General features: G+C 31.6%; 11 protein-coding genes, 2 long non-coding RNA genes and 4 other non-coding genes across 38 annotated transcripts; 8 read left to right on the top strand and 9 right to left on the bottom strand.

Annotated features, from left to right (window-relative positions):
* The first annotated feature begins 9,229 nt into the window (after positions 1 to 9,229).
* On the top strand, positions 9,230 to 14,509 carry LOC107072793 (uncharacterized). The gene is made up of 3 exons (XM_015333009.2): positions 9,230 to 9,492; positions 12,336 to 12,644; positions 12,965 to 14,509. Exons 2-3 carry the CDS (start codon positions 12,551 to 12,553, stop codon positions 13,597 to 13,599), a joined length of 729 nt encoding a protein of 242 aa, XP_015188495.1. The 5' UTR covers positions 9,230 to 9,492; positions 12,336 to 12,550; the 3' UTR covers positions 13,600 to 14,509.
* Positions 14,510 to 14,822: 313 nt separating this feature from the next.
* LOC149031661 (alkaline phosphatase) lies at positions 14,823 to 19,206 on the bottom strand. Its single transcript, XM_089175431.1, has 8 exons — positions 18,878 to 19,206; positions 17,556 to 17,758; positions 17,230 to 17,422; positions 16,952 to 17,115; positions 16,535 to 16,882; positions 16,273 to 16,471; positions 15,953 to 16,180; positions 14,823 to 15,868 (listed from the first exon to the last, which is right to left on the bottom strand). Exons 1-8 carry the CDS (start codon positions 18,942 to 18,944, stop codon positions 15,687 to 15,689), a joined length of 1,584 nt encoding a protein of 527 aa, XP_089031557.1. The 5' UTR covers positions 18,945 to 19,206; the 3' UTR covers positions 14,823 to 15,686.
* A 269-nt stretch (positions 19,207 to 19,475) lies between these two features.
* LOC107074672 (uncharacterized) lies at positions 19,476 to 64,303 on the bottom strand. Its single transcript, XM_015336330.2, is given in 10 exon segments — positions 19,476 to 25,958; positions 26,205 to 26,329; positions 26,430 to 26,578; positions 26,727 to 26,895; positions 28,231 to 28,269; positions 28,271 to 28,346; positions 28,456 to 28,523; positions 32,383 to 32,445; positions 59,326 to 59,584; positions 63,522 to 64,303. Coding segments are annotated over 9 exon segments (1,407 nt in total). The 5' UTR covers positions 59,575 to 59,584; positions 63,522 to 64,303; the 3' UTR covers positions 19,476 to 25,489.
* Positions 28,647 to 29,916, bottom strand: LOC107074674 (uncharacterized). Its single transcript, XM_015336333.2, has 3 exons — positions 29,799 to 29,916; positions 28,943 to 29,708; positions 28,647 to 28,819 (listed from the first exon to the last, which is right to left on the bottom strand). Exons 1-3 carry the CDS (start codon positions 29,850 to 29,852, stop codon positions 28,791 to 28,793), a joined length of 849 nt encoding a protein of 282 aa, XP_015191819.2. The 5' UTR covers positions 29,853 to 29,916; the 3' UTR covers positions 28,647 to 28,790.
* LOC107074673 (endothelial lipase) lies at positions 35,347 to 43,540 on the top strand. Its single transcript, XM_015336331.2, has 6 exons — positions 35,347 to 36,166; positions 38,504 to 38,603; positions 39,329 to 39,477; positions 40,089 to 40,324; positions 40,562 to 40,805; positions 40,923 to 43,540. The coding sequence occupies exons 1-6, from the start codon at positions 36,112 to 36,114 to the stop codon at positions 41,153 to 41,155; spliced, it is 1,017 nt and encodes a 338-aa protein (XP_015191817.1). The 5' UTR covers positions 35,347 to 36,111; the 3' UTR covers positions 41,156 to 43,540.
* Positions 64,304 to 76,468: 12,165 nt separating the features above from the next.
* On the top strand, positions 76,469 to 123,149 carry LOC107074612 (uncharacterized). Of its 5 annotated transcripts, XM_015336197.2 has the most exons (5): positions 80,518 to 82,282; positions 99,522 to 99,723; positions 118,799 to 119,001; positions 121,215 to 122,091; positions 122,167 to 123,149. In XM_015336197.2, the coding sequence occupies exons 3-5, from the start codon at positions 118,840 to 118,842 to the stop codon at positions 123,018 to 123,020; spliced, it is 1,893 nt and encodes a 630-aa protein (XP_015191683.1). In that variant the 5' UTR covers positions 80,518 to 82,282; positions 99,522 to 99,723; positions 118,799 to 118,839; the 3' UTR covers positions 123,021 to 123,149. The 5 variants fall into 5 exon arrangements, with proteins under 5 accessions (XP_089031297.1, XP_015191683.1, XP_089031295.1 ...); XM_089175171.1 differs by lacking the exon at positions 99,522 to 99,723 and adding an exon at positions 76,469 to 76,621 and having other exon boundaries at positions 82,096 to 82,282; positions 121,215 to 123,149; XM_089175172.1 differs by lacking the exon at positions 99,522 to 99,723 and having other exon boundaries at positions 80,521 to 82,282.
* A 9,023-nt stretch (positions 123,150 to 132,172) lies between these two features.
* On the top strand, positions 132,173 to 167,591 carry LOC107074613 (NAD kinase). Of its 14 annotated transcripts, none has more exons than XM_015336204.2 (9): positions 132,173 to 132,518; positions 135,455 to 135,499; positions 154,343 to 154,426; positions 160,817 to 160,946; positions 162,108 to 162,233; positions 162,519 to 162,690; positions 163,405 to 163,757; positions 164,222 to 164,304; positions 165,377 to 167,591. In XM_015336204.2, the coding sequence occupies exons 1-9, from the start codon at positions 132,406 to 132,408 to the stop codon at positions 165,567 to 165,569; spliced, it is 1,299 nt and encodes a 432-aa protein (XP_015191690.1). In that variant the 5' UTR covers positions 132,173 to 132,405; the 3' UTR covers positions 165,570 to 167,591. The 14 variants fall into 14 exon arrangements, with proteins under 14 accessions (XP_015191690.1, XP_015191693.1, XP_015191694.1 ...); XM_015336202.2 differs by lacking the exons at positions 132,173 to 132,518; positions 135,455 to 135,499 and adding exons at positions 144,491 to 144,644; positions 146,978 to 147,215; XM_015336203.2 differs by lacking the exons at positions 132,173 to 132,518; positions 135,455 to 135,499; positions 164,222 to 164,304 and adding exons at positions 144,491 to 144,644; positions 146,723 to 147,215; positions 164,368 to 164,450.
* Positions 134,594 to 134,665, top strand: TRNAG-UCC (transfer RNA glycine (anticodon UCC)). The gene has a single exon. It is a non-coding gene; the product is annotated as a tRNA-Gly (tRNA).
* On the bottom strand, positions 137,605 to 137,675 carry TRNAG-CCC (transfer RNA glycine (anticodon CCC)). The gene has a single exon. It is a non-coding gene; the product is annotated as a tRNA-Gly (tRNA).
* TRNAG-UCC (transfer RNA glycine (anticodon UCC)) lies at positions 138,226 to 138,297 on the bottom strand. Its single transcript has one exon. It is a non-coding gene; the product is annotated as a tRNA-Gly (tRNA).
* LOC149031657 (uncharacterized) lies at positions 140,867 to 143,162 on the bottom strand. Its single transcript, XM_089175432.1, has 4 exons — positions 142,605 to 143,162; positions 141,338 to 142,496; positions 141,220 to 141,236; positions 140,867 to 141,076 (listed from the first exon to the last, which is right to left on the bottom strand). Exons 2-4 carry the CDS (start codon positions 142,485 to 142,487, stop codon positions 140,867 to 140,869), a joined length of 1,377 nt encoding a protein of 458 aa, XP_089031558.1. The 5' UTR covers positions 142,488 to 142,496; positions 142,605 to 143,162.
* Positions 147,391 to 147,462, top strand: TRNAE-UUC (transfer RNA glutamic acid (anticodon UUC)). Its single transcript has one exon. It is a non-coding gene; the product is annotated as a tRNA-Glu (tRNA).
* LOC107074611 (uncharacterized) lies at positions 166,476 to 180,735 on the bottom strand. 3 transcript variants are annotated; one of them, XM_015336190.2, is made up of 6 exons: positions 177,732 to 180,735; positions 177,445 to 177,471; positions 170,605 to 170,726; positions 170,257 to 170,505; positions 169,883 to 170,119; positions 166,476 to 169,365 (listed from the first exon to the last, which is right to left on the bottom strand). In XM_015336190.2, the coding sequence occupies exons 1-6, from the start codon at positions 179,237 to 179,239 to the stop codon at positions 169,271 to 169,273; spliced, it is 2,238 nt and encodes a 745-aa protein (XP_015191676.2). In that variant the 5' UTR covers positions 179,240 to 180,735; the 3' UTR covers positions 166,476 to 169,270. The 3 variants fall into 3 exon arrangements, with proteins under 3 accessions (XP_015191676.2, XP_015191678.2, XP_015191677.2); XM_015336192.2 differs by having other exon boundaries at positions 169,887 to 170,119; XM_015336191.2 differs by lacking the exon at positions 177,445 to 177,471.
* On the bottom strand, positions 172,141 to 177,438 carry LOC149031655 (uncharacterized). Its single transcript, XR_016177572.1, has 2 exons — positions 176,146 to 177,438; positions 172,141 to 172,704 (listed from the first exon to the last, which is right to left on the bottom strand). It is a non-coding gene; the product is annotated as an uncharacterized LOC149031655 (long non-coding RNA).
* LOC149031654 (uncharacterized) lies at positions 180,252 to 188,291 on the top strand. Of its 2 annotated transcripts, XR_016177570.1 has the most exons (5): positions 180,252 to 180,392; positions 180,746 to 180,965; positions 181,461 to 181,544; positions 181,703 to 181,830; positions 187,186 to 188,291. It is a non-coding gene; the product is annotated as an uncharacterized LOC149031654 (long non-coding RNA). The 2 variants fall into 2 exon arrangements; XR_016177571.1 differs by lacking the exons at positions 180,746 to 180,965; positions 181,461 to 181,544 and having other exon boundaries at positions 180,269 to 180,392.
* Positions 188,292 to 197,826: 9,535 nt separating this feature from the next.
* On the top strand, positions 197,827 to 204,577 carry CNT2 (Concentrative nucleoside transporter 2). Of its 2 annotated transcripts, XM_015336321.2 has the most exons (12): positions 197,898 to 199,271; positions 200,604 to 200,672; positions 201,252 to 201,426; positions 201,570 to 201,741; positions 202,149 to 202,314; positions 202,391 to 202,585; positions 202,675 to 202,836; positions 202,933 to 203,026; positions 203,116 to 203,275; positions 203,363 to 203,531; positions 203,608 to 203,947; positions 204,128 to 204,577. In XM_015336321.2, the coding sequence occupies exons 1-12, from the start codon at positions 199,239 to 199,241 to the stop codon at positions 204,196 to 204,198; spliced, it is 1,806 nt and encodes a 601-aa protein (XP_015191807.2). In that variant the 5' UTR covers positions 197,898 to 199,238; the 3' UTR covers positions 204,199 to 204,577. The 2 variants fall into 2 exon arrangements, with proteins under 2 accessions (XP_089031306.1, XP_015191807.2); XM_089175180.1 differs by having other exon boundaries at positions 197,827 to 199,271; positions 203,608 to 204,577.
* LOC107074666 (ceramide-1-phosphate transfer protein) lies at positions 204,095 to 206,079 on the bottom strand. Its single transcript, XM_015336322.2, has 4 exons — positions 205,781 to 206,079; positions 205,476 to 205,684; positions 205,205 to 205,380; positions 204,095 to 205,136 (listed from the first exon to the last, which is right to left on the bottom strand). Exons 1-4 carry the CDS (start codon positions 205,906 to 205,908, stop codon positions 205,014 to 205,016), a joined length of 636 nt encoding a protein of 211 aa, XP_015191808.1. The 5' UTR covers positions 205,909 to 206,079; the 3' UTR covers positions 204,095 to 205,013.
* Between the last annotated feature and the right edge of the window lie 13,723 nt (positions 206,080 to 219,802).

Below are 219,802 nucleotides of genomic sequence, written 5' to 3'. Positions count from 1 at the left end.
TATATACAACATACTTACACATAATCAACGGGGATTGGTTTAAAGTCCAGCCATTTAAACGAGTGCCATAAACCACAAACGTAAAATCTACAAGGTGAAAGAGAGATATACGTTTTTACATTTACGTTAAGAGAACAAATAAAAAAAAAGGAAAGAGAAAAGGAGATAAGGGAAATAATAGTATTGAAGCGTGAGTCGAGAGATTGGGGTTTCTTTTTTTAAGGGTGGGAAGGATTATTATTATTAATATTATTAATATTATTATTCGAGAAAATGGAAGAAATGTGTAGAGAAACTATCAAAAAACAACAAAAAATAGTAAACTCAAAACTGTAACATATTTATTTAGTCTCAAGTAGTAATAGTAATAGTGATACATGGACGTGGACAAGTGTCCGTTTAAAGGGCAGATTATAAAAAATAAAAAAATAAAGAGCGAGAGAGAGAGAATGTGAGTGTGTGTATGTGTGTTCGTGCGTGTGTTGCGTATGTTTGCGAATATGTACATCTGAGGTACGTTTGCGTGTTTGAAAGAGAGAAAGTAATAGAATGAAAAAGACGAAGAAAAAATGGACCAACCTCGAGGAGTCATTACGTGAGACTGTTCGAAATGGACTTCAGATTCGTGCAACGATTTAAATAAGCTGAGGTTGCCTTACGATTATAAATCGGGCCTCGTGCTATTTCAAGTATGTGTATTCCTAGTGGACGTCGGATCGTTGGCTGATTAATTAAGAGACAAAAAGGAACGAACGATGTGTATATCATTAGAACGTACTAATTGAAAAAAATAAAAGGAAAACAGTTAAACTATAGGAAAGACTATTATCGTATGATGATTTAGTATTAAAATACCTGCTGTATGGATTTAAGAGAGAAGAAACTATTATATAATTTTATCTATTATTATTATTATTATTATTATTATTATTATTATTATTCTTATTATTATTATTATTATTATTATCCAATATTATTATTATTATTATTATTATTATTAATACTATATTATATTATATTAGGTTAATTATTATTATTATATATTATATTATTATTATTATTATTATTATTATTATTATTATTATTACTATTATTATTATTATTATTATTATTATTATTATTATTATTATTATTATTATTATTAACGATAATCGCGCGAACCACATCTTATGTAGCTGTGATTTTGCTTTCGGAAAGTAAAAATTAAAAATATTTATAGCAACAAATATATATTGACTCCTATTTTGTAGCGCCAATGATTTCTGTATTTACTTATTCGTTGTCGACATGCAGCAACGTTATACATGTAAATTTAAATTTGCAAGAAAAGTGAAGAATCGATAAGGAGGACCTAATGGGCAAAACAATAATCGTGAAAAATTATAGTTCTATTTTTATTATAATTTTTAGAATGGATTTGCTGTCATTTGACTCGATCCAATTTAATGAAAGTAAATGAAACTAATGAGAACAAAATTGAATTAACCTGTTTGTCTATCTCACTCGTACTTTTTCCTTTTTTTTCTTTGGGAGAAATGATAAAATTACTTTTAAATTCTTAATGAAAAATTTAAAGGAATGTTAACTCATATTTATAGTTAATTCGCTAAAATTTTGCTTGAAAATTATTATATCTATTAAATATGATTTTTCAGTTATTAAGTATATTTAGAAATACATTCACGCATGTTTACTCGTATTGAATGTGATCAAAATACGCGATAAGATTTTCGATGTCATGAATTCTAATGAAATTTTGTAACTAAACTTGAACTTTGTATTTTTTTCAGATCTTTCAGTTTTAAATGATAAATAAAAAATTGTAAGAGTGCATTCGATAGACTTCAGAAAACGCGATAATTAGTACGAGCGAATTTTATGTCGTTTTTTTTATTGGTAAGTACGAATGCACTTGACCTTAATGCGTTAAGTGCCTGACTTTGACAACTGATAATAATTACGTGCATTATATTAAATTTATATAGTACATATAATTAGTATTAATAGAAATATTTATAGTTTAAAACTCAGAAAAACAAAACAAAAACAAAATCAAACAACGTGTCTTGAATCAATTAGGAAATCATCGTTTAAAAATGGAGAAACGTTTGTAAATATCATGAAAAGGAAAATTTAGTAGAATTTTTTTATTATCAATCATACATATTTCGATGTACTCGAGAAATAATTAATATAATCCCGACAAATTTATCAATTAAAAATATTAATCAAAACGTAATGTAACCAATTTTGTATATGTAAGTAATTTTGTTTATTTTGTGTTTCGAAAAGCACGACTTTAATATTCGAATTGATATAATTCAATGAAGAAGAGGAGAAGGAGACGATTGAAGGATGTACGGAAATTTTCTAATGATTCTACTTTTCCATCTTCTTTTTCTCTTCTTTCCTTCTTCTTCTTCTTCTACAATTGATAAATTTTTCAAGATGAAATTTGCACTGTGAACTGTTATCTTATAACACTTTTATCTAGCTTCGCGACTATATTAAATTTATATTAGTTATATTATATTCAAATAATTTTCATCATAAAACGCGATTATTCGTATCATAAACGTTATTCAAAAAAGAAAATATTATCGAATAAAGATCGCGAAATGTGATTAGTAAAACTTATTATGCATTTATTTGAATTACACGAGTAAATATAAATGAGTAAAAATAATCATTTAGAATTTAATACAGATATTTTCAAACGTTTCTAAATTTAAAAAAGAAATATTATATTTATTATATACCTATATATATATATATATATATATAAATCTCATGCGCGTGATCATCTCGTGATTTTTACTGCGATTTGTTAAAACGAAGAATAATCCATTAAAGTTCGGCTACCAAATAAATTTTTGAAAAAAAAGGGAATAAAAAAAAACAACACATAAAACTAAGCACGTGATCGTTTCGTGATCTTCGTTCCGATTAGTCTACTCAAGGGGTTCATCACGCGGTACACAAATGACCTCGCAGAAAGAGGCTTGAACGTACACACCCTCGTTTTCGTGCAGAAATACTCTATCTTTTACGCATTTAGACACGCTGGAGGAAAAATTTTCCATTCGCTGTTACATCTCTTCTACTGAGCTTCTTCGAACCAGCACGTGACTCAAACGTGAACACCATGTCCCACAAACAACGTATCTCTTCCTCTATTCTCAAAGTTTCCGTCTTGATGACTAAGCTCGGCGGGACGTTCCTTTCTTCGTGTTTTTATTTTGAGAAATGTATAACATACTTTTCTCTCTTTCTCTCTCTCTCTTTCCTTTCGTATTCTCGCTTATCAATTAGAATAATATTTAAATGAAATAAATTTCGTACTTCGCGATCGTAATTTTACTTTCTTTTTATTTCTTTTTCAAAGTTATTACTATTTCAATATTAAATGTCACCGAAATTTTTTATTTTTTTTTAGGAAGATAATATTTAATTTTTTTTTTTAATGACATTTTTATAATATTTTATGTAACGACATGAAAAAAAGAGATAGAGAATGAGATAAAACACATTCTATAATTAAAAGAAATTATGGAAAATTTTAATATTATTTGGTATGTATGTACGTCTAAGAGTGAATTAAAATCAATTAAATATCTGTATAAAGTAAAAATATTACAAGTTAAAATTATTTAAAAATTACATACCTTTTAATATTTTTCCAATATCAAACAATTTCCGTTTGATATTTTATTAGATGAAAATAAGAAATTCGAAGTCGTTATTGAACAGAAACGTTAAAAACAATAAACAATTCTAAACATTAATAAAATAGATTAGAGTGTTTTATATACCTTAATAACGTTTTAATTCGATCAATTGAAGGAAAATTATATTGCAGTTTAATGGGTATATTGTTTCTGATATTTAGTGGTAACACTACTCTAGAGCCTAAAAAGAAGCATTCTTTTGGGAATTTTTTTTGCGAAAATTATTTTGCAAAAAATGCGATTTTAGATACAAAATGGCGTCGGTATTTGTGGCTAAACAAAACCCTTTTTTTAGCTAAAATGGGCGGACTCATACTTAGACAAGTATGAGACTAGGAACAAAAAACTAAAGAAATTTTTAATTTGTGTACTTTTATCTAAAGAAGTATGTAGGGTTATATCCCTAAGTTTAATTCTGTGAAAATTGCGCTACTTTGAATAAAAAAACCGATTTTTCGACAAAAAAAATCCGAGCGCTGTGCTGAAGCGCTCATCGCATGAATTGAGGCGCTTCAGTAAAATCAAGATTTCAACATGTTTAAAATTTTTTTTTGCTTCGAAACCAAGTGTATATTGTTTTTAGACATCTAAAGTACATTTTAAGTTAAAAAAAAATCGCTTTTTTGAAAATTCTAGAGTAGTGTTACCCCTTAAAGTATACTGTTTCTGATATTAACCTATTAAGTTGTACGCTCGAGTTAACTCGAGCGACGTTGTATTACATATAAAAAAATTGATTTTTTTTTGCCGATTTTTTTCAGAAAAATTGTGCGATAAGGGGTTAATAAACTTTTTATTAATAGTAAAAATATTGGATGATTAATATATATGTTTCAATTTATATATTAAAAAAATATTCAATCATTATTGTTCATCATTTATATGAATAATTTTGATATTCTTTGATGATTTTCATAGGTAATTAAGAGTACGATGTATTAGAAATTTGATAAATAATTTAATATTTAATTCACTCTCTCGAGATATTTTTGTCAATGAATCTGTTTGTTTACTTCAAAGTTAATTAAATTCTAGGCCATCGTTATACTAATCATTACTTTTGCAATTAATTGAGTTAATTTTCAGCTAAAAGAAAACTCTTGACTGTTATCATTCATAAGGTAAAAATAACTTATATACTTACCGATATATTTTCTTTATTTTTTTACGGATAAGATATTCGTTATATAATATTATTATGAGAGAATAAATGATTAACATAATATTTATTTTGCAAATAGAAAATTTATAAATGTTGGTAATGAAGTTTTTTCAGTTTTTGAATAATTATTTTGATTGAAAAGACAACGTAAAAAATTGTAATCATCTTGTCGGTTGCTATAGATTTCTATTCGTTTATTTTTCTTTTTTCTTTTTATTTCAAACTCCACGTGATTTTCCCTCAACTTCAAATTGATAAGATCGATAAGAATAAATTGTCTATATTCTTTGGTTCTCATATCTGCTATCTTAAAAATATTAAATCAATAAGGAAGATAATAAAATTGAAACGTAATAAAAAGAAGAAAGAAATTTTATAAAATTGTATAAAGATGTTTACATGTTTTCCGTTAAAAAAAGAAAATCAATGAAAATAGATAGGCCAAATTATTTGCACGAACATTTATTCCCATAATTAATATTATTTTCAGATATTTTATAAGGAACGCTATTATCAAAATAAAGAAATTATTACAATTTATTGTTGTAAAAAATAATTTAATTCTAATCATAGTCATAAAAAATGTTAATAATAATGCAAACGGGCTCTTGTCCTATACTTTTTAACCAATACTTCTATGAGTAGTTATAATATCTGAAATTTGAAGTATTTTTCAAAATAGAAAAAAATACGATTATAAACACTGTCATATTTACAGTAACTGGTGAGATTCCATTAACTTAAGATTTAAAGCAAAATTAAATATCGGTAAATGCGACTAGCGGAATATTAATATTTGTGCAAAAAAAGAACAGAAAAAGAAATTTCTTTCTGTACAACCTAATATTGATGTATGTATCACTGAATCTTCTCGAACGAAAATTTTACTCCGATTTATCTAAATGATCAACAAATTGGTGAAAAAAAATACCAACACTGAATAAATAAATAGTGACCAAATGACGTGGGTCCGATAACACGTTATGCAATGATACATTGATCTCTGATGTAACAAATACGTATATAAATAAAAATCTAAAAGCAAGTAAGAAAATGAGAGGTGGTAGAAGAAATAAAGGATTGAAAAGAAAGGGGGGAGTATTGGAGGGATAAGGGGGAAATGGAGAAGAAACAAGTAGAGGAAAAAAGATACAGCCACGAGACCGCACGTGACGATGTTGCATCTTCTCTTTGTCTTCTTCTCGTGAATGTTCCGATTTACTTCTCTCCTTTTCTCTCATTTTAAGATCAATTTCATGCGGAGGAAGCGTGACCACGAAAACGAGAAATCAAAAGGCCTTTGCACCGACCTCACTCCTTTTCGTCTGTTTTTTTCTTCTTCCTCTTCTTTTTCTTCTTCTTCTCTTATCTCCTACTCGTGCCAGTTCCATTTATTTATTTTTTTTTGTATTTTTATTTGCAAATGTTTTATGTTACATCTTAATACTTGTCACATTCGTTTCGATATATATCTTTTGTTTTCATTCTCATTTTCCCCCCCCTCCTCATATTAAATATCAAATTTTGCGGTGCCTCCTCCATTTATTTGAATCGAAGCAAATAAAAATTACGTGATAGATCAGATTTTTTTAACGAAATTTCTTTGTATAATTGAGACATATATTGTGTTGAGTAAATATTTGCATATTTGCAAATTTATAAAATTGGTTGGTTAATTTATAAAATAACTTGGCGTTTTTGTTTGTACATTCAACTTGTACGAAAACTATAACAGAAAAATTACATTTTTCAATTTGTACTTGAATTGCAAAAATCACGTTTTTTCTAAATTATTGTCGAAATATGTTTCAACGTAGTAAATTTAAAGATGTAAAAGAAATAAGAACGGATGTATGAGAATTCATTGTTCACGTTTATTTCATTGTCCTTTTTATAAATTTTGAAATAAATCTTATGGAATCTCTCAGATCAATAGAAAAAATCTATCTCGAGATTAGATAACTTGAGATTGGAAAATCATAGTACGATAAAACATATTTCATGTCTTCGGATTCATAAAGATGCAGTATAGGTAAGTGTTGAAACAAAATCAATGAATATTTCTTTTGTATTTGAAATCAAATTCCTATTTTATATTTAAACTATACGCTTTTAGAAATTCGTCTTCCAGAAATTTAGAAAACTCATTTATAAAAAAAGAGGTCGATATATGAAAAAGATACATTTAAACATAATTGCGTATTGACTTTTGTAACAAGTCTAAATCTTTTCCATTTTATTTTTCTATTTTCCCACGATGCATACCATATTCGTAGTAATTTGCATACACCTACACTCACTCGTGCATATATATTTGAACTTTCGCGTAGGAGAAATAGAAAACATATAATTCGCCTAACTCAATAAGATTTAAAATAAAATTGTATGTTTTAACTTTTGTTTATTTTACCAAATCTTATACACATACTCACACAAATACATATACTTCGAATTTTATGTGTTAATAATACGAATTATGTAAATATTAGGGCAACTGTTAGAGATTAATCCAGGTACTTGGGTTCTATTTGGGAAACTTTAAAAGATACTCAAAATATTGCTAATTACAATTCTGATAGAATTACAGCAATATTAATGCAAATATATTGCATGCATAATCATAAATTAGGAGTTCATTATTATATTAATTTTTAATGGCTGCAAATATTTATAATTTAAAACATTGTTATTTATTATCTATAAATACTGAATTATTGGTACCAGTCAACCAGGTACTTATGCATGACACCATTATTGAAAACAAAACAGAATTTCTATAATTATCGCAAATACAATGAGACTTTGAACTTTGTATTATTAATTCTTATCAATATACAGTCATGAATTTCGCAGTTTTCTTTGTAAGATATTTAATGTTTCGTGACATTAATTTAGGCTATTTGATAATCCTAAGTCGTTCTCTCTTTGATGTTTTTTTAGTTTATAAAAATATTTCATTACAAATTGAATAACTCGTACTTTTCGTTAAATCATAAAAAAAAAGAAATATAAAATAGCAAAAATAATATTTTGGTTCAAAGGTTACAACTGATCGAAAAATATGTTTTACGTTTGCAATGTATCTGCAGTTAGAATGCACCTGCATGACGTCATTCACATCATACAAAACACGCTTACTAATCCAGACTGTTATAACAGTTTTAATAACTTAATTAAAAAGAATATTATATCAAATTAGTAAATAAAAAATGATTTATTATTTGTTTTATACTTTAAAAATATAATTGTTTAATCGCATGGACGTCGTTCACAATTTCTTTGATTAAACAATACTGTAATTATAATCTCTATTTAAAAAAATATTAATTTTAAACTTCTGCGCACTTGTTCGTACATCTGTTCTTTTATTATCAATTAATCCGATTGATCAAATATTTTGAACAAATATTTGAACACCTTTAATCTTTTCCACCATCTTTCGCAAAACTATATACTAATATAATATAATAACCTAAATTCTAATAATCTAAATTATAATAGATAACAATATATAATAATAATCTAAATTCGATGATCTATTTTGAAATCGGTCAAGATACAAGGTAAAAAAATAAATATTGGAAATAAAATAGATTCAAAAATTAGAGCAATTTACCAGTTTAATTAAAGAAGCATTTTCGATCGATTAAATGTTTCTAATAAATATCTGAGCGATTAATCGATTGAATATCTTGAATTCTGATGAATCATTGATATGATCTAAAGTCGATGATCTCAAAATCTATTTTAAGAATATTCAAGATAAAAAACTGAAAGAAAAGAATAAACTATTAAACAATATATATGTGCCCATAATTATGAAAGTGGTCTAAGTCAAAATGAAAAAAATGAGTATTAGTTATTACGCACCACATTATTTTAAACTACATAAATTCAATGTAATTTTCACGATATTATCAAAAATGAATCGTTAGATAATGTTTGTTTTTTCAATACTACATAGAATTCATATAGTGTTCAAGTAGAAATCTTTAAATATCTCGAAACAAGAGATACATGACTTAGACCACTTTCATAATTATGGGCACATATGATATTTATCGAGACTGCAACGTGTGCATACGTGACCAAATACTCGTAGTTGTTGCCTCTTTGATGGCCCTTGGATTTAAATTGAGTTTAAATCCTTGAACAAAATCATAAATGAAGTTCAGTAAATTCGTACGAGTTTTGTCGATGTTCGAGATACAATTTCGACCAATCCGCGTTCGTTTTATATCATTACTCCTTCTCGATCAGTAAAAAGTTCGTATTTCTGACACGTAATGGCGCTAGTGGCGTTTCTCCTTGCTTTAACCATTCCACTCTTCATCAGTCTCCATAGTTCGTAGCTCCGTTTAGTTCGAAACAGTCGTTGTTTGCATTTAGTCGTGGTTACAACCGGTAGTGCCTTCTCCATTCGAGTTTACCGGTCGATCGAAGAAACAACAAGCTTTTTCAAAAAAAGCAAAGGAAGAAAGACGACTAAAATTATTATTCTCATTTTTTTTTATAAAATATGGCAATAGTATTTCGACCATTTTCAATAATATTCAATTTTTATGAGGAATACATCTAAATCAGGAAGAAAACTTCGTTCAGGTATTTATTATAAATGTTTATATAAAACTATAAAAAATAAGAGAATAAATTAAGAGAGATAAAATATTCTATAAGAAATTACATCAGTAGAAATGATGTAATACAAAAATATAGTCGTTAGAGAAAAAGGGAAGCTAGCTTCTCATCGCTTCTGTTTCTCGGAAGAAAAGGAACGGGAGATGTCTATATAGAAGTTTCCAGCGTTTAGTTAACGAGTGTAGTATATACACACATGTACTATAGTCATTGCCTACTTGCATTCCCTGCTTCATGATTTTTTATTATATCAATTGACCACCCTAACTAGAAGTTTCGACATCGTAGAGTCTAATTTGTCTTGCGTTAAACAATGTTCGTTCGAACGGGGTCGATCGAAACGTTATTCACCGTGTCTGCAGTGCCGTATCATCGAGATTCGAGTACCTTGTATTTTCCATTTTATTTTGTTTTCTTTTTCTTGAGAAAACAAACAACAAAGTTTGAAATACTAGAACGCTTGTTTCTAAATTTAAAAATTTAAATATTAATGACAAATATTTTATGTGCTTTTGTTATTATTTACAATATAATATAAACATTCATTTAATTGCCTTTTTTTTTTTCACTGAGAATAACACCCACAACTCGCCAAATATCTTACGAGACAAATTGCAGGGTAATATTTGGGAGTTAAATAAACAAAAAATAATTTCGTTGAATATGAACGAAACACGTTCAACGTTTCGTCCTTTTATTAAGACTTCTTCAGCAACTCGATCAGTTGATGTTCCCCGAGTCTTCTATGTATTACTAAGCATACATTATATAATTGTAACACATATACTAGACCTAGTACCAATAAATCATGATTAATTAAAAAATTCGTTTGTAACGTCAAACATGTTTGATTTAATTTTATGATCAAAACAAATATGTTCTGATTTTTTTACCTGTTCAACTTCTCTATAATACGAAGTTCTTTTTTTTTATAAAAATAAAAATTTCAGTACCATAATAACCATCATATTTTGGTTATCTCTTACGCGAGACATTAATAATTATTTTCTTTCAAACAAATAACGAAGTTGAAAGTATAAGAACGTTTGTAGAACGTTTGTAGAACGTTTGTAGAATTCTGAATTTGAATTTCTCACCCGCGTTACCTTGATTACGAAAGTCACGATAAATAAAAAATTTTTAGAAAACAACTTTGTTTACAAAACATCCACATGATGGATGTGATTCCATATAAATATAAATTGTGTAGTGCTGGTATGCTGTTATAGAGTCGGTCAATTCCGAAGGGGGATTTCGCATGTAGGTAACATACTACGTATAATATACACACATACATATATACCGCACACCATTTGTGAGATAGTTAAAAAATGTATAACTATTGCGACGTAGGTAGAAGTCTTAGTAATTGCTGAGAAAGAGTCAGTCAGTCAGTATATATAATCAGATTCGTTCTTGATAAACTGGTTTTTCGCCAATGTGATCTTTACATTTTCACAAGTATAATTCCGTTACTTTTTCTTTTTGCGTATTTTATATGTTAATCGTTCAAAAAAAAAAAAAAGCTTAGAATTTATATCTTCGTTTTTTTTCTTTTTCTTATTTAATTTTATTGTCTTCTCTCTCTCTCTCTCTCTCTCTTTCTGATGAAATTTATATTTTAAATTTATTTTATTTTATACTTTTTTTTCCAGTTATTTTTTGTTTTGTTTTTTTTTCATTATATATTTCAAATGTATGAAACACTACAAATGTTTAAGTTCAACAAGGATAACGAATTAGAGCCGCTATACATGTAAACAAAAAAAAAATCGAATTTTTTTTTTCATAAATAGTTTTACCATCTTAAAAATATGCCTGTAAATTTTTAGAATAAAATTCGCATTATTTATCGATTAAAAATTCATTTAAGTATTCCGCCTCAACTCGGCACTAGACGCGAACGCTAAACTTTGAATGCGTTTTTCTCGAAACGACTTTTTTCAAACTATGGTGACAGATAACTCAAAAAGTTCTTAACCGATTCTTATGAAATTTAGCACACATTTTCTTTATAGTATTAGCTTCTAGTTGAACTTCCAAAATGCCACAAAAATTATCAAAAATTGCTATTTTTGACCTGAAAACCGTTTAAAAAGGGTAAAAAATCAGACTTTTTGGTCTGAGTCGTACCGATTTACCATTTTTTTGACTTTTTAGTTTTTCCTTAGTTCAACTAGAAGATACATGTTTTATGAACACGCTCCGACAATTTTTTTAAATTTCTGATTGCTGTAACTAAAACTAAAAATCACCAAGCTTGATGCGTTTCGTCGCGAGGGCCTCAGGAGATTGGTTACTACAGCAGCCATTTTGAAAAAAAAATCAGATTCTTATATTTTAATATGTAATGAATAAACATGCTGAGTTACAAAACGATTCATTTATTCCTTCCATTTTAAATAAGCCTCTGAAAACCGGTAATAATTTAGGAGTTTACATGTATCGCCGACCTTAAAAGCAAATTATATATTATATATTATATGTATATATATATATATATATTTTATTTTATATATATATTTGCGAATAAAAAGCGATTTATCACTTGAGGTTAACGGATTCAACGGATAGGCTATCGAAACTTCTTGACGGTTCTTTTATTTTATTTTATCTTATTTTATATCGGTAAAGATCGTTCGCAATCCGCGAGGTTAAGAGCTAATCTTTCCAAGATTTATTTCTAAGTTTTTAATCACATGATTGTTATATCTTTGATCTTTGCTCTTGACATTTACCCTTATTTCCAACCTGTTGTTTTAATAATTACATATGTTAAAACCAATATTATTTTTAATTTTGTTTAGAAGAAGAAAAAATCGTGGATATATCATCGTAATTTAATGTAAAAAGGACTTTGGAGAAAAATTGAAAGAGATCTAGCTAACATTAAGTTCAGATCAGATCAGATTCAAAGAAGCAAGAAGAAGTGGTGGTGGTGGTGAAGGGAATAGCAGAGAAGAAGAAAAAGAAAATAAAAATATAGATTTCCTTGATCTTTATCCATATACGTGAAACAAGAATGGAAAACGTTTCGCGAATTTCTAAGGAAGAAACAACCATCATAAAAAGAAAACCAGCAACCCTCGTACGACGAGTTTCCAACATGCTTAAAGGTAAAAACAAAACAAAAAGTGAAATACAAAGTAAAAAGAATAAGAAAAGAAAAATAAAGGTTTAACCTTCGATTCGTTCATAAAAATCCAATTATTTTGCAAAAACGTATTAATATTTTATCATCGAACTGAGTTATCGCAAAAATTGACGTATCTCTGCTAACATGATGTAACCGCGAGTATTTTCATAAACTCATTTATCTTTTTCGCGTACCCACCTCTCCTCCGATCTCGGTTCGTTCATTTTTCCTTTTAATCTTTCTTTCTTTCTTACTTTCTTTATTAATTTTATTTATCTTTTTCTGGTTTGTTTGTTACAGATGGAAATTATAGCGGACCACCGTTACTCTTTCGAAACGCATCGATGCGAAAACTCCGCCATTGCTGCCAGAATATGAATCTTTTTCCATATCTTCTTTATTCATACGATAACTCAAAGTCCCATCCGGTTGCAAAAAGGGTGAACATATGTATCGGCGAATTGGTACGAAGCCTCGTTAAACGATCCTTATATTTTTACAAATTTATACAATATATAACTTTGCACAACGACAATAACAACAATAAGGATAGCAACGTTATTGCTAAAAAGATTTCAATCGAATTGAAGAAAGATAAAACTAAGGAACTTGGCCTAGTCGAAGATGAACGAAAATCAATAACCAAATTCCAATGTTTCCAACGTCAGAGACGAAGTCAAATTTCGATCTTTTTTACAATTGCTGTTTATCTAGTACCATTAATATTAGCCTTGCAAATGGTTTTACTTTATTCTTTATTGATGATCGAAAAGTACACGCCCGGTTTTGTTTTCCTCGTGAGCGCCCTTATGGTTTTGGCCGGCGTAGCATCTAGAATTTTCTTCCACGAGAGTAAAACCATAAAATATTCAAGAAGCAATGCTGCATTAGATAATAAAAACAATAGGATTATCAAAGAAAAGAAAATTAAGTGATATATTTATGGATTATGAAATGATTTATTTAAGCAAATAGATATTACTATGCTATACGGCCAAAATCTTCGTCAGACAGTGAAACGATTGAAGAATATCAACGACTAGACTCTCGAAGGTCTTGGCCATTTTTGACTCGAAACGAAGCTTCGATGGTTCGAATATAATACGGAGAAAGAAAGAGAAAACACGCATAAAGAGTAGATAGATAGGTTATTAACAACACGTTGAGAGCTACGCGAATTCTTACGGAAATCGGCATCATGTCACGTGCGCTACTTTGTATTATAAAAACAGTTGAACGTCAGTCACTGGCGATTGACACAGTTTATATGGAGAGTATTATTATTATTAAGCATCTCTGTGCTTGACGAAAAACTTTGATTTCAAGTCGCGTCAGGCGCCGGTGCCTGACGCTCGACTTTTCGTTTAACCGCATTAGTCACCGGTGATTGACAGTATAAAATATAACATAAAACTAAAAAAATTTTTATTTTTTTATGCAATTACTAAAAATTTATTTAAAATTTGCTTAATTTTTATTTATTACAGAATTATATCATTTATTTTTTTATGGATCTTATTGAAACTCGATAAAAATTGTTGTTCTAAAATAAAAAAAAATAATTCTTATATATTTACTTATTTGCATCGAGTAAATATCAATCTGTTAGTAGTGCGTTTCGTATTGCTATAATATCAGTACTTTTAAGCAGCGCGCGTGCACTGACGAAAATTTCCGTAAGAATTCGCGTGGCGCTCAACATGTTAAATATAGATAAATGAATATCCCGAATAAGTGGTTCCTTTCAACGAGAGAATTGACGGTGAATTTCTTATAATTGTATTTTAAATTTATCTTTCTAACTTTCACCGTCACGTACTATCGCATTTCGTTAATTTTTTTTTCTTTTTTTTAAATTTCTTTTTTACGCATAATATATGTATAATGTATATACTATAGATATATTATATGCATATATATATATATATATATATATATATATATATATATATATATATATATATATTATATTCGAAAAAAGAAAAAAAAGGGAAAGAATTACTAGTAATTCTTTCCCTTTTTTTCTTTTTTTCGAATTTTTGCACTCTAAACTGATTGTTAAAATCAGTGACTGAGCCGTGCAATTGGTCTTAATAATTCAAAAAGTTAATAATCATGCTTTTCTTAAAATATCGTTTATGTAAGTCTCGCCTTAGTCTTTCTTTTCTTCCTTCTTTGTATTTTAGATCAAACGGACTTGCTACGCATGCAAGCCGTTATGCATCGTTAGAAAAATAGCTTAGCGTTATATATTTATTAAATATATTATATATATATATTATATAAATGTATAAAAATTTAAATCTTGCAACTGTGACTTTGTTAGATTAAGTTTCGCCAGAGTAGTTTTCCTTGACAAATTTCAATCGACTGTCGAGTCAAATATTGTCGAATTAAATTTTAATTAGTCTCACACTTATATACATACGTACATACCCACTTATTATTTACTATACCTTAGCGTTTAAATAAATTTATAGATATTATTATATTAATTAAGAGAACTATATCTAATCCTCTATGCTGCATAAGACTGAAAACAATTGTTTTAACGTATAATATTTTTGTAAATATTTGCGCGATTTAAGGGAAATGAGTTGATAATATACTGGAAATGTTAAATGAAAAAAAATAAAATATAAGAAAGATAGAATTTATATATTGTATAAGGGATTTTTGATAGAATTCATTAAATAGAATTTATGCGAAAGCTTAAAAAATTCATAGAGAAGAGAAAGAGGGCTTTGAAGATTCACTAGCCGAAAAAAAGGTTTGTTAATGGAACTGTAATGGAATAGATACGATTGTATTTGCTAAGACCTTTTAATACTTAAATTGAATACAATGAGATTAGATACTAATAATATTGATAAATATATATATGTATGTATGTGTATATACACATATGTACAATCGTATACAATAAAATTCTTTTTAAATATACAGTTTTCAATGATTCAACAATTTTTAATGCTAAATTTTAAGTAAGAATTTATAGATAATACTGTTGAGGGTTTACCTTTTATCCTTTATACAAAGTTAAAATAGTTGTAATACCTAACAGGATCGATATTACGAGTACAGTGTAATGGAGATTAATTTGTTTGCTACCGTTTGCAGAAACTTTTAGATCAATTGCATATTTTATTACGTGAGCAACGTAATTTTGTTCATGAACGCTATGGAAGAGGTGTGCCGATGGACCTGAAACAATATAATTGTTTTTAACACTTGTATTAAGTAGATTTAACGAATATGAGAGAGAATCGAATTATTTGAGTTCAATACCAATGGCATAAACTGCCACGTCTCCTCCTCCATGATAAGCTTCGTCGGACACGATAGTAGCTTGTTGACTATAATTGAACGCTGTGGTATCATTAGAAGACGGATCGATTCTCGTTAAACGTTCAGTAGTACTGTTTATTATCGTATAAGCTGCATTATTTGGACCTCCGGTGCTGTATGTTAAAGTCGTGTAAGGTATTCCGTCGTGTCTAGATTTTTGAGCAATACCTGAGACAACAAAAAAAATAATTTTTTTATATTTATTAAATCAAATCATAACAAATGAAATTGTTAATAAGAAAGAAATTTTCATGTCCAACCTAGAATCGATGTACCACGATCGCTGTAACCATTGAAGTTCATAGAATGACTATGATCACTGGTTACAATAACTAAAGTGTCTTTTGTGTCGATCATGTTAATAGTAGCGTTAATTGCGTCCGAAAATCTTACAGTTTCTAGCAAAGCTTGGGCAGCATGGCCACGATGATGAGCAAAATCAATCAATCCTCCTTCGACCTAAAAATATGATTACTGAAAATTGCTGTTTATTTTAGAAAAATTCATATTTTTCAAACCTACCACCAAAACATAACCATCTTTTGATTTATTGAGAATCTTCAATGCAGTCACGGTCATTTCTTCTAAACTTGGTTGTCCTTCTGGACCTTTTTCTCTTTCCCAATCCATTTTAATATGACCATTGGCAAATATACCAAGCAAATATTCAACCTTTTCGGTATCAACCCTTGACAATTGTTCATTATTTTCGACCACTTTGAAGTTAATCTTTCTTTCTTGTTTATCTTTTGCCCAATCTTTTATTAAATCACGACCATCTGTACTATAACAAGCCCAATTGTCAATCGGATCGTATTTACCAGACTTAACGTTAGATCTCAAGGTTTGCCTACCGCCGCCCATTATCACCTATACGAACGAGCAAATTTGTATTCATTACTTAGCATTGACTCGAGAAAAACAGGATGTTTAGTTTACCTTAATGTCTCTACCAGGCTTGTTCTCAACGAGTTGTCTTGCAATATCCTTACAAGCGGTCATATTTTTAGGCATCTTTGCCTCACATTCCCACCTTCGATTTGGGCAATGTGCATACAGTGGTGCTGGTGTTGCATGAGTTACTCTTGTCGTTGTTACAAATCCTTTAGGAATTAAACAGATAATTTAAAAAAAAAAAGATAACAATTTTAAGTACGAGTAAACAAAATGCTGATAAACATCATATTGGTTTTTGTTCAGTTCTCCGAAGCACCAACCTGTAGCTTTGCCCAAAGCTTGTGCCAATGAAATAATGGATTCAACGTGATAACTTGTATTTAAGCTAGCCTCGCAATTTCCCAATTTGACATTAACATCGACACCTATAACTTCGTAATTGGTTTTAACTCCGCCAAATAATGCGGTAGCTGTGGACGCCGAATCTGGTACTTGTTTATTTGTATTGTACGTCTACGTTTTTATTTTTATTTTTTCAACAAAATGATAAAAACAAAAAGAACCAATCTTATCATTTCACTTATAATATATATATATATTGTTTTAAATCAATCGAAATCTAAACGATCGAAGATATTTACGCTACCTTGAGCAAACCAATGTGTGGAAACTTTTCCCACGCAAGATTACTCGTTTCACCAGCACGATAAATTCTACTGGCTGTTATGGTATCGATACTCATGCCATCTCCGACAAAAATTATCACGTTTTTTGCTTTACCTGTATTCCATCGATATAAAAGAGATGTTTCTAATTCTTCTTGTGCTATTCTATTCCAATATTGACTGTCTGCAAACCGAAAACAAGATAACGAAAAATAAATATATAAAGAGTACGGTGATACTCGTATCAAAATCGGATAGGGGTGATTGTTATAGGGGAAAAAATATAATAAAAATTTGTTGGTACAAAATTTCATTATGCCTAGCTATGTTTCAGAGAAAATTAATTTACAAATGAATATGATTTGATTCATCATTATTCCACTCGGCTATTTTCGTACGAGCTAATTTTGATAAACATTGTCAGTGATAAGACAAGATATTGTCTTTTATTTTCTACCACAGCTTTACATTATTACTTCACGAGTATTGCTAAAGATTTTTTTTCCGAATTGTCTTTGTTCCAAAGCAAGAAAGGAATTATTATTATTTCAGCGATAATTTTTGCAATAAGTTTATTATTGATGTTTATTAATCCTAACTCGCATAAAAATAGTTAGTAAATAAATTAAGTCCTACTGGTTGTATTATGATTACCGTTTCACCTCGTATAGAATTGATCTCTTAGGCACGGCCGAATGTTTCGCAAGGCTATTCTCTGTATGGCAAGGTTTAATGAGAATTATATGTAAACGATAAAACTACGATGTGTGATGAACAATGACTGTTCTCTACGGGAATACATTTTAATGAAATTTTTCATGATTAAATTATAATTTTTCTCTAAGAAATGATACACACATATACTTTAACTTAGACAATTTACTTTAATAATTAATAATAAAATTAGGTATAATATATTTTAAAAGATGTTATCCGCAAAAGCCACTATAGTGGCGCGTCATACTGGAAGATGGCATCCGCTAAAGCCACTATAGTGGCGCGTAGTTTCTAAAAGGTTAAAAAAAATGTTATTTTTTTTGTTTTTTTTTTATTTCATTGTTAGTCTATCGTCGGTGGTCATCAATGACTAGAAAGGACGAGCTATATTGCAAAAGGATAGTTAAGACTATAACCGCAGGATGGCTGGACATATAATCTGCCTTATCGTGCGAATTTTTCTTATTTAGTTACTGCTATGTAATTCTAATACGTTGGAACACGAATAGAAAGCAAAAAGAATTTTACAAAATACATTTCAGATTATAAAACTAGTTGAGAGATTGTGTGTTAGTTTGAAAGATACCTTCTATAGTCGTGGCGGTTATAATACTGGAAAGTAGAAGTACAATGAACTGTAGATACACTAGCATTTTAAATTATCTTCTTATCTTGTATCCTTTTATTATCCTAAATATTCAGAAAGGTCTTTCTCAAACGAATGAACTAACTCAACTGCCACGAGTATCTTTTATGTGTAGCCAATCAATGAAATTAATAAGTAATATAGTTGTAGTTCTTAATGAATCTTATTTTATTTTTTTAACTATAACAATATAAAAATATGTTTGGTTAAAATTATATATTTATACGACTAGAGAATAATCCTTGGTTGGAGGGCTGCTACAGATTCTTCAACCCTATATCTTTTTCGTACGTTGGCAGCTCTTCCTAGTGCGGCACCGATGCGCCATCTAGTGGTCCTTTTTGACCTTACCAATCCGCTACATATGTACGATCAATGCACATTCTATCGAAACGAAATTTTACTAAAATATAAAAAAAATTATAAATTACGTCGATAATGAAGATATCAATTATATCGATTATCGATATAACAGTTCGAATTCTAAAAAATATAAAAATATAAATAATAAATGAAAAAAAATATTTTTAACACAAGCTTGCATCGTATAACGTTTTATTTGATTTCTCTCTTCGATACTCCATCATTCTTACAAACAAGATAGTAACACGTCGCTTTAAGCACGATGGGATAGTCAATATTTCATAATTTCTATCATCTAGCTTATTTCTTTTTTATTTTCTTCTTATCCTCGTTCTTCTGTACCGTCCGTTGTTAAACAAAACTACTAAAAATAAACTCGATGAAATTCAACTGGCCAAACCCTTTCGACCTTTTTTTTATCGAGCACGGGCCCTTAAAGACCAAAACTTACGGTTGCTTATCTTACTTTTTGAAAAAGAACGAGTCTTGCCTCTAAGATATTTCTATAAAGCGCGTAGTAGAAAAACCAAAAATGCTACTCGTTTTCTAGCCCTTTTTTTTAGCGCTTATACTACTACGATATAAATATTCTTCCTTTCTCTCTCTCTTTTTTCCCTCTCTCTCTCTTTCTTTCTTTTTATCTTTCTGGTTTATATTTTATTTATATTGGTATCATCCATTATCAGAATTATCATTATCATCGTCGTTATGTGTGACTAATCTTTATTTTTATTAATAACTTTATTAATTATTATTCTTATTATTATTATTATATTATAATTATTTTTATTATTATTATTATATTATTATTATATTATTATTATTATTTTGTCGCGTTTCGAACGTAGCGACGTTTCATTTTAATATTATTATTTTTTTCAAATTAACCCCACCAATCGAGGAGCGTTTTGGAGCTTGCTCTTCCTGTGAGATTTAAATATTATACACGTACAATAAATAAGTAATATCTTTTTCATCTTCTAACTAATTTTAAAGGCTAAGAACTTGGAATTTGTTAGAAGTTTTTCATTTTTTTTTCTTTTCGTGTATTTTTTATTTTAGTTTTAAATTACTTTTTGATTTGCTTACGATTTGCTCATTTTAATTTTGGTTTTCTTTATTTATCTTTTCCTGTCTATAAGTTTCCTTGGTTATTTTTTGGACTTTTTATTTTTTTTTTATTTCTTTTTCCGTAAAAAAAAACGAGAATTTAAATTTTTTAAGGAAACTCTCGCGTTTCTAAAAGTATTTTGAATTATTGGTAGAAAATAGCATGTAAATATTTTATTACTGCCACTGTTTCTTTTTCTCTTTCTTTCTTTCTTTCTCTCTCTTTCTCTCTCTATCTATCTCTTTCTCTCTTTTTCCCTATTTTCTATAATAGAAGTCAACTACCCATTACTTCGAACTCATACATACGTACATTTACATATTATATATATACTTGTACATATACAACACATATGTACATACCTATTTATATGTACTCTATAAAAAAATAAACTCGTCGGAGCTTCGTGAGTCGATTCACTTTGAAGTTCGAATTTTAACCATTTTGAAATTCGCTAAATCAACATTTATATAAGCTTTTTTTATTATACTTTTAAAATTGAAGACGATTTGCATAAAAAGTTTCACATTTTTGTTCTTTCTTTCTGACGAGTAAAAGAGAATAATATAATAAATATTTAATATTTAAATATTATACCTACAATATTGAGATCGACCAACGAAGCTTCCTATAATTTTGTTCAAAAATCGTTACGCGTATATATATTACGTGTATGTTACGTTTTATTTGTTATTTAATTAATTAATTCATCTTTTTCTTTTTATTCTTAAAGAAAATTAAACAAAAAAATAAAATTCGCTATATACGCATTCTCTTCTTTCGTTCTACAATTCGTGCGCGATCCTAGTAATATTTATATAAACTATTATTCTTTGAATCTATCTTATTTATATGTATACGATTTTACAACGAACTCCGATTTATCTTTGAAGATGTCAACTAAAAAAATGTGATATTACACGCGAGATCTATTACGTATGAAGTGATCATCTCACACATTTCTTTCTTTCTTTTCTTTTCTGTTCTTTTTTTATCTTTATTCTTTTCTTTTTTCATCTAGATCGGGGCTTCTCAAGGTGAACAAATTGTTAAATGAGCATTAGTCGAATATTCATGTTAAAACAGTTTGGCAACGGTATACGTATAGTAATATCTGCGAGTTTATGATAACGATAAAGAAATGATAATGTTTGGGTCGCGAAAATGTTTGCTCGGATAAAAGAAGATAGTTGAGTGGAAAAGTTTGAGAAGCCCTATTCTAGATCGTATGTGTTACAGACATGAATACAAAATAATATCACCAACAGTCCTTTTCTCTCTCTCTCTCTCTCTCTCTCTTACTTTTTCTCTCTTCTTCTCTATCTCAATCTTTTCTCATTAATCGTTAGCATAATTACATTATTTCTTCTCCTGTTTAATTTTCCTTTCATCAATTTTCTACATAAGCATATTAAATTTTCTCTTTCTCCTTTTCTTTCTCTCTCTCTCTCTCTTTCCTTTTTTTAGCAACGATCAGTTAAATTTCTTATTGTTAATGCTTGTCATACTAATTCCGAATACGATTACTATTTTCTTAATAGTACGTAAATATACATCCATACACATTCGTATTAGATTAAATTGACTTTACGATAGCAGAGAATGTTCCTGTTCTTAATCATTTTTCTTTCTACTCTTCTCCGTCTTTTTTTTCTTTTACATACATCGTTTCATTCATATCATATTCTTCTTCTCGTTGGATCAAGAAAGTCTCGTTTCCTGTCTCCTTGTTAGGGAACGTTCTTTTTCTTTTTCTTTTTTTTCGGATTAATTTTGTGCGTTTTGGCAATGCCTTCGTTCTTCATTATGAAAAAAAAAATTCATTTTCTTTTTTTCTATTCTTTTTTTTTCTTTTTGTTTTATTAAGAATAACTTCGTTCGATCGATCGTAAAACAATTTGATGAGAATGATGCTATTCAATCAAGCTCGTTTACATCACACTTTGAAAACCCATTGATTGATAATTAATTAATTATCATTACGGTGATAATAATTGACGGTCTACGTTATAGTTAATCGATGACGTAAAAACGCTAATTAAAAAATACGTATACGTACCTACACACACACACACACACACACAAACACACACATACACACACACAGGCGCACTCGCAAACACATAATACATAAGTACATATGCATGTAGGTTTTCGTTTATTTATATTTATTATGTTTTTTTTTATTATTATTATTTTTTTAATTACTACTGATATGTGCCTCTCACATTTCTTTCCACATACTCCAATATTTTCTTTCTTTCTTTTATTCTCTTTCTTTCTCATCCATTTCCTTTTTTTTTTAAATATTTTTCTTTTTATTTGTCAACAACAGCGTTTACTAGATCTCTTCGTTTAAAAAGACTATCTCTATCACTAGTAATCAATGAGCACACGATAATAATTCGTAAATGTTGAAAATGAAAAATTAGTCGTTCAACGACCTCGATATTTTATTTTATATTGTTTTTTTTTAAATTTTTTTTTCTATGGTACTCCGTATACCATTTTATAAGTTTATAACAATAATATCGTTTAGAACGACAACTTTAATTACATTATTATTACGATACGATCGAAGAATATAATCATTATGATTTTCTTTTTACGCAATCTTGAGACTTTCTTATGCACGAGAACGAAGTTTTTCATCGTCTTTTTTTTATCTATTCTTTTTCATCATCATCATCATCATCATCTTCTTCTTCTTCTTCTTCTTCTTCTTCTTCTTCTTCTTCTTCTCCCCCTTCTATTGTTTTATCAACAAAGACAAATTATTATCGGCAGTGCGTAAATTAGATCGGGGCTTATATAAATTATTCTTTCTTTTTGGTTTTTGTTTATGGAGGACAAGAGGAACGATGATATGAAATATAATAAATCGACAAATAAATCCATTAAAGAAATTTATCAAAATTCGTAAATATACGAAAAACATTCGCAGGATGTCAAATTTTTTCAATTCATTCGCAATGTAATTTAAAAAAATGTTATGTTTCTTTGTAATCGATTAAAATTGAACACACTGCGATTAACGATATGATGGAAACCAAAATTTATTCAACAATTACTGAATCGTTCATTGGTAGAACGTCAAATGATATTGAAAATTTTAAATATGATTGGGTATCATAATGTTAAGCGCTAACTAACGAAATTATTTTCCGAACGACCCAAACATAAATCAGCAAATCGAAACACTTTTTCCATTCCTCTACCATCGCTTATTTATTTAATTTCTTCGTTTGTTTGTTTGCTTTTTTCATTTGTTTTTTTTTTTTGATATTGCGATTTTATTTGAGTATCATTGTCCTGTGCAAATATCTCGTAAAAAAATTGCTTTTGATTTTCGCTTGCGGAGAATTTAATTATACTTGCTCAGGACGTATGTGTGTAAATGAGAGATTAGGTAAGGGTGTGAGGGGAAGGAGGAAATTGGTAAAAGGGAGGAGTCTGATTAACCAATTAGCTTTGATATTACCATTTTTCCTATGACGAGTATACTCATCAATCACAGCTAACTGGTTAATATAATTCAATATATTATAATTATAATAATTCTAATTCGTTAGTATAGTCGCTAATAATAATAATAATAATAATAATAATAATAATAATAATAATAATAATAATAATAATAATAATAATAATAATAATAATAATAATAATAAAACAATAATTACTATTATCATTGTTAGAATAACAATAATAATAATGATGTCATAATATATATAATAATAATAGAACATTGTAGATTCATTTTAACGAGATCACAAATCGTATACCGTTTAATGATTGATGAGTTTAATAATCTTTAAGATTGTATTTTATTTTTTCTTTACCTTTCTCTAAATAATATTTCTTTTATTTTAATTATATTGAAAAAGAGAGAAAGAAAGAAGGAAAAATAAAAACAAATAAAAATACAAGAAAGATCAAATCGATTTTGGAGAAAGAGATTTTTTGAACTACCAAATCATGAAGATCTATTTTTTTTTGTTCTTATGTGTATACTATGTTTATATATACTATATATATTATAAGGTATACCCTTTTTTCATATCATTTTTTATAATAATTATAATTGATAATAATAATAATATCTCTTAGGCTATCCGTCGCACAAGTCATTTTATCTGTTTTTCATTTTCTCGGTTTTTTCTTCGAACGTATTTACATTTAACGGAGAGACGTTAAAACAATGACAAAAGAAAAAAGTGAACAAATTAATAACTTATAAGATGAAATGTTAATAATCAATACGATGATCTAGAGGATCGATCAAAATTTAATTTTGATTGATATATCGTGGAGATTGTAATTAATCACGAAACGAATTCGAAAAGGGAAAAAAGAACAAAAAAATGTAATGACGATGATGTCCTATGTATATATATGTATATATGTTTATGTATACGGCGTACTAAGTGTTCAAACTTTTTATAATGATATTAATTAGTCCGCAATTAACTCGATATGACAGATTACTAAGTTTTTTGGCCGCTGCTAGATTCTTGTTATTTTTTATTTTTCTTAGTTTTTTTTCTTTCTTTCTTTTTTCTTTCTTATAAGTTTTACTAATTGTTGTCTCTTACATTTTTAACTTCTCCAGTGTGTAACCAGCATGCATGCATCAACTTTTCGACAGCACACAACTATTTCGACACATTTAACATCATCCCATATTCATCTGTTCGAGCTGAGTCACAGAATCCTCGACGTATCCTTTTTTTACATTCCTTTCCTTTTTTCTCTTTCATTTTACATCATATTCATTTACATTTTTCTTCAATTTCGATAATAATAATAATAATAATAATAATAATAATAATAATAATAATAATAATAATAATAATAATTTTGTTGTTAACGATTAACATCCGATTTTTTATTAAATATTTCTATCTTTTATTATCAATCTCATTTTTATAAATGTCAATATATAAAAAAATCAGGATCAATCTGTGACTCATCAGGTACAATGCTCCAATTCCTTGAATAGTCCTTTTCACACTTGACTCAATTTCACGAGTCCAACTATCTTAATCATCGATTATCTAATTCTAAAGATCTCGATTCTACTTGTCGTCCCTCAAAAGGGCTTCCTCGGCTTCCTTCCGTCTCGCTTTTGCTTCCTTTTTCGCACGTTTCTTTTCTTCCTTGGCTAATTTTTTGGCTTCCTTTTGCCTATTCTTCTCAGCTTTTTCTTCCTCCTTTTGCCTTGCTTTTTCCGCTTTTTCCCTTTCCTTTTCTCGTTCCTTTTCTTTCTTCAATTTTTGTATCTCCTGTACAACCGAAATTTTCGGTTGTACGGGTGGCCTTTTCGACGTCGAACGTCCGTTCGTAACGTTTGTTGTACCGTTCGTAACGTTCGTTGTAACGTTTGTACCGTTCGTCGATGACGACGACGATGACGACGACGATGACGAGGACGACGACGACGAAGATGACGACGTGGTCGTTGTTGTCACCGTTGTCTGAACGTTGTTCGACGTCATTCTTGTACTCGGTGTTGTTTCCAATTGCGTCACAATCTTCTGAGCACATCTACAATGTTGTTGTTGTTGTTTAATTCGTTGTCATATTAGTTTGTCTTTTTTGTTTTTTATTATTATCAATTTATATTGCATATATTTTTATTAAAATTTTAACGAATTATTTTTATCTATCGTAAAATAATAAAATAAAATTACGTTTTCGTATCGAATACTTTTGTTTAGAAATTATTTTTTGTTCTCCTTCTTATTTTATATATTGTATTAATTTATAACATTTATTTTATATAAGATTTACCGTATTCTAGTTGAGGCCTTTCCAGCACGATAATCTCTTTGAAATTCTTTTATAGGCGGTAATCTACGATTTTCTCTCATAATGTCTTCTTCATCAGCGACTTGCTGAATTGGATCCTGGTATTCCTGTTAAACGAGTAAAATCAATTATTACAAATGATATTAATAATAAATAATAAAATACAATAAAATTGTAATAAATTTAAACGTTCGCCGAACAACTAACTTGAATACGTAATTTCATCGATTGAGTTTGAGAACGTCTGAGTGTCGCACCGCTTGGTTGTCTAACTCTCGTTGGTTTACCTAAGGTGGAACCGGTACTTCCGGTACTACTAGCAGACGACGACGTAGCCGAAGACACGGAAGACACTCCTATAATGGAAAAAGTAAAAATAAAATCGAAATTAGAAATATATATATATTTTTTTTATATGAAATTTTTGAAGATTAAGGTAAATGATATTACATTATATTCATGTTTACAAGGATTAACAATTTAAGTGAGAATATTTAAACGAACCGGAAATGGATGACGAACCACTGGCCATAGAATAAAGAGAAGCAGAAGCTGGTACACTTCCTGTACCCCATCTTCCTCCTGGTCCAGAAACTCCAACGCTTACACCGATTCCCATGTTATACTCCGATGCACTTTGAGGTAAGACCCATGATTTTCCAGACATCGAGTACTATAATAATACGTAATTATAAAGTTTGATTAATGATAAAAAAAACTTGGATGGATCAAAGAATAATATATATATTTTTTAACATAAATCTAGATTTTCTTAGAAATGTTTTAGATTTATTCCAGAATACTAGAATTTGATCATAAAATTAAACACACGGGGATTACGGATTTGTTTCGTTAAGTTTTAAGACAAACTTCATTTTTTTTTATTTCTTTTAAACGCATGGCTGAATTTAACGCATCCTTTAATAATTATTATACAGATTTACGAGAACACAAGTACTCTTCTCGTAGCTCGACGATGCTCGGAATTTCATTTAAGAGGGAAAATATGTTTTCCGATGGGTGGGATGTACGCCCACGCAAACAAACTGTGCGTGACCTGGAACCATCCAAAATCTCTTGGATGTGCTCTCCCACTCTCTCTCTCTCTCTTTTTCTCTCTCTTTTTTTTCTCGTTAATATAAATCCGAAAAAATAATAATCTGATTACTGTGATCAATTTTAATGAAAAAAAACTTGCGAATCGAATCAGCTATACGAACGATGATATACTTTGAAATGTTAAAAAAAACTTTTTCTTTGAATGAAATCATTTGTAAAAATTTTACCGAACAATTTAATCATAGTAAAAAAAAATAAAGGTTTCTTTTAATGAAATCTTTTTCTAAATTTATTTATATTTAGAAATAAATATTTCTTTTGGCCTACTTTACGTATTTTAATGTACAGTAAAGAGATGTTTTAACGCGACAAATTGAAAGCAACTTTCGATGAAATGAAACGATTTTTTGTTTCTTTTTTCTTTTTCTTTACATAAACGTGCATCTCGGTCCTACATACACGGCCCTTTGGAAATTGGTCAAGAGGTGACGAAAAGCTCACTGAATCGGTTCCAATTACACGTGATTTTACGCTCCCTCGAACGGTTTGACGAGCTTGAATATTGCGTTTCATACACGTATACTATAGTATCTATCCCTCCTTTGTACGTTACATAGGTTTGAAATTCATAGTTGCTGAAGTAAATTTAATGAAAGATAATACAAAAGAGGAAATCGATCGAACGTGGACATTAGAATTATAATTGTTCTCTTTTGTTTTATAATAATGAATTATATTTCGCGAGAGAAATTATAATCATAAATTAATGTTAACTTTTCAATTATTCATTTAAAAGAATGACAAGGTTAAACGTAACTTTATAAATAATTATGTACTTTACAATAATTTTTTTAAATTCCGTTTGACGTCATCGTTCTGTACGAATGGGGAAGTAACTTTTTTCTTTTTGTAAAATAAATAAATAAATGAATAAATAAATTGAACTTACATCTCGTGGAATAAGAGTTTGCTTCAATCGAAGAATTTTTTGCTCTGCATATGACACATCTCAACGGTAAGAGACGTTGCGACACAGCCATCTGGATCGTTTTGACGAAGCAACGTCTGCAAGGGAAGATGATTTTTTTTTCTTCTTACGTAAACGATTTTATAAATAACCAATTTTTTTATTCAATTTTTTTTATTACTTTTCTTTGCAATCGCATAAATTTACCTGCAAACTACACGGTGTCCGCACGGTGCCGTTTGCATCGTAGCTCTCGCGTTCACGCATATTACGCACTGCAATTGAAAAATAAATTGGTATTATATTCTTTTTTATTTATTTCTATCTTTATCAAGTTATTTAGAATAGGAGAGAGAAACGAGGAATAGAAAAGAAACGAGAAAATAATAATGGACGAGTTTTGATTGCAGTAAAATATTCTTTATTCGTGTGACCTCTATTTCCTCTTTTTATGATTAACAAAATAACTTTATGAATATTTTCTACAGTACTAAAAACTATTTTATATTTAATATTATAAATTTGATGTCGATGAATCCCTTTCATTCCATTACTGCAGACGTACCCGTTCCTAAAAGGTAAAATACAAAAAAATATTATAATAGAGCAGTATTTGACATGCATATATGAGTTCGAAAAGTTGAATTTAAAATTATTTTCAATCAAAAATCCATGGTATCGCATGAAACCTTACCCGTTAATGTTGTTTGTGTAGTACTTCTTTTCCTAGAACTGTGTCCAGTACGATAAATTCGAGCTTCTCTTACATGTCGTTTTCTATTTTTGTTTGGTTGATCCCCACTTTGTCCACCACCTCCCATACCACCTTCCATACCAGCTTCCATCCCTGCTTCCATACCACCTTCCATACTACCTCCCATACCACCTCCCAAACCACCTCCCATACTAGCTCCTATACCAGCATGCATACCACCTCCCATACCTCCATGTGCACCAATACCCCTTTGTGCATTTCTACGATTAACCGATCTCTTAATTGATCCAAGTTCATCTCCAAATCGATAAATTTGAGCTTCTCTTACATTTCGTTTACTGTTTCTGTTTGGTGGACCTCGACCTTGTCCACCACCTCCCATACCACTTCCCATACCACCTCCCATACCACCTCCCATACCACCTCCCATACCACCTCCCATGCCACCCCCCATGCCACCACTCATACTACCCTGCATATCACCTCCCATACCTCCCTGTTCACCCATATCACCCCCTTGTGCATCTCTACGATTAACCGATCTCTTCATTGTTCCAACTTGACTGCTATTGGTGTTAGTATTGTCATTTTCAGGCGGGTTTCCAGATGGTGGACCAGGCGGTCTACCTCCTGGAGGAGGAGGAGGATGACCAAAACAATGTCTATGTTTTCTTCCTCTTGGAGGACCCGAAAATTCATTCACCGAATCATCGTCGAAATCACTGTCATCGTTGTCTTGGCTCGTCTAAAGGGAATAAAAAATTAAAAGAAATCAATTTCAATTGTTTTTCGATTTAATTTATATTAATATACTATTTAAAAGCAATATACTTACCGCCAATTGAAGTATCACGAAAAGTATAGGAATTATTAACGCGAGTTTCTTCATGTTTCTTTCAGAGTACACCAGAAGAGACTGTCCAATCGGTTTAACTTGTTGGCTTTATAAATACCTTTGACAACGTTAACGTGTTAATTGTTATTGTATAATTTTTGTCTCTTCTTTCTTTTTTTTTATTATTATTATTAACTCTTCGTAGCATATTTTCTATATAATAGAATTGACGGTGGAACAGAAAGAAAACATCAAGTGAATATAATGGAACGGACATGGAATCATAACACATACGACCAACACGCAGCTTTAATCGTTGAATAATTTTACTACTATATAATTATTCATATGCTCGATTGCACAGCTTTTGTTGTCTTCTTAGAAATGTTTATGCGTTCTCTCACTCTCTCTTCCTTTTTTTCATTTGATAATTCTTTGTCACTCTTTCCCTCTCTTTCTCTCTCTCTCCCTTTCTCTCTCTCTCTCTTCCTTTTTTTCATTTGATAATTCTTTGTCACTCTTTCCCTCTCTTCCTCTCTCTCTCTCTCTTTATGTTTTGTTCGCAATCATTCATCACCGTCAAAATTGGTTGCACGAAAAGTTCGCGCTTGTTACTTCTCTTAACGATCAACGTTTTAATATCTCTGTGTGTGTGGATGTGTATTTATTTATATTTTCGAATAAAATTATGAAGCAAAGTTATGTAACATTACACGTAGAAGATTGATTTCCTTTATGTTAGTAGATAAATTTGAACGATAGTTACGCGAATTCCAAGATCATTTCCGTTTTTTTTTTGTTTGTTTTTTTTTGTTACGTCGTCATTATTACATACACAATGCATATATATATATATATATATATATATACACACACACATATATATATATATATATATATAACTTTCAATGCGAATATAATTTCTCTTTAAAATTTGTTTTTTTAAATACTTCTTTATCTTTTTCTATTTTTTAAATTGGATTAAAAACCGGAACGTTAATTATTTGGTAAAAGTTTCTTTGATATTATATTTGAATTAATTTTATTATAAAAAAAAGAAGAAAAATTCTAAAGAGTATATAGTGGAACATGGATATAAAAAAACACAAAAGTGTGTGTAGAATTTGGAAATATAAATGAAAATAGAACACAGGTTTGATAAAAGTTAGTGGAAATGCAATAGATTATCACTAACTATTGACGAAGGATACAACGTCGATCGGTTTTAACTCGATCTATCATTTGATCGACGTTTGATTATTCGTAATTGACGTAAGCAAATTAGGCTTCGCTTTAATCGGAATATTAATAGGTAAGGGAAGGTTCGAAGGGACCATCTGACGTGTCAGAAATCGAAGGGTCCACGTGTTGTCTTCTTCTCTGTTTCACCATCAGTCAGTCTTGTTCATCGGCAGGTTAATCGAGTTTTGCAAACCACTGAACTATCAATTCAATCGGAAACATCTTTTCCGGGCTGGCGCACGTCTTTCAAAAAAATATTCAATCAGTTTTTCTGTGTGTGGTTCCATTCGTTTATTTTTATTATCACAAACATTCTATTTATATATATGTATATATGATAGGAATAAAAATGGTACAACTTTTCGATGATAAGATAAATAATATTCTAAAAAAAAAACAAAAAAGAAGATCCTTAAAATAAAATTAAAATATGAGAGATTTTTTCGGCATTAAAAATATTTTCTCCGTATAAATTCAAATTTTCTTTTTTGATGCTAAAATAAATTCCACGTTGTAATATAATACAAAAATATCGTCTTAACTGTTTTTGATCATTATTTTTCTTTTTTTTTTCTTCTCTTTAAATATCGATGGAAAAAGACAGAAATATCAGAAAATAAAAAAAAATTTCTCTTTCTTTATCGAAATAAAAGAGGAAGAAAAAAAAGAAGAAAAAAGAAAAAAAAAATAGAAAGAAAATCCGGAGAAATCTAATTTTCTCGGCAATCGTCGATTCCCTTTCTTGGTAAAATTACGAATTAGGCTTGATTACGTCTTGTCTTCCGTCGTGCTAGGGATGACCTAATAAAGTTATCTTAAGGAAGCTTCGAAAGAGAAGGTTTCAATAGAAAATGGCTATGGGAGGGCAATGAAAGAAGCCCTTCGTCAAATCTTTCGTTGTGGACAACCTCCTTAGTTGTGTTAATTGGATTTACATTTTATCTTTCTTTTCCTCTTTATTTCTCTCTCTCTTTTTTTCTCGATCGTACAATACCACAATCTCTCCGATCACATCCAGCAAATTCCTTCCACTCTAGTTATCCAAACTATCCCTCTTTTCTTTGTTTTTTTTTCTGTTTTTCTTTTTTTTATTTCAAAAAGATTGTATAATTGGCCAGATTTATATATTACGATTGTAAATGATAAAATATTAAACCCGTTTTTATATATAGACATATATATATATATATATAATTCATATCTATAGATAACAAAATTTAATTTGATTTTTTCTTTTTTATAGTATTTTATTGTAAGCGAAAAAAGAATAAAAGAAAGAACTTTTGACGCGTTATTTAATTTTTTAATCAAGTAAGATTCTCTTAAACAAAGTAACACTTACTTCGTCCTCCTGCGAAGAGGCCAATTCAGGTTCGTTTTCTTCCAACTTCGTTAACAATTTATCCTGTAACAAAAAGAAAAAAGGACAATAGTCACGATTCAAATGGAATAAATAATTTTTTTGTTTTTTCTTTTTGTTTCTCTTTCTTTTTAGATGATACATGGTTGGTGAAGGGGTTAGAAAAGTAAAAAGAAGTCAAGTAAAAATTTAAAGCAAATTTGTCGTGTGTGTACAAGATAATACATCATCTCTTTCTCTCTCTCTCTTTCTCTCCCTCTCTCTCTCTCTCTGTCTATCTATCTATTTATCTATCTAGGTCAGGGTGGTCTCCAGATATTAGGGGATGATGCGCAAAATATCCCCACTACTAGGTAACGCGTCGTACAACCGAGGTGACTTTTCATGTTGACGCTCGACTCTCCTCCTTTCTTTTAACTGGACCGGTCAGAATATTCGTCCTCAACGAATTTTCTTTACTTTTGTTCTCTATTTCGGAATTTTACATCATCTCTTTTATTCCCATCAAAATTGTTCTTTCCCCCTTTTTCCCAGGATTCGAAGGAAAGCTTTCGCTTAAGCACCGTAAGCTTCCGGGACTTATTCGACTCGACTCTCGAGGACAAAATCTATTTTTGTTTATATTTCTTTCTATATTTCATTCTTTACCATTTCTTTTTATCTAAGTGTGTTTTCTTTTTTTTCTATATTTTTCTTAGAAAAGATAATATAAGATTATTTTTCACGAAAAATCTTGACCGAACGATGATACGTCGCTTTTTTCCGGAAAAAATATAAGGGAGTAATAAAAAGAAAATAAAGATGAAAGAGAGAGAGAGAGAGAGAGAGAGAGAGAGAGCTTTGATGTAATAGAATTTCAAGTTATGAGGTATGCTTTAGAACCTTCTCGAATCGTCTAAGTAGCCGAGAAAAATCTTTGAATTCGATTGAGTGAAAAATCTTGCAATGCTTTTCGCGAAAGAAAAAAATAAAATAAAATAAAGAAGAGGAATTGAAGATCTTGTCGGAAAAAGATACTTTGATTTTAACTTTTTTTTCTTCCACTTAACCTCCCTTTATATATACATATATATATATATATATATATACAATATTTCTTCGTAAAAGTTATTTGTTATCATAGTTTGACGATCGAAGAGGAAAAATCAGTGGAGGTGGATTGAATTTTTATTGAATTTTATCTGAGTTCTCGTCGTAAACAGAAAATGATTGCAGTTTTTTTTTTAAAGTATGAATCATTTCACTCTCACAACTCTTTATTTTTCTCTCTTTCTATCTATCTATCTATCTATTATATCTATCTTTCCTTCTCAGTTATAATTTCTCTTAGTTTTTCTCTTTGTCACGGTAATCGAGCAGTAGTTCGTCGTTGCCTTAGACACTTAGGTTAGTTACTTGCAAAAAGGAAGAGGTGAATTATATCGATCGATTCCTAGTAGTACGACTCGCATAAAAATAGCGCGTGCAACTATTATGAAACGAGACTATGATGTTAGACGTTGGTAGACCGAATCGAAAGCTGTCTATTTGGAAGCATCGTTTTAATTCGTAACATTTATTATTTTCACATTTCTTTTTATATTTATTTTCTCGTAAAAAAAAGAAAAATATACAAAAACAAAAAGAAAAGAAGGAAAAAAATTTATTTTATTATAAAAATTTATTTTAGAATTTCTTATTAATCGTTTGTACTCCTGTCCTCGATTAAAACAACAACAACGATAAAAAAATATAAGAAGCCAAAAAACCAGAAAAGAAAAGAAATTTCGATATTCGATATGTAAATAGTATTATGTATGTAAAATAAAATTAAAAAAAAAAAAAGAGAATTATTATTACGAAATAGAAGAAATAGAATAGATTGATTGATCGTTTGAAACTCGACGGTAAATAATTGGCCGAAGAAAGCAATCCCTCAAATAAGAAGGAATCGTGGAAGAATGGTAGGCCGATTACGGGACTAAAGTGGATTCGAATCGTTCGATATTGTTAAGCTAATTATTCTGTTGGGCGTTTTACGAAGGTACGAAGCGATTGAACGTTTCGATCGTTTGTTCATTCGTTCGTTCATTCGTCCTTCCGTTCGTTTCTTCGTGGGTAGTACGCCTTCATCGTTGACACACTAGAGTTTAATTATAGGAATCGTTATTTCCAATCAAACCATTGCAAAAAGAGAGAGAGAGAGAGAGAGAGAGAGAGAGAGAAAACTTGAAAGGCTTTTTACGTCCATAACAATTATTTCCACTAATATAGACGAATTTTATATTTGGAGAGAAAGAAAGGAAAGATAGGGGGGGAGGGGCTCTAGAAGTCTAGAAGGAAAAAAAAATCGTTTTCAATTGATTGCTTTTAAAAAAGATCGATATTATATGTTATTATTATTACTTTCTTTCATATTTTAATTATTTGATTTATTTATTATACGCTTAATCGATCGTCATATTTATTTAATTAAATATCGTAAATAATTATTATTGGATTCTTTTTAAATTATTGTAAGATGCCGAAAAATTATAAACTTGTGTTATATTAAAAATAGATTATTCCCTTTTAATTTTTATTCCTATTTAATTTTATTTTCTGTGTATATATGTCCCCATAATTATAAAAGTGGTCTAAGTCATATATCTCTTGTTTCGAGATATTTAAAGATTTATACTTAAACACTATATGAATTCTGTACAATATTAAAATAACAAACATTATCTAACGATTCATTTTTGATAATATCGTGAAAATAACATTGAATTTATTTAGTTTATAATAATGTAGTGCGTAATAACTGATAAACTCATTTTTTATTAATTTTGACTTAGATCACTTTCATAATTATGGGCACATATATGTTTATCTTTCATCGATTATTTATAATAAAAGGTTTTATAAATTTTAAATAGGAATCGGTTATTTAAAAATACTACAAAAGAAAAGAAAAAAAAGAAATAATAGTCAATAGCATTCAAGCAAACGTCGATCGAGCAGTTAATGGGATTTCCATATGGAAATTGTCTGATTTCCACTCGATGTCGATGATGGATGGATGATACATACATACGTAGTAGGAATATATCGGACTAGCTTGCAGGATGGTCAAATTTTCGTTGGTATCGTAGTATTCATTTCGTTATAAGCAACGGTTTAGTCGTCAAGAGGAAAGAAGAGGGGTAGAGGTAGGAATTCGTAAATCGATTTTCTCGTCTCGTCTAGTTTCGAGGACCAGCTGATAACTGAATGATGCTCGTTCATGAGAGAGAAAGAAAGAGAGAGATAGAGAGAAACTGAAGCATTCCATTATAAAACTCATCGTCAGGAGGAAAAAAAATACAAAAAATTCATTTCAACTGTTACAGGTGTAAACGAAAAACATTTCGAGTTTCGAACAAGAGATAACGAACGATTTCAAGATATTTTGTTCGTGGTTTATCATTAATTAATTGTTTTTATTTTCTCTTTTTTTTTAATTTAAAACAAACACACTACCATAATTGTTGGTGATAGCAACGTAGGAAAACACGTTACGTTCAATGTAGACCATTGAAAAGCAGCACCTTTCTCTCTTAAATCTAGCGTATGATTCGTGTTCTCAAACTGAATGATTCAGTTTACGTCGGAGATCTTCCAAGGCAAGATCGTATCGTGTTATAAAATCTCTTTTTGTAATCTTCAAATTTCATTGTTTATTTTTCTTCTTTTTTTAGTTTATTAACAAAAATGTTTCCGAATGTACTCGTTTCTCTTCTATGTCGTGTGATATCTATCAATAGAGGTAATTCATTATAATCTATGGGGTTTTACAAGTATATTATATTCACGGTTTATATGAATCGTTCTTGTGTGTGCGTGTGTGTGTGCAATTGACTTCACTCATGAATGACCACATGTTTTGTTATATTATATCAATTCTTTGCACGATGCAGAATAAATACAATCACTAATTTCATTAGGATATAAATAAAATATGTAATTATTCATTATTTTTCTAACTGTTAAATAATTATAATAAATATATTACACACGTGGATAAATGAGCGTAATAGTTAGTTAGTAGTCTCTCTCGTTAATTAATACCTCGAGTTATTCTCGTATACTGTTTTTTTCGTAGATCATTAAAATAATTTAACTAAACGAGTATCATATATATTACGTATGGCGAATAAAATAAAAATTAAACTGTGAACGTAACATCATGAGAAATATTATGAAAAGAGATCACTGTGCCGACGATGAACGCGTAAATAGATTATAGTCTCGAATATAAAATAATGTAACTTTCAATCAGATATTCTATAAAGCAAGAGTGTATGTCAGGAAAGTTAATAGAAAAAAAAAAAAAATACTATAGACTCTTTTTCTCGGAACATGATTTATTTTTTTTTTTCTAAGTAGATCAACTTCTCTAATCTCAATTTAGTGTTTATTTTTTTCTAAGAAATTTTACTAACCTATTCTATAAGAAAAAGTAAGAAAAAAATCATATGGAAAAAAAATCATTCGGCTTTCGAATGCTTTGTTGAAAAATACGAAAGGAACAAAAAATTATTTACTTTTTAATTTCATACCACGTAGGAATCTGTCGTTAATTTAAAATTATTATTTTAATGCAGGACTTGCATTTACGAAGAATAGAATTGCATTAATAATTTCTTCTTTATTTTTTCATAATTGCAACAAATACATCACGAATCATTTGCATTCATTTCTCATTTGTATTAACTTTTGTATAAACTTTTTATTTCGTTGTTTTATTCGAAGGTAAAAATCCATTGGCGTGATATCTGGGGATCTTACAGAGCCAAAGAATTGTTCCTCTTTGACCTATTCATCAAAAAGGGTAAAGGTCATTTAACCATAACCGTACTGGTACCGCATAATCTTTTGAACAAGCATTCAATAATAAGATAACAAGATTCATAAATGTTGACGAAACAATAACGAAATATCTTTTATCAATTTGGGTTGCAATTCACTTAATAGGAAGTCTAAAACAGACTGTAATTTGTGTTCTTATGCAATGTCAACGAGACACCTGTCCGTAATCATACTTATGTTATAACTTTTTAATTAAGCATTAAAGATCCCATATTGTTCTTATTTTTACTTATATTATATATTAATAATATTTCGTGAAAAAAACTCAGATAATAAATATATATATATTGAATGTTATTTAATCTCCAAATTTCACTTTCTCTTTTCTTTTATTATTAACGGTAATCACAATTAGGTTAAATTTTACAAGAAATCGTAGAAATCATAAAATGTCTCGTAATATTTCATAGCTTTGACCATTTCTACATTTCGTTAATAACCGGAAAAAGTTAGGCGATCGTAACAATTTCTAAGAAGTTTGTCCTAATCATTGATTTTATAATAATATTTAACCATTAGTTAAAAAAAAGGTTCCATTTTTCACGCTTTTTTTTATTTTTGATATTTCGGTGGATAACCGTATATACTGTAATTTTGTGATATACTTATATTTAGAATAATTGTTCAAATACCGTCATAATTATCATTTAGTTCATGCTATAGTGTTATTAGGTCGACTTTCATCCGATCTTTCACATTTGTAGCTCGCATTTGTAGCTCACTTGGTTTAAATCGACATGCAACGTCATGCTTCGAATAACTTGAGGAATTTAATATAAGTGGAAAGTAAATTCACGAGTAAGATTAATTGATTGACTCTTATCGATGACGACGGCTAACATAAGACTAAGACAATGACGATGACGAAGACGATTACGATGATAGAAAAACATGTGACAATTAGATTGACTATGATGATTATTATGTATTTCTCATCGAAGGATTCTTGCTTGTGATATCGCAAAATGAGAAAGAAAAAAGAGAAAAGATAAGCTAACAGGGGGGGGGGGAGTTAGAGATAGGGGGGAAGGGGTGTTTGCGATCGGTACTGGCGTGGGTGCACGCGACATCACGTGACCACTGTCAGGTTCAATGACGAAGACCACGTGGAATAACCACGGCCGAGTGGCGCCGTTCTAATGACGTTCCCTTACTCTTATCTTGTTTTCTTTTGATTATTATTATTTTTCTTCTCTTTTTTTGTTTGTTTTATTTTTTTATTTATTCTCCACAGATACCGGTATTCTGTACACGATGCTCTTTCCAACTGGCACCTGTCCTCTGTGCTGTCCGATCGATCTCGATCGAGATGTCGAGTATCTACTATTCACTAGGTAACTTTGTTTTACGTTTACGTATATATATGTATATACGTAATAATAATATAATATATATATAGCTTTTTTCTATTTTATTAGATCATTTTATTATCTATATAATATTATATATATTATATTATATGATATTTATACGGTCCTTTTTTTCATTTTATTCGATAATTTTATTTTGTAGTTTCATAGATGTAATAAATGTATTAGTTATATACATATATATACATATAACACATAACTCGACGTTATGTTATCGTGTCACGTTAAAGGACGGCAATACGTTCGATACTAGTCAACCTGCACACCACACACGTTTATTTACTGTGTCGAGTAAAGTCGAGTGAGTTTTGCGTCTATCTCATAATTCCCATTGCGAATTTAAATTCATCGTCTCCTATGTCTCCTGAGTCCTTTCATTTACGTTCAAAGATCGTACTCTCGATGAAATTTCTATCTTGGGAACGACGTTTTCATTCGCATAGGAGTAAACCTTTCAAATTTAACATTACATTTCTATCTCAGTATATTTCTGCATGTTTAAGCGTAATGTTGGTAATAAATTAGAAATTTGGAACGTCAGTTCGATTTTACCCTTTGAATTACGTAAAGGGATATATTGCTTTGCTCGCGGTTTCCTACCACTCCCGATAATTAAAATACTTTTTGGAAATTAGCTTTAAACGAAATTCAAACGATCACTATCTTCTTTCTCTTTATATATTTCAAAGACATAATCCTCGAGTGGGCAATGTGTTGAGTGTATTGAATCCACAATCCTTACAAAGGAGTAACTTTGATAAAAGGAATCCTACAATCGTTTACATTCACGGATACAGCGAGAGTGCATCAGGCGAAAGTGCCAATGCCGTTAGAGATGGTATGACTTTTTAAAATTTTATTTAGAAATTAATTAGTAATTAAATATTTCATATCTAATTATAGATAAATTATAATATAATTTATCTAATTATTAAAGTCAATGTTATTTTGTATCTTCGTGTGTTACAAAATAAATATTTTTTTTTTTATAATTTAATTTACGAATTAGAAAATACCTCAAAGTTTGGAAATATAGTTGTAGGTGCATAGGAGAATGTGTATGATATAGTATATGTGCAATAGTTGAGGTACGAGAAACAAGAAGGTCTAGCGAGGACAGCCAAGTGGCTGTCATTTGAATACTTCATTTCTTTGAAAGTCATAAAGGATTTGGCCCAGTTAGTCGTAGCAAAAGAGTCGATGGTGAAACTTGGCTTGGTCCATTAGTAACTGGTAGAAGAGTAGTTAGAAGAGTGAGAACGGTACTGTTGTTTAAGCTGCTTTTCGTGGAATCTCTCGTCTAGAAAAAGGGGGAGAATGACGAATGGTAGCCCGAAAAAGTTTGGCACGATTTTGGTTAACCGTAACATACGATCGGACAAGACAACTAAGTCATCCTGACGTTTGTAAATTTGTTTGTTGTATTTCATGTTATTTTTCTTTCTTAAGTTTATCTGAAACGTGCCGATTACAACGTCATTTTGGTCAATTGGGTCAGACTGTCGACGTTACCGTGGTATCACACGGCCGTGGAAAATACGAGATTAGTCGGTGCCCATGTGGCACGTATGATCAGTTGGTTGGACGCACAGAAAGCTGTTTCGCTATCAAATATTCATGTTATTGGATTCAGTTTGGGTGCCGAGATAGCTGGATTCATGGGCAAAGCTTTGGCCCCACGTTTGGTAGGTAAACATACTTGAAATAAATAATCTATCAAACTGGGAATAGTTTAGATGCTATTGTTAATCTCATGGGTTTTAAAGGAAAATTACTATAGAAAATCGATAGATCGATCGATCAATCGATCTCTTTACGAAAAAGTCTGAGATTCGATTTATATGCAAATAAGCTTTGACACTTTGGTAATTCATAGTCTCTGATAAAACATGTGTTTCTTTTTTTCTGTTGCTCGCTCATAGGTTGGTAGGATAACTGGACTGGACGCGGCTTATCCGTTGTATATGAACACTGGAAGAGAAGGTCACTTGACGGCTAGCGATGCAGCTTTTGTCGATGTTATTCATACCGACGGTGGAATCTTTGGTTTCCCAAATCCTCTAGGTCATGCAGATTTTTATCCGAACGGTGGTAAACCACCACAACCTGGATGCAGTCTTGAAAGTATATTTCGTCGCGGTATAATGCTGCTTATCAGGGAAAAAAGTAAATAATATTAATTAAATTGAACTTTAAACAAAATTCAACGTTTTTACCCTCCTCCAATTGAACATAATACATATACTCGCGAATTTATTATTTTCTCTTGATATATTTTTTTAGTTACCTGCGGCCATTACCGAGCGTGGATGTTGTATGTCGAATCTGTTAAAAATCCCTTAGGATTTCCGGCCAGTCGTTGCCCAAGATGGAGACCGGAAATCCAAGTTAACTGCAGATGGACTCCGGATGCTTTAATGGGATTTGCTATAGATACCAAAACTAGAGGAAAGTATTACCTAAGGACTAACGGACGATCGCCCTTTGCTCGAAATGCTACGGGATATAATTTTTAATATGATATTTATTTATTTTACGAGAGACGATTTTTTTTTTTTAGTTCAAGTTTTTCGTCGTCATCGTCGTCGTCATTATTTGATCTCAACATATTTTATGTACAAGTCTAACATTAAGTTATATTTTTTCTAGAACTTAGATTTAATGTTCGATGTTCGCAACCCTGACGCAACCCTAACGTGAAGGTAGATAGATTTTACGTGCTAGATAAATATCGTCGTACTTTAGAAGATTTCGATGAACATAATATTCTCGAATAATAGTTAAGCAATTCGAGTAAAGCGTATGAAAATTATTGAACTCAGCCATGCTCGAGAAAGTGTAAGAACGAACAAGAAAAGAGCTTTGTTCTGGCACCATACTCGATATGAATAAATTAAGTGAATCTCTCTTTCTATTTCTCTCTCTCTCTCTTTATGCGAATGAGTTAAAAGGTAAAGATGAGAGAGAGAGAAAACGTAGGTAGATGGGTGCTTTCAAAGCTCGAGAAATTTACCAAAGAAACGTGCTTTATAGTTTGGGGCTAGAAATAATTATTATCCTAGCAACAATGGCAAGTATACATTCAGGGTACTAAGTCTTTCGTGAAAACGATTTATGTTATGCACATACATGCTAACATACACACGTATATATAAATACATAAATATATGTATACATGTATATACATACATGTACAAGTTGAGAAAAAGCTGTGAGAGGTTGAAATTTACCGAGTCGGAAAGCACGTGGAAAAAAATTCAAGGTAGTAAGTAGTACTTTTAAAGTAGTATTAGTAATAGCAGTTGTTACTATAGTAGTGGTAATAATGGTTATAGTAGAAGTAGAAAAAAAGTAATCGAGCGTGAGAGAACGCCGTAAAGATGTCGCGTGAGAACAATCTTTTGATTCAGATGTTGATAAAGCTGTTGTGATATTTATTTACTCTTAAAATGCAAATAAATAAGACTTAGAGATATACGTAGAAATAATTGTATTTAAGTAGAATCACAAGGAGAAACCAATGAAGAGAAATACTCTATTTATTTATTTATTTGTTCCTTAGATTTAGAAAAAAAAATATCAAATTATATAATCTCTCAAATTCGTTAGAAATTAAATACGTAAATAGATTGAATGTTATAAGTATTCGATGATTTATAAATGTATGAAAAAAAAGAGAGATAGATGAGAATAAAAAGGGATCGACAGAAAGAAGAGAAAGAGAAAGGGAATTAGTGTGTCATCGAAGGAAATAACGTGCAATTTTCGTCCTATTTCCGTCCGATGCGGGCTCTCCTCCATTCTCGAAATATGGAAATCCCAAGGACGAGCTCTTTATTATTCCGTCTCTTAGGTTGATCGATATAGTGGAATCCAAGGAATTATTGGTAAGTAAAAAATGAGCCTGGGTTATAGAGAGAGAAAACACACCCACACATTCACATACAGAGATCTCGAACACATAGAAAGAGAAAGAGACAAGAATTGTAAGAGGAAGCGTTGAAAATTTCTAAAGCATAAATTCGGAATCACGGTTAGGAGGACAATCGTAATGGAAATGGAAGAAGAAAAAGCATAGCTGGATTGTTTCCAGGCTATTTTATTATACGTTCCTATGTTTTTTTTGCTTTTATTTTGCGACGAGTCTCGCAAGATATCAGAAAAATTTTCTTAACCTCGAAATTTCATCTTCATATTCTTCTTCTTTTTATTTTTATTTTTTTCTTCTTCTTTAGCAACGATGAAATGTTTACACAGTTTAAAATAATCTTTTCTTTTTTCATAGAAATATGGAAAAGTACGTGAATTTTTTGAAATATTATCTTTTTTATTTGATGGTATGTGTGTATGTGTATATATGTGTAATCTATCCATGTACATTTTTTTCTTTTACATTTCTTTTGTTCTATTCGAATATTACACCAAATATTTTCTAATCCATAAGGCTATTCAAGATAGATGGAAAATATATCTTTAAAACAATGGATACCCCTCTCTCTGTTCTTCTCCCTCTTTTTCTCTTTTTTTTTTATATCTTCTATATCTAACATTCCCTTTTTTCCATATATCACAGAGTTTCTCTTTTTACTCTCCAAAAAAAAAAGAAAAGAAAGCAAACTGAACGATGCAGAGAAATACTGACTGAGCGAGTGAGGTACGACGCCACCGGTGTTTTCCATTTCTCTGAGAGAGAAAAATCCTTGCATTGTTCTTTTCTTTTTCCTCTTCGGAAAGAAAAATGTATCAAAAAGACGAACGTTTACACTCTTTCTACGTGGTTTTCTTCGTGATTTTTCTCTACTTTTCTGTATGTATACATATATATGTGTATGTGTGTGTGTGTTTCTTATCTATATTGTATTTCTCTTGTATTTCTAAAGAAAATGTTAGTATTGTGTATTAGACGAAAAAAAAAAGAAAAATTCTTGAATAAACCTGATAGAAAATTCATTATATTTTTCTATACACGTCGAACCTTCGAAAAATTTATCAAACATTGTGATACAATAAATTTAATAATTTATTATTTAATTTATAGAGATAAAAATGATAAAAAGAATTTTCATGAAAATTGTCGTAGGAGAAGATAAGAAATCTTTCGTTTTAATGATTTTTTATTTTTTATTTTTTCTAAAGAAAAAAAAGAAAGATCATTTTTATTATCTACGCAAAATCCTTAGGCACACAACAAGCTTTCCTTTTTTCTTTTTTTTTTGTATTCTTTCATTTTTCTTGATATTCTTTATCTCTTTTATTTCCCTTTTTTCTTTCTCTTCTTTTCTGATCTACTTAAAAAGGGTCACCGTATATGATGAACAAAACGAAGAAGGTTTTGCTTAATCAGCTCTCCTCTTCCACCCTAACCACCATCCTCTTCAATTCTTCTACACCTCGGCATCCTCGAAGGAGGAACTTTTCAATAAGTTTCCTTTTCTTGTTGTAGTTTTTAAAGATTCAAGAGAAAAATGAATATAACGAGAGAACAAACAAAAAAGTATAAAAAAAGATCGAAAAATAATACGATAAAAAGAAAATTTCTATACTTTTTCGTATCTCGACGAACACCCAAAATCATAATCTATAAAGTTTGCGTTAATAATATCCAGAGAAGAAAAGAAAAAGAAAAAGAAAAAAAAGAAGGGAAGGTAGAAAAAAAATTGAATAAAAAAAGTCGACGAAGTTAAGTAAAACGAGAAGAAGTAGTCTAAAAATTAACGGAATCGCTGCAACGTTACCTGGGTTATACCCTACCGGGAAAAACGTAATTTTAGGATCAATATCATGCTTTATGCAACGGGCAAACATTCATAGCTATCATCCTGACAACAGTTACGAATATACCGGAAGTAAAAAACAAAAATTCGGTTTTGGAAATTAACAGGTTTCATTTAGTCAGAAATTAAGATTGAATTTTATTTGATTTATCAGATTAGATTAACCAAAGTTTATATTTCTTTTTTCATTTTATTTTTCATCGTAAATGGCTCGATATATATATTCGAATAGTTAGCTTCGTGAAATGCATCCTTCGAGAACGCGTATATAAATCTAAATAGACAAGTATACATATACTTATGTAAGACGTTGGAAAAGTTCGTAGTTGTCGGTCAGTCAACCTGATACGACGTTTAAAAAATTCAACACCGACACGTCGATAACGATCGACGACCTATGCCCAGGGTTATAGATGACCCTAGTCTTGAAAGACAACCCTCGTTCAGCAAAAAAAAACCTTATATCAGTCTTCGCTTTGCCACTATCCTCATCTTTCTTCTTTTTTTCTTCTCTTTTTCATTAATAAGAAAACAAAAAGAAAACAACTTCAATCCTTTTATTTCTTTCATCGTACTTATTCAATTTTATTTTTAAATATTAAATAAAGATTTTTTACGAAAGTATCTCTTTTCGTTTTAACCGATGAAAAAATTATATTGTCCTGCTTATTTTCGTTTTCCTGTCACGTTTCTTTTCGTGCTTGTGTGTTATGTTTCTTCAATGTTAACGATTCCCCATGGGGATCTCTAGGAACACTGTTACCACCGATATTTTCCCCCTTACGTCTACGAGGCTACTCGCAGTATGCACTCGGTGCAATGACTTTCGAACACGCGAGTAAAATTATTACCACGGGATAACGTTAATAGACCTTTCGCGATATAAATTGAACTTACATGACCTCTTCCTTACGTTTAAATTGTTTCTTTTTATTTTTATTTTTTTTAGCTAATAAATGTTTATTAATTTTTTCCCGGTATCGTACATACGTTTACTTAATTATTCCGTTTAGTTTTATTTGAAATTCAATGAAAATAATACAAACAATACTCGCGAATACTTTGAACGACTTTTTGGTTATTTCGTTATTTAAGATTAAATTTTTCTTAGGTATCGTTTAAAAAGAAAAAGAAAATGGTATAATATTGGATAAAATGTAGAAAAAGTGTAATTCTGTCGTATTTCTTCTCAAATTAATTAGAAAAAACATGCAGAAAAGATCGTTTTCGAATTTTCATAACAAAATGGATTGCGAAGAAAATAATGACTTTTTCAAGCAATTATAGTTTTTTAATTGATATCTGTATTATTATAATGTATTATACATAAAAAATGTCCAAGTAAAAATAGTCCATCTGAATTATTATGACATCTAATTATCTTTCATAAAGACAACACCGAGACAGGTTAATTTTATTTTTCAATGCAGTACAATTTATTTGCATATCATTTGAAAGGGTCTTTTAATTTTCCTTACAATGATGCAATTTATTTTTAATATGAATAAATAATTTCAAAGAAAGTATTACATTTAGAAGTTTCAAATAAGATAAAATATAAATTCAATCGTGAAAAGAACTTGGAAATTCGTTAAATATTGAAAATGTGTACACGCTGATTTTTATGCAAATTTAATTTAGAAATTATTCATTTATAAATATAAAAATGATAACAACAATTTGTGTGTCCCTGGAAAACAAAATAAAACTGTCAGAAGAACGTTGATGATTTTTATTTTCTTGCATAGAATACGCCAAACAACGTTTGATTGGAAAATCCTCAGACACCTTATATGGTATATCCGGTATAATAAATGTAGTTAGGGATACGTATATCAAATGAGTACCCTTGCAACCGTACGATAAAATAACACGCAGGGCTGAACTCCTATACTCTATCGAATGGTACCTTCAACGATAACGATTAGCAACACCACCACCCCACATCACCCCTCATACTACAACAAACTACCACTTCCATCATCGTAAAACTTTTGCATGTGAACATGAGAATGTGTGGTTTGAGTTTTAACCCGAACCAATAAGGCGCGGCTATCTTTTAAGGAAAGTCTATCGTTTCTAGGAAACACGATAATATTAGAAATCAAAGCTACTTGTATAATTCTCCATGAAAATAATTCTCTCATCGTAATATATTCGATATACTTCGTATTTGCATGCCAATGATTTTCTAAATAAAAAAGTAAATATATATTATTTATTCAAATGAAAAGCAAACGAATCTTCTGATAAAAACGGAAAATAATTCAGGATTCATTTTGATAATTACTTGGAAACTATAAACACGCGGCATTTTTATTGATACACAAATCTTTTTAATCGCATAAAATTAATGAACGTTTACGATTTACTTTGACCTTGCCTCTCAGCAATACTATATTTTTAGATGTTTTTCCATAATGATATTATATATATACAGTGTAGGTGTATAATAGCTATTCTAATATATGTAGAGTGCATTAGAGTATTAAAATAATTATTATTTAATCCAAAGAAATGTCTATTGTTGTCTAAAAGCTTAGAGTATATGATCTATGTACCTTCCTCTACGAAATTCACCTTCAGATTAGCACGTTGTCCTCTATCAAAATTCTTTTATTAAATGTTATTTATATGACTTTTCGAACGATGAGCATGTGTGAAACGGTAATGCTATTCCTAATAAAAAGAATGTTCTTATTTTGAAAGTCATATAAATAATATTTAATAAAAGAATTTTGATAAAAGACAACGTGCCAGTCTGAAGGTGAATTTCGAGGAAGACGGTACTCCGATCATATATTTGATGTTTTCAAGTAACAATACACATTCCTTTCGATTAATTAACAATTATTTTAATATTCTAATGCACACTTGTTATATTAGAATAGTTATTATACACAAGTTATATACGGGGTGTTAAAAAAACTGTTCACAATATTTCTAATGTTACTAATACATTTTCGATGTTTACAGAAGTTTTTCACGTGTTCACTTTCCATTTCTTCACACACTTGACATCTTCTTTTTACAAAGTCGCGAACTTCTTTGAAAATTGTACATTTCTTTCGCTGACATTTTCAGGATACTTTGTAACTGTGTAATATCTACAATCGTCGATCCACAACCGACTATTTCTTAATAAAATCTACTATCGGTACTTGAATAAGAACATTTAAAACGCGTTTTAAAAACACTAAAGTTTATATCGCATGCAATGGAAACAAGTAAGTCAATTATAATACTAGCAAACAAAATTGCTTATAACTCAAAAATGGTTGACTTTCCCACATGTGTTTTCTAAAACTTTTTTGCTCACAATCAATACAGTGTATTTTATATACTATATTATTATTGAATGTTATTTTTCGAACACCTTGTATATCGATTGAAATGAAAAATGAAAAAAAAACATATAGAAAAAAAGCTATTAGAAATGTTTCATTATACAATAGTTTTCTCATTGAACGTTAATTTGCAACGAACGAACGGACCCAAAAGAATCCCCGATGTCTGCCCAACCACTCTCGAATCGCAGAACTCTTATCAAGAATTCGATCCGAGTGCATCGAACTCGGAAACCACAGAAATAGAAAACGAACTACGAAATGTCCATTCCCTCTACACAACTGTATAACCTCTTATCGATCGTTCTTTGTTCTCCCTTTTGCGCGGAAGTTACGATTGCGATTTTGTTCTCGAAGTCAACGCTTTTCTCTCTCAAAAGCTTTTTCTTTAAATCTTTCGGAAAAAGTTAGTAACATCGGATATCCATAATATAATTTTCTTTGTTAGTATGTTAAATAATTATTTATTCGAGAAAATAAATGTTAGATAAATGATTATTAACTAATAAAATATATAAGTAAAATTCTACTAGGGTAATATTGAACTCGGTAATACCGAACGGGAAAAGACCACTAGGTAGACCGAGACGTAGATGGGAGGATAATATTAGAAGGGACCTAAAAGAAATAGGATACGAAGACCGCGAATGGAAGGATCGCGCTCAGGGACGGAACAATGGCGGGATTTGGTATTTGCGGCAATGAACTTTCGAGTTTCTAACGCCAATTAATAATAATAATATAAGTAAAATATTTTAATAAATCAATAGCAAAGAAAAACAAGAATGCTAAAAATTTAATTCAAAAAGACACCTTAGATCTTTGAAGAAGTTCCATCTAAATTGTAATAAATTGAAAAAAAATATAAATATAAAAAGAAGTTGCGATAATCATCGAATTGAATTTTGCAACTTAATATAAATAGTATATAAGTGTAAAAAGAATAAGAAGAAAAAAAATCGTTTAATATTTGTAAATACTGTCTAAATTTTCGTCAAAAATGAAATGATAAAATAAAAAACAAAGAATATAAAATAACGAATACGTTCATTGATCAAATACTGCGTATGACACGTACTCGTATACGTGGTGTATATATATACATATATCAAATATACATTTTAAAAGGCCATGGAACTCGGCAATGACGTTTCTTTCAAAGCTGACGCGTTAGGATTTCTGACGTCACATCATTATTTTCAGAGAATACCATTCTCTAACATATGCTGCAACCTCACACAACCCTTTACGTACAACATCCTGAATTCTTATACGTACGTGTAAATATATCTGTGCGTTTATGTATGATATGCATATGTGTGTGTGTGTGTGTGTGTATGAGTGGGTGGTTGAATCTATGTGAGGGGTAACGCCTGAGGCATTAACGCCTCATTAATGTTTCTCGCAAATGACGCGATTCTCTGTCACGTGCCACCACTCGTCATTTTTCACTAGCCTTGTTTTTTTATTCTTATTATCATTTTTATCTTCTCAACGAATCCGACGTAGAACGCACTTTTTTTTCTCTCTTTTTCTCTTTTGTTGTTGTTGTTGATTTTTTTTCTTTTAACTTTCTTTCAGAAACCATGATTTTTTCTTCTTTGAACGTTCCAGCATTATTAACACGTCGACTGTTGAAGTAATCTAGCATAACAGATCGATATATTTATCTAATATCTTTCATAACTTTTTTTTTTAGACATGAGATACTAGAAAATTTATTTCTTATCTTTTTTATTTTTTTTTTTCAATAAATCTTATTAGATATATTTTGTTAAGAATTTTGTTAAATATAATCTGTTCTATTGGAAAAATAATCGTGTCACTTTACTACAATATTTAACGTACATTAATTATTCGTCTTTATCTAATATCTTATCTTACTAGGTAATCAAAAGTATTAGTTTTGTAAAGGATATGAAAAAAAATATCTTAAAAACGTTTCAAATTGAGTAATTATTCATCGGATTTGATTTCTATCTAAAAACCAAGGCTTCACAAAACTTTTCCACTCAACGATACTTTTTAAACCGAGTAAATATTTTCATAAAATTTTCCATTTACTTTTGTTAAGAAATTTCTCTATTACCTCTTATACGAGGCCGTAAATTATACTTCGAGAAACCCTGATCTAGGTAAAATATATAGAACTATGAACCTCTCACAAATCTCTGTTTGCCACTTCGATTAAAATAATAGTCGTAGAATTGTAATAAACTCCCTGGTGCAAGCAAGCTTTTAAAGTCCAAATCAAAGTCAAACAATTTTAAAAACAATACTTTAAAGTAGACATCGAAGTTTCTGGAATTATGCCGAGTTTCGAGGAGATTTTTCCAAAGAAACAAGGTAAAGAGAGGAGTAATAGAGAAGAATCGAAGATGTAAAAACATTGAAAAATGGTAGTAGAATATAACAGAGAGAAGTAATATGTCTGTAAGTGTGTCTATATGTATGTGTATGAGAGAGAGAGAGAGAGAGAGAGAGAGAGAGAAAGAGAAAGAAAGAAAGAGAAAGAAAGAAAGAATGAACATGCAATTTCGAATTTACTCGAAATTACTGTTCCTAGAGATCTCCTATCCTACAGGAATATAATTGTCCTTTTTGTTTCATTCCCTTTTTATTTCTTTTTTCTTTTTTTTTTGTTTCCTTTTATTCCTTTCATTTTGTACCACGGATCGGAGGAGTTCTCATCGAGAAGACAATGGTGACACGAATCCATTGAAATAAATCTACCATCGAGGGATGCTGAAGTTGAAACGATGTTTTTCCCTTAACGTAAATGTATGCAAATGCGTTTATACGTGCCTTATTAGGGAAACCCCACACATTATTTTTTCCTTTTTATATAGCAACACTTGCTCAGAGTATCACGATAAGGGGGAAAAAGGAAATTTCAATAAACGACTCTTCTTCAAGACGACGTTATGTGTCGCGTGATAGTATCAAGAAAGTATAGTAACTGGTTGTCCCGTTTTCAAGATGTTCTGTTACTTTGCGAACTAGTCACAACAAAATAAAAATGTATTACTCATTTTTCTCGTGACATTATTTTTCTATCGATTAGATATATTTATTTACGAATAAATAAATGTTTTATATTTTTTTAGATACAATAAAACAATAAATTATTGAGTAGAAAATGTCGATTAAAATTTAAGACGAATTAGAAACCTACCGATATTTCATATACGGGTGATTCTCAGATAACTGTGATTTTTTATGTCTAGTACTTTATTTATCATTCAACATATTTTTTTTTTATCAAAAAATTATAAAATTCCTAAATTTGATAGTATTCTACCGTCGACAATGACTATTGAAGCATAAGTAGTCATGGATCATAAATAACTTACAGAAATACACCGAAAATGTCAGTATCGTGGTATGTCCGATTCTCGTTTCTCAAACTTAATGTATAAATTTCTATAAAGATTTGCTTAATAATTTAAAGTTTAACTTTTATAACTAAAATCTAATATATATTCCATCAAATTATGCTGCAATTATACCAAAATATTGATTGGCAGAAAAGAATAATTGTCATTGATTTATGTCCTAAAATTTTATTGAATTTTTAAATTTAAAATATTTGCCACCTAAACGCCATCTTCCATTCAGTTTCGTTCGCTCTCTTTGGCGGTATTTTAAAGAAGGACTATTTGTGTATAGTTTACAGCTGTATGTTTATTTATTGCCCTGATATTTTGACAGAAATAATTTGTTTTGTTTTGAAAAAGGTAAGTCATAAAATTACATGTCAGTACCATGATATTGAAATTTACACATATTAATACAATATTTAGATTAACTATTCAGAATATATATTTAATTTTACGTCATTTTAATTATGTACAAAAAATAAGGTTAGATTAATTATAAATTCAAATGTCAGTACCGTGGATGTCAGTACCATGGTAAAAATAACAAATAATTTTCAAATTCATATTTCCTTAATGTTTTAATTTATTATTATCTTCAGTTGTTCTAGTTTTATGAAAAATGGCTCTAATACTCCGAATAAGACTTAAAAATATACCTGGGCTCCAAAACTTGTGTAATAATAAACCATTTACAATAAGTAAAAAACGTGTATTGATACAGAAGAAAAAAATTACTAAAGTTCAGCAAGATGAAAAATTAAAAAAAAAAAAGAGAAGCAGAAAGGTTACGGCGGCAGAAAATTAAAGAAGATCCAAAAACTTATAACAATTATTGTCAAAAAGAACGAGAGAGATACGTACAGTGGAAATTTGATAATAAATTAAAATCAATTGACCAGTTGACAAAACGTGAAAAACGATGTCGGCGAAAATTACAAAATATGTGACAAAAATCATAACGGCTCAAGAAAAAAGAACTCCAAATCAATGCTCCGGACGAAAACAACAACGAGATGAATGACAACAACAATGACATTAATAAAAATATCTCTAAACGAGCTTCGGTGGGTAAGAAACGAATTAAAAGAAAAATACACCATATCAATACACTTGGAGTAGGGAAAACCCTGGCCTAATACTATTCAACTCATTAAGTTGTCTCAATTGTCAACCTGGCATAATATGTGAACATTTCTCGATGGGACAAATAAACTACAGTGATAATCGCTTGCCATTACCTTCTGCAAAGGCACAGAAAGTGTTGAAAAGACCTCAGAAAGACCCCGTAGTCAGGATTGAAATCAAAAAACCAAAAGTTATTCCAAACTTTTCGACGAAGTTTAAGAAATAAGGAATAATTCACTAAGTATTTTGATAAAAAATTATATTATAGATTAATATTTAATTATATAAAAATTGTTTTTTTACATTTATAATTGTTGAAAATTTCATTTATTAACTCATTTTAAACCTAGTTACATTCAAAGATTACTATAAAAATTATTATTCTAATTCTATCATTAATAAATTTTAAACATTGTTAAAATCAAGAAAGAAACTACCAAAAAAGTCTTTGTATCAATATCATAGTATTATAATTTATCATTCGTTTTATTATTTTAAGATTTTAAAAAGATTTAGACTTTGAATATTTCATTTATTTGTCAGTACCGTGGCATTGAAATTTTCAATTTTTATCCTAGTTTTTTGTCTATTAAAGTTGTAGTAGAACTGCATTACAGGCTTAATTCTGAGCATAATTGGGGAACAATGGTACCCAAGACATAAGTTATAAAGCATTTTTAATTTTTAAACATTTTGAGTTGTAAAAATCACAGTTATCTGAGAATCACCCATATACCTATTCGTATCGCGAATGATCAAATGATTGATTAAAAAAGAAACCATATATCTTAATATAAAATGAGATTTTAGCCAATTGAATAATAAACAATATATTTTCTTTTATTTAAAAACAAATAATCTACATTTTATACGATTTTTTCAAATTACAAGGACCCCGATCACTTGACTTCCTTGATAAGTTTAACGTTAATTACATTTTTTTTTAATTTTTTTTTATTTTTCTTTGCCACGATTACTTTGCCACAATAATTTGTTTCCTTTCTGTATCATAAAAAAAAATATAGAAAAAAAATTTCGATCCAAATAAAAATGTCGGAAATCCAATAATTCATCTCGTTGATTTATATTCGAAATGTACTTCCTTTTTCATTTCAACGTCGAAAATGGTTTTCTTTTTTTGCTATCGTATGACAGAAAAGAAAAACCGTAAGATTTATATGATCACGTAGGAAATATTTCAAAGGTTTTTCCAACCCCTCTCTTCCTTCCAACCAATACGTCTGACGTATTCAAAATGTTCGATATACGTAGCGATCCGAATTATCGAACATGCTTGGAAACTGTGTTAACTCTGTGGAATTCGCTTCGGTTAAGTGCAAGCTCTTCCATCGTCCGAGCTTTAGGTTACTAACGTGGAAGATCAAGGATTATCAAACGTCACACGAGATGACATAACTTCGATCTCTTCGTTGTTAATAAAAGCTAATCATTCTCACGTTGATTAACTCTGCAATTCCAATTCGCATAGGCCACCATTGTGATCTTTCTCTCTATAAACTCTTCTGCAAAATTTTATTTACTTGTCTTTTGACATAGATACAAATCGATAAAATAAATTTATCCTTGCGAACAGTAAATTTTCATAGCGTAACTATCACACATAAGCAAATTATATTATTATATTATTAATGTTAATAATTTAATTTTAGATTTTTATATTCGTTCAATAATATAAACATTCAGTTTATAGCTGAATATCGTGGATCGTTTAAAATTTCTGTTGATTTTTAAATATGTAAAATCATCTTTTATATAACAGATTGAAAAATACGAAATTACTTTTAGAACATATTAATAATTAAAATACAAGAGTATCACGTTACATGTATAATATTCTTTTATAAAAGACAGGAAGAAGAAGAAGAAGAAGAAAAAAAACGTTAGGTTATGGAAGGTTAAAACATACATAGTAGACCAGTTAAGGGATGACGTAAATATACGTTCCTATTGCTCAAAGGTTTAAAAAGGAGTAAACGTCAGCGAATATTCCGGAAAAAAGGTAGAATATACTTGAAAGACAATTTGACTTTTAAAATATCTCCGTAGTGTCTCGCATGAGACGCGTTTTCAAGTTTATTGATAAACGACGAATCAGCAGTATGTGTCTCCTATATGCAACGCATGCAATCTAGTGCAGTGTTCTATGCAGTTTCTCGATAATGGTGTATAACAAGGCTTCTGAATTACCTGTCCTTGTCAAATAACACTTCTTCTAAATAATATCTACAAAAAAATTTACAATTACCTGCATAAAATAGAACGGCGAAAAAAATGTTTAATATAACGAGAGAAAATATAAATTATTATTAATTGTCACAAGTTTATCGTCAATTTTGTCAAAATAAAAGAAAAAGAATATATATAATATATTTATAAGTTATTTTTCATTTATATTTAAGTTATTTTTCAAATTTCACGTTATTTTCGATGACGTAGATTCATCTTTCGGACAAATATTGGAACAGAAAACAGGATAAGCGATTTTGATGAAAGATGAATTTAAATATCACAGACACTAAATAATTGTTACGTATAATAATTTATTAAGGATAATAGCACCTTACTAACGGTGAATGCTGTCGTCTTTGATTATCAGTTCTACGAAGCATAACGAAGCATCTATCTTCCCCACTTAATAGAATGACGTAGTTCTTTTAAGACGAAAGCTCATGCGTTTAACGATCGAAATGGATTATCAGCAAAACCTCCGATATCGTATATCGGTACGACCTTCTTCAAACCTATTATTTCTACGAAACGTCCAACTCGTTTAACTTTCTTCATACTGCATTTGACGAAGGACCAATATCATTATCCAAGTTTAATTAGTAAACGATTCAAGTGAAAGTACGTGTTGGTGCTTTTAATTCTTATCGAATTCAGTTCGAAGAAATCTTTTATAGGTAGAAATTTGTTTAAATAATGAATTGTTCGAATAAATCACCGTTCTCTCTCTTTCTCTTTCTCTCTCTCTCTCTCTCTCTCTCTCTCTCTCTCTCTCTCTCTGGTAGAAAAAAAAGAAGTGAAGAAAAAAGCTATTAAACACTATCTTCTGTGCTTTCACGAGAACTGAAAAATATCTATCCGTTTAACACGTAGAAAGTCGTAAGATAAATAAATTGGCGATTGTTGTCTTTCCTTTTTATTTTTATTCTTTTTTTTTTTTTTTTAATAAAAATAGTAGATCGAAATACAATAAATGTACAACAGTAGACCTTGGTTAACCAACGTGATCGGATAACAAACTATAAGAATAAATCTAAGTTAGACGAATAATCGAGATCAGTATGCTGGTGTTTCTTGTATGCAAAATCAAATTGTCTTTCTCGTTTCTCACGGAACTCACGCAATCGGAAGTAAGAAAGGGAATAGGGTTGAGAGTTGCATCGATCGCAAAGCATTTCTGCTGGGTTCACGCGCATTATAGTGGCTTGTGCGATAGCTCTTAATGGTATTATATCAAGCTCTAATACAAAACGGCTTTTGGGGTCGTTGGCCAGACGAGTTGGGTCTATATTATTTAATCGTGAGACGTTTTAGTCACGTTTCGTCACGTAATTGACATTTGTACGAGTAAAAATATAAACTTTTAAACGTTTAAAAATAATCTTAACGATGTTAATATTTAATTTATTTGCAAAAAAAAAAATTGCAACGATCAGCGAGGATAAAGTGAAAAAAGGAAATTTATTTTAACTACTCGTATATTTCAATCCTTTGCACTCGAAATTTCTTTTTCATTCATACTACCAGCAACTCAAAACAATTTCAATAGAAAAATTATATTCAAATATTATAAATAAATGATATATGCGTATTAAAAAAAAAGTCATAGTTTATATGTTGTCAACTAAATTGAATTTTTCTTTTTTTTCATTTTTTGTATTTATTGTCTTCATTGTCTCCCCGGAGTACAAAAGGTTAATATTGCATTTGTTATAATTGAATAAGAAAATTCTGGACATTATAATTAGCTCATCTCAATTTTGACATTTTATCGTAAATTAAAAAATAAAAACAAATTGTTCTATACAAAGAAATATTTATAAAAAAAAAGAGATTTTATCCTCTTCAAGAAGAAGTCATCCTCTTTCCCAATCTTAAAAGATGTACAAAGATTAACTGGATCTGTGAGAGTTACGGTAGCATTATAAAGAAGCGTGATATTAATCGGTGTATATTAATCGAAGGGAAAGGGTAATTCGATGAAGATATATCAGCAGCACGTTTTATCCTTCTTGTCTCACGTGTCTGCTCGAAGATTTGGCAGACGATAGGCTGTAAGTATAAAAAGAGAGAAGGAGAGAGAATGAAAGTGTCGGATATCTCCAAGCGATTATCTCTAAGTAGTCTCGAAAGGTAATTCGATTTTTTCATCTTTTTTCTTTTATTTTTATTTTATTCTATTTCCTCCCCTCTTTCCTCTTTTTTATTCCTTCGAAAGACGAAACCCCCTCGAAGTCAGAGGGGTAAACGAATGGCGACGGCTCTTGGTAAGTTGCACGTGCCACCCTGATCGGAATCTTAACGTGACGCTAGCGTGAGCCTTATCTTCTTCAACAAAACTGGTCGCCTCGAGCACCCAACGAGCCTCTCTGAACTTGTTTGGAATAAGAAAAAGAAAAAGAGAGAGAGAAAGAGAGAAGCTTTATTTCACATGGACTTTTACACATTCATACTAAGGTTGAGGCTAACCATCTCGTTACAATATTTCAATCTTCAAGGCCCTTTTCTATAACGTTAATCACACGCAACGGTACCTGTATCGCGGAAATTCAAGTACATAATTGTCCTACGTATATTACGTGTGATACACTGAAATATACCAAACTCATATAGAGATAACAATGTAACTACATTTGTTTAAGTTATAATATTCGTTCGATGTAATAAATTAATATTATTATTATAAATAAAAAGAAATTATTAATAAATTTGTGGGTGTACATGTTCACTGAAAATCAAATTGTTGTCCAAGGTACTTTCGTCGATACGATGAGTTTTATCGAAACAGTTGTTTAAAGTATAGAAAAGAAGAAGAGTATTTGAAGTAACCACGATTGAAAACTAAGTTTATTGGAATTGGAATAAAATAAGAGAAAATGATGTGCAATTGGAGAGAGAGATAGAAAGGGAGTGCAGAAACGATGCAAGTTTCTTAGTGATTTACAATGTTCTCTATACTCTTTCTATCTTTTTCAAGGAACTGTATCGTTTCGTAAGAGAGATAACGGAATCGTCGAGTTCACGGAAGCTGATAATAAATCGAGAAAAAGAGAGTTTAAATGTACCAATACCCTCTTCCTGGTACGAGGATGAGTCCTACATTCGTTACTTGCTCCACGAAAACTGCAGTTGAAGAATTTGAAAAATGTGTGTTAAGGGATAGGGTGGAGAATGACTTACTTGGCAAAAGTATTTTCTACTTATACTTCTACCTTTTTTTTTGCCAAAATCCTTCATCACAAGGTTGACCCAATACTTGTCGCAATGTTATCCCCTTCTTCAAATGTGACCTTGGAAAAAAAACAGTCCTTTCGATTTTTTAAATGACTCGGCTTATCTTTTTTAAATGATCTTTCTCTCTCTTTCTTATCCTCAGACCAAATTGAAAGAATTTATGATTCCTATTTGACTCTATGTTCCCAATTAGACATGAGAATATTTTTCTCGAGTTGATATTTTGAAAAAATAAAAAAAGAAAAAACAAATATTTTTCTCTCTAATTCTCTTTTTTTAAGGAGATGTTTAAAAAAAAATTATTAATTAACAACACATCAACGGAAATGGTAAAAATAAGATGATCGATAATCACTGAAACCCCTTAAAACGTTTTCCCAATAGTGAATATTCGAAAGTAACATTCGTTCATCTTCCTTCCTCCTTCCTCTTTCTCTTTCTTTCTCTATCTATACTCGAACTCTCATGGGATAGTTAAAATCGATTTAAACCTTTCAACGAGTGGTGAAAATTCAATTTTTATTAAAACCCTCGTTCGCTTACAAACACGATCCCAATCTAGCCCTGGAAGCTGGGATGTTAATAGAACTCGTATGAAAAAAAAGAAATAAAAAAACGAAAAATGATATTAAAGATTCTCTTTCATCCTTCGTTTAATATCAGAAGATTTTCTAATTCTTGCGAGCAGGGATCTTTTAAATACTCTTCAACTTTTGATTTCCATCAACATCTTTTTCTCTCTCTTTCTCTCTATCTCTTTCTCTCGCTTGAAAAATTACCTAAAATGTTTATATATATATATTACGTCGAGTGGTATACCTTTGACATTTGACGCTACCAACGAGATGTTTAACAACTTCCGAGCTACGTAAATAATTCGAGACACTTTGATAAAGGAACAAGAGGCTAGAAATTTTTCAAGAAACTCATTAACAGCTTGCTAGTCGCAATGCGTCGTCGTCTTCGTCTTCTTCTTCTTCTTCTTAATGTCAGGATGAAAAGCTTAAATATTTCTCATCCTCTCTCTCTCTCTCTCTCTTTGTCTTTTTGGTTTTTTTTTATTCTTAGTGAATGAATTTAATAAAACAAAAATTAAAGAAACAACTTAACTTTACAATTAGCTTTTTAATAGATGATACAGAAATTTTAGGTTGAACGATAATAACGTTATTCTTGAGTAATTGAACCACCCTCACAACGTTCTCCAGCTTCTTCTGGCTTCTCTTTCTCTCCTTCGCTCTCATTCTTATTATCTATCTTCTCACCCCAATATATCCAGACACCTCCTATTATCTTCCTTAGTCACATCTCCGTTAAACGTCTTATCATGGTTCATCGTCAACGTGAATTACACCGCAAATTCTAATATCTCGAGACTTCCTCTCTTTCCTCCCCCCCCCCCCCCACTAACACATGCACAAACCTAAAAGGATTCTCTTGGATGATAGAACACTAAGAAGCGAAACTGATTGGAGTTAATGAACACGGACAATGATCGTCAGGGTTGAAAATTAAATATTAAAACATATTTTGTTGTTGTTTTTTTTTTTGTACAGTTTCGATTCTTTTTATAACTCACGATTTTATGATGAAGATGTTGAAGTTCTCTCTCGGTGACTCTTCTACGTGAAAGCTCGCGTTGTTCTCGTCTGTATTGACTGTACTTGTAAAAAAGATACATTCCAGGAAGCGCAAGGACAACCAATGGCTTCATCAATCCAGCTCGACTGCTCGGTCCACGTACACGAGGTTCAGGTGGTTCGTCCAATTCACCTAATTGTCCGGCACCTTCGGCCACGTCCGGTACTGCTGCACCGGCTGCTGGCATCTTGTCTTTCCTAAAAAAAAAAAAAAAAAAAAAATATAAAAATAGAAACAAATTCAACACAAAAAACACGATGAGTTGTATTCATCAAATCGTTTGATCATCAAACGATAAAACATGAAATACAATGATTCGTATCGTCAAAACAACGAATGAGAACAAAACGGAAAAAAGGGAAAAAATAATGAAAATATTCTTTGTCCGGGAATAATCGAAATACGGTAAAAATTTTCTTTGATGTATCGACGAGATCTAACGAGCCGACGAAAATGAAAATCGTTGCTCGCATAAGGTTTTTTTCCCCGTTTTCTGCTAGGGTTCACAAAACGATCAGATGGTTTTAGGTCGGCTAGAGACGGCTATTGGTTATTGGTTTCCCATCAAACCGTTTTTTACAGTTTCTTTCAGTGCATGAGTGAAAGAGAAAAAAAATAAAAAGAGAGAGGGAGAGCGTTGTCATACGCCAGGCGGCCTTCCAAACGTATTCGGAGCACGACATTTTTCCCACCTGACGTTTTCAACCCTCTCTCTTACTCTCTTTCTCTCTCTCTCTCTCTTCTCTTTTCTTCTGTACCCCTGTCAGCATCATTTATCGATATTTATAATCCTCGTTAACGTCCTTCCGAATGGCACTCGGCCGTAGCTTTCGATCGAAAACGTCGTCTACACTACTCTACCACCGACTTTCCGGATTGTATCTTTTCCAAGCTATTGCAATAATGTTTCGATTGAATATGTCAACTTACGTGACGTAATAAATTCTTGATAATCTATCGTAATTTTAATATCCGTTAAGAAAAATTTTAAAATTGAATAAATATCAATCTATGTAAATAATAATTAAAATCCATTAGATACGATTAATCGTACGTTAAACGTTTTAATAATATTACTTTTGATATGGTACATGTACTTTCACTTTTTTCTCCGATAAAAGAAAGTTAAAAATCTCGTGAAAAGAAAGAGAGAGAGAGTTAGGATCGTCGAACTATTCGAAGAATCAACGACAAAAGGAGAAGATACGTTGTATCGTTCAGACATCGAACAGATAGGAGTGGACTCGAAGTGACGTACCCTTTCCCTCTCGTCCCTCTGATCTTCCGTGACTTCAATGAAATTTCGTAATCTACTTGGAGGTCGTTCACCGACTATATTTAATTCAAGCGTCTACTCGCCGTTCTATTCTTAACCGTCCGCTCTAGAAATAAGCGCGGACACCGCTTCGCATCACGACCCACGTTTCCCTCCCCCTTTTACTCCGCCCCTCGGCAAACCTACCCTCTTTACTCACAAACACAAACACACACATACATACATACACATACACATCTTCTCTCTTTCTCTTATATTTTCCTTCTTATATATTCCTCTTATTCGAACCCCGGTGGATGCAGCAAAAACATTGTCGCATTTGGTGTCACACAACTAATATGTATGACCATATACGAGAGCTACTTTTATACATTGTCAACGAAAAGTATCCTTCGTGATTCATAATTCAACAAGGAGAATTCTACCTTGCTTGTGCATCCTACGACTTTATTTTCTATTATTTTATTTTCCTCTCTTTATTTTTGCCAAGTAACCAAATTTACATTTTTTCGTTCTTTTTTAGTAAACTTTCATAACAATTTTGTTCTCGACATGATTTTATTTGTAATATAATTGAATGGAAAAAAAGAAAAATTCAACTTTATAATTAGATAAACGTTAAAAGCAAGCATAGTTGAAATTAATTAAAAGTAGATAGAATAGAAAAGTTAATCTCGTTGTAAATTCATTTTTGAAAACAATTTATCCAGAAGGAACGATGGTAACGAAATGGACAATGGACGATCATTGTTTAACGGTGGCAACGTTTCGGTACATCGATGGAGCAGCAATTTAAAAAGGAAGGGCAAACATGAAACACGATATAGGCTTGGCAGGGACGATAATAAACGATAGAGATACGCGAGATGCGTAAACGAACGTATACACATATACTCACATGTATACACATATTATATATATATATATATATATATAATATATATATATAAGCTTTCTCAAGGGCTCGACATGTTATCACCTAAAGGAAAGGTAGGTAATATATTATCGGAAATGAATCGATATATCGACTCGTTGTGCACTTCGCATTTTGCCATCTCGGAGATACCTACACCACCTGAGGGATTTCAAGATGTATTCCCAAGGACAAGGTCGATCGAGCAAACACCTTTTAAAACGATTTCTATCTAAATTTTATTCTAAATTAGACAAAAACAAAAGAAAACGGAAAAAGAAGGAAATCATTTTTGTCAACACTACATTACAAATAAATCGAGATCGAATCGAAACGATCGATTAAATCTTTCCGTTATAATTTCACGAGTATTTGATTAATGAAAAAGAAACTAAATAAGATTTATTATGAAATTACGGATGAGAATCAACAAGATTGATTGATTAATGTAAGGTATGTATAGCGATCATGAGAGAGGGAGTGGGGTGGTGGGGGATTGAAATAATACATATATCTGTTATCGTTAAGGTCTAGAACGATCCGGTGGCACCGGACGTATGCGTTTCGCCTTGACACAGCGTAATGGCGGTCGCAGGAACAAGGACGCTCAACGCGTCAGGATAACATCGTCCCGCCGATGCACTAGGCTACGGCCAAGTACACGTCCTGACTTTCTATTTTTATGCCTTTTCCACTTGCAAGTTAAGTTCGATCGGTGTGTCTCTCTCTTTCTCTCTCTTTTTCTCTTTTTATCTATCTCTCTCTCTCTTTCTCTTTCATGATTACAATCAATCTTTTCTTATACTTTTACTTTATTACTCGTTAATAAAATCGGATAAATGGATTCTCTTAATCGTCATCATTTTAATCTATCCAATTAAAAATTTTCTTCCTTTTTTTTTTTGTTTGTTTATTTAAACGACCAAGATCGATAAAATTGGCGCGAAAAAGTGAACAAAAAAAGAATTGAAGTCAAACGGGTTCAACGAAGATCTTCGTTTTTTCTGTTTTTTTTTCTTTTTTCATAAAACAATAATCCGTCATTGACGTTTCTACGAATCGAACGAAAAGTCAAATCCGAGTAAAGTCGATGGACCCGACGATATTTACGTTCGAGTCGATGCACTTCGATATATGTTTGGAATATATATTAGGACGAACTAATGAAGAATTTAGTGTAAAAAAAATAAAAAAAGAATTGCACGAGAGAGAAGTACGAATTAGAAACAAACAAGCAAAAAAATGTAAAAGAGTTAACTTGTAAAGTTTTAACGTATTTTAAGTTAAGGTAGTATAATGATTAGAAGTACGAATGATCGATAAGGATGATAAAGTAACATATAGAACACTGTGCAAGTTTGTATTTACCGAACGACCAAGTGCAAGGTATTAATCATACATATATATATATCATAATAATAACTACACATTTGTATGCGTAGGTGTATGGTATGATATATAATACAATACTTCATCAACAATAGATACGAATAAATATTTAACAAAGATCTATTAAATCTTTTTCCCGCCAAGTAAAATACCAGAGAACACACATGTACGTTTTACATGCATACAAATGTTTTCCTACGAATGCAATCCGTGTTATATGAGAGGAAACATGAGTCTCCCGAGATGAGAATCATCGCTTGTGCGCGCCCATAGGTGCGTACTCGCGCCCTCATCACAAACCATGTTCTCTCTTTTCGATTATACATATACGTTTAATTAAAATACAAGATTAATGTATCAAAGTTATTGTAATTAAATAGAGAAAGAAGAGGATGTACTGCATTTCGCATTCAATCTGTCACTGTCTCTCTTTTTCTAGCACGTGTATACATGGATTAGTGTATACTTCTCGAAAAGATTGAAATGAAGAAAATAGTAAGAAAGAGAAAGAGAGAGAAAGAGAAAGATAATAGAAAAGGATAAAAGTCTCACTTACGTTTCCTTAGTATCTTCGTGGTTTCTCTTGTCGTCGAAGATTCGGGAAGAAGCTGTGTGACGTTCAATAAAACTCGTCGGTGGAATCACCAATGTAAAAGCTCAAACGAAGATAGATAAAGAAACAACAACGAGGGTGAATTAGAAATAAAATGAGACAGCGAGAGAACGAACGAACGAATGAACGAACGAGAAAAGGATAAGGGTTAACAAAGGTTGATAAAAAGAGGAGCAATAAAGAAAGAAAGAAAGAAAAAGAGAGAAATAGAGAGAGAGAGAGAAAGAGAGAGAGAGAAACGCGAGAGGTCGATCCCTCCTCGTGGTCTCTCAAGCGAGAAGGAAGAAGAACATCGCCGGTCGGGCCGCAACTGACCTGGCGGGAGACCGGCGGCGGCTGCACTGCGCGCCTGCAACCAGGCAACCCGTGCACAGCCGTGCTACTTCGTCTCGGTTCGTATTAGTTCGGTCAATTTCGAGAAAGCTCGTACAACCTCGGCCGTTGACGCGTTCTATTCGCTCGATTCCGGCGCTTATTCCGAGGCCGTTCGAACTCGGCCGAGTTGAAACGAATTTAACCGAAGGGGAAGTTGGGGGAAGATAGCGATTGTGAGCGAGCGAGCGCCTGCGTGACGCAATGCGTGATACACCACAGACATGGTCGAGCGATCGAAGCTGTAGTGCCGGCGTGCTGGCCGGGCAGCCACTGAGAGATGCACACGATGGGTGACGCTGATTCTCTTCCTGATCCTACCGACTCTCTACTACTGCCACCGCCGCCACACAACTCTGCTTTTTACCTCTGCTACTGCTGCTGCTGCTACTGCTGCTGCTGCTGCTGCTGCTCGAGAAGGATCGATAAAAGGAGGAGGGACTCCAAGTGCGACATGTAGAAAGAGAAAGAGAGAGCGAGAGTGGTATCTGGGAGATGAAGAAACGAGAAACGCGTTTATCCTCTTCGTCCTTTTTCTTCATTCTTCACGATATATCCTACCTTACCAGAATTAGCATCAGCGGCAGCACCAGCAGCAGCAACAGCGGCCGTACCACTATCATCATCTCAACGACCACCATTTTCATATCACTTTTTGTCTTTTTTCTTTTTTTCTCATTCAATCTCCTCTCTCTTTCTCTCTCTCTTCTCCAATTCCGTTTTTCATCCCTACGCCTTTCTATACTCAACTTTCCTTGCATCGACGTATGAACCGATATCGAGGTTATTGAACCCTTCCCTAAGAAGAATACCAGATAAATGTTCCATTTCCCTTTTTCCTTCTTTCTTTCTCTTTTTTTGATCTTTATTTTTCTCTTACCCTATCCGATCATTGTCAATTGTTCATCGTTGCTATGACGAAAAATGAAACTTCGTCATGTATCAGAAACTAGTTTGCGTATGTAAGAAAGTGTTGCGTTGTGTTAGGTACTAAACTAACAAAGGGAAGAGACGCTGAAAGGGAAAATATTGAAGAGGTAATTCGAGCTAAAGGGCAATTGGATAACGTGGACACAAACAATTCTTGTATAATAGCACTTCAATACGTTCTTCTTACCAAGTGGAACGCTTTCGTAAAGAAGCATGAATAAGTGGCGACGCCTTTAACGTGTTAAGAGAGTTTCCTATATCTTTTTTGTATCCTTTTTATACAAACTCATTTTGATAGTTGACTAATTATATTTATATAAAAGTTAGGTCAAATTATTTGAAAGCATTTATGAACTTTGTAGAAATTTAGAAAAACAATATGATAATATCGATCTCTCATAATTCGAAAAGATCTTTAAGAATCGTATCATTACATAAAGGTGCGACAATTGAATTCTTTTTCTTTTTTCTTTAACAATCATTCCTCTCTTTCTCTCTTTTTCTCTCTCTCTGTCTCTCTCTCTCTCTCTCTCTCTCTCTCTCCCATTTTTTTCTCGTCAAAATAACGAGGCACCCGACAAAGCTGCAGTGGTTCTTATGCCACGAGGAGGACCGTAGCGAAGAAGTGTCGTTACGTAATAATACCTCGGAAAATTCAGCAGTGTTACGTTGGTAACGCTCGTAGTCCGTTCTGATAGGGCGCCAGAAACAAGCAATTTAGTCCTCTATCTTTTTTCTCTTTCTCTCTCTTTTTTTCTTTTTTTTCTTTTCTCTTTTCTTCGAGTACGAGGACCCCTCGAAAGTACACTACTCCTAGTTCCTCTTTCCTCTTCTTTCACCTTCTTATTTTTATCGTCTTTCCTCTTATCTATCTTTTCCAATTCTCATGGGAATCGCATGAAAAGAAAATCGAAAGGCTTTTGAAAGGAAGCATTTTTAGCATGGAATATATCGACCGGTTTATCGTCCGGTTGAACATTCTAATCTCGTAACTAATTTCTTGTCGTCTAAAAATAGGAGAATATTTTTTTCAAATCTCATATATGCATATGTTTATTTTACATTTTACATTCAATACCAAATATTATGATTTAATTAAATCAAAGAATTTTTTTTTTTTTAACAAAACTATTCTTTTGTTTTTTAACGATGAGAAGGAGTTTAAAAGAGGAATTTTCTTGCTTTGTTTTCTTTTTGTTTTCAAATAAACAATCGCGTAGGAGGAAAAACACGTATATATACATATATATGGTGAGAAAGATCGATTACAATGCTACAGGAGAAAAAGAATGGACGTTTTATTCAAGCTGCGAAAAGGAGAAATGATCTTTGAATCGTAGCCAGAAAATACAATCGGCTCACAGCTGCTCATTTTTTTGTTTTTTTTTTCTACCCCGGAGTTAGTTTCGACCCGCTTCCATTGCTCGATTCCAGTGACGTCATTGTGTAAAACGTCAGATCAATGGTCTCCAGGGGTTGCTGGCATCGCTCTTTACCCTTACGCGTACCGAGGAAGTCAAGAAAAGGAGCCACGGATCCCACCAAACGACCCACGCTAACATATGGATCTTTAAAGGGCGGTTCGATGCTGACCTACTCCCTTAAATTACCTTCGAGACACGTTCGAAATCTCTACGGCAAAATGCCATACTCGTTTTAAATAAAAATAATTGCTGCTCTTCTTCGATCCATTTTTTCCTTTTTTCTCTTTTTACACTCTATTTTATTTCGGTTAATTGAAATCATTTTTTTCTTTTTGAATTAACAATTAACGGATGTTTTATTCAAAATTCGTGAAAGCATACGTACTTGTTAAAAATTGATAATGGTACTAAATATTAAATTCGACACGAGCGATTATTTAAAATGAAAAAAAGAACAAAATTACTTTTCAAATGATTTAATAAACCGCTCATTTTTAATCATTTCTGCAAATATCTGTACTAGTTTATAACATAATAATAACGATACTAAATCTATTTGTTTTTCCATTATACATACGTAAGTACATCGATACTTATTAAACAATATTCGTTAATCGTTTTATCGAAACTTTGATTAATATCGATATTTAAATATCTAATCATTCTATCGTTAATATTAAAATTATATTTAAATAATAGTAAATAGCGTTAAAGATAAATTAATATAAATTTTATAACGTGTTTCGTTTGAAAATAAAATGAGATTTTGTATGGATTTTTTATTTTACAGTTAATTTTCAAACATCGTAGCTAATAAAAAAGAAAATAAGGGATAATGTGGGGGAGTAAAGCAAACACAACTCAAATGTCATCAGAAGAGGTCTATTTAAACGTTCTAGTGGTAACACATCGTTCAATCTACTCATTTCAATCCCACGGGTACGTTGTGTGGATACATTTATCGTGATTCGACGAAAGTAACCGCAGGTTATTATCGAATAATCACAAAAACTAGAAGATCTTATCGATAGAACAAGTCTAACGTACTCAAGTCAAATTCAATTCATATATACTCGATACTTGAGATCGAAAAGGAACGAATTTCTATTCGTTATAAAAAGTAGAATTCACTGCTGCTATTCTCCAACTGACTATGAGTTTCTCGTTAGTGATTGAGTATACGCGATAATGCGGCTAAAAATTGTTCATTAAGTTCATTCAAAGTTAAATCAAATGTTAATAATTGGTATTGTTAATAGTTGATTTATAAAGGTTTGGAATTTTTTTTATAAATGTACTTTCACCATTTGTTTTTTTTTTCAATTCGTATGAGTCTCGAAAAATGGGAAAAAAATAGAATAGATGAGCTATTAAACAAAAAAAAAACAAAAAGAACAACTTTTTTACTCTTCATACGATTATCTTTTTAATGAATGTTAACGATAAACGATAATAATTTAAAATATTGATTTATTTATTTATATTCGTAAGAATATTGAGAAGCGCGATAAGGTAATGTAATATGAACTAAACCAAAAAGGCAGAAAAATAAAATGTAACAAAATGAAGAAATAGGGGAAGAAAGAGGGTAGAAAGAAGGAAGAAAATAGAGGACGATGACACGTTTCTCGAAAGGATTCGAAGGATGATCCATCCGTGGTGTGTTTCGTTCGTGGGCTGAGCGTCACTGCATGACGTCACAGAAAGTTCAATGACGTCACGAGCCGTTCGATACGCCAGCATGGGAGCTTGGAGTGGGGATGCACGGTTTACCGAGGAAACGAGAGAGAGAGAGAAAGAAAGAGAGAGAGAGAGAGATAAAGATAAAGAAGGAAAAGAAGGAGGAGAAGAAAAAGATAGGGAAGTACAAGAGATGATACTGTGCGCACGATGGAAAAAAATGGATGATGCTTCGAGGGGTGGATTACTAAAAAAAAAAAAAAGAGAAAAAAGGTTAGAGTAGGAAGAATTCGGGGGAAAAAGAAGTGGAAACCTTTGGTTAAGTAGTGGAACCAAAAAAAAGTGGGGAGAAGAAGTAGAAGAGGTACGGAACGAGCAACTTTTCACGCCACTGTGGGTGAATGTTACTATCACAGATGCAGATCGGAGATCAAAAGAACGAGGCCGACGAAAATCTACCACGCATTGTCGAACACTCTTTGCGAATACATATACGTATACACGACGTCGTTTACATGTATGGTGTACATTCATATACATATATACATGTATACACATATATATGAATACTCATGTGTAAAAATACATGACGCTTCGTCAAGCTGGCACACCGATGACAAAACTTCAAAATGGAACTCGGCTAGCTTTTTAATCGAGCCTCTCAATCGGAGAATTTTTAATAACCCAGATGTGACACGCTATCGGGAGAGGTTCGTTTCACTCCCCCTCCTTCCTCCCCTTTCTTCTTTTTCTTCCTCTCTCTCTCTCTCTCTCTCTCTCTCTTTCTTTTTCTCTTATTTCGTTTCACAGTCGATGAAAATCTTTTCACGAAGATAATAAAAAAAAAATATTCCTCCCTGTTAACCGACATTCGAAAAGAAATTGGAGTTAGTTCGACCAACGAGATAACTATTCCCATTGGTTCAAAACATGATTGTATCATTCGGTATTCTTTTGAATTCAACTACGACTCGATACGTATGTATATACGTATATCTATCTATTTGTTGGCGAGTCCGACGATCAGTTACGAATAAACGAGTTAAAGGAGTAGATCGAGATGGAAGAATTGGAGGGAAACGACCCCTTAATTAGATTCAATCTCCGATGCGAATGTTATTCGCGATAATACGCTGACTCTCGTCGAATGTATCGTAAACTACATGGTATCAATCTGCCGATCGATCTACACGACGATAAAATTTGTTAAACATTTTTATTTTTTATAACCTATTATCTTTATTTTTTTCTTGTCTTCAATGTTCAATCTTGCTCTCCTTGGTATATATAATAAGATATTTCTCAGATGAAAGAGAAGTCGAAAATAATTGAAAAAAAATATCTTACTCATTCGAGATCGTACATACACGATTTATAATTAAACGCCTCCTTCCACCCCCTCATTCTTTTGCTTTTCATAATGAATGAACAACCGGTTTTGTTTGCCTTCTTCAAAATCTTCCAATTGGAACTTATTCTTTTTCAAAAACCTTTGAAATTGAGCTCGTCTTACTTTCAAATTAAATATTCACCTACGATAAATCTGAACTAATACTTTCTTTAGAAATGAATTGCTTTAAAAATGTGTATTTTTATATTCGATAGTCGATAATTAAATGTTTGCTTGTATTTATTTCTACACGAAAGAGAGAGAGAAAGAGAGAGAGAGAGAAAGAGAGAGAGAGAGAGAAAGAGATCTAATTCAAATGATCGACTCTGATCCGAAAAGTAAATCAAATGTCGATTTATATGTACTCTGCATTGGTTGCATCATATCAATGGCTTATATACGTTCATATGTATTACCAGTAACGATAAAACGACTATAGATTATGTGTATTTATATGTGTGAATGTGTGTATATTGTGTGTGTATGTTGAGCGTATCAAATATCTGCATCGTGTCTTCGAATAACATAGATGCCAGATAACGTCGATAGGTCGACCAATATGTACGAATGTATATATACATAAGTTTATATATGTACGTATGTATAATATATCCGGCACGATCATGTAACGAATCAACATGATCAAATAAATCGATAAAAATTTGTATAATAAATCGTTGAACATTTATAAAGGCGTCAGTATGAATTGTCACGTGTTGGGAAAAGAAACGCAATGTTGTGTTTGGTGGTTCAAGAGAGGCCAAGTAGAGTGGATACCGAGGATAAAAGGAGGCCGTTAAGTGAGTGTATTTAAAAAAGGTCTTGCTTTGGAAACGAGTATCTTCACCAATAACGACCAAGGTATAACAATAATAATCTACGTTTGTTTTTGTTTTTTTCTTATCTTATTTTTCTTGATTTTTTTTGGCACGTGACTTGAAGTAAAAATAAGAGAGGTTCCATGAAAAAAACGTTGAACACGATTGGATAGATTTGAAACAACTAGTAGAGTACTGGTGGTCGAGTTCGGATTCTCCGGGATGCAAGAGAGGGCAGCCGCATTGCGCTACCCCCACTATCATCACCTAGCACCGGTCATAAAACGCACGCTTCCGATCCTTCTTCTTTCACCTAGTGTAGGCAACGGATAACACTTGGTATCTTTACAACGTTCTACAACTTACGAACGACGACGACAACGACGTAGTTGTGCTCTTCCTAATAATTAAAAAGTCTCTCTCTCCTTTTCGCTAGAGATATGGATTAGCATAATGAAAATGCATGAACAAAAAAGAAAAAAAAAGAGAAAAAAATAAAAAAAGAAAAAATACGAAATAGGACGAGCTTGTTGTCGTATAGTGATCGAATTAAGTATTGTTAAAAATATTCAAATATTTATTTGGGTTTTTTTTCTTTATTTTTTTTTCTTTTTCTTTTATTTTGTCTTTTTACATCGTTTTAAAAACAGCCATAGATATTATTATTCTTTTTTTCATATTAATTCGTTATTGTTCGGCACAAATGGAACGTCTTGTCCTTCTTCTCTCCTATTAACGTTCAATTACCAGACCGATGAGAAATTTCCCGCTGTTTGAGCATCGATTTCCTTTTACAACGTAACAATGTTCGCCATTGCTTCGACGTCCAGCATATTCAAGCTGGCCGTCATGTCCTATCTAACAATGTGAGAAGGAATTGTTCCCTCTCTCTCTCCCTCTCTCTCTCTCTCTCTCTCTCTCTCTCTCTCTACTATTTACTATTACTACAACTACGACATTAATCAACCCAAGCATTATTCTACTAACGGGCGAAAACTTCGAGTTAATGTAATTTACGCGTTTATTTTATCCACAACGAGTCGAGAGGGAAAGAGAGAGAGAGAAAGTAGATTTAAATTGAAAATGATTGTACGGCATAGTTACAGCCAATACATGCTCTTTCTCCTCCATCAATTCTTTCATGTTTGTCCAATAACGTCCGTTAATAATTATTAAATAAAAGAATCTAATTATGGCCATTCCGTTTAGAACATATCGTGATATATATTCGTTTGAAAATTTAATTGAAAATGTTTACGTATTTTTATTACGATAATACGATAAAGGACGCGTGTATATTAATTTTCATTGATTATCGAATTAATTTATTGTTAAAGTAAAAAGGAAAGAAAAGAAAAGAATGATTAAAAATTGGAAGCAATTTAAATTAATGCGCTTATATCGAACACGTAATAAAAAAAAATATTTCCTTTGAAAATCCTTTGGTGTCAGCACTCACGAATTCTAAAATAAAATGACTCACTGGATAATGTGTTCGGTCGATATGTCGAGAGACAAGTAATGTTTTAGACCGAACAAAAATTGTCGATAAGATAGAAAACTTCGATACTTTAATTAATAAACTCGCGATTACTGAAATTTTTCAATTAACTAACTAGCGAAAGTTAACTTTAACGTATATATTAATTAATAAATACGAACGAATTGCCCATAATTCAAATAGCACGATTAATCAGAAACATCAAGTATGTAATTAATTGATTATACTATTTAGAAAATTATTATAATACAAATGCTATAGACAATAACGTCGAAGAATCAATTGTCAGTATTATGATTCATCAACAATTTTTTGTCAACGTAAACAACGACACGATTTGTCTTCCTTCGTATATTGAGTATTAAAATAGCAGATAAAGAGAGAAAGAAAGGGACAGAGGAAGAATGAAACATCCGCGTGGGTTCTTCATCATTCGCGAAAGAGAAACTACGCTATCAACTTGTTTCTATTAAATCATTTTCGCTTAATTGAGTAAACGAGGATTTGTCGCGTGATAATTAACGAAACACATATGTATGTTACTTTTTACGAACGTCAAAATTCTCTTGAACGCACCGATGCGAACCCCAAATTATTGTATTCCCATTTTTCGTTGATTAATTTTTTGGCTTGTTTTCGTATAGGAAAAAAAAAAACAAAGAAGAATAAAAAAAAGATATGCTATTTACGCTTTCAGAGCAGAAAATATTTTTATTTACTAGACATAAATATTTTTTTGCCGACGTTTAAAAAGAACGACCATCATTTTTTGCTTGAGAGGCAAACTAATTTTTTTACGAGGTCCAATGTAAATGCGACAAAATGAAAAATGATTGTTTATATATTTTTATCAACAAATTTATTTTATCGTCACTGAAAACCAGAAATTCTTCGATTTATGGTATATTTCATTTAGATATTAAAAAAAAAATAACCAACTCTCTTTGTGTACACGAATCATAGGAAATCATTATTTATACAATATCATACAATACAGACATGAAACATATTTTTAACAAATAAGATATAGGTCAGATTAGAAAAAAAACATAGTGAAGAGTTTGCTTTCCATTCGATTATTCACGGTTATGTCACGAAAACGTTGAGAAAGGTGCTCGTCCTGAACTCGCGTGATTCCTGGCTATAGAATAGCAGTGAAAGCATCAACAGTAACTAAGAAGTATAAGTATAATCGTCATATCGAACGGACATACATTTATTTCATTGTGAGAGCATCGTTTAAGAGTAACGTATGTGCACACATGTACATATATGCATAGTATTGTAAAATGATGCTTGTGGCTTACCAGGAAGGAAACGTTCAAATTCTCTTTTTTCTCTCTCTCTATCTCTCTCTCTCTCTTTCATACTCTCTTTCTATCCATCTATCTATCTATCTGCGTCTATATTTCTCCTTTCTCTCGCATTCCTAAAATGCACGAGACGCCAGTCGTGTTGCGACTAACGCCGACGCCAACGTTGAGTCACAATTTCCGAAAGTACTTTTGCAGAAATTGTCTTCTGGTTCTTCATTTATCAATACTTTTTCTCCGACATCCTTTTAGGATAGCCTCGATATTCTTATCCCGCAGGATGTAACAAATGATAAGATGCTCATGGACGTTTTCAACAAAGCTGACGCATCTGTTCACGTTCTCTCGACACTATGAAAACTTTACTTTCGTTTTTTTTTAACTAACAATAAGCAAATGTTTTTAAAAAGCTTTTAGTAACATTTTTAATTGATCACCAAACATCGATCAATTCCAATTTTATTTATTTTTATTTTATTAATTGATGTTGAAATAAAATAATCCACACACACATTCGTTTTAGTTTTTGAATTTGAAGAAACAAAATTGCAATTTTTAATTCTATAATCGATTTTAAAATTTATAAATTCTATTTCTATGGGGAAATCTTTTTTGGGGTAGTAACAGCGACTTAACGCACGTACAGACGGCACGTAAGCAACCGTCTAAATTTGGATTTTCCTTTGGATGAGACTCGAGTTTAGGAGAGAGTACGTTTATGAATTTCACTTTTCATGTTAGAATTGAAAAGATTTTTCACGTGATACTTAAACATTAGATGCAATACATGTACATTATTTAAAATATTCTATGAGTGTATTTTATATATATATACATACAGTCAACCCTCCTATAACGCGGTACTCTCAGAACGCGGTTTCCATATAACGCGGAGCTGAAAATGCGACAGCCCTCTTATATATATATATTATATTACAATACTGTAAGTAATATTCTTCATTTGTTCTAATATAATAATAATAAAGTAATTATTAACCCTAGATTTGCATCATGTCAAACACGAAAGAAACAAGGAAAGGGTTAAAAAGAAAGTTTATATCTCTTGAAGATAAAATCGAAATTCTAAATCGGGTAAAATTCTGTTTTAATTCTAACAGTTTTTTAGTTTAGTTTTGGTATCATTTCTTTATATAAACTCTTCAATTCAATAAAAATAATTTATAATTTATCTTGTCCTTATTGGTCTCCATATAACGCGGTACGAATGATGTGATTTGTACTAATTCTGCGTTTCTTATAGCGCGGTTTCCATACAACGCGGTAGACGGTTTCCATAGAACGCGCTACGAATTAGCCTGGTTTGTACGGTTAAATCCGAGTTTCTTATAGCGCGGTTTCCATATGACGCGGTACGCACTCACCGCGTTATAGGAGGTTGACTGTATATATATATGAAACGTATTATCAATGAACTACATTTGTATATGTGTAGTTTATTTTTAGTTTATAATTTGGATATATATATAGGATAAAAACTCCGTAAAATAGTTTTGCCTAATTGTCAAAATATCGCAACGGCTGTTTTCTTGATCATCGCTCGAACGTTACTGTTGAAAATAGTACTGATCGCGATAGATGTAAATTAATCAAAATTAGGCACAATCATGATCTAGAAGCAGTTATCAATAACCATCTATTGTAAATTATTATTTCGTACCTGAAGACGTACTACTTCCGTTAGTACGATTAATTCGCATTATTCTGTTCCAGTGTTTGAGCGTGACACATCATAATTATATCTCACAATTATATAATAATTATTATATATATTAACAACTTCCTTTCTTTCGTTCACCGGTAACTATAATACAAATTCCAATAGTTATTAACAAGTCGTTTTGTATGTATTCTGTCTCCTTTCATGGCTCACTTAATATTACAGTTATGTATGTATATCCGTTTGCATGTTAAATATCACATTTGTCGTTGTAAATAGAAAGAAAAGCAGATTTTAAAAAAGAATCGAATTTCAATTTTTTACTTTAATTACTTGTTTCACGCGAATTCATAAAATAATAATAATAATGATAATGATAATAATAATAATAATAATAATAATAATAATAATAATAATAATAATAATAATAATAATAATAATAATAATAATAATAATAATAATAATAATAATAATAATAATAATAATAATAATAATAATAATAATAATAATAATAATAATGTTATTTTCAGATACAACTAATTTAAGTGTACAATAAAATTTTTTTTATATGCTTTCCCAAAAACGCTTAATTTTTTCGCATAAAATCCAGCATTTTCACGAATTAACTTAATTATACGATTTAACGCTACATATAAGTATAAAAATAACATCCAAACGAAGAAAATATTTCGATATAAACTATTTCGAAATTAATCAGCACATTATAATCGTGGCATAAAGTTAGCCTGCCGTAACGAGCCCCGTATGTTTCCTCAAAGGTGAAAGTAAAAGTTGTCTGGCGCTTTGCCGTGCTGCTTGTGCCGCAAAATTGTTCGTTCAAATTGGCCCTTATCGTTGGCCGCACATTCTACGAAAAGAACTTCCGGAATTTGGAAGATATTTTTTCTTCACCTACTTTCTAGCATTCCAAAACCTTAACCGGTGTTCTCTATTTTAGTAAGTCTAATGATAGATTAATATTTTTCCTATTTTTTTTTGTAGATTTTTTTAAATTAAGATATTATGGTATAATTACGAACAAAATAATTGATACAATTAGTATTGGTAATTTCTTTGTCTTTTTTTTCGTTGGATTTTGAAAAAAAGTGATAGGTGTTGTTAAAAACTTTTTTGTTTCTAATAATCGATTTGATATTTTTCGTTATTTCGAAGCACACATTCTTGTAATGAAAAATAAATCGATTCGAACATTTATTTCGCGCTCGTACTCGCCTTCTCTTCTTCTTTTTCCTCCTCCTTCTCTTTTAACCGGCAGATAATTCTAATTAAATTGTCCGTGACTAACGTTGAGTGAGTGTAACTCGTGACTCAGAAAGCATCCCAATGAGAGACGTTGAACAAACTGGCGCATCGAAGATTATAAAACATTGCCTTTTAAATTCGCGCGAGTGTTTTTTTATCGGATTGCTTGGACCAAAGAAAGAAATTTTTAACGAAGGGAGAAAGAGCATCTTGCTTGTTTGCTCATTCGCTCGAAGATCAAGTTCGATCGTAAATTTCCACCTCCTCTTTTATCATTCTTTTGAATTTTTTTCTTCTTTTTTGTTTTCTTTTCCTTGTTTCAAACGAAATTACCAGACCCACGGTCGACGATAATTTAACGAAGAATCGTAGGTACCAACCGACTCTTGTTACAAACTCGCGTTCTACATTTTGCAACGAGACTAACCAGCCAATGCGAGAGAGAGGCGAATTTTATTTCGGTCGAGGTACTCGTCGTCTTTTTGCATTCGAGAATCAGCCTGGCGTCTCGTTCCTCCCAGTCGAGATATTTTCAGGAGCTCCAACGGCCAGAACTCTGCCACATTGCATACCTCGAAAAAGTTATTTCATCCACGTTATGCCGCCACCGTTGCTGCTGTTGCTGCTGCTGTTACTGCTGCTGTTGCTGTCTGCCTTGTGTGTCAAAGATAAAAGTAAAGCGTTTTTTTAAAGCTTCGTAATTTTACCTTTCCGTCTCTCTATTACATACGAATATATTTTTTTTTATCGAAATGCACGCCTATATAAATATATTTCTTTTTTTGTCAATCCAAAAAACACGTTCACATTTTTTGTTGGTTTTATTATCGTTTGTCAAACAAAAAAAAGGTCGAACGATATTTCATTTATTCTCGGCAAAAGATAACGGCAAAAATAATCTCACACAATGGGTACGTGCGTGAAAATGAATAGATATTTCGCGATATAAATTTTGTTCCCTTCGTAACATCGAGATATCGATTCTCGCATTAAGCTTCTATCGAGTTTAAACTCTCGGCATTTCTGTGTCGTCGTTGAACGCCTTCGGAATATTGATATTAAACGACTATCATTACTGACATTGGAGAGGTCTATAGAGCATTGTTCGATGTCAATACATACGTACGTATCCATACAAACATATATATAAACATACACAAGTTTTCTCGACATGGATCAATGCATCGTTCGCTTATAATATCTCGTTTGGAAGCACTCGACCGAATGCCACTCTACCTTCGAACGCAATCGATCGTAAATAAAGTCGACTGACTCTTCTCGTTTCCTTTGCTAAGATTTATTGAGATTCGATATGTTTTAATTCGGTTTTTATTTTATTTGTTTTTTTTCCGAATCAAAGATCAATAACCGGATCAACCATTCTTCTTCTTTGCCAATTTTCACTGACCCAAATTTATCGAACGATATCGAACAAATTAATTGCATCGAAGATAACATTGCTAATTTAAAATTTAAGTTTCGATTATTCAACCTATATTTTTCGATTGATCTCAAAGGTAAACGATGCCGAAAATAAAAGGTCGAGCAGAAAAAGATTTCATTCGATGGAGGGAACTCGACGTCGACACACATACATACACATACATACATGATCACATTTTATAGGTGATCGTATTTTTTCACCTGCCCATAAACGATAAAACTCCCAGAAATAAAATAGTCTCTTCTCTTTGTCATCTTATTCTTCGCATTCTTCTTCCTTTTTCCCTTTATTATTCAATGTTACAATGGGGCCTGCTAATATGTCGTCGCCGCAGCACGTCCTATTCCATAACGGTGAAAAAATGAATGCAACGTTAAGAACCGTGACAATTTCAAAAGCTTATGGTGGTCCAGAACGTGATGTGACATAAACAGAAGCGCCCTGTGATATATTTATAGAATGTATCAGAGACTTTATCGTTGATAGTTTTACTGTCACGTTTTTACTCAGAATTTTTCTTTCTCTATTTTTATCGAAACATGCGATTCGTTTTATTTAAATTTTAGTAATTTTCTTTTCATTTTGTTTAGAATACACAAATAAATACAAGCACATAAATGAAATGAGATCAAATGACGATGATTATCGTCATTATTATTTTTATTATTATTACTACATCGTTATCATAATAATAATAATAATAATAATAATAATAATAATAATAATAATAATAATAAATATTATTATTACAACAACAAGGAAATATTTTCCTACGAATTTTTTTACGATTTATTTTATATGCACTTTAAAGAGTCAATGATACGAATCACGTGGCGAGTTATATACCATATATACTATAGTAATCGTAGATAGAGAGTGAAAGTATGTCACTGAATTTTTTCATTTTTGCATTGTCGTCATAGATCTCGAAACGTTTTAACGTCACAGCTTGATCACGTATATCCTGCATCCTGTAGCATGCAAACGCATACACGCGTCGTTTAATACCATTACTATCGTTAATACTATTAACCAACTCTATTACCGTTACAGGTTCCCTCGGTATTCCATCTTAATAGAACAATTTCGCTGTTTCCTACGCTTACCAAGCTTAATTAGTTTACACGAAGAACCGTGACCATGGTTTCGTGCATCTTTATAGCGCTCATCTCAACCAAACTTTGAATATTTTAGACTTGTTAAAGAATATAAGCAAGACTGCTCTCACATTTTAATTTTTTTTCATTTTAATTTTATTTGAAAAAATCATGGTTGAATTATGGTTTTAGAAAATAAAAAATGTTTCCATTCATTTTTAGTTATTGAATCATCCTATCCAGGAGTATACAGTATGTTAAAGTATTTTCGTATGAAATAGAAAAAGCTGTAGGGCTGTAACCTATTTATGGTCGACGGATTAAAAAGAAAAACGGTACTGGCGATTAATCGGATGGAAATATTGCATCCCAACTTGCAGGATGACTCGTGTGTAAATATCGATAAACATCCATTAAGAGGTGTTATTTCTCTGCTTCGGAAGGAAATAAAAATTGAATGATAAAGAAAGAAAGAAAGAAAGAGAGTGAAATGATATATGTAGTAAGATTTTGAGACATGAAAGTAATCAAAAAATTGATGATTCTGACATAAGTTACCTGACTCGTGTTCAAAGTGTTTCCGAGAAAAAGAAAAATTAAGGAACATACCATGAATACCACTTTTATCTAGTCCATTTTCGTCCTATCGACCTGACCAGCTTTACTAGAAACAGGAAAACCATTGTAAATGCTACAAATATTTTTCTCTTAAAAAAGATCTTTACTATTCCATCCAACTATATTTGTTAAGAATCAGACAATTTAAAATTAGAATCAACACACTGTTTATTATTTTAATAATTAACGATAATGCTATCATTAGTATATTATTTAACTTTCTATGGGCCCTAATTTTTTTTTATAAATAAACAAAAATTTTTGGAAGTAATAATCATCACTTATAAACATATATATGTAAATGAAAACAAGTATTTTTTGGTTTAACCCTTTCAATACGGCGCAAAATCAGTCCGAGTGCGTTCCATTACAAAGATCAGTTCATTTCTCCTCCAAGCGATTATTAGATAAAATAACTTTTATGCCTAAAAAATTGAAGGACTTGGAGACGCATAAACGTCCCCATAACAGTGCACCATCAACAACAGTGATTTCACGATTGAATTTTGAATTGATTGAAAAATTTCTCAGACTGGGACAGCACATGTCCCGTCCGTGCGAAAGGGTTAAACAATTTTATTACAATAAATTCTTTCAGGTAATAAAACTTTCAGGCAACAACGGCCCATAATGTCTCCACTTTTGCCTAGAAAACCTAGACATTCTCCCTTATATAACAACTAAGCATTGACCACCGGTGTAAACTAAGTAAATATTAACTATTTTTGTCGTGAATATCTATCCCTCTGGTATTTTCGTATCTTTTCTACAAATAAAACTGATAAAAATGGTCAGGAATTGTTTGTTTTAACGAATTCTTCAACTTTTTCCGATATTTGACGGAACATCTAATCTTGATCTTAAATATACAGAAGAGTCCTTTATGAGCCACTGTTATTTCAAAGTAACAGAACTTCATCTTAAAAAAAATAAAAAAAAAAGTTTTTATGGATATTCAAACTTAGAGCTACTATATTAATAATTTTTTATCTTTTATAAACCCCGATAGAAATCAAGATAATATCAATTAAAAAGAAAATTTCTCTTGTTCTGCAGACAGTTTGCGCAACATTTATTTTGTTATTTTACGTTGATTATATTAGCAATCGTCATGAATATGGTATTAGTTGTTTCGAAGACATTATAAAATTAAGATGTATAAGCCATCTCATTAAGTAAAATGCCAAAAAATGAATATGTTACTTAAAAATAACACTTTTCCATAGAGGGTTAAATAAATATGTGTGGTAAAAAATATATTTATTCATAATAATTTCTTTCATAACGTTCCTCACGACGATTTATTTGTTTAGAATATCCTAACAAAAACAAGAAATTATTTTTCTCATATTTCAGGCTTCAAACTGTTTTCTTTAAAAACATATTTTCTAAAGACAGCGTATATGAACGTAAATTAATTCCACAAATATCGTGTCGCTTTCAACGAAAATAAAATAAAAAGAAAGAAAAAAAGAAAAAGGAAATAAGTATAAAGAGAAAGAAAGAAAAAAAAATCAGTGTTTTTTACTCGTTAGGCTGGTAAGGGATGCGCGTAAACATGGTAAACGATCCGTAGGGTAATGGGAAGAGTAGCTGCGCAGCTACGCCGGTGAAGAGTGGGGATAGACAGTGGATAGACTACCGTCGGGAAGCCGCAATGGTGGGGATAAGCACGATGCACTCCGGGACACTAGCGTTAGTCAGTCAGAGTCAGTCGTTCGCCGGACATGCGCCGGGTAGGATGTTTAATGTGTTTATATATTATTATTTCTATACCACGCGACACCAAACGGTTTTTGAGTTTCGATTAAACGTTAGAAACGTGTCACCGGGATTCGTGCAAGAAAAACATTCGTTATTCTCGTAGAGTGATGGTGGGGAGGTGATGAAGTGTTAAATAGTTTCTCTCGTTAGATTAACTATTTGATAGAATAATATATGTATGTATATTTATATGTATGTATATATATATTCATGTATGTATGTATATATGTGTTAGTAGAAAGTTAAATAGTAGTGCATTTGGATCACCTGTGTAAACAGCAGCGAACGTTTTTTTTATGCATCCTCGAGCTTCGAAACATAAATTGTATCTCAACAGGAACGAGAGAATAGGATGTATACATATATACATATATAGAAAGAAAGAAAGAAAGAGAGAGAGAGAGAGAAAAATTACAAATAAATAAATAAATAATGACAGAAGAAATTCACTTTCCTTATCTTAGCATAACAACAATAGAGTGAATGTTGTAAACGACCGATCAAGGAAATTTCGAAGGGCTGGTAAACTGTTATTGTTAAATTTCGTGGAAGAAAGCGAACGTGAATTAATTTTCTTGAAGAACCGAAGACACAAAGTTAATAATATAGAATAATAATATAAAATAATAATAATAATAATAATAACGATGATGATGATCATCGTCATTGAAGTCGAAGTGTAAACGAAACCGACATATTATTATTGCGGGGAAGAGTTGTCTCTTGAATAATCTTGTTTAACGATAATATAATAAATACGAAGGAGAGACAACACACTGTTGCAAAAGTGAACGACGGCGCCTTCTAGATCGTCGAATTGTCGGCGCCTCGACCAATAAAGAGCGTCGCCACCTTTTTCCCCTTTTTTTCATTTTTTCTTTTTATCTTTTACGTGTGCTCTGTTATTTCGACGAAGAAAGAAGAAAAAGAAAAAAGGTTAAAGAGAAGGAGGAAAGGAAGAAATCGGAATGATTGGGAGAGCTAAATTCGCATGAAATTTTGCTGATGTTGATTGTTAAAAGAAGAAGCGATTTGACACCGACGACAATTGTGACTCGTGTGTGTGTTGTTTGTTCGTTTATTTAAATTCCTCAATTTAAAAACGTGATTTTATTTCGTCTATTGGTTTTCTTATTTTTTTGTTTTCGTATCGCGTGGAGCTTCAAGAAAAACGATGTTGACTATCGATTGAATATCATTTATTGTTTATCGTGTGGCGGGTTAGGTTGGGAAGAGGGAGAAGAAGAAGTAGAAGATTGGTGGGAAGTTTATCAAGAAGGAAGTGAAGAATAAAGAAAAGCTGGTGGAGATGATGATGGCGCCACAGGTGGTGGGTGTTCTGCTGAAGAAGCCAGGACAGCAGAACCACCCGCGCATAACGCCCCTCGATCGACAGGAAACCAAAATTAGGGGTAAGTTTCCGTTTACTTTTTTTTTTAATTTTTCTTTACAGTTATGTTTTCAATGTGAAAAATTTTATTTCTATCCGATATTCTAAGGGTTTCTCTCTATGGAATTCTCTATCCCAAATATTTGATCGATAAAACGCTCCGGCTATTCGAGTGAGATCGATCAGAGTATGCGTTACGTATCTTATATATATATATATGTGTGTATAAACACGTATGTATATACGAGAGAGAAAGAGAGAGAAAGAGAAAGAGAAAGAGAAGAAGATAGAAATAGAGGACGAGTACGAGCTGCTTTCACTCGACGTGTATTTTATTTTTTTTATTTTTTTTTTATTACATTTCCAGTAATTTGTTCGTCGAGACAAAAAAGTAGATGTCGCAGATGAAAAAACAATTAGCTCGATGAAGCTGCATTTAACGCTTGTTTACTTTCTCTTTGATTTATTTATATCATATAGGTCAAGTCAGAGTGAATGTTTTGAATGATAGGTAATGGAAAAAGAGAATTTTTAGGAAGAATGAATTAGACGAATAAAACATCATTATCATCATCAGCATCAGCATCAGCATCACCATCAGCAGCATCATCATCAACCGAGGATCTCGCATATATCGAGCAGCACAATTTTGTTATTCAATCTCGTTGCGGTTTATTAACCTAATCTTCCAACCGTCTGTTATTTTATTTTATCTATGTACTTTCGCTTTATCTGAACACAATTAATTTCTAACCGCACGCGGATATCCTGATTGATAACCGCAACGAGAGAATACGATAGCCGGGTTTGTATATTCGTTTCAAAAAGAAATGGCTTACCTACTATATCACTTTAGAGAACGCTTAACATTCTTTGACATAATGAGGATTCGAAAGGCCGAAATGCCATCGAGTTCGTCGATCCCTTCCATTTCTCGATCTCGCGTGTAAATGAATATCTTACAGACTTTTGTAAAAGAATTTTTAATAAGAGGGTGAGCTGGAAAGTTTGTATAAATCCAATATAGAAACAATTCTTTTCTCTTTCTCAAGCTCAATTTCATTTTGGAAGAAAAATAAAAGTTCTTTTTACATATTGACACTCAATACTTTTCGATCAACAACAACCCTTGTACGTTCGTACATTTGATGAATTAATATTTTCTTAACGACGTATTATTTATTATTTACATTATTTTTAAACCGTTTCATTATCTTTATTATTTAAAATGATATGCAAATTTTGTTCTTTTATTATTATATATAAATTAATTTTTTATTTTTAATTATTATGGTTTTATTTACATGTGGCTTATTCGAGATGATTTGAACCTAACATAGAATCAATTTCGTTAGATCAAACTCACTTTTATTTAAAAAACAGATAAGTATTTTTTATTGATGCTCAACATTTTTCAACCCAGCCTCGTATTTTAAACATAATTAATTAATTTAACTAATTTTTAATACAATGGTAATTTAATTTATTAAACATAATAAGAAACATGAATTATTTTAAATTATAAAAACGACATTTAGAGTTATACGATAAGTAGATTTAGATATAATAGGCAGTACAATTTTGATAAGCTAAAAGAGAAAGAGAAAAAAGGGAAAATCGTATGTAAGCTAGCTATCCGTTCACCGATTCACCGATTTACCGATCCTGACATTACCGACCCCGTGATTCATTCGATCCTGTTATTACGACATAATAGAGTTTTATCTACTCCTCTAACTCTCAACACAACTCTTTGAATTCTATTATTGTTACCGATATCACAGATTTTCCAATAATTCGATAGATTAGGTTTAAAACAGACCTAATTATCGATTAATCGTTTTTTTTCTATTTGCGTACCAAAATTATAACCAACTCATCGTGTTCAATAAGTCAATAAACTTCTAATTATGTCATACATGTAAGAGAGAGTGAGAGAGGGAGAGAGAGAGAGAGAGAGAGAGAGAGAGAGATAGAAACTACATAATATAATCAGAATACTAGTCCATCATATGATCATAATCTTCAAATCTCGAAGGATATTTCTTCGACTTTAATTTTATCCGTGAAAGCGTACTTTAACCCTTAGAAGAGGATCCTGCTACTTTGACATTTAAATATCATAGCGTTACAACTATAGTAAGATCTTCTCCTGAGCCCTCATCTCTCGTCAATGTTTTTAAGAAACCTTCCCTTTCACAAAATTCCGTAGAAATTTTACAAATATTTCAAGATCGATATTTTAAATCCTATATTAATCGTTTATTTTTTCCTCTCTTTTTCTTTCATTTTAATAAATAAGATGTTCCGATATCTCTCACATTTCGTCAATGATCTTTTTCCCTTTCGAAAATTACAAATTCCTTTGATTTTGAAGAAAAAAAGGTGTTCAAAATCGATATGTTAATTCGATTGTAATCGTTTATTTTCTCTCTCTTTTTTCTTTGTTCATATCTTGCAACCTTTGAAAGGCCTTTTAAAGTCTCGTCTCGTTCGTCGCACACGATTGACAATTCGTGCTTCGTAATCCGGTATCTGGGCTACCGTGGTAACGGGATACTTTTATGCGGTTATCCAGCGACTAGTGGAGGGTATGTAAGAGGTAAAGCTGGACGTGAAAACGAGGCGACAAGCGGGAAATGTCTCTCGACGACGAGGTGAGAACCACCACGTTGATTCTCGCCTCGACAGGGAGAGAAAAAGAGAGAAAGAAAAAAGAGAGAGAAAGACACATCTTATTTTCTTATTTGTACATGTTTCTTATCTTTTTTCTTTTTCTTTTTTTCTCTTTTCTTTTCTTTTATTAGTCCTTTTTGAAGTATCGATGTTGCTTACTTACGTACTTACATAGTAGCCCTGACACCTATCGTTATATTACCAACCATTCTTAATGTCATGTATCTCGACGTTTTGCTATTGTGTTATTAAACTTGTTGACTCTTCGATTTTTTTATTTCTTTACTATTTTCTTTTCTCGAAATTATGGAATGATTTAATTGAACGTATAATAATTTGCGCGAATTCGTTCAAGTTTGTAATAGAAAATTGGAAAAAAAATATTCGTTGTATTTTTATTTGTAGGTATTTTTCAAATCATATTTGTTTAATATTATACAAAATATTTTTGCAATGATATTAATATATCGAATTTTGTTGAAATTATATATTTAAGTAGATTCAACAGATGCATAATATCGATTTCTGTATGATTGATTTAAACGTAATGTAACGAACGCTCGAGTTGATTTATAATCCCTCGTTGGAAAGTATCTTGATAAGAAGATATATTTAAGTGGATTGGTTAGCAGTAATCTTATTCCTTTAGATTCTAGAATTACGACTTTGTTGACACCATTGCCATTCGAATACACAAATAATGAATCATATTACTAATAATAGCGGTAGCTCGAAAAGTTATCGTAAAATACTATCTGACCCCATCCCAATCGGTGTTAGTTGAAAATTCTGAAGAGAATTCTAATAAAAGGCTTCCGAGAAAATATGTCATATACACAGTTTCCGGTTCGAGTAGCAATAATGTACCGAATGACCATAAATGTTCAAATATATCTTATTAGGATTGTTTTAATTTCGTAGCAAAAGTGGAGTACCTAAATACCATCGTTTTACCGCGCAGGTCAAGATACAGTAAAAGGAAAGCAGGTGAGCTGAGCCCATTAGTATAGCTGTGCTGGTTTTACTTACCGCCGCCGCCTGTACCTGCCTTTTCACCCCGCAGATACGATTAATGCTAGCCAACCCTTTCACTTCTAACGGGTGAGCCCCGATTGACCTTAGATTTTACACTTGGTCGCACCTTCGGCTCGCCATCAACAAATTTCTGTCTTATTCATCCTTTTTTTCCTTCTTTTTTTTTTTAAACACTATTTTTATCGTATCGTTCAATCGTGTTCGGCCAATAAACAATATTTATTTAATTTTAATTATTATTTTAATATATTTTATGTATTTATTATTAATTGTACGCAAATAATTGTCAACTTAGTTTCAGTTTAAGTGTTAAATAAAACAATTCCTTAAAAAAATACTGATAATTATATTTGTAATCTTTAAATAAAATGTACAATTTTCTTTTTCATAAATCTTAATTATCTCTTCGCAGAGAACCAAAAAATTTGACGTTGTCGTATAATTTTTATTACGAAAAAAAGAAAAAACAAACAAATTGCGTGAGAAAGTTGATTCTTAAGTTTTTCTTCCTTTTTAACAAATAATAAAAATAGCTTATCTCCAATAATCAACGTGTTTGTCCATCCGTTTCTACGATTGCAAAGTTCGTTGCATTATAATTCTATTCATATAATTACAACAACGAGAAATGCATAGAACCAGCCTGGATAAACGGTTGATTTTGTTCAACCAGGGAGATTAGAAGTTTTTGCTGGTAACCAAAGGAGCATATCATAAATCTAAGAGGTACAATTCTAAGGAAGAAATCCATAGGTTTCTTTACTTTCTAACGGATGCCTGTAACAACTGAGGTAGAACGTGTTGTAGTAGTTCGGTACGGTTAAAAAGGAAGAATAAAAATTACGAGACGAGCAAGCAAGCAACAGCAATGAGAGAGAGAGAGAAAGAGAGACAGCTACTACTCTTTCGCAAGTAAAACGACGAAGAATCGATGATGAAGAGAAAAAAAAATATATTGAAGGAATTCGATGCTAAAAAGATATTAAATAAATTATCGAAGTTGCGATAACAGTTTGAAATAAACTAGGTAAAGAATAGAAAATCTCTCTCTCTCTCTCTCTCTCTCTCTATCTCTTCTTTTCTTTTCTTTTACCAATCGATCGACTTTGTTTTACTGTTGCTGCTTGCTCACACAACCTTCTTATTCAGAAACCATGTAGAAGCACGTGTCGCGTTAAATTTGCATAATTTATCGTCAGCGCCAGCGCCAGTGCCAGTTTCATCGCGATACGCAAATGTGCTAACGCAAACAAACGTGCGTACTACACCTATATCAACAAATTATATCTTTACGATAGAAATAAAAAGGAAAAGAAAAACACACACACATACACACATAAAAATAGAATAGAAGGATCGTATCGATTGGATTTTTGAAAAAAAGCAGATTGTAAGAAAAAATAAATAGCAATGAGAGATGAAAGTAATAAAAAAAAAATTAAAACAAATGTTTAATTTTCTTTAAAATATATCAACGAGACTTTCTCAAACAATGCAACCGATGATCTATTAGATAGAATGAGGACTTTCAATTCTACTGTTTCTAAACACATTACTAGTTTTAAATTGGACATTTAATCGAGCGGAAATTCGTAATAGAAGCGAATTTGCGTCTTCTTCCGTGAACGAGCAAGCAAGCAGCAGGTCGTTGGTGAATGATTTTCCACAGGATATCTTGTTCGAAAATAATAGGGGGAGAAAGAAAGAAAGAAAGAAAGAAAGAAAGAAAGAAAGAAAGAAAGAAAGAAGGAAGGAAGGAAGGAAGGAAGGAAGGAAAGAAAAAGAGAGAAGATTCAAGTTGCACGAACTTTACCACGTGTGCTGCTTCAATTTCAGGGTCGAAGGGTGTTCTTTTAAAAGCCTTTTCTCTTTCTTCCCTCTCTTTCTTTCTGTCTTTCTCCCCTTGTTTCATTGCGAACGATCGAAACTTTTTTATTAACCTACTTGCCCTCTTTCTGCTCTCTTCATATTTTATTTTATTTTTTTTTTTTTCAGCACGTAGAATCGTTATCGGGTCCTTTTCTATCTTTCCCTCTCTTCTCCGATGATTTTTCGCGAAATTTGAGTCGTGGTTGAGTGAGACAGAAATAGAAAGTGTGTGTGTGTGTCTGTGTGTGTGCGTGTCTGTGTGTGTGTGTGCGCGCGTGTGTGTGTGTGCGCGTGTGTGTGTGTGTGTGCGCGTGTGCGCGTGTGCGCGTGCGTGCGTGCGTGTATGAAAAGAGATAGAGAGAGAGAATATAAAAGAAGTCTTTGTGGCAGTGTGAGGGACATGGCGTCTCCGTAAATAGCTCATAGGACCCCCTCAAGAACCTCACGAAAGTGAGTGAGAGAAAGAGAAAGAAAAACAGACGCAGCACACGAGTGTCATACGCAAATGGTGACACGAGCTTCACACTTTCGACGTAGATATATGCCCGGCGTAGATAGTGCCGATAAAACTGGATTTCAAGGTGCGAAGATGTTGCCATTAGAAGACGAAGAAGAAGAAGAAGAAGAAGAGGAGGAGAATCCCTTGAGAGGATTTTCTCATCTCGGAGATTCAATTTTATATTTTGATCGAAACTTTCTTTTCTTCCAATTTAATTCTCCCTTTCTTATATCAGGTAGTTCGAAAAGTAATTTCGAATTTCTTCTTTCATTCGATTTTGTTTTTTCTTCTTTCTTTTTTTTCTTCATTTTAGCAGTAAATACAAAACAATATATATATAAAATCCGATACACTTTAAATGCGAATGATTTCATATAAATTCGAGTTCTCGCTTGATTCTCACGTTGTTATTATCCGACAGTCAGAATAATCCAGCATCAATAAAAATCTATCCTTTCGTTTTCGTTGTTGTCTCATTCGAAATATCTTTTGTTCTTTAACACGAAATCAACATATTTTTTTTCTATCGTCGGTGAATATTTTTGATATAAAATTTAAGTTTAAATTCAAACTCGATCTACACGAATTTGATCGTACGATCGTCTAATACGATCATTCTGGTCTAGTTCTTTACTTGGGATTTAAATTCTACGAAAGTTATTCTGATGTTGTAAATAGGATCGAAAATTAAAGCACAGTATAGAATTAAGCACGCTCCATAAGTACCATTGATGAAAACTAGCTACGACCGGGGATTATAAGATGTTCATGTAGATACGTTTCTACCCTATTTGATCATATACTTTGAACGTTTTTAAAGAGAGCGAAAGAGAAGGAAAGAAAGGAAGAGAAAAAGAGAAGCCCTTTTGATATGAAACCTCCTGAGAAATACCATCCATGCTGGTAGTGAACTTTTAAAAGGAATAATCCTCATATAGGTCTCTCTCTCTCTCTCTATTTCTCTTTTTTTCTATTAAAGGTAAAATTAGAGCAAGAGAATCTTCATCGTATTAGTCGTCAGCAAACGAATAAGCTTTCTCTTCAAACAACATGGATAAAAAGATAAAGCTTGAAATATCTGAAAAGATGTTTGAAATTCTCGTACAAAACTGTTCGTTGGATTTGATCGAAATATTATTCAATTTTTTTCTCTCTCTCTGTCTCTCTCTTTTTTTTGCCTTTTCTATCTTTCTATCTTTCACTCGTACTATTTCGTTAATTTATTCCTATCGTTCAATTGCGAATTAATTAAAATTTGCTCGCATCATTCGAATCAAACTTTATCCGGTTTGAAAGGCCTAGAATTCGATCGTAATTGCCAAAACGAAATTCTTCCTCTCGATTGGCAATAATAATGTTAATAATAATAATAATAATAATAATAATAATAATAATAAGAAGAAGAAGAAGAAGAAGAAGAAGAAGAAGAAGAATGATAATCTTACCTGATTGCATTCTACTTTTTCGATGGAAAAATTAATTATTATACTACTCTAATAGAGTCAGTCGTCCTCTTTCAAAATCCAATTCGAGAATCTGGTTTTCGAGGAAAGTAATTGATTATCGAGATATCTCGAATAGATTTCTAGATATAAAGATATGTAAGTATTTATATATACGTGTTTGTGTAAAACTGTATATGTGCTAAATTGCGTATATCGTAGCATTGCTTTGGCTATCGTAGTATGTGTACCATGGTATTTATGAATGTATGCGCGTGTATATCTATGATATCCAAGTAATTTCTCGTACGAAAGAGAGCTCACAATTCTCGATTAGGTGTATCTAATAGATTTTCTAACGAGCTGAAAGTATTCTCGAAAAATTATCTCGACTATAACATATACGCGATATTTATTTTCTAATTTTTTTTTATTTATTAATTATCATACGTAACCCAATTTTTGATTATGTCTGTAATAAAATTGAATTGATTGTTTTAAGATCGTATAATTCAAAAATTCGAACTGCAGTCACGATGAAGATAAGTAATTTAAACATCGATTAAAAAATAATTTAAAACTATTTGGAAAAGTTAAATAGAAAATATGAAATAAAAAAAAAGAAGAAAACAATAATTGGTTTTACCTGATCATTAGCATACGAGGAAACTTTGTACTAAAATCAATATTATATTAAATACACATATAAGATAATTTTCGATGAATATAAACTTAACGAAAATATTATAAAAATGTATATTTTTTTATACTTAAACAACATAAACAGATGGAATACATGCGAGGTGTTCAGTTGGAATAGGTTAAACGCACGTCGACAATCTTTGTCGTGACTTAGGGTAGGTTCGTTGTCGTTCGATTCGAATCTCGGCCACAAACGAGACTCTGATCTTTGCCTTTCACTAAACACTCGACAATCTTCTTTTACACGTATTTGGGATTCGAGCGCGTTCGAGCTTCTCGTGCCATTTACCATTTAAGATTATAAATCACGGATACGTTTGGCCACGCGTTTATACTGCGTTCCTTCCTTCGAGTTTATAATATATTATAACATTCTATCTTCTATCGATAAATTATAGTTACGATTACACATATATATACTCGATTGACAAAATTTACGAGGAAGACAATAAAAGTAGAAAGAAAAAAAGAAATAGAAATAAGAGAATACGAGAGAATTATATTCCATATCGCGCGATCCATGTTGAAGATAAAATATATCCTTTACGTATATAAATTATGCTTTTTTATAAAAATTTAAGAAAATCGTGTTTACGATTCGTAAAACAATGGATTGTGAATCTTCATGAGTTTCAATATTATTTCGTTATTTTGACAAAAATATTTTTGACAAGTATCAAGAACACCTATCGTTCTATTTAAAGATTTTGATTCTTTTAGATTATTATTATGATTTGTTTTGATTATGATTAAAACTGTCCTCCTCATTTCTCTTCTTCTTATTCTACGTTTTCATTATGTTAAACATACATAGCTATCAGTAGAAACGATAAGAGACACGTAAACATTTTCCCAACGTTTATCCATCATTTCTTTTTTTTTTCCTTCGATCCTATCGACATGGTTCTGTCGCGACCCCTTTAAGCCGGATTTCTAGGTAGTCAGATGTATAAGTAAGAAAAGGATAGAATATGACGATGAAGAAGAAGAAGAATAAAAATACAAATAAAAAGAAGATTCTGTAGAAAAGAATCGTGTAGAACAGCACGTCGAACCGGGTTCAACTCCGATTCCATCGACCAACAGACCGACAGACCAATCGACAAACCAACCAGTCTTCTTGTCGAGGGAAAAGCGGTTGTGAAAATGCGTTTCTTCTTCTTCTTGTTCTTCGTCGTAGTCAGAGTCGGAATCGTGCTAACCCGACATCACCAAGTGATCCAGGATCTACGAGAGATCCGAGGACTCTCTCGTATGGAAGAAGTGAACAGCAGCTACATTCTCGATTAGGTATATCTAATAGATTTTCTAACGAGCAGAAAGTGTTCTTCAACTAAATCATTTACTTACTAATTATTTACTTACTCGATCTTTCTCTTCTCATTTTATTTTATTTTATTTTATTTATTTTTTAGTACTTTGTAATTTCATTTTGTAGTAATTTCTTAATATTATTAATATATTAGATATTATAAATGAAATTTATATAGTATTGTTATAATTGTTATACTATATAACATGAAAATTGCATAAATACATTCCATCGGTATAAAAGAAAATATAAAGAAAAGTTGATATTTTTTAGAAATATTATATATGCAATATTTATTTTACGAAGCTTATTAAAATATGTATATTCAGATCGTTCTTAAAAAAAGAAAAAAATATATCGTGTAAATAGTGTTACAGTTTACTGTTATAAAAGAAGTATCTCGAAAATGGGGTGGAACGTGTGTGTAATATATAGAGTGTTTCAGTTGTATTTCCTATAATATTTTACCAACACTTTGTATAATTAAAAATAAAAGAAAACGTGAATTCTTAAATGCTCGATTAAACAAAATTCTACCAAAAATGTTTAATTACATCGGTCAGTGTTTACCTGTTCGATAATGCATAAGAATAGATTTTCTGTTTCTTTTTTTTCTTTTTTTTATATTAATATTAAACATAATATTATTTATAGTTTCAGGATTTTCTTCTAGATAGTATTGTTTCGTATTAGAAAATTTCTTGTCGAGATATCACATAAACTATGGTTTTTCTCGAGCTTTCCAGTACTTAAAACCGGACATGGTTCTTCTCGAGCACGTGCGTTACTGCTCTCTCTCTTTTTTTTTCTTTCTTTTTTCTCTTTCTTTTTGTCTCCTTTCTTTTTTCATCATTGGCGTATATATACATGCACAAATTAATTAGAAACGCTTGACAAGGAGTCTGCGAGTCTCTTTCAAGTGGGCGCAATTAGACGCCCTCGTCTTGTCCGCTTGGGCTATGGAGAAAAAGTGCGAAGAAAGTTCGTTGATACGAACGTTGCCGAGATCGCAAAAGATGGAAGGAGAAAGTATCCTCTTGGAACGAATTAAACGACCCGTCGGAAACTTTTCTTTCTTACTTCTGCATCTCCTTTCTTTTTTTATATCACATACACAACTTTTTAGATGACATATATAAGGATACACACATAACACACGCATAAAACTTTGTAGACTATGTATATATGCGTATATACGCACATAAAACTTTTTAGACGATGTATATAAGCATATATACACATATACACACGCACACATACATACATATATGTAAAAAAAATTTCATAAATGGTCGAAAAAGTAAGGACATTTACGAGTATACAACGTGTCTTCTAAATGAAAGATGATTAAAAAGACCGCAAAGGGTAATTAAGAACTTACCCAGATACACACACACATACAAACGTGACGATCATGTACAAAAAGGTCTAAAAATGAAAGATCATCTATCTCTTAAATGTTAAAGTATATGTCACAATAATTATTCTTTCGACCAAATTTTCTTCAACTGACTGTACTCTCGGATGATTGGTTTAACTCTGTAGATGGGAAGCATCTTGCATGTCAGGTCATAGGGTTGATAATGATAGAGGAGACATATGATAAAAGGGGGAACGTAAGAAGAAGAGAGAAAGAAAGAAAGAAAAAAAGAGGAGGGAGGGGATGGGAGGGGAACTTTAAAAAAGAAACGTCCGAATTCATTTTGTACGAAGAGAAGGATCGTCGGGCGTGTCTTTATTGAACAGCTGATAGGAATATCGTGTGCGTGTGTGTGCGTGTGTGTGCGTGTGTGTGTTATGTGGACAGGATATGGTTTGAGAAAAAGAAAAAGAGAGAGAGAGAAATTATAACGGGTGTCTTATTTATATTCGTAAGAAATGAAAGAGACAGAACAAATGTATGCTTACTTATGTTCAATTTTATTGATCTATAAAAATAATAATTTATTAACATTGCCGACTTGTTCTGGTCAAGTGAGTGTATATAGAATAAAAATCACCTTATTCGAAATATTATACAATGGATTTTTGTTTGAAATTTTTTTGATTGGAATGAATGAACCCTTCTTTAATCTTCTGAAAGTTCGTTCACCTTTTCTCGATTATGAGAACGTGAAGAAAATCGTAAACGAAGTGGACAAGACTTGAAGAATCAAAGAGGGAATGAATAGAATTGAAAGCAAAAAGGGGGCAGTGTAAGGAAGATCCTGAAAGAAGATAGTTCACGGTTTTGATGACGAGAGAGTCAAAAGGTGGGAAACAGCTGACTGGGCTTGTATGATATATTCGATAAAAATAAAAAAAAAATAAAGAAAGGAAGATGCGAATGATCGTTGTGAAAAGAAAATTCTGGAATATAAAAAATTAATAAAAAAAAGATTGTGTAGATTAAATGATAGAAAATGTTTACAATCGTGTGATGAAATAATGTAGAAAATAAAAACAAATACTTATGGAATATCCAACTACGATACTACTAGTAGAGTTATCTCGTAGTTTGTTTAAATAATATAATATGATTTTTTTTTATATCGGAATCCTGAAACACGTTTCAATCAATGTGTTAAAACGTTGAATATTGAATTTTGACAATCGTATTCATCGTTGTTAATTGGAAACATTATACTATAGTGAGTAAGCAAGTGGCAACAACTGCTACGTTTGATCGATATTTGCCAAAGTCTAAAATAAGTCTATCAGATTATTTCAAGATTCGAGTATTATCGTACGCGTTCCACTTATTTCGTTATTTTGTCGTCGAGGAAATGATTTTCTTCATTCTTCGTTCTAATCCCATCTGATTTTTGTCGTCCTCGTTCTCCACCATGTAATTACGAGAGTGCGAGAATATGTCGTTCCGTTATTGTCGTATACGTGTGTATTCACATATATGTATTTTGTATTTGTTGTATGCGTTATATGCATGCGATACAAAATTTGCCGGTAACGAGGAGCAATTTGAGTCTCTCTCTCCCTCTCTCCCGACTATGTCGACTCACTTTGCGAATAAGACATTAAATTACCAAGGAGTATTATGTTATTAGCAAGATGAGAGCATAAGCGCATAACACGCGGCGTGTTACACACATACCGAAGCTGGGAGAAAAAAAAAAATATATATATATATATATATAATAAAATAAAAGAGGAAAGAAATGATAAAAAAAGGGACCACTTTTTCTCTCGCTTGGTCTCGTAAATGTACACAAGTTACTTACATAGACACACACATACATATACATATGTATATTTATTTATATATATATTTACTTACACATACATAGATACGTTGGAAACTGGAATGATTCCGATAACGAGGCAGCCACCTTCGATGCAACTCATGCTCGTTATATTTCAGCAAGACTGCACGCTCTCCTATCTAACCGCTAGCCAGACTTTTTTTGTGGGTTAACTAAGCGGCCATTCGCCGCTATACAAGTCGAGGATAAGTAGAACGATCCATGAATCTCCACCTGTACCTTCTTCTTCTTCTTCTTCTTCTTCTTCTTCTTCTTCTTCTTCTTCTTCTTCTTCTTCTTCTTCTTCTTCTTCTTCTTCTTCTTCTTCTTCTTCTTCTTCCGTCTCTCCTTCCGTTCGTTTATTCCTTATTTAGTTAGATAGTTAGTTAGTTAGTTTGGTCTTTCAGTCTAATTACTTTTATTAAACATGGACCATTATTAGTTTTACATTCTTCATGAAATTTCAGTAAAATGTGTTTTTTATTCAACAAAAATTAATATCAAACGATTCAAACGATTATATTGTATAATTATAATTATCTATTTTACCATCATTTCTAATTTAGAAAAAATTATTCTTGTTTTTTATTAAAGCTTAAAAATTGTAATAAAATAATAAAATGATCGATAAATTATGAAAGAGTTTCACTAATAGAAATAATTGGATTCATAAAAAATATCGTGGCGCGTTAAATCACATAATCAAAGAATAGCGTGACACAAAACGGGATCGAGAGTCGATAGAGAAGAGGAATTCAACCCACTTTAAATTACGATCCCTGATTTATTATGAATTCTAATACGTATTTTCTCTCTCTCTCTTTCTCTCTTTCTCTTCTTTCTCTCTCTCATACACACACTATTTTTCTTTCTCCTTCTTAGTCTATCGTAAGTTAAATCATTGCAATGGTCGTCCCGATTTGTGGTTGAGACGTATCGCGTTGACCCAGAACTATCGTCTCGCGTTTCTATCATCTAATATCGTCGAACATCATCGTCTTATGGATGAACGATCGTTAGAAAAATAAAGAGACGAGATATACCAAGCCAACCAACCAACCAACCTTAATCCGCAGTAATGACTACGTATTCCTTTTTCATTATTATATTTTTGTTCTTATTCTTGTTTTTCTATCGAGATAAGCTGTTATCTATTGCCTTGGTAAATGCGAATAATGATCGAAGGTCGAATTTTATCTGCCAATCCGCTTTTTTTTAATTTTTCATTATTTCCGATAAAAGTGGAAGAAAGAAAGAAACAGCGAGAGAGAGAGAAAGAGAGAGGGAGAGAAATGGAAACAGTTTGGTTTTCTCGTTATCTCTCTCTCTCTCTCTCTCTCTCTTTCGAAGTATTAAAATTGATGGCACTCCTCGTCGGAAGTTTCGTCCTTCTTCTCGGCGCCTTCTTTTTCAAAACCAGCCTATCTCTTTCTTTCTTTGCTGCAGGAACTGGTCTTTTCTCATAGTCTTGTAGAAAAATTTTCTTGCTTTTTCTCTCTCTCTCTTCCTCTCTTCTTTCTCTTTCTCTCTCTCTCTCTCTCTCTCTCTCTCACTCTTCCTCTCTTCTTTCTCTTTCTCTCTCTCTCTCTCTTTACATATATATATATATATATATATATATCTTTCTTTCTTTTGAAACGTATGCATTGACACTCAATGTAACATACATCGTTGCAAGAACGACACTGACGTCAGGAGCTATGATGAACTGACAGGATGTCTGGACGGATTCTGTGAGAAAGTTCTCAGATAACGCGAGGGATGTTTCTTTCCTTGAATGGGGGAAAAGAAGGTTAATATATTATATGTTTTTTTAATTATTTTTTTTATTATAAACCTATCTTACTCTACGACCATACTCGTCTCATTTTTTTTCAAATAGCACGAGGAAGAATATTATCTTGATGGGTGCAAGGGAAAATATATTTTTTGAATTATTTTGCATTAAAAACCGATTTGTATTATATTTCGACTAATCTCGTTTCATGTTTTTTATTTTTTTTATTTTTTCGTCGTTAAAGAAAAAAACAGAGAGACGTAAGCCTGCTTACGGTAACTTTTTTCTGACAGGTTCACTTATTCTAGTAATTTCTTTTTTATTTTTCTTGAAAGAGAAAAGCGTTGACAAGATATTTGTGTTTACAAGTTCTATTGGAATATTGAGAAAAAGGTGCCAGCTGTAACTAATGATTTTTCGAAAAGAAGAATGAATAGAGAAAGAAAGAGAAAGAAAGAGAAGAAAATAAAGAAAGAAAAAAAGAAAGAAAGAAAGAAAGAAAGAAAAAAAAGAAAGAAAGAAAAAAAAGAAAGAAAGAAAGAAAGAAAGAAAGAAAGAAAAAAAGGTAAAAGAAGAAACAATTTGTATGAAGGTTTCGAGCATGGCAGGCAAATCATGCATCTTCTGACGCCCTGGCTTTCATTATCCAAAGAGGTGTGTTACGTGCGTGTAACCCTTGTGTAATAATTGCAAGAAAGCAAGGCGGTTGCAGCTGCTGCATCATTTCGAAGTTCTTCTTAGTCTCTGTATTAGTATTTCTCCGTATATGTGTATATGTATGTGTATGTGTGCCCGCATGACGAAAGAAAAAAAATGCATTTTGTCGATTCTCATCGATATAGGCTCATAGCAACCCTTTTTTTTCTTTTTCTTATAGAACATACCATTTGTAATTTCAAGGAACCGTGGCGAGTCCCCATCGGAATGAAAAAAGCAACGCAACCCCTTGGGTGGTATAGCCAGTAACTTTTTAAAAAAAGGGGTAGGAGGGTAGGGTACGCAGTATCGTAAACGCCCACAGCTAACTTCCTTCTTCTATTAATCGTTGTTTCTCGCGATAAATCGTTTCTCCAACGGTCACGGGTATCCAACAGTTTTCATCCGTCAATTAGGTGTTTCCGAAACTCGCAGCCCTAATTCTCGCATCGGGTTACACCCCTCTTCGAGCTTGTTTTTTCTTCATCCTGCAAAAGGATATCGAATGAAAAGCAATTCGAAAAGAACCTGTGGAGAAAATTAGGTTTTCATAATGTAGAGTCCAGTCAGTTCCGTTTGTTACGTGTTCAAAATTTTACGATATTATTATTTTTGATCATTTATTCATTCGTTCTTAACTAACGAGATGCTTCGTATTTCAATAATTCAAAGTATCTAGGTTTTGGTCCCGTTTAATAATAAAAGTCGAGTGATGCTTTACCACTAGGCGGTAAGTTAGCATCGTTAAAAACCGGTGGGACAATTAATTTTTTTTCAATCGAAGGAGTTACACGAAGCCGTTCTCCTCTCTATCGTACACATCTTTCTTTGCTTTTTTTTCTTTTTTTATTATTATTTTCTTCTCTAGAAAGAAGTAGTAGGGTTGCTGCTGCTCCTTCTCGAATCAAGGGGCAAAATTGACGGTAATGGCGATAGCAACCCTTTGACCAGCTGTGTTCCCCCGTACAATGCTAGTCAACGAAAAATCACGCGACAATGTTATCTCGATCTGCCTCGCCTTTTTTTTTAGGGTCGTACCTAGATTGAATCGTCAACGAAAAATCTCGTTTTAAATCTCTCTCTCTCTCTCTCTCTCTCTCTCGTAGCGCCACTTTTTTCATCGTCATAAATATCACTATCGTAATAAGAATTTCTTTCCAATATGATTTCATTGAATTCGATCGATATTATTGTCATAATCGATGATTCTTAATGATTGTGTATACATAATAAGTTTACCACGCGCAAATGATTCATGTAATAACAATCCTTAACATGCTCGACCACACTTGGTCTACACAAGAATGGAATTCTTGACAAACGCTATTGTACTCTAGGTACTCTTGACAAAGGCACCAGTGTGCTGCGTTTGGCTTTCTCAAAAAAGCAAACAAGCTCGACCCTTTTCATAGCTCAATACTGTTGTAGAGTTTTTAATCCCAGGGAAGAGAGAGAGAGAGAGAGAGAGAGCCAATGAGGGACTCTTCGCTATGGTATTTTGGTCAGTAATACGAAAAAGAAAACGAAGGGGGTTGGTTAGCAGCGAGAATGCTAAACCGGTCCTTTTTACTACACTGTTTCTTCTTCCGCGAATTCTTTCTTTCTCTTTTTCTTTACTTCTCTTCTTTCTATCTGTTCCTCTTTTTCTCTCTCTCTTTCTCTCTCTCTTTCTCTCTCTCTTTCTCTTTCTCTTTCTTTCTCTCTCGTAACTTCAATTTGATTTCCATTAGACTGATGCACTGTTTACTCAGCTCGGTTTCTCTTTTTTCGTGAGGTAAGACGCGGAACTATAGATAAAGAGGAGGAACAAGGAAAATAAAAAGGCAAACGGTGAATTATGCTAAAAGGGTAACCATAAGGGATCAAAAAAACGAGTCGGAGGGAAAATAATTTATTTCCCTGTCTACTTTCTCTCTCTCTCTTTTTCTTCCTCTCTCTCTCTCTCTTTCTCTCTTTCTCTCTTTCTCTCTTTGACTTTCACTCTCCTACCCTTACGAAGTTCCTTCACGTTTAGTATAACGAACCAGCGGAAAATCGTAATCACCGACGAAAGACACACACCTTACCTACGACTACGACTACAACAACAACAACAACTACTACTACTACTATGCAACAATGTTGCTAGGAAGCATCAAAGTTCGCACCCTTTTCTCACGCGGTATGTGCTCACCGTGAAGAGGATTCGTTCTATGTTCGAAGGGACTCCGTTGTAGGTAAGGGTTCTGTTCCAACATTTTAACGTCGATACGTTTTTCTCTCTCTCTCTCTCTCTCTCTCTCTCTGTCTCTCAGTCATCTTATCGATTTTTCTCTTTCGAAAAAAATAAAATGAAAAAATACGATCCTGACCTAACCCGTTGCTTTGAGTTACGTTGCGTTTAAAAAGTAAATCATTTTTAAATATATATTTACGAGACACCACTTTGGATTATCTCATATCTTTTGAGAAACCTATTGAAAATAATTTACGTCTCGTTTTATCTCCATGAAAATGTCTTCGTTGTTGACTACCAAAAAAATTCGACTCGTAGAACGTGAGATAGATATTTTTTTGAACGACTTGTCACCCAAAGTCACGTTCTAGAGATCTGATTTATGAAATTTGAATGATAATAGAAACGAACCGTAGTCCATGTTTGTCATTCTTCTTATTTTTTTCTTCTTTCTAATCGCCATTTCATCCATCACTTTCTCTCGTTGATAAATATGATCTTAGTTATACATAATAAAAAAGATAAACAAAAATAAAAAAGAAACATAAGAACAAAATCATTTAAATCCGTTCCCATTGCAAGGGAAATAATTTTCTTTTCGAATTCGTTTCGATTTACCTAGCAGTGAAATCGATTTTTCCATGACGCCGTCTACTTTTTTTTGACGGTTAATCCTTAATTCAAATAACGTTTTCATTCTTTGTTAAAATATGTTTTATATTTGTTTAACTTCGAACGTAGTAGAAATCGTTAAAAGTTGATTTAGGTGATATGACATTAGAAAAAGGAGTTTGGGGTTAAAAAAGTATGACAAGAGAGAAAAGTCAGTTAATACTAATCCTACTGTTGCCACTGGTATAAGCCAACCAACATCAACAGCAAAAGCAACCCAAGAGATGATGGCAGTAATGGTGTGCTGTTTGTATGGAAATTTACCGGTCGGAAAATGACCGAGTCTAAAGGCTCCTCTATATAACCTCTACTCTCGTCGTTCCCTTCGTCCTGTTTGATTCTCTTGCCTTTCTTTTTTCTTCCAGGTAATTTGCCCTGCAAATTATCACGGTGAAAGATCAGGTCTCCGAGGAAAAGGAGAAAAAAGGGAACTTGGATGGACCGTTGGACAAAAAAAAAAAGAAAAGAACGAAAAGAGAGTTTCCAGGGTCTTGTATTTTTTCCCCTTCAGACTGAAAAAATAAGATATTTCTTTTTCTCTTGACTAGTGGAAGACAAATTTGTATTTAAGGATTAACATCTTCTTCGAAAGGTGGTATAAAGATTAAAAACATCTGATATCTTAAGTTAAAAGGTTTTTCTCAATATAAAGTTACTTACCATTAGTTTTATTTTTTTTTTTTACGTATTGGTTAAAATGATTCATCGTGTAATTTTATTTTTGAAAAATCATACAAATTAAGTGATTTTATTTATTATCTCTAATCAATTCTGAGTTTAACTTTTATTAAATATATTCAATCAAGCGTTTTGAACTTTCAGAAGTTATGAAAAATCCTTCCTTTTGTTGAGAAAATGAAAAATTAATTACTTGAAGATTATGTTATCAGAAATATTTATGCAATAAATGGCATCATGAGCCTTTTGATGTCTTTTTTTACACTATAAAGATGAAGAAGTTGCCAAATTATTAAGAGAAAAAAAGTCGTAATACTGTACTTCTCTCCATCTAATTTGTTGATATTTAAAAAACATAATTGACGTCCCGTTAAAATTGAAGCTTCTCTAAGGATGATCTAATGCATCATCACGAGAAGGAAACGAGAGATCCTTGAGAGTGTGTTATGCATATTATACTCGTTAATTGTTTCTTTAGTTCAGCGAAACGAGCTTGGTCGAAGGAAATAATAAGGTGCCGCTTCCTTAATTAAAGCCAACTAACTGTTCTACGTTGCATAATCATCGTCTCTTGATTATTTTGCATCCAGCTTAGACGATATTATAAGAGATTTATTTAACTTCGGATATGAGAATATTATAATATATTATTAATACGATAACATATGATGATATTATTAAACAAAAATTTTATCATAATTCTTGTTTACAAGTTAGTCATGTAAACAATCTAAGGATTTGTCTTTGTGAACACATTCATTCGATTCTCAGGAGTAGAATATAATCTTAATTTTAATGGTTATATTATTATCGCAGTTATTCTTTATCGTTATTATCGAAACAATTAGAATTGTTTCACCAACGGACAAGTGTTTAACAGAAATAATGACTTCCTAAGTAGGATCAGTGCAACCATAAATGACGTTGTTTCCTGTTTCTAAGAAAAGAAAAAAAGAAATAAAAAAATACCATGAGAAGAAGAAATTCGTTTGCATTTAGAAGAAACATTTCGACGGTACGTTTTATCTTACGTTAGATTCAAGAAAAAAATTATTATAACACACCCCCACAGAGACAGTCAGATGTCCTGTTCCGAATTAATACAAACGATACAACCACGATACCTTGAAAAATGTCTTCTGTCTTTCTATCCTATCCAACCTTCAAAGAAATATTACAATTGGAACGTGACAAACGATTCTTATTGTATTTCTTTGTACGAATGCCACCAGACAGATGCACATTTTTTTAAGGTTTCCCCGTTACTTTGAATACGATGGGGTTAGAAAATATTTAGAACGTGTGCCCATACATTTTAATAGTTTTTAATCAATTCTATTCTTTTTATTCCATTCAAATTATACGTAAAAATATAATTCGATTACGTATTGACAAAAAAAAAACCACAAATATTCGTTTAATCTTACACAAAGACAAATTTTTGACAAATATTTGCTGTTGTATAAGGTTCTTCAACTTATTGTTGATCAGGTGAGGCCAATATTGCGAATAATACTTCAATCAATTGGCGAAAACATTTAATCATGATTTAATTTTTGCAATCTTGGAGTTCAGAATATAGTTTGATAAAATTAAAAGAACGAGTCTTTCGTTATTACTTAATAGATCCAATTAAAATATTTGAAAGATCGGTTATAAATTAATTTCCCATAAGTGACTTTATAAAAAAAGAAAACTATCCAATAATTATCCAATAACGTCATAAGGAAAGGGGATCGTTTGATTTGACCAATCCTTAACGATCGATACATAATGCCTCGATTATTATTATATCCAAGGAAGAAAAGTTGATGGTATTCTCAATGAACTCTACGGTGTGGCACTTGGTTTCGCGTATTCCCTTTTCTTCCTTTCGTACTTTATATATATTTTCTTTTTTTCTGTTCGGAGGATTCAAAGGTAAAATTGCCAGCTGGTCCTTGGCCGCCCCACACGTCAGTTCTACGAGACTCCTGCTGCAACCATTGTTTCGTTGAGGTATAATACGCGCTCGTTTCGTTTTGTACAAGCTCACCAACCGAGGGAAAAAAGAAAAGTAAAAAAAAGAAAATAAAAAAAGCTACGAATTGAGTCGGTCGCACGATCGATCGACTCTCCAAAGAAAAACGTCCTCCTCCTTCTCTTCCAGTTAAAACTGAGAGACTCTCTTATACATACATATATATATATAGGTATATACTACTATTCCTTGAGTGGACTCCAGAGAATTGCCTTTCGACGATTACCTCGTACGCTTTTTTTATTTTTTTATTTTTTTTTTACTCAACCAATAGAGAAAGAAGAAACCGGTAGCTGTCGAGAAACCGGTGACTACTTTCTTGCTTTATCCTCTAAGAAAATTTGCTTGTTTTTTTTCTCTTCTTATGCACGCTCATACTCTCATTCGAATTTTTTCTAACACTGATCATTTATTACAGATCAAATAATTTTTATAGATATAGGATAGATTATCAATTATTTTTTTTTCTCCTCGATTTTAATTTAATGATCAACAAAATTGACGGAGAACTAATTAATTTCGTAATATAGTGTAAAATTTTCTATTTAAATCTAAACGCGTTACTCGTCAAGTTGCATATTCGATCGGTGTCATGAAAATGATACACGTGGTGTACGGCAATAAAACAATTATTTTTTTTAATTATTCACTCAAAAGAAAAGTAATCTTATACGAATGATCATTTAAAAAATTAAAAAAACATTCACAAATGATTTCAAATAAGGTTAATTGATTTAAATAACGTTAAAATTCTATTTCCATCAATGTGCCACGTGTATTTCTTGTGAGAAAAGGAAATGGATGTGATCGTCGTTTTCCTAACGATTTAAGTTCTAAAGAAAAATTTATAAGAGCAATGGAAACGCCTAGAAAGTAGAAACGATGAGCGGGGTGGGGCGGGGCAGGGTGGGGTGGGAAGGGAAGGCAAGGATTTCTTATTGAAAGATTAATGATCTTAGACTAACGTACGACCTTCGCGCCAGAGAAGAAACATTAATTCCAGAAACGTGGTACGTCCGTAGAATAAAAAGTTGCAATCTCGTTTCTTCGATAAATCCTTCGATTTCTTTCGGAAAGAAGAAAGATTTGTGTATATATACACCTACTACATAAATATATATTATACGTACTTATCTGTATTTTTTATTTCCGAATATCGATCAAGATCAAGATCAATGATAAACGAAAACTACGCGCATTTTTTATGCTTCAATATATTCTTTAAACTACTTAAAATGCTTTGGCCGTTGGCCTTGATCGTAAAAGAATATAAAAAAAATAGGAGGGTAAGGTTTGAGATTTCAACGTTTAAACAGCGATTGAATATTAATAGAGATTGAGTAATCTTGTGCGGGGAAAAAAAAGAAAGAAGAAAATCTTTTCAACCTTCGGATCTCTTGATAATTTTTAAAGTAAATACTACCCTTGTACTATTGGCCTACCTCCCTACATTGTTATTTTACAACACAGTTTCGTAGAAAGAATTTTTTGTAGATTCGAGATCGTCGATCATTGCTTTTGATCTTTCGGTCTTTTTTATTTTATTTTATTTTATACTTTTTTTTCCATTCTTTTTTGAATAAAAGAGAATGGGGGGAGGGATCAAAATGTTTCCACGTTGAACGTTGATCCGTTCTTTTTCCTTTTTTCTTTCCCACCTTTTTCTTTTCTTTTTTTTTTCTCTTTTCTTATCTTCGTAGAAGAATAATTTTTTTTTGTGCGTTTCATCGAAATCGCAACAAATTTTTGTCGTATAAAATTGTTACGAGTCATCTTAACGTCGATTTGTCAAACGTTTAATAGAAAATGAAATTGAACATTATTCAATGAGACACGCTCTCGCTTTTCTAACCAAACATTTCTACGGATTTCCCTGTTTTCTAAAATTAATCTGATTCCAAGTCATCGTTTCGACGTTCTTTCTAAAAAGAAAAAAAAAAGAAAAAACTAATTTGACGTTTCTTGCGAGTCACGAAATGTTCATCAATAGATAGCCGATTTATTCGAAACACATGCAGGTTGTTTCGAAAAAACTCAACAACTCTTAAATTAGAGAAAACAAAATCAACAGAAAAAAATTAAAACAAAAAAAAAATCGGAAATAATAATAATTATTTTCTGTTTTATATCTTCTTTCTGTTTTTCTATTTTAAAGAAATTAATTTTCGCTTAAGGTTACGTTAGAAAAAAATATGAACCCACAAATTTCACTAAGCCGAATATATTAATTGTTTAACAAAAATTTCGATTTTCTCAATACGACGATATAACAACACTATAGTTTAAATATTCGTTTAAACGTGTATTTTTTCCCAAGGAGAAAATAATAAGAAACTCTTTATACTGAGATATATCTCATTCGTATCGACAAATTTCCATCGTAAAGTATAAAAATTGTATTTTCCCACGGGGTTGGGGGAGGAGGGAAGAATAAACGATGTTTATTCGTTCGCGAGTTCACGTCTAACGAGAATGAGAAATTTCGTAGCGTTCAATTAAACGATTTTGTCGGGTTCGTAGTTTTAACCTTACATTAGACGTTCCTTTAAAATTGAGATAGTTTGAGTATATTCGAGAAATGCTCGAGGAAATACGCGTAACCGAGATGAGAGTATCTCACTAAATGAATGCTTTCTCTGTTCCTCTCTCTCTCTTTTTTCTTCCTCTTTCCCCTCTCCCTTCCCCATCCCCTGTTCATTCTATCTATCTCAGCGTTAATCTTCTCGCCTTTCTTCGAGGTTTTATATCTCATATAGCCACCGGCAATTTCAGTCGAACGGGATAAAAGAGGAAGAAGAAGACTGACTTTCTTGATAATGTCCGTGAACAACGTTATGCGCTAAATCGAGAATAAATTTGAAATAAGAACTGATATAATAAAAAATATTGCTTTTTGGTCTTGTATGTGTACGTATAGGCGTGTGCGTGTGTGTGTTTTTTTTCTTCTTCTTCTTTTGATTAGGTTATCCGAAGAGAGAAACGGTTTTATCTGTCTCTTTTCGGTCTTATCTCTGTCTCTATTTACTCATTGCAAGGTGTCTCACGCATAATACACGAAGTTCTTCGTATGCGTAGCAACGAGCTTTGGTCTTTTCGATAGAACGCATCTGCACAATGCTTGTCGTTTATTGGTACAAGGGGTGCTAAAATGTGTATGAGAGAGAGACAGACAGAAAGAAAAAGAGAGAGAAAAAGAAAGAAATAGAAAAAGTGGGAAGGAGAGAGGGGTTTTAGAGGGATCCAAAGCGAGATAATAATAAATGACTCGCGTGAAGACGACGAATGCGCGATTTACATGAGAAGATTGATGACCGCGAGAAAAAGGGGGATGCTTAGAGTTTCTCTCTTTCTCTCTCTCACACACATACTCACTCTGTATCTTCGATGACTGGATTATTCTGTAACCCTCTTTTTTCTCTTTTTTTTGCATATCTTACTTCGTGAATTTACTGTGACACTAGTGTATATGTATCTCAGTGTTTATGTGTGTGTGTGTGTTTGTTTCTCTTTTTTTTTTACTTCTCTTTAGCACTTTTATCTTTTAATGATCAGAAATAGTAATCTAATAAAATTTATTATGATAGACTATAAGTCGATAGATATCTAATTATTGAGCCATTAAACATAAAATGTACGATTTCGAACTGAAAGTAATCGGAATAATATAAACGTTTCATATTTAATGATTTAATAGATACGATTAGATGAAACGTAATGGTGATGGGTGATGGTAATAAAAAACAAAAAAAAAAAACAAAAAAGAAAGAAAAGAAAAGAAAAAAAGAAACACTTTAATCGAGTAGCTCTCTATTTTCGTCATTTTGGATTTCTATTAGCTTCGACAATACACAGACTGTGACTCCACTGACCTACTTTTTTGTTCCTAACCGAACAAATCTACCGGGTGTCTACCAGTGCCTTTGACCTTTTCCGAACGATCGATCTTACAGATAGAAGATCTTTTATCTTTTTTTATTTTTGTTTCTCGTCCCCTTCTGTCAAAAGGGAGAGTAAAATAGAAAGAGAAAACGAAAGAGGAAAAAAAATGTCTACTTTTATTGTCCATCTTCTCGATCGATCAGAAATTTAGCGATCGACCGGACAAAATTGCGAGAAACATTTAAAGGGCAAAAAAAGGGAAGATTGAAATGTTACGTTTTTAAATGAACTTTAGGGGTCGGTCGTAGTTTATAGTCTCGTCTCGTAAAACGAGAGAAACGAAATCGAGGAGAAAATGATTCTATCGTGTTAGGTTTTGAAAGATACATATTCTTTAACGTTCACGTAGAACGAGGTCAACAACGTCGATAACGAGTTTCGTGCGAGTCTTGCAACATTGTTCCGTTTCAACGGGGTAAAACGGCACAAAAACGCTCCCTCGTATTACTCTGCGTCTGTCTAACGGTTTCAAACAGTGCGTAATTATCACTAACGAACGGTTTGTTTCGACTATTCTAACGACGATTCTTAAAACCTGACAAGTTTTTAAACAGTGTCTGTAAAATTTGATCCTTGTTTTCTGTTCATTAAATTTTTCAAAATGATGGTAGTGCTATTTTATGTTATTCGTTAGGATCGTTAAAGAAAGTAATTTCTTTTATATTCTGGATTGAAGACGTTTTAAATGGTAGATTTGACAAATTCAACTGCTCAATTATTTTTCAAAGTATTATTACATTGCCATTGCATTTATTTTCTTCTCATCTATTCCAATTGGACGAATTAAATTTAATTTTAATCCTCTGTGTGTGTGTGTGTGTGTTGTTCATTGAAAATATCCTCGTAAACGACACGTAATATTGTTATCTCTTTACACCCTATGGTTATTATAATAAAATAATAAAATATGAAGAAAATAATGACTTTGAATTTTTAATATTTTTGATTTGATGGCAAAAGAAAAAAACTATTTGACAAATCGAAACCTAACAAGGTTCTAAATGACATCTTAAACTATCTATCGTTGAAATGTAAAATGATTGTAAAGTTTGAAGTTAGATTTGAATTATTGATAAACGCGTTTAACGAAATTTTTTATCGAACAACCGATAAATATTATATAATTAAATTTATTATAAATGTTAATATATCCTTAAATTTTATTTTTAATTAAGACGAATAAAAATGATGGAATTATTCGTCGAAAAAAAAAAGAAAACGTTGAACCTGACAAGTTTTTCAATCGGCGACAATAATGTTCAGTTTAAGGAATGTAACAAACAAAATGGGTATGTTTAAAAGACTTTGAGAAGAAGTACAACATTCGAGTATATCTCATTTCTCGTCTTCCGGTGTTTCCTGGTAGCACTCAGGGAACATTTCCGGTCTCGCGACAAGTCTCCTTGGTCCAGCGAACTCACGCACGCGCCTTTATCACTTTCACATTGCATTTCACCGTCGTCGGACATGTTCTTTTCTTTTTTTCGTGGCTTCCTTCCGAGTATATTAACTTTTAAATGGTAAATATTATTGTCGCAGATTTGTCATAAAAAGAAAAAAAAAAGAAAAAGTAATGAATATTTTAATGTAAGACAAACGGTAATACAAATCAAAAAAAAAAAGTTGAGGATAAGAAAAAGAAAAAAAAATAAATAAGCAAAAGAAAGATCAAAAAACTTGAGCATATTTTGTAGTTGGTATACGCGTAAAACGTCGCTTTCTATAACACGCTCGTCGAACATAATCATGAATAATTAAAAAGCTTTCGAGTGAAGTTATCTGCTTACATGTATACATACATGTTGCGAACAAACTTGATCTTTACTGAACACACGATCTTTTTATACATCCTGTATAGGTATATGCATATATTTGTGTACGTGTGTGTGACACGTTTCACGGTAGAAATTCTTCTCTCCTTCGTTCTCTATCTATTTCTTTTTTCTTTTTCAACTTTTTTCACGCTCTATCACAACGTGTCCAACGTGACATCCAAACATCCTGATCCTCGAGAAACACATGAAGGTTTTCGTGAGATAGAAAAGAAATAAAGAAAGAAAAAAAAGATAGATAAATATAAAAAGAAGAAGAAGAAGACAAAAAAGGAAGAAAAGGGTTCAACCCAGAAGCCAAAGCAACGGTAGCTCAACGACGTCGTGCAGTTGTAGTTGTGTTGTAGTTATTGTTACTGTTGCTGTCAGGACAGGAGTTGCTGCGTGGAAAATCGAGGATATTCACGAAGATCGAGGGTGTTTTATCCTGATGAGCTCTTGCTAATAAATAATTCATGATTCTTTTTTTTTTTTGAGGATAGATATCCTTTCTTCTCTTAGTAAGAAAAAGAAAAAGATAGAAAAAACAAAGTAAAAAGAAGAAAGGAGAGAGAAATAGAAGAAGATGAAGAGAAGAAGAAGAAGCATGCGCATACGTGTAGTCAGACACGTAGATATAAGGTTCGGGGCGGGGTCCTGTTTGGTCAGGATGACGCGCGAGAGGACTGACAGAAAGCAGAGAAGCGTGAAGGACCGAGGTGAAAAATGGACGACTGTTAAACGGGATTTTAGCGTAGCATGTTTTGTTGGCCAAGGCAACGGTACGCGATGTAAAAGAATACTTTAGGGAGAAAGAAACAACGAACGAGAACACGAGCTAGTTTCTGTCCTTTTTTTCTATTTTCCCTTTTCCTATCTCTCTCTCTCTCCCTCTCTCTCTTTCTCTCTTTCTTTCTATCCCGTTTATCTCGTCGTCTAGTTTGTAACACAACTACACTTACATAGTTCGACCTTCTTGAATCGATAACTCCCGTAACCTTCAATTGACTATCTTTTTTCAAAGAAAACTATCAACCATTAGAGAAAAACGTCATATAGTTGACCGCAATGATTACCATTTCCTGTACGATTATTCTAATATTATTATTATTATTATTTTTATTAATGTGGAAATTTTTGTATTTGATTTCTCTTTTTCTTTTTTCTTTTAGACGTTACAAATATTATTGTTAACACCGTTGACTATCAATTATGAGATAACACATAGTTTTCGTAATATTACCTAGGAAGTTAAATTAATTTATTTAATAATATAACGTGATTAAATTAAATTAGCTTTTTTCTTATATCGGAATCTTGAAAAGTATCATGACAGTTAATGCGTTAAAGAAGAATTAGAAAAGAAAAAAAAACAAGAAAAAATTGTACTACGTAGAAACGAAGTGTCACCCGTTAGACACTCAACGTACAGACTTCTTTATCAAGGGAATCTGAGGAAATAAACGGTTTCCTGAGTGAAACGTGCTGCTGCTACCGGTGCTGGCTTTGCTTTGGTGTGGGACAGGCATAAGGGACAGATAATAAAAACCGTTAAGAGGGAAACTTTTTTAAGCTGCGTTCACATAAAATAATATTTCTTCGTATTTTTCATTCGATCATTATTATTATTCATGATAATTACACTTAATAAATTGATTATTTCGATTGACGAATAGATTCAAAATATAATAGGACAAAATTTGAATCATCTCGAGTCGTCGTAGTCATAGTCGTCGTCATCTTTTCTTCAATGTTCGTTTATCAACCTAATTTACTTTAAATTGCGTTATCTTATCGTAAAAATTTTACGCAGTACAAAACAACTTTTGATAACACACGATGAAATCCAGTATAAAAATGTTCGTCGAGATTAAACGTTGGTAATTAGGTAAGGACGAGTACAACGCGCTTGTTAATAATTATTAACGAAACAATGTCATTGATTATTATTATTTTTTTTTTTAATATTTACGGAAGTGGAAAGATAAAACTTCGATGGATGGAGACTAAATAGTTTTACTAAATAGTTTCCACTATGTTCGAGCATCGACTTTAATTGTTTTCCCATAGATCGAATAAACTGAGAAAGACTACAGAATAGAGAGTTTCCTCAATGTGACACGTCATTGTTTCTAAGTTGAAATATATTATACAAGTATTGTTCCTTTCTACTTGTATGGGAATTTGATTTAAAACTAACATCCCCATTTTTGTTTTACTTTCCTTTTAATTATATAATTAAATCGATGGATTCCCATGAGATTAGAAAAATAAAAAATTGGAAGATTAGATATAAAAGTTACGAGTCTTGTAAACGAAAAGGCAAGAATTTCAAAAATTTTTCTTTTAAATAGAAATAAAGTTTGTCTCTATTATAGACTCAAAAACTTTTCAACTCACTCACCACGTTTATTATATAAATAATAATAAATAAAAAATAAATTGTTTGAAACTTCTTTTCTTTTTTTTTAAATATTTTTCTATACCATTTAGATTAATGTTATTACGATTCGAGTATAAATTTGCAAAAATAATTAATTTAAATCAATGAGAAAAAAAGAAACGTGCTTCCGGCATAGTATGGCACCAAGAACACGCCCTGATGCGCGCGACGAGTATGCAACTGAATGCATTTAGGTGCCTCAGCTTTTTCCTTCTCTTTCTCTTTCTTTATTTTTGCCCTCCCCATTTCTCTTTTTCTCTCTCTTTCTTTCTCACTTTGAGCGGAACTTTTTAAAAACAGCAGGATATGCGGGCCTCCCAACGACACTAGTTTTATTTATGCTGCATCCACACGTAACAGAAAGAGAACGTTTCATTTGGCCACCACCCGAGTTTTTCTTCCTTTCGAATGATTTAATGGATCGTGAGAGAGCAGCCAGCCAGCCAGCCTGCCTACGAAAACCATCTATCGCGTTTTCTTTTCCTCTCTATTGACTTATTCCAATCATCTTGCGTTTTTCGTATTGTCAAAAAGATCCAAGGGGGGAATAATCCATTAGACCATAGAATTTTCTTTTAAACAAATTTCACGTGAACGGAATCGTTCGATTGAAAAATATTATTGAAAATGTATTATACGCTCGAAATGTTTTCTGCAAGGGACAAAAATCGATATTTATTTATTTCTAACATTTGTAATTATTTGTACGTTATATATTATATACTATATACAAATTTTTTATTGTTATAAATCCTCTATGATATTAGAAAAAATTGTTATTAATGCAAATATATAAAAACGTAGAAGAAAATGCATTATTCACATTTAACAAATTTTTCAATGAATTCTTTGATACATTTTTAATGATCAAATGAGGAAAAAATGTTAGAGTTAATTATTATTCGATTAACGTTAGACACGTGGCATAATCGAGTCACGTAATAAATGTAATTGATGCCTAGATAGAGAGAGAAAGAGAGAGACTCATATAGAAGTAATATTAAACTTGAAGAATGATTCACGTTCATAATCCACCTTTAATTCACGGAAAGAGATCCTCGCGTTAGGATTAACTCTTATTACTATGAAAGAACAAAACCGACCTTGAACCTAATGAGTCAGACCAATAAAATAAAAAACGTTGATTAGCGATTTAACAGTTGATAATAGTTAAGGAACGTAAAGTGGCTTAAAAATGACTTTTAACATTGGATACATTGAATTTTATATTTACTTTGAAAGAAAGTAATGAAAGAATATGTTTGTTTTTGTAATTAATTTTTTTTCTTTTAAGATAACATTTATTCTCATTGCAAAAACGTTCTTATAGACATTAATGGAAAATTGTGATCGATTTTGTGTAATTTTTTTTCGAATGGAATTACAACACAATAAAACGTTCAAATTTCCTTATAACTCACTGTACATATCTAAATTCAATACAAATCAAATTGCAAGGTCCTACTTATCATTTAATTCTTTAGAATCTAGTCTTCATGACTTCCTTATGATTACTAGAAACGGTGTCTCGGATGTATTTAACGTTTCCCATAATGTTAGAAAGAGAAAGAGAAAGAGATACCATAGGTGGTTAATAACTGGATCGTAAGTATCTTTACAATCAACTATGGTGGTCGTCACACCCGTACATTTCGCAAGTTACATTCTCACTTGCTTTAAAACCAAAAGAAAGAAAGAAAGAAAACGAACAAATAAAAATTAAGTACTTACACACATACATAACACATACATACAGATGTACATGCATATATTCATACATACATAAGTATACATAAACATACAATCAGTTGTTTCCGCGAAACGAATCCGGAAATTAAAACGGTGTTGTCGTTCTACATTGCACGAGTATAATTATTGTTAGAGAGCCGATACCATTAAGTCGTTGGTGCTGGCCACTAATAACGTCGCGAACTATAATACGATCTTGAATATACACTAATAGTCATCTATAATTATTCTTCGCACTACTTTTTAATGATGATGATGATGATGATGATGAATAGTCTTCGTTTTACAAGTTCTGACTATCTCGTCGTTTCTCATGCTCTCCGTTTGTGACCATTCATTTGTTTATCTGTTTATTTTCAAGAAAAGAAAAATAATAAAAAGATTTATTTTAAAAGAATATCTCAATCATTTTCCCGTGTCAACAGTCAAGTAGTAAAATAAAAATAAGAATGGAAAAATAATAAAATGAAATACTCGACTATATGCGAAAGTTTATGCCCGATAGATAAGAAAAATAAAAAATTTCTAGCTTCGCCGTAATCGACGGTTTGTAAAGATAACTGTATAAATGCAAGAAAAAAGGAACAAAAAAATAGAGGAGGAGGAAGAGGAGGAGGAAGAGGAGGAAAGAGTAGCTTCCTTGACCGCACTGATAATATTATACCATTCTACCATATAACGTTCATATAACTGTTAGTCTTGTCAGACATCTCTCTCGCTCAATCATGGATAATTTTTACCAATAATTTTATTCGTTTAGGTTTCTTGATTTGATTTCAAAAATCCTTTGAGGTATTTGTTCTAATAATTACTTTGATTTGTCTCGGATCGAAATTATTGAATTTTTTTTTATAAAAACGATACGTTAGATCTTCGATCTAACATTGACCGATTTAATATTTTAATCAATATGATTGATATAAAAATATAATTAATAATAATTTGACATAAAATGATTTTTAAATGTAAATGACAAAAGTTAATCAGTATTGTAGGTCGTTGGAACATAATTCATACGATCTCTTCACCTTGTAAATGCGTACATGACTGAATAATGCAGGTGAAGAACCTTTACGTTACTCTCTTATGCGTTTTCTATCTGATAGGTTTCTTTTCGTCGAGAAATATTCAAAAAAATTCCAACGATCGCGTTCAAAGGGTAAAAATCCTTGACAAACATTTTTGTTAACCTTATTAAAAGACTATTGTCCGAGGAGTGGGGGGAGAGGGATAATATTGTACTTATTGGTCAAATTAAAACTAACAAAAAAATACAAAAATTTTTCCAATCGATTCAATATTATTAGTTAATTTGATTTTAATCGATCTTGTTTCTTTTTTTTAGACTATAAATTTCTGATCCGTAAAAAAACGAAATTGGAAATTGTGAAGATTTTCCATAGAGATACTACACACAAAGCAAACAAGCCAGCATAAAACCTGTCGGCGAAATAAAAAGAGATAGAAGATAGGAGGTTAATGTTGTCTCTCTCTAATTTGCGAGTCTTGTTCTTTCTTGCGTTATATATATATATATATGATATATATATGTTACCGCATGAGTTAGAGAGAGACAACATCAACCTTTCGTTTTTTGCTGTATATTCATGCAGAGACATTTCCATTTACACAACCGCCTATGGTTTGTTTCCTCTATCTGTAATGTCTCTATAAGATTTTCACGGTCGCTTGTCAACACATATCAAATACGTTGATAAAAGTCAAAATATTTATATTTATTTTTATACATTTGGACCATGACCGGTGTATGTCGTCGAGAATCGGTAATATCTAAGGGAATTTTTATTGAAATTTATTATTGGTATTATTTTCTTATCTTATTTAGTGTACACACTATTAGTTTTAAATTCAATAATTTATTTACATGTGTACATAAACTTTCCCCTATTTTGTAATAATATGTTTCAATAATAAATTATAATTTTAAAACGTAACAAAAATATTTCTATTGAACAATCACTATCTGTACATGGTTAAACGTCGACGTTTGCCGATGTAAGTCAGAAATGAACATATTTAGCAAATATTTTAGAGATATTATACACCAAGCTAACATATGTGAATCTAGACATTCTCCAATTATGGTCTTTCACGATAACACATATATACATATATTTAAAAGAAAAAGTTTAATCATTGCAAATTATTCTTATAAATCAGTCTGAGTTAATCTTAACAAGAAATATATGTCATAGATTCTAACTATAACACATATACATATATATATTAGGGTGGGTCAAAAAAATCAATTATTTTTTTTTTTTACAAGTGCCACGGAAAAATAGGTTGCTAAACACCTTAACAAAATTCTCGCCAAATATGAGCTCTTAATTTTAATAGGAAGATCCTCCGCATCGCAGTTTTTTATTTTTTTCTCAGTCTAATAGAATAAAATTCATACTTCATCATTAATTGATTGTACAGAAAAATGTTCTGGAAGAATTTTGTAGGAAATTGAATGCTCTACAAAAAAGGTATCTTATATTTTTTCCGTAAACCTCACCATTTGAATGATATTGAAGATTTAAATTTGATAATTTTAAGACAAATTTCATTTTTGTTTATGAATTTTATAACTCGACAATAAATGACTATTATAAAATGCGCAATACAAATTTTTGTAGGAAATTAACTGCTCTATAAAAATGGTATCTTATGTTTTGGCGATTAAATTAGGCGTTCAAAAGATATTCATCATCAAACTTTCATGTGTACTGATTTCTGTTTCTGAATATATATATATATTTGAAAGATAAGATTCTAACCATATAACACATATACTATATATTATAAAGAAAAAGTTTAACCATTGCTAATTATTCTTACAACCAAGTCCGAGTTAACTCATCCGTCAACATCATTTTTTTTTGAGAAGCATTTTCAAATTTTTTTTTTTTTAATAACTGCAACTTTAGAATATATTCGTTAAAATCATGAGATCATATCTAGTGCTTCATGAAAATATTAAAAATTCTCACTATTTTATTTCAAATCAATAATGAATGATATAAAATAATTTTTATATTTAAATAAAAAAAAAATTGTTGTAAAAATAGTTCTATTTGGTTAGTATGAATATCATACAATTGATTTAATTTTTTTTTGCATTTTCGTATTGTGGCTGGTAATGGGTTAATCTTAACGAGAAATATATATCATAGATTCTAACTATAAACGATAATCGAAGAAACTGAAAATCGATTCCCCATTATCATGGTAAAAGTGAGACGTCAAAGTAGGTCTCGGTTTTAATCTCGTTCGATCAGTTCGATACCATAGACGTCGTAACTCGTCTCGGTTGTTAGATGAAATATAGTCTATCTTTTTTTACCTTCATATTTTCTCTCTTTATCTTTCCTTTCTCTCTCGACGATTAAACTTTTATCTTCGATATCAAATTTATCAAAATGTCTACTCAACAATTTCGATTTCTTTCATCTCGATAAACTAGACAAACACATCTATCGATATGTTCATTCATTCTTTTTATTATAGAATGAAAAAACCAAGCCAAACCAAAACAAACAAACAAAAAAATGAATGAGAAAATGATAAAGATAAATAGAAAAATGATATATATATATATATATATATATATCTGAAAAATATATATGTGTGTACCCTGTTAGAAAGGATGCTCGAACGGCCCTAATCTAACTGGTTCTTCTCTCTTCTGGTATAATTTAACCGGAATAGCGTATCTCAGCGGGAGAGATTAGATCGGTTACTTTATCAAACGAGGAAATTGTCGAGGCTTAAGGACTTCTTCTCTCTTCGCATGGAACGCCATAAAAAGATGAGAACGGCCATCTTGTTCGTCTATATAAACCTATAGGATATTCGAATTGTTCTATTTTTACTTTAAAAACTACACGAAAATAGGAATTCACTGAAGATAAATAGGACGTTAATGATCGTTCTCGAAGATGTTCCTTTTAATAGATCACTAAACGTACATTTATACATACACGTATACATATATATTATACATATAGGGTATTTGAGAGGTTTTTCCAACGAAACGGTGTTAATATTCATAAAAATATGAAATAAATGTTATACAAATATGGATCATTAAAAAATTATAATTTCAATTGTAAATGTTCAAAAATTATTCGTTAACGATGATATTTTATGCTTAAATTCCAATCGATTATGTTCACTTTTTTTTACACTTATCTACAACGTTTATTATATTAAATTGTTTTAAGTAAATACCATCGAAATTACCGAAATTCATTTCAAACTAATTGTAAGAAATACGCCAATGCATACTCGTTAAAGGTATATTTCGTGCAAGAAAAATACTCGGTTATCCTGTAAAACAGTGGTTCCCAAAGTGGGCAATATCGCCTCTTTGTAAACGATGAAGCGATCCAGGGGGGCGATGACAGTCACAGGTGAACTTTGGGGGTAGGGGAATGGCAATGAATAACTGTAAGTGAGCGGTGATATTAAAAAAAGAAAAGGAACATCAAAAAAGTAAAAAATTAATTTTCAGGGGGGTAATAAATAATATTTTTTCTGAAAAGGGGGCGATAGGACAAAAAAGTTTGGGAACCACTGCTGTAAAAGAACATCAACGCAAATTTTCTAGCAGAGTAAAGCATCATCGGTCAGTTTTGTCAAACGTATACATTCACAATTACGCTAAACAGGTTCTTTTCGTCCGATAACATTGCGCGTAGGTAGTTCGCAGCACTTTGAACGAGAAATTAGGTGATTTATAGTTAATATCACAATTTTGGTATGATGCTTTAAATGATTTATGTTTCATTAAAAACATTTGCTTCTTTTTTCTAGTTTTTTTTTTTTTTTTTTATTATAGTCCATAGAGAATACGCCTGGGCATCGTTTCGTAGGAAGAAAAAGCACAGAAACTTTATATGCGTATATGCATACATATTTAAATATATATATACGTATCTATATGCATAAATATGCATCTACAAAGAGATGAAACGAAAGGGAAATAATATTATTATAACAACATGTATCTCATTCGCTTCGTTGCCTTTTGTACATTAACTCCCACGCCTTTTGATAGAATGACGTCAATCTCTCGATTCGTTGACCTTATACATGTATATATATATATATGGTTTCTCTCTCATCGTCTTCTCGTTTGTTCGACGAAGCGAGAGAGTAACGGAGAGAAAAAAAAGAAAGAGAAAGAAAGCGGTAAAAGAAGAAGAGGAAGAAGAAGAAGAAAACTCGTGCATCGAAGTGAATCAGCGTCCGTTCTGGAGCACACTCGCTTGTTTCCGTTCGTAACAAATCATACAAACGCTTCGTTTAAAATATCCTTCCGTGCTCTGCTGGACCACAGTTGGCGAAGGGGAAGGGTGGGAAATAAAGAGAGAGACAGAGGGAGAGTAGATACGATAGGATAAAACATTATATGTACTTTATTATAGAGAGAGGATGTCTCGTTTTAATTAGAATTTATATTTATAAGAGTACTTCTCATGTGAGATTATTAAAAGAATGAATTAGATATCGTCCTTCTCTCTATTTTAAATGAGGATGAGTTCATTCGAGATAATATAATGTTCGTATTTTTTTTTCTTCCTTTCTTTCTTTCCTTCTATCTATCGAAGTAACTCCAATGTTCTCTCTTACTCACTTACTCCGATATCTGACCCAACTAGGTCGGATGAAAATAAATTCGTAGGGATTTAGTGTTAATCTGCTTTGGTTGTATCCGATCGAATCTCATTAGTCCCCTAATTTCGTGTTACAGGGGAGCTATACGTTGAAAACCTGGCCGAGAGGAGGACCGTCATGATCAGGATGGGATGGTTGTGGGTCGAGGGTACTTCAATGAAGTTGGCTCTAAGGGCATTGAACCTTCGTCAAGCGGCACCCAGTCTCTGCCAGCCTCATGCCCTCGCCCTTGGATTTACTCTGAGCGATTCTCAGGGTCACTCGCTTGCTACGTTTTGGGTAAAAGAAAAAAAACAAACAAATGTTCATTCATACACACACACACACACACACACATTCACTCACACGTACATACACCATACAGAAATAAACACGTACCCGAAATGAACAACTAATCCTATTCTAAGGTGTTTCGGAAGTTAACTTGAACTTTAAAATTAAAAATAGAGTCTTATAAGATTTAAAAGGAGAGAGAAAGAGAGGGAAAAAGGGGGGACAGAAAGAAAGGGGAAAGATCGAGAGGGAAGGAAAGATAATTCTCAGTGTGCAGTGCGATGTAAACGGCCTTTATCTTCGGCACGATCCGTTTCCTCGACTGTAAACACTTTCTCGTGGCCGACAGACACTAGGTTCCCGTTTCACTGAACGCTGCAACTTCTAATTATGGCCTGGCAACGTCGCCCATTCGATTTCTAACTCATTATACAACGTTCCTTGAAAAAGGCTTGTTCTCTACAAACGTTTAGTTCCTCCTATCAATTTAACACCACTTCCAAATTTCTGATTCCACCTACTTGACTTTCTCTTCTCTCAGGCTTTTTTTTTTTTTATTTTTGCATAGCAGAAAACGTCGATGTTGTCTCAGTGGATCAAAAACTTTCGACGAATATAATTTTCTTCGTATTTCTCTTTTTATTTTTGATTGTTAAAAATTAACTATTTTTAAATGCAATCTCGTATATAAAATAAATCTTTTCTTCAATATCATACCGTTTTAATTTTTAAAATGTAGACGACGAGTAAACTGGTGCCAATCATCGTCGTGGTAATTTAAACAACGATACGAATAAGATTCGAACAACGTAGCAATATTTTATTTATTTATAGTAGAATACAAAATCGAATATTTCTAGTGTTAAATAATTATTCAATGTGTTTTTAATAAAAAAAAAATTAAACCCGTTTAAAAGATCAACATCGATAAGATTGACGGATGGAAAAATAGTAGAAGTAAAAAAAGAAAAAAATAGGAAAAAAAAAAATTAGAAACGAGGATAAATTTAAAGAGTAGGTGCAGGGATTATTAGGAATCGCGTGACGTAAGTTGAAGCATGCGAATATTGAAAGGATTTAAATAAGGTCAGTAGGCAAGGTCGAAATCGGTTTGTAGCTGATCTGGATAGTGGTAAACGGACGCGTGGGAGTAAAACTCGCCACTCTCCCATGACCCACCATTGTCAAGGAGTCCCACCATCTTCGTTCACCGCCTAAGGAGATCTTTACTTCTTACTTCGTTTTACTTTAGTCGATCCAAGGACGTAGACAGACAGATAGACGATCTCATGTTAGCTGACAACGATGATTGGCACCAACTAACTTCAACGAGATCCTCTCTCGGATCCTTTGCGAATTTGATTTTTTTTTTCTTAACAACGTTATCCTGTTAATAGTCTGTGAAGGTAAAAACAAAATAAAATGGCAGATCTTTTCTTATGAGATCATATCGTTATATTCGACGAGGAGTACCATTCTTTTCTTGACGTTTCATTTCCGGTAGGTCAAGCCAAGAAAACGAGAGGTTTAATAATCGGAGGTCGTTCGTTCGTTCGCAAGGTCGAAATGTCATATCCGTTCTTTATCATGTATCTTGAATATTTTTCTTTTTTTTTCTTTTTTCTTTTTCTTTATCTTTTTATCTCTTTCTTTCTCTTTACGTGAATGCAAAGGTAATTTAACCAATGTTAAGTTATATTTTTCGTCTAGGAAGTCGGAGAAGTTAAATTCCCAAGTAAATTCTAGGATGTCGTTTGTGTGTTAGCAAGCAACCAAGCAACCAAGCAACTAACCAACCTACCAACCAACCAAGCCGACGACTTTCGAATCGTCGAGCGGCGAAATCGTGTGTCGTGATTCTTCCATCGTTTTGCACGAATACTCTCCTCTTATCTGGCCATAACTCTTTTCTCGTATCTTTTCATTTCTTGCTCTCTATCGTCGATAAATCCTTATCAACATTTGCGTGCTTAATTATTTGTTTTTCTTTTCTTTATTAAAAGTCAGCCATAGATATAAAAAAGATCAGAAGCGAGAATATATTTATTTAAACGAAAAATATAAATGAATATATACATAAATATTTATTAAAAATAATCTGTTTGAAAAAAGAAATCGCAGATTCTTTGAATATGTTAATAATAATAACAGTAATAATAATATTAATATTAATAATGATTTATCTCATTTCTTTTTTTCTCTTTTGTCTGTTTCCTCAGGCCGACACAGAACCGATATACTGGTCTTGGGTGAAAGCGATAGCAACAGAACTGGTAAGGCAGACTCCGTTTCGTGCTCGAAGATGTCTAAACTTTTTAGAGATCCTGACAATATGTCCGAGAAGTCCGGCACCGTTTCCAGAGAGTCTAGCAGAATCTAGAAGACGTTCACGTAGTGAGTTTCGTTGTTGGCCTATCGAATCGTCATCGATAGACGATGGAAGTACGAAAAATTCAACTAGTATATTGGAAGAATCTAGAAGAAGAGCGAGAAGCGAGTTACGCGGTTGGTCGAGCAGTAATTCAAGCGACGAGGACAATTTAGGTGAATTTCGTAGTATACCAGCAATAATATCAACGAAGGATCATCAAACGGTCTCGAGAACGTGGGGTTGTAGCGAAAGTAGCGAGGGTAGCGACGATAGTCTTCCATGGGGTGTCGGAATATGTCGATCTAGTGTAGATTCCGTCGATTCTACGGTTTCCTTGTCGGAACCTGAGACCAAAGAACAAAGGATACAAAGGTACAAGGAAACCCGTAGACGTGAAAACGAAGCAAGAAGTCGTCGTGTTTTAGAAGAAGATGCTAGGAGACGTAAAGCAAGAGCCGAAGAAAATAACAACAACAACAATAATAATAACGAACTTCCAAAAATTTACGTGCCTAAAAGCAAATATTATTCCGTCAATGAAAACGACGATCATCTAACTCGACGATCACCGAAAAAAGAATCGTCGAATAATATTACGACGACCGAGTCGACCGAAATAATTCGAAATGAGAACGATAGATTACCGCCTATCAAACCGGTTGAACCATTTACTGTTAGATTCGAAGAGACCGATAGAACCGTGGACGGTAATAAGAATAACGACAGTAATAATAATAATAATAATAATATTAATAATAATAATAAAAATAATAATAATAATATTAGTAATGGTATTGCAGGAAACGATCCAACGCGATGCAGTAACGGCACAATTACCAATGGTATCTTAAGGACAGATGCGAATAACGAAAGAAGGAGTCGAACTAGAGAGAGGCGAATTTTTCGAGAGAAGGGTCAATCGCAGCAGTCTCAAGAAGTAACGACGAGTAATAACAACAACGTTGAAAGTTTACAAGAACGAAAGGAACGATTGGCTGCGATATCATCGAGAATACCTGTACCACGTCAATTGTCATTAGGAAATGAAAGAACGATTAAATCCGTTACGAGTGCTGCATCGTTGATTGATGGTTGCATGAGTTTGCCTAGATCTGCTACGACGATGGCTCTGTCTATATTAAAGGAACCACCTTGCGAGGAGGATGTTGCCAGATTATTGGAAAGGTGTCAAAGGGTCGATCATTACGTACCAGTTCGTGAAAAACTCACTTTGTTTGAATCACTCTCAAGATTGGGTGGTCGTTTGGCACGAAGTACAGAGGATCTTGGTAGATCCGAATCGAAACCGAGTCCTAGGGGAAAACAACGAGCGAGATCGCTTCACGATTTAAATCGTGGTGGTGCTAGGTCCGTACCGGTACGTGAAATGTGTCGATTTTTCGAGGGTGACGTTCGTGACACCGGTCAGAGTAGCAATCAATCGCCAACGATTGTTAACAACAACAACAACAATAATAACAACAATAAGTATTCGACGTTGACGAAAAATTCGGGTAAATTAAACGAATCGTTAACAACAATTTCTCCGAGAAACACGTGGAAGGATAATAACACAACTACGTCCAATAAAAGTAACAACGATGCCGCCCCTTGCGTTAGAACGTCCACGAGAAAGAAACATTACGCTAAGTAAGTGATTTATTCTCGCGATAATTAATTATTAGAACGAAATGAAAAGAGGATGACTACGTATAACATTAGAATAAAAAAAACTCTTCTTGGATATCTTTTTTTTTTTTCGAGGGAACCGAGAGAGACTTTCTCTCTCGATTGCATTGCGTTTCTCGTTTTACGAAGCTTTCAACGATTCTATCAGTCATTTTCTTACGTGTTCATAATACGATCGTCCGATAAACTCTAATATAAACTTATGTTATAAGTACGTTGTATAGAAATCGAGCAAATAATTAGATATTACATATATTACATATATTAAAAAAAAACAACAACAACAAGAAAATTTCTTATACAAAATATTGGAATCAATATAATTGTGTTATGTGTTCGCCCGTTCTTTAAATTATACATATATATTCCATTTATTTCAAATGACTCTTCGCATATCGTACGAGTCGCGTATATATTTCATTTCCAAACAGATTTGTCGTTAAAAAAATTCAATTTCGAAAAAAATTTATCTCACAATTAATAATATCGACGAACGATTACGCGTATTTGAAATGTCAAATGTGATTTGAAAATGAACGATTGGATTTTTTCTTTCTTTTTCTTTTTTTTTTTTTATTAAATACTATTATTATTATTTTTTCTTATTTTTCGATTTCAAACGAGAAAGAGAGAATTAACTACTCCTAAGAGAACATAACGCGTGGAGTATGGAACTCAAGAGATCGAGTTAACATAAGATTTCCGTCGAGAGAGGGACGGGAAAAGATATGGTGGTGGCGAAGGTAGAGGAGGAGAAAAAGGAGAATGAGGAGGAGGTGGAAAGGTGGCTAAGAGGGAGTTGGGGAGGGGGGAGAGGAAATCAGGGAAACCGGTAATTTACGTTCACCGAGCGATTGCAGCAATGTCGAACACCTGTGTGGACAGGACTCAAGTATAACACGTTGATCGCCTTTACGGCTGACTTCTTTAATTATATATATATATATATATATTTTTTTTCCCCCCCCTTTCCACCTTTCTTTTCTCTTCTCGTTCACCTTAGTGCCATTTTTCTATGTAGACGTAGAAACGTAGGTAAGTAAAAAATCGAATATTTAGATTACTTCTCGATGGAAATATAATAAAGGATGAACAATAATTTCATTTTTCGTTTCGCAAATTTGGAACATCCGCTCGTTCGATTAACAACGAGCTTATGATTTTACTATTACTGTTACTACTACTACTACTACTACTACTATTAGTTCTATTACTATCAATGTTGCTACTATTACTCCTACATTGGCTACGTCGACTTCCGCTTATTTCCAATCGAAATTCTCATTTCCGTTCTCGTTTCTCTCTCCCCCTTCTACGTTATTTCTCTCAGTCTCTCTTGAATTTTTAGAACGCGATCGGATAATTTCGTAATATGGTACTTCCTTTTTTATTTTGTATATTTTCTTTTTCGTCGTTCATGTTTGTATATGTATAAATATATATATATATATATATATATATATATATATATATATATATATATATAATATACACATTATATATATCTATCTATGCATACACGATGACAAATATGTATCCTTCGAATCACGTTTTCGTAGCGGTCTTATTCAAACAAGCGTAAAAAATTCGTACCGCTCGACACGCGAATTCTTTTTTTTTTTTTTTTTTGAATGAAATGAAAAGGAATATAAAAAAGAAAAAAGAAAAAAAACAAATAAACGAACGAACGAACGAACGAATGAACATACGAACGAACGAACGAGCGAAAGAAAGAAAGAAAGAAAGAAAGAAAGAAAGAAAGAAAGAAAGAAAGAAAGAATATATCACACGTAGAAATAATTAGAAGGAAAAATTAACGACTGCTTGTATTCCTTTTCTAATTGAATTTTCTTTCGTAAGCGGATCTTTTTCGTGTATATATATAATTTGTAAGCTCGCAAAGTTGGGAAAAATACGATCGTTTCATTTTCCTACTTTGCGATCTCGATTAAAATGCGTTTATTTATTGAAATTGTTTATTAAGTTCTATTGTCGAATTTTGTCCCTGTTGTTCGGGATCGAGGATCTAAAAAAAAAAGAAAATGTTAAAACGATAAAAAAAATATAATAAAATTAATAAAAATAATAATTATAATAATAAAAATAATAGTAATGATAATAATAATATTAATAATAATGAAGAAAATATAAAAAGATAGAAAAATTAGATTTGGAAAAAAAGCATCCTCGATTCGTTAATCGAACGATTTTCGCTCTCTTCCCTTTTTTTGTTAACGTTGCGTACGATCGAGAAATGAATGACTTGAGCATGATCGAATTTTTTTTTATATATATATATATATTTTTTATTTCTTTTTGTCCTCTAATTGTATTATTTTTTATTCTTTATTGTTCTTTTGTATATTTTCTTTCTTTTTCTGTATAGTAGTTATTTTTGTCAAATTTATAATTTATACATTATCGAGAGTAGTCGATTAGTATCCTTCCGATATAAAGGATAAATTATGTATGTATCGTTATTATAAAATACCAGTTGTATACTGTATCGTGTGGGAAAGAAAAAATTAAAAAGAAAAGAAGAAGAAAATTCGTGATAAGAACAATCATGATGATTCAAGACGAATGCACGTATGTCTGATTAAAATAATAAAAAAAAAAAACAGATTGAAGTCAAAAAATTGACAACTAATTTGACAAATAATTCTTTTCTTCTGAGACTTTTCTCGAACCACCTTTCAAATAGAACATTTTAAACGAAATCTTTAAATCAAGGATGATGATTTATCCTTTCACCAAATCCCACCTGTCGATCACAATAAATCTAATTTCATGCGTGCTTGTAAAATCTAGTCAAGATATAGTGATTATGAATGATCGGTAATTAGATCATTATAATAAAAAAACATTAGTTGTTATTTTTTTTCTGGTAATGATAATAATGATGATAATAATTATGATTCTTAACATTTCACATCGGATTTACTATTAGGAAGAAGAAGAAGAAAAAGAAAAAGAACGTATCGATCTGTTGAATTTCAATATTTAACTTAATAATAAATCAATGAATTATTAACAGTAATATTGACAGGAAAACGATTTTTTCGTTTTCTTTTTCATAATAAATTCATAATACATTTACATTATGAGAGGAGTCAATCGATACGTAATAATCGATAATTCGTTCCATGGTTAAATAATTTCTCTGTAATGTATTATAAACATATACATTGAAACATACGCACACACACATATATATATATATATATATATTTTATATATTATATATATGTAAATATTTAAATATATATATATACACACTCATTATATATATATATTTACATACAGTATAAATAAAACACATCATCTTCTATGTATTTATCTCCTTCTCTCGATAAAATAATAAATATGAACGTGTTTCTTCGATCGTCGTTGCGTTGTTTCTGGATTTGTATTTATATACTTTTGTTGTAATAAAAGGGACGAGTAATGAGTGTTACGTAAAAGCAATTATTAGAAAGTGAATATAAGTCTTACACTGTCTGTCTGTCTGTCTGTCTCTCTCTCTCTCTCTCTCTCTCACACTCACATAGATACACATTCACTCACAGTTATTCACACAGTCATTCTCCTTATCTTTCTTGCACTTCGTTACAATTCTTTTTTTAACCGAGTGACTTTTCTTTCCCAAGTTGTTGCCCTTTCCTTCGAACATTTCGCGCCACGATGAAAAAGAAGAAAAAAGGAAGGCAAATATATAAATAATAATAAAATAAGAAAGAAGAAAAAGATGAAGAAGCACGATGGTAAAAGAGAACGCGTGCTGTTAATTGCAAGATTTTCGCAAGAAACCGAGGCTCGAGGTTGCGGAGGCGCGCGATGATTTCATGAAAATATACACGTGCATTGTATGCTATGTAAATATACATACAAATCTATCTATGTATATGTATACAACACAAATACACTTGCATTACAACTTTGTAACGTACCTTACACACGATATATACAAACGAAACGCGAGAAAGAAGAGCAGGTAGCGCGCACAAAGTGTTTAACGTTGTCGTCATTTTTCATAATAATTTTTTGATGACTGTGATTAAGTACGGAAATAAGTGGAATCGTGATCTCTCGGTAAAATATTATCCTAGGTTCTTCGTTCCGTGAAAACCTTAAAGTTGACTTAGAATTTTGTCGATATTAACTCATATTCGTCGTGATAGCCCTTTCTTCTTTTTCTTTCTTTTCTTTTTTGTTTAATCGAATTAATCGTTAATTTTTACTGATTTTTTTTCTTTTGTATCATTCGATAATGATAGTAAATAAAACGTATCTCAATTTTTTTATCTTTTTGCAAAATTTTACCAACATACGAAACGATAACGGATTGTTTTCACGTTCGATACGGCATTGGAATAAATCGTCAATACAAATTATAATTTCATTTCAAAATGGTAATCGTTACTATTAATGCAGGACTGGAATCAACGTAGAATAGAATTGCATTATTAATTTCTTCTTTATTTTATTTAATTACAACAAACACGTCACAAATCCCTGTGTATTCATTCATTCCTGACGCATATTCATTTCTCTTGACTTTTCATCGTTGAAAGTAAACGTCATTTATCCATTGTTGTATTGGTACTATATAATATATTGGACAAGCATTTAATTAGATCCATAAATGTTGACAAAATAATGGAATATTTCCTACTAATTCTGATTACAATTAATTTAGCAATAAATCTAATAAAGACAGTGCAGTTAATGTTTCAGGATAAAAATTAAGAACACAGTATCTTATTGTTGCATATTCAGATAGTTTTCAACAATACTTTCTTATGGTGCGTCAACGAAACACTAGTTTCTTATCATTTTGTATTTTTGTTATAACTTTTTAAGTTTACGTTTGTTAAATATTTCTTTTCCATTTTTACTTATAGAATATGATGGTTAAATTTTACAAAAAAAAAACAAATAAAGTGGGACATCCTGTAGTTAGATTCCTTATAAGAACATCATATAGATATTACAAAGAAGGAAGATTTCTGTAGGTGTTGCTATGTATACATATAAAAGGATTATAGACGTGCAAATTATGTATCCACGCAGCTGGTTCGATTGTACTCGAGCCGTGAAAGGTAAGTTCGTTACGGCTATTGTTCTAAAATAATCTAATGTCCGTAGAGAGGCATTTGCTATACGGATACTACCTATGTATATATATGTATGTAGTTATGTTTGCATCAAAATAAAAGTATAGATGAGGTGATATTTTTGTTATTGTAAATTTTGTAATTTACCCATTTACAGTTATGCATTTCAGTTCTATTTCAATTTACGTTGAAATAATTTATACATATATAAATTACGTATATGTGTACATAAAGATAAAATTTAGATTAACTCTGCATATATGATATTAGAACGTTTCAAAGTTTAAATTCATACGAATAGATTCACGTAAAGGAAAAACGAAGTTTGCAGAAGGTATTACATATAGATACATACGTATATATTATATTTGGAATCCGTGTTTATGTAACATAGCAGCTTGCATGATCGCAATAAAAATATATTCCGTTTATTTACATGTTACTTTACGCGTGGCTAGTCACGTTTAGATCGACGCCCACCTGATACTTCTTGACTCAATGTAAATTAGTTGCTCTTGCGTGCCGATCAAATCTATTTGAAAAACATATAATTAATCTAAAGAATTAGAAACGTGACTTTGGAAATTATTTGCGAAGTATCATCGTTCGTGTATAAATTATTACATTCATTTTTTTTTGTTATAGATTATTTCTATCAATCTTTAAATTGGCAAATCTTACGTACGATCTTATTCGATTACTACATCTGTATGATACAGTTATGATCATCATGACTTTTCTACTTTCATTATTTTTCGAATTATTGTTTTCGATCACAACTTTAATATTTTATCTTTATAGTTTTCTTGTAAAAGTATTCAATGTAATAAGATTACGATTCTTATTTACCGGATCGTTACAGATCGCGGTCACTTGCGTGTTTATCATACTTCGTACGGAACTAATGTAAGAAAACAAAGATAATTCATTTCCTTGATATATCGATAGTTGAAAGATACTTTCGTAAAATCTTATGAATAATATACATGAAAATATATATAGTAGAATAAACGAATTGATTTCTTATCTCGTTAAAATAAACGAATCATCATCATTGACAACCATATTCGATCGAGATGAATATGAGAAATGGAAAGATATCGACAATGGGATTGGATTCAGCATCTCGTTCTTCGAGTTAGCAACATGCAGCAGGTAGGTATAGTAACCATACTCGACCTTGAAACAACGGTCCCTCACTCATAAGGTCGCGACCTAGTTTTCGATCATCGTCCTATTTCCAAGACCCCTCATTGAAACCCATCGAGTAATCTCGCGGCTTTCGTTTGCTCATAAGAAAGGTCTCTTTGCTTTCGCACTTTCCTACTACAATTTTCGATTCATTTCTTCTTGTCGATATTATCTGATAAGATTAAACACAAGCAATACTTAAAACGAGTTAATGTAGAAAATTCATAATGATTGTTATCGAAGGCTAGTGATAACATTCTTCGAAGATTGTCAAAGTTTACTTTAAATATGATGATTAATAATTAACAAATATAAGATATTAAAAATAAATAATAAATAATATACCAAAATGGTTTTTAGGACGTGTTCTAATATTAAATAATTTTGTTAAGAAGTATCAAGTTATTTTCGAAATATTAAATTACATTAAATAAGCGATAATTATTTCTTTGAATAATTGACACGACAAAAATATAATTATAGATGAAATAAAATTAATTATTATATAATTTTGTATGACAATCACTAAAAAGAAAAATATGAAATTCTAATTTACGTGCATAACTTTAAATGGGATAGCTAAATATCTATTACTATCTTTTCTCATAATACATATATGATAAGTAACAAAAAATTACAAAGTAATTAGACATCACAATGATACGGCAAGAACGTAAAAGGAAGGATGGAAAAAGAAAAAAAGCATCAGTGAATTTCTTTATAATGAAAATGAAGTGAAAATAAAAAGTAAAAGAATTCAAGGATCTCATTAACAGCGATTCGAAGTTTGCTCGTACGTGACGTCCGAAGGTAGATCGAACATTGTCGATCGTAGATCATCGTAAAGCGAGTCTTTCGAGCGAATACGAGCGTACGATTTTATGCGCGTTGGATGCATAAGAAACGCGAGTAATCGAGTGACTGGCCTTGATAGCAAGTACCGGCTATATGAGTTCAGTAAGAGCCCGTAGGGGAGAAGAACGAGAGAAGGAAACAGGTACAGAAGTCTGTCTATACATATGTACATACAGCATACTATGTTCGTGATCGAGTCGATCGATCCATCGATCCTTTCAACGAGAACCTAACTCCACTCACGGTTAACTGGATCAACGTTTTACAATCTTTTATTCCCTCAAGAAAACTTCACTTACATTTCTCACGATTTATATCTATTTCTCCCTCCCTCCCTCCCTTTCTCTCTACCTTGTTTTAATTGCTTCACCTCTTAAAACTTTGCTCGGTAGCTGAGAATTGATAACCAAACGATCACTTTTAATTCTAACTTTTATTCGACATAATTATATCGCTTTCCAATACCAATTTTACTGTTCTTTACTTTCAATTCTTCATTGAAATCCTTATTATCATGATTATTAATATCATTATTATTATTATTATTATTATTATTATTATTATTATTATTATTATTATTATTATTATTATTATTATTATTATTTTCTTAAATTGAGATCACGTTACCGAGTTTACTTTAATTGCAGTGAAATTCTATTTTAACGTTCGAGTCGAGAAAGTATTTTTTTTCTTTTTTCTTTTCATCTTTTTCAGTTTTGTTCTCCCCCTTTCTTTTTGTAATTATATTCGTAATTATGTTTACAGTACATGACAAATTTAAATTCCGGTTGTTTTTATCGGTTAAGGTTTTTTGCGAAGACTTATTTACGTTTCGTTACGTTTATTCCTGTGGTTTTGAAAATAAAAAAAGAAAAATGTAATAAATTTTTTGTACGTCTAGACTAAAGAATTTCTCTCATACACGTCTGTACGAATATTGCCTATTGTAAGGGATATTTTACTTCGTACCATTTAAATACGCTAGATGGTATTAAATATATGAGTCCACAACTCTATCGGTAAAAAAGAATATACCGAATGCTGCCACCTAACAAAATTCTATATAACTTGTAATTAACCAACATCCAATTCTAGCTGTATACGACGGAGTTAGATAATAAAGAGAACGATCGTTGTGTATAAAAGTATTCCCATAATATAGAACAAATAAAGTTTTATTCCAGGGTGCGCTTTAGCTGCTTAGCATATCACATGTATGTTTACAAATAAGCAATACTCAACGGTTTTCTGTGACGTCACTATGATCGAGGTGATCACCATGCCGCTCTAGTGGCAGAAATAAGTATTGATAATTTGTTACTTTTTTAGGGGACACAATTTATGACAAATTGCCTATAGCGATCGTTCTCCTTATTATCTAATTCCATATTAAATACCTCGAAATTTTTCAATTAGAATTTTTATTGTTTATTGTCATAGTGATAAAACATCTTTTGGTATAAACAATTAAAAATAAAAATAAATTAATATCATTAACTCTAATTCTTTATATAAAAATTCACATAGTTTGAATAAACTTAATCGTTAAATTTATAAATGAGATTCAAATAGAATGTGCGATAGAGAAGAAGGCAGTAAATACCAACGAAGAAATAAATAAAGCCTACAGACTTAGCCCTACGTGGGGACGATAATAGAAATGTTTTGTTCGTGCGAAAATAAAGTTTACACATACACAGGATAAACATATTCATGATACCATCCAGTTAAAACGAAATACCATTAGAGTCTGAGTTAGTGTTGGTAAGAAAAGAAAAGATTTAGAAGTAAACGCGAGACAGAGAGTAACATATATAGAAGGAAAGAGAGAAAGAGAGAGAAAGAAGTAACAGAGAAAGAAAGATAGAAGAAGAGAAGGAAAAAAAATTGAAAAAGAGAAGGGGAGTGACATGTTTAAGGTTAAGACGACTAGTAGTACCCAAGACTGTTTCAGTGCTCCACGAGACATCTTTTGGTAAAGAAGTAGAAACTCAATATTATTTTGTTATTATTATTTTTTTTTTGAAGTGTTTTCTTTCTTTCTTTTCATTTATTTTTTGTATTTATATTGGTATTTCAATTACGGTTGAATTTCATTTTACAACCATCGGAACAAACACATCGAAAAAAAAAAAGATAAAGTAAAGTTAGTGAAAAGAATTAAAAGGAAACGGAAGTGGGAAGAAAATGGAGGAAAAAGATCTTCAATTGGCAAAAGCTATGGCAAGTTTGGAGGTCGAAGATAATAAATTGGCTAAGACGGTCGTTTCCAGAATGCAAGATAGAACGAAAATATTCAGGTGAGATAACAAGAAATAGATAAATATATTTTTAACTGTATATTATACAGTATTAATTTCGATTATTATAGTATTATATGTGTATATATGATATAATAATTATGCTCAATTATCAATCTAATATATTAAACATTAATAAATTTATACATGTATTAGATTACTTGGAAGGTAATTTCGTTATTTTCATTCGTAAGAAAAAGAAGATTTTTTCATCCAAGACGTTTTTAATAATCGCTCATTGTTAAATTTAATAAATTCATCTTTTCAGTAATAATTGAAATAAAAAATATCTCGCGTTGTTACGAGACTACCATTTATTTTGCCGCCATTTCCTTTAAATGGAAGATCCAAAAATGGCGCATCTTTTAAATTGAAATTACTTTAACGGAATTACGAAAACTGATTTCTACATTGACTATTCTTTTAACATATCTTCGTGGTAAATAATAAATAATGTTGGTTTTATTTACATCGTGTTATCTCTTTTAGGATAATAATGCTGACAAAATTTTAACAATAATCTGACGCAACCCTGCCGCAAAATAGAATTTGATTTTTCATTTCCGATGCGATAACAAAAAAATTAGTAGTCAAATCGAAACGCAACAAGGTTATAAATAACAACTGAGATTTCTATGAATGCAGTGTTTATTGATTTTGAGCTAATAAATAAGATATCTATTAGCTAATAAATAGATATCGATAAATGCAGCAACTTATGAAATGTTTGTTCAAGAAAACCGAAATTACTTTCCAAACAATCCAATATTTCTATTATACGCAAAAAATTGAATGGAGAATTCGACGGTACTAATTTTCATTCTAACCTTTGACACGATACCACTATTTTTCATGCCATTTCGTATTCTCGTGTTTATACGTCAATGCGAATTGAAAAGTTTACGTTACCGGGTCCTATTTTTACTATGTTACTATGACCTTGTTATAAAGATTATTATTTGTTTTGAAAGTTATACCGTTAATCGATTTTTATAAAGAATTTTCTATTTTATTAGTCTAATTGTAAATTTATTATTATTATTTTGGGATATATAGTTGCCACGTGAAACCAAGCGACTTGGAGTTGATTAGTCAGTTGTTCTAAATCCATGATGAACGTGTTTCTTTTGTGACCTAATACGTTTTGCCGGCAAAATTATTTGTTGAACACTTACATGAATCTGTTAATTCTTTTTTTACTCGTAGCCAATATATCGAAAAAAATATATTATAGAAAATATTGGAATAATTATATAAGTGTTGTTGTTTGCTTGTAAACATGTAAGTTCATTTGAATTACAAATTAGAAATAAATAATTCGCTAATAATGCTAAGAATTCATTATAGAAACATGTCACTTATTTTTACATTTTTTTTTGTTACTTTTTATTTATGTTTTATATATATAAAAAGTTTGATATTTTTATTACAAGAGATGTGATAAATAAATAATTTTAATTTGTTTTTTTCTCAATATATATTGACTGGTTATTATATTAAAAAAGTAACGCGTTTCAAAAAAATTGTTATTAAAATATGAATTATTTAACAGAATTCATAATATTATGTAACATCAATTAAATATAAATTATCTGACACAACAATAATATACGATAAAAACAACTTGTATAATTTAACATTTACATTTCAAAAATAATTACATATAATGCAAGAATATGCAAAATAAAAGTATACTTGTAACCGATCAACTATTTGCTATTAAAATTCATTTAAATGTCAAGGATTAAATGTATGTTATTCTATGGAATTTTATGCATTTGAATGAAGGAGAATATCAAGTGGTTTTGGTTTGGTTTGAAAAAGGTTGTTTATTTTGAACATTGTCATTATACATGTATAAGCTATAAAAGACTTTATAACAGCTTAATCAATAATATAATTTTTGATAGTCTTTTTTGGTTGAAGCGTCTCTCCAAAACTCATTAATAACATTTATGGTACCTAATCGTTATAATCATAAGCTTTACATATAGCAGTCTGTTATGAGATCATCGAGTATAGTAATGAAAAACTAAAAAATTAAAAAACTATTACATCTTTGGCTTATATCAAGTGCGATGGTGGTGTAATGGTCAGCATAGTTGCCTTCCAAGCAGTTGATCCGGGTTCGATTCCCGGCCATCGCACATTTATTTTTTTTTCTTTTTTTTGTCAAATAAAAATTAATTTTGATCGATAATCGTATTTAAATTATTTTATTTATAAGATTTTTTTTTATTTTAATATTTTTATGTATAAATTACGGTTTTAAGATTGAAATTTCTATTCCTAGAATTAAAAATAAGACATATAATTAATTTGAATTTTAATTATTAGGAAAAAAAGTAAGATTAACATATATTCAATTCTTTTCTTTATACAAAAGAAAAAAAGAAACGTGTTAATTGCAAACATTAGTTACAAAAGGAATAAATATAATGCACTTAAGTTTGATGATTTATGTCAAGGTTCCTGACGAGGACTTTATTCTTCTAACTAGCTATAATACTCTCTTTTTTTCGAGTCACGAGAGCAGAATAAAACGATATACATACATATACTTCAATTTTGTAATAATTATTCGATATATTTATGTATTATCTATTTTTTTTTAAGTTAATTATACTAGTCATCTGAAGGTTAAAAAATTATTCCAGTCTTTTTAGATGTAAGATCAATATAATTGCTTCATAGCTCGATGCTTATCTCTAAATTTAAATTGACATATATGAAGGGCTTCTACGAAATGAAGTCAAGGATATCTGCTTTTCTTTTTTTTTTTACTTGCTGGCATATAAAAAATTAAATTATTCGTTTGATGATAGTTAAAGAATTCAAGATAAAAAAAAAAGAGTATTGTAAGTCATATAAAAAGTAATTAATGATAAGTTACGTCAGCAGATTTACTAATTTCTTTTATTTCATTTTTCTTGAAGCAACACGCAGTTCTTTTTATTGGGCGAGCCGGTGGAACAACGAAGGTAATCCAGATTTCTACCTTTGTGCTGTTCTTTGTAGCTGCTGCCGTTAGCATGAATAAATCGTATTCGTATTCTATTCTGTCGATAATTACCCTGTTGATAAAGTAGTTTTCTTTCGAGTGCATTTATGATTTAATAATAAATATATAAATATTGAAATAAATATATATACATTATATTTATGCAATTTCAATAGATTTTATATAAAACTTTATGTTTATCTTTATCATAAATGCATTTACGTATTTATTATTTGAGTCAATTAGAAAATTGCACGAATTTGATTATTTAGAAAAGCATGAATTTGTTATTCTTAATAATTTTCCAATAAAATTATATATAACGATACAGCTTCAATGATCTTTAATTAGATCGTTTAAGTTTATATTTATCTCATAATTATCAACAATATTTCTATTATAAAAAGAAAATATATTTGTCAGTAAACATAACCGAGTATAATATTTGTCTGACTAAATTCGCATCTAAATGTTCTGGATCTATTATGCAAAGAGACTCGTGAAACGAGTCCTGCTTGAGTGTATTCAGAAAACCAGATCCACTTTCTCGTCTCTCTCCGTTCATGACAATTCTGCGAGAGATGAAAATTTCAATTTCTATTTGAACGCAAAACACGAGAAACATTTCGAAAATTTAATGAAGAGATGTTTGTTCTTAATAAGAAACAATTACCGATAACAAGTATCCGCCGTGATAACGTTTAAAAGAAGTACAAAAATTGTTATTATTTGTTCGAATATTCTTTATGAACTTGAGTGTTAACCCGTATCACGTGTGTTATGTATGTATATATAAACATATGATAATGACTATAGCGATAAACTCGTATCAAATGCAAACCAAAGATAAAATCGATACATTTTCGCGGTCAAACTCAACTCGAATATCATCCGATCATTCGTAGAACTAACGTCACAAATACATTTTATCTTCTAAAAAATTTTCTCGCTCATTTTTAGAAAACGACATAATAACTAGATGTACTGTCTCTTTCCACGATCATAACATTTGATGATAACGTTATCTGTATTTTGTAAGAATAAAAAGAATAATCTGTTTATAACTAATACGAATTTTACTTACTATCGTTGTTTCCTCACTTTTTCGTGTTATACCTTATACGAACAACGCTTAAACATGCTTTTGTGTATAAATAAAAAACAATTATGTATAGTCATATGACCATTATATGGGTTAGTAGGACCTAAAATAGATGACTCGTAATGTAGGGGTCGCTTGTACATATGAGACCTTAAATGGACGATCCGTATTTGGGTTTCTAGTAACAAAACAGTTAATCATTTTATTCCAATTGTTGGAATTTTAATTTTTTTTTTAACTACATTTTCTTTGTTTCATCATGTAATTTAATGTCAGATGAAAATATATTGTCTACTCACGTTGCCTGTTTCTAAAGGAGATAAAACAAAAGGTGTATGAGCTGGAACGTTCAGTTAGTCGCGCGCACCATAAACGCCAATATCAGTTATCGAACAGGAATGATACTGGTTAGGTTATCATCGAGAGGTTCTTCTCTTATCGTTTAAACATTTTCCTATCTTTCTTCGTGTAGTAAACACTCGTCAGAGGAAAGATGAAAACGTTCGATGTACGTGGCCCCTTTAGTTGAACGGTGCGCGGTATATAGCGATGCATTTCGGTAGAAGCGTCCTATACAGGGCTGTCTTAAGAACAACAAGCACATTTTTCAAATCTACTACAAGGTATAAAAGATAGATAACAATCTTGGTCGAACGTAAGTCGTCTAATCAATAACGTGCTCGAATTTCATTTCATTATTATATTCGAATCTATGCAAATATTTATTATCTTTTTATTTTATTTCATTCAAAATCATTTTTTTTATTTCATTATTACAATATTAACTTCAATTAATTCATTTGTGTATGTGCGCTCACGTGCAAGCGTCTGTGCACATACGTGTGATTGTAATCAATTGTACTTATAAAAATGTTTGTACATGTTTTCAGATTTATTTTGTTGTTTTCTCTATGAATTTTGAGTGTATTTATTTGCGATTTTTTTGTATTTATTTATGTTTTATAAAAGAAAAAAAAAAGATGTGCACTGCCCGGGAATCGAACCCGGGTCGCAAGAATGGGAATCTTGCATGATACCACTACACCAGCAGTGCTTGTGTACACAGATAGTAACATATTTATGCTTCCTGTTTCTAATAATAATAATAATAATTATTATTATTTTTGTACACTTGCGAGTAAAATATTATTTTATATTGGTTATGGGAATTTGTTTGTTATATTTCATGCTCCTTTTGTTATACGTTAATATCGTTGAATTGCGATTTACGAATTATGTTTACATCATCCCGCGTAGCAGCTGACGCAATAACATCGCTCACGTTTTATTACTTTACGAGTCACGTTCGTGTTTCAAATTACGTTGATGCATGATGTGGATAAATAAAAGAGACAACAAATTTATCCCTTACATCATATCATCATAATTTCATTTTCATTTAGGAAAAAAAGAATAATATTATTCCTGCGTTAAAAATTTACCGAAAATATTTAAAACATCATTAAGTAAAAATGATCATATATATATATATAATCATAATTCTTATATGAAAAAAAAAATAATCTCTTGTACAAAAAAGCATTCGTGTATGATGTTAGATATAAAAAATTTTTATTCGAAAAAAAAAGAAAAAAAAATAAACGTGCGATGGCCGGGAATCGAACCCGGATCAACTGCTTGGAAGGCAACTATGCTGACCATTACACCACCATCGCACATGTTAGTCAAGTGTTCAGTTAATTTAATCAGGCCCATTTCTTTTTATAGATTTTTTATTTTTATTCGTATTACATTATTCACACTAATCCAATTATTTATTATTTTATTAAAACTATTTACTATCAATCGCGAATTTTATTCAAAATTATTTCTAGCTATTCGAACAAATTGTGTTCATGTTTTAACAACCGACCACGAAATAATCTTTTCATAATAATAGTAAAAATACTGATGATAATATTAATAATAATAATAATACAAAATATGAATCATTTAGCGAGAAAGCGTCTCTTTTCATGGAAAGCAAGACGACAGGAGTATTTTATTTTTTCTTTAATAGAAAGCGTTTTCTACGTATTTACTTCGTTATTAACATAATTATTGACATAAGCAATTTTTCATTATATGACTATCATAAAATACTTTGAAAGTCGACTAGAGATAGACAAAGAGTTTTCTGTACCATTAAACTGATATTTTTTTGTCTTTTAAACCTACTTACAATGGATTAGAATTGTATATCTCCATCAGCGAATGAGAAACTTGAGAAAGAAAGAAAGAAAGAAAGAAAGAAAGATGGAGGGTCAGATTAGAAAGAAGCCGAGAATAATGTAGCAGTATAAAGCAGTGATTCACAACCTTTGTTGGGAATATCCTACCGTAGCATCTCAAAAATCCTGATGGCCTTTCACCCTGTGTGACACATAATACTAATTATTAAAAAAGTGAACTATTAATTACCTGGAGGAATTTTAGCTTGGTTCAAACGAGCTTCCAGAAAAATGGCGTCCGTGAAATAAAGAAAAATAATAGAACAAAAGTTTCAAAGTATAACAATTCACCGTTAATAAGTCATTCTCGAACCTCATTTAAATAATCAAATATTGCTCCCTTTATGGAACATGTAGCTCATGTTGTGTAAACCATGAGTTTAAAGAATAATAATGAAGATAAAGAGAAAAAGAGAGAGAGAGAGAGATAATAGTATTGTCGAGTGAACACGAGAGAAAAAGTTACGTTTTTTTAATTCTTTAGTAGTAACTGAAGAAAGAACAGTGTTGTTCTCAGCGAATAACATGATGTTGAAGAAAATAGGTCGAGTCCGACACGCAAGTGAATCTAACTTGCATGAAGACGTTGGAATACTGCACCTAATGTACTCAGTTTCTTTTTCTCTTTCTCTCTCTTTCTTTACCCTTTCTTTCTCTTTCCATCTATTCTTTCTCTTTCTCTTTCTCTTTCTCTTTCTCTTTTTCTTTCTCTTTCTCTTTCTCTTTCTCTTTCTCTTTTTCTTTTTCTTTCTCTTTCTCTCTTTTCGGAGAGTAAGCTACAAAGTCCATTAGACTCGCGGCCATTGTCGCTTTTACTGGCCGGAAGTCTGTATTGCCATGAGGTAGAGACTTCCGGCAGCAAGCAAGACGACAAGTTTCAGCCTTGACTAAGCGGTACCTTTTGTTCTTCTTACTTCGAGTGGAACGAATGCGCTGCTCTTACAAATATACATTCTTTGAAAATTATGAAAATTTTTTCTTTTTCTCCTTTTTTTTTTTAACAAGAATAGATTAGAATTTTTTCAGTTGCTAAGCTTTGCAACAACAAAAATATACATAATTTATGATAGCTTTCAAGTCGTTATAAATGCACGTATATTGACTTAAAAAAATAGGCGACTTAGTTGACATTGGAATTATAAAAACTACTCAAAATGATTGGTTAAAGTTACATGAGTTCTTTTTTCTTTTTTTTTTTTTTTTTGGTATAAAAACATTAATATTTAGTTCTTACGAAATTAATTTCGCTTGTTTTTTTTCCTCAGTAAAAGATCTTTACAATAGTAAGAGTAAATAAAATATGACAAAAATACTAACTCCGATTTACTTTGACTTTTCATTTCTGACGCCGTGGCAGATAAAAACGCAAAGAGATTTTAAATCTTGTCTGAAATGTCTGTTGCTAGAATGTAAAATGATTTAGAGATTTGGAACAAGTTTAGTTTTTAATTTATAAAATTTTTTCTGTGTGTTGCGTCGTGAATTGGGCAAAAAATAAATTGCAAAATAATTCCAAAGTTATCTGACTTATTAATTTATTATTTTTTTCTTATATATATATATATATATATACATATATAAGATATGCATATATATAAGATATATAAGATGCATTCTAAAATATAGTATACTAGGGTGCCCCGGCCACGCGTTGCTGTGGCTTTTTTCGAGGTGAAAACTTTTTCATAATCAGATCGATTTAAAAATCGTTAAATGAAAGAACGTAAAACTGATAAAACAAAGATAATTTATTAATTAATAAAATTCAGTATATAATTTTTTATTCCAGACAAAAAATAGCTTACTCCTTGTAAGTATGTATGTATGTTAGAGTGTGTATATTGTATGTATGTAAGAATGTGGTATATGCGTGAAATAAGCATGGAGCGCTGTGAATGATGAGGGAATATAAAAATAACAAAAGGCAAACATTATTTTTAAGTTATTATAATTTATTCCTTAAAATTATATATCATTAATTAAACAATTACGACAGTAACACTATTAAACAATATCAATCTCTTAATGCTATAGCGTGAACAATATTTTTTGTTAGTCCATCTTTAGCTAACACAAACAAACTGGATGGTTTACCCACTCGAGAGCATGCCACGTATAATTGTCCGTGTGAAAAACATGGTGTTCTCAAATCTAATCCACAAACAGACATTGTTTGACCTTGGGATTTGTTGATAGTCATTGCAAATGCCAATCTAATCGGAAACTGAATACGTTTGAATTGAATTGGCACATCTGTAGGTATAATAGGAATCCGTGGTATGAGTATATTTTCACCTCTGAACTTGCCATTTAAAATCCTGGCTTCGATCACGTTTTTCATTAATTTGTGAATGACTAATCGCGTACCTTGTTTGTTTCAGCTCCTGTAATATTTGTTCATAAAAATTAATTTAAATTTAATACGTTGAATAATTTAATTGTTTTGTTAAATGATTAATGATCAAATTAATAATCAATGAAGTACCTGATACGGGATCTCGTTGTTTTATGTTCATGCAATATCCGTCTTGTCCCTTCCAGAATATTAGCGGATATTGGAGAGCATCATATGAACGATGTGTGTCAGCAATGAACTGAAGATTATTATTTCTTCTACGAATCACAATTTCTCGTGCAGCTGTACAATCGCCAACCATGATTCCAGCAACATCATCAACAACGGGTGCATTGAATCTACGAATATGCTCTCCAGCTGGTGTTTTATCAGGATTAATGACGATAGCGTGATTATCGCTTTGTAATTGGTGCATATGTGATTTGAATATTTTCAACAACTCGTTGTGCTCGTTCAAAAGAGCATCTAGCTCGCTGACGATGCGCCTGGCATAAAGTGAATCAAGGTTATTATAATCACAACGTGCATTCACGCGATTGGCAAGTGCGCTTTCGGAATCCTCGCCGCCCATAAAGTAGATCTGTAAGAATTTATGTGGTTCGTTTGGCATTGGCAGCAGTGAGCCCATTTTATGATAAACTTGGCCTCTGATTGTGAATGTAGAATTGAATTGTTGACCATTTGCATTAGTATTTCGAACTATTTCTGTTGCTCCGAACGATGTCATTTGAAAGCATGAATTGAAACTTCGAATTGACTTCAGGAACACATTAGAATCTGGATCCGTGCCGATAAGTAAGCCGTTCAATGGTTCAGGTGGTGTTTCAATTTCAGGTAGTTGCACTTTTCCTAACGTGCAACACATCCCAGCTGGCTCATTTTTGAATTTCAGAGCATGACAATGCGGACATTCCTTGTCCATAGCACCAATTACCACTTTTGAATGAGCATAATATTCAATATCGGGCTCATACTGGAATGCTAGACGCAGGAATGAATCAGATATAAATGCTCGATGTACCTGTTGTCGTTGTTGGTCACTTGTTCTTCGTCTATTGACTGTGAAACGGCGTGATTTTCGTTGTTCTAATCTTCTGACTTCATTGCGTTCAGCTCGTGTATCTTCTGGCTCTTCTTGATGCAATTGCGCCATTCTGACACGTGCATCAGTATTTTGTTGCTGGATTTGTTCTTCTGTTCTTTCGGATCTGCTATTTCGCAACTTTCGAGCTTTACTTGTACTGCGGCTCAAATCAGCCCCTTTGCGTTTTCTTGGCATTGTGATTTTCTGGAAACTATGAAAATCTTAATTGTTCAATTACATTTTTTTAATAAAATTAAATTAAAATTACATTTTTATAAGATCAACAACATAAATAAAAAAAAGTATACTTACAACACAAAATCCGTTGTTATTGGAAGCTCGTGTCACGTAATCACTTGAACTCAAAATTGATAATTTAATAAAATTAAATTAAAATTACATTTTTATAAGATCAACAACATAAATAAAAAAAAGTATACTTACAACACAAAATCCGTTGTTATTGGAAGCTCGTGTCACGTGTTGAGTACTTTTGAGGTTATAAAATCACTTGATTAACTAATCGTGCAAAATACACTCAAAATTGATAATTTAATTATTATTGATAAAATAGGAATGATTAAAAGTTAATATAAGAGTTACACTGAGATAGCAAAATAATAATTGTCAACGTTACTACTACACTTGATGCATAAACAATAATGATGGCCGACAACTGTGTAGGGAGTAAAAAATAAAGGAAACCGGCTTCGTTCTCATCCCTACTCCGTGCTGTTTACTGGGTCAGAAGTGACACCTATAAACATCTGGCGGGGATAATAATAACTAAATAAATGACGATTGATCAGTTATCGACCGGAGAGGAAAAATGATTAAATTACTAAAATAGCTATTAAAAAATAAGGGTTGATCGTATAAGGGTGAAAATTAAGGATTGTATGTATTTTTGTATGCTGTATCATAAAAAAATAGAAATTACAAATTTTGTCTAAAAAATGAAAAAAAAAGTTTAGGGGTGGACTACCCCTAACATTTAGGGGGATGAAAAATAGATGTTGGCCGATTCTCATAGATACCGGATAAGCACAAAAAATTTCATCAAAATCGGTCAAGCCGTTTCGGAGGAGTATGGGAACGAAAACTGTGACACGAGATTTTTATATATATATAGATAGATATATTCTAAAAATAATTGTAAGATTATAGCAGAGAGATAGAAAATCCTTCTTTATAACTAACAATAAACACGCGTAAGGGTAGCAAGTTCCATTGTTAAGTGTCATAAAACCTGAATATCATAAAACTGTCACCTGCGTTAACTTAAGAATAACTGATTCTACGTTATACCTTAAGTTGATAAGAAAAATCGAAACGAAGGAGTATCGAAGAAATATTGAAGGATTATTGAAGGACAATCTAACTAACATAATCGAAGAACAAAGCAGTGTAGTAAGGAAGACTAAAAAAGTAGCAGCTAATCTCGTAACAAAAATCAAGCACTACTTCGATCATTTGTTGTTATGGAATAACAGAATAATCGAATATACTATACATTAATTAACAATGATTAGACTCATGTCTGAAAAAGTTTGTGTACACATTAAAGTGCACAATGCAAAAAGTAAATTTATTTTAACGATCGTAAGAATAATAACAGTGCGTAAAATTAAATAACTTTCCGAAAAATCTAATAATTTTTCTTAACAATATTTCCTTTACTGCAAATTGGCATTGAGTAAAATTCAAATAAATACTAATAAAGTTCTGTTTTTTTCTTATATAACTTATTTTATCAATAACCAATTATTCTGAATGTTCTAGCAAAAACAGTTATGCAATAATCGTCGGTAGTGCTAATATTAAATAAAAAAAAGAAAATAAAAAAAATTTTTTTTCTAATTAAATATTATACAGAATAAAAAATGTTCATTAATTCGATGGACTATTAAAGATCACAGATCAAAATTGATGTTTCTTTTATCAATTAAAGTTACAGTTACGATTCCACACTGGTAGGGGAGTTGATAGTGATGGTGAGCTGGCTGAGTTAGAAAGTGGACGCTGTACGTTTACATATATATACAAACACACGTATTTAACTATACAGGACACGTACACATGTACCTATATCATATGTATATACGTAGCAAGACTCGCTGCACCGTATCGCCTCTCGTCAGTAAAGTCTCGGCTCTCGAGGATAGCGGACGAATGTGCCAAGACTTCGTATATTCTTGTATTTTTTTTTTCTTTTTTTTCAGACTTTTTTTTTAACGGAGTGAAATAAAATTAATTTAATTTAATCGTTTACTTCAACCGAATGTTACATTTCGTTTATGATAAATTTCGTATGTACGATATCGATAAAGTTTCTTACGCGTATCACGTGTTGTAAGTGAACAATTTTTCATATCTTTTATATTATTGTTCTATCAAATAGTTTCGAATTATTTTTATTTTTTATTTTTTAAGAAAAATATAACGAGGAATGAAGAGTTTCGCGATCCAACGGGAAAATAATCGATAAATCGTTATAGTATCATTACTTTTGGAACTCGAATCGATTTATTCTTCGATCTTGACTCTCGAGTGTTAATGACAGATCCCTCGATCACTACTCGAGGTCAACGTTATTTTTCTTTTGGCACTAGTCTAAAGTACGACTATTTCGATCGTCTATTACGGAGTGTGTGTTATACTATCAAGAATTAGACTTATCCCCCGTTTGACGTCACTTACTACCATTATTTTTTTTCTTTTCTCTTCAGCATTAAGATTGTTACAAGAATCTAGAACGTCTCGTATATTATTTAATTGTAATTATTTTATTCGCTACATTTGTAAAATACACGTAGAATGATTTTATAAAACATTAGGGTTCGTTGTTCTTTATTTTATTTTGTTTTCATTCGCACGCAATAAATCTTCCAATACATCCGGCACAAACGAGTTGCCACAATGTTGAAAATAGAATTTCTTAATCATTACGTAATCCTACTTCTTTCATCCTTGATTATAACGCGAATTATAAAAAAAAAAGAAAGAAAAAATTAATAAAATAAAAAAAGAATAACAAATAAAAAACTAAACCTCATATGTCGCAAAGAAAGAAAGACATATACGAAGTATTGTCTTTATTTAACTTATAAATAATTTCAACGTTACTTTTATCTACTACGGATAAATGTAAATTCGCCGAGCAAGCGGAATTATTAAAAGCTTTTGGAATCGATCGACCGCGAAACGGTGAGGGAAGAAGAAAAAAAAGACTAACATAAGAAAGAGAAAGAAAGAAAATAAAAAAAGAAGTAGAACGTTGGTAACAGAACTCTCGTTGAAAGCGAAACCCTTCAACGATGGTGATAAAGAGTACGCGTATGTGTATAAACAACACATATGCATGATGACGAACATATGCATATGGGAATCCAAAGAAAAAAAGAGAAAGACTGATAGAACGAAAGAGAAAAAAAATGTATTACATCTATTTGATTCAATTTCGAAGTCGATTATTCATTACATCGATAGAGAGTAAACGTGTTCAGGTTAACTTCGTGAAGTGAAATTTTCCCGAGTGTGAAAGAAGTGGGTCGAGCGCATGTGCGCAAGCAACGAACGACATACACATTTATACACATATAAACATGTATAGAACACATAACACTCTCTGTAAAACGATATGAAAATAGACGCACTTGAGTAACTACTTTAAGATACGTTTGTATATGTTCATACATATTTAAATACATACAATGCAATAATTCGATTCGAGTTTTTATGCTTCAGGGATATTTTCTAAAATTCTGAAGGAATATCATATACAATTCTAATATTCGAAAAGGAAAGAGATTATTATTTGTAGTATTCGATTAATTAATATTTAGAAAACAATTGCCTGAAACGTTGTATCCATTAAACGAGTTCTAAGTATTTGTGTGTGTGGTTTTTTTGAAAGTAATTTCGTTCGTCGGATAGTAAATTATAATAGAATAGAATTCGAATGAAATGGAGAAATAAAATTTCAAACCTTTTGAACCAGAAGGTTACCTATCGGCATCCTTTTGTTAAGAAATGTTTTTAAACAAAAAATACGGGATAGGTCAGGTTATGTCTAAAATACACATCTAATGATTTAAACTCTTGAAAATTTTCTCGTTGGAAGATATTTCAGATTCATCGTTATTTAAAAAACTACCTTTATGGTAATGAATAAAGAAAATATGATAAAAATGTTGACTTGAACTTTATATTTCTAATGCGATGGAAAAAACAAATATTTGACGGATCGAAATGCAACGAAATTTTAAATGATGTTCAAAGTGTCTGTTTCTTAGAATATTAAATGATTTTGAGATTTAGAATAAGATTTGTTATCGGTAAACGTGAATAACGAAATTACTTTCCTAACAAACCAAACAATTTCGTAATCTTTGAAACTGGCGCTATTAAGTCACATAATCTTTGAACAGCTGATCAATGAAACAATGTAAACGCGGTACCTGTTCAAGAATCGTTTAAGAAGAGGAATTTGTGAAATTTCTTAAAATTTCTTTTGTACATCAACCTTTTTTACAAAGTTTTTTTATCATCCAAGAAATTTGATTTCAAGATTTGTTCCAATCGACTTTTGGAAAAATTGTGATATTTTCTTTATTCGTGAGGATTTGTACAATGGAAGAAGGAAAAAAGTTTTGGAAGAAGTCCGATGATTTGTTATTTTCAAGGATATCATTAATGAGCCTGGTGTTGGAATAAAATTAAACGGTGACGTAAATGGATAATGGAAATGGTGAAAGAAAAGCCACGAAGACGGAGCGTGAGTGAATTGCTCGATTGGAGATCCATGATTGGATTGAAAGGTGGTGCTGTTAATTCCGAGAACAATGATACCGATGGCATTTATTTTGATGATTATGATCGAAGTCCGGAAATTAGGCGAAGAAAACGTTCCGGCACTTGGCCGTGAGTAAACACTATGTAAACGTTGAAATATAGTAAATTCATTTTTTATTTGATCGTATATCCTAACGATTATCAATATTATTTAAATGAATATTATAAACATTTTAATATTTTTTGTGGAATCAAAGTCCATTTTTATCTTATATTGAAAATAAATTGTATAGTTTTCAACAAATCCGGTATGGTCTAGTGGCTAGGATACCTGGCTTTCACCCAGGAGGCTCGGGTTCGATTCCCGGTACCGGAATATTTTTTTTTGAAGATATTTTACAATATTAAAAAGAAACATTGTTTTTGCATCGGAAAACACGAATAATTGTTGTTTAATAATTTCTTTATTATTATAAAATAAAGTTAAATATGTTTGTTGTTTGTTCTCATATTGAAAGTAATTCTATAGAAAAAAGGAGCAATGCTATATATGTATTCAATATTCATAAAAAAAGTCACTGTATTCGTTCTATTTCGTAATTAACCAGAAGAAACGTAATCCGATTTCAATTCGCGATCGAAACAGGAGGCAGGACGCGTTAACTTGACTGGTATAATCTCTCATACATGCATTACTCGAAAGTAACGATAATAAAAATGATAACATTTGCAAAAAGAAATTTAACCGAACGAAATTATATCTCATTCTTTATATTTTAACCATAACTTTACAATTTTTGTAAACTGAACGATTTAATTTTTTAATGAGCACAATTCGTATGTATTAAAAATTTACATACAACATAATTCACGTGTAAGAGTATCATTCAATTTAAATTAATACTCATAATGAACCAATTTAATTTCATATTATAATTTCTGCAAAATATTCATTTTTTATTAAATTTCATATTGTATCACGGATCGTAAACTTTCTCGAAGAGAAATGACTTGAATTCATAATATAAGTGAAATATAAAGAAAGAGAGAAAGAGAGGAACAAGGGGGTTAAGGTTTCGAAGAAGCAATTGATTGGTCGTGCAAGGTTTACGACGCATGCGTTGTTTCGATAGCGCAACTCGAACGATGCTCAGGCGTCGTGACGCCGGTTGTCGTCATCTTGCTTAGTTAGTGTCAAAACGAAGAACCCACCCAGTCGGTGTTCTTCTTTTTCAGTTCCTTCCTATGGGAATGTGCCTTAATCCTCTTCGATCGTCATCAGCTTGTCTATTGCATCTTCCGTTCTTCTTTAATTAACATTTTCTAACAAAGTCTTCCTGGTTAGTTGTACATAAATATGGACGAGGCCGAGCTGAGGTAGGAACCCGGACACTCTCTCTTTCTCTTTCTCACACAACATACACATATACACACATATATCTATCTCAGTGGTTCCCAAAGTGGGCGATGAAACGACGGGCGATGAATTTTTTTTTGAGTTCCAAAAAAAAAATGGAAAAACCAAAAAATTAATTTTCAGGTTGGAGATAAATAATAAAGTAATTTTTTTTCTGGAAAGGGGGCGATAGAACAAAAAAGTTTGGGAACCACTGCCCTATCTCTTTTTACCTTTATCTCGTCCGTTGCCAAACTTGACACACGATACGCCTAGCCTACATTTTATATCGAATAATTTTTTACTAGTTTACAAGTACAAATTTATCTAGTTAAATCATAAAAATTAATTTCCTTTAAATTTATCAACTTTTGTTGATTAAATATAAGTCCACGTTTAAAATGAAATATATAATTACTTTATGTGTCGGTAACTGAAAAATTGAACTAATCGTAAGTTAATAAAAAATAAATTTAGAAAAATCAGTTTTATGATTTATTTTCTATTAAAATTAATGACATAAAGTAAGTATTTTTTTATAGTTCGTTGACTTAAGGACTTGCTATCTTAAATTAATGAACGTTCTATAATTAACAACGAAATAAATAATATTCTTCATTGACAAAATTAAAAAGAACTTTTTATATTGTAATAATAAATTAATGTAAAATAATGATTATATCCAATATACGAATTTATATATATATATAATTTAAGATAAAAGTAAAGATCGTTTTTAAATATTAAATAATAATAAAAACTTACATTAGTGTCTTATTTTATTATAATGGTGTTTCATCGGGATCTTAAAAAAAAGAACAGCTGGTGGATACTGTTTGTAAGATGAATGTGAGGAGAGGGGGAGGGGATGGGTAGAAGGGGGAGCAAAAGGATGCAGAGGTTTCTTTCTTCGACCAATATAAGGGTGAGAAGGGGGTGGGGGGAACGCGTATTTTAGTTTTGTTTGCTCGTTTTATTGGTGCGAGAAGCGAGAACGCGTTCACCTTTCGCCGCCTTCAGTTGCTACGGAATGTACGTGTTTGCTTCGGATTTTATTCGATGCCTTCGAACGAACAAATGAACCAGTGGCTCCCATACTTTTACTTTTTTGTCCTATTGCCCTCTTTTCAGAAAAAATATTACTTATCGCACCCCTGAAAATTAACTTTTTGGTTATCCTTTTTTTCTTTAGTAACTCAAAAAAAATTAATCCCTCTCCTTCTCTCAAATGCGCCCGTGGCCATCATCAGCCCCCTGAATCGCTTCATCGTCCACAAGGGGGCAATATCGCCCACTTTGGGAACCACTGGAATGAACGAACGAACAGACCAATGGAGCTCTATGCGACGGTCCATGAGAAGAGAACCAACTTCTCCTTTGAGCTTCGATGCTATATGTGGTGCCCCGTTTAAGAGCTCTCTCTCAAGAATTTTAAAAATTCCTTAGGATGCAATCGATTACCGAACCGGCCCTCCTCCACCCCCCTAAACTTTTCGCATTTCTCCTTTCCGAGATCGTTCGAGTTAATTCGGCCAATGTTGCTCCTTGCTGGTGGAACCTTTGGAATCTTTCAAAATGATTCGACCTAATTTTCTCTTATTTTTTTTTACTTTATTCTCTTTTTTCGTTCTAAGTGATCTTTATTAAATATTATCGATATTACTTTATCGATCAATAATTTATTTTCTCTTTTTCTTTTTTATATACTTTAAAAATTTAGTTAGTAATATAATATATTGTAAATAATATTGTATATAATAATAATTATTATTAGTATTATTATATATTAATATATATATATATAATAGTAATGTATTAATAAATACATATAATATATGTATCATAATAATATAATAATAATGAATATAATGATAATAATAATTATTATTATATATCAATTATTAATTGTAATTATATTTTTATATAATTATTATTATCATAATATCGAACAATTTTTATTTTTCTCTTAAAACATAATTATAACATTTTCTTCAGCAAGTAATAATAAGAATAATGTTTGTGAAGAATTATTATTAATAATATTACTATTATTTGTATGTTTTCGCGTATGAAAATTAGATAATAACGATTAGATCTTTTTTTAAATAACAAAAAGTTTTGTATTCAGGTGGAAACTTTCAAACCACGAAGAACAATACGACCTTCTGCGAGTTTCTTTCTTTCTCAATCATGGAGAAAGTTTAGTGCTCGAAAGTATATACTTACTAATAGAGTGAAACTAGAAATAAAAATATTCTTTACAACGTTAGTTAGATAAAATAGTTTACGTGTGTTAAGAGACTTAAGTATATAAAAATTCTTTCGAAAAAATAATTCACTCAAAATATCCCTATTATCTTATATGATCTTTCGTAACTGTTGTGTTGATCGTTTGTACTGTTTACTATCTAATAATCACGTTTGAATATGTGTACAAATATCTGTAATAAGAAAACATGTTTCGCGTTATAAGTATTCGTTTATTAATAATGCAATGTGTGCGTATTGAGTTATTCGAGAAATAAATCTCGTTTCTTTCAAAGAGTAAAGAAAAGAAAAAAAACAAAAGACAATTTTTTGCTTATTAGGAACCAAGACGTTTTAGATTATCGCGAATTTAATAAAAAGGATAAGAAAGATTCAATTGTGTCCTGCACGAACGCTTTCTTCTTTCAGTGATCGTAAAATCGAGCATCCTTACCGACCGATCTATACGTGGAAGAAAAGCGATAATATCCGGGTAAGCAAGGGCGAATGATCGTCATTCCGCGAACAGCCATCTTCCGATTCGGTTCTCTTACCGGTTCCTATAAATTGATATTTTTCTCTAGATATATTATTTGTTTAATTTCTCTTTCTCTTTTGAAAAGCCAATAAATCTCGAGTGTGTTGTGTCTGTTTCGGTTCATCGTTCGGTACGAAAATTTTGTTAAAGAAGTTCCAAAGTGCCATTTTGTTGTTTTATGTGTGCTGTTACTACTCACACAAGTGACGTGTGACGTCATTAAAAATAAACAAACTTATCTTCCTTCGACTTTTGAATTTGAGAGGAAACAAAATTTAATATCACGTTTGTGTGTTATCTTATATGTTATTCATAATAAGAAAAGATCAATCGATTAACCGTTCACGTTAGATTAATTGAGATAATATTGAAATGTTTTATGCGTTTGTCAAAATTGTTCAGGTTTCTTTTGAATATTGTTCCACGTGACGTTTAATTTTTCAAATAAATTCTTCTCTCTCTTTCTCATTGTTTTTTTTCGTATACAATTATCTCCAAATATCTTCTTCGATAAGAACATTTAGATAAAAAAGATTTTCATTTCTTTTAATAAGATTATTTTTTTCCGTCAAATTTAATAAAGATGCATGACATAAACGTGCGAGCGAAAGCTTTACAGACTAAATTTCATTCAAGATAATGATATAACATCAGCGATGACTGCGCAATAAATAACATCAACGATGATTGAGTGATAAACAACGTCAACGATAATGGCAAAAGATACAAATACTTAAAGAAAACGGGGATTTTTTAATAAATGTAATCTTTTGTATCAAAGTACTTAATGAATAATCTCTTTTGTTCTGTTCATATTTCTTTGACAAATTAATCCATTTGATCGAGCACATGATTGTTGATCTGATGATTATTAAAATGATTTATAAATATAGAATTTCATTTAGAAATATTTCCAGAGGAATTTTGAGAAAAGAAAAGAGTAATCTTTTATTATTTAGAATGATTGATCATAATCTTCTATAATCATAAACTCAGTTAATCATCAGTACACATATAAACCCACACACAAGATATAAATTATAAATTATTAGAGAACATCAAGAATTAAAGAAAAAAGATATAATTAATGGTTTTTTAATTCATATCTGGCCGGTAAGGTAGAATCCCTTATCGACCGAGACCAAACGGGTTGAAAGACTCGCTTTACATTGCTCGACACGGTGTTCCGATTTCACCGTGCGATCTCGTTTCATACTTGCATAATGGTATTCCGAAGTTAAATGTAATTTAACGGGTTAAAAGCACTGTCAGATGAAATTTTAATGTAAATTGTTCTACGTTGTCCTGTCCTTTCTATGAACATTTTCGATTCATCGAAATTTTTTGCAAATCTTTTAATCTCTGATCAATACGATTTCAGAGTATCGAAACAAACGATAGCAAATTTTGATAATTCGTCACGTTTGTTTTATTGTTATCCATAAACAAGTAATTTGTTCTTTCTAATTCCTTATTTATACGTTCTACCATTTATCGTTAATTATTTATTTTATTTTTAAATTATAATTTATGTAAATATAAAATCAAATATAAATTTAATTCTTTAGTGTCCAATATTGTTTGCAAATTTAACTATTTCGTTTTGGTATGCTTTGGCACGAGTAATTGTTCCATATAAATTCGCTTGTATATTTATATCCTTGGATGGTAAGATTTCTATATCAGTAGATGCGGCCTTTTTTTATATAGGTCGCTAATAATTAAAGAGTTCAAAAATCAAAACAATACGATTAAATTAATACATATTATTTAAGTATGCTATATAAGTTTTACACTTCAATTCACCCCTTAGTAAATCAACTAATTTCTATATAAATATTTTATTAAAAAAATAACATTAAACGTGAAATAATTAAGTAAGAAATTTAAAATTTTATTTCAAAGAGGTATATTAGAAGAATTTCATAAATATATATGATTAGATTACATAATATATACACCACATTACAGGCGGTATTGGTTAAAAGAAAAAACACGTTGTAGAATTGTGTTAAGAAAATAATCGATGACCTTGAAATCACATAAAAAAAATTCACGATCTTAAAAGAAAAAATTATCATAAATACTATTTTAATAAAGAAGAAGATAAATATTGGAGCTAATTGAGATGACGATATTTAGATAGAATATGAATAAGAGAAACAAAAATTATAAAACACTGTTCACTCAAGTTCAAGGTTAATTGGTAGACGGTCGAGCAGTACCTCAAAGTTTACAATGACAAATAATTATAACCGATCGATTTTCGATTTTTCTAGTAACTTTTTTTCAGCTTTGCACTTATTTGATGTACGAGACGAAACGAAAAAATACGTCTCTTATAAATTATCTTTTTTGTTGATGCAGATATTTAAAGAACAACCGAAACTAAAAGGACAGGAAGAAAAATAAAAATAAAAAGTAAAAGTGTTTGGAATAATTGATCATTTACAAAATGACCGATCAAGTGTCACCATTACGCGAAAATTTTGTTAATGGATATTTAGATGGGAATTTTGATAACATCGATCAATTCGAAAATCATTCCGAGAAAGGGTCGTTGGATAATTCTCCACGAAATCGCGTGCTGAGGTATAATAAGTAAAAAAAAAACAATAAAAAATAAAAAATCTTAACAATAACAACGAAAAAAATTATTAATCAAAATTTTTTAATCGTCGAAATATTAAAATCTTCATACATTTCATACACTAATCAGCAAAAATGTTGTTAATGGTAACAAGATGATAATCCGAATGCAAATGAGTCGCATTAAAAAACGATATTATCATCGTATCGAATAATCAATTCTCATAAATTAAAACGATAAACATGGTTACGTGCTCTTACATTGTACTCATAAAATTGTAAAATAATTTATGCGATTTGTATCCTTTGAAAAATGATTTCCTTTTTTCTAGTCTTTTTATTACTTCAAATTTTCTAACAGTTTAATGCGACCAACATTTTTCATTATATAATTATCATTCATTATCGAGTTTTATTTTTAATTGATTTACTTATATGTTTAATGAATATTTATTTATTTAATTTTTTGTTTTTCTTTTTTTACAGGAGAACGAGAAGTTTAAACGCACCAAGTCCGATACAACAATTTGGGCCATGCGGGCGTATAATGAAAAACTCGGCTATGGTCATGTGAGTAAATTGATTTATTATTTTAATTATTATGAATTATCCTGCGAATTCTCGAAAACTCAAAAACTTAATGAGATATTAGAAAAAAACTAACAATAAGTAGATTTTTATGTAAGTAATTTTTTACATGTTATTTAATAAGAATAATCGTAACTTACAATTTATTCTTTGCAAATCATTAACAATTCATTGAAAACTTAATACAGAATTCATTATAGGTTAAATTAGTTTAACGACAAAAAAGAAATATCAGTCATTAGGTTCGATAATATCTGTGTAATACAAAACTGTATAATACAAAACCATCTAAGAAAATATATCATATTCAATACCGATTGTTCAAATTTTGTCACGCGGAGATTGTTGCGTTCGGTGATCCATCAAGTTGTTATTCAAGGATTTAGAAGTACGAATAAATCTAAAAGCATTTTTTGTTTTTATATGACTCGTATTTGTCATTTAAAATTCAAGGGTAAAGTTAATTAATGCTGATCGTTTACGAACAATTGTTAAGATTGAACAAAAATATCGGTTGAAAACGTCCATTCTCTTGGCAAAAATATGCTTGTCATGAATTTTTTTCGTATTCGTGATTGGTTGAGCAATTCTAAAGTACCCAACGTATTGTCCCAAAATTATCCCTTCCAATTGTTATTTGCTCGAATCGATGCAAAGTACTTAGTCTGATGCGTACTTGAAAATATTTGAATAAGTGCAAAAATGGGTCAACGATTTCATTTCGTAAAAATCTGAAACACTGTTCACTTGTGAAATTTGTAAGTTGTCTAAAAATATGTGACGTAAATTGATAGACGATAATAGAAAATATTTTAATGATTAAATGTTTATTTTCTTATAAATATATATTTCATAATCTTTGGACAAAAATATTTTCAAACTTATTTGTACATCTCAAGAGATTAGAAATAGTGAAAAAGAAATATAGAGAAGTGATGAGTTAGGTCGAATAAATTTATTTGATCAATGATCGATGAAATTCGTTTTCATTGTCAATGTCATGATCGTCAAGATCGTGTGTCGATATTAATCATCACGTATTATGAAGTTTATGGTCATCGTAGAAGGCACAGAAGTTTCGTGACCTATATCACAGGAACGGTACTTTCTGTAGCCGTTCACCATTCCTTGTGATTCAATTGAACCGATCGTAAACTAAATAAAATATGTTCTAAGTATTGTAAACCGTTCAATAATTTGTTCGTAGAACAAATCCTATAAAGATTATATATTTATATATATTTATCTTTTTTTACAATAGACAGACACATTTTTTTCAGATAATCGTAGAGGAACGTCAAAGAAAAACACAAACAAAATTATAAAACATGAGATCATAATATAGAAATACAATTTTGCCCTTGATCGATGATATTCGCCTACGTTATGCGTTAGAATGATAAATGTAAAGAATGATTTCAAGGATTTTACGTCAGTGTTGATTCTTCTTTTTTCATGGTTATTATTATTCTTATTATTATTATTATTATTATTATTATTATTATTATTATTATTATTATTAATAATGAATTAATTAATTAAATAAGACGATTTACTAATACAAGTATCTCTATTCTTTATTTTTTATTACTTTTTTTTATTCGTCTCTTTTGTAAATTTCATCATTGTAAAAACTTGTTTAAAGAATTACGGCACTACTTTGCTTTCAGTAAAAAAAATTTGTTTAGGTTAGGAAGATGGTTAAAAAATTCATTTTCATTCTGGAATAGACAAGAAAAATTGTCAAATCATTAAATTCTCGTCGATTCAGGTATTGAAATTATGCTACTAATATAATTAATAATTTAATTTCATGTTCGATTTTTGGTTAGCATAGATTGTATTAGAACACGTAATAGAAAATAACAAAAAAATCCATTATATGAACAAACATTAATATTAAGCTTCATTGAATTGAATACATAGATGCATATAGTATTCTATATAATTTTGTAACCACAAATCCTGCATTAGATTATGCTAATCATCGGGAAACGACACGTTGAATAATCATTTAAAAAAAATCTAATCGTAAGAAAGATCGCGAGTCATGTTTCCAAATTAATATTGTGGTATTACATCATTTTCTTGTCATTCTCGTCTTTATTATTTTTTGTTACGTGAAAAATGACGATCTTTCAAATAAGGAGTCTATTTTTTTTTTTTTTTATTAAATTATTTCATTACATTATTTAACAAATATCGAATTTCTTCGAAATTTCATTCGAGTAAGTAACAGTAAATATTTTGCATATATTTCGTGACGTTATATTTATATTTAATTATGTTCTTCGTGTAAGTTAAATATTATATTCTCGCATTTTACAGAAATATTATATTTCCATTTACTAGAAAAGCAATATTGCAAATATTAATTTTTCACGTAGAGTCTAGACCAAAAATCAGGTATCTTTGAAATTTAGTAACATTTATGGAAACTTTAAATGAAAGAATATTCTTATTAACCCATTATAACTGCCAAATTTCTTTTTTTGAAATTTTTGGCCAGATAAGTTATATATATATGCACAAAAGTTTGTGTAGCAGTATAATTATATTCGAATTATATTTTGTCTTAAAAATATTTAATATTTTTGAAAAAGTATCAAATAGGGATTTTGGGTTAATTGAGTCGTTTATTTTAAAGTGGCCTAAGTCTAATTATAGCCATTAAAAACATATCATTTCCTAATTAATGTTAATAGTATTAAGTTAGCATTACTATAGAAAAAACAAGATCATTTACAAATTTAAAATATGAAAACTTAATGAATTTACTACATTATATACCACCTGCAAACTATACTTTTAACCGTTTCGTTGGCGTGGACGTGTTATCTCGCGACGACAATACTGCCTGTATAGGGTCACAGACGAGTTATCCTGCAACGACGAAACTGCTTGTACAAGGTCAATTGTTAATTGTACAAGGTTTATTATATACCCTTACCAAAATTACCGCTTTTCCGAATTAAAATTCTTAATCTAATAATACAGTACGCGATATATGTCTGTGGCAATACACGAATGGTACCGTAGCGCGGCATAATACGTTTGTGATCTTGTATAAGCAATTTCGTCGTTGCGGGATAACTCGTCTGTAACCCTATACAAGCAGTATTGTAGTCGCGAGATAACACGTTCATGCCAACGAAACAGTTAAATTCCTCTTGCATACACAAACTTGAAAAATCTCAATAATGTATCTATTTATCTATCTATTTATATATGTAAAAGTAAAATTTTATGTTTTTTCTGAACTTTTTATATCTTGTTTTAAATTCCGTTTTTGTAGTACACACGCTTATATAATATTCGTTTTTATTTTCTTTAAAATTTTTTTAAGAGGTGCTATTCATCGGTATTTTTTGCAGTAGAAAAAAACAATTAAGATAACATAAAATAAACTGCAACTCCATTTTTTTCAAAAATTGGCTAGCTTTGCTAGTAATTAATAAAAAAATGTTAATTTAAAAGTAAAAATTATTTAACAAAGAATAAAAGTTGAATATTTTTTTGGTATGATAAATTTAATACCATTAAAATCTGAAAAACATTATTCTACTATATGTTATCTATTATCTATATTTTGAAATTTAATTTAACGCAAACCCTTTAATGTCTTGATTCGAACAGAAATAGACTTAGGCCACTATTAAAATAAATGGCTTAATTAATTAATTAAATCAAATATGAAAAATATTTATGCCCTCAAATGTTAATTTATGAAATAATTAAAGAAAAAAACATCGAGAAAAAAAAATGAAATAATTTTTTTTATTGATATACAAACAGTTGATTTAATATAAGTATAGATACACTGAATAAAATAGAAATAAAAAAGAAAGATAAAAAGAAAGATAAAAAGAAAGATTATTTTAAATTAGCACGTGGACATTGATGAGGAGATTTATGACGCATGCGCCTTAACGTACTAACGTTTACCATTAAAAGTTCGAAACGAATCGTATACTTAGCAGTTTGCGAGTGACCATCACAGAACGAGAAGTGTCTTTGCAACTTGTCGTTGTAACTTTTGTTACTTCTAATCATGGTTGGAACTGTCAAGTGAGTTAGAATGAATGTTGATGTCTAATTAAATTAATTCATTAATTTTTATTAATCATCATTAAGGTAATTCTTAATAAATTATTCATATATCACTACGTGTCATTTATTACATTGTCATAGGATAAATGTCAAAGTTAAGTAAAACTTTAAATAAATCAATTTTACTTATAATTATGAAAGTGGTCTAAGTCAAAATTTAAAAAAAATAAATGAGTTTATCATTTATTTCATACGATATTATTTAAAACTAAATTAATTCAATGTAATTTTCACGATATTGTCAAAATGAACCGTTAGATAGTGTTTGTTATTTCAATATTATATAGAATTAATTTAGCGTTCAAATGTAATTCTTTAAATATCTCGAAACAAAAGATATATAACTTGGATCACTTTCATAATTATGGGCATAATTAATACCTTTAATATTGGGTATTAGATTTATGTTATATATCGTGTGGAAATTTATATATATACTGACAACTAGTTGTATAATATATTGATTGAATTCCATTATTTCATATCATGGTTAACAATATTATCAAGAAAAGAATTTTATTCGAGGAAAATAAAATTAAAATTGACATTATGTCGATAAACATTAATTACGAACTTCGTAATCTAATGGTATTTTTTACAATTCCGCCAGAAGCACGGACAAAAAGCTGCAATAAAAAAGAAAAGAGAATTAGAACGTTTTGGCCAACTGCATTATCCCGTTGCAACTCAACACGATAAGTAGCACGTCCTTGAAGTAGTAGCTAGCTAACATCTTCTTGCACTTAGAATTTTCCATAGAGTAAAAAATGAAAAACGACCCTACTCGTTCTTTATCCTTTTTGTCTTCTTACTGTTATTTCCGCTGAAGATATCAAAATTTCTCATCACGAAAATTCCAATGCGTAGGGCTTCTTCCCCCTTCTTACTCCCAAAGTCTTCTATGAGACTTGTTTATCCGTTTACCTATCTACCTATTTACCATCCTGTACTTACATACAGTAGTTCAGTAGATTGAGACACCGATTCGATTTATCATAATACGTATTATATATCATTCATTATTGTACCAAGACAATGAACTATTGGTATAAACTCAAGATGAGAGATTAGATTTTTAATTGCACGAAAATATGTTCTAATCTTATCCGAAGTTTGAATTATTAACGTTAAACATTTCTGACCATTATTTTGGTTTTTATACTCGAGAATGATCATTCTTCCAATAGGACAGAAGAAGTACTCTCTCGCTATAGTAAGTCGAAGTTAGACAGCATAATTATTGAGAAACGCGTAGGTAGTCAGCAGCATAAGGTATTCGTAAAACATTGATTTATTTTCTTAGCACGAACTTATTTACTTTTATCTTGACCAGGAGTAACGTTACGTGTGTCTATGACGACGATTACTTTGCTTTATGAATTATTATTAGGCAAGTTTTTCTACAATCGATAATGATTCCAACTCGAATCGGAACCCCTTCGCCTCGACCTCTTTCTAATCAATTTCTTCAAATGATCTCGTTTGTTATTTTCAATTAAATAAGGTCCTAAAATTATGTTCATAAAAGAATAAAAATAAAATATAATGACATAAATGTAACAAAATACAAACGAATAGAAAAATGAAATATTCGATTTCTTTCCAATAAGTTTCTCTTATTCTGATACGTTTATAATTGTAAACCAAACGAAAATAAAAATAAAAAGAAAAGAAAATGCAAAGGAACGAATGAAACGAAGAGAAAAATGAAATACTTGATTTTTTTCGTTATAAATTTCTCATTGACGCTTTCGTAATTATGAATCAGAACAAGATCATAAAATTAAGACAATAGTGTTAAAATTCAAATTATAATAACACATAATATAGAAGAATAAAATAGTATGGATAAAAAAAATTGAAACAATAAATCGTATAAAGCAAACAACTGGTAGTGATCCGATTATATTAATATTTAAAAGGCGATTATTTAATAATGACTAAGCTTAAATTAAATATTCATAAAATTTACAAAGGGTAATGTTGTTACAATACAGGTTGAATATTTCAATATTCCGGAAGTTTCGTAAATAATTCGAAATTGTCGTTCGCATTTAAGTAAGTAGGGGTATATGTATATATAGAGGTAAGAATGCATTGAACGTTTTTTAGTTAAACTTCGAACTCGTTCCAAGTATTTCGAAAAATTACTATGTCTTTAATAAAACCTTTAACAAATAGATATTCGGAATCATGTATATCGACTATTCCCGATAAAGTGGCTAAAAACAACGTAAACAATTTAATTGACATCATTTATAGGACCATTCAGGACCCGGCTTCGCAAAGGTTGACTTGGTACAAACCACCACTAAGTGTCCTCGTGATAAAAAAAGTCCGTGATTCTTCTGTTCTACCACCTTTTGTGCAGTTGGTAACATGGCTAATAGAAGTAAGTAATTATGATTCTAATAATAAAACATAGTTACTTTGTGTTGCATAATAACGGAAAGAACAACGATAAAACGTAATCGCCGTGAACGTGATTGTTCGTTGAGTGAAAAACGATTAAACGGACGGTGGAAAATATAAATTTACTCTTATTTGTCTTTTTTTATTTCCCCTGTTTTTGTATACAAGAATTTAGTCAAATAAATAACTCGAATCGTCGATGATTGTAATCGTTGTTCGTGTAAGACAAAATGTAATTCGATTAAAAGACCGTATATAAATCTGTTGTTAATATTTTGTTATATCAATTGTCATTACATCGACGCATAAATTTAATTTATGCTTATTATTATTATTATTGATTCACGTAGTAGATAGAAACCAGCGATGCATACAAATGCACATTTTTTTCATACTTTATCAAGAAAAAGAGATTCAAGCGATATTTTTTGTTTTTATTTCTCAAATAATTTCTATCCAAATAATGAACGTTGGAATTTATATAATATAACAGTAGAATTGTGTAATCATTTCCTTTTTTTTGTTTTCTTCAAGCGATAATAATGCAAATTACAAATTATGACCGTCGAAGCTTATCGATGTGTGTTAATATGTTAACTACCACGTCGATTATTCGTGACCAGCGTTAATTTTTTTCAATCGGGTTATAAGGATCACCCGTTAACGCTATTGCTATATTGTTTAATATTTTTATTTTAAAATTGTTGCCCTTAAGAGTAAAACACATGTCCAATTTAGCTAAAAATCGAAGTGTTTTAATCGTTAGATTTTATCTTGTTTCTTTACAACAAATGTTAATAACAAAAACAATTACAAAATTTTGCTGAATAATTCGTTGTTTAATTTTTCATTTTTTTCCTATAGTAAAATGTACATAATCGTTTGTCAGAAAGATATCACTCAAATATTACGTATGAGCACATTTTATTTATAGCTAAATTAGAACTTTGTTTGCTTATCTTTCACGTGACCAATAAGTAGAAGAAATTTTCGATTTCGTTAATGGATTCACGTATTGAACATTTTGTTCTCACAGTTATATCACGTGATCGTTATTATTTTTCATCGATAATTACTTAAATGTGTATTAATATATATTATACAATTTTTATATCTATTTGATCTTTTGGATAACGTTTAGGAAAAGCGAATGGTCGTATTCGTCGAAGCTACCGTACTCGAGGACTCAGCTTTGGCTCGGGATTTAAGATTTCAAGGAGTTCGAGACAGATTACAAACATTCAGAGATGGCACCGATGATTTACAGGTATTTAGATTTATCAATTTTATTTGCTAAATCGCAATATCAACGAACATAGTCGAAGATAATCAATGAATTATATATATATATATATATAAATATCTATAAATGATCTAATTCTTTCGTTATAAGCGATCCATATAAGGGTCGTAAATGCAAAGGTCCGTATGTAAAATCAACCCTTATATGGGTTGTTCATCCAAAGATTTGACGGACTCATATAGGGGTTTTATATACCACCTTACGTAAGTTACTAACAGATTTATATGGATAATTTTATCTGTTGTACAGGATAGAATAGATTTTATAATATGTTTGGGAGGCGATGGCACGTTACTTTACGCCGGTCTTCTTTTCCAACAATCCGTACCACCAGTTATGGCATTTCACCTTGGTTCATTGGGTTTTCTCACGCCCTTCGAATTCGACAATTTTCAAGAACAAGTTACGAACGTTCTCGAAGGTAAATATAGAAAAATACAAACGTTAGATATTATTTTTGTATTTCTTTTTTATTTACTCGTTAATGTGATATTTAAATTTAATTTTTAAAAATTACGTCAAAAGAAAGAAATTTATTATTATTTATTATTATTTATTGTTATTCTTTAAATCCCATACGCTGACGATTTAAGAAGAAGAAGAAGAAGAAAACAAAATATAAAAACAGTCGTAATAAGACGCGTGGAATGTGCTAAAGCGAATGTAATTCACACCAGAAAAGCGAGAACATAGCGTAGAATATTTTTATCACTTTGAAAATCTTTTCAACATTTGATATATTATATATATACGTGCATCATTGTTTGATCAAAATTTTGTAGAGAATTATAGCAATTTACAAATCGAAATTTTTATTTTGAAAATACTTTTTAATATCTTTCATCAGTGATATACTATTATTTACTTTGAAAATATCATATATAATTCGTTCGCTAGGTTTAAACAAAAATTTATTTCCTATCTTATATTAGATTATTTTATTTTTTCGCGGATATTCCCTTTTATGATGTTGACGATATCCATTTCGTAAATTAATATCAATAAAATAATATTAATAAATTAAGTTGGAACATGAATGCGATTAAAATGAACTCGTTAGCTCGATAACAATGTTAGTATGTCCTTTTTTCATTTTTTTTCAGAATACTTAAAATTAATTGTTCTGTGTACACAGGTCACGCGGCCTTGACCCTTCGAAGTCGTTTAAGGTGTATCATTATGCGAAAGGAAGAAGAGGGTCAACCATCTAAATCACCAACGAATTTGTTAGTGCTGAACGAAGTGGTCATAGATCGAGGACCTTCGCCGTACCTTTCAAACATCGATCTTTTTATCGACGGCAAGTATGTGACTAATGTTCAGGGTGATGGTTTGATCGTCAGTACACCAACTGGCTCTACGGCTTATGCAGTAGCAGCAGGAGCTAGCGTGATGCATCCTTCGGTACCTGCAATCATGATCACACCGATCTGTCCTCATTCCTTATCATTCAGGCCAATCGTTGTACCAGCTGGTGTTGAATTAAAGGTTATTATTATTTTTATGTTTTTATCATCTTATTTTTATCTATTACATCATTAATGTTTATTAAAACAAAACAAAAAACGTGTTAGAATAATTCAACCATTTTAATGCGGACATTTATAAAAGATTACAAGTTCTGATTGAAGTTTGATTGCATCATCATTAAACATTGTTGAAATTAATTTTTATTGTATTAATTTTGAAAAAAAAGAACGATATCTCAAACGAATTAGAAATATTTGATTGGGTCGAACAAGGACGTAGAAGGAAACTTGACTCCCCACAGTCCACATTCCCAGACCATGCATTGATCTCTTTAGTTTCTTTAAAATCTTCGCAGTCGAGTGGAGTTCCAATCCTTGTGGACTTTTGTTGATTTTTATTTCTTTTTTTCTTTTTTCTTTTTTTTTTCTTTTCAATTTACGACGAAAAATTTATTAATTCTATATATTTACTTTTGATCGTAGATTTCAGTATCGCGAGACAGCAGAAACACTTCGTGGGTCTCGTTCGACGGTAGAAATAGACAAGAATTGTTTCATGGAGACAGGTAAAAATATTGTTTAGAATTGTTAAGTCTAATCGAGGATCTTCCTCTTTTTATATTTTTCAGATAATGTCTAACAGTAATGCCCGCAGCACGGCCTACGTTTCCTTTGATGGTCGAAATCAACAAGAACTACGAATCGGGGACAGGTCTGTCCATAATTATACGAATGATTACGTTACTGGTTTCTACCACTTTCGTTTTTTCATTTTTTCTTCTATTTGTGCATATACAGTTGTCTCTTTTCATTTTAAATTCATTAGACGTTATATACATATATTAAATATATATATTCTAACACTGCTATATTCTAACAGGATACAATACGTCTTTTCGTGTAATTGTATTCCTTCTTCATTTAAAGCTTTTATCTCTTGGTTTTATCTATCTTATCCATTTTCATTTAAACATTAATGAAGAACTCCAAAACTATTGATATGCTTCTACTTTCACTTTCTGAAATTTCGTAACCAAATCGGAAACGTTGGCTGATATCTGCAGGATTATGGTACTTTGTATTTATCCTATCTTTATATCTGCATTGTGTCATATGTTATATTAATTTGTATTTGTCATAACTTTACATTCGCATTATCTGTACACATGTGTGTATAAATATATTAATATGTATATGTATACTATATAATATATATTGTATATTATACTAAAAAATATATTTATGCAACATAAACATAAATAAATGTATCTTCAATTTCAAATTGGAAACAATGTGCCGACAATTATAAAAGTGGATTATGTTAAAAAATTGAACAAATTTATTTTATAATATAATTTAGAATCGCGCGGTCATCTCAATTCCAAAGTCAGGCTAACATTCCTCAAAAATTTGAAAAGCAAAAAGACCCGAATATAAGCCAAGACAGGTCCTATCAAGCTAATGACTCAATTTTAGTCACAAATCCTATGATTATTGTAATATAAAATAAATTATCAAATAAATATATTTGTTCAATTTATTGACTCAGTCTTATATATTATATTATATATATTATTGTCAATTTAAAAAAAAATGATATAACAGATCATCTTTTCTAATTCAGACATTATTTTACAGTTTACAAGTGACAACATCGGTATATCCCGTTCCTAGTATTTGTGCAGCCGATCAAATAACGGATTGGTTTGAATCTCTCGCCGAGGGTTTACAATGGAACGTTCGGAAAAGGCAAAAACATTTGGACGAGCTGAGTGATTTAACTCATTCATCTAGCAACGATACCCTTGACTCTTTGGACCGTGACAGCTAGGCTAAGGGCATGTGTTATAAATAGGATAATAACCATTTAGCACAATTGGTAATATCAAACATAAATCTAAAAGATTTGTGCGAGTGCCTCTAAAGTGATAAGAACATGGAGACTCCTTTACTCTACGGGATAATAGACGACGGATTTTGTTCTATATCATCATAAAAAGTTATTGGAACCAACTATGCCGGTGTCACAATTGAAATCGATCATTATTTTAATTCTAACAACTTTTAAAAGGCGAATATAGTATACACGTTCGCTCTCATAGTCATCGATTTGTACGATAATATTTTAAATGAACATCGACATTCATGCAATCATAATGTTAGTGTCGCATTATTCGATGATTCTGATGAGTTGTTAAGAAGAAGCCCCGGCCTTAGTCGAAGAGCTAATTGATATTTTATTATACAGAGGATCAAACACGTGTAAAGAGGTTTAAAACACGTGCATTAAAAAAAAATAGAGAAATCGTATGTTTCTGTATTTCTTTTTTGTTTCCTTTTTTTTTATATATCTTAGAATATATTCCAGAGAAGCGTTTTTTTTTATCTTGGTACGTTATTATCATTATCAACGTCGTTTTATAAATTACCGACGATAAACCACGAGCCATTTCATTTGAACTTTACATCATACTCAAAATGATCGTAATAAATGAAGTGAAATTACACACACACACACACACACATATATATATATATATATATATATATATATATATATATATACACACACACAAAATGAAGCTATTAATGCGCAAAAGATTTGAACGAAGAATACAACCGATAGTTGTTGTTTCAATTATGTTTCAACATCAACGTCGATCGTGAGCTCATAATAATAATCGGTTCAACCGATGAGAAAATCATCGTAATTTTACTAAAAAAAAAGATTCTCATATAATAATTATAATCGTGTAATTTTATTGATTACCTCTTTGAGATCATTATATTTTTATTGATTACAATAAATGATAAATCATTGTTGTATTATAAATAGAATTATATTAAAAGTATTATACAACAGAAACAAATCTATAATTAAGGTTATTCTTTGAAAATTAATTCGATTGAGGAATAATGCTTAAATTTAGTGCCAATGATTACAATCGTTGACGATTTTTACTGTAAAAGATATGTCGGAGATAGAATCTTATTAGATGTAATCAATGAAATCATTTAAAATCGTGAAAATTATCATTTTTAATATTAAATGTTAATATAATGTAATATTTTTATTGTTAAATTATACACATATATATGTATATATGTCATTTTTGTAATATTTAATAATTCAACTTAGAAATTATTTTCCCTCTTTGCATCGAAATTCGATAATTATTTATTCAAAAATTAGTATCATTTGTAAAATTCTTTGTGTTTCTTTTAATAAGAACAAAATTTTCCTTTTTTTATACTCGTTTTAAATTCAAATAAAAATTTGTTATGAATTCATGAAAATTATATTTTCTTAAATATTAAATGCTAGAAATTTTTAATTTATACTTTCCTGTTTCATGTTCAAAAACAATGAATATGTTTATTTTTTAATTTTTGCGAAAGAAATATTATTTAAATTAATGTAACAAATGAATGATGAATTCGTTTGCAATCAAAAATTTATAATTTAATCGTCGAAAAAAGACAAGTATTATCATAATTTTTATTACTTATAATAATTTTTCAAAAAAAAAAGGTTTCATGCGCAATTGTGTTTTGTTTCTGTTTTGTCAGTTAACGCTGCCGCTCTTCGAGCTTTCGTTGATGTCTGTTTCAACCAATTCGTCGAACCTTTTTAAAATTATGCTATAAATACATAACGTTGAAAGCGTAAAAAATAAAATAATACATTTGTTCCATATGAGAAAGTGAGCGAGAGAGAGAGAGAGAGAAAGAAGTGAAGGAAATGAATGAGAAATGGTAAATGAATTTCGCGTAATTTAATGTGTTAACGTTAAAACAAATTTTTTCCTATGAATGTAAGTCTTTTTAATAAAACCACTTTTTTGTACAGAAATATATTCTTAGCCAACCTTTTTTGATAAGATTTCTTTGAAATACTTAAAACGAAAAATTATTACTTATCGGAATTAAATGTGTAATAAATGATGAACGATTCAAAATGCTAATGAAATACGAAGAAATAAGAGACAAGCTTGTATTGTATTTATAATAGCTAATATACCTATATTAGGTATATCTATATATAATACCTATCTATTGTACCTTATTTTTTGTATTATTTATTTCTATGCTATATAGGAAACTGCGAAATCTACAGTATGTACATGCGAGAGTTTGGTTTTATGCAACGAATATCTCTTATTAATATTAAATCTTATACAAATAAGTAGTAGGATGTATGTCTACGAAGACATAAAGTTTATTAAAGTACCTGGATTAGAAAAAAAAATTAACTTTATTATATCTAATATTAACTAAAACTTTTAAATTCAAAATTTATTCGATTGAGAAAAGTTAACATAAGTCCCATAAGCATATATATTATATGCATTATGTTTTATAACTGGTGGTACAAACGAATAGGGAGTTAATTTTACGTGATAAACTAAGTCGATAATGTAGAATAAAATTTATTCATATTAGTTTCATCTCTAGTACCTGTGGATACTTCTCGTAATCGATTCTATTTTTACTCTTAAATCTTTACTCTGTTTTTAGTTTTTAGAGTTGTAAGCTCAGTCGAGTGCACGCATACTCGGAAAATGTTTAAACTTGTTTTTCTCGAAAACAATTTTTATTTTACATGTTTGACTTATTGTTAGTTTTTCACGTAGAATTTAATTTTTTGTTCATTTGTATCACCAATTATAGGACACCTCGTATGTTTTCTTTACTCTTACATTTGGCTATATCAGTCATAGTTACGCGATGATTCAACAAGATGGAAGTATCTAATTCTATTATATAAAGAACTAATTAAAATCCTACAAGAGCAATATTTACATTGTCGTTAAATCAACTAGATAAAATTTAATAAGATCTTAAATCAGAGAGAAAAAAAAGTTGATTTATGAGATATATCGAATTCTAGATGAGGATGGGGGGAGGAGGTAGGGATGATGTGTAAATCTTCTTACTCGTAATATTGTAATGTACAAATTCTTTTCCTTAAAATTATTAGCTTAGAAAAAGACAGTCTATGATTGGGGTTGCGTATTTATCTGAATCGTACGCAAACGTAACTTTGCAATTTTCTATTGCTTTTTTTTCTTTTTTTGGTTGTTCTTTGTTTATCCTGTTTTGTTTAATCTCTTCTTAACAACTTAATCGCTACGTAGGTACGTCAGTCTCATACAATCCCTTTCGAACTCTAAACTGGTATCAAAAAATATATATGTGTAATACCCTAAATTGAAAGTTCAATCATTTACAAAAATATGAAATGTGTGTGCGTGTGTGTGTGGGTGACGGTGGGTCGGTTGGGTGGTGAAGGGGGAGGGGGTGAAAGTGAATGCAGTTGAAAATTTACATCTGCCTAACATTTACACAATGTAAACGTTTGTTTTAATTCTATTTTTTCGTTTTCTCATTTTCTCCTCCTTTTGTTTCTGCTGCTCCTTCTTTTCTTCTGCTTCTTCTTCCATTCTGCTTCTTCTTCTCTTCCTTCTTTTCTTCTTGAACCATCGCGATCATCAACCCTCTACTATCGCCTGACTCTACTCGCCGGCACCTTTAGTGCCTGCAATTCATGTACGTGACCGTTTCGCCGTTTACGACGCGAACGTAACGAGTACAGGCTCGGATGAAAAGTGCAGGTAAGTGGTTGCCTGTAGAAAAAAAAAAAAATAAAAGAAAAGTCCAATTACATTCGTAAATCGGAGGTAGCTTGGGAGAAGTGGTTTGATGTTTTTTGTATAAAGAAAAGAAGAGAGGAAGTTTATAAAAAGAAAAAAAAGAAACAAAAAAAAAGAAAGAAAAAGGAAATGCATGTTTCGAACGAGCAGAGAACACGAAAACTTATATATATGTATATGCACGACATGCAGAAGAAAAAAAAATATCGAAAGGATCCTTTTTTTATTCTTTCAATCGATATCACAAATAAAAGGAGAGAGAGAGATAGAAAGAGAGAAACATGAATCAGAATAATTGACTAACCTAAGTTGTTATTGGCACACGTCGTTAATTATCGGATTAAAAAAAATCTTGCTTGCTAAAACCAAAAAAAAAAAAAACAAAACAAAAATAGAAACGAAACAAAACCAAAAGAAAATAATAAATAAAAAAAGAAAAAAAAATTTTTTTCAATGCGGGAGTGTTAGTACTGTTAGGTCACACACTCACATGCCTTCTGAACGTCGTCGCCATTCGGACAAGACGGCTCCTGAATGTAAAGGGCCGGTTTGAGCGGTTTACCGTCCTGATCTTCCACCTGAATTACCAGACCGTAATTGCCCGTGTTAGCATATGGACTTCTTGGATCTACTCTCCAAAATTTAAGTCCCTGTCGTATGTCTAAGGCCAAATGAGTTCCTACGCTCGTTAATGGCGTCATCACAGAATCCATCAAACGTTTCCTTGCTACACAAAAAATTATTTAATAATAATATAATTTAATAATGTTCTAAAGTAGGGTGCCCGATAGATCTTATTTGAAATTTTGTTCTTTTTTTGAATATAAAGATAAAGTAATATGTTGTGTCGTAGATTTTTATTACCTCGATGTTTTTTCAAGGCTCTCGTGTAATAATAGACCGATATTCTGATTCTCTTTTCATCTTCCTCATCTGGTATGTCCCCGTCGCTATCATTCGTTGACGACAACGTCAAATTTTCCTGCGGCAACTTGTAGATCCTCAATTTCGCAGCGATCACGTGCTCGTCCCACGTCAGATTTAATCGAAAGTGCATGTTCATTAAGAACGGGTCCGACCAAGCTTCCTCATCCGTATTACGCGGTAATCGACCTGTAACACGTTAACGAATTTTCCCATTAGTTTAACTCAAATATATATATTTATTCTCTTCGTTTCTTAGACGATTAAATCAATGATTAGATTACTTACAAGTAGGTGGAAACATAGTCAGTTTTTCACGTTGAACCGTATTCGCGTTCGAACTTAGATTGAATCTTCCCGTTAGTGCCAATACTCTTGATTTTATATCTTCGATCGCTTTCTGCCCTTGACTGTAAAAATAATTTTTATCGTTAATTTAAATTGCATTATTTTAATAATACCGAGAGAGGATGAGATTGAACAAAAATAATATGGCATGCTAAACGATTTTATTAACAGCAACAGCCACCAGCTAAACAAACTTACTAGGATCATTCGTAATGTTTAAATATTGTACACTACATATATAGTGTATCTGAATAAGTGCGAAATAATATCTTTAACATTTTTAATGAAACAAGTTCATACAAGAATAACTGGGTGTCACAGAAGTTGCTTGACCGAACTAAAAAATTAGAAATTTTTATCTGTCACGTATTTAGACTGAGTGCAATGTTTAAAATAATTTTATTTTCTTAAAAAATTTTAATTTATTATTGAACGAAGAATTTTCGATCCTGTACATAAATGCTCTGCGAAAAATTGATTTCAAATACACATAAATGAAAATCCATCGGATTTACTTGGGGCTTTACTTTACGAAACAATAAGATTCAATGTAAGATATAAAAAGAAACTCTCATTACGATTTTGAAACAAAATCAAATGTGGCATAAATAAATATAAATGTATTTTGTAATCTATAAAAGCATCATTTATTATCTAAGTATTATCAGTTCTCTATATTGATTAAAGATTACGTCGATAAACATTTTCTTTTACTAAAACTCAATAAAAAAAATATCTCTCGATTAGTATCATGAGAGAGAATGTCTATCGAAAGATATTAATGATTTAATTCTTGTCAATTAATTAATTAAAAAAAATTAGTAAAAAAATAATTTAAACACACAAGGAAGAACAAGATTCATATCGATGATAAAGATTTCTTTCTACTAGAATCAAATAAAAGTACATTTCTATTGGTATCTAAAAAGAAATATATTATATCTATCAAAGAGATACAAAAAAATTTCTTTTCAATTAATTAAAAGGAAAGAAAGCAAAAAAAAAAATACCCAAATATCTATACACGGACACGTGCACACGTAAGGAAAAAAAACTTCGTTGAGGTCTCGTATTACGAATAATAATACCCTCACTCCTAATCCCTATAGATGATTTTTGAGCTCCGATTATGAAATAGCAATTATGTGCACGCCGAGCTATGAAAATCTTCACCTCGAGAGACTATTTACGAGGACTTCCGTGTGTGCTATGATGCGATAGGCAGGCAGGCAGGCAAGCAAGCAAGCAAGCAAGCAAGCAAGCAAGCAAGCAAGCAAGCAAGCAACCAAGCAGGCAAGCAAGCAAGCAACCAAGCAGGCAAGCAAGCAAGCAGGCAGGCAAACAGGCAACGATGGTCAGTGACCTAGAAAGAGGCTACAGGCTATGGGTCCGAGTCATTTATTATACGCTCTAGACAGCGGCTAGACGGACAGTGAAGATATCGGCACCCCGATCGGTTTTCTCTTTCTCTGTCTCTCTTTCTATCTCTCTTTCTCTCTGTCTTTTTTTTTCTTTCTCCTTTCTCTTTGAAACGTCTCTTGAGGTATACACGTGCGCATATCTTATGTGTATAGTAAGCGTGTTCTACAAGCGCGCGGTGATTCTGTATTAACGCTTGAACGTAACACATGAATGCAGTCGTTCCGAGGCCGCGCCTCGAATCTCCAAGGAGTCTCAGGACTCGTCTTGATTTGCATTCCACGTTCTTCTTCTTCTTCTTTTCCTTCTTTTCCTTTTTCTTCTTCTGCTTTTCCTTTTCCTTCTTCTTCTTCTGCTTTTTCTTTTCCTTCTTCTTCTGCTCCTTCTTTTTATTCCTCCTCTTATAGAAATTTTCTTTTAGATTTTTGACTTTTACAAAATAATTCATTGATTATTGTTGTGCTATAATTTTAAACGTTACGTTTAACGAGTTCAACGTGACTCATCATCGTTGTATCTTTCTGCATATACTTACTTGTCTTTTCGTTCTTTTTTTCTTTTCATTGCTTCTTTTTTTTACGAGCTCCGTAGGAAGAGAGATAGATTTTTATCTTTATTATGCTATGTGAGAAAAAAAAATAAATTAAGGAGAAGAAGAAGAAGACTGGTAGCTCCTCGGCATGTATTTCTTTTTTTTTTTTACAAGCATTTTTCTCTCGAGATAAGATTGCTACGAGAGAGAGAGAGAGAGAGAGAGAGAGAGAGAGAGAGAGAGAGAATGAGTGAGTGAAAGAGTATATTTAATAGGTGTGTATATGGGGTACACACAGAGACAGGTATTTTAGAAATGTACAGAGGAAACGTTACGATCGTTTTTTCTAAGGGTTAAACTCGAGCCGATGTTCGCGTCAACGACCTCCACCCGCGAGAAACACAAGAATTTTTCTTTCGCGGTGAAAGTGAGAGATCAAAAAATCTTATGTGTTTAATTTGTAAGAAGGAAAGTGTTGTTAGATTTGTAGTTTCTATTTTATTTTATTTTTCTCTCTCTTCTATTTTCCTTACTTCTTTTTTTCTTCTTCTAATTTTTCCTTTTTCTATTTTCAAAATATAAGGTCTACCGGAAAGTACTTTTTGATAATGTCATCCTCTTTTGTCTGCCCATAATGGATGTATGTATTTTTTGTATGTATGTATTTATATGTTTAAAATGTATTTTTATATATGTATTTAAAATGTTATTAATATATTAATCAATATATTTAATTTATATATATGTATTTTTGTACACATATGTGTTCTCAACCGATGTTTTTCAATATTCAATGAGATTCGTAATATTGTTAAAACATATCATTTTATTTTAATTAAAAAACGAACAGTAATTTTTCGGTATACTTAATATAAAAAAAAAAAAAACAAGAGAAGGAGGAATAAAGAGTGTGTAAGCTGTAGTGTAGAAGAATGGAAAGTATTCTTAATCGTAATCGGGTTGAACCGAAGTGGGGAAGGGGAGGGGGGGGAAGAAAAGAAGAGAAAAAAGGATTGCAAGAAATGTTAGGACGAAATGTTGGCTATCTCTTAGGTTTGATTCTAGGCATGCTCGTTGATCTAGCCGTGTCCAAGTCACGCATTCTACGCCGTCTCGTTGCGTACGTGCCTCGTCTGACTGCCGTCTGGTCTGGGAAAGAGGACTCGCGAGTAGAGTCAGTCTGGAGGCCGTCGTCGAACATGAGAACGGATCCGGTAGGATTACGAACATATACCGTAATTTCTATCTTTTCTTTTTGTTATTCTTTTTTTTTATTATTCTTATCTTTTTTTAATTTTTTAATTTTGTTTTCCTATTATAAGAGATCTAAATTAAAAACTTAGAAGTTGATATATAAAAAAATAAAAAAAGAAATAAACGAGAAAAGAATTATTAGAAAAGAAATTCAAGAGGCCAAAGAAATTAAATTAAAAGGCAAGAATTATAAAAGAATTATTAAAAAATCAACGAATAAAAAATAAAAAAACAACGAAATAAATTTCGTTCAAGAAAGGTAAGTAGCTGTTCACTTGTAAGCAACTTGAAAATCAGGAGCACACTCTGGGTAAAAGTAAAAGGTGGAAGAAGAAGAAGAACGAACGAACGAAATGAGTATTGGAACGAGTTATAATAGGTGGTGGTGCATCGAGAAAAGAAAGAAAAGTAAAAAAGAAATGTACAAGGAAAAGAAAGAAAAAAAAATAAAAAGAAAAGGAAGAAGATGCAACATGCATCTCGCTCGTTGACGAGGGTTGGATGAAGTCACTCGAAACTTCCTTCTTTATCCTTATCTTTTTTTCTTTTTTCTCTCTCTCTCTTTCTCTTTCTCTCTCTTGCTCTTTCATCCGTCTGCGTTCACGTAGGAAGAGAGACGCATAGACAAGGTCAGCGCATTAAATTGAAATGTGTTACATAACGTCGTAAGAGAACAGCCTAACTGCAGTCCGACTAGACACTCGGTTATTACGAGGGTGCTCAACTCGGCTGGGTAGACTGCGTTTAAGTATGCAAACGACGGTTCTCGATTACTATTATGACTGTCGCGAAAAAGAACAGACGCATAAATCGCAGCCTGAGACGTTAGTCCACCCTCTTCCTCCCTCCCTCCCACCCTCTATCTCTCTTTCTCTCTTCAACCCACCTACTTTCTCTCTTTCTTTCTTTCTTTCTTTCTTTCCATTCTTTCTTTCTTGCACGAGAAATTTTCGCCCTGTTGCGTTGTATTATGCATGCGTGTTTCTTTCATAAGAAATTGTATCTGTCATTTTTCTTTCTTAGAACAATCATTGACAACCGATGATAATTGGTCTTGATTGTTTTAGCTCGAATAAAATCTAACGTTCTGAATTCTACTTATATATACATGTATGCATTTATGTGTGTACGTCAGTCGTTTCTCTACGCACGCGTCTTTTTCTCTTGATGACACTAGTCATTGGGTATTACCATCCTGGTGATTATTGTTTTCTTTCTTTTTTTAAAACAAAATTATCTTCAATTACTTACAACGAAATGATAGTGACTAATATTTGAATAGAAAAACAAACTCTTATAATAGAATTCATGAGTTATTTATATTACGCATGGCAAAAAAGAATTAGGAAGTTAAAAGATAAAAATGAGAGTAAACTTTGATTTTTTTGTTCAAAATGAAAACTCCTAGACAACTACAAAATCAAGGTGTGCGGGTTGGATGACAAATTTCTTTTAATCTAACATATAAAATATTTTTTTGCATGATCAATCATATTTTTATTTTAGACTTGTAAGATTTGAAGACTTTTGTGATAAGCGAATAGAGACATTTATTGTTAAATAATTTTAATTAACCAATCCTCGTGTATCATTTGCATAATTCAAAATACAGCGTTTCATTTTGATGATTTAAAGTAACTTTGATCCAAATCATGGTCAATGAAATGCAGATCATGTTTAGAAATGTTCCTATTTCTTGTATATAAAAGAGAGAAAAAGAGATAGAATGAGTGAAAGAGGCTACGCCAGTGCCGGCACGAATGCATTTACGCGTCTAGACTTAATAAAATAAAAGAAAGGTCTCTCGCGCGCTTATCCGACCGCGCGGGAGGAGGTCGGCCAAGAAGAAGGAAGACGATTTAAAAACGCAGCTAGACTCCGACATAGTTAGGGAAATTCCACCAGGCTTGTCCTTCCTTAAATTACCTAAATCTTTGTTCTCCCCCTTCTTCTACTTCTCTCTCTCTCTCTCTCTCTCTTTTATTCTCTCTTTCTTAGCCCTTTCATCCCTTGCTTTTTTCTCTCTCTCTTTCTCATTCATATTTATTCATTCTACTATTTATCATTTCGATGCAAATTATATATAAAAAAAACAAAAAGACAATAAAAATGTTAATATTTCGTACAATGTAGTCAATCGAACAACCACGACAATAACTTCGAACGAAATGAATAATTATTCAGGCTCGACTTTGAAGTATACGCGAAAAAAATATAAAACGAACTTAAAGTAAGGGTGAGAGAAGAAGAAGTCGAAGTAAGCATGAAATACGTACATGGACCGATTGAAGTTACGAGCAACCGGCTTGAATCGAGTCTTCGAACTAAATCTTCATTTTTTTCTTTTTTCATTTTTTTTTTTTTGGTTGGACGATTTCGAAACAATTTTTTTCATTATATGACTGGTTACGAACACCTGCCTGGTTTTCGTTGCAAGGGTTTTCTGGGTGTTTTTTTTTTCTTTTTATTTTCTCTTACGAGTCACGTGTCGTGTCAACTTTCTTCCTTGTCCTTGTCTTTTTTTTTTACTGGAATCTATGTTGAATTATTATCAAATTATTATCATTTAATCATGTATATAAAAAAAAGGGTGTATTAAAAACAAAGTTTGCAATTCTTTGATTTGATTTATGACTCGTTAATTTATTTCCATTATATTATATATTAATTGTACTCACAAATTAAAATTAAAACTATAAATTGATTTAAATTGATCAAACTCTCCTACATTGTGCTGTTGCTTCCTTTCTAATATTATTAGAAAATTAAAAGAATGCGAAAAAAAAGATTAAAGAGGAAGAAAATATCGAGAATGAAGGAAGGAGGGAAGCAAAGAAACGGGAATGGTTCCTAAATAGTTTCTTTTTCCTTTCTTTTTCTTTCATTTTAATTTCTTTTTTTTTAGTTTTTTAGTTTTTTTTCTTTTTGACGTTTTGCCGTTACATTCCATCGAGATATTTTTAAATGACGGGGGCAACGTTTCGAGTAGAACGTCGGGTTCGTAGTCGTTGTCTTCTGTTCTAAAAGTCCCGCGGATTCGTGATTGCGCGCGGGCGCTTACCGTGCTTGCTTCCGATTCGTTGTTTTAACGATCTATTGCGGCGTTTTCTCGTGCACACACGTGCGCGAATAAATATCGCACGCAGTAAAAGTCTTCCGAGTTTGAGTTGGTAATTGGATCGAAAACGATCGAAATAAATGTTGGTTATTCTTCGACCGAAGAAAGTTCAACGACATGTTTTTTTTTACTATTTTTCTTTCTTCACGCAAAATTTTGTTTATTAAAAAAAAAATAGAGGAAGAGAGAGTTTCTAGCGAATCCGATTTCGATTAGAACATTCGTCGACTGATCAAAGAAAAAAATTAAATACAAGGAAATCATATTTTTGGTTAGAAAGTCAACAAGGCTTGATAGAATTAAGACACACTCGAATAAAAATAACAAAAATAAAAGAACAATGTAAATAGAGAATGAAAAGAAGGATAAAAGGTAAGAGGAGAAAAAAAGAAAAAGAAAATTGCACACGATATCCCTTACCAACGCGGTTGATATTTTAGCCTCGATGGAGGCTTACCTGTCGAAGGTTGATGTTAGGTTTCCTCTAAAAGACGAAAAAGCAAACATTTCGTGAATATCCAATGTTGCGCTCGCAACATAGGAAAGCTTAGCACGTAATAGATGAACGATAATTATTATTCAAGTGATTTTGCGTAAGAAACAAATATCTACATAATATTATATCATTGACAAGATGAACCAATAGTCCTACAGACAAAAAGAAAGATTCTTATACGTACGCAAAGAAAAAAAAAGAAAAAAAGGAAGAAATATAACGAACAAATAGATTTCTAAAAAACTTACTCTTTTCGATGAGCTTGAAGCATTTGCTGATAAGACCCAAACGATTGATTCTCCACGGATGTTAAATTGGTATTAGCCATTACGAGTTTGATTGTTTCAGGATTGTCGTTTTGATATTCGGCGGTGTCGTTGTCGTTTTCCCTTTCGTTTTTTTTGCAATGGGTTGTATTTTGTGCGTAAAACGAAAGAATTTCGTCGTCATAATTCAACGACGATTCGTTGTCTTCCACGTTTTCATAATCTCCAAGATTATTCGCCAAGGATGGTATTACTCGATAAACGTCGTCTTCGACCCATTCCAAACCTTCGTATTCGCTAATACGTTTGACCGAAGATTTCGAAGCATCTGATCCCCCGTTGTCGATTTTGCCCGTTGTAGAATCTTCTTTTTTTAATTCCGAATCGTTTGTGACATTATCATCTACGTTGTCACTAGAATTTTTCGATAAATTAACATTATTTAGGTTGACAGAATCGTCCAAATGAGTTTCTAGAATCTCCACATTATTGGTCAAATCGCGTAATCGATCATCGATTATATGAAGATTCTTAGATATCACGGGTAAAGAAGTAGAGGAAGGAGGAGATAATGAAGAAAATGAAGAAGAACGAAGAGGAAGTGGAAGAGGAGGATCGGAGGTAAAAGGGGGAAAGGAATTAGCAGTATTTGTAAGTGAATCTTCTACTTTCGTATTGGAGAAGTCACGATTAGTCGGCTGTTTTTTTACTGCATTTGATTTTTCCTCGGAACTGGAAGAATCGAATTCGGAATCGTCGTAACGTATCTTGAATACCACGTGCGGTTCCATTGCCTTGTCAAAATGACGATGAAAATTGTCAGGAGAATTTTTCTTATCTTCGGTGTTCTTTTCCTTTGACATCTGGTCATTGTAATCGTTATCACCAGTATCATCGGATCGTGTCTGTTGAAGTTCCATTTCAGTAGGAAGATTTTCGTAATCAAGCAGAGCTTGTCTATTGAACGCATCAAAATCAAAATCCTCGTTGTCGGTAGATTTTTTTTCAAATTTTTCCCTCTTCTTCTTTTCGCAATGTTTACTCTTCGATTTTATTTTTTCCATCTGGATTATTTCCAAACGTTTTTTCTCTTCCTGTTTGGCTAGTTCGTTATTACGAATCGTTAGAATCTCTGTTAAAGAATAATTCAAACTTTTCAACAAATTCATATCGGCATTGGTAAGATCACCCATGATTATTTTTATTATAGCTTTTTCCAACATTTTCTCAAGCTTACGTTCGTTGAACGGTACGGAAACTTTAGCTTCTTCGGTTTTCATTATTTCTCTAGCCTTTTCACCGATACTGATTGATTCATCATCGTTATTCGTATATAAACGATTGGTAATTTGTTCATTGGAATGATCTTTACTATTGCTATTGATATTAGATGTATGACGACGAATATGATGATGTGGGTTCCTACGAGACAAACCACTAACAACGATATTCATCACCAAAAACAAAACGAATACCCACTTCGATATCATCTTGTCCAAATATTAACTGAATCTCTTGAATTATTTGCAAAATCTCAAATTAGATAGACGTAGTTGTACCCTATCTCGTCAACAACTCGGCAATGATTCAAAGAGCATCTTCTCTATTTATAATTTTCTCTCTTACTCTCTCTCTCTCTCTCTGATTACTCTTAAATTTAGAAGAGTATTCTTAATCGATCTCGATCGAGAAAGTATGCGTAAGTGCATGCGCGTGTAGATTAAAAGCGCGCGCACGCGAGCGAGCTCGTACCGAGAACTTTGGGAGCACCAGGTGAAAGAGTAAAACACTCGTTGTTCTGGTACGCAAACGGTTAGCAAAACTGATGGTTGTACGATAGTAGTAGTAGAAGGTCCACAAGTTGACAATTCGAAGTCGCGTTGATTCTTTTTTTATTTTCACTCTTACTCTCGAACGTTAGCAAAGTTTCTAAGTCGCGTGAGAAAAAAAAACAGAAAAGAAAAAAAAACAGAAAAAAAATTTAAAAACCAAACCCCAATTCAATGAAGGCAAATAGGCTCGTGATGTTCCTACGAGTTAGGGAATATTGCCAAAATGACTTTCTCTCTTTTTTTTCTTCTTATTCTTCTTCTTCTTCTACCTTCTCTTTTACTATCCTTTTTCTATTTTCTCAGCAGAATGACTTATGTGCGTGTGCACTCGTCGAGCTGTAAAACTCGACTGAGACGTTGTGCCGCCTTCCTCACGGACATAATTCTGTCTACTCACTAATTCCGAGACAAGCACGAAGCCACGAGAGAGGAGACGGTGCCGGTGTTACTACGATAACTCCTCCTCCTCTCTCTCTCTCTCTCTCTTTCTCTCTCTTTCTTTCTCTCTCTCTCTCTCACTCTTTCTCTCTCTCTCTCTCTTTCTTCTTTCTTTCTTTCTTTCTGCTTCTCTTTCTCCCTCTCTTTCACCAAAGTTTTTCTCCCTCTTGCGTTCTCGCCTCCACCCGGTGTCTTCTACGTAGAAGAGAGACCCTTTCGAACGTGTGTCGCCTCTTCCTCTTCTCCTTCTTCTTCTCCTTCTTCTTATTCTTATTTTTATTCTTCTTTCACCAAAATCTTTCTTCCACTTATTTCTTTACCTTCTCCCAATTCTTTTTTTTTATTTCGTGAAAAGGATCGAACGTAGACTACGGTAAGATTAACTTCGATTTCGAGTTTCTTTCGAATCATTCGAATCTCCTCCTCCTTCTCCTCCTTCTTCTCCTTCCGTTTATATCATCGAATTTTCTCATTGAAATTCGATATTTTTACGATCGTTGTTGCTCTTCTTCTTTTTTCTTTCTTTTTCCTTTTTTTATTTTATCTTTTTCTTTAACAATTCAAAGATATCGTTCGTGAGAACAAGGGTTGTTATATAAAAAGTATTAGAAGGGAATAAAAAAGAAAATAAAATAGAAGAAAAAGTGTGAAAAATGTGCGTGTGTCTGTGTGTTCTTTTTTTTCGAGAAGCGAAAAGTTGCGTTGGCGTTCGTACAATGATTTCAGGGGCAGCCGACGTACGATTTTATAAGATGTCTCCCTCTCCGCTTCGTCTAGACGAATCGAAAGATATGATCTTTGAATCATAATGTATCGCTTTTAATAAATGCAGCCTCCGTGTGCGCGCGCGTGAAAATGCCATGCGCGCAAAGCGGCGCGCGCCCGTCCGAGAAACAAAGTGGGTCCTAAAAGAACAAGAAGAAAATGAAGAAGAAGAAGAAGTGGGGTGAGAGGATGAAGAAGGGTGGAGATTCAAATAAATCAACCGATTCCCCCATTAATAATAACGAGATTCTTTACTAAATTCCAATCTATTTTGGAGAATTAATTAATTTCTTTTATTTATTTCCATAATATCAATTTCACTGTCTGTTCTAATCACCTCATCATCGTATTAATTTTAAATTAATATTCTATCATTAGCACGTGTGTTATTCTCGCTGTTCTTTCGAATGGTAAATATGTTTTTTTTTTCTTTTTTTTGTTTTACGTTCACGATTAAGTTTTAAAGTAAATCTTAAAGATAGTAGCAAATTAATTTCCAATTAACATCGAAGAGATATTATTATTACTATTATTATTATTATTATTATTATTATTATTATTATTATTATTATTATTATTATTATTATTATTATTATTATTATTATTATTATTATTATTATTATGTCTTTTTTTTTCTTTTCAACCGGAAAACCTTGAAATATTGGAATGATCGTAGTAAAGGATTATTATTTTCCCTTCTCTTGTTTATCGTCTTGATTCGCAATGATACACCCTCGATTACCGAGAAACTTCTTGGAAAGTATGTATTACTTCAGACGTCCCTTCTTCTCTTGCCTGCCCCCTCCTCTCCCCTCCACACCATTCCTTTCTCCTTCTTCTTCTTCTTTTTCTTCTTCTTCCTCTTCCTCCTTATTCCCCCAGGTGTCAGTCATAATTTAAACAAGATTCTTTTCGCAGTCGTTGCAAGTTGGAACAGAAAAAGAGAGAAAGAGAAAGAGAATGAGAGAGAGGAAGAAAAAGGAGAAGAAGAAGAAGAAGAAGAAGAAGCAGCAAGAACAACGTACAAACGAACGTACAAACAAACGGTAGGAGAAATATATTTTTAGGATACTAGGAGGAGAGACGTTAAATTAGCGTGACGGCGTAAAACGTGAAAATTGGGTTAAAGAATTCGGTCCTCCAAAAGTGGTCCGCACCGTCTGGCCGGCCACCTAACGGTCGGCTAATACTAGCCTTTCGAAGGTCCGAACGGTTAAAATAAATCCTTCCTCTCGTCGACGTAGATCTCTTTCTCTTTTTATTTTTTTTTATTGTTCTTTTTTCTTGTTTTTGTCTTTTCATTTCATTCTCCTTCTTTTTCATTTTCTTTCTTGTCTGGATATATGCCGGAAGTGCGGCGTACCGCGTCTCGGATCTTTTCTAGACATTTTTTTTTTATCTTTTCTTCCTAGTCATCATCGTCGTTATTTTCTTCTTCTTCTTCTTTTACTTACACAAACTTCGATATTCTTCTTTATACCACATTCGAAGAAGGATCCGTCGTCGTATCGATCGGAACGTCGTAGTTCTCTAATACCAGAAGAAGAAGAAGAAGAAGAAGAAGAAGAAGAAGAAGAAGAAGAAGAAGAAGAAGAAGAAGAAGAAGAAGAAGAAGAAGAAGAAGAAGAAGAAGAAGAAGAAGAAGAAGAAGAAGAAGAAGAAGAAGAAGAAGAAGAAAAAGTAGAAGTAGGAGTAGAAGTAGAAGAAGAAGAAGAAACGAATTATTCGCCGAGCATGTCAGGGTCGAATTCGTGAGGTGGTAAACAAGTCGATCAGGAATGAGACGACGACAACGACGACAACGACGACGAGGACGACGAAGACGACGACGAAGACGTGTTTCACCACCCTTGTGTCACGTCCAGTTAGTCAAAGTTATCGGTAGCCATCTAACATAGGCGTATACTGACAAATACATATATATATAATATTACGCAATGAAAAATTGCGTAATCTGACAAAAAAAAGAAAGAAAAAAATGTATTAATTTTCTAAACAGGAGCATGAGAATTCTATGAAGATGAAGTATTCTTTTTTGCCCTCGGTCCTTTTTCATTTTTCTTCTTCTTCTTCTTTTTTACATTCAAACGAAAGAAAGAGTATATAATAATAATTGGTCATCATCAATCGATTCTTTCACGGTAAAAAGAAGGACGTAGGATGAACCGATCGTGAGGATTCTCTCACAAGGAAAGGCGGCGCCAATGGGCACGTGTGTGCTCCGAAGTGCATCCAGTTGCGTTGGATGCGTCGCACGCGCAACACGGAGGATGCTTCAGATGAGAGAAACAGTAAGAGAGAGAAAGATATAGAGATAGTGAGTGGGAAGGAGGAAGAGAGGAAGGGAGGGAGAAAGAAAAGAACGTGAGGAGGTTGGGAGTAGTAAAAGAAAGGGACAAAGAAAGGAAAAAGGAAGGAAGGGATAAAGAGACGGAAGGAGAAGGAGAGACAGGAACGAAAATGAAAGAAAGAGAGGAGTAATATCTAAGAGTGAGACCGAGAGGGAAAGAGGGACGAAGAAGAAGAAGAAGAAAAAAGGGGTAGAAGGGAGGGAATGCAATTTGATACGAAGCGAGTCCGCCGAATGTCCGCGCGCGGTGCAACGGTTGCTGACGTCAGCACCGAATCCTCCGTCGCGCGAGTCGGACGTACGGACAGACAATCTGGCGTCTAGACGTACCAAAATAAATAACGCACGGGGCCCGTCTCTCTCTCGGCTCGGCTCAGCTCGGCATCAAATTGTTGTTTGCACTCGTAACAGTCATCGTTCGTCGTCCTTGCCGGGGAGCCCTCTCTCGATGGGGACCTCCACGGAGGTCCTCCTCCACTCACAGAGATTCTCCCTCCCCTTCCACCCTTTTTGTGTTCTTTCTTTTTTTCTTCATTTTATTTTATTTTATTTTATTTATTCTCCTACTCGTAACACTCATGTCATGTGCTTGTATTGGTTTCTTGCTTGGCCGGCCCCGATGGTCATTATCGTTTTTTCGTCGGGGAGAGGAGAAAGTTTTTCCCCCTCTCTTTCACTCTTGTTCTTTTTTTATCACAGGTGAGAGATACACCACGCCGTAGCAAAATGATTCTTAGATGTCGTAGAGAGAACAAAATTTCCTAAACTCGAAAAAAATACGTTCTCCTTTGAAAAAACCGCCCACGCGTCGTCGCCCATTCTGTCGAACCAATCGAATCGGAATTGTAAAAGGAAAAAAAAAAGAAAAAAAAAGAAAGAAGGGATTGGGAGAGAACAAAAGAGAAAGAGAGAGAGAGAGAGAGAGAGAGAGAGAGAGAGATGGATTCGAAAAAATGAAAAAAAAAAGGAATGAAACGATACCATTGCGGGGGTAAGAAGGACGAAAAGACGAGAGGAAAAAAAGAAAACGAATGGAAATGGGTGCAATTTGCATTGGAGTCGTCCACCCTCCTACGTTTGTTCGATGCAGACGGCAATCTTGATAAGGCCTCCTTGGAATCCGGCAGGAGCCTCTCTCTCTCTCTCTCTCTTTTTCTATTTCTTTCTTTTTCTCACTAGAGTCCAGGCCGATCTCTTCTTGGAATTGGGATTTGAATTTCGAACAGATTGCGCAATCGAAATCGCGCACCCACGCATAGATTCGATCGTTTCTTTCGTTGTTTTCTTTTTTTCTTTTTATTTTATTTTTTTTTTTTTGGTTTCTTTTTTTGTCCCTTACTTTTCTTTTATTTATTCGACTATTTATTTTTCTGTGTCTTTTTTTTATAGTTTCTTATCTTCTCTCTTTTCTCTCTCTCTCTCTCTCTCTCTCTCTCTATCTTTAAGACCGATCGATGTTCCTTCCTTCTTGACGCGATACGCGATCTCTTTTTTTATATCATTCTTTCGATCCACCCTTCCTCTATTCTTTTTTTATTGTTCTTCTTTTACGTCGTTTAGAATCCTCTCGGCTTCGTCGAAGTTCTTTTTTTTTCTCATCGATACCTAGTTTAGATTCGATCCATTTCTAAAGTTTTAATTTGCATGACCGATTTTCGATCGATTTTTGATAGTACGAACTACTTTTTTATTATTCGACATCAACACGGGGCTAACTCTTCATACGATTTTTCATCTTATTCTTTTTCGTTCACGTCTTTTTATTATTATAATTTCGTACTTTTGAATGTGTGTGTGTGTGTATGTATGTAGCTGCGTGCGACTAAAAAAAGAACAAGAAGAAACAAAAAGATAGGATCGTCCCTTCCTCATTTTTCGTGGAAGGAACGAGGAAATTTATGATAAAAAAGAAAAAAATGATTTATAAAATTATGTGAACCTTCGACGTCAACCGGTTCGATCAAGCTGGTTCATCAAGGTCCTACTGTATACTAAGTTATATATTATATATATTAAGCAAGTTAACTGTGATGGACGATCACACTCGTCACGAAATATTGGCAATATTTTATGTTATCGCTTTATTTTTAAGACAAAGTATAAGGTACACACTTTTCAAAAAGTTCACCAAAGTTAACTGTGGCGATAATTATGACAGTGTCCTAAGTAAAAAAAAGAAAATTAGACACATTCATTTGATAATTTATTTAATAATATCGATAATTTTAACATAAAATATATCAGTTAAAGGTTTACCTATGTTGAATTACAAATTGCTATTAGATCGTTAAGGTCAAATTACGTGGATATGATTATTAAAAAGAATAAGTGACACTTTCGAAAAAAAGAAAAATAAAAAAAATCGTGTGCTCTTGATTTTGGAAAGATGATAAAAAAATGCTTCGTAGTATTGAATAGATATGAGAAAGTGTTCATAAAGAAGTGACTCGAATCCATGAATAAGGGAGATTAATAAGAAAACAACGAGTATAAAATAAATCATAAAATAATTTGGATAATAATTATTTATTGACTAATTAATTATTAAACCACTGTCATAATTATCGACACCTATATTGCTGGGTTAATAATTAATTTTGTATGTTAAAAAAAAAAAAAAAAAAGAAATAGAAAAAAAATTTGCATAGTTAGAATTTAGAATTTAGAAACTGGTAAAGTATGTTTTGAAGATTTGAAAAGGCTGGATCAGATAGTTTCGAAGGGAAGATGGAAAGGGATTGGAATCCGATCGGAGTGTCTGAAAGTGGTGTCGCGTGCTACGACGTATGTATTATAAAATAGAGTGACGCTCGTGTTCGACATTCCAACGTAACAAGAGCAAAAAGAAATGAGAGATGAAGAGGAAGGAGCCACATTGTAGCCACGAACACCAATGCTTACGTTTATCTACAGTTTCTTTCTATTATACTTACATCATCTTATAATCGTTCGTTTTAATCTATGATTACACTTAAAATGTTTTGTCGTTGTCGTTGTCGTCAAGAAAATTTGTCTTAATTCTATTTACAATAACGCACAAATATAATCTTTGCAAATAAATCGATTTTAAAAATTTTTTTCGAAAGATAAACATTGTTCGTTATCCGACAATTAAATCGAAACTTCGAATAAAATTTGATAAAACATTTATAAGGGAAAAAATAATTTTTAAATATTTTTCAATACATTTATTACAATGAAACAATCAAATCAATTTTTTAACTATTTAAACCTTCCTTCCGTGTATCAAACATTTCACGAGTTACTCGTTTTCAACATTAGGCCGTTTTCTGAGGAAATATTTGCAACTTATATGCACTAAAAAGATCAACAAAAAACGCATAATTATACTTTGTTATTAATTCAACTTTAATGTGCTATGAATGTTTACTTAAGATTTCTATTTGATTACTTCTTTAACGATTTTAATCATAATTACATCCATAATTATAACAGTTTTACAAGTAAAAAAAAGTTTATTTTATAATTTACCGATCATTAAAGTCGATCAACGTGGTTAGGGTAGTAAAATGGATGAGTGACCCGCCGAAGAAGCAAAAGGAAAAAAAACTATGTGTTTTTGACTCCAGAGAAGTAGTAAAAAAACACGACCTCTTATTAGTATTGAATAATATAGTATAGTATAGAAGTGACTCGGACCATAAAAAAAGGGAGAGTAAAATTACTATACGAGAGTAAATTGTTATACAATTTATATATTATGTTAAAATTTATCTCAAAATTAGAAAATAAATCATAGAATTAAAGTATTCCTTTTTTTTTTAATTTTTTTAATACCTATTGTCAGTCGCCCACCGTAATCACATTATCGGAATAATTATATAATCATTTTTTTTTATTTTTTTTTTTTAATATTTAAAACGTAGATGAGAATTTTTGATAAAAACATATTAAATGTTGAAAATCATCCGATACGGTCCAACGTCTATTTCCTTCCCGTGATAAGATTTTGTTTGTCATACGTGCCCGACGTGCACGTATTAAAATCTTAGAAAAATTCTGAATTAAGAGAGTCGACTGTTATCAGCAGGAAGAAGAGATCGAATCCGATGCTACGAATAAGTGGATGAAATGGAACGCAGGAAGGAGAGATGAAGGCGGAAATGCAAAAAGATGCTCCTCATCAACTACTGTGCGTTCTAAGAAGATGAAGAATGAGAAGAAGGAAGGTAGGATGGATGGAAGGAAGGAAGAAGCTTTGGTACTCAATTTTCTTTCGCATTCTCTTGTATCGCAGTAGTTTCTTTGTACCAGAAAAGAAGACGAGTTTGGACCGTTGGTTTACGATTTCTACTCGAGCCAGCAAACTACATTCGATTCGAATTCGTCTTCTAGAATTTATCAACGTTTGCTTATGTTGGATTTAATGTATAAAAAAAAAAAATAAAAAATAGAAAATAAGGTCAAATTTAAACACATAAATATAAATGATAAGTTATTCGTCGAAAACGAAATCATTAAGAAAAAAAGAAAAGAAGAAAAAAAAATAAAACAAATAAGATAACATATGTCAATTTGACAAAGGATCTTGTCAAATCGACGTTCCTTTCGATCGGACATAACGAAACACGCCTGATTGTGAGTGTATCTCGTATTTCGCTATCTTAAACGTGTCTGGCATCTTTCCAGAAACCTAAAGCTGGCTAACTCCGTCTGTCTAGCCAACCTTTTACTACGTAGAAGTGGAAAATAGAAAATGTCACGTACAAAATTATCAAGGACATAGAAAATGGATCTTCCAATGTTGCAGCTAACAATAAAATCGCGTTCAAAGAAATGGAAGATGGAGTGGTTCCACTTTCGTAAAAATCGTTCCTACGAATATTATTTTTTTTTTAATTATATTATTAATAACAATATATATGTATATATTATACAAAAAATAATAACTGTTCAGTATATTATTCGAGTGTCAAATATTCGAAAAATTAAGTCTGCGTTACTCTGTGAAAAACAAAATGTTGCAACATATTTCTGGATAACACAAAAACGTCGCATAAAATGAATTTTTACAAATCCAAATTATGCATATGTTTAAAGGCACGCATAAATATTTGACACGTCATTTTAAAAAGATGTAAAATAAGAAGTGGTTATCAAATGTTTAATAAATATTTCTATTTATGTTATATAATATATACCTACATATTTTGTGTATATCTAATTTATAAACATTTTATACGTATAAACGATTGTATATCGGTTTTATACGAGGACGGAATGTCTGAATTTTTTCGTCATATCATGTAAACTCGTATTATTGGGGTTCTACTGTATCTATATGGTTCTTCTTTCTTTATTTTTGTGAACTTTGAACAGAAGGAAAAATAAAGTAATACGATCGTACATGCTATCGAGTCCTTGATCAAAAGGAGAAAAGTTTGAAGACGACAGCCAAGGAAACGTCTCTTGTCTCGTCTCGACGAGATAAGCGATGCATCGTCTTCCCGATTCGCTACGTTTCTTTGAAGACGCGTTCAGATGAGCCCCAGACGATTCAACCTTGGTGACAGACTTACTCTCCGATTACTCGGTATTCTTACGCGAGAACAAATCTTATATTTCATTTTGTACCCCTTCCCTTTTCTTAATAAAATACTCGTATTAACGATTTTACGCGAAATAATTTCAAATTAAATTCATATCCTATTCGTAATAATCGTATAAAAATTCTTTAATATTGTAATTCGAGTTACATAAAAAATTTATGGTGTTTTTTTTAAACGCTAAAATTCATTAGGATTAATACAAACATAGAGCGGTTTTTTTTTAACAATCAATTTTTTTACAAAATGTAATAATAAAACTATAAATATACATTTTAATTTTTTCTTAAATAATTTATGTACAATAAGGATGTGTAGTAAATAAATTTGAAATTCATAATTGCAATATTTTAATACTTGCCCACTTTTGCCCTGACTCTATAATTTATACTATATTATAATAATATAATATTTCTAATTTACATTTAGTTTTAATTATAATATTATAATTATTAATCAAATTTTACAATCTATTATTAATATAGTTAATAAACGATGCATTCGTTTTTATGTGTGCGGATAATTGTTATCTTATAAATTAAATTTTAACTAGTAAGAATATCTAATTAACAAATGGTAATGCTTCCTTTTTCTCTTTCTCTCTTCTGACGTACAAATCCAACATGTGTAAACGCTCGTATAATCGGTGTGTATCAGTCGTGATAACGTGAGCTGCATAACATTCTTCTAATCTGTATTACTAGAATGAGAATCAACGTTCTGTAAATTTACAAAGGTGTGGCATAGAAGAAAATACACTTCTTCTTCTTCGGAATAATAAAACGAGACGACTTGAATTTCTTTTTTCTAACATAAGTGCAAGAAAAATCGAATATCTTCAATGTTAAGAAAAATCTGAACAAAAGAATTTAAAATATTCTTGACATTTTTACTCGAACAGAATTATGGTTTCCTATGAAAGTGTAACATTTAGTCGCTTAACGTCGAATCCAATAGTGTGGGATTTTTCACCCTACAAAGCCATAAACACTTTAGATCGTTGTCTGCTACTCAGTTTTTTGATTTTTTTATTCCTTTCTTACTTTTTCTTTCTTATTCCAAAAGTGTGAATTATGTTTGTCGATACCTAGATACCAGAAATTAATCTTTCGAATTATTCAAAAAAAATGAAGTGATTTACGATATAAAATTTTACTAAAAAAAGGAAAATTAATGATTCTCAAAATTGATATTTTTTATTGTAAACCTTGAGATCCGATTCTTCTTTATACCTGTTTTTCTTAAGGGCTTATAGTATACTATACGTCAATCAATATGCATCTATGTATTTATATATACCTTTGTAGTAGCGATAAAGAGACAAGGAAATATTTTAAGTTAGATATCCATAAGGGTATTATATATTTTCAGGTATAAAAAAAACATTGGTTAGAGATAGTTTTTCTTTTTTTCAACAAATCCCATGATTTGCTAACCTTATGGCTAAACCGGAAATAGTACAGACCCTGATAGTTCTCGAAATATACTTTATTAGCATAATTTATCTGTCTCATTGCTGCTGTTTCCTATATTGATATCCTTAGATATACATTTGAGTACAGATTAACGATATGATAAAAATAAAATTCAATTTAAATTTAAATTATTCAAAGCTGTTGAGAAAAATACATTTTCTTTGTCGGCAACATGCACACAGCCACAGACACACACACAAAAGTGCAGATTAGCAGATTAAGCAGGTCGAAATAGGGAACCATAACGGGAGCTCTTTTTATTGGCCGGATTTCCTTGAAGGTGATAAGAAGAAATAGGAGACGGACGAAAGTATCGGTATAGGACAAATCACTTAATAATGAACCACCGACCAGTGCACAGCGTATTCCTAACTATCCAAAGTATCACTAGTTTCTGTCCTAACGTTCTGTGAGTTCATACTTATCGTTTAAATAAAGTGTCTTAAATAAAAACTACGATTTTGCACTGTTTTCTCCAACTTGTTATGGCCCTTACCTAGTTTATAATAATTAGAGAATGAAAATACAATATTAACACTAGATTTACGAATTGAGCCAATTTGACTCATTGAACATTTGATTATTTTATATATTTATAAAATTTAAATACTATTTTTTGAAAACTTATTGGTTTTTAGTTACGTAATGAAATATACGTAAATATTAGTTCAATTCCTTTACTCAATCCTTTATTCAAACAATGTTATTACGTCATTAAAAAATAATGAACAAAACATCCGTAAATCTAGTGTTAAGTATGTGCTATATAAGGACATTTTTGGTGAGAACATTTAAGTATAAACTGAAAGTGAATAAAGGTGAAGTGAGTTTTTATAAAATTTAGAATGGTAGAAGTTTATCGCGCCGCTATTCAAAAACTCAACGGTGAAAACTACTCGACGTGGAGTCAAAAACTACAGCTGATATTGATGAAAGACAAATTGTGGGATGTTGTTAAACAAGGACCACCTACTCCAGTTGACGCCGCATGGAACGTCAAGGATGAAACGACTCAAGCTACCATCGGATAGCTGGTTGATGAAAATCAACTAAGGCTCATCAAAAATAAATTAACAGCACGCGAGCAGTTGAACACGCTAAAAGAGTATTATCAGAAGTCAACTCTCTCAGGTAGAATATATTTGCAAAGACGTCTCTACCATACAGTTCTGCAAGAGGGTGGTGATATGATCAAACATATAGCTACGCTATCAGAATATGTTAGTATGGGTCATACTGTCGACGATAGCACGTTTATAGAAATCTTGCTATGCAGTATTCCCAAATCTTACGGCACGCTCATCATGGTTTTAAAGAGGAGACCAGAAGAGGACCTTACATCAGATTTCGTCCAAAGAAAACTAATCGACGAATATATGTTGCGCAAGGATACATGAGAAGCAAGAAGCAGTGCATTGGACGGACAGCTATGAAGGCAGCATGCAAACAAAGTAAAGATACGCAAGCTAGCAAATTAAAGTGACTTTTCCGTAAAAAGAAAGGTCACGCGAAGGCAGACTGCACAGAATACAAGGCTTGGCTAGAAAAACACGGAAAAGGCCAATAATGCAACGAAGGGGGTTGCGGCTGTTATCTAGTATTAGTCGAAACTTGTTTCAATGTGAAAGCCGATACAGATTCCTGGATAGTCGATTCCGGAGTAACGAGCCATATGGCACAAACATGGACTTTCTTCGAGAAGCTGGACATAGGCTGTGAAGGATACGTACATCTTGCAGATAATGAAAACTGCGTTCAAGTAAAAGGCGTAGTAACAGCAGCCATAAAGTGCGCAAATGTCAGTGGAAAAATTTCGGTTCTAAGAATGCGCGACATGCTCTACGTTCTCGGATTGGACGCAAATCTTGGGTGATAGGAAGAAATAGGAGACGGACGAAAGTATCGGTATCGGACCGATCACTTCATAATGAACTACCGATCAGTGCACAGCGTACCTTAACATAATTCTTTCTTTTCACTTTATCTCATATATTCTTTCAGTATAAGGTATAATTTTTGTTTCTTCAATTAATAATATAAAATTAGCATCACAGTCTAACATTCAAGGATCACTAGTTTCTGTTTTAACGCTCTGTGAATTCATACGTATTGCTTAAATAAAGTGTCTTAAATACATACTGCGACTTAACACTGCTTTCTCCAATAAAAGCAAAAGAACAGATCTCCGAAAACTATTTCATAATTAATCTCTAAAAAATAAAAATAAAATAAAGAATAAAAAAACTCGTCAAATATTAATACTTGTATTTTATCTTATGATCACTGCTTTGATTGAAAATTTGGTAACAAAATTCTCGTCCCTGAAGTTAAATAAGAAGGAATCATTAAGGGGGGATATACCTTTAGAGGCCCGAAAAAAACGCTTTCTTTACGATTTTTTTTTTTTTGAAAACTGGCTTTATATTTTTTCTCACACCTGGATGGAAAGTACGTATTTTGCTCCCTGTTTTCAGGGAGCAAAGTGCCCCATTCCCGCCCGGTTGAATCTGTGCCAGGGAGAAAAGTGCCTCATTCCCTCCCGCTTGAATGTAGTAACGAATTAGTGCGCATGCGCTAAAAAATAGAAGCATGCGCACTAGTTCCTTAATCTTAAAAATGTTTTAATAATTTACTGCTCATGCTTATATATATTATATATTATGATATATAATTAATGATTTTAATAACATGTGTTGTCTCATATATTTTATATTTTATTTATTTTTACAAGTTTTAAAGATATTTGTTTAGTTAAATATTACAAACATAAATAGGTTACTACGTATACATTTAGTTATTTTCTTGATTATGAGAGTTGTATTTGTTATTATTTATTATAATCTGTTTAAACTTACAATTCTTGAAAGTGACAAAAGGTGTATTGACGGTCAAAGAATCAATCACTTCGTTCTCGATTTGAATTTCATTTAAATGCTTTTTTTTGGACTCACACAGACTTACACACACAACCTCTTCGATTTTCAACACTCCCCACGATAATAATAATTTATAAACTCCCTATTTAATTAATTAAATTTTATTTTAAAAAATATTTTTTAAACTTAAACAATAATGTATATTTTTAATAGAATCTAATTTTATATTTAAATTTTTTTTTAAGTTTTTTTATAAGTTTTTTTATATTTTATTTTATTTTTATATTTAAATTTTTTTAAAGTGGGGGGCTCCGCCCCCAAACCCCGCCGGGGGCTGTGCCCCCGGACCCCCCTGATTTTTTTTTTCTGGGGGCAAAGCCCCCGAGCCTCCATCAGGGGTTTCACCCCTGGACCCCTTGATTGTTGTTAAATTTGCATAATCTTCGCAAAATGTATTAATTGACAACAAATAAAATAGTATATTACATACCTAGGACAGTATAGTAAGAAAGCGGCAACTTCGTTTTACGCAGCGAGAAGAGAGGAAGGCGGGAAGCGACATCTACGTTTATTACAGATGCAGCGGGAGAAAAGTTAGTTTCTTAGTTAAAATAGTTTTGAGAAAAACGCGTTTAAAGTTTGAAAACACCAAAACGCTTAAAAAAAGTATATTACTTAATGAAATTTTTTCCTATATAGTTTCATCGATTCCAGCACCATATGAAGTACCTTCTTCCTTGTCTCCAGCTTCGACTTCAGCTTTTTTTTTTGTCGTCGAGCCTTTCTTGCCTCCTTTGTATTTTCTTCAGCGCGTTTATTTGACTTCTTAATTCGAATCTTGTCTTCGTCAGCGGCAAATTTATGAGCAGGAGACCCAAGTTGAACTCCTAACGCATCAAAGACAGCTAATAGACCATTTGTACCTTCGTTAAATTGACAGGTAGCGATATATGACGCAATACCAGCTGACAGTGCACTGTCAAATCAGTTTCTTTGCTGTTAGGATTTTTTAGTATATTTTCAGAGATTTCTTCTTGACAAGCTTTTTTCATGAAAAATTCAGCTATTTGTTTAGATGCCAAGTATATGTTTTCTAGTATCTTTTTATAAGTAGCCTGCTTTACAAAATACGGCATATCCATCAAAGCACAAAACTTCGTAACACCTTTGAAACCAACACCTAGTAAACGCATTACTAATGTGATTTGTTGATTGATTTCATAGCTAGTTCCGATGTATGGCGAAAAAGGTATAAATTGAGTACCGCATTTTTGACATACTACAGTAAGATTAAAACCAAGGCCGTGTTCTTTTGCCACTAGAAAATTTATTTCTCCCTTACACTTTGTACAACTTACAATTGTTGAAAGAGTAGAAAACACTGTTAAAAAGTTCAAAATTCTGTATTCTATCATAGTATTTTTAAGTTCTTCATAGCCACTTCCAGTCTTCAGTTTTTTCGCAGATGCACTGATTCCGCTATCACAGGCCTTCGTGTCCTTTGGGTTGAAATACTGCTTCCTCTTTTTTGGCCGCGATATTTGCCCAGAATAACCACTTCTTGACATTCTAGTTATTTTATGTGAATACATTTTGTAAGAAAAATACACTACTACGTAAGAAAGCTACAGTAAAATTTAATGTTCGTACACCTCGGGGTTCTTCGTTCAATTGACGAAAAAATTCGATAGAATATTCAAAAAGAAAATAAAAATAAAGGAAGGAAAAAATATTAATCTTATCGTCTACGATAGCGAATTTAAATAGGAGATAAAATAAAGAAAGAATTACATATTATTTCTTTCGTCTACAATATCTCCATAAATAAAGGTCACATCTTTATGAAATTTTGACAGAATACTTTCGAAATGATATACTTTTAGAAAATGCAATAAAAAAAATCGATTCTTTTTTTTTCTAAATGTATATCCCCCCTTAAGGAAAAAAAATCGAAACACATTTTCTAGATCATATTCAATTTATATATTTTCATTTCAGTAACTGAGAAAGGAAATAACCATTGTCTAATTTGAAAAATAAAACAACACATGGTTTTTCTCTTTTGTTTTTTTGGACGGGTTATCTTTCCACGTTGATAATCGTTTCTATGTTGATAATCGTTTCCACGTTTCCTGAACCTATGGCATATAACATAGGAAACAGCAGCAATGAATTATATAACAAAGCAAGAAATAATGAAATAAAAAATACTAAGAACCATAACCGAAACACTATGATTCATGCGAAATAAATATCTCTCACATTAGAAAAAAACTAAAAAGGAAACATTCGGTTGATTTATATGCATGAAAAATTATTAAAAAAAAAAAAACGATAACCCTAAAGATTACCACATGTTATTTAAATTGAACAAATAAAAAAATTTACCTTATGTCCACGAACAAATTCTAAAGAAGAAAATGAATATTAATAAAAAACAAAAAACGAAGCTTGATTTTAATGATCGACAGTGAATTTAGTGGACCATTGATTGAAATTGAGAATTAATTAAAAAATTAAATGATTTTATTGAAAGAATAAATTACAAAGAAAAGAATTTAATAAAAAAATAATAATAAAGATAGAAAATAACGTGATGATAATATGAGTTAATATAACGTGATAATAAAATCATGATAATTCCCTATTATCTCTTGTTATGCTCATTTAAAAACTCACGGATAACAACGTTGAGGAGTTATTCTAGAAATACGGGAATGATAATTAACAATTAATGCGTCGCATTTCTGTAACATTTAGTCACTTTTGCTATGAGATTTAACGCTGAAATTAAACCGAATTCAGCGAAATGACGGATCTTAAGTTTTCTTTTTCGGCTATTTGTGTTTGTAAATTAATCAAATTTAAAATAACGAATAAAATTTTTGTTTTTCTTTAGAATATATCTCAAAATAATTAAAATAGATTTATTTAAATGTTAAATGATGATCTATTATCTTTCTCTATTTTTTTCTCTTTGAACGTCAAAAACGAATAAGAAAAAGAATTTTTTTACTAATTTTTTTTTTCTTTCTAAATGACGAAGTCTTTTCGTTTTTCAGTTAATAAAATGAAACAAAATTTCGAGACTACGAAACTTGTCTTATGTTAGATTCGTATAAATATAGAATTCAGTATCTCTCTTTCTCTTTCTCTCTCTCTCTTTCTCTTTCTCTTGAAAATACGTTCTCTCATACGAATTCTAAATCTTGTTCGTCTTAAAGTAAAACCCTGCCAAAATCTTAGTATGAAAAACCGCTTGTTTTCTTGTCGTCAATTTTTATCTATTAGTCTTTCGTAGAAAAGTAAAAAAGCTTTGGATAGTATGTAAACTGTTATGAGAGATATAATAGTTTATTATTTTTAGAAAATGATTTATTACGCCACATTTATTAGCTTACGTTTCTCTTTATATATTCGAAATGAATTATTTTTGTTTTTTTTCTTTATTTAAAATACAATTTCATTATATTACAGTATTTAAATTATATTACATTATATATCATAATTCGTTATATTAAATAAAAAAAAATACCGATAAACAATGGATATTAAATTAATTCTGATACACCCTCACACACACGTTAACTAACATTAAGAATCTTACATAATTTCATTTAATTGTGGATTTTATCCCATTCTTTCACTCTTTTTACTTCTATACTCCCTTTCTTTAGATGTTCTTTCATAAAATTTTATCGTTACCGTTCCCTAAGAAGTTTCACTTCAAAAAAAGAAATCGATTGATTTAAAACAAAAAATTAGATCCTAGTGAAGAATAAAGTGCAATTGCACCTGACAGGTCGGTATCGGTGTTTCTATATTAAAAATAAGAAAAAAAAAGAAGTTAGGATTTATTATGTTGTATGCTATTTTCCTTTATCATTTCTTTACTTTTTTTATAAAGAAAAATAACTTGTTCCACTTCCAAAAATCACCCTGTAAATATTAAAACGAAATGATAGAAATTTGACATTCGGTCTTGTTCTTCAAAATGCAATACATTGATAAGATGGCAGTGCACTATCAGTGCACTAGTGACCTATCAGGTCAAGAGTAAAACCTTGTTGTATTGTCTTGATCTCTGCAATAATTCCATGTTGTCTCGTTCGTAAGTGCTTTCACGTGTTTTAAAATATAAAAATCTTACTTCTAATATTTTGAATAAAATCCCTTAAATGGTGAAAGAGTCGATTTTATATAAAGGATTTGAAGGTATTTTAGAAGAAATCGTTGAATATGAAAATGGTTGTAGCGAAGATTCTGATTTTGTTAAAGTGCCAGATAGAGTGCGTTTAATAGGTTTCTTTTTATCATAGAATAGAAAAAAAAACACAGTTAAATATAGTATATGTATAAATGATCATGCATTCCAGAAAATTGCAAAATATTAAATGATAGAAATAAAATAATATTCATGTTTAAATTAAATATCATTAGCATTTTTATCCTACAAATTTTACATAGAGTTTTCTTATCTTTAACGTTAACATACATAAAAGGTTTTTACGAAAATACTGTTGATAATAATTCATAGAAATGATATAATTATTTCAATAGATCTACGCATTTACATTACTTGGAAATTATTCTAGATAAAAATAAAATTTATTTACTTTGATAATAATATTTAACAATGTAATAAATTTAAATACAATAATAACCTTGAGAAGAAGTAATAAAATAGTTTAGTACTTCGTCGTAGTCTAATGGACATCAGATTGTTATATATAATTTATTTTAAATCAGTGATTCTCAATTTACTGCATTTCACGGACTGCAGTCGAACAATAAGATTGTAAAAAAAATATATATACATAAATTTGTAAACTTTTTGTAGACCAATAGAACTTATCTATGGTACTAATGATGATCCGTAGATTACCGATTGAGAAACACTGTGTAAATGTCTCTTCGTATTCAAGTACAAATGTTATTCGACAATGTCTTATTACGCCATTGTCACGTGAGCATTTGTGTTAAGGTGAAACTATGATGACGATGAAACTTACCAATCGAAAGTTTGACTAGTTTGACTAGTTTTATAATCAAACGATAATAAGAAGAAATAAACTCCGAAGATGTTCTTTTAATTTTCTGGACCTTCAAACAATTGAAATTAATTCGTACAACAATTAATTACATTCGTTGATTTATACAATTTGTTTGTCTGTCTGTAAAAACATTTATTCGTCGTATGTCCCATAGGAATGTTTTTTTAAGTGAAAAAAAAAAAAAACCAGAAAAAAATATATTGACATTGATTATTAAAATAAAAATGTGTGTGGAATGTATCATCACGTGTAATATAACATTTTTGATCAATGAAACAAACGTGACAAATGGAACAAAAGCCCAAGGAACGACTAGTATTTCCTTGAGTACGTATGATCCCCACCTCTTATAATTATCTAAACGAGATAACATTGAATAAGACGAGGTATCACCGACTCCAATCTTCAGTGGTCTTTTAAACGATTTATCTCTATTGGCGTATTGAAGTATAGTGATTGTGTGCTACGATCGATATATTATACAGTAAAATTCCAATTTTCGACGATAAAGTCTACTCTTTCTTAAATATTTCTTTTTTCCTTTCAAAATGTCGACTACAGTGACGAGCGTTGCGTAACATTGTACCAAGGTTTCATACTTTTTCTTTATCGTATCGAATAAAACAACAAAGTTTATATGCGAAAGTATCGCGTGCACATTTTTGAACAATTTTAAGAAGAAGAAGAAGATAAAAATAAAAACAAAAACAAAAACGAAAAAGAATAAATAAAAAGTTTTCGATATAAAAATAAGAAGAAAAACAGAAAAAGATCTAATTTTAGTGATACGAAATAAATGGTGTACCATATAAAAGTGTATGAGAGGAGAGAGAGAGAGAGAGAGAACTATCGCAATACAAACCAATACTATTGGAAATTTTCATCGTTCGTTCTCTCTCGTTCGTATTTATTAATGATTATTTATTACGTCAAATACAAATTATTTAATCATCATCTTACTGTTAGATGATTACTATAACATTCGTGGAATTAATCGACATCTGTCTCTTATTAAGAAAAAGAAGTGAGAGGGACAGAAAGAAAAAAAACAAAAATTATTCTTTAAATTAAGATTAATACGGGAGGATATAATTTTTCTTCGTTAATCCTTCTTCTGCATTATTATCGGAATATGCCTGGTATCGTAAACACGATTTTCGAAGAGGTAATTTTTCATATTTTTGTAATTTTTTTCTTTTCATATGTTAGATTAACGCGTCCTTCGAAATTTGTCGATAAAATTTTTCAACGTAATTCTTTGCGTTATCACAAATACCATCTATTTTGAATAATATATGAGCCGTTCAGTGCACACATCGATTAACTCCACTTTTTAAAAAATCTTAAATTTAAGTGTCAAAGCACTCGGTATAGTCATAACTTTTTATATTTATAATAACTTTCCTGAATAATAAAGATTAACACCATTAAACAGCAAAATTTTTTTGGCCATTGAAAGGAATTTAAAGAACAATATACATTATTTCATCGCATTTCTCAACTTTTTGTTTTATAGAGTTAATCGATGTGTGCACTGAACGGCTCATATACACATATATAATGGGTGGGTCAAAAAATCAATTATTTTATTTTTTACAAGTGACACGGAAAAATGGGTTGCTAGACACCTTAACAAAATTCTCGCCAAATATGAGCTCTTAATTTTAATAGGAAGATCCTCCGCATCGCAGTTTTTTATTTTTTTCTCAGTCCAATAGAATAAAATTCATACTTCATCATTAATTGATTGTACAGAAAAATGTTTTAGAAAAATTTTGTAGGAAATTGAATGCTCTACAAAAAAGGTATCTTATATTTTTCCCGTAAACCTCACCATTTGAATGATATTGAAGATTTAAGTTTGATTATTTTAAGACTAATTTCATTTTGTTTTATGAATTTTATAACTCAACTATAAATGACTATTATAAAATGCGCAATACAAATTTTTGTAGGAAATTAACTGCTCTATAAAAATGGTGTCTTATGTTTTGGCGATTAAATTAGGCGTTCAAAAGATATTCATCATCAAACTTTCATGTGTACTGATTTCTGTCTCTGAATAACTTTTGAACGCTTAATTTAATCGCCAAAACATAAGACACCATTTTTATAGAGCAGTTGATTTCCTACAAAAATTTGTCTTAAAATAATCAAACTTAAATCTTCAATATCATTCAAATGGTGAGGTTTACGGGAAAAATATAAGATACCTTTTTTGTAGAGCATTCAATTTCCTACAAAATTTTTCTAAAACATTTTTCTGTACAATCAATTAATGATGAGGTATGAATTTTATTCTATTGGACTGAGAAAAAATAAAAAACTGCGATGCGGAGGATCTTCCTATTAAAATTAAGAGCTCATATTTGGTGAGAATTTTGTTAAGGTGTCTAGCAACCCATTTTTCCGTGGCACTTGTAAAAAAAAAAATAATTGATTTTTTGACCCACCCTAATATATATATTAATTCGCGTATTTCAAATTTTTTATATAGAGTAATAACGAGGTCGAGAATCTAGAAAATGGCAGCAAAAATACGAAACCTTACGAAAAAGAGGAAGAGGTAAGTACGATAATATGTGCTTTTGTTTTCTCAACATCGATCGAGTATGTGTGTATACTAATATCGATTATGATCTATTGTTCAATATCGAACGTTTACGATACACGTTTTATTCTTGTATTCGTAAAGAATGATTTGCATAGTACAATTATACGTAAAATGTTTATAAACAAATGATAAAATAAAGTTATAAAACGGTTTTACGAACAGAACCGAAGATTCAATTTTTACAGTGGGTACAAAAAAAATATTTATTCACTTTATTTTACTGCAATTCCGTATTACGTTACCGACGAATTAATAATTTTTTTCCATCGTAAAATACTTTTTTTTACCCATTGTGTTTCTAAAAATATCTTTACAAATATTTGCAATTACTTTTTCATTCATTTCCATTAGCATATACACACCCATACAAATCTATATTGTTTTCTAATTATATTTATCGAAATTTAAGCAATATTCTGATGTGATAAAATGATAAAATACTTAGAAGATTTGTCTCATTAAATCTGTGTAACAAAAGTGTATTTTAATAGAATACATAAAATTCTCTTGGTCTATCTCTATCTTATACAGGAGGACAATGAATCCCGAAAGAAATTTGACTTACTCGTGACGATGCGTAATGCCATGGAGGCGTACTTTTCAAAGCATCGAAGAATCTTCAAGTTTCTAGGCTTGGTACTGTTAAATATTCTCGTAGTGGTGTACTTTGTCTTTGCCACCAACTATTGGGCCAATACCAAAGAATGTATGACACTAAACGTATTTCCGATCATCAACCGAATAATACTCCATTCATATTAAAAATCCATTTTCGTATAAAAATTTGCAATCAAATGAAATTAATCATTCGTCTGATACAAACAAATTCGTTTGTTTTTATTTTTTTAGCAAGCGATTGTGGTTTTTGTTGGTGCACCGGTTATGGAATGCTCTTGTTACTCCTGTGTTTTACTTATGGCGGATTATTTTATTACATGATAATTAAACGATATTTTGGCAAATTTATTATCCCTTTATTCCGACCGGTTGAAAGAGGCATAGCAAAACTGCAGAAAACAAGGTAACAAATACGTAGATAAATCTTTAATTTTATTTATCTTTCATTTAATATCTTTGTGTTGACATATTAAACCGTAGGAAAACTTCAGTTCATATTTGAATTTTTCAATTCATCGTTGACATATATATGTCGATTATGATGACAGTGAATTGATGTAAGTTAAAAAAATGGAAAAAAAATATTCATTTATTTTATATAACAATTATTTGGATTAAAAAATAAATCATAAGATCACAATTTTATTTAATTTGTTGACTTAATCGACTGTCATATAGTTATTGGCATACGTGTGTAACGTCAAACTTTCAAAACAAAATTGAAATCACGGACACACGTGTCAGTGGTAACGAACGTGTTAAAAAAAAATAAAAGAAAGAATTCGATCAAAATAATACGATTTATCACAGGTACGGATCTCGGATATTCGGAACAGTGATATACTTGATGATACTCATAGCTATCGTTGTTTTTCTCATCTTTGATACAATTCATTCGACGGAAAGACTGATCAGTGGCCTTGGTGTTATAGTCCTATTGCTTTTAGGATGGCTATTCTCAAAACATCCAGCACACGTAAATAAACCGTTCAAAATCAAAATACTTTTAGTGATGGAAATTAATTGAAAAATGTCTTTTCGTGTTTACATAGATTAATTGGAAGCCCGTTTTGTCCGGCATGATACTGCAATTTTTATTTGGTTTATTAACCATTCGTTGGACCGTTGGCCGAGCCATTTTTGAATGCATTGCGAATAAAATTACTACTTTTATGAATTACTCGAAAGAAGGTGATGCATTTATTTTCTCTGAGGAACTCGTCGAAAAAGGAATCTTTGCTTTTTCAGTTAGTTTTTATTGCATATTTTTTGTATGGTTTATATTTAATTGAATCCTAGTACGAATTGTTACGTGGACATTTGAATTTTCTTTAAGGTTCTTCCGGTTATCTTTTTCTTCAGTTCTTTCATTCAAATATTGTATTACATTGGAGTAATGGGGTGGGTAGTTATTAAATTTGGATGGGGTTTGCAATTTATCATGGGAACCACTATATGCGAATCTTTGAACAGCGCAGCGAATACGTTCATTGGAATGGTATTATCTTTTGCTTAATTATTTTTACATTTATTTATTATATTTACATTATTTAAATGCCACGTCGATGTTATTTAATCGTTGATTTGTTTCCAGACGGAATCCCTTTTATTGATAAAACCGTACATAAATAAACTGACCTCTTCGGAAATTCATGCCATTATGTGTGCTGGCCTAGCCTCGGTTTCGGGTAAATCGAATGTTAAACAAAAACAAAAAAATAATAATTTTCTTTTCGAAAGAACAAGTTTCATAGACTTTTTATTTGATTGCTCATAGGTAGTGTTTTTGCCGCGTACGTCAATTTTGGTGCTGATCCGGCGCATTTGTTGATAGCATCGGTAATGTCAGCTCCGGCTGCACTTTGTTATGCCAAATTATTTTATCCCGAAACGGAAAAAAGTCTGACTAATTTGGACAACATTAAATTGGAAAAATCGTAAGATCGAAATTAAATTATATATCATTTTAATGTCGTAATCGTTGATGTTAATGTATAAAAAAAAAAACAAGAAATTATTTTTAGAGATGATTCGGGAATTATGGAAGCTGCGAGTAATGGAGCACTGGCAGCAATTCCTATAATACTTGGTATAATAGCTAACATGATAGCTTTTATATCTATCGTAGCCTTCATCAATGGTTTTCTCTTCTGGTTGGGTGAACTTTTGGGATTTTCCAATTGGACGTTTGAGGTAATAAAAAAATATTTTTAAATATTATCTCATATTGTTGTTCATAAAAAATGATTAAACGCATTTTATTTTTTAGTATCTCTTATCAATGATTTTTATGCCATTAAGTTGGATCATGGGTGTACCATGGAATGACTGTGAAAAAGTTGGATATTTAATAGGATTGAAGACTGTCGTTAATGAATTTATTGCTTATAAAGAACTTGGAAAATACAAAAAATTAAATGCAATTTCAAAAAGATCGGAAACGATCGCGACCTATGCCATTTGTGGATTCTCTAATCCCTCAGCAGTCGGTATCATGATGGGTGCTTTGTGTAGTATAGCACCAAATAAAAAAAAACAGATCGCTCCTGTTGCCATCAGAGCATTAATCTCTGGTAGTGCCGTTTGTTTTCTCACAGCATCGGTTGCCGGTAAAAAAGACTTTTTTATGATAATTATTGTATTGTTTTGTGTTATTTATATTCATTTATTTATTTTTTATATATACCAATTGAACAATAGTTTCATACTTATTAGTTCAGTTTAATTATTGCATTTATTTCCCACAATAATAATACTCTCTTTTTAATATTTATTTATTTATTTCTTAGGTATGCTGATAGAGGATAATAGTCACGTGAATGCGAACAATGTGATCTCAAATTATACTCTTGAATATTAAGAAGAAATCTTCTTATGCGACTTAAAGATAGGCCAAATTATTCTGTCATTTATTCCTTTCAGTTAAAAGAAGGATATTGTAAATAACTTTTTGAAGCATTTATAAATGAAAAATGACAGCGCAATATTGTAATCCATTTACCATATACATTTTTAACTATAGAGAAAATACTGTTGTATAAATGTTCATTCATTTTATAAATACTATACATGACGTAATTACTTAGAAGAGAGAAGTCATTCAAGTTTTTCCTGTTATCAAAATGCATTAAAGGAATGTTCTATTTTTTCGAAGTAAGATATGCCATAGTTTAAAAAAAGATGTCCGTAGGGTGTAACGCCCGTTTGTACATTTTCAGTAAATATAATTATAAATTCTATATATTTTTTATATATATAGCATAAATATCACACAAATTGAACATACTTGTATATAGTGCTCTACTATGTTCTTTCACGTATTAAGTAATTTAATAAATCTACTTTAAAGTATTATTTGTTACTTCGCTTGAATAATTTAAGATAACTAAACAAATAGACGTTAATCGATTATCAAAATTAAATAATTTGAAAAATAATCTCTGAAAATCTATTATACAGATATTTCGTGCTATAAAACAAAATTTTTAAAATAAATAAGAACTATCCTCGTATCGCGAATAATTATGCTGGCAATTATTAGCGACATAGCCGGAGAAACAGCCTGATACAATAGCTTGAATACTATCGATCACTTATTATCATACATTTTTATACGTGCTCAAACTTCTGATGCTGATATAAAGACATCCATATAATCGCAATACCTTATTTTGTTTATGGTAAGGTGTGCAATTGATGCAGTTCGTACAAAGTATGAGTACGATTGAATACATCTGCAGTGACTTCAAGCATTTTTGGTAGAATATCTACATTTCGCTGTACATTGGCACCGCAAACCTGTTCATTATTAGTTGAGATTTTGTCACTAATTGTCAATATGATGATCTATGTATTATATTTCATACCTTCTTAAATAATATTTCTCTAGTAGGCATGGTATACATTGCTACTATCGCAGCTTTACGTATTACCCATGGATGATGTTTCGCTAAGGTTTTGTTGTACGCATCTTGGCAGCATGTAGATGTTTTATCGGTGTCACTTAACTCCCCCAGTTGTCGTAGAAATTCTCTTATAAAATCTAAAAGCATAAGATATTAATAAAAAGATAACATTAGATGCACAACAGATATCAGCAATGTGAATATTATTCCTCTTATTATTATTATAACATACCTAAGCCTCTATGAAGTCGTAGCAGAGTACGCGCTCCATTAACATTATCTGATTTTTCGATGAGTTTATTTTCTTTTTCGTGCTCTAACATAGACTTAATGGTAACATAATTCTGATCATTTTTATTTAATAAGTCAACGAGAATATCAATCTTTTGCTTTAAATCAGAAGAAACAAAACTGAATACACTGCCCATAAGTTGGAAAAATCTACAGACATACATAAATGTACATATGTTTAATAGGTTATGTTTACTACAAGAAGCAAATAAAAGAATATAAACATTATTAAATAGGGATACTTACTTGTATAGTTCATTATAGGCATCCAAATATGCTTTAATATCAACATCGTCGTCTTGCACTAAAGCTTTATCAAAATTATCATGTACAATCCTTAAATCAAAGTAACACAATTCCGAACCTTCCGCCATTTTTTTAATTTAATGCATTGAACGTTGACCGATGAATACGTGGAATAAAATCATGTGGATAAATCACGTTATCTTCTTTTCTTTAACATAACAAAAGCAAAACTTTTATCACTTTTTATTCACTCGTGACAGTAACTTATAGATATGTCGTCTAAAGCCTTTCTGCATGACACATGCTCCCAGAGTACACTTTAAATGGCGCGAAATTCAAGTGGCGATAAAGTTCGAATTATTGTCTTATATTCACAGATTTCTAAATAATTTATAAAAATATTTTTGAAAATAATTAAAATAAATAAGATCTTTAAATAAAATAACAAGAGATCTTATTTATATTATTTTATAAACTATAAAATATTATATATACATTTATTATATATATATATATATATATATATTATAAGGAAAAAAAGTATAAAAAATTAGGTAAAGTTTTTATTAAAGTCTTTTCTAATTACTTGCTATACTTTTAACTGATGTTCTACTTACTAAACTATTGTTTAAAAAATATAAGTAAATAAATATGCATAGGAGTGTTTTTTCCGATGTACATATTTGGTAAGCCATTTTGAATCCAAACTGTTGAATACATCATAGCTCGATTCGTTTTCTGTTTTTGATAAAAATACTTACTGACAGTTAGATTTTGTTAGATAGAGCTAAATGAAATTGATGGAAAACTTAAAGGGTTATTCTGGTCTAGAAGCCTAAATTTTAGGCATTTCTCAAACTAAGATAAAAAAAAATGAAAAACATTTTTATTATACATTTTTTTATATGATGCTTATTAACATTTTAAGAATACAAAAAAAAATCGTGAAAAAAAATAAAAAATTCCTAGAAATGCAGGCCGATGAAGTGAGTGCTACAAAAAAAACGGTGCACTCTGGTTGACATGATTCCAACCCTTGTAATGATCTGAAACACAAAAATTTGGAAAATTCTTAATCAGTAAAGATGTCGCTATCGGGTGACCCTAAGCCAAAAAAAAAATTCATAAAATGGCTTCGATATGAAAAAAAAATTTGTTTTGACCCCTTTTTCTTGACCTTCTCGATTTTTTTAAAATACTAAAAATTAAAATTTTTTAAAATTCAAGGGTCATCCGATAGAGAGATGTATAAATAAGATTCCCACCAAATTTCAAAGGAGTCGGTAGAGTAGAACTTGACATATCATGTCAACCACCTCGAAAAAAGTATAATAGTTTCGAGAAAAACGCGTTGAAAGTTTCGCGTAATAAAGGTAGGATATAGGAATGCTTGTCACTAAAACAGGTATATCTTCGAAAATAATTACAATTTTGAAAAATCTTTTTAAGGACATATTCTTAAAAGGTTAAACTTTGAAAATATATATATATATATATAAAAATCGATTTTTTCAAATTTCTAGACCAGAATACCCCTTTAATACGTGTGATAAATGTGATAAATTGATAGGAAAATTCAAAAGAACTGCTTTTATCGGTAAAAATGATCTTGCTAATGTTCGGTGGATGTGATCCATGAATGCACACCATATACTAATCACTTAAAACTTATGTAAATCAATATAAATAATAAAAATAGTTGAAAATAAATGATTATTATTTAAAATTCAGTAGCACGAATTCATCTGATTACTTATGGTTTATATTAAACTTCATTCACATATCTTTCGATTCATTCACATACTTTTCAATTCTTCCTTAAAGTGAATCAACTATCCCAATAACTTTTCTTCTTATAGACGACTAATAGTCACCATAATCACACAAATGCAAGATATCAACACCTTCAACTCGTATAGCACTTCAATCACGGCAAAAGTAAGGTTCTCAATTAAGAATAATTCACAACTGTAATCGTACGTCGAAAAAATATATGGGTAATCCTTTTGTGAATCTACGCGAGGACGATATCCCTTAAGCTTATATAGATCAGGAAAAGCCCCCATTGGAGGGTATGCTATCGTCCCCACCCCTCGACATAAGTCATCCTAAGTTTTCTTGTTACATCACGCGTTTTACGAGTACATACTTAACGCACATAAGATCCTTAAATTATTATATAGTTACATTACATCGATTTCTAATATTCTTATAATTTTTTAACATTATTTTTCTTTCTAACGTCTAATTTTCAATCTGCTGTCTGCCAACTACAATCCATAGTCTCTTTCCCTGGGTAAATCTATGTCGGATCAATTGCTCTTTGGCACACTCTCGCAATTTCCAAAATATCAAAAGATTCAAATGAATAGTTATTTCTTTTACAATTTTATAATTCGTTACTTTATCTTATTTCCTAAGAATCTACGCCTGGATCTTTTCTGGAAGGTTCTATGTGGTCCCTATCAGTCACAGTTATCTATTGTTATTTCCTGTGAATCGCATAGCCGTCATCCACCTTGCATTCAGATCCCATATAGACAGGTTCATATAATCGTCATTCCTAATAATTACCCGATGAGTTTTAAAATATTGTCGCCAATCTATCTACAGGATCATTCGATCCACACACAGGCGACGGTACTGTTCTCTCTTTATACAATGACAAATATTAAATATGAATCCCCTTTAAACTAACTGCGCCCTTATGCCCATGTGCCACTAGGATCTCAAATTTCCCGACTCAATCACCTAGCCCTGCTTTAATGTTTGATATTTTTTTTGTTAATCTGATACATTTCGGAGATCTTTGAGAGCGAGTCCTACTCATTTCTCATTAATTTCTTGTTAATAGATTAGATGTGAATAAATTTATTAAATTTTTTATTTAGGTACGCTCTAAGTTTCCTATATCTTATACTTGATACTTCCTTTGATAAACTTAAATATCTCAAAGATTCACAAGTATGAGTCTTATTCATTTCCTGTTAATAGATAAATTGGTATGTTCAGTTAATTTCATATTTATTTTTTGTTTCACTCGGGCCCCACAATTGCCCCCCTTATTTTATATATCTATCACTAAAAGAGAGTTTCTCATTACTTTTATATAAACTACTGAGATATTGTCGTTTTTAACTAAATTTATACTACTGTAGAAAAAATATTACGGAAAAACGTGGCGGGACATCACAATATAATATCTCTGTATTGTCATAAAAATCCATATTATCTTAGTGTGACGTTGTGAAATCTAAAGAAAGAATAGTGAAATCTCGAGGCTGACACATCGGTGCGCATAGGTAAGCGGTGTCCCTGGGGGCGTTAAATAATTCACCGCAGCTGGGACCGAGGGTTGGATGAGAGTCGGAGGTTGTGCGAAGGAGGTGGAGGTTGAAGGACCGATCAAATATTCACATGTCCCTCAACGCGAATAGAGCTAACATAAGCCAAGCCAAGTCAAGTCAAGCCAAGCAAGCCAAGCAAGCCAAGCAAAGCCAAGTTACGTCGAGAGTCAAGAAATATAACCTACAAAAGAAAGAGAGAGAAAAGGAGAGAAGTAAAAACGCTTGGTAAAGAAGAGAACTGCATTCGCCTATCGCCTTCAACTAAGCAACCAAGCAACTTCGACCTTGTTTCTCCGAAGAAAATTTCGTCACGAGATAAGTTAACGTCGAGTAACCAGAATGGCATACACGTTGGGCACGTCTTTTTTACGCAGAAAGGCACATTTTTGTAGAAGTGATCTCATGGGGACAGAGTTCAACGACCAATCATGCGTAGAACTTAACTGTGTCACATAAAAATGTGTCGCTTGGGTGTCGTAATAACACTTATCTAGAATTATCGATAAGAATAGAATTCGATTTGTATTTCTCATAAGTATTACACACATATGCACATGCATACATATATGTATATACAAATACACACATACATGATCTTATAAAACTTATTGACTCTTATCTACCTTATCATTTTCCTTCCCTTTCTTTTCTTTTTATAGTGAAAATAAAACAACAGAATTTCCCTAAAATATCGAACTTGGTCGAGCCGAAGATAACGAACGGTATTATCTCACGTTACATTGTAATTCCATCGTTGGTACCCTTTCTTTCTTCCCATTTCATCGTTCTTCCCCTTCCTCTTTTTCTTCTTCTTCTTCTTCTTCTTCTTCAGCCCTATTCTCATGTCTTTTAAAAGGGAAGTCGATATTCGAACAAGAGGAAAAGTAAAAGACGATTCCAAGTTGGGGGAGAAAAAGATCGAGACGAAGAATTGGTCAACGAGGCGTGCTTGTCTTCTAATCATCATTCTAATTATCTTGGAAACTCAATCCACGAGGCACGTCAAGGTGAAGCCTTGGCTTCCTGCTGTTCGATTTTCTCTTAAACTTATTTCTCTCTCTCTCTCTCTCTCTCTTCGACTTTCTCGAACACGCCAGACAAGTTTCTTCCCCTTTCTGTACTTTAACTGTGTCTCTATTTCCATCACTATTTCACTATTTCTACTATCTTCATCTCTGTTACTTGCTTCTATTATTCCTACAATTTTCTTCTCTCTCTCTTTCTCTATCTCTCTAGCTCCGTCTCTTTCTATTTCTTCATGTCTCACTCACACATCATCAAACTCTCTCGGAGTCAATTCTATCTCTCAAGTCTCTTCCTCTTTTCTTCCGAAACGACGTCTAACTGTGGGATTGTCGACGACCGCCCATCTAAGTTTAACAATTAACGACCAACTTCGGAAAAATAAATTAATTCCAGGCTTGCTATACGAAAGCGTCACGAACACTCTCTTCTTCTTCTTCTTATTACTACTCGGTTAAGAGATGATGAACGATTTTCTATCATTTCTTTTCATTCTTTGTCATTATCAACAAAAAATATCGACAATTTATTTTACGGTTCGTACAATTTTTTTTTTTTTTTATAAACATGAGATATTTTATAACTCTCGTGTACCATTCGGTAACTTCGTTAAATTTCAAAAATGAATTGTAAAATATTTCATAATTTATCGTTATATTTGTTTTTAAACGAGCGATTGGTCGTTCAATTTTTGTGCAGAAAATCGTATAGAGAATATGATTCGATATTTACAATATAAAATATGGGTGCACGATTTATGTGCTAGAATGAATGGAAAAAATAAAATAAAGAAATATTACTCTAATAATTGTCAAAACTAACTGTATACCTAATAAATATTAATGAATATTATTTTTGATCACGTTCGTTTAAATTGTATTTTTAGATAAGACTTAGATCCCAGATTCCATAGTCCTGCCGTTATTCATTTACTACAATTTGTTAATTTTATCTAAAAACATATAGATATTTCGAATTTCATTTAATATAAATAAAATCAATGTTAAAAGAAGTTACGAATAATATAAATAATTCTATTCTATTTATTAAATCATGTATTTCATAAGCTTATTTTCTTACGGTGGTATGACTGTGAGTAATTTTACTCAATTTACAATTGGAGATTAACAAATCACAATCAGATAAAAAAGTATTGCAAAATTTATATTTGGAAGAAGAAAAAAAAATAGAAAAGAAAATAGAGGAAGGAGGTAGTGGTATCCCGAACGACATTTTCATCCCTCCTTTTACTTTCCACTCTTCCTTTTTCCCTTACCTCCTTTCCTTTTGTCCCGTTTGTCAGAAGTTGACAGCTTCGACGAGGAGGGTATTTGTCATACGTCGATAGGCGTCAGAATTGACACACTCGGCAAGTGTGCGAAACGGAAGTGGCATTGGGGCGTCAGAGTTGTCGTCGTTGTCGTCGTCTTCGTCGTTTTCGTCGTCTTCGTCGTCGTTTTCGTCGTTGTCGAGCAAAGTAACAGAGGGTCTGAGGGGATGCTAGCGGATAAATATTTGAGGAATTTGTCGTCGCGGAAGAACGCGCCCGTTCGGAGACCTATCGTTTGTTTGGCTGCAAGCTATAGTAAAAAGGATTTCAGTCAATTGGATGTTGTTGGTGGTAGTAGTAGTGAGTAGTTGCGAGGAGAGGGGAGAGAAACGGGATGACTAAATCGAAGGAAACAAAATCATAAATAGGACCGATGAAGCGAATATTTTCCTTTAAGGGTGCTTTGCTATTTTGTTGTAAACATTTTTTTTAATTCTCTTTCTCTTTATTTTTTTCTTTTCTTTTTTTTTTTTTTAATGACTGTAATATATAGGGATAGTAATTATCTTAACGATTATCTAACCAATACTCTTGCAATAGTAATGTTTGTACCTATTGTTTCTCGCGAAAAATAATTTCATCAATTTTATTAATTTAAATTGGTAATTATGTAACGAATTTGATAAATTAACACTTATAAAAGATTTTATTTGGTATATCACCGTTGTTAATATTATTTGTATGACGACATTCGCGTTTGTAAAATTAAATATTATATTAATTTAAATAAAATTATTAGTTCGATAATATGAACGTGTTACTGGGAATATTACTTAATTAGTTAAGGAAATGTATGGTTACATTAAAAATTATTTGTCATTACAGACTAGGGTATTGAAACGCAGGCTTGAGCATAATGATAGGAGAAATTAAATTGTCGTCGTCCATAGTGACAAAAAAGAGGAGATACCTGGATAAATTAGGATCACTTATCGGTAGAAAAATTTTTTTGTTCCCGAACTTTTGTCGTCGAACGTACGTGATACGTACACTTTCATACACCCATGTATACGCACACATATATATGTGGACAGTGAAATAGAGAGAAAGAGAGAGAGAGAGAGAGAGAAAGAGAGAGATAGAGATCAAACTCGTTCTCGTATCTCTATGCATGTATGTACGTAGCCTGTAACGGATAGAGATGGCGCCTGCGAAAAGCCTGGGTACCCGGGGTAAAACGAGCCTGGGAAGTTCATTAATGGATTAAGAGTGCTCGATCGATACGATTAGCGCAGCGTGACCAGCCATTTCGGATATATACGCTACACGTATCCAAACTTAACTGAGAACCTATTATTTTAGTTAAAACGAGAAGGGACGCTACATACGCTATACTCTAAATAAAATAATAAGATCTCATTGATACCCAATTAATCCGTCCATCTCCTCTTCCTTCGCTTAGAAAAGTTTAAATATTTTTTAAATGGCTACTAAAAAGAAAAAAGAAAAAAGAAGGTCTATCAGTCGTTATTCCTGATATCGATCTTGTTTGGATTGATATGAGTACCGTGTACCACGCTTTTCGTCCCCTTCGTTCTCGTATGGGGGTTGAATTTTAAAACTACCCCCTGGAGAGACACGGAGCGTTTCGTCCTTCCAAATCAGGCTGCATGCGGTCCTGTTGTTGCGTAAGAAAGTACAAGTCCCTTGGGATCGTGTCTTCGATAGATCCGTTTCTCTGGCGGCTCGGTTTAAACTTATAGAAAATTTTCGACTACTTTCAATACTCCCTATACCATTTTTTATTTCTACTTTTATTTTTCTATTTTATGTGAAATTTGTTTTATACGATATGTGTGATGTGGATAAAGGAACACTATATAATGACGTTGCATGATAAATTACCAAGAATAAATGTAAAAAGAGAAAGAGAAAGAAAAAAAGAAAGAAAAAGGGAGAGAGAGGAATGAGAGGACAATGAAAAAATTTTTTCAAGAAAATACCTCAAGGGGATTTAACCTAGACACACAGTTTTTATGAGTTTAGCGTCGATATCCCGGAGCTCGTCGACGTCTACCTCGAAGGTAGAAAGCTACTCGAAGCTCGTTGCTTAGTGACCTCGTAGATTAAAGAGAAGTAGCAAGTAGAAGTAGGTAGGTGGATAGTAGGAAGGTAGTACGTCGGTCCCAAGCGACCCTTTACGTCCTGCTACCTTTCTACCGTTGGAACTATGCGATCTCGAGCCAGTAAAACGAGGAGGACGAAGAAGTTAAGGACTGAGGAAGGCTCGTGCCAACGACGGAGGAAGGGATCAGAAGGGTCGAAGGAACGCGAAGGAAAGGTGGTAAGACTCACGGGTAGCCTGGTGGTTGTTCGGAGGTTTCAAGGTGGAACACTGCATGCTGTCGTGGCTCTAATAAGCTACTCCTCCCTCAACCTCCTTTTCGAGCTGCTCATTCCACCTTACGACCCTTACATCCCTTTACGGGCGCAGAGGGCAAGCTTGCAATTTGATAAACTGTCACGAACGTACGCTTCTAAGTAGTGGAACTATATCCACTAATATAAGAGGGAAATAGAAAGAAAGAGAGAGAGAGAGAGAGAACAGTGAACCTCTTGTCCATCAAAATTAACTTCTCGTTTTATCGAGAAAAATTCCATTACTAGCACAACATTTTCTTTCTCTTTAACTTATGACCAAATTATGATAATACAGCCGTACTACTTTCGAATCTCAGAGGCATCTCCATTTCCATGCAAATACGAACGGCAGTCACTGTTGTTCCTGTGGACGAGTTTTGGAATTTGAGGAAAGAAACAGAGAGATAAATAGAAAAAGAAAATAAAAGGAAGAAAGAGAAAGAGAAAGAGAGAGAGAAGAAAAAAATGATAGCATTAGTAGTTAGTTCCGCGTCGATGATCGTGTTTGATGAAGCCACCGAAGTGTTACAGTGGGTGTACGGAACAACGCAGAACGATCTTATTCTTCTTCTTTTTTTCTTAGTCGTTAGAATTTGGTTAAAAAGTTCACCAATGAATTCTTGTCATTTTTTCTTCTTTCTTTTTCTTGTTTTCTTACCTTCTTTTGACAAAAAAAAAGAATGGACAATCGATTTCTCGTACGTTTGCAAAAGGTGCTAGAGGTAAATGTGTGAGAGAGAGAGCGAGAGAGCAAGTTAACAGCAGCTGGTTCTGACGAAGGACACGGAGACCTAGAGATCCGGAGGTGGGTCCTTTGGGAAATGATACCACTTTGCAAGGGACGAATGGAAATGACCCTGGAATCGCTACTGCTGCTGCGTTCTCTCTTGGGTCGTTCTTGGTCAAACCCGATGACGACTACGAGGGATCGAAACTATTCTGATTAAGAATCGTTCCTTTTTCACTGATTCTTTCTTTCCTCCTTCACTCGGTTATTGAATTTGATGAATACGAAACGAATATACGACGTAACCAGGGTAATCAAAGGTGGTTGCTCGGAAACGGTGAGAAAATCAAGAAAGGTTGTGAGACTGAAAGAGAAAGATAGAGTGAGCGAGAGAGAGAGAGAAACTTTGAAGAGAGACATTATATGCTATTCCTTTGGATGACGAGTCGTCTCTTGCCTCTGACATAAACCCTCCTTTTCCTCTTCCTTCTCCTCTTCCTCCTTCTCCTCTTCTTTCTCTGCTTCTTCTTCTTCCTCTTCTTCGTATACGTCCAAAAAGACATTACTCTCTACGAGACGTTTCCATCATGGACGATTTGTTCATGTTCATCTATCTTTCGTCTACTTTTAATAGCACAAAGGAACTTCTCTTTGCAATTGCACTTAATAACTTCTCGATTTCCAACTATCTAATATCTTTCTCTTTCTCTCTGTTTCTTTCTGTGTTTTTTCTTTTTTTTCTTATAAATAGATAGATACATACATATATATATATAGAATTAGAGTAAAAGAAGAAAAAGATAGAAGTGTTAAAAAGAAAAGTTTTGTCTACTATCTTTCAGATAGTATCGGCTGGTTCGTTCCCAAGATTTTCGGTAAAGAGATATTTTAATTATGCTAAGTGGTGGCTCCTCCATAGGAAAGGAGACATCTTGGACGACTTCGCTGGTCATAATATTTAATCGCTACCCGTTCCATCTCCCTTTAGCAACGACTATCCTACGAAAAGTTTAGTCTTTCAAGACGCTGAAAATGTATCGTCCAATTTCTATGACCAATATTATCGTTTCTTTTCATCATCTTTATTGTTATAAATGGTATTTTTGTTCTTACAAATATACGTTCTATTTATTTTATCGAACGGGTTAGGCGAATCTGATTTAAAAAAAAATCACGTTTTTTGAATGAACGCATCGAATTCGACGAAATCTTACAAAGTGACAATAGATTCTCGGCAGAGAAATTGTCAAGAAAGGCAGGAACCCTTTCCGATCTTAAAGATTACGAAACAAACAAGAGCGCGAAGCCGGCAAACCGGGGGTGACGACGTTGAACGGGGGTGGCACTACCCCTTTAAAAGCTCGCCCTATGAAGAGCACCAATGGTATTCGTGAGACGAGTGCTCCTCGCTAAAGGGAACAATTTTCTGTAAAGGACCGAAAGGGAGAAACACGTAGAGGAAAATGCATGACGTCTGTGATCAAGTCTCGAATGATTTCTTCTCTCTCGACTTTGAAGACGAATCGGAGATGGGAAAAAAATTCTAAAAAAAAGAAAAAATAATGAAAAAACATAAGAAAAAAAGAAATGCGTAATAAAAAAAACGAAGTTCAACGTAGCGTCTATTTCGATCGTCGTTTAAGCGCGATAACGTACATTGAGAAATGAAATCAACTCGGAATACACGATCCTTTATTATCCACGAGAAAACGAATTCTCGACTAGCTATATAATCCTACCCTTCTTTCTTTCTTTTATTCTTTCTTTCCATCCATTCTTGCTTCCTTCCTTCTTACTTTCATTCTTTCATTCTTTCTGTAACTCACCGTGACCTCGTCCCACCGAATTTTCCGCAGAACGTCGAAGAGGGTTGGGGAAAAGAACGCGTTGGTAGGGTGGCGTTTCATTTTTTGACACCCGGTGTATTTGATTCCACCCTTGTAATAAACCCCAGGGGTTGCCACCCATGGATATCTCCTGCTTCTCTCTTTCTACCCACTCCACCCCCCTCGCCCCGTACATGTCATATCGACACCTCTCACCCTTCCTTGATGGGGTGAGTGACTGCTAGGTAATTTGCTTTCTTATTTTCTTCGTGACGAGTCTTTCCATCTGTATTCTCTCTTTTCTCTCTCTTTTTCTATCTATTTTTTCACTTTTTTATTTTCCGTGGTCTCCTCTCTATAATTTTCCTCCGATATAGACGGTTAATCTCATTGGAAATCATAGGTGAATTAAATCACGATACGAACAGGAATATTCTTAACTATTTTTTTCTTCTATCTGTTAAAAAGAAAAGAAAAAAAAACACAAAATGATAGGACATTTTTTCGTGAAGGTAAGAAAGTTCCTTACATGATTAATTCGCTTGCTCGTAGTACATGCAATACATGAACCCATGTTATAGGGTCTACGTCGATCCGACCTAACAAGATTGTTGAGCGAAACCAAAGGAATAGCGTTAAGGAGAGCTCGGTCTGGAGGAGGTGGTTCAAATCAAATTAGTCAGTGAAACGAGTAATCAGAGTTAGGCTTCTCATCGAGTTCTTATGCGAACGATTATCGCACTTATACGATCAGATTTACTACTACGACGACGATGATAATATGATATAATCTTATCTTTCTGCATTTCTATTTTTGTTGGAAGGAATGTATAATAAAATAATACAAAATTGTATCATCTCAGGAGATATATTATATAAACGATTAACTATGAAAGATAAATAAAAAAAAAGGTTCATATAAAAACAATGTTGATTAAATTACCTATATACTCGTTCTATTTTCTAATATAAATGTTTGTACACACATTATTATCACAAAAATGTAATATTGTTTTTCAAGAAAATGATGAAAAAAAAAAAAAAAAAAAAAAGAATAAGAAAAATAACTACTAGATCCTAGAAAAATGTCGAACGAAACGGTATAAAGAAATAAAAGTATCTAGAGGCCGAAAATTCCAAGAGATCCGTTGACGTCCGCAAAACACAAAGCGGAGTAGTAGCGGCGTAGGATAGAGGCAATGGCAGTGCTACTAGTAGTGGTAGTAGTAATAGTAGTAGTGGTGGTGGTGGTGGTGGTGGTGGTGATGCTAGTGGTAGTGGTGGTGATAGCAGTGGTGGTGGTGGTGCAACCCTTTGGAAGCATCGTCGTGCCAGCCACGCCGTTCTTTCGTCTCCACGAGAACAAGATTCAGGGTGTGAGACGAAGAGAATTAGAAAGAGAAAGAAAAAGAGATAAAGATGGAAAAGAAAGAGAGAGAGAGAAAGAAGCAGAAAGAAAGAGAGAAAGTGAGAGAGAGAGAGAGAGAGATGAAAAGAGAGAAAGAAAGAATGAAAGTAAGTAGAAAGGTGTGGGGTAACTTCGTGGGGGACAAAACTCACCCTAAGAAGCCTTTAAGAACACCAAGGCGGTGGTATAAGGTTCTGGTGGGGTATAAAAGTAGCCGCATGCGCATTTCCGTGAAAAAGTGCGGCCCGCCTACGGCACCGCCTCCACCGCCTCCACCGTCTACGACGACCCTCCACCCCCCTTATTCGCGAGAGTCTCGAGACCCCCAGGACCCCCCAAGACGTCTCGGCTGGCCCGAGCTGCGGCCTTTTTCGAGAATTACCTACGGCCAACGTGTTCTAACTCTCTGCGATTAGCCTCTCCTCTTCTACTCTTGTCATCAACCCCTTCTAGGAAGTGTCGAGAAGCGAAATATTCGTGCGATCGTCACAGTCCAAGTGTCTACTTAAAGAAAGAGAGATAAAGAGAGAGAGAGAGAGAGAGAGAGAGAGAGAAATATATATATATATATTGTTTCCTCAAGTAAAACGCGTGATATCGCGCAAGAAATTGTGAATTTTAGGAAAACAAGTGATATTTAAACGGTGTTGGTTGGTGTAACACAGTTTTTTTGCTTAAATATAAATTATTATATTTTGATCTGTGAGATATATTAATTAAATTATTTCTATATACATCGAAGAACAGTGAGTGTCGATTAGTGTTGATCCAGGATCAGATTTTATTACGGTAAAATGACTTTACCGACCGAACGCGGATTATCGGCCGAGATCGGTTCGCATTTTAGCGCGCTTTTTGATTATCCATTTGCGAGTATTTTTATACGAGTTTGTTTTATCTCTCTCATTTCTCTCTCTCTTTCTCTCGTTTTCTTTGTCTCTTTGTATACATGTATGTATGTTTATATATATACATTTGTATATATATAAATCTCTCTCTCTCTTTTTTCTGTCTCTCGTAACGAAAAATGCACGAGCTCCAATTATTTCTTGTCGCTCTACGGGGTGACAACAAATCCTGCTGATCTAATTGGTCGCTAGTAGGTAATTGTTCGGCCCCGATAATTGGTCCAATTAATTTGAACGGAAAAGTGCGTCGATAATCGTCCTGCATTCATCGCCGCGTTGGTTACGTGGACCGTGTCGGATGCGGGTTATAGAGTATCGTTACCGTCGAAAGGGCATCCGACAGCGAGAGAAAAATAGTCGAAATTGCGTTTCGGACGAAGAACGGGTAATACCAAATAGTGGCGAAAACCAATCGTTTTTAATAATGATGGCCGTCGAATTATTTCACCTCTCTTCTGTTTATTTCATTTAAATGTCGACGAATTACCTACGGGACGATTAAAAATGTTCTCCCTCATATATCCTATCTTCTAAACAATGAATACCAATCCAACCAAAGATTAGAAAAATCTAAGTCAAGATATAAACATAATAAGCCATTAGTTACGTTTCGATTCGATTTAATAATCTATGCTTAATTTTGCATGTTAGTAGAATTACAAAAAAGATAAGCTCATCTTTTGATTATCTTCACCATTAGTAGGAACGTAAAATTTATCGTTCATTCTCCAACCACAAAATCGAACTACTTTGAATTTCTCTTGGCATATCAAAAGTCTGACTTCTTCTTTTTGTCCTTTTTTCTCTTTTCCTCCTTACGAGACAAAAATTTGTCAACTATTTTCTATTTGTATTAACTTAAAAAAAATGAGATACACAATAACATGATTACCCTAATAATCTTTTACCATACAATGAAATGGCAGTTGTGCATTAGTTTGATTTTTACAGTTGCTTTTGACTTTCATCCTTTACTAACGTTTCCATCCATTCCCTAAGAGATGTATCAAAGAAAAAAGCAAGTACATATAGAAAACACGAATCGTAGGTGGAACTCGCACAACAAAGTGCATCGTTTAGGGGTCTGCAAAG

This window comes from Polistes dominula, unplaced genomic scaffold (genome assembly GCF_049000335.1).
Source record: "Polistes dominula isolate Pdom_NZ unplaced genomic scaffold, Pdom_raw_medaka contig_82, whole genome shotgun sequence".
NCBI classification, from domain to species: Eukaryota; Metazoa; Arthropoda; class Insecta; order Hymenoptera; family Vespidae; genus Polistes; species Polistes dominula.
Note: the sequence above shows the minus strand (reverse complement) of the source record. Positions and strands in the feature narration are given on the sequence as shown.

Bases quoted from the DNA above. Each gene is read 5' to 3' on its own strand.
- LOC107072793 (XM_015333009.2), top strand. From the start codon at position 12,551: ATGGAAAACGTTTCGCGAATTTCTAAGGAAGAAACAACCATCATAAAA. The intron at 12,645-12,964 runs GTAAAAACAAAA...TGTTTGTTACAG, and splicing joins AGTTTCCAACATGCTTAAAG to ATGGAAATTATAGCGGACCA.
- LOC149031661 (XM_089175431.1), bottom strand. From the start codon at position 18,944: ATGCTAGTGTATCTACAGTTCATTGTACTTCTACTTTCCAGTATTATA. The intron at 17,759-18,877 runs GTATCTTTCAAA...TTCGGTTTGCAG, and splicing joins AACCGCCACGACTATAGAAG to ACAGTCAATATTGGAATAGA. The intron at 16,472-16,534 runs GTAGGTTTGAAA...TCATATTTTTAG, and splicing joins AAGATGGTTATGTTTTGGTG to GTCGAAGGAGGATTGATTGA.
- LOC107074674 (XM_015336333.2), bottom strand. From the start codon at position 29,852: ATGAAGAAACTCGCGTTAATAATTCCTATACTTTTCGTGATACTTCAA. The intron at 29,709-29,798 runs GTAAGTATATTG...TATTCCCTTTAG, and splicing joins TCGTGATACTTCAATTGGCG to ACGAGCCAAGACAACGATGA. The intron at 28,820-28,942 runs GTAAGGTTTCAT...TTTACCTTTTAG, and splicing joins TACACAAACAACATTAACGG to GAACGGGTACGTCTGCAGTA.
- LOC107074673 (XM_015336331.2), top strand. From the start codon at position 36,112: ATGTTTCCGAATGTACTCGTTTCTCTTCTATGTCGTGTGATATCTATC. The intron at 36,167-38,503 runs GTAATTCATTAT...TATTCTCCACAG, and splicing joins TGTGATATCTATCAATAGAG to ATACCGGTATTCTGTACACG. The intron at 40,325-40,561 runs GTAGGTAAACAT...GCTCGCTCATAG, and splicing joins AAGCTTTGGCCCCACGTTTG to GTTGGTAGGATAACTGGACT.
- LOC107074612 (XM_089175171.1), top strand. From the start codon at position 82,180: ATGATGATGGCGCCACAGGTGGTGGGTGTTCTGCTGAAGAAGCCAGGA. The intron at 82,283-118,798 runs GTAAGTTTCCGT...TTCGTGTTACAG, and splicing joins ACAGGAAACCAAAATTAGGG to GGGAGCTATACGTTGAAAAC. The intron at 119,002-121,214 runs GTAAAAGAAAAA...CTGTTTCCTCAG, and splicing joins ACTCGCTTGCTACGTTTTGG to GCCGACACAGAACCGATATA.
- LOC149031657 (XM_089175432.1), bottom strand. From the start codon at position 142,487: ATGCCAAGAAAACGCAAAGGGGCTGATTTGAGCCGCAGTACAAGTAAA.
- LOC107074613 (XM_015336202.2), top strand. From the start codon at position 147,034: ATGGAAATGGTGAAAGAAAAGCCACGAAGACGGAGCGTGAGTGAATTG. The intron at 160,947-162,107 runs GTAAGTAATTAT...GATAACGTTTAG, and splicing joins TGGTAACATGGCTAATAGAA to GAAAAGCGAATGGTCGTATT. The intron at 163,758-164,221 runs GTTATTATTATT...TTTTGATCGTAG, and splicing joins CAGCTGGTGTTGAATTAAAG to ATTTCAGTATCGCGAGACAG.
- LOC107074611 (XM_015336190.2), bottom strand. From the start codon at position 179,239: ATGATATCGAAGTGGGTATTCGTTTTGTTTTTGGTGATGAATATCGTT. The intron at 170,506-170,604 runs GTAAGTAATCTA...AACGTGTTACAG, and splicing joins GACTATGTTTCCACCTACTT to GTCGATTACCGCGTAATACG. The intron at 169,366-169,882 runs GTGAGTGTGTGA...TTTTTTCTACAG, and splicing joins CGACGACGTTCAGAAGGCAT to GCAACCACTTACCTGCACTT.
- CNT2 (XM_089175180.1), top strand. From the start codon at position 199,239: ATGCCTGGTATCGTAAACACGATTTTCGAAGAG. The intron at 201,427-201,569 runs GTATGACACTAA...TTATTTTTTTAG, and splicing joins TTGGGCCAATACCAAAGAAT to CAAGCGATTGTGGTTTTTGT. The intron at 203,276-203,362 runs GTAAGATCGAAA...AATTATTTTTAG, and splicing joins AACATTAAATTGGAAAAATC to AGATGATTCGGGAATTATGG.
- LOC107074666 (XM_015336322.2), bottom strand. From the start codon at position 205,908: ATGGCGGAAGGTTCGGAATTGTGTTACTTTGATTTAAGGATTGTACAT. The intron at 205,685-205,780 runs GTAAGTATCCCT...GTATGTCTGTAG, and splicing joins GCCTATAATGAACTATACAA to ATTTTTCCAACTTATGGGCA. The intron at 205,137-205,204 runs GTATGAAATATA...AATAATGAACAG, and splicing joins GAGAAATATTATTTAAGAAG to GTTTGCGGTGCCAATGTACA.